The sequence below is a fragment of the Myodes glareolus genome, chromosome 23, assembly GCF_982192425.1.
Source record: "Myodes glareolus chromosome 23, mMyoGla1.1, whole genome shotgun sequence".
Taxonomy (NCBI): domain Eukaryota; kingdom Metazoa; phylum Chordata; class Mammalia; order Rodentia; family Cricetidae; genus Myodes; species Myodes glareolus.
This window is the reverse complement of record NC_142048.1, coordinates 39,038,915-39,301,197: the sequence shown is the minus strand read 5'-3', so window position 1 is coordinate 39,301,197 and position 262,283 is coordinate 39,038,915. Positions and strand designations below refer to the sequence as shown.

The 262,283-nt window shown below is 45.1% G+C and overlaps 4 protein-coding genes, 1 long non-coding RNA gene and 1 pseudogene across 18 annotated transcripts; 2 read left to right on the top strand and 4 right to left on the bottom strand.

Annotated features, from left to right (window-relative positions):
- Positions 1 to 4,403: 4,403 nt before the first annotated feature.
- LOC125414297 (elongin-C pseudogene) lies at positions 4,404 to 4,892 on the bottom strand (annotated as a pseudogene).
- A 17,836-nt stretch (positions 4,893 to 22,728) lies between these two features.
- Gtf2e2 (general transcription factor IIE subunit 2) lies at positions 22,729 to 73,316 on the top strand. Of its 2 annotated transcripts, none has more exons than XM_085680798.1 (8): positions 22,729 to 22,814; positions 27,863 to 28,032; positions 50,178 to 50,269; positions 55,499 to 55,606; positions 58,754 to 58,936; positions 59,746 to 59,839; positions 71,084 to 71,199; positions 72,603 to 73,316. In XM_085680798.1, exons 2-8 carry the CDS (start codon positions 27,867 to 27,869, stop codon positions 72,717 to 72,719), a joined length of 876 nt encoding a protein of 291 aa, XP_085536924.1. In that variant the 5' UTR covers positions 22,729 to 22,814; positions 27,863 to 27,866; the 3' UTR covers positions 72,720 to 73,316. The 2 variants fall into 2 exon arrangements, with proteins under 2 accessions (XP_085536924.1, XP_085536925.1); XM_085680799.1 differs by lacking the exon at positions 22,729 to 22,814 and adding an exon at positions 22,831 to 22,960.
- On the bottom strand, positions 37,809 to 45,200 carry Smim18 (small integral membrane protein 18). Its single transcript, XM_048456568.3, has 2 exons — positions 45,133 to 45,200; positions 37,809 to 38,997 (listed from the first exon to the last, which is right to left on the bottom strand). Exon 2 carries the CDS (start codon positions 38,960 to 38,962, stop codon positions 38,675 to 38,677), a length of 288 nt encoding a protein of 95 aa, XP_048312525.1. The 5' UTR covers positions 38,963 to 38,997; positions 45,133 to 45,200; the 3' UTR covers positions 37,809 to 38,674.
- Positions 73,317 to 77,632: 4,316 nt separating the features above from the next.
- On the bottom strand, positions 77,633 to 221,109 carry Rbpms (RNA binding protein, mRNA processing factor). 13 transcript variants are annotated; one of them, XM_087900751.1, is made up of 9 exons: positions 220,888 to 221,109; positions 160,074 to 160,151; positions 158,069 to 158,107; positions 156,677 to 156,739; positions 127,997 to 128,147; positions 99,678 to 99,811; positions 90,359 to 97,226; positions 88,259 to 88,328; positions 79,058 to 79,183 (listed from the first exon to the last, which is right to left on the bottom strand). In XM_087900751.1, the coding sequence occupies exons 1-7, from the start codon at positions 220,951 to 220,953 to the stop codon at positions 97,095 to 97,097; spliced, it is 663 nt and encodes a 220-aa protein (XP_087756877.1). In that variant the 5' UTR covers positions 220,954 to 221,109; the 3' UTR covers positions 79,058 to 79,183; positions 88,259 to 88,328; positions 90,359 to 97,094. The 13 variants fall into 13 exon arrangements, with proteins under 13 accessions (XP_048312523.1, XP_048312520.1, XP_048312521.3 ...); XM_048456565.3 differs by lacking the exon at positions 90,359 to 97,226 and adding an exon at positions 84,155 to 84,259; XM_085680800.2 differs by lacking the exon at positions 220,888 to 221,109 and adding an exon at positions 188,941 to 189,000.
- Positions 219,111 to 229,636, top strand: LOC125414498 (uncharacterized). The gene is made up of 3 exons (XR_007236278.3): positions 219,111 to 219,264; positions 222,980 to 223,152; positions 226,970 to 229,636. It is a non-coding gene; the product is annotated as an uncharacterized LOC125414498 (long non-coding RNA).
- On the bottom strand, positions 221,023 to 222,492 carry LOC148118347 (uncharacterized). Its single transcript, XM_087901179.1, has 3 exons — positions 222,486 to 222,492; positions 221,677 to 221,978; positions 221,023 to 221,574 (listed from the first exon to the last, which is right to left on the bottom strand). The coding sequence occupies exons 1-3, from the start codon at positions 222,490 to 222,492 to the stop codon at positions 221,023 to 221,025; spliced, it is 861 nt and encodes a 286-aa protein (XP_087757305.1).
- Positions 229,637 to 262,283: the final 32,647 nt, after the last annotated feature.

Sequence of the window (262,283 nt, the reverse complement as noted above, 5' to 3'; positions counted from 1 at the left end):
ACATCACAATTTAAGGAATATTCAAACCCAGACAATTCTTTCATGTCTGTAAGATATATTTTTATGCAGCTCCCTTTTCTACAAGAGGGTCTCATGTCTCCACATCTCCGTAAAAGGCAAACCTCAACAAAGCCCTCTTTTCCCATCTCACTATACCATTCTTCTCCCCCAATATAAACTCCTGTGTATAAAAATGGATCTGTCCATTCCATATTTTATGTTGTAGTTTCTTTGTCTTGGAGCATACCAGGTCCTACCAATGATTCTGTGCTTGGTGTCCAGGGAACTTACTCTCAACAGTTGGCCCCATGTGTATTCCTGAGGCCTTTTCCATATTCTGTGTATGCATGTATACTGTGAGACATAGCTAATGTTCCAAGTGTTGCGTTCTCATATGTACCTGTCTCCATTGAGCCTGAAAAGTTCCCAGGGTTGGGAGTCGTACTTCTCATATCCAGATAAGAAATTTGAGAAGCATTAGGTCCCCTGTTGAATCTTAGGGGAAAATGCTGGGGAGAGCACAGAATTTCCAGGGACCCTTACTGCTGTTGCAGGTGTGACTGACAAAGTAAAACTAAGAACTGCCCGAAGAAATAGAAATATAACGAGAGAGAGAGAGAGAGAGAGAGAGAAAAGAGTCTGCAAGCTGCACGGATTTTGCAAATTCCTACGCTGTCCCGTGGACTACTGGTCCTTGCCAAATGAGAGTCTATTTCCACAGGTGCCTTGCCCTGACGCAACCCGTTAGACAGGTAGGCACATGCTGGTCTGAGATTAGGCCGCACAGCTCCCAACAAGACGTCTCTCTAAGGTAAGTGTCAGGAGCTGGAGGGAAGAGACAGCTCAGGATTCATTGCTCTTGTAGAGGACCAGGTTCGGGTCCCAGCACCTACATGGTGACTAACAGCCATCCATAACTCCAGTGTTAGGGGATCCGATTCCCTCTTCTGGACTTAGTAGGCACACCATGTATACAGACATATACACAGGCAAAGCACTCCTACACAAAATAAACCTTAAAAAAATAATACTTAGTAAAGTACCAGGGGTGTAAAAGAGAGCCTCAGCAGACAGGAGGTGGAAGAGCAATGGAAAAAAAAAATCATATAGACCAGGTATGATGGTGCACACCAGCACCAGAGAGGTGAAGGCTAGCCTGGGCTACATGAGACCTATCTACCAAAAAAAAAAATTCATAACCCTATTTATGTTGTCTTTATCAGCGGGAGAAACAATTTTCCACTTACACAGAGAATGTGAGATTCATAGCCGGTCTCTTCCACACACAGAACACCTTGACCCCTGAGCCATCACCGTAGATCTGGCTACCCTCAGTAACTGCTGAATGCTTCCCCTTGCAGAGGCCACACCCACTTGCCTTTGGCAAGCAATTGCTGCCACCTGGCCTGAAATCCTGAGTGTTTTATGAGCTGCCCATGTACAGTAAGAAAACAATAGAATTTATGTATGTCAGGTCATTTTTCAGATTTCACGGGCTTTTAAAAAATTGGGTTATTGGTGATTTGAGATGCCAGTTTTAAATTGGTAGGAAGAAAAGATGAGAAGGATTGGGAAAGATATTCTATGAAGAACAAGGACTGACTACTTTAAAGCCATCCATTCAGAAGTATGTAGGGGGGGGTCGCTGTTGGAGAGCTGGCTCGGGTTAAGAGCTCTGGTTGCTCTTCCGTAGGAGCCAGTTTAAATTCCCCAACACCTGTAACGCAGCTCAAAGCCTTCTGTAACACCAGTACCATTGGGATCCAATATTTTATCTGGCTTCCATAGACACTGGACAAACATTTGGGTAAAACACACATACAAAAGTAAATCTTTAAAAAAATTTAAGTATGTTTTAGACTGAGGAGACAGCTAAGCGGATAAAGCACTTGGCATCCAGGATGAGGACCAGAGTTCAGATCCCTGGGACCCATGTCAAAGTGGGACAGGGGTCGGGGGCATAATAGCTAAGAGGTAGAGCCTATGCCTCGCATGCATAAAGCCATGGACTGGATTCCCAGCACCATAAAAATAACGGTGCAGGCATGGTAGATCCTGGTACTCTGGTAGCAGAGACAGAGTCTCTGGGGCAAACCTGACTAGCTAGACTGGCCAGAATTGGCAAGGTCCGCGTTCAGGGAGAGACCTCCCCTCAATAAATATAAGGTGGAGAGGGATCAAGGAAGACACCCGATACCAACATTGGGTATCTACACACGTGCACCACTACTTAGTTTTGGTTTCCCCTTGGACACACATCATATGCATAGACATATACGTTACACACTACACACGACAAATACTTAGAAAACAACAACAAAACTGTGTACCTGTGAAATCTTAGCTCTGATAATAACAATGGAACTGCTAGGGAGTGTGTAAGAAAGTACTGAAGATGAAGAAAAAAACAGCATGTTTTTATTGAGGGGATAGAGCCAGAAGCAAAGGAGTAGGGGTGGGGATAAATGTTCTGGGCCAAAAGATGGTAATCGATGGGATAGTTTTATTTCTTTACAGATTTAGGTGCTGAAAATTAAAAAAAAAGATTCGAGGATGCCAAGCACATACGCTACCATGAGCTACCCTCTCTGCCCTAACTGGATATTTTAAAGCCTTTGCTTTTCATTTGCACGGCATGCGGGGTTCTGCGTGGTTCCTCAGGTGTACAACCCCAAACCTGAGGACTGGCTATAACCTGCCCTCCCAGCCTCATTTTCCTTTCCACACACTCCGCTTTCCAGTCAGACCGGACCGGAAGGGTGGTTCCTGGAGTCAGCCACCACCCTCGGGGGGCAGATGACCTCTGCCATTCCTAGCCCAGTTTCTTTTTTGCTGCCTCCCTGCCTCTAGTATCTCGATTGTCCTATAAACCTGACCTCTCTCCACAGACTGAACTCTTCCCCACAACCAAATCAGACTCTCTGGTGTTCTCCCAAAGTATCGCTATTGAATTTCCAGAGGTCATGGCTGCTTTTTGCTCTCTGGATCTTTTTGATGTGATGCCATCTTAATCATACTGGTATTTCTTTATTCTTCCTCATGCTTAGGCATAATGTGTGAGTCATGATTACTTCTGGAATAAAAGTATTCATAGGAGACAGGTGAATCACAAGACATTAAAGTTCATATATATATGGAGGGGAGGGACTGAGACATCCCTGGCTGTCCTGGAACTCGCTCTGTAGATCAGACTGACTTTGAACTCAGAGATCCATCTGCCACTGCCTCCCAAGTGCTGGGATAATAGGTGTGTGCCACCACCACCTATTTATAAAGACAATGCTTCTGAACATGTATATTCATTGTTTAATATTTAGTGACCGTGGTCTGTGTGCCAGGCTGAGTGATAGAGATACACAGTGCTGAATCAGTTTCTGGAAGCTTCTGTCTTTTAGGGATCATTTAGAAAAGCGCTTGTAATAGCGTTCTCTAGAGTAACATAATTTATAGAATGACTCTTTATATACATAGAAAGGGAGTTAGAATGAGTTACAGGCTGTGGTCCAGATAAGCCAACAAAGGTTGGCTATGAACAGAAAGTCCAAGAATCCAGGAGTTGTTCAGTCAATGAGGCTGGGTGTGTATGTCTCAACTCAGTATAGCCTGGAATCCCAGAGATAGGCTCTAATGCCAGTAAAGGAGCAGACTTCCTAGGCAGGCAAGAGCAAGCAGGCAATGAGCAAAAGTTTCCCTCTTCCATGTCCATATATAGACCTTCAGCAGAAAGCGTGGCTCAGATTAAAAGTGGGTTTACCCAGCTCAAAAGATCTAGATTAAAGGTGTGTCTTCCCTCACAGGTGTGCCCTCCATTTTGGGCTTTTAGTTAATCTAGATGAAGTCAAATTGAGAACCAAAAATAGCCATTACCACACTACTATTTACTAAGAGTTTCTCAGATGGGAGGTGGGGGCGCACACCTTTAATCCCAGCACTTGGGAGGCAGAGGCAGGTGGATCTCTGTGAGTTTGAGGCCAGCCTGGTCTACAAGAGCAAGTTCCAGGACATTAGGGTTGTTACATAGAGAAACCCTGTCTCAAAAAAAAAAAAAAAAAAAAAAAAAAAAAAAAAAAAAGAGTTTCTCATCATCATGGTAGGAGAGTTCTTTAAAAAAAAATTATAAGTACTTGTGTGTACACATGCGTGTGCTCAAGGAGCTGATTCTTTCCTTCTACCATGTGGGTCCCGAAAATCAACTTGGGTTGTCAGATTTAGTGGCAAGCACCTTCATTTGCTGAGCCATCTTGATAGCCCAGTAGGAAGGTTCTTCTTTTGTTCCTTTCTTTTTGCTGTTGGTTTTGTTTTTGTTTTTGAGGCAGAGTCTCATGTAGCTCAGGCTAGCCCCGAACTCACTTGCAGCTACCTTGAAATCCGATGTTTCTGCCTCTACCGCCCAAATCCTGGGATTTTTTTTAACAGTTTATTATAATTTATTTTATTTAACAATCTAGGAAGTTCGCAGCCATGAGAAGTTCCAGCGCAATTTCGGGTGCAATTGGGAATTCAGGAATCTCGGTGGAGCTGTTAGTGTAGCAGACCTTGTAGGTAAAGTACATGCACACTTTGGAGAGCACATGTGAAGGGATCTCTCTAAAATTGACCTCATTGGTTTCATTTTCGGCAAATTGACCTGGTCCACTCAACATGGCCTTTATTGTTCCTGATGTTAATGCATGTTCTCTTTTTACAATAAATTCATGGCCATCAGAAGATATTAATTTGACATACATGGCGTCAGGGCCTTCACAGCTACCATAGGTTTTCTCTTCTCCATCCATTATGTTCTTATAAAATTCTACTTGATCCCACAGGAACTTCAGCAGTTTCCTGGCGAAGCGGAGACACGCAGCTAACAGCTCGAGTATGGAGGAAGTGCCTTGTCGTTCTCACCCAAATCCTGGGATTTTGCAGGCCATACCACACCTGGTTTTATGTGGTGCTGGACCCTGAGGGCCTCCTGCCAGGCAGGCAGATAGCCAGCTCTCATCCCCACTGGTCTTGAAGAAGCAAAAACCATATTACATCTGCAGAGGACAAAGTGACAGGCTATGGGTACAGAGAGCACTGTAGTGAGATTTCATTTATATTTTAATAAATAAAGCTTGCCTGAAGTTCAGAAAGTAAAAAAGCCACACTGTTCAGCCTTACAGACCAGGCGGTGGTGACACACACCTTTAATCCCAGTAACCACACTAGTTTGCCATAGAAACCAGGCAGTAGTGGTGCACGCCTTTAATCCCAGCTCTAGAGAGGAATATAAAACGGGAGGAAACAGCTCTCAGACACAGTCTCATTCTGAGATTCCTGGAGGCAGGATCGCCATTTTGGACTGAGGTAAGAGCCGGCGGCTGGCTGTTTTGCTTTTCTGACCTTCAAGTTGAACGCCAATTTCTATCTCTGGGTTTTTATTAGTCATGCTATAGAGTGGTGTCCGGCTTACAACCAGCTGGAGAGTGGGGACTCTGATTCTAGTGATAAGGAGCTGCATTCTGCCAATAGTCATGAAGCTTTGGAAGTGGGGCTTGGACCTCACCCTGAGCAGAGGACACAGACCAGCCCATGGAATCTGTGCTATACTAAGTTTTTGTGTTTGAATTTCTGAGTTAGCAGTCAGCTATGGCAACAGAAAAGGGACACAACTCTAAACCCCAAGTGCCGTTCTGCTGTTACTGCGCTAACGTAGTTGCCAATATGGCCGCCTCTTGCCACACAGAGCCGTTCAGCAATTGAAATCATCTTCAGCGTAATTTGAGATGGACTGAAGAATTGGGCACAGAGCCAGTGAGAGGGCTCAGGGCATAAAGGTCCTTCTTGCCATAAAGGTCCTTCTTGCCAAGCCTGAAAACTCAAGTTCAATCCCCGGATCCCACATTATAGGAAGAGAGAATGAGAACAGACCCACGAAAGTTGTCCTCTGACCCCCACACACATATGTAATAAAACTAATTTTTAAAAAAAGGATTAAGGGGAGCTAGAGAGATGGCTCAGTGGTTAAGAGCACCTGCTGCTCTTGCAGAGGACTCAGGTTCAATTCCCAGAACCCACATGGTGACTCACAACCATCCTTAGTTACATTTCAGGGGATTCCATGCTGTCTTCTGGCCTTTAAGGAAAGCAGGCATACAAGTGGTGCACAGACATCTGTGCATACAGAATACCCACACACATGAGGCAATTTTTTTTAATGTATAGCCCAGGCTGGACTCGAACTCGTGATCCTCCTGCCTCTACCTCCTTCAGCAAATCCTACCGGCATGCGCCACCACAACCAGCAATGAGGTAATTTTTTAAAAAAAAGGATTGTTCTAACAAATAAATGTTTATTGTGGAGACATTTTGATGTTTTGGTGTGATTCTGGGTGTTTGTGTGTGTGTGTGTGTGAGCGTCTTTTATAGAGTGTTGCCCTGGCCTGGAACTTGCTGTATAGATGAAGTTGATCTTGAACTCACAGAGACTTGCTTCTGCCTGCTCAAGGCTGAATATCACAACACCCAACTGACATGGTGCCTTAAAAAATTAAACATAGTTGGCTGGAGGTGTGTCTCTATGGTAAAGCACTTGCCTAGTCTGTGTGAGCCCCTAGTTTTAATTCCATAGTAACACACACACACACACACACACACACACACACACACACACTGAGTGGTGGAAGCATTCCACTTCTTAGCATATACCCCAAAGAACTGAAGGAGTATCAAATGTAGCACTAATTCTAATTGATCTTAGTAATAAAAATCCTGAGTCAGATATAGAGGTTAATGCTGAAAGATCAGAGAAGCAGAGCAGCCAGACATTAGGTCTTACCTCTACAGAATCCTCAGACCAAAGGGGTGATCCTGTCCCTACGAATCTTCAGACTACTATGAAACCTCAGACTGCATCTGGGTTCCTGTCTTCTCCAGCCTTATGTTCCTCTCTCCATCCAGCCATATCACTCCTGTCTCCACCTCCCTAGTGCTGGGATTAAAGGCGTGCGATCCCAAGATCTGGGATCACCTTTATGTGAGTTCTGTTTCTCTTTTAGACTGGATCAATCTCGTGTAGCCCAGGGTGGTCTCGAACTCACAGAGATCTATCTGCCTCTGTCTCCCGAGTGCTGGAATTAAAGGTGTGTGCCACCACTGCCTGGACTTTATGACTAACTAGAGGTTTAACTCTGCCCTTTGGTCTTCAGGCAAACTTTGTTTGAACACAAATAAAATATCACTACAATCAAGCATATATTGTAACATTATATATCATCCAAACGCAGAAACAGCCCAAAGTTCAACAGAAAAATAAATAAGCAGAGTATAGTATGTAAAGGACATTACAAAGCAAAGACATCTCTTAATGTGGTCTATGTGGATGAGCTTTGAAGACATTGCAGTCAAGGAAAAAAGCCAGACATGAGCACTAAGAAGTTGCCTTGCCTGTGTCCACTGTCTAGACCCAGGCTTTTGGTTTCTCCCCCTTGCAACCCCTTTCACCCCAGGATTTTTTGTTTGTTTGTTTGTTTGTTTTTGTTTTTTCAAGACAGGTTTCTCTCTGTAGTTTTGGAGCCTATCCTAGAACTCGCTCTTGTAGACCAAGCTGGCCTCGAACTCACGGCCATCCGCCTACCTCTGCTTCCCAAGTGCTAGAATTAAAGGCATGCTCCACCACTGCCTGGCTTCACACCAAGATTTTTATATCACCTAAGTACACAGATCCATAAAATAGGCACAAAAATCAAACTGTACTGATTAGAAATCATAAGGAATTTCACCTTAAAACAATTGTGTACATGTACCATTTTACCATTTATTCAATATGAAAGGATGTTTGCGCAGTAATGAGGTAGATATGCTTGTTTATGTCTACATAAACAATTAAATCTGGCTGAGTACTTGATACTGTAGCACACAGAGCATCTTCAGGGTTTTGGAGTTGGTCGGCATTTGATCTTATAGTTGTCAATAGACAGAGCACCATTTCAACACACACACACAAAAGCTAGGCAGTGGTGGTGCATGCCTTTAATCCCACCACCTGGGAGGCAGTGGCAGGCAGGTCAGGTCTCTAGGAGTTCGAGGGCCAGGCTAGTCTACAAAGTGAGTGGCAGGACAGCCAGAGCTACACAGAGAAACCCTGTCTGGAAAAACAACAACAACAACAACAACAAAAAGATTGCCACTTCACAACAAATACAAAGCACAAAGTGATAGAAATATGTTGAGGGCCATATATGAAATTGTTGGAAATATAAGCCAGTAGCTCAAATAGCAATTTTTGAAAGCTAGTTATTACTCTTTAATTCTGCTTGTCTCTCTGTATGTATGTGTACATGAGCGCCGGCGCCCACAGAGTCTAGGAGAGAACTTTAGATCCGCTGGAGCCAGAGTTACAGGACACTGTGAGCTACCCAGTGTTGGTGCTAGAAACCAAGCTCAGGTCCTCTGGAAGAGAAGCATGTGTTTCTAATAACTGAGCCATTTCCAGTCCCCAGACAGCAATTTTAAAAAGCAAATACTCCAACACAATACAGTACAAAGATACAGCAATTTGATAATTATTTGCTGAAGAATGGTTGTAGGAAAATATTGAAACTCTGTCTTCTGTAATTAAAACATTTCTTTTAAAATATCTTTTAAGATTTTTTTTTAAATTTATGTGCGTGTTTTGACTGCATGTATGTCTGTGCACTATATGTCTGACTGGTACCCACTGAGACCAAAGGAGGATGGAGTTACAGAAGGTTGTGAGGCCAGGAATTGAACCCAGGTCCTCTGGAAGAGCAGCAAGTGCTCTTAACTGCTAAGCCATCTCTTCAGCTCTAAATTAAAGCATTGTATTTCTTTAAATGTATTATTCTCTCTCTCTCTTTGTGTGTGCTTGTGTGTGTCTGCGTGTGTGTGTCTATAAGCATGCTTGTATAACAGTGGTGTGGAGATCATAGGACAACGAGAGGGGTCAGTTCTCCCTTTTCCACTGGGTGAGTCCTAGAGATCAAATCCAAGTTGTCAGACTTGGGGACAAGTGTCTTCACCTGCTGAGCCATCCTTGCCAGCCCCTGACAATTACATTTCCATTAGAGCAGAATGACAACTGTCGTTTATAGCATGCACAAAGCTAGAATGAGTCACGGTGTATCAGGTATTGTTGGCTGACAGAGCCCGACAGCAGGTACAGGTTTCAAATGTCCCCGTGAAGCTCAGAACAAAGGCTCCCGTGAAGTCAGGCATCTCCGCCGAGCCCTGCCCAATATCTCTCAGACTCATCCCAACCTTGGTTTTGAGTTAATTGTGGGTCTTTGTACACACAGAAACTTTTTACTCCTGCCAAACTTTTCACACACTACATGGGGTTGCCACCCACACACAGTTCAGCTACACCCTAGCTAGGCTACAGAAATTCTGAGTAGTTGTCTGGGGCTGGGTGGAAGAGAAAAAGGGAATTTTTTACCAAATGGGCACAGAGGTTATTTAAACCTTCTTCCTTAGGTGAATTGACGAGGTGGGTGACGGCCAGAGGGAGGGGAGAAAGAGACAAAACAGGGCAGCAAAGAGGGTTTGTTTTCAAAAAACAAAAACGAACAAACAAACAAACAGAAAAACAGGGCTTCTTTATATAGACTCAGCTTATGGTCGAACACGGTGGCCGCCAGCTCATACAGATCAGTTTGTGTCTATCTTCTGAGTGCTGGGATTTCCAGCACTACCACGTCCATAAAGAGAGAGTTTATAAAACGATTTATTTTTACTTGTGTATGTGTGTGTGTGTGCGCGCGCACATGCACATGTGTGTCATGTGTGTGCATACAGGTGCTCACAGAGGTCAGAAGACAGGAGGTAGAGGTGGCTAGAAGACACTTGATGTGGTGCTGGGCATGTTGGCAAACACCTTAAATCCCTGCACATGAGGGCAGAGGTAGGAGGATCTCTGTGAGTTCAAGGCCAGTCTGGTCTACACAGTGGGTTTCAGGGCAACCTAAGCTATGTAGAGAGATACTGTCTCAAAAAATAAAAAAGTAAAAACCTGTTGTGGGTACTGGGAATAGAACTCCGGTTCTCTGAAAGAGCACCTCTTTAGTGCTTTAAACTCGGAGCCAACTCTCTGACCTTGCACAGAGGATTTTTAAGACAGCAAAATTACTCTTCTTGCCATAGTGCTAAAATAACTGATACATTTGTCCAAATATCTGGAGTGGGTATAAAGACCCAGAATGAACTGTGACATCACTATGGACTTTGGGTAACAGTGATGTCACCTAGATTCTATCCGTTGCCGCACGTCCTTTTCTGTGAAGAATGTTGAGGATAGGGTAAGCCACGCGTATTTCAGATCAGGAGCTCCATGAGAACTCTCTACTCAGTAGCATGTGTAGCTACCAAGAGCAGGACAGATTTATTGCATTTGAATCGTAGCGTTGGGAAAAGCACATTCCTTGCAGCTTGGCCATTCCCAGCGACCAGCCTTGACGCCCTGGACTGTACCCCACTTTACAGGGGCAACCGCTGTGCCTTCTGCGTGATGAGAAGGAACAGACACACTCAAGAGAGACTTTGAAAGCAGAATTGACAGAATTTACTGACAAACTGGCGGCTGAGAAGGGGGGATGAAGAATTACTGACGCAGCCTCAGCTCTGGCTTGTGAGAGCTGATTGCCAAACTTTCAACAATTTTGCAAGCTGGTTGTAAAAACATAGCCTTCATTAAACATTATGTAGACTTGTAATTAAATAAATTGCAACAAAGTAAAATATAATTGATTGCAATTAGGTAAATCTCAATGGAAGCAAAGGTTCAAAACACTTGAAACTTATTTTTGGTTATTTGTCCTCTGGCCCAGTCTGTTGAGACAATCTCCATCTGCTGTACTTGTTTTCCAGAAATTCCAGAGTACAGAGGGGAAGATGCGGCACACAGCAGTCCCCAGTTCCTCATCCAGGGAGACTGCTGGATCCGTAGTTTGAATTAGGTCATGAGAGAGGTATTGACAGCATGGAAGTTACCAATGTCATAAATTAGTGCTCGCTACACCTTTACCAGCGCAACATTGGGAGTACTCACTTTCTGATGTAGGCAGCTAAGCAGGTAATGTCTCTCTTCAGCAACTAAAGGGACATTGAAGAGCAGAGCTGAGCAAGAATAAAAAAATATAAAGGTTTTGTTTTGTTTGGGGTATGGTGTGTGTGTGTGTGTGTGTGTGTGTGTGTGTGTGTGTGTGTGTATGTGTGTGTATGTATGTGTGTATGTGCATACTCACACCCCTGATCATTTGTGGAGGCCAGATGTTGATGTTAGGTGTCTTCCTCTATCATCCCCCACTTTCTATTTTGAGGCAGGGTCTCTCACTCCCTGAATTTGCAGCTCATTGTTTTGCATAAAACGGCTGGCCAGTGAGGCCAGGAGTCCTGCCTATCTCTGGCCCCAGCACTGGGGTGATAGATGTGCACCCCTATGCCCAGCTAGGAATAAGTGGGTGCTGGGAATAAGAACTCAGGTCTTCATGTTTGCAAAGCAAATACTTTGCCCACAGAACCATCTCCCCAGTTCCATGAAAATATCAATTATTGGTTTGGCGGTGGTGGCGCACACCTTTAATCCCAGCACTTGGGAGGCAGGGGCAGGTGGATCCCCATGAGTTTGAGGCCAATCTGGTCTACAGAGCAAGTTCAAGTTCCAGGACAGGCTCCAAAGCTACACAGAGAAACCTTGTCTTGAAAAGCAAAAACAAAACAAAAAACAAAAAGAAGAAGAAGAAAGAAAGAAAAGAAAACATCAGCTATTGAGTATTTCAAAGTTGAGGGGAATCTTTGGAATAGAGAAACTAAAATTTAGGAACTATTTTAACTGGTGAAAGAGGTTAGAAGAATCACATAGGAGTAGGGGGAAGGCAAGTTAGCAACCAAGAAAACATTCAGATTTCCCAGATTTTTATCATACTCTTTTTCCCCCTGAAGCAAATTGTTGCCACAGTCACACTTCTACCTAATTCAATAGCACTTTGTATATATATATATATATATATATATAGATATATATATATCTATATATATATATATATATATCTATGGAGATCAAACACAGGGCCACACACATAGCAAGCAAGTTGTCTGCCATTCAGCTAACTACAACCCTAGCCCTCGACAGTAATTTGAAAAAGACATTTGTTCTGATTAAATCTGTCTAAAGAATTCAACAGCATACTTTCACACTGCATTAGATTATGCAATGTCTAATTAAATTACACAGTTACAGTGGCACCCACAACTTCCATAAACCTGTTGGGGCACATATCTGAGACTCAGTAAGTTTATAATGAGATCAATGGGAGCAAAAGTTCAAGAGTTTTCTGTCAGTAGCTCACAGAGTTAGGAGACCAGCAAGCACCACTGTGTAGACCCGCAACTAAGCGAACAATGAGAGCTCTTTCTGTTGCCACAGTAACGCGGTGCGTGGTCGGCTATCCTCAGACATTCGGTTTTGGCCAGTTAAGTCTCAATCCTTTTTTTTTTTAAAGTTTCTATTTATTTATTTTTATTTTATTTATTTATTTATTATGTATACAATATTCTGTCTGCACGTATTCCTGCAGGCCAGAAGAGGGCACCAGACCTCATTACAGATGTTTGTGAGCCACCATGTGGTTGCCAGGAATTGAACTCAGGACCTTTGGAAGAGCAGGCAATGCTCTTAACCACTGAGCCATCTCTCCAGCCCCCCGTTTCTATTTATTTTTACTTGTATGTGTTTCAATGTTTGTGGGTGTGGGTGTCACAATGCACACGTGGATCCAGAGGACAACGTGTGGGAATGAATCAGTTCTCTCCTTCTCTCCGTGGGTACCAGTGATGGAGCACGAATTGGGACATTTGACAACAGACTCCCTTGCCTGCCCAGCCATCTTCCAGGCCCAGGTCTCTTAATTTTACAAGCCATATAAGGCAACAAATCATAGAAGGTGACTGGTGGATTGAGAGAGAATGACCCCAAAGGAAGTGGCACCATTAGGAGGTGTGGCTTTGTTGGAGTGGGTGTGGCCTTGTTGGAGGAAGGGCATTACTGTGCTGGTGGGCTCTGAGGTCTCCTATGCTCAAGCTATCCTCTGTGTGGTAGACAGTTCACTTCCTGTTTCCTGCAGGTCAAACAATAAAAGGGATCCTTGTCTGCAGTATGAGAACCATACATAAACTGTGACTCGCACAACTTAACTGTATATAAGGTGTGATTCGCACAACTTAAGTGTTTTGTTTTTGCCACTCTGAAGAAAGATATCTGCAAATGACTGTGAAGTAGGTAGGAGACAGCTCAGTCGTTACCAGCACTTACTGTAGCCAGATAGTGGTGGTGCACATATTTAATCCCAGAACTCGGGAGGCAGAAGGAGGTGGATCTCTACTATCAGTTATGCATATATGCATGCGCATGCAAGTGGACAGAGGTGTTGAACACTTCGGAGCTGGAGTTACAGACAGTTGTAAGCCACCTAATGTGGGTGCTGGGAATCAAACTTGGGTTCTCTAGAAGTCTGCCTACAATGTACTTTTTAAAATTTTTAATTATTATTATTATTTTGGTTTTTTGAGATAGGGTTTCTCTGTAGCTTTGGAGCCTGTCCTGGAACTCACTTTGTAGACTAGGCTGTCCTCGAACTCACAGCGATCCACCTGCCTCTGCCTCCCAAGTGCTGGAATTAAAGGCGTGTGCCACCACCAGCAAGCCTACCACATGCTCTTAACTGCTAAGCCATCTCTCTAGCTCACAATTATTCTTTTTAATTTATTATTAACAGTGATGGATTTACCAGTTTGTAACTTCCTGTTTAAAGAGCATTTTATTAAGCCAAGTGTGGTGGCATATGCCTTAAGTCCCAAATCTGACCTAATTTGACCAAATCCCTAATTTGACCAAAAGGAGCTTCTTTTCCTCACCCAGGCAGAGGTCTGGAGGAAGCGCCTCCACGTAATATCCATGCTCCAAGCTCTGTGAATCTCTTCATTTTGCGAACCTTTCGAAGGTTAGGTTTATGTGTGGCTTGTCACTTCAGGTTGTATGACAACAGTTTTATCTGTAGCGTCACATCTGTGTTCCAAACAGGTTGAACTATGAGGGTAGAGTGGTATCTCTATCAAGAAACAAAGACCTTTCCAGTAATCCCCAACAAGTCTCTGCTTATGTGGAAGCCATGTATCACATAGACACCCTAGCACAAGGAACTTGGCAAAGCAGGCATTGAAGATGAGCACAGCATCTAGATGCACACAGCATCAACCTGAGTGAAATTTAAAAAAGCCAGAGAGCAAGGAAATGGTTAGGAAGGTAACCAGCACGGTGTGGGATGTATCCTAAAATATGGACATTATTGTTTAATAAGGCAGGTCCAGTAGATGAAAAGTAACTGCCGTTGGAAATACAGGGACTGGGGTTGGGGAGATGGCTCAGCTGGTGAAGTGCTTGCCTTGACATCATAAGGACCTGAATTCAGAGTCCAACACCCACCTAAGAGCTGGGCACAGAGGCACAGGTCTGTAAACCCAGCACTGGGGACAGGACAGGTGTGGACAAGACAGGCTTATTGGATCTTATTGGCCACAAGCTAGCCCCATCAATGAGTTTTAGTTTTTTGGTTTTTGTTTCATTTTGTTTTTTTTTTTTTTTCATGACAAGGTTTCTCTGTGTAGCTTTTGGAGCCTGTCCTAGTACTAACTTTTAGACCAGGCTGGCCTCGAACTCAGAGATCTACCTGCCTTTGCCTCCTGAGTGCTGGGATTAAAGGCATGTGCCACCACTGCACATGTTTCAGTTTAGGAAGAAATGATGCTGTCTCAAAAGAATAAGGTTGAGAACGACTGAGAAAGACACTTGTCATCAGCTCTGGCCTCCACACAAGTACACGTATGACCTGCAAACATGTGTGTGACCCAAGCTCGTGTGCGCACACACTCTGGAAAATACTGTCATACATGGTGGCACCTGTCTCTCATCTCCAGGAAGCTGAGCCGGAAGGATTGTGAGCTGAGAACAGCCTGAGACAGAGAGATTTCACATCCTGCCTGGGCTCATAGAGATACACTGTCAAAACAAAGTAAAGCTACACAGTTGTTAAACTCTGAGATCCCAAGAGAAGGAGGCATGTTATTCCACGGGAGAGTGTGGACCTGTGAGGAAGCGCTGGGACCAGTCAGCAGGGCAAGAATGAAAGACAGGCATGGCCAAGAGATTTGATTGCGGTTTCAATGGGAACAAACAGGCAAGGCTGGGTAGGCAGGTTTGGGATTGCCTTATCTGGGTGACGGGTGAGCTCTGGGGCACAGGGATGACCCCTCTTTGTTTGGTGCCTGGCTGATTTTGGAGTCCTTTGAAGCTGCGCAGAGGGTGAGAATTCAGTAAAGACAGTGGTTTGGGACATAGCCTGGCCTGGTTGGTTTGCATGCGAAAGGCTCCTCACCTACGTTTTCTTTACCTTTTACTCTATCTGGAAGTTGACCAGTGCTGGGAGGAGCCAGCCACACCTAACCTGAGGTCTTTCTCAGATGCCAAAGCATCTGAATATGAAAAACAGCTAGGACTGTAACACAATGGTATAGTTTGCCTAACATGCTTGAGGCCCTGGATTCAATTCCCAGCATTATTACATTTAAAAAGCCACCTAGGTGTGTTGGCTAGCTAGCGCCTGGAGTCCCAACATTTGGAGATAGAGGCAGAAGGATCCTATGATCAAGGCCAAACTGACCTGCATAGCATGACCCTATGTCGAAAACCAAACCAGAATATGGAAAAATCAAAGCCATGGTTATATATGTAGTATGATAGGTCTCATTCTAGAGAGCAATAATCTAAAATCATGACCTCAATTAAAAGTAGGGTTATAAAAAAAAAAATAAAAGTAGGGTTATCCACCTCCCCCCAAAAATTAAACATCAATTCTGAAATGTCCCTTGAGAACAAGATATAAGATTCCTTATTTTAGTGTACATTTTAATCACAGGAAGCTGAGTCAAATCTACAAGCATCTTCTCTCGTTTCCTTGAGATAAGGTCTTCTATGTAGCCCACACTGGTCCCACACTTTTTGGTGATCTTCTGCCTCTGCTTCTGGTGTGTTGGAATAACTGGAATGAGGCACCACACTCAACTCACAGGTACTGTTATGTTTATGTGTCAAATCGCTGTGAGAAATATATCAGACCTTAGACTGTATTAATGAAAAAACTATTCATCCATCAAGTTATTCTCTTTGCTTATTGATTAGTTTATTTATTTATCTTGAGACAGCGTCTCACTATGTAGCTCTAACTGTTCTGGAACAAATATCTGCCTGCCTCTGCCTCCCAAGTGCTGGAATTAAAGGCGTGCGCCACCACTTCAGACTAAGTTATTCATTCATTCATCTAGGGCAATTGCTTGACAATATGCTTAATTTGGGTTTTTAACATTTGGTAAGCTGATTCTTTTAGTGTACCAGCACCATCTAGTGGCAGACCACTGGAAATGAGAATGAGGGGTCATGAGATAAGGACTTTAAGGAAGGCCCTTTGATTACTGAAGTCACTTGGATTTCTCAGCATGCAGCTTAATATGCAAATATGATTAAAGCAGTGTGTTAGGGTTCTCAGAGTAACAGAACCAACAGAGTTAGTATATATTCTTTTTTAAAAAGGTTTATTTATTTTAATGCGTGTGGGTGTTTTGCCTGCATAGATATCCGTGTACCTCAACCCTGGTCCATGGAGGCATGGTCCTCTGGTGTCATTACCCTGAGACAGGAGTTTTTAGATGGTTGTAAACCACCATGTGGGTGCTCGGAATCTAACCCGAGTCCTCTGGAAGAGCAGCCAGTATTCTTTTCTTTTTGTTTTTCTGAGACAGAGTTTCTCCGTGTAGCTTTGGAGACCCACCTACCTCTGCCTTCCGAGTGCTGGGATTAAAGGCATGCACCACCACCACCACCACCACCACCACCCAGCCAGCCCATGCTTTTAACCGCTGAGCAATCTCTCCAGTTCACAAATGAGTAGATAGTCTAAAAGGAGATTTATTAAATTGACTGATGTGACAAGCAGAGCCGGTGGGCTGTGAGACACTAGGCAATTAAGAGGTCCACATGAGATTTGCCTTTCAAATATGCTCAGTTGAGTCACACAAACAGTCCTTACAATATCATGCTATCATAAAGATTACAGTAGTCCGGTGTGAACCAACATCTCACCAAATGGGTAACAGGAAATGCTGTAGGCTTCTGCTGGGGAATCCTCTATAGTGAGGAAGCTTCAGGAGTGAACTTGACCCACATATGCCGTGAGGTCCTTCAGCCGTGGGCAGGCTGGGAGGATGGCATTGTTGGAAGTTCCAGAAGGTTCTTGAGAGCATCATTCAGTGGCTAGTGCCCACGGGTGGGCACGTGTGAACTCAGAAACAGTGCAGGATGCTAAAGCCAGAGTCGAACAGTGGCTGGCCTCCGAGTACCCGCTGGGGATGGGAGTCAGTACAGAGACTGGAGATGCTGTGCGTGAGATCCCAGGGGCCACCAAGTTCCAGTTTTTGTATTGTTCCAGCGAGCATTGGCTTTGTGCTATCTGTGCACGGGGCTTAGTGCTGATTCAATGACATTTCAAAGCCTGCCTGGGGCTTGGCTCAGAGTTGCCTTGTGGCTGACTTACTATCTTGCAAGCATTGCTTTTTTCCAGTTCACATAGAATGTTTTTTGAGCTACAGAGGTATGTCAAGTTCATTATATTCTTAACGGCTTACACAAGAAACAGAGAAATAGGAAATGTCACCATTAGATACTCCAAACACGTATGAGACACAGTTCGGGTATTCATGTCATTAGTACATTAATACATTAATAACATCTCTGACAAGCTAGTACATATGCTGAGATTGATCAGTTTCATTTTGTTGTGCTGGATGAGGGGGTGGGGCCCGAACTCAGCCATTTGAATTCCTAGTTCAAATGCTGTGTAAATGATCTGGATGTCTGTATTTCTGCCCTGGAAGGAATCTTTATCTCCTTTAACTACCACATTGAAAAGTAAATCCAATATTATTCTGTGAATTGCTGAACTATAACACAAATCAATGTCTTACTCTCTCAGAGTACCTGCTGGCTTTGATGCTATTAACCGGGAAGGAATGAGAACCTGAAAACTGGAACGGGTACTTATGGAACCTGTTGACACAGAACATATCGAACTAACCCTTAATTTCTGCCGAGTCTTTCTTGCCAGTAGAAATAACTATTCCATCCCATCTAATATTAACCCGGCTTTGCTCAAGAAAGCTGAAGGGCCACTCTTGAGGTACTTAATTTGAGGGTACGATGGTGTTGCCATGCAAGCAGCATGGTTTGTAGAGAAGGGCACACACCCCATCCTCAGCAGGAGTCAGGAGATCCTTCTCTTTCATTTTGGAGTAGTACAGTGTACTTGTTCTTTCTTATCAGGACTGTCAGCCCACAAATAACGACGCAGAAACTTCTTATTCATTATGAAATCTTGGCCATTAGCTTAGGCTTCTCACTAGTTCTTATACTAACCTACTTTTATTAATCCACATTTTGCCACGTGACTCAGTTACCTCTACTCTTTACCGTATGTCCGAACTCTTCACTGTCTTCCTGGCTTCTCCTGTGTGCCTAGATTTCTTCTCTTCCTTTCTCTCCCCGGAAATCCCGCCTATCCTCCCCTGCCTAACTATTGGTCATTCAGCTTTTTATTACGTCAATCAAAGCAATGCATCTTCACACAGCATACAAATATCCCACAACAGTGCAGCAGCCGAAAAGTAGGGTTGATCCTGAAGGATGTTAAGCTTGATCTGAAGTTTCTTTAAGGTTTTCTGAGAGCTGGTGAGGCAGAGAGGTTAATTGATGTAAAAAGGGTTCCCGTCTAGCTGCTTTAGTTTAGAGTAGTGTCAGATATATAGAGTGGCAAGAAGGGAGCTGAGCTGGTGCGGTGGCTATTCTTGGTTGTCACCCTGATGATATCTGGAATTAACTATCATCCAGAACTGGAGGGCACACCTGTGATTCAGATCTTGAGGCAGGAAGACACACCTTTAATTTGGGCCACACCTTCTGCTGGAAGCTTCTGGAAGGACAATAGAAGAAGGAAGGAAGGGACTGTGCACCTGCTTGCCCTCGCCTCGTCAGCATAGTATAGCTTCCTTCACCGGCCTCGAAGTACTTCTTCGGGATTCTAACACATACAGAAGACCATCTGAGACGAGACACCCAGCTTCGTGAGACGGAGCCCCTACTAGATTCTTGGACTTTCCATTTACAACTAGCCACTGTTGGACTGCAGTCTGCAAGTCATCTAATAAATTCTCTTACACACACACAACACACAGCAAGAGAGAGTGAGAGTCATTCTAAAAGTTCTGGTTGCTATCAATGATTATTGTACTGAAGTTATATTTTCTGAGGATATAGCGAACAATCACAGCTGTATTTCAAACCTAGGGTGAACTAAAAGGTCCCACAATAATAACTTTTTTATATTATTTCCACATTTTTAAATACAATTTCAGGCATTATCTTATTTGATCTTAATCATTGTCTACCTCGAATAACTCATTGTGGCAGTACTAGGGCTGCTGAGGTTTATTTTTAAAATGTTACGAGACCCTTCTCAGAACAGGTGTACTTGACCCAAAGACCAAGGGACCCAGATGCGCCGGATCACCAAAGATAGACCTGAGACAGTGGTCCTCGGATTAGGTGTCTCACCCCACCGATGATTAAAGATACAGGCACTCATGGGTGCAAGGAAATCAGAAGCAAAACCTTATTAAAAGATAGTAAGGAGGGGGCTGGAGAGATGGCTCAGTGGTTAAGAGCATTGCCTGCTCTTCCAAAGGTCCTGAGTTCAATTCCCGGCAACCACATGGTGGCTCACAACCATCTGTAATGAGGTGCCTTCTTCTGGCCTACATAATATTGTATACATAATAAATAAATAACTAAAAAAAAAGATAGTAAGGAAAAGTGAGACACTCCAGAGAGTGGGAGGGGCTCCTCAGAGAGAGAAAAGCCTTTAATCTCTTTGCCAAAGGGCTTTTATAGGGCCAAGGCAGACACTGGAGAAATGCTGAGGTAGTTGCTATTGAGATCTCTGGGCTATCACAGGCTCACTCATTGGAGGGCCATACACTCTAGCCCTAGCAGGGAGATATCATGGGTTGTTCACATGCATCCAGCTCAGTCGGGGTGGAGGAGGCCCTCTCTGCCCATCTCTGGATTCAGCTTTGTTAGTTATTAACCTTGGTTGTTTGCAAACTATTGGTCCCTTGGCTGCATTGTATTCCCGGGACCCTGCAGATGTTGCTGTACTGTTGTTTATACTAAGCTTCTTGTTCTCACAGCTGAGACCTGGCTGTCCAGAGCTGTACAGCCAACTCTTCACTTGTCCACGCTAGCACCAGATCATCTGGTGTTTCTTCCAACATGTAGGCTGAAGCCTGTTAGACGTCATCTTTATTAACAATTTGGTCTGTTACAAAAAGCTTCGTGAGAAGCAGGAATATGTAAAAGAGCAACGGTACCTAGCGTGCAATCCCCAGGAGGGGTTTCCTGGAAGCTAGCCAGCCACCCTGATGATACTGACTTTGTCTCTTAGAGCTTCTGTCTCTTTCTTATTGGGTCTGCTCGGCTACCTCATACCCAGCTGCAAGCTTGTTCCTCATCCCCACTGTTTCTGGTCTGTTTTATGTTTAGATCCTTTGTAACTTGAACGACCATTCTCTGTAACATAGGTGGGCAGCCTGAGGTTGTGCTGGATAGTTGTATGTCAACTTGGCACAAGCTAAAGACATCTGAGAGGAGGGAACCTCAATTAAGAAAATGCTTCCATAAGGATGGAATTATAGGCAGGTGGAACTGGGTTCTGGAAGAACTGTAGGCACCTGGAGCTGGGCAGGTGGTCCTGGGTTCTATAAGAAAGCATGCTGATCAAGTCATGAAGGGCAAGCTAATAAGCAGCACCCCTCTGCTTCAGTTCCTGTCTCCAGATTCCTGTCCTGGCTTTTCTCCAAGATGGACTGTTACCTGAAAGTGTAAGCTATTTCACCCTTTCCTTCCCAAGTTACTTTGGTCATGGTTTATCACCACTGCAACAGTAACCCTAATACTGTATTTGTGTTTGGCACCAGATGTATGCTGGGGGGGGAATGGGTGCAGGAAAGAAACTGCTGACGTGATTGCCCCACGATAGAGTCAAGGGGAAGGTTTTTTTTTTTTTTATCGTAGGTATGAGAGAGAGATCACCCAGAGCCCAGAGCAGAGAGAGAAAGTAGTTTGAACATGGCTGGCAGAATGGACACAGCCAGGCCTATCTGTGAGAAAGCGGAAAATAACCAGAGATAGAGAACAGAGAGAACATAATGAGAAGAGAGGAGCAGGAGCCAGGGCAGTGAGAATGACCGGGTTATAAGAAAGGGGATTAGCACATGCATTTAATCCCAGCAGTCGGAAGGCAGAGGCAGGAGGATCCCCGTTGAGTTTAACGCCAGCTTGGTCTATAGAATTAGTTCCTGGACAGCCAAGGCTACACAGAGAAGTCCTGTCTCGGATCTCCCCACCCCCAACAAGAGAAGAGTGAGTAACTGGTGAACCGGGAGGGCCAGATGACTGGTGAAATTTATAAAAGTGCTTGTGAGTAGGGACCGAGGGAGCCTAGAGGTTAACGTGCACTTTGTTGTGCTGATGGGTGCCTGCTAAGCTTAGGTGTGTTATTTGGAGAGCCATAGGTCACTTTTGCTGGAGGCGAAGGGAATGAAGTTTTGCTGGACAGGAACCAGCTTCACAAGTTCCTGAGGAATGCTGGCTTTTGTCTGATCCCCAGAAGTCCTCCTATAGTCCAGGTTGAGTTCATTTCTGGATCTTTGAACTGTCTTTTAAGAGTTTGGGGAATTGGAGTTTCCCTTGGACTTGACAACGACATAGCTATAAAAAAGCTAGCTCCTCAGTAGTATCCTACCTTGGTAGAGACAGAACTGAGACAGAGGGAAACTTCAGCTATGGAATATATGAGCACTAGTTTAGGCTGTATGAATGGGAAAGGATAGTTCTAGGGTGCAGGATGGGGCAAAGATTTTGTTGTTCCCCATCCCCACCCCCATCTCATTGTCTCTGAATTCAAAAGTTTTGTCTAAGACAATTTACAGGTATGGAAAGAGCCCGTGTTAGAAGCTTAGAAGCCGAGTTCTATATCTGAGTTTGTTTTTGCTAGGCTGTCTTGTTTTTGTTTTTCACTTGTTAAAGAATTGGTGGAGTAAGAGTCTCTAAAATTTAGGTGCTGGTGAGTGGCATTTAAGGTAAAGTCAAAAAGCCTGGCGTGGAGCACACGTCTGTAACGCTTACACTCAGCACTCGGGGGGCTGAGACAGGAGGAACTCTAACTTTGAGGCCAAAATAGTCTATAATTCAAGTTCCAGACCAACCAGGGCAACAGAGTAAGTCCTTATCTCAAAAAAACCAAAATAACCCCCTCCCCCCCAAAAAAAAAATCACAAAGAAAATGTTGATAATGTGGCCAGTTGGATGAGACTCCAGAGCCCGTTGGAGGATCTGGTCCTAAGCTCTGACTTCCTGCCAAGAAAGGCAACTTCGCGAGAACAGTGACTCTTTTGAAGTAGAGTAGCCAGCAGCCTCTTAGCGGCCTCCGGTCGTCATGGAGACTCGGCACACCCCAGCAGGCTCCGCCTTTCATCGAGCCAGGGGGCGGGGCACGCAGTGACGCACGCGCGTTTTCGGAGCGGCGTCGCGGTGGTTGCCGGGAGCGAGCGTCCAGCGCTCGACCAGGAAGTGGAGGGCGGAGCCGGCTAGGCGGCCAGTGGCTGGACGCCCCTCGGTAGGTCGGCGCTGGGCGTGCGCGCGGCGGCGGGGGCCGCGGACGAGGGGCGGGAAGCGGAGCCGCGGTGGGCGGCCGGCCGGGCGGGTGGGTGTGCGTGCGGCCGAGGCGGAGGCCGGGAGGCGACGCGGGCTGCGAGCGCTAAGGTAGGAGCCACGGCGGTGGGCGAAGCGGGAAGTCACCCGGGAGACTCGGCTGCCGGAGACTCGGCTGCCGGAGGCGCGACGCGGCTTCCGAAGGAACGCGCGTGGACGCCACACCGCCGCCGAGCGGTTCGCCCAGCCGAGCACCCCGAAAGGGGCTCGCTTCCAGTCAGCTTTGTCTTTTAGGCCGGAGGTCCAGAAGGCAAACTTTTGGGTTGAAAAGCGGAAAGATTCCCGGTGGTCGAGCGGGTCTTGCGGTCCCTGGACCTCAAAGTTTACGTTAGCAGGCGAGCGCAGCGTGTGTGTAGAAGTGGGGGCACCACGGCGTCCCCTCCCGACTGGCGTCTGCCCTGCCTTTTCTAGTGCTGCTGAACTTGAGTTGGGTGTTTTCTGCGGAGTCGAGAGGCATTTTCCAGGTCGGAACGCTTCGGTCCGTTTCTTGGTGCGCGCTGGTGCCAGGGACACCCGGGAGGCGCGGGCCAGCACAGAAGCCAAAGATAGGCTGAAAGATGGCAGGTTCTGGGGTGGAAAGAACTGGGCAGTGGAGCCTGAAGATGTTCAATTCTACCTTCTCAGTATTTGTGCCTTGTGAAACGTCCCAACTCTCAGTTGGGTATCCTGTTTGGTGATTTTGATTGCCCCAAATAATGAAAAGTGGACGTGGAATTTAGTTTCTCTGCCACACGGGTTGGCTAGGATGTGCAGTGTAGATGCTGCAAAAGGAGGGAAAGTTAGCTGGAACACGAAAGAGTTAGCTGCTCGCTGAGTGCCTTTCTTGGTACCATATAGATCGCTTTTGTTTTAAGAGTCCTTTCCGGGTGGTCTCGAATTCTTGACCTCTTCCAGCTGTGATCTTAGTTGTGCTTCTCCTGTTCAGGTTTTACTTGTTAAAGTTAGGGATAGCACTGATGCCCAGTCTTTAGAGCTGTGGGCTTTATGTACTGTTAAGTTGTTGTAAATTGTACAGCTTCGAGCTGTCTTAAAGTCTTTATTAAAATCACCTGCCCTTACGATGTAAAATAGAAGTGTTCCCTGTTTTCGGAGTTACAATCTGCCTGTTTCCTGTCTTCTCACTTGTGAAGTTTTTCTTATTCTCGTTTTCACACTTTTCCTCCTCCCAAGACTCCTATCTTCCTCACTTGCATATTTATAGTTGTTATTTCTTACCAAATACAACCAGAATAACAATTACTCTTGAAAAAAAAAAACTTCCTAACTACTTTCTCACTTATACAGTTGAGCCCAACATGTACAACATTGACAGCCTCCCTCCCTCCAAGAAACCGAGTTTAGCGCAGTCCTGTAGGTTATTATTGCCCAGATGTTAGGAACTGAACCTGAGAGAAGCAGCTGTTTTACTTAGACCAGGGAATCGTCAACTCCTATGTTTTTTATAAGTGTTTTTCCCTTTGTTTGTTCGTTCGTTCCTTCCTTTGTTCCTTCCTTCCTTCCTTCCTCCTTTCCTTTTTCTCTCTTTCCCTTTCCTCCCTCTCTCTCTCTCCCTCCTCCCTCACTCATCAAGATTAAATCTGAGGCTTCATGAATGCACATCACCACATGCTACTGCTAAGCTGTTTCTCTAGACTCCATCTTACTGTTTTTGTTTTTGTTTTTTTAAAGCAGGGCTTCTGTGTGTAGCTCTTTAGGGGCTGGCCTTAAACTCAGAGGTCACCTGCCTCTGCCTCCTGAGTTTGCTGAGATTAAAGGCCTGTGGCACATCTTCCTGGTTTTGTAGTCAGTGCAGCATATGGAACCAGTTAGGATTCTTCAGCTTCCCTGAAGATGTGGAATCAATAGTTATTCAGTAAAAACTGAATTTGGGATTATGTGTTTCTGGGCTTAACACTGTGTTGTATGATGCCTAGCGTCCAATCCCTAATGAGATCACAAGGGCATCATTGGTACTGCATTGTGTACTGGGTTGCTAGGCATTTATGTTCGGTAGAAAGGGTGTATTAAATTCATTTTCAACTTAAAATATTTTCAGTGTATAATGGGCTTATCCGGTATAACCCCACTGAAAGTCAGGGGTCTTCTGTATAGCTCTCTTTCTCCTCCTTTCTGAACACGAGTTCAATAGTGTGAAATTCAGTCATAGGGGCAAGTGTGAGCTTTTCTGAGACCCTCTTCAGGGTGCTAGGAAGAGTTGAGAAAAGAATTTTTGTAAGATTCTTGGTGATTCAACTGTAGTTTTTCTGATTGTATTGAGATTGCGTAAAATTGCAGAATTTTTGTAACTGGGAAGGAGGAAAATGAAATGATCTAGCTCCTTCCAGATCAGGATTTTTCTTCTAAGGATTCCCTATGTGTCCCCCCCCCATGTCTAACTTGGTCCTACTTGTCCTAGAATTTTCTGTGTAGACTAGCTAGAACTCTGCCTACTTCTGCCTCCAGAGTGCTGAGATTAAAGGCATGCACACTATGCCTAGCTGCTGTAGATGTTTTAAATATTTTAACCCAGCTTCCTTGGTTAATAAGGGTACACTGATTTTTAAAGTACAACATTTTATTTGTATTTTATCACAGCGGTTCTGATTCCCTCTCTCCCTCCCTCTCTAAATTTGCTTCCTAGTTCTGCCCAGATTTTTGTTTCTAGAGCACTGGTCCATAGTAGAAATAATAATGTGAGCTCCAAGTGTGAGCCATATTTGTGATTAAAATTTGTGTGTTTGTGGTGCTGGGGTTTTAACCCAGCGCACCATGCAAGCAAGGCAAGAGTTCTATCAACTGTACTGTATCCCCAGACAGAGACAGTGACAGAGACACAGCGAGAGATGAAGATAGAAACAGAGAGACAAAGACACGGATGTGTGTGTTTATATAAATGTATATATTTGTGTGTGTGCATATACATATATATTTAAACTATTTATTACCATTAACTTACAATTCTGAGTTTATGCACTATGGCAAGCACTGATAATTTTCACCACTGGAGATCATGTGTAGGCATGTGGCTAACTGAGGGCTATACTGCAATCATTAAGGAAGTCAAGAATTTTTAGTATTTAAGTTACAAAATTTTGTTCCCTTTGATTTTTATTGCAGAAGTCCCAATAGATAATATACATATTACTACAGATGACTGAAGATAAAAATATCATTTAAGATTATTAAATTAGTTGCATATTTTGGACTACTCTACAGACAGCTGCTAGTGCTGATAAGGCAGCAGAGAGTTGGTATGGGATTTCTGGCTTTTCTACAAAGTTGGTGTGGTCATTAAACAGAGCATTTTGTGTTTTTCAGCAAAACTATCTGCTAATCTGTGGCTTGGCAGAAGTGGTGGGGACACTGTCCCTTCCAGATCTGGTTCTTGTTTTGCTAGAGAGGGTCCTCTCTGTTCCTCTTTAGTTGATAAGCTGATCCACTTCATTTGTTACATGACATAAAAACAGAAGCCAGGCTCCAGGTTGTACCTTGTAGGCAAATCTCATGAATCTCAAAGTATAGCAACAGGATGAAAGTCATTCACCCACTGAATCTCTGGAGACTTCTAAATGTCATTGATGGCCGGAATGGGGAGACCCAGTTGGCAGCTGGGTCCTCCAGCTTACTCATGAGCTAGTCCTGGAAGGACTGTGCCCCTCGGCTCCAGCTGTGGTCATGCCACTCGAGGCGCAGCCACATTTTCTTCACTCTGTATATTTTTAAAAAGTAAAAATTGGGGAAATTGGACTGAGTACCACTTGAGGTATAGCTGCTATATTGCTTTAAAAAGTAGAATTTGGACTGATGGGATGGCTCAGCAGGTAAAAATGTGTGCAGTGCAAGCTTCGGGGCTTAAGTTTACTCCCTAGAACCTGCAAAGAGCTGGATGTTGTGTCTTGGTGGCTATTATCTATAATCCTATTAACTCCAACATCAAGACGAGAGGTGGAGACAGGAGGATTGCTCTGAAGCTCCCAGGCCAGGGGCTGTGAAGTATGCAGAGTGTCAGAAACAAGAAAGAAGATGGAAAGCAAAATCAGATTCCTCAAAGTTGTCTTGTCCTCGGCTCCCACACACATAATGAAGGCTGTGTACTCATTCTTACATTTATGAACATGAGCTGGCATGCACACAAACATTTTTAAATAATTAGTGAAATATATTAAAAATAAGATCTAAAAATACTACTTACACGTGCAGTTAATACGGGGCATCTCCTTTGCACTTACAGGGTTCTTTTGGTGCCAGGTTGTAATGTTTGTGTGCGTGTGAGCCTGTTTTGGAGACAAGGCCTGGTGTAGCCCACGCTGGTTTTGGGGTATCCAGCTAAGAATGACCTTGAACTTCCCAGTCCTTCTGTGTCCACCTCAAGAGTGTTGGGGTTACTGGCGGGCATCACTACATCCATTGTTAAAGGTTTAACTCAGAGCTGGGTGGTGGTGGCTCATGCCTTTAGTCCCAGCCCTTGGGAGGCAGAAACAGGCAGATCTCTGTGAGTTCCAGGCCAACCTGGTCTGCAAGAGCTAGTTCCAGGACAGGACAAACTACAGAGAAACCCTGTCTCGAAAAAAAACCTAAAAAAAAACAAACAAACAAACAAAACTAAACAACAAAAAAAGGATTTAACTCAGTGCCTTGTGTGTGTGCTAGGCTAGCACTGAACCAACAGCTACATCCCCAGCCCTGCAGTCTGATACCTATTTTATACTTGCGTTCTAACTAGCACATGTCAGATTGAAGCAGGCACCTGTTAACCACCGCACTGGGCAGCATAACTGTAGGGCTTTGGAGAATAGTTGTGTTTTACTGACCTTACTACTGCCTATTGCATCATTTTTTGAAAAAGTAAATGCATAAATATAAATATTAACAAACTAAGATAATTTTGTAGGAACTAACTTGCTAAGGTCTGTAGACTTGGCATGCAGGTTTGAGTCTTCGGAGTTTATATTAAAGATGTGTTTGTTTTTATAGCATTATGGATCCAAGCCTGTTGAGAGACCGAGAGCTCTTCAAAAAACGAGCTCTTTCTAACCCTGTGGTAGAAAAACGTTCTGTGCCTTCTGAGTTGCCCTCCGCCTCATCCAAGAAGAAGAAAGCAAAAGTCGAACATGGAGGGACATCAGGCTCTAAACAAAGTGCAGGTGAGTGTAATTGTCTTGGGACTGTTTGCTTTCATTTTTCAGGTAACTAGTAATAGCAAGTTAAGTTCAGTTCATGTGTCTGTCTGTCTGTCTGTCTATCTATCTATCTTTATTTTAATGCTTTTTTATTGACTTTATTGAGCTATACATTTTTCTCTGCTCCCCACCCTTCTTTTCCCCTCTCCTTCCCTTCAACCTTCTCCTATGTCCCCATGCTCCAAATTTACTCAGGAGATCTTGTCTTTTTCTACTTCCCATGTAGATTAAATCCATGTATATCTCTCTTAGGGTCCTCATAATTGTAGGCTGGTTTTCTTTGCTTTATGTCTGAAAGCCACTTATGAGTGAGTACATATGATATTTGTCTTTCTGGGTCTGGGTTATCTCACTCAATATGATGTTTTCTAGATCCATACATTTGCCAGCAAATTTTAAGATGTCGTTATTTTTTTAGCTGTGTACTCCATTGTGTAAATGTACCACATTTTTCTTATCCATTCTTTGGTCGAGAGGCATTTAGGTTGTTTCCAGGTTCTGGATATGACAAACAAAGCTGCTATGAACATAGTTGAGCACATGTCCTTGTGACAAGATTGAGCATCCTTTGGGTATATACGCCAAAGTGGTGTTGCTGGGTCTTGAGGAAAGTTGTTTCCTAATTTTCTGAGAAATTACCATACTGATATCTACAGGGGCTATACCAGTTTGCACTCCCACCAGCAATGCAGGAGTGTTCCCGTTCTTTCTTTCTTTCTTTTCCTTCCTTCCTTCCTTCCTTCCTTCCTTCCTTCCTTCCTTCCTTCCTTCCTTCTTTTTCCGATTATGCATGACGCATTAAGAAGTGCCATCACACACGCACGGGACTCAAACTTGAGACCTCGGGCAGAGCAATCAGAGCTCTTACCTCTCAGCCATCTGTACGGCTGTTGTGAGTGTTCCCTTTTCCCTACACCTTCTCCAGCGTAAGTTCTCATCAGTGTTTTTGATCTTGGCCATTCTTACAAGTGTAGGATGGAACCTCAGAGTTGTTTTGATTTGCATTTCTCAGGTTCAGTTTATTTTTGAGTTTATTTGTAAACTCTGGCTGGCCTGGAACTTTTATGTAGATAATCCCACAGAGATGCCTGCCTCTGCCTCCTGAGTGCCAAGATTAAAGACCTGTGCTATTCCATAGCCCAGCAAGTTTAATATTCTTAATGGGTTTTAGGTTCATCATTAAATATAAAGGGTGGAATTTAAGTCCTTGATATGTTTATTATAACAGTCTCATGTTTTAAAAATTAGGATATTAACTTTTTAAAAATAAAAGTATTAGGGTTGGAGAGGTGGTCCATTGATTAGGAGTACTGGCTGCTCTTCTGGTGGACCTGGGTTTGATTCCCAGAACCCACATAGCAGCTCACAACTGCCTATACTCTGGTTCCAGGGGATCTAACAGCCTTTTCTGGCTTCTGTGGGCACTGCATGCAAGTAGTACACAGATACATGCAGGCAAAACATCCATGCACATAAAACTAAAGGGGAAGAAAGCGTACAGTTACGTTCAGGGAGAAGGGGTAAAGCAAAAAACAAAACGAAAACATCCTTTATTGAGGTTTATCTTCTGTTACCCACAATTTTAATGATATAGTGTAAATATTTTTAGTAAATATGAAACAACTTTCACTTCTGTTTTAGACCATTTCTGTCATCGCTCAAAGGACTGGCGGGTGCTCATTTGCAGTGACTTCTGACCCCAGACCCAGATAACCAATAATCTACTTTCTGTTTACATATTTTCCTTTTCTGGACAATTTCTATACAGCCAAGGGACTGCTATACTCCTTTTATCCAACTTTTGAGTTCTCCTAGGATTTAAAATTCTTTGTGGTGCTGGGAGATGGTTCAGTAGGTAAAGTGGGGAACTGAACTTGTGTCCCAAGCCAGGGGTGTAGACACCTGTAATCCCCATGCTAGGGAGACAGACAGAAGAATACTTGGGACTAACTGGACAGTCTGGAAAGCTGGTGATCCCTACGTTCAGTGAGAGACTCAGTCTCAAGGTTGGGTGGTGGTGGATGGTGGGTGTAGGGGAATAGGAGGAGCAGGATGGCAAAGGATCATTTGCTATGAAACATGACAAACTTGAGTTCAGTCCCTGAAACCTGTAATGAAAGGAAAGAATAGGAATCCTGAAAGTTGGCTTTTGACCTCCATACATGGGCCATGGACATACATTTACACACACACACACACACACACACACACACACACACACACAGATACTAATAAGTAAATTTTAAAAATAACCCCTCTTTCTGGCACAGCTTCCATGATGCATTATTGTAATAGCATGACTGCTGGTTTGCATCATATCTTAGTCTTTAGCCTAAACTCTTTTTTTTTTTAATATTTATTTATTATGTATGCAATATTCTGTCCATGTGTATGTCTGCAGGCCAGAAGAGGGCACCAGACCCCATTACAGATGGTTGTGAGCCACCATGTGGTTGCTGGGATTTGAACTCAGGACCTTTGGAAGAGCAGGCAATGCTCTTAACCACTGAGCCATCTCTCCAGCCCCTAGCCTAAACTCTTATACACAGCAGTAAGCTCAATAAATGTTTGTCAGATGGCTAGATTACAAGATAGAGTGGTGGGGGAATAGTAGTGTAGTTTAAAACTCTAGAGATGGGGCTGGCAGGATGAGTCAGCAGATAAACTTTGGCCAATAGCTTAAGCATATTTCTGGCTAACTCATATCTTAAATTAACTCATCTCCATTAGTCTGTGTATTGCCACCAGGCTGTGGCTTACCGGGTAAAGTTCTGGTGTCTGTCTCTGGCAGGGCTACATGGCTTCTCTCCAACTCTGTCTTCTTTCTCCCGGCATTCAGTTTAGTTTTCCCTGCCTGCCTCTATTCTGCCCTGCATAGGCCCAAGACAGTCCTTTATTAACCAATGATATTCACAGCACACAGAGGGGAATCCCACATTACCTCCCTTTTCTGTTTAAATAAAAAAGGTTTTAATTTTAACACAGAAAAATTACATATAACAACAATTATCAAGCAAGAATTACAATTACAATTTATATCTGCTTTATCTTTTATCATAACTAAGGAAAACTATAATTATAACTATGTATTCTTCAACTCCGTCAAAGACTCCAGTAGGATATAATATTAAACAGGAAGTGCATTGTAAGCAACTTTCAAAACTCTAGAATTGACAGAGACATCTCGCTGCCTGGACATTCACCCAAAGGTCTTCTGTATTGTTGGGGCACCCATCTTCAGCCTACAGGCCCATAGATTCCAACAGATTTTTCCATGAATCAGGAAATCTCAAAGGCAGTTCTACCTATATTGGCAGTTTGTCAGTCACTTTTTTCTCTCTTCTCCAGAATGTCTGGCAGACTCTTTTCATGAAACAGGAACCCCAAAGGACAGTCTCACCTTTAGGGAACTTCAGCAGTCATTTCTCTGTGGGTCCTGCATGTCCAGTTTATCAAGCAGTCTAGGCAAGAGCAGTTTTTTATTCAAATGGTTAGCAAACTCCATGAGGAGCCTCTTTGATGCCCGTCTTTCTCTTAAAGTAGCTTGGTGCCGCTAGGAGCAGATGTGTCTCACTGTCGTGAAAAGTCCTAAGTTCTTAAACATTTTAAATGTCATATTCTATTGTTTTTGAAAGGTTTGAAGAATGCCATCTGAAATGCATCTCTGTACATCTAGAAAATCTTAACTAACATGACTACAAGCTTGACTATTATAATTATCTATTAACCTATATTTCTTAATTATACATTACACTTTTAAATGAGCTGCACAAATGCAATACCTTAATCAAGAGCAGAAATAGACATATAACAAAATTGACCTTAAAACTGTATCAATTAAACCAAGATCTCTACCAGTGCAAAGTATCCATCTCTATAGCATATCCCCCTTTAAATATAAACAAACATTTATAAACAGTCATTTAGGGAATTTGGACATAGTTTTCTCCAAAATGCTTCCTGCTTTTTGTTGGGCAAAGTAATTTTTGGGGGTATTCACGGCAACCTTTCAGGGGATCTTGGTCCATCAAACCACATTAGTCTGGATGGAATCCACAGGTTCTCATCCTCTGTGGAAACAAAAGAACCTCTTTTCCTGTACAGCATGTCCTTAGACCCATATTTTGAAGACAAGATAACTTTTAAAGTATATATGTTGATTACTTAGCTCTTTTACAGTCAAAAAAATTCAAAGAAAACACAATAATATACATAATCCAGACAGTGTATACATTCCATCTTTACATGGCTTATTTTTTTTCCTTATCTGATTTTTTCTTTTTTTTTTAATTGATATTTATTGAACTCTACATTTTTCTCTACTCCCCTTCCCGCCTCTCCGCTCCCCTCCCCTCTTCAGTCCTCCCCCAAGGTCTCCATGCTCCCAATTTACTCAGGAGATCTTGTCTTTTTCTACTTTCTACTTCCCATGTAGATTAGATCTATGTAAGTCTCTCATAGTGTCCTCATTGTTGTCTGAGTTCTTTGGGATTATGTTTTGTAGGCTGATTTTCTTTGCTTTATGTTTAAAAACCACCTATGAGTGAGTACATGTGATCATTGTCTTTCTGTGTCTGGGTTATCTCACTCAAAATAATGTTTTCTAGCTCCATCCATTTTCCTGCAAAATTCAAGATGTCGTTATATTTTTCTGCTGTGTAGTATTCCATTGTGTAAATGTACCACATTTTCCTTATCCATTCTTTGGTTGAGAGACATTTAGGTTGTTTCCAGGTTCTGGCTATGTCAAACAAAGCTGCTGTGAACATAGTTGAGCACATGTCCTTGTGGCACAATTGAGCATCCTTTATATATATACCCCAAAGTGGTATTACTCGGTCTTGAGGAAGGTTGTTTCCTAATTTTCTGAGAAATCGCCACACTGACATCCAAGGGGGTTGTACCAGCATGCATTCCCACCAGCAATGCGGAAGTATTCCCTTTCCCCCACAACCTCTCCAGCATAAGTTGTCATCAGTGTTTTTGATCTTGGCCATTCTTACAAGTGTAGGATGGAACCTCAGAGTTGTTTTGATTTGCATTTCTCTGATGACTAAGAATATTGAATATTTCCTTAAGTGTCTTTTAGCCACTTTAGATTCCTCTGTTAAGAGTTCTCTGTTTAGGGGCTGGAGAGATGGCTCAGCGGTTAAGAGCACTCCCTGCTCTTCCAAAGGTCCTGAGTTCAATTCCCAGCAACCACATGGTGGCTCACAACCATCTGTAATGAGGTCTGGTGCCCTCTTTTGGCATTCAGGCATACACACAGACAGAATATTGTATGCATAATAAAATAAATATTTAAAAAAAGTTCTCTGTTTAGGTCTTTACTCCATTTTTTAGTTGGATTATGTGTTCTTTTGGTGTCCAATTTCTTGAGTTCCTTGTATATTTTGGAGATCAGACCTCTGTCTGATGTGGGGTTAGTGAAGATCTTTTCCCATTCTGTAGGCTGTCGTTTTGTCTTGTTGACTGTGTCCTATGCTTTACAGAAGCTTTTCAGTTTCAGGAGGTCCCATTTATTAATTGTTTCTCTCAGTGTCTGTGCTGCTGGGGTTATATTTAGGAAGTGGTTCCCTGTGCCAATGCGTTCAAATGTACTTCCCACTTTCTCTTCTATGAGATTCAGTGTGACTGGCTTTCTGTTGAGGTCGTTGATCCCTTTGGACTTTAGTTTTGTGCTTGGTGATAGATATGGGTCTATTTTCATTCTTCTACGTCTTGATATCCAATTATGCCAGCACCACTTGTTAAATATGCTTTCTTTTTTCCGTTTGAAAGTCTCTGGTTCAAAACTGCGTGGTGTTAAGCCGTGCCTAACTGTATGTGTGCAGACCAGAAGAGGGCACCAGTCCTCATTACAGATGGTTGTGAGCTACCATATGGTCTCCAGGAATTGAACTCAGGACCTTTGGAAGAGCAGGCTGAACCATCTCTCCAGCCCCCTCTCAGGTTTTAAGTGGATTTTAGTTGGCCACATTGGTGCCAATTTGTAGTATGAAGCTGCTTCTTCTGTTTCCAACTGCTCAGTCCTGAAATAATCACACAGATACCATACTATTTGCAATACCGTTTAGCCAATAGCTTAAGCATATTTCTGGCTAATTCATGTCTTAAATTAACCCATCTCCATTAATCTGTGTATTGCCATGAGGGTGTGGCTTACTGGGTAAAGTTCCAGCTTCTGTCTATGGTGGGGCCACATGACTTCTCTGCAAGTCTGTCTTCTTTCTCCCAGCATTCCATTTAGTTTTACCTGCCTGCCTCTATTCTGCCCTGCATAGGTCCAAGACAGTCCTTTATTAACCAATGGTATTCACAGCATACAAAGGGGAATCCCACATCAGTTCCTGGCTACATAGTATTTTTTTGTTTTTTTTTTTTTAAAGACTTATTTGTTAATTATGTATATAGAATTTTTTCCTGCATGGATGCCTTCAGACCAGAAGAGGGCACCAGATCTCATTACTGATAGTTGTAAGCCACCACGTGGTTGTGGGAATTGAACTCAGGACCTCTGGAAGAGCAGTCAGTGCTCTTAACCTCTGAGCCATCTCTCCATCCCTACATAGTATTTTTTATACTTAGGTTATTATTAGTATTATCATCATTTTGAGACATGTTACCGTAGTACAAGGCTGGCCTGGAACTTACTGTGTAGCCAAGGCTGGTTTTGATACATGACAGTCTTTCTGCTCTGTCTCCTGACTGAGAGTAAAGAGGTGAGCCACCATGTCCTGCTTTGTATTTATGTTAGTTAGAAAAACACGAAAAAGACAATGCTTTGTGGAAATGATTTTATACTGTGAATTAGTGTTCTTTGAAATTAATAGATTTCTGCTTCCTTTTCTTTACGTAGTTAGACACAAAAAGTCATCCCATCGGTAGTAGAGATTTAAAAAAAAAAAAAAAAGAGGAAGCTCCCTGCAAACCCTAGCATTCTCTGATTGTGTAACAGACTTCCTAGGGAGGACACCGCGCTTCCCAACCACATCTACTTACTTAAATAAGGAACTGATTGTCAGAACAAAGAACGAATACTATCAAAGTCCTACTTGGTGAACTAAGGAGTTTTATTAGGGTTATTTACAGGAGCAGAAAGGACTCAAAGACAGTTGCATTACCAAAGCTGGACACCTAGTAGACACACCTCTACTGACTGAGGATTGTCCTTTCCAGATGGCTTAGCTGGTCTCTGATCCCAGGGATTTGTCTGAGTGTGACTTAGCAGCCTATATATATGGATGTGTTTATGTATTCTTGGGGAGGGAGAAGCCTAGTGAATCTGGTGAGATTTTTACTTTTTATTTATTTTTATGTGTATGAATGTTTTGCCTGAATATATGTGTTTATATATTCTTGGGAAGGGAAAGGCCTAGTGAATCTGGTCAGTTTCAGGGACTTCCTGAAGCTGTTTTGATTTGTTTGCTTCTTATGTTGAGCTTCCCTGCAGGATGGAATGTTTAACCTCCAGGAAACTGCTGCTCAGTCACGCCCTCTAAACATGCCAGTTACTCTGCATTTGTCTTCAGTCTTTGTATAAACTTAAAATAACATCTGTTATATTATCTAATTAGAACAGGGGTGGCTCAGTTGGTAAAGTGCTTTCTGTGTAGTCACGAAGACCTGAGATTGGATTCCCAGCACCCATATAAAAAGCAGTGTGCAGCCAGTGCTGTGGAGACAGACAGGAGGATCCCTACGGCTTTCTGGCCAGCCACTCTTGCCAATCAGCAAGCTCCAGGTTCAGTGAGATCATTTCAAAAAAAAAAAAAAAAGGTGTAGAGCAGTAGAGGAAGACTGTCCTTCTGTGGCCTCTGCACGCGCATGCACACTTATACCAACACATACGCACAAAATAAAATTTTGAAGTTCAGAATTGACTTTTTTCATTTCAAATATAAAATACTATTCCGTTTTGTAATAGTATTAAGTGGCCTTTTAATCCAGTAAAATGACTTGGTATATTTAGTAAAAGGTGTATTTTCAGTTTTTGTTAATATTAGAAATAATCTCTGTCCACTGAACGTCATTGTTTTTTACTTTTACCTTATTGCAGTATAGGGTTTGAACCCAGGGTGTGCAGGATTCTCAGCCCCAGCTGCTTGCTTGTTTCCTTTTTCAGAGTGAGTTTGTTCTTTTATCTTTTATTTTAACATTTATTTTTCTGTGTATGAGTGTTTTGCCTGTGTATTTGTATGTGTATCCGAGGCATGCAGTGTCTGCAGAGGACAGAAGAGGGTGATGGATCTCCTGGAACTGGTGTTATAGACAGTTGTGAGCTACCGTGCGGATGCTGGGGATTGAACTCGGGTCCTCAGAGTTCATGTCCTCTTAACTGAGCCATCTCTCCAGCTCCTTTTCATTTGCTTTTTAAGATGTCCTTAAATCTCTTTTTAATGATCATTTTTGCGTATAGGTGTTTTGCCTTCATGTATGTCCATGCACCACATTCGTGGCTGATGCCTGGGGAGACTGAAAAAGGCCATTTGATTGAGCTGGAGTCACAGATGTGAGCTTCCGTTTGGGTGTTAGGAATTGAACCTAGATCCTCCAGAAGAGCAACAAATGTTCTTAACCACTAAGCTATCTTTCCAGCTCCTAATGTAGTGTTAAAAAATAGCATATATTTTAATTTACTCCATTAGAATAATAGATTTCATCATTACATTTTTATGCATGGATAGGGATGATTTATTCTGAGATAATTTTCTGAAGTAAATTTGTAGCTGTTTTTTTATGGCCTAAAGGTAGTTTAGTGGATTTTTTTTTTTTACATTTTCTCATATGTAATAGCAAAGCATTATTAAGACTGTAAAATATATTATCTATATAGCCTTTGGGATATCAAGAAATAAAATGGTCTGGAGAGATAGCTCAGCTGTTAAGAGCACTTGCTGTTCTTGCGGAGGAGCCAGGCTTAATTCTCTGGATGCATATGGCAGTCTAGTTAACTCTAGTTCCACAGCATCTTGTGCCCTCTTCTGGCTTGTATAGGCAGCAGGCACAAGCCGAACATCCATATGCATAAAGTAAAAAATGAAAATAAAAGGAAACGTCTATATATATATAGACGTTTATATATATATATATATATATATATATATATATATATATATATTTTTTTTTTAGGCCAAGTCCTGCTGTCCTTGGTCTTGTGGCAGTCTTTCTGCCTCTCCTGGGATTCCGTGCATGTGCAACCACACCTGCCATAAAACTATCACACTTCTTTTAAGAGTGTGTGCACACTTGTGCCATGGAATGTGTATAGAGGCCAGAAGTCAGCTGCAGGTGTCGTTCGTTGCCTTCCTTCTAGAAACAGGGTGTCTGTGTAGCCCAGCTAGCCAGCCCGTGGACTTCAGGAGGGCACCCTGTCTTTGCTGTACGAGTGCTGCAGTGCAGCCTTGAGCTGCGGCTTTCTGTGGGTTCTGGGGACCCGAATTCATTGTCATATGGCTAGCGTTTTACCCCACACTGCCACAGCTCTGTCGGTGTTGAGTGTCTTTAATACTATCATTAGAGCGGGGGTGGTAGTGTAAACCTGAATCCCAGTGTTAGGGGAATGGAGGTCAGCTTGGGCTGCATTTCAAAATGAACAAAAGACCTCAAATCCTCAAATACACATTATTACTCTGTCAGCTCTAACAAAAGATTTTCACTTTTCTTTGCACTTTTCTGCATTGAGTATCTTTAGGTCTTGGTAGCGTGAATAGCAGAAGCAAAAACAATCAGCCGGTCGGTGGTGGCGCACATCTTTAATCCCAGCACTCGGGAGGCAGAGGCGGGTGGATCTGAGTTTGAGGACCGCCTGGTGTACATAGCGAAACCCTAACTCAAAAAAACAAAAGTAAATAACTAAAGTAAAGTAAAAATATGTCTTTAGTCAGTTTTAAAGTATTAGATTTCTAATAAATGGGGACTCTGTGCCATGGTGGCACATGCCTGTAATGCCATCATTTTGAAGACTAAGGCAGGGTGGACTGCATATCAAGGCTCTCTCATCCCTTTCTCTGCCATAACAAAGGGACTGGCTCTGTAGTGGAAATGTCCTCCAACCCCCAACCCAGACAGGGTTTCTGTGTAACAGCCCCAGCGGTTCGGAACTCACTGTAGACCAGGCTGTCCTTGAACTCAGACATCCACCTGCCTCTGCTGGGATTAAAGGTGTGCACCACCGCTGCTCGCCTAGAGATGTCTTACTCTCGATTTAGGGGCGCATTTTAAGTAGGATTTTGCTACCGAAGCACTTTTTTAAACCTGTGTGACCAGGTACGAGTTACTTATTTTAGCAGTTAGCTCTGCTTCGTTTTTAGTTTGCCTGGAAATCGGAACACTGCTGTGCAGTGTTGTTCCCAGTAGTGCACGCTGGGAATAGTTCGTCTGGTTTTGAGATGCTGTATTAAGTAGACTGGTAAGTTCCCGTTATGAACTGTATATTTAATGAAGGACACACAAGTGCACACTTCACCTGTTTTCCTCTAGAGATCTTGTAGGCATTCAAAGTCAGAAGCAATTTTGTTGAAACGATTGGCTTCAGGAAATTTTCATTTTCCTCAGACAAGGCAGAATTCTGTTTTTAAAGCTTCTGTTCATCTTCTGAGAAGGGCTAGACCACCTCACTGTCACGTTTTCTGATGTTGTCCATCATATTCCTGAGAGGGTTCGGCTCGCTCTTCAAGTCCTTCACGGTTTTGTTCTTCGCGCAGCAGCAGCAATCGAGTGCTTCGTAGAGGAAAGCCAGCACCACTAAGGACACCACGGTAAAGATGAACACAAGCAGGATGACAAAGCAGGCAGTGTTCCAGTTGTCATGGAAAGGGTAGATGGTTTGCACTTGAAAGCCGAGGTACTGATAAACAGAGGTGCTGGTCTCATTCCAGTGGCTAGAAGCCATCCTTGAGGCCCCACTTCTTTATGGATGTTTGGAGTCTGCACGAAGGGAGAAAGTGAATTATATAACCAAATACAGATTTGTGCGCTCAGATCTCAACACTAAAGTTCCTTAGTAAGTTTATAGTAAGTTTATAGTAACTGTGGACTTTAGTTATGATCTAACAAAATTAATGACTGAATTACATTTAATTTTTTTTGTGTTTATGCCAACTAGTAAATTGTACCCTAGTTTTTATGTAGTTCTCTTACTAGATATTTAAGACACACACACACAGACAGAGAAAAAATTTACATATCACCAGCTTGAAACAGTGGTCACTGAGCAGTTATCTGTGGGAAGGCTTGTCATTGCCCTTCAGGTGCTGTCTCCTATTGTCACTCTGTCAAGTTCTATCTGAATTTAGAAATTGTAGCTGTATACAAAATAACGAAAAGAAGAGCCAAATACTGACAGTTTTCAGTATGAAGATAAAATAAAGTTTTAGACTTAAGTAGCCTGGGAAGTGATGTTTGTTGGGATTATTAATTAGTTCTGTAGATAAATAGTCTTGGGTGTTTCATAACCTAAGCGCTCCACGGACAGTAATGTTTAAAGTGGATACATTTAGGGCTGGCGGGATGGCAGAGGAGGTAAAGATGCTTGCTGCTAAGCCTAGTGACCTGAGTGTGATCTCCAGGATCGGCGTGGTGAATAGAACTGACTATGCAAGCTTCCTCTGATCTTCATGGCTTGGGAAGTGCACCCCCATGAAAATGTAATCAACTTTTAAAAAGCAGATAAATTTAACCCTTTAAGAAGTGTCAATTATTAATTTCTTCAAGTAAGCTAGTGAGTTAAATTTCTGTTTTTATACCACTGGACTCCTTACTTGACCCCTACTTTTGTTTTTTTGTTTTGTTTTTAAACTTTTATAGTTCATCGTGGTCTTAAATTTGGTATGTAGTTGAGATTGATTTTTGTATCATTTTTCTTTGCCTACTTAGAGCTGGGACTATAATAAGGTGCATTACTATCCTTGCTAATTTTAGTATTTTTGTAATTCTGTTCACCTAATATTTGTTGTCCCTTACATGAGAATGTGAGGATTGAAAATTTGCTAGTATAGAAATATTGTAATTAGTTTTTTTTCTTTTTTGAGATAGGGTCTGACTATGTAGCCTTGGCTGGTCTGGAAGTTACTCCGTAGACTAGGCTGTCCTCAAACTCACAGAGGTCTGCCTGCCTCTGATTCCCAAGTACGGTGATTAAAGACATGTGCCACCATACCCAGTCCCCATTATTTTGATCTTTAAAAAATATTTTAAAGAGTCATTAAATACCTATCCAGTTTAAAAAAGGAAAAAAGAAAAGGGAATGAACACATGATTCTATTTCTTTAATTTGCTGGTATTTTTATGCTTTTTCTTTACTATATTCTTATAAACAGGGTTTCATGTGTATTCACAACAAATATTTATCACCCAGTGTACTACTTGGTTATCTAAATTGTAGAGATGTCTTTTATGTGTCTAGAAAACTTCAATATAGCACATGAAGGCTAAATAATAAACTGGGCATTATGGTACATGCCTGTGATCCTGGCACTTGGGACACAGATGTAGGAGGAACATGAGTTTGAGGCCTGCCAAGGCTCCATTGGAGTTCCAGATGGGTTTCAGCTGTGCAGTGAGACTTTTGTCTCAAAAAAGCAAAAAACATGTAATAAACCCGTGTGCTCATCGCTCCATCTTCATTAGCATTGCTGCCCTTTGTGCTCTACCCACTTGCTTCTGTCACGTGCGCAGTCAGCTCCTAGACGTGATTCAATCTAGAAATATTTCAGTACTGATTTCTAAAAGATGAAGACCGTATTTCTGAATACAAGCATGGTGTTATATTTCCACACTCAAACTGTGAAGTTATTGGTTAAATTTGTCTTCCTAGTAAACAGAGTATTATAACTTTTACCAAAGTTATGTTTTCTGAGGTTTTAGTTTCTGTTGTAAATCAAGTTTGTTTTATAAAATCCCACCTCTATCCGCTTGCTTACTTCCTATATTTTGAAGGTTAGATGTATTATCTGAAGCCAGATGTAAAGGCTTACATATGTTTTGTTGGGACTTAAAGCTTCTGTGTCATGGTGCTTGATCACTCTTCGTTCTTCAGTGAGAAACAGCAGACTTAATGGGTAGTTACATTGTCCGTAAGTGAGGTGTCATTTCATACTACATTTTATGTTAGCTTTGTCTCTAGACTTAGGATTTCAAAATTATCTTAGTGGGGCTGGAGAGATGGCTCGGCGATTAAGAGAACTGACTGCTCTTCCAGGGGACCCGGGTTCAGTTCCCAGCACCCACATGGCAGCTCACAGCTGTCTGTAATCAGCTCCAAGTGATTTGACACCCTCACACAGACAGATGCAGACAAAACTCATATAAAATAAAAGTCAAAATTACCTTACCCTTGGAATGTTCTCTTTAGGTTACATTCTTTTTTTTTTAATTGAAAATAGATTTTTTTCATATAATACATTCTGGTTATGGTTTCTCCTCCCCATATGCTCCCTAGTTCCTCACCACCTCCCCTCTCATCTTGATTCACACTCTTCCTGTTTCTCCTTAGAAAACAATTAGGCATCTCTGGAATAATAATAAAATAAGATAAAAACAAATTGGAATAATACAAAAACCCAACTAAAAAGAGCCAGAGGAAAGCACAAGAAGCATAGGTGCAGAGACTCACCCATGTGCACACACAGGGATCCCATAAAACAAAACTGGGAGCTGGAATATGTATGCAAAGGACTTGTAAGGTTCAAAAACTACTGTGACTTGACATTGAGCCGAAGAACTTCCAAGGATGCCATCGAGTTTGTTTTGTTTTGGCCATATACTGTTGGGCGTGGGACTTACCTTAAACAGTGGTTTGTTTCCCCAGTGAGATTCCTTTGGAGAAAACTAATTTTTCATTTGCAAGTGGCAATCAGTTGGAGAAAGCTTCTGGGTTAGGGATAAGAGTGTGTGTCCATTTCTCCTTTCAGTTCTAGGACCTCATCTAATGCACACCCTGCAGAGTGCCGCCTTATGGGAAAAAAAACTGCCTTGTGCTTTATGGTACCATTGCCATATGATCCAGTGTTAAGTGATACCTTTTATGCTGTGTGATACGGATGCCCTGATAGACTGATCCAATGTCTGTATTGTTGATGTTTCTGAGTCTAAACATCATGGACACAAATGTACAAGTACTCAGAAATGTGGTTAGAGACAAAATTTAGGGGTGTAGGTAGGTGTGGGATATATGTGTCATGGCTAGGTCCTTTTGCCCTATCTTCTTTAATAAGAGCACATGAAGTATGAGCATCATACTTCAAATGGACAAAAAAACATTTTCTCTGGTTTCAGTGTGAAGAACTTGGCAAACATGTTGTTTTTATGTTAACATAAATGAGTTTTCAGATTCTTGGTTTTTTGAGACAAGGTTTCTCTGTGTAACTCAGAAATGCTGGAATTAAAGGTATGCACCACCACCACCAGACTTCAGATTCTTTTTGAAGAGCAGAGGTAATAGTGATGGATAGAAGACCCAGACTTGAGGAAACTGTCAAACTGAAGGAGTTGTTTGTGCTAGGAGAGCACTCTGCTGCTGCTCTATATCCCCACCCTGGGCAGTGTACTTGATTGTAAAAATTCATATAGTGATTGTGCTTGCAGTGACCATGGAATAGCAGTATGTTTACTAAAGGCATGTGTGTGTTTTGCTGGAAGTGTCTAAGCAGTTCAGAAAGGAGTATATATGAGTGGTGGTTTGAATAAGAATGGTCCCTATAGGCTCGTGTATTTGAATGTTCAGTCCCCAGGGAGCGGCACTATTTGAAAAGTGTAGGAGGTGTGGCCTTATTTGAGGAAATGTGTCACTGGGAGTTTCAGAAACCCATGCGAGGCCCAGGATCAGGCTGTAGCGCTCAGCTCCTGCTCCAGTGCTCCAGAGTTAGCATGAAATGGTCTCTCCCCAGCAACAGAGCAGAGACCAAGATAGTGTGTTCCAGGCTTATGTTGTATGTTATGACATTTTTGCCACTTTCCACAGTGTTGAAACTGATGAGGAAGTCAAAACATTCGTGCTTTAGTTAGCTTCTATACATGTCTGGAACAAATAAACCTGTGTGATAGACGTCACTTCCCACCTTCAGTTTGATATGTATTCTTTTAGAGTATAGAAGAGCTCTAGTAATTTTTGTGTGTTCAATTTCAGGTAAAGACTAATTAAATTTATTGGCAGTGGATTTGGTGTAATTAAGCACCCCATAAAAGTACACTATCAAGATTTCCTATTCTAGGTGACATTTTCCCAATTAAAATTCAATTTGTTTCAAGGAAATGCTTGTAAGCATGTTATAAGAACTGGGAGAAAATGATTAGAAATAGAAACAGTAAGAGTCCTGTACTTGTTAGATCTTCCCTTTATAATTTTATTACAGGAATGGGAAGCCTTAGAGAAAATCACATAATTTTTAGGTAGGTTTTATTTTTAAGTTACTTTTGCTATGTTCCCTTTCCCTGTTTGCTTTTTATAAAAGGTTCCAGTGGAGTATTTATGGGGATAGGTCTTATGGTTTTGGGACCCTGGATCACCAGATTAGAAATTAGAATTTAGCTCTATTTATGGCAAAAACTTGTGAACTGAATTCTATTCTCTGGTTCCCTTAAGCACATCACTGTGAAATATGATCTGTTGGTCATAACAGCCGTTCGCTGTAGAGCAGCTCATTGATTGGTGCTCTGAGACTCTGAGATAGGGTGCACTTGAGGGATGGTTTGGTCAACAGTAATAGACCTCCACTTACGCTAATTATAGATCTACTCTACAAAGATGTAGGCTGCTATGAGTGTTAAAACAACTTGAAATTTTAGGGTGTAAGTTAACAGTTATTTGACAGTTGTTTTTATATTGTTCGGCTCCCATCTTTTGTATAGTAAGGAAGAAAGGTTTCTAGGTAATTTTAGCTCTGCTGTGCTGAACCTGAGAGATCTAGTATCTTGTTACAGCAGCCTTTTGAGTTTTTCCAAAGAGACTGTTTGTGTAACCTGAATGCTGATGAAGAAACAAAGAAATAGAAATTATGAAAAGCAGAAGGAAAAAACTAAGCCTTAGTAGTAAATCTACTTACCAAGGTAAAAGGTGAAAGTTGGGTATTTAGATAGTTAATTACAGTGTATCATGGAGAGCTAGCATCCACTAAAGGTTTTCATCTTCAGATATTTACAGAGATTTGGTCGATTACTCTGAGCCAGGAAAATAATTTTACTACCTAGAATTACTGTTCTTCTTTAACCAGCTCTTCTTAGGACACATTTAATTTTAAGATACAGTTTTTTTTTTTAAGATAGAGTATATCAAAAAGACTGAATTTGTATGTATCTCAATACCAGCTTAAGAATAACTAATTTAAAATTTTTAATGTGGCTTATAATGAAAGGATATTTTAAAAGATTTTTGTGTAATAACATGGCTTGAATTTTATGATAGATTTTACTGTGAGGAAATATTTTAATTAAGATGTTGGGGAAATCTGATGTTCTATAATTTATCTCTACTTATAGTATAATACAACACATAATATTAGTGTTTTTATATAAAAATTATAACTGTTTTTTTTCTTGGCATTCTCTGCATTAGTAGTCAAAGTCAAATATAAAAAATTAGAATTATCTTCATTTGTTAAAATGTATGCTTTTTTATAACTGTTTTTTACCAGCTGATACAATTTGTACATATAATCAGAAAGCTTTAGCCAAAGGTTTGCTATTATTCAATATTTTTTTCTTTTGAGAAACATCCTTTGTTAAGACAGACCGGACTTCTGAAATGAATTTGCTTTTAGAAAAGAAAATTAGCAAAGACCCAGGTTAACATCAAATGCTTTTGTCTTAAGGTCTGGATAGATCAGATTAGTAGAAAATGTAATGAATTTTCCATTAAGATACAGATGGTAAGGATGCTTACTTATCAAATAGCACAGGGCAGTCGTCATTTTCATGATAAAATCCTACCAAATAATGGGTTAATACATTCCTCTTACATTTTCTGAAGGCTTAATGCTTTCTGTTTGATTATTTTCATGGTCAAATATTTTCCTACTGCTTTATAAGGATATGGACTACTGAATAAAAAGGATCAAATAAGCCTACCTCTTGTCTGGAAGGATGCTGTGGAAGCGATGGTATCGTCTGTTTGTAATGCAGTCTGGTGCACAGCCAAGATGGAGCTGTGCTTCTATTGGTTGGACGCATAAAGCAGCTGACAGTTTCCTTCATGCTCATTTGCATTAAGACCTGCCATCCCGAGGAACAGGTCATTCATAAACTGAATAGAGCTGTCTGGGGTATCAGCTGCCACCTCCTTTTTAAAATTTCTTTTGTCTTTACGCTGATTTTTCACATAGAAACAGATTGGTTTTTTTTTTTCTATAAAATTTCACATCCCTCTGTTAGTAGTTCAGTGCCAGAGCAAGAATATGGTCTCCAGAGGCAGTTACCTAGGAAACGGCAGCCCAGGTTAAGCATGTTGGTAAAATGTTAACAGGAAATGTATGTAAAATCTCATAAATAAGCTTAAAATTAACATTTTTTTCTCAGTATATTCTCAAGTCTTGACTTCTAGAATTATGGGCACATGGCACTTGTGTTTGGGAGAAATTCTGAGGACACAGAAATAATGTTTTAGTTCTTTAAGTAATAGTAGAGTTAGTTTAGGTGGGCAGGCTTTTTTTCTAAATATTAAGATATAGACAACTTCTATGTTTTAGTTGGGTCTAGTGCAACTGTCTGTTCCTTGTTATTTTTAGTTATGGTGGTAGGAGTCTGGCCTAATCAAAGCAGAATTGAGATTTATTTTTAATTAAAGGAGTGATATTTTTTAATATTTAAAAATTAAAAAATATTTTTTTAGGTTTCCTTTTTTTATATTTATTTATTTATTATGTATACAATATTCTGTCTGTGTGTGTCTGCAGGCCAGAAGAGGGCACCAGACCCCATTACAGATGGCTGTGAACCACCATGTGGTTGCTGGGAATTGAACTCAGGACCTTTGGAAGAGCAGGCAATGCTCTTAACCACTGAGCCATCTCTCCAGCCCCCCAAAATATTTATTTTTTTATGCATACTGGTGTTTTGCTGTGAGGTTGTAGAATCCCCTAGAATTGGAGTTACAGATAGTTGTGAGCTGCCATGTTGATGCTGGGAATTAAACTCAGGTCCTTTGGAAGAAAAGCCAGTGCTCTTATCCTCTGAGCCATCTCTTCAGCCCAAGGAATAGCTCTTAAAAGAGGGAGGCATGGTGGTACACACTTTTAATCCCAGCACTTGAGAAGCAGAGGCTGGCCCGGTCTGTATAGTGAGTTCTAAACTGCATAATGAGACTCTGTCTCTAAACAAGCAGCAACAATAAATCTGCAAAAAAATCAATCAAACAACAAACAAACAAGCCAAAAAAAAAAAAAAAGCCAACAGTGGGAGACTGGGTAAATCCTTGCTACATAGACTAAAAAATATTTAGATAAATCATTACATTAGTTTCTGGCACTATATAGGAGTACATGGAAATACCCTTATTACATTGCTTTAATCATTCAATAGATATTTGAATGTTGACTTCATTTGGCTTTGACTTAGTACTAGGGACATTGTTGTAAGCAGACTATGTGGTTCATACTTGATTGTTTGGAGTTTGTTCTTAATATACTGTGATTTCTCTTTTCAGTTTTACATATATACACATAGATACATACATGCACAGTATTTTTTTTTTTTTTTGGTTTTTTTTCGAGACAGGGTTTCTCTGTAGCTTTGGTGCCTGTCCTGGAACTAGCTCTTGTAGACCAGGCTGGCCTCGAACTCACAAAGATCCGCCCGCCTCTGCCTCCCGAGTGCTGGGATTAAAGGCGTGCGCCACCACCGCCTGGCATACATGCACAGTATTATAGGATAAATTTAATACTGATTAAAATTCTGGTTTTGATGGTACTGCCCTATCATCCCAGCTACTCAGCAGTCTGGGAGGTAGCATCACACATTTAAGGCCAGTCTACGTAACTTAGGGAAAGTGAGTGGGCTACAGTTAAGTTCAGTGGTAGACCATGTCTAGCATTCGTGAGGTCCTAGGTTCATATGTGTTTATGGGTGTCTATGTTCTGACAAAATGGCCCATGTTAGATGGAATAATAATGTGAGTAATAATAAAGTGTAGTGGGTAGAGCTTCTTTTATAGGGCAATATTACAGGGTTTACAGCTTGATTTAAATCTTTGCCTTGTTAAAACCCTCAAATTTTTATGTTTAAAAGAGGACAGTTAGACTGGGGAGATGGCTTAGTTGTGAGGCACTGATTGTGCAAGCAGGAGACTGACTTGAGATTCCCAGCACCCACGTCAGAGAGCCTGGCACAGGAGTTTGCTGCTGGAACCTCAGTGCTGGACAGGCTGGTACGGAAAGATTACTGGGCTTGTGGCCACTTGGTGAGTTTCAGGTTCAAGGAGACTGTTTGAAAAATAGGATGGAGGGGCAGGAGATATGGCTCCGCTGTTAGGAATACTAGCTGCTGTTCCAAAGAACCTCGGCTTGATTTCTAGGAGCCACACGGAAGCCCACAGCTGTCTGCAACCCCAGTTCCAGGGCATCTGACTCCCTGTTTTGTCCTCTGTGGGTACCAGGGCATTCATGGGGTACACAGACATACATATAGGCAAAACACCCATATGTGTAAGATAGAATTTAAAAAACGGGGAAACAGTTGAGGAAGACACCAAACTCTGTCCTACATGTGCACATGCAACCTCTCCCTCCACACACTAAATAAAAGAGGACAGTAGAATCTTAATAAACTTTAATAAAATCTTAAACAGGATTTTTTAATAAGGACTAAATGTGGAGATCATGTAATGTGATGCTCAGTTCAATAAATGTTAGTGACTATTATTAAGTAGTGTTTTGCACATCTTGGGGAAAAATAACCATAAGGTTAGTATTTCATAATTGAAACAAATGTGCTATTATTGTTGAGACTGGGTCTTCTGTAACTCAGAATCATCCTGGACTTGCTACGTAGCAGAACATGACCTTAAAATTAAAAAAAGTATAAGTATTTTATATTATTTGTGTGTGTCTGTGCTTGGGTGCCCTTGGAGTCCAGAAGAGGGTATTAGATTCCCGGGAGCTAGAGTTACAGGTAATTGTGAACTGCCAGATGTAGTTGTTGAGAACTGAACATGACCTCTGGAAGAAAAGAGTTTTTAATTTTAATGAAATATAAATAAAATATAAAATAATATACATATTAATATAAACATTAGATATAAAATAATTATGACATTTCCCTTCTCCCATTTCCTCCTCTGACCCCTCCCATGTGCCTCATCTTTTGTGATCCTCAGCCTACCAATTTTTAAGATTAGAGATTATGCCACCACCCCTGACCTTTGGAATAATTTATGTAAAGACTATCAGTATGTCATTTTTGTTATTATTGTTAGTTTTGGAAGCATAGTAGACTTTAATGTACCAATTGAGTTACTGTTCAAAATTATAAATTATTTCTAAGGGAAAATTCCAAAGAACATTGCATTTTATTGATTGATTGATTTTTATTGAGCTATGTATTTTTCTCCGCTCCCCTCCCTTTCTCCTCCTTCCCTTTCTACTCGCTCCCATGATCCTCAGGACATTGCATTTCAATGTCATAGGAAAGAAAACATTCAATAAAGACTTTTCACTAACTAATTTCAAAGGAGTATTATGTTGCATCTGAAATTGTTGTTTTGGAACTCTGACAGTTGTTTTATTTGACTTGTGGTTGTGCTAATGCAGTCTTCTGTTTAAATGGTTATTACCAAGCTGATGCCAGAGATGGCTTTCCCTTTTTTATTTAGCCATTCTCTTTGTGTATCAACTGTGTGGGAAGTTGATATCTGACCTGATGTCTTGCTAATAGAATGTATGCTACGGAGATGCTTTTCTTGTATTTATAGTGAATTTTGTAATCTTTTTTTTTTGTCTGTGGCTCAAATGCATTTTTTTTTTGAGGTTGAATACTTATTCAGGGAGTTATGGAGGGGGAAGGGAGAAGGGGGGCAGAGAGGGGGGGAGGAGAAAGAGACAGAGAAGGGGGGAAGCAGAGAAGTGGGGAGAGAGGCAGAAATGAAGCTGCCTCTCCAAGAGGAAGACAGAAAAGAATCTCAAATACATTTGTGATACATTGACAACATTATCTGTAGTGATTCGGTAAAATGATAGATGTTTTGGAACAATAAAGACTTCTGAGAGGAAGGGGGAAGAAGGGGGATAGAGGACATCATAGAGGCAGTAGATGTCTGTCCTTCCTTTACTCATATCTGTGTTTATAGTGCTCTCTTGTCTAATTATTGGAGGATTCTGATCAAGTTGAAGGTAGGAGTAGAATGAAATAAAGGTACTTGTAAAAGAATTGTGTTTTGAGCTGGGTATGGTGGCACAGGCCTTTAATTCCAGCCGAGGAGGCTGAGGCAGGTGGATCTCCAAGTTGGAGGTTAGTGTGGTTTTGTATTAAGACTATAAATCGGGGGCTAGAGAGATGGCTCAGAGGTTAAGAGCATTACCTGCTCTTCCAAAGGTCTTGAGTTCAATTCCCAGCAACCACATGATGGCTCACAACCATCTGTAATGAGGTCTGGTGCCCTCTTCTGGCTTGCAGGCATACACACAGACAGATATAATATTGTATACATAATAAATAAAGAAATATTTTAAAAAAAAGACTATAAATCAAGCAGCAACATACTTGTATTTTGGGATATAACTCTGCGTTAGAGTGCTTGCCTAAACCACACAGGCCTTGAATTTGATCTCCAGCACTCTCCTTCCCCAAACTATATTTTAATGCTTTTAAATTATATTTAGCCTAAGATATGTCATAATCTTATAATCCCAACATTTTGGAGGCTGAGGTGGAGGATGGTGAGTTGAGACAAACGTATACTACAGTGAGACCCTCTCTTTAAAGAAGGGTTGGTGGGTGGTGTGCTTGACAATTCAATAAATATCCTTGGATTTTGTGAGTTTTGCCAAAATATTACTGGGTACACTTCATTAGATGAAAAAAGTCAAAGGAAAGTATTTTACCAAGTTAAAATCATTTTTATTCCTAAGTCATAATAGCACATTATATGAAAATGTTATAATTCTTTTGAACTTCATTTCCAGATCATAACAATGGATCATTTAACTTGAAAGCACTATCTGGAAGCTCTGGATATAAGTTTGGTGTTCTTGCTAAGATCGTGAATTACATGAAAGTAAGTACTCACATACCAAAAGTCCACTTTTTTTTTTTTTTTGTGACAAAAAGGAGTTAAGAGATCTGGGTTTTCAGAAGTTAGATATTTGTATAAATACGTTAAGATTTATCTAATTACTCATTTTAGTATGTGTAGCTTATTATGTGTTGATTATATTTCAAGAAACCCCTAAAATATTTAATGTTTCCAGCCTTTTGCCCTCTGTTAAACTGGCATTACAGTGGGCACTCAATTATGTTTAATTTAATTTACATTATAGTCAAGTGTACAACTTGACTTAAGCTCACCATTTGACTCAACAAGAGGCCTGCCAATCAATAGACATATTTCCTGGGAAAGCCAATGGTGGGTAGTTTTTCAAGATAGTTCCTTCATTCATCTGAGAAATACAAATTGCACAGATCCAGCAGATGATGGTGAATTTCTCTGCTTGGAGGTTAAGAGAATCACCGAGGATCTTAGGAAACGTTGACTCAGAAGCATTAGAAGCTGGTGTGTGGCTGTGTCTGAACTGTGTAGTTTGTATTTGATTTCGAGTACAAACACCCTAGTTTACATTTCTCAGTACCAGAAGATTGTAAATTCTGACTGAGGGTTCATTCCATTCACTTCCTGCCCTGTGTGTTAAACATTTATTAACATCTACTACTGATGGTGGGATAACCAGAAAGAGCGGCCTCTTGGAGCTGTCAGTCAGAGGAAGCTGACAGTGTTTTAAAGTCTAGCTCTTAATTTTATTTTCCTTAATAATATGCAAATGTACAAGAAGGCTTCTGATTTGAGCTGCTTTGCAATTACTGATAAAGAGTTGATTGAGATAAGTTGATTCAGTTTGCTTTAATTCTCTTTTCTTTTGGTAGTTACTGTATCTGGAGATTCTTGTTAGTTATTGGTAGGATAAAGTAGAATTTGGCACCACTTCTGCAGCTGTTTTTAGATTTTGTAGATTTAAGTGCAGAGAAATAAATGTTCATAAAGCTATGTTAATTCTAATGAACATTTTGTGATAAGTACAGTTTCCAAGTTACATGCCAAAAAACAACAACAGCAACAACAAAAACTTGAAGCTTCATCCTTCAGGCAGCTGTTGTTTGACACACAGTTTTGTTCAAAACAAAACAATGGAAAATACCTAACTTGTCAACGGATTTGGTATCTGGTCATTCACCAGTTACTTTCTCAGCCTTTAGAAGATGAGTCCAAAGGGCAGGAGCTAGAGCTATGTAGCGCAGTGATAGCGTGCAGACAGCATGCGTGTATGTGTAAGGCTGTGGATTCTGTACCTAACGCTGCAAGATTGGGGTATCAGAAGTTTCAAGGCCAGTGTTTGTGCGGTCAGAGGACAATTCTGAGAAGCTGATTTTTCCTTCTACGTTGTGGGTTCTGGGGATCAAACTCAGGTCATTGGGTTTGACATCAGGCACCTTTACTTACTAAGCCATCTTGTTGCCTCCTCCTCCTCCTCCTCCTCTTCTTCTTCTTCTTCTTCCTCCTCCTCCTCCTCCTCCTTCTCCCTCCTCCCTCCTTTCTTCTTCTTTCTTCTTCTTCTTCTCCTCCCCCCCCCCCCTTTTTTAAGACATGACCTTATAATATTGCTCTGGGTGTCTTGGAACTCAGATCTGCCTGCATCTGAATTAGAACAACTTGCTAGTCTTGGAAAATATTTTTTACCTAAAGGAAATAGCTCCCCAGTTGATACTGCTTTAGCTCTTTAAATATGCATCTTTAAGCTTTTTTGTGTTTCCCTAAGCTAATAGTTAAGGAATGAACTTGGGAATCCTGAAGAGAATTACTTAGATTTAAACTTTTGGGGGAAAAAATCTTTTTTATCACACTTTCCTGAGGACAGTGTGCTCGTGGATAATACTGAATGGAGTTGAGGTGTGTTAGGATGGGAAGAGGAGAGATTGTTTAAAGGGAAACTGATCAGTTTTACAAATTATATCAGAATTTGGAATGTGGGGCCAACATATTCTTGTGTCTGTGTGTCAGGTATGGGAGGACAATTTGGGGATCAAACTTGGGGCTTTGGTGTTCTACACAATTACCTACTATTAGTGAGCTACATTTTAGGCTGGCCTCAGATGCACTGTTTTGAGTATGACTTTTGATTCTCCTGTCCCCACCTCCCAGTGCTAGGATTATTTGTGTAGTGGCATGCTGTGTGTGTGCTAAGCAAGCACTCTGCTCCCAGAGCTATATCCCAACTTCATTATGAGATTTCTTTAATGATTTTTTTTTATTATTTTACCTTTGTTGTCTGGTGTATGTATTTTGTAGTGACAAGTGTCTTAATGTCAAAAGGTAGGACATGTCTGAAATGAAGCAAGAAACATTGCAAGATGTGAGTGGAAGTTGGTTATATCTTAGTCCTTCTCTCTCTCAGCATCCTTTCCCTGAAGGCCTGTTTTGAAAGGGGAAAGTGTGCTTACCTAATAGAAGATGATTTGTAAGCTGGTGAGTGTAGTCAGCTGTCCCCTCCCTTCCCTGAAAAAAAAAACTTCAGAAGCAAAATAGGTAAACATAGCATCAAAAATACTTGTAATTGCCGAGTTGTGGTGGCACACACCTATAGTCCCAGCACTTGGGAGGCAGAGACAGGAGGATCTCTGAGTTCCAGGCCTGCCTGGTCGACAAGAGCTAGTTCCAGGACTACACAAAGAAACCCTGTCTTCAGAAACCAAAGACAACAACAACAGAAATATTTGGAATGGACATCTTTAGTTGTTCACCAGAAATTGTGGAAAAGTTCAAGGAGATTTAAAAAATTGAGGTAGACATAGTGATTTTACAACAAGAAATGAAAACCGCTAAGCACATGCATGCACACATAAACACCATAAAAACAGACGTGAGAACTTTGAGATCATAACCCAAGAACATGAGGCATAGGGTTAGACTGTCAAGAATATGAGATCTGGATGTATTTATTATGTCATAACCTGGTATTTAAGATAAAAGCCGAGACAAGAGGGTTGGACTATTATTATTGGACCTGCTTATGAAAATAGAGAAATTTTGTGGCCCATTTCAGAAGAATCAAAAAGGTAGTAAATATGAAACAAATTTTTATTGTTTAAATAAGTCTTAAAAGTACTTGGGGCTTTTCTGAAGATTGCCTTGTGAAGGACGGCTTCTCCATGAGAGTCTGGGTGCCCTGAAGACCATTGCTGTTCTTCAGCTGCTGAATCTCTCTCTCCCAAACTAGTGAGCAGTACAAGGACTGCTCATATGCAGCTTTCTCTTTGATATTTTTCTGACTAAAAGACATGTCTGCGTGTCTGTCTGTCTGCCTGCCTGCCAGCCTGCTTGTCTGTGTCGTCTGTGCCTGTCCAGGTCTGGGGATTGAGCAGAAAGCACTTCCTGCACTGAGCTGTATCTCCACACTTTCTGCCTTTTATTATAAGGTCTCAATTAAGTTTTCCAGACTAGCCTTGAACCTGATTCTCCTGCTTTAGCCTACCAAGTACCCAAGATTATATTATACCAGCAAGCCTGGCTTAAATTTGTTTTTTTTTTAATTCAAGATTTATTTATTATGTATGCAGTGTTCTGTCTGCATGTTTGCTTGCACACCAGGAGAGGGCATCAGATCTCATTCTAGATGAGTGCGAGCCATCATGTGCTTAGCCTTTTCTTTAGCCCCTTAAATTTGTCTTTTTAAGATACGTTTTTTAACCTAAATTTTATAGATACATGTCTAACTTGGCTGCACTATTGGAAGCTTGTGAAAATGTAGGTATAATTTGCATTTCATTGTGTCTCATCTCTGCATCTTTAGCATATAGTAGCCAGTACTAAAGACTTGGATGAATGAATGAAGAGCAAATGCTCAGGAAATGTTTTCTGTTTGTGATATGTTAGATTTTATGCCCCCACCCCCCATCCTAGTTTTGAAAAGTTGAGAATTCGAGTTTTACAGGGCTGGACTGAGAGGCTCAAAGAAGTTCTGTTGCCTACCTGAGGTAGAGCTTTGTAGTTATTTTTGTTTTGAATAATGAATATATCTCTCAATATAAAATGTAGAGTATAGAAAGGTTTATACACAGAGGTCATTCACATTCCTAATCCTACTGTCTTATCCCTAGTGGTACCCTGTCCACCTTTAAATCATGGACATGTTCCATGAGAAGCCACCTTTTAACACAGCTTCTTCACCTCCAGGTACACACTGTCATGAATGTGGTAGTTAATCTTAGAATCACAGTATCTTCTGAGAAGCCTGTTCAGGAGCCTCATCCACCACTGAATCTGAAGTACCCTCTGCTTACCTATGTCCCTGTATCTGCTCATTTAATAAGTGTAGGTGTTTTTTGACATCAAACCCCAGAATAGACAAGTCTTCAGGTATCAGCCTATCTCTGGTGAGCATTGGTGATGTCATTGTTTGTGTTCACCCTGACCTTTTTGCCACAGTGCAGGACACTAGAGGCAACCATTTTTGAAGTGTGAGCATATGTGTGACTGTGGTCTAGCGGTGAAAGGGCCATATAGAGAACTTCCTTGCTTAGCAGAAAACATCTGTGTGTAGCTTGTATTGTGCTGCAGTTTAATTAGCTCTTATTGATGGTCAGGCCGTTAAAGTGCATTTTGTCTTCTTCAAGGGTTGCAGCACTTTATGTTCTGTCAGTGAGAAGGCCTGTTTCCATGTTTACCAGTGGACACAGGACATTTGCACTTTGCTGATCTGATAGGTGAGAAGCATCCTGGTAGAAGTTGAGTCTCTTTTCATATTTAAGGACATTTGAATTTCTTTTTAATCTGTGTTTCCCTACAAGTTTTTTTCTTTTTAATTGACTCTTGCAATGACTAGAAGAACTTGTTGTTGCTGGTGTCCTCCCCCATCTCAACACATTTCATCTTGTTGTGTAGCCTCTATCAGTTCTGAATCCATTATGTAGATAAGGCTGAACTTGAACTCATCATGTAGCCTAGGATGGTCTTGAACTTGTGATTCTCCTGCCTCAGCCTTCTACATGTTGGTGTTAACAGGTGTGTATCCTCACTCTTGGTTTACGGTTAGTTTGTGATTTTTGTTTTCTGTCTCAGTTTATCATTTGATTTTTATCAATCTGGTTTTGTATGCTTTCATGTTCTTGATCCTGGTATATATACTTACTACCGCAGATAATACATGCTTACATTCCTGAAAAGATTGTTTATGAAAGGATTTATTTGTGACTTTGTCTTAATGCACTTAACATTTGAAAAAACTTCCCTCAATAGACACGGCATCAGCGAGGAGATACACATCCTTTAACTTTAGAAGAGATTTTGGATGAGACACAACACTTAGATATTGGACTAAAGCAGAAACAATGGCTAATGACTGAGGTAAGAACAGACTTTAAATAGTTAATTACAAAAAAGGATATGTGCTACTGCTATCTAGAGTTGGTTCTTTTTTTTGCGTGGTGGGGGTGGTACTGGAGAAGGGATCCTGGGCCAGAATGTGTCTGGACATTCCACTACTGATAGAGCACTCTACCATTGCGTCATCTCCAACTGTAGACGTGTTTTATTGGGGTTTTGTTTTGTTTTTTGGAGAGGGGGACTGAGGGATATATATGTGTGTGTGAGAGAGAGAGTAGGAGGTAGAGGGGGAGGGGGAGAGAGGGACAGGAATCAGGGTCTAATTTTTGAAGTCCAAGCTGACTTCAAACTCAGGACATTTTTCCTGCTTTAGCTTCATGAGTTATCATATCTGGTTCAGAGAGGTTTTTTTTATAAATACTGTAATCTGATAATATTTTAATTTTTCTTAAAAGACTTGATGTAGAGCCTTTGTTTAATTTAAACATACACATTTCTGTAATTTGTTTAGCTATTTTGATAGTTTTTATAATTTTATTTGTTTTAAAATGTTTTTGTATTTTTTTTTTTTTAAGACAGGTTCTCTCTGTGTAATAGTACACACTGGAACTCACTTGTAGACTAGTCCTTGAACTCACAGAGATCTACCTGCCTCTGCCTCCCAAGTGCTGGGATTAAAGGCATGCATCACCACCGCCTGGCTTTAGAATGTCTTTTAAGACTACATTAAAGTTGTGAAGTCAATGTACCAAATTTGTTTTTATAAATAGTATTTTGAATTGTTAAACTCAAAACTTTATATACTCATAAATTATATATTGTATACATGCTTTAGAAAATTTAAAAGCCTATAATGTTAGGGACAACAAAACATTTTATTGCATTATTATCACTGTACAGTTTGATAAGTGAGTTATCTCTAGTTTCTTAGAAAAATGATCACAAATGTTATGCTTAAATACGCACCATGTAAAGAAAGCTTGAAACAGTCACCAACTGTTTGCAAATGAATGGCATCTCATCTGTTTGGGTATTTGCTTCTTTATATGGATGCTGAAGAATACTACTTTTCAGAACCCGTGATGAGGACCAGATATGAGCCGGGATGTAGTGGCACACACCTGTAGTCTGAGCACTTGAGAGGTAAAGGCAGGAGGATCGAAGGTTGAAGAACATCATTAGCCCCCACAGTGAGGTCAGAGCTGGTCTAGGCTACAGTTAAAACAAACAAACAAACTCCCACAGAATACCCCCTAAATCAGTAGATGTAGTAATCTCATTGATTTGTTTGAGGCAGAGTTGCATTTGAAGTGGTCCTCCTGCCTTTGCCTCCAAATACTGGAATTAAAGATAGGTGGCACCATGACTGGCCTAATTTAGTTCATTTATCTTACAGAGCAAGGTGTAGTTCTTGATTTTTGTTCTATAAAATGATTGGAGCTTCAGCCTGAATCATTGAAGGTCATGGTCATCTATCAGTTACTTGGCCGTTGCTAGAGCAGAACCTGCATAAGATCATTGGGTTTTTGTCTTTTTTGTTTGTTTGTTTTATTGAGACTGGGTATCACTGTGTTGCCCTGACTATCTTGGAACTCAACTGTGTAGACCAGACTGGCCTCAAACTCACAGAGATCCATCTGTCTCTGTCTCCTGAGTACTGGAATCAAAGGTGTGTGTGACCACTCTGGTTTAAATCTTACTCTGTAGTACAGGCTGGTCTCACATTTGGCAGTAGTCTCCTGCCTCAGGTATAGGTCACCACAGCCAGTTTATACCTAATATTTTTAACTTAAAAATGTTTAAACACAGATATTGCAGATAATTGTAATAAATCTTAGTGATACACAGATAATAATAATTCACATTTAAATATGCTAGTTTATGTAATATTCAAATTTTATATATTTAGCAACATTAAAGTTTTTGATTTTTAAAAATTTTATCTATCATTATTATTAGTGTAGGTTGGGTAGAGTTTGTTATCTACTTCCCACCTTTACCAGGGATTGAACTTGGGTCATGAAGCTTTTGTGGCCAGTGCCTTTAACCTCTGAACCATGTTGCCAGCCCAAAGCCTATTTCTATTCTTCGTATTCTGACCTCTTTCCATTAGAGGTAAAGCTCCCATGTGCCTTGGCACTAAAGAAAGAAGTAAGTGTGTGAGACAAGCACTGAGAGCTGCATGTGTAGTTTTCCTCTGTTTGCTTGAGACAGACAGTTCTCACGTAGTGCACAGGCTGGCCTGAGCTTCCTCTGTAACCTAGGTAGTCTGAGTCTGTAACCTTCCTGCCTCAGCTTCTCAGGTAGCTGGGGTTGCAGGCCTACCACATGTTAGTCTTGAGGGCTTTCCTTCTGTTAGTAGCTGTACAACAAAATTTGAGTTCATTTTCTGTTCTCTTGACGTTACAGGTAAATTCCCATGTGCTTTAGGTTGGTCCTCTGAGTTCTTTCCTCAGCCACACTAGCCAGATGATTCCAGGAGAGGAGGGTTGACTTTTGATTGATCCCCCAGTGATGTTCTCCCATTATAATGCCAGTATATCATAGAGGAGGGATGGCATACCAAGTGTCTATTAATAGCCATCTTATTGATTCTTACTCAGTTTGTCTTCTAAAAGAATAAAGGTTCTTCAGAGCAGTTGTGATAAAGTGGGTTTCTCTCTTTTAAAAAGGTATGCAAATAATGTTCAGTGTAGTGGGAGTTTTCTTTGGGCTGCCAGCTCACGAATAATGACACATGAGCTTGACCTTAGCTTAGGTTGCCCCACTAGCTTATAAGTTAAATTACCCTGCTTTTATTAGTCTACCTTTTACCATGTGGCTTTTTACCTTTCTTCTATTCTGTACATCAGACTCCCGTGTCTGGTTGGCGCTCGCAGATTCCTCCTCCTCCTCTTCCTCTCTCCCAGGAATCCACCCATCCTTCTGCCTAGCTATTGGCCGTCTAGCTTTTTGTTCACACCAATCATAGCAGTGTGTCTTCACACAGTGTCCAAATATCCCACAATATGCTGAGCACCTGTTATGGGATCCTATATGTCTGCTATTTTGGTTATGAAGTAACCAAAGATACTTCAGTTTGCCCCTGTGTAGGGTAATGTTAGAATTTAAGAACATACACATGAGGTTTCCTTTAGTAAATATAACCTGAGCGTGGTGTTATTACAGGCTTTAGTCAACAATCCCAAAATTGAAGTAATAGATGGGAAATATGCTTTCAAGCCAAAGTACAACCTGAAAGATAAGAAGGCCCTCCTCAGGCTTCTGGATAACCATGACCAGCGGGGGTTAGGAGGGATCCTGTTAGAAGACATAGAAGAAGGGCTGCCTAATTCCCAGAAAGCTGTAAAGGTAATCTTTCTCTTTTTACTCCTATATCGTTACTACAATTTGAATTAATAATGTTGTCTTTTTTCTTTTTTCTTTTTTTTTTTGAGACATGTTCTCACTATGTAGTCCTGGTTGTCCTGGAACTCACAGAAATATGTCTGCCTCCACATCCTGAATGCTGGGACTAAAATGTGCCACCATGCCTGGTTTCTTATGTTTTTATATGTGTCTGTATCTGCCCACGTATGTGTGGGTGCTCAAGGAGAGGAGAGGGTGTTGGATACCATGGAGCTGAAGCTGCTACAGGCAGTGTGAGCTGCCTGATGTTGGTGCTGGAAAATGAACTTGAATCCTTTGGAAGAGCAGCAAGGGCTCCCTTACCCACTGAGTCATCTCCAGTTCCCTCTTTGAAGTTTTAAACATTTAAAAAACAAAATTGAGTTATTTTTAAATAATCTTTATCCTGTATATACGTGAAGGAGTTTATAGTAAAGTTATGGTCGTGAAGATTGTTACGTTTTCCCATTAATTTTGAGAGCCTTTTGCAAAAACTGCTTGTTGCCATTGTATGTTAGGCACAGTCAATGCTGTATCACACACCCCTTTGTGTTCTTTGACAGAGGTCTTAAGAAGTCTGAAAGTATCCTTAAAGATAGAATTGCTGAAAAAAGAAATTCAGCTGAAACGTGGGGGGCTTGTAGACTCTGGTGATTACTGTAGGCTAAAGAAGAGAAGCTTTGTTCTCTCTCTCCCTCGTGTGTTAGCATGTGTATCATATATAGAGAATATATTTTTAAATGAATAATATGATGGTAATTTTTTTCTTTAAGGCTTTAGGGGACCAGATACTGTTCGTAAATCGTCCTGATAAGAAGAAAATACTTTTCTTCAATGATAAAAGCTGTCAGTTTTCTGTGGATGAAGGTAAGCCATTTTGTGCAGATACTTCTAAGTATATCGAAATTTTTGTTTTGTTTGTTTGTTAGTTTTTCAAGACAAGATTTCTTTGTGGATGTTCTGGACCTTGATCTGTATGCCAGGCTGGCCTTGAACTCACAGAGATCCACCTGCCTCTCCCAAGTGCTGGGATTAAAGATATGTGCTACCACTACCTCTTGACAGAGGCTGCTTGTTCGTTTCCAGCTGCCCAGACCCGAAATAATGACACAGAAACTACATTAATTGCAGTATTGTTTGGCATATTTTTAGTTAGCTCTTACATCTTAAATTAACTTATCTCTGTTAATCTGTGCATCACCGAGGTTGAGGCCTACCAGCAAGGTTCCAGATAACATCTGGTGTCTTTCTCCTCTGGCAGCTACATAGCATCTCCCTGACTCCGCCTACTCTCTCTACATATCTGTTCGGATTTCCCGTCTGGCTTTATTCTACTAAGCCATTGACTGAAAGCAGCTTCTTTATTAACCAAATGGTATTCACAATATACAAAGGGGAATTACACATCAACCACCTGGCTCAGTATATCACAGTTTTAAGGTGATAAAGCTTGCAATACTTAGTTGTAATTTAATGTTCTGTTAGTGGTTTTTAGCATCTCTTAGACTCATATCTATTATGTCACATCTTATGCTGACTTGAAAGGTTTTAAGTCATTTGTATATGAAATTACAATGTAACAGCTTGTGATTTACAGTTAAATTTTAAAAATTTTTTTATTTTGAATGTTTTTGCTGGCATGTATGGTTTTTCATCACTTTTATGTCTTATGCCCACAAAGCCCAGAAGATGGTATTTACTGGAAAAACCTGTTTCTAGTTGGTGGCTCAGCCCTAGCACACACACATATAATCCAATTCTTGTGTGTGTGTGTGCGTGCGTGCGTGCATGCATGTGTGTGTGTGTGTGAGAAGCTTTTTTCTTTTTCTTTCTTTTTACACATTATTTGCAGTGTAGTGGCGTTTGTGAGCCACGGCAAATGTGGAGGCCCGAGAACCACATGCAGGAGTCAGTTCTTTCCTTCTACCATGTGGGTCCTGAAAATCGAACTCAGATCATCAGGCTTGCTTTGTTGGTAAGCTGAGCCACCTCAGGTCTCTTCTAGCCCTCGAAGCTTACATTCTGAGAGAAGACTGTATAGTTTTTAAAATACAAGGAAGGACATAAACAGCTCTTATTAGGCTTGTTTGGGGGAGGTGAGGTGTTCAGAGATGATGCACCTGTGTGAGAAAAGATGAGGTCAAGCTGACACCTGAGCCAGATGGAGCAGTCTTGTCCATGTAGCCTCTGTGCAGAGAAACACTAGTCTAATGATAATGGTGTCTCTAATCAGAGTCAGTGAACTCTTTATGATAGCTATTTTGTGATGCTCTTACTGTTAGGAAATTTACGCATGACATTATTTGAGCTTCTTTTTAAAACATAATCTATCTATATGGGTGTTTGGTCTGTATCACATGAATTTGTGGTACCCATGGAGGCCAGAAGGCGGCTTTGGGTGGCCTGGAAGTAGAGTCTCAGATAATGAGCCATCATGTGGGTGCCAGAATTGAGCAATCAGTGCTCCTAACTACTGAGCCATTTCTCTAGCCCCAGCATAAATGTATAATTTCTTACCAAGTCAATAGAATACCTACCCTAAATGTAAATTATTATATTTAAATTTTTTCCTTGAATTATTTATAAATAGTCAGGCATAGTTATGCCATAAATGTACTGTAAATGAAATAGCTGTTTATACCTTTAAATGTGGAGTCACCATGAATATGATAATTATAAGTAACCAGTAGATGTTTGTTGCATGGGCAGGCATATGTGCTGTAACTTGTGATTTCCTTAAGTGGTTCAGAATTCTTTGTGAGGTACTAGAAAGTGAAAAGTGCCTTTTCTGTGGTTTACAGAGGTCAGCCGTTCTATACACAATATACAATGTAGAGAATGAAATATTAAAGCAACACAAAATACTTGTGGACAGTATTGGATTATAAATACAGTTTAATATAAACTGGTATTTTTGAGTCAGTAACACCTTTGACTGACTGGCAAAAGATACTGGCAGCAGAATTTTCAATTTTGGCAGTATTGACATTAGGTACTGAAATTTTTGTTGGTTGCTGTACAATATAGAGCATTTATCAGCATTTCTGACTGTGTAGCTGTCAGAGACACAGCTTCCCTGTGGTGTGAAGCCATAGCTGCCTTCGTACATTACCAGATGTCCTTTGAGAGACAGACTTACTCTGGTTGAAGACAAGGTTAAAGGTTCGGTTCATGTTTATAAAAGAAAGAAAAGTAGATTGAGAGGTGTTCATTACCTTTAGGTCCCTTTTCCATGGGTTCAGTCGTTTAGCACAGTGCTGTTAGCATAGAGAGAATAAGGTCTTTGCCGTTGAGCCTACACAGAGTGACATGACAATACATGATACCATTTTACTAAGTTGTGCTGTTCAGTAGATAAGGCATATTTGATTTATGTGTTGAACTTACAGTGTAATCCCACTCTAAGTCAGACGTCTGTAGGTGTAGCATGGTGCAGTACAGTTTAGTCACACAATGCTCTGGAGACATTATAGGGACGGTCATGGACAAGAGCCCTAAGGATAACAGACCGGTTTTCATTAAGGTCATTGTGAATCACTGATGTAAAATTAATTTGGAAAACAAGTTTTTGTTGATGATGTAAATATGTATTTTCATGTAAAACCAATTGAAAATCTGTAGATTTTGGATCTGGGGTATAGTAATAGTGTTTGCTAGCATATATAAGGCTCTGAGTTCAAAGCCTGGCTTTGTACCCCCTTCTCATTCATGGCACATTTTGATACTGTCTTTGATATGGTTGCATCAATGGTGATGTTTGCTTTAGCCCACTAGATGTCAGCCTCCGATATAGAGCAGAAATGCTCTTGAATGAAAAGTTTCAAGCAAGCTAAAGATCACCCTTTATTTTGCTTAATAAAAGCACATGTCCTATAGTTTGTTCTTTAGTAATTGTCTTAATCAGAAAAGTAAACAGCATTTGGACCAAAGCATGTATTTTATTTCCTAAAGGCATTTATTTCCTTAAACCAGGCTTTTACTCATTTAGATGTAATATGGGTGTCAGTGGTCAAGAGAACCGTCCAAGGAATCAAACAGTAGCTTAGGGAAGCTCTCCTCTCTGTAAGCTGTGACTGTATGAAGATTAATGTGTTAAGGGAACCTGGCACCCAGGTAGCACATAGGGATTGCTAGCTGCTAGTAGTCATATTGAAAATTAGAATGTCTAAGATACAGGTTGTTTTAGTCATTTCTATCTGTCCACTTGTTATCTTGACTCAATGTTTTTAGTTTTGTGTTTGGTTAGTCAGGAAAGTAATAGATCAATTTTAGTAGTCTGTGGATGCAGTCACAGCCATCTTCTGCAGCCACATAGCATAGTGGCTTTTGGTATTCCTGATGAAAATCCCAATGTCTGACTGACTCTCTCCATTGCTGGTGTCTTTAGTAGGGTTTTTATTTTATTAGTTTTTATTTTTATTGAAGTTTTTATTGCTGTGAAGAGACACCATGACCACTGCAACTCTAAGGAAAACATTTAATTGGGGTGGCTCACTTACAGTCTCAGAGGTTCAGTCCATTGTCATCATAGCAGAGAGCATGGTGGCTGCAGGCAGATGTGGGGCTGGTTAGATCTTGACCAGAAGGCATCAGGAAGTTGATTACCTGAGTTTAGGAAACCTCAAAGCCCTCCCCAACAGAAACACACTTCCTCCAACAAGGTCATACCCACTCCAACAAAGCCACACCTCCTAATAGTGCCACTCCCTCTGAGGTTATGGGGGCCAGTTACATTCAAACTAGCACAGCTGGTAACTTTTGTTTTTAATTGGAAGCTTAAACTGTTTCTTCTCTATCCTTAGAGTTCAGTATTCCTTCTAGTAGCTGTCACTTTTGAGTCCTTACTTTTGGACTCTGTTGTTCTTTTCAGTGGCTATTGAGTTTTATTTTACAGTGCTGTGGATGGAACCTAAGGCCTTGAGCATGCTGGGCAATTTTTTTTTTTGCCACATTTTGCCATGTGCTATTTATTACAAGTGATATTTGGTGTCATGCACACATATGCCCATTTTGTTTGTTTGTTTGTTTGAGACAGAGTCTCTTCATAGCCTTGGCTGACCTAGAACTCAGAAATCACCTGCTTCTGTCTCTTGAGTTCTGGGGTTAAAAGTGTGAGCCCATGCCTGAATTACATATGCCCATTTTCTTGAAAAGGAATTTTACTATGTCAAAAGGCTATGTGAACAGATCTCAATAGCTTGTAAAATGTCTACGGTGAACTTTGGACAGACGTAGATGTTTGTATCATTTGTAAGAAGACATTCATTTTCTTGTATATCATCAATAGTAGTAGGTAGTGTTTGGGTGTCTGTCTGCATAATCTACATGCATTCCACCTACACCGGTTACTTTTTCTTTGCTGTGACTAAATACCTAACAGCAGCTAGAAGCAGCTTAGGAAGGATTTATTTTGGTTCACAAATTAAGATAGAAAGACAGGCACAGACAGACAAGCAGATAGGTAAAGGCTATCATGACAGGGGAGGCATCACACCAGGACTTGGAGACAGCTTGTCACATTGTGCTGGCAGCTAGGAAGCAGAAAAAGGTGCTAGTGACAGCTGGCTTTGTTATTCAACCTCCTACCTCAGCCCTTCAAGATAAGGAACTGTCTACATTCAGTGTGGGTCTTACCTTCTAGCTGATCTCAACTGTCAGTTTGACACTGAGAAAGGGCACTTCAGTGTGAGAGATTGCGTGTCTGTGGGGCATGTGCTTGATTGCTAATTGATGGAGTAGAGAGTAGCCTGCTGGGAGTACTGCCATCCTTGGGTCCTGGGTATGGTCCTGGGTTGTATAAGAAAGCTAGTTGAACACAAGTGGCAGGGAGCAAGCCAGTAAGCAGAGTCTTGCCTTGGCTTCCCACAGTGTTGCAGAAATAAACCTTTCCTCCCTGACAATGTTCATCACAGTAACAGAAAGCAAACCAGAATACCTTTTTTTTTTTTTTAAAGAAACGCCTTCACAGCATGGCCAGAGGTGTGTTTTATAGATGACTCCAACTCTAGTCAGACTGACAGTGAAGATTGTCTGTCCTCCTACTTACCTATCTGAGAGAAGGGTCTAACTCCGTTTCCCAGGCTGGTCCGCTCCTGCACTCAGTCTCCCTAATCCTAGTATTATGGTGATGAAATACTGTATACAGCTTAATGAGTTTTAAAGTGACTTGACAATCTTAAAGAGAATAAAGAATAAGCCAGGTGTGGTGGTGCATGCCATTAGTCCCAATACTTGGGAGCAGACAAGTGTATTTCTGCATTCAAGGCTACTCTGACTTAACAAAGTTCCAGGACAGCCAGGGCCACAGAGAGAAAACCCGTCTGTGGGGAGGAAATCAGACCAAACTAAATAACAAGAAGAAAATAAAGATTATTTTATTTTTTAATTGTAGTTTCTTAGACAAGTTTTATAAAATTAAAAAGTTTATTTCACGGGCTGGAGAGATGGCTCAGAGGTTAAGAGCACTGGCTGCTCTTCCAGAGGTTCTGAGTTCAATTCCCAGCAACCACATGGTGGCTCCCAACCATCTGTAATGAGATCTGGTGCCCTCTTCTGGTGTGCGGGCATACATGGAGGCAGAATGTTATATACATAAGAAATAAATAAATAAATAAAAAGTTTATTTCACTTTGTACCATTGTTAGTTGAACAGTTTTCTTCCTCACATAGTTAAAAAGCAATTAAATTTGGGATCCTTTCAAACCCTATTGAAATTTTGCCTTGTGATCTCATGTTCATCTTAAATATATGTGTAGCTGTAGTATATCTGTAGAGTTATGTAGATAACAAATCCTGCAACAGGTGCAGGCTAAGGCAAGGCAAAGCTTCAAGAAAAGCATTTTATTTAAAAAATTATTGGGCATTGTTGGTACATGCAATTCTGGCACATGGGAGGCAGAAGCAGGAGGATTGAGATCTTAAAAGCTTAAGGCCAGTTTATGAGTTCGATAGACAGACCTTGGGTTAAAGCACAAAGTAGCTGGAGATAGAGCTCAGTTGTAGAGTCCGCAAGGCCCTGGGATTGGTCACCAGTACTGCCAAAAAAAGTAGGTAAATGAGCACAAAGAAGTCATGAACTTTCTCGGAAAATAGTTTAGTATCTTGTTCTTAGTAAAAGGGAACAGGGTTAGGTGGTGGTGGTACACATGTTTAATTCCTGTACTTAGAAGCAGATCTCTGAGTTAGAGGCCAGTCTGGTCTGCAGAGCAAGTTCCAGGACAGCCAGGACTACACAGAGGAATGATGTCTCAAAAAATCAAAACAAAATAAAATATGAAAAAGGGAATAGTTGTTTTGTTTTTTTAAAAAATGAATGAAAGCTATAGTGTGTGTCTTAGGGTTATTTAGCTATTGTTGTAAAGAAACACCATGACCAAAGCAAGTTGGGGAAGAAAGGGTTTATTTAGCTTATTTATACTTCTGTATCACCGTTCATCATTGAAGGCAGGCAGGACAGGAACTCAGGGACCTAGAGGCAGGGGCTGATGCAGAGGCCATGGAGGGGTGCTGCTCACACTTACTTGCTCCTCCTGACTTGTTCAGCCTGCTTTCTTATAGAATCCAGGACCACTAGCCCAAGGATGGTACCACTCACAATGGACTGTACACTTCCCCAAATCACTACTTGAGAAAATTCCCTACACCTGGGCAGTTAGGGAGGCATTTTCTCAGTTGAGGTTCTGTCCTTTTAGAGGACTCTAGCTTGTGTCAAGTTGACATAAAACTAGCCAGCAGGGTAAGTTTTTTCTTGTGTGCTAATAAACAGACTCACTTGTCAGACCATGGCAGCCACTATCCCAGTAGGCAGTGCCTCTCTGACTGTGCTAAGAAGTCTTCAGCCAAAAGCTTTTGCACAGATCAAATACAGTAGTTCGTTTTCAGAGAATTGAAATAAGTGTCACCAATAGAAGCATAGTAAAGTCTCTTGAATGAAATTAACCAATGAATAAGTGATTTTTTATATCATAGATTAAACCCTCTTCCTTTGCCATTTTTGTTTATACAGACATGTGTACAGTTAGACTAATAGGCAGAAATACAATATTCTCAGTAAACAGTTTTAATACGGTGATAAACTAGAATAAAGAAAATTAATAGTCTAATGCCAGAACTATTGTTTTGTGTAGTATACTTCTATAACAGCTGAAGTAATTAAAAAACAAAATAATAGTGGCAAATTTTAAGTTATCTTGTGTGCTTTATTGCAACTAGAAAGGTGGTTTCATTGTTGAGATGGAGGTTTAACCTGGCATTATTTTCTTTCATATCTGTTTGTAAGTGAATGGTATATATTGATCTGCTGTAGGCAAAGTCATCACATTGTTTTAAAGTTTGACTCTTAGGGGCTGGAGAGAATTCAGTGGTGAAGAGCACCCATCACTCTGACAGAGGACCCAGTGTCCGATCCCAGCACTCACCAACAGGTGCCTCTGCAGTGTCTGTGACTCCAGTGCCAGGGGATCAGACACCCTCTTCTGGGCTCTGCAAGCAAATGCCTACATGTATGCCTGCACACAAACATGCACAAGCATGCATACACATATACATATATATTCACACTTTTAAAAATTGAATCTTAAATCCTAGCTATTACAGGTAGTTGGAAATGTCTAGCTCCGTCTTAGAAAGTTAGAACTGGGGACTGGAGAGATGGCTCAGTGGTTGAGAGCATTGCCTGCTCTTCCAAAGGTCCTGAGTTCAATTCCTGGCTACCACATGGTGGCTCACAACCATCTGTAATGAGGTCTGGTGCCCTCTTGTGACCTGCAGACATACACACAGACAGAATATTGTACACATAAATAAATAAATAAATAAATAAATATTTTTTAAAAAAGAAAGAAAGTTAAAACTGTTCCTACCTTTACACCAATGCCGGGAATCTGAAAATTTAGGACTTTTGTCAGGGAGCTGAAATTACAGAACAGCTACTCCAAGAAATGTGGTGTGAATATTTGCATACCTAAGACAGACAAAATGAACACCAATCAATGAATGCAGTTGAAATTGTAAACATATTTGCCAAAGGCCTGGTTTGGATAGTATGAAGTCATAGACTTTAAGAGTTGTGGAGTTAGGGGTACAAGTTACCTACCAACAAGCTCTTTCCATAGTCTCCATCAGAGTTTTAGGACTGAAGGTTGAGCCAGTGTGGAGATACTGGGAAAATGTCTTCCTTCATTGGCTAGCCTTGGAGGAGAGGAACAGTAGCCACTAAGGAAAGCTAGGAAGCCCAGAGCCCTGTCTGGATTATTTTATCTTTATTTTTTATTTTTTTTAATTTTTATTTTTTTATGGTTTATTTAACTTTATTTTTTATGTGCATTGGTATGAAGGTGTCAGATCCCCTGGAACTGGATTTTCAGACAGTTGTGAGCTGCCATGTGGGTGCTGGGAATTGAACCCTGGTCCTCGGGAAGAGCAGTCAGTACTCTTAACTGCTGAGCCATCTCTCCAGCCCCTGGATTATTTTATTACTTAATTATTTTCAAGACAGTATCTCAACTCTATATACCCATAGCTGGTCTTGATCTGGGAACCCTCCTGTCTCATCCTCCTCTATCCTCGGGCTGGGATTATGGGAATGTACCACCACACCTAGAGCCTCCTCCTTTCTTTCTATCAGACAAAGCCTTAAGCATTGTGTGGGAATGGAACCACAAGGACACCTCCTAATCCTGAGGGAGGAACAAGAACATTGGTGTGTTCCCAATGTTAGAGGGAAGGAAATAGCAGAGAAGGACATTCTGGAACTCAGTGTTTGTTTAAAACAGAGGCTTAGTTCCACCACCACCCCGCCACCAGCGGAGTAGTGTAACAGTGGAGTTCTGTGAGAGTTCCAGGAATATGCAAGGAGGCTATAGGAGGGGCAGCATGAAGGGGAAACTCAAGCTTGGAGATCAGCAGCCACTGACAGATACTGCTAGAAAACCAGACTCTGTCCAAAACCCATGGAATGGCTTAAGGAATTGGAAGCTACTGGTTCATTATGGGTAAGGGTAGCAGAAGAGTTTGCTGACCAAGCTCACATCCTGACTAGATTGACTCAATCTCTGCATGCTTGGCAGGAGGAAAGGCGTTCCCATTTCCAGGCATACAGCCTGTTCACCTCTAATTCCAACTGTCTGACAGACTATGTCCTGCTTAAAAAAAAAAAAAAAACAAAAAAAAAACCACAAAGAGACAAAAGAAAACAATACACTGTTGAAAACTAGGACAAAGTCCTCTTCCTCCTCCTTGTGTTCTTCCTCCTCCTTTCTTCTTTCTAGACAGTTTCTCTGTGTACTTCTGGATGTCCTGGAGCTCAGTATATAAACCAAGCTGGCCTTAAATGAAGAAATCTTTGACCTCTGCCCCCTGAGTGCTGGGATTGAAGGCGTGGACTACCACTTACTGGCTTGAACCAAATTCTTAAGATGCAGATATTTGAACTAGAAGATACATAATTTAAAATAACTGATAACCTTAGTAACTGATAATGCTGTCTAGTAGAAAAGGCCAGAATATTTCATCTAAGAACATCAATGAGAAGTGTGGTGACAGCTGAAGTAGACTGTCAGTGAGCACGGTGACCAAGGGAGATTAAAGCTGACATAGAAACAGAAGTGTAGAAAAGAGACCAAACAACAACAACAAACCCACAAAAACCAGCACCCTTGAGTTGTAGGACAATATCAGATGGTCCTGATGTATAATTTACATCTGAAGGAGAGAATGGAAGAAATACTTCAAGATCAGGGGCCAAGATTTTCCAGAATAGCACCAGGATAAATCATGAGAACACAAGATAAATCATCCCTCTCCAAACAAGCAAAAACACAGAAAAACATCCAACATAGTTTAGACTGAAGGTGAAGAGAAAATATTGAAGACCGTGAGAGGGGAAAGAGTCATTATAAAGGAACAAATAATTACAGCAGAGCTCTATAAAAACTATGTGCATGTGTGTGTATGAGTGCGCGTGTATGTGTGTTTAATCCATATTGAATGACTGTTGCATTTGTCTTCCTTTTCTACTTGTAGATTCAATTTTTTCTGGCTCACTGTTTTTGTGTATGGGTGTTTTGCCTACATGTATGTGCACCACATTTGGGCAGGGCCATGGAGGCCAGAAGAGGGCATCAGAGTCCCTAGAATTTGAATTATAGATGGTTGTGAGCTCCCATGTGGGTACTGGGAATCAAATCATGTTTTTTCTGAAAGAATAGCCTTACCTACTGATGCGTCATATAGCTTGCAGGTGGAGTGTGTGACAACCTATGGGAACGCCAATGGAAAAACTCGGAAAAGGCATGTTGGTGTAGGGTTGGCATGGCAGTCAGGCCTGCGCAGCAGCCTCTGCACTGTGGTGAGCGGGAAGCCTAGTGAACCACCTCGGGATTCAGGAAGGAATCTTTGCTGGATCTCAGAGTACGCACTGAAGACTTGACTGTCTCAGGTTGTGCATGTCAAAGGAATGCTGACACGGCTGTTAACAAGCTTGTATTAAAGCTGTATTTAGGAGGGGAATTAAAGGTGCAAAGAATTTTTGTTTTGTACATGTTCAATAAGAGAACAAAATACTGAGGATGGACACCTACCTGCCTTTCTCCTTTGTTTCATAAGGGCTATTTCTCAACTTACCCTAGATTTGTTTTTTTTTTTTGTTTTGTTTTGTTTTCCCTTTTTGTCACTTACTAATGCCTCAGTTAGCAGATTTAAAAAAAAAAAGAAAAAGAAAACTTTTTAAACATGATGTTATAAAGCTTGGGGGCCCCATCTCGTCAAATGCTGCTTTCATATCAGTACAGAGGTGGAGTACATTGAGCTCAGGGCCTTGAGCCAGTAGTTGAAGAATTTGCCCCAAAAGGAGGAACTAATTTTAGGACTAAAGAGTGTTAACTGCTTCTCTTTCTGTTCTAAGAGATCGGGCTCACTGGTGACTGTCCTGCTGCCTTCAGATCAGACCCTTCTGTTGCTGTGCCCAGCACTGGAGTAGTCTTGCCTTCTCTGTCTGTCTCTGTCTCTGTCTCTGTCTCTCTCTCAACTTGGACCACCAAGATGCAGTGGTCTATAAAATGTCTATGGTCAAATAGAAAATGACTACAAATAGCTACTGTCTTGTTGATACAGAGTTCCAGAAACTGTGGAGGAGTGTCACTGTGGATTCAATGGATGAGGAAAAAATTGAAGAGTATCTGAAACGACAGGGTATTTCTTCCATGCAGGAATCTGGACCAAAGAAAGTGGTATGTCATCTTTAAACAAGCAGTTCAGTCCCTTCTCTGCTCCTCGTCCTGCTCTCTGACAAATGAGGTGGTGGTTCCCTCTACCAGGTTTTCTCTGGGCCAGATACAGGCAGTGAACCCACCCGTAGGGATGCTGCCAGCAGAGTAACTTGAGCTCCAGCCGCATTTCTCACCTCTGATCCTCTATACACTTTCTCTGGTGTCCCCCGTCCCCCCCCCCCCCATGGTTTCTCTGTGTAGCTCTGGCTGTCCTGGAGGGTTACACAGAGAAACCCTGTGTGTTTGGTTGGCCTCCAACTCACAGAGATTTGCCTGTCTCTGCCTACTGAGTGCCGAAAGGTGTGCACCACCACCTCCCGGCCCTGTCCCTGATTTCCAAGGGGAGCCGCATCTTCATCTTGTTGGTCTTTGTTAGACTTCCGTTGTCCCTCCTCTGCCCTTTCATGTCGATGCCCAGATGGATCTGTCATACCCTGATGATACTGAATTGTCCTTTTTTAGCAACCATGTATAGTCTTTACATTTTTTAATGTAGTGTTTAAATTCTGCTCATAGTGGATATTAAAATGAAGGCTGGTAAATCCCTCGGTACCTGTTAACTACTAATCTTAGTCTAAGAACAGCCAGGACAGAATGAATTACCAATACTCTAGACTTAGGGCTCGGCTCGCTCTCCTTACCATGCATACTGTGTAGCTCCCCCCCCTTTTTTTTTTTTAAAAAGTGACTCTAAGGGTCACTGAATAAAAAGATTTATTGTTGCTGGACAGTGGTGACACATGTCTATAATCCCATCACTTGGGAGACAGAAGCAGGCAAATCTATGTGAATTTGACGCCAGCCTGGTCTACAGAGCGAGTTCCATGACAGCCAGAGCTACAGAGAGAAACCCTGTTTCAGGGTAGCGGGGAGGGGATACGCATGCACGTGCACACATACAAAATCCTTAATACTTGATTATTGTTGATTTTGAGTTTTCTAAAGTGGTATTTCAGGTATACAGAATAGAGAATATTGCAAAGCTTCATGTTCCTATGCTTTTTCTAGTTTTGTCATTTTTCAATATTTTGCCATATTTTCTAAAGCTCATTTTTTAACCCGCTGAGTAGCAAGTCCTTTTTAGACATGGTAGTGGAGACAAAGCACAGAAATTCCTTGCCTCTGATTTTACCTACTTAATGGCCACCATACTTGTGTTACACTTTAAGTCCCTGCCTGTTCATTGCAGAGGAGGTTTGTCCCTTGTGGTATCAGGGCATCAGACTTGTTGGAGGCTGTGTGCGCTCTGTGATTGGGGTGTGTGAGGAGACAGGTCTTTGCTGCTGGTCTCTGAACTTGTTCAGTGAGTCCTAACCATCGTGTCTCCTGGAGTCACTGTTGTTTACTCTCACCTTTTCCTGCAGGCCTCTATTCAGAGAAGGAAAAAGCCTGCTTCACAGAAGAAGCGACGGTTTAAGACACATAATGAACATTTGGCTGGAGTGCTGAAGGATTATTCGGACATTACCCCTGGCAAATAGGGAACATTTTTATCCTCGAGCAAGGTTACAGATACAGTCAAGATCTTTCGTGATGCTTGGGATCTGAAGACTTTCTGCCTTCCCATCTGCTCCTCGGGACTGAGAGGAGCATCAGTTTACAGAACAGGAGCAGATTACCAAACCCAGCTATTGTCACCCAGCAGGCTAGTGGGAACGGTTCCTATTAACTACTGGGTTGGTTGGTTTTATTTTTCTAGAAAGACACTTAGCATGGCATGCAGGTGTCTTTGCTATTTATCTTGATTTTTAGATGGTTCTTGATTCCATGCTTTCTCTATTGCTTTAGAACAGGTTGGCAGGTAGTGCTGAATGCAATATTTCTTTATTCCAAGAGAAAATATTTATAATAAAAGTTTGTTTGTAGGAGGATCTTTAAGAAGTTAGGAAATTCAGTTTGCCTCTCTTAATTTGTGAAAATAGCAGGGAACAGCCAGTCACTGATTGCTAGGGTGGGCATTTGGGCATGAATGTCTCAGAGTGGAGTCAGTACTGCTGGCAAGTGTGTGGATTTCCTCTTTGGAACACAGGGTATGACTCTGGTGAATAAGCTAAGCAATAAAATTACACTAAACATAATTGTTAATGCTTTCTTTAAAAAGGCTAAATAAGTATTTAGTAAGCTGGATTCATGATTTGCTACTATCTTTAACAAGGATGAGGAGACTCTTCTTGCCAGCCTGAACTTGAGCTTCACCGTAGCCCAGCTCTCCGGTGGCTATCCTGGCCATTCTGGTGGAGGGACCCTTTGTCACCTGTTAGTGGTCCAGTTCAGTGAGAGCCATTATTATCAAGCATGTGTGAGTTTTTAGGATTTTCACTTGTAAAGAAGGCATTTTCTTGCCTGTCCTTTGCTATGACTTGCCCCGCTCCTTTGAGTTGATTATCACAGATTTTCTCTCTCCCATTGGAATGGTATTGTTGGAATATAAAAACCAAGTTTAATATTCTCAAACAAGGTGCAACAGTAACCCAAAGCATGGGGCTTCTGATGAATAAGTCTTATATCCATCTCATGTCATCTTACCTCCGAACTCCAAAATATGGTCTAAGAAGATGTCATACTGTGGTTCCCATGTAATTAGAATATAAGAGATTTGCCATCTTGCTTTGTGTTTGAAGGTTTCTGCTAGTAAGAGTATGGTGTCAAGGTAGTAAATTAGAACTTCTAATTTCCCCGTAAATTAGAACTCACTTATCTCCCAGCAGATGCCTCCGTTTGCAAACCATGTTCTCAAAGCCACATTACGGGGAGGTCTGCAAGTGCAAGACTGTCTCATAGGCCTCATCTGACGTTATAAGGAGGCAGACTTCAGGCCTCCTGGACAGGTAGGTGCTCAGATACATGTTTTACTGCCAGGCCTGCGTCCTACTCACCTCTAGCTAAGCCTGCTCTCGTTTGTGCTTTAGGTAGGTACTGGTCTGATAATTGATCTTAATTTCTTACCTCTCTTCACAGAAATGAAGAAATTGAAATCTAGAAAAATAAAGTATCTTGCTAGTTACTAAACTTATAAATTCTATAATTTTGTTTCATTCATTTGCATTGTCTTGCAAGTATTGTTCCCTTTGGCCTATAGCCTGTGTATTCTCTCTGCTGAGGTCCTGGGATAGCATCTGGGGGTGATATGGGTAGCAGACAGCCCTGTGGGAACCCTGAGAGTCTGGTTGTGTTCCGTGACTAATAAAAAAGCACGGGCTCTGGCAGCAGTTCTGGGTGACTGAAGACTCCTCCAGCAGTTCCAAATGGAAGTCTTGATCTCACCTCTGCCAGTTGCTGCCAGATCTGCTGCTATTTAGAAGCAAGTGGGAATGGGCACGGTTGGGAGAGTTAAAAGGCTGAGACAGTCCTCTGTGCATCTGCTCTATAATTCATCACAGTCAGAAGCTTTTAGGGGCTAGTTAAGAGAAGTGTAGTTGAGCGTAGACAGAGTAAAAAGTGAACCTCTAGCTGCTGCTGTCACAGCCTGTAAATGTGGTCTGGTGATGGGCGGACCCAGGGGATGCAGAAACACTCGATACTGGTTGATTTGAGTGCTCAGGGAAAGGCAATGTAGGAACTTCAGTTCCAGTTCTTCTGGGGAGCCTGCGAGTGTGCAGCCCAGGATTTCTCTTGTGAGCTTTTTTGAAATCAGAAGAGTGGAAGCATGTTCTGACTGTGGGCACTCAAGGGACAAGTACATTTGTATTTATGGACTTTATTATTCTTGTAACAGCAGTTATCTGAGACATAGAAGATGAAACTTGGTGTCCCCTTTTCTTTCTAACTATTGCTTTACTTTGAAATGATTTGTTTTGTGAAGGGTTGGGGTTTTCTGGGGTTTGGCTAGAGTCTAGTGCTGTGCCTAGGGACATTGTTGTCTTTGGAACTGCATGTAGGGTGGTTGTTTCCCAGTGGGTGTGTCCTGAGAGGTCAGTAGATGTTCACGAGAGGAGAGGACCAGTGGGGACTTGGAAACCCTCAGACTATGTGGAGTGCTGGCTCTGGCCCGTCTGGTGAATTTGGGGAGAGCATGCTGTGGAAAGACAAATTGGAATAGGTCCTGACTTTGTGGCACTGCCTCTCTTTTGGCTGTAGAGCTAAAGCACGGTTTTCTTCATAAAAGAAAGAAATACATGTGTCTGGACCATGACTGTACCACCTTAACCGTGTCTAACCTTGGGAACTGAGTGTGATCTGGCATGGTTAACATTCGCATGGGGGAAGTAAGTCTCTCTTGAGCAGATAGACAAAAAGGCCCCCTGGAAGTATAGGCTGCAGTGTGGGTTTGGTAGTTGGTTAGTCCATTCCTATGACCTCATGCTTTCAGGACTGGTGAAAGGCCAGTGACTTTCACCTTGCCAGAACACTGCATGTACACAGATCTGGGTTCAATCCCTAGAAACGAAGCAAAAATAATAAGGATGTCAACGTGATAACTGGCCAGGCGCTGGTGGCACAGGGAGGCAGGCGGATCTCTGTGAGTTCAAGACCAGCCTGGTCTAAAAGAGCTAGTTCCAGGATGGGCTCCAAAGCTACAGAGAAACCCTGTCTTCAAAAACCAATAAAAAGGACCAGTATTTTAGAGAATGTCACTAGTCACTGACATCTTCTAGCCTTCCAAGAATGTAAATGGTTTTGTCATAGAGAATATTAATACTAGTTTAAAAGCTGAAGAGGGAGAGCATTGTTTATGCTCGTAAACCAGGGGAAAGCGCTAGTTTCAGTGGACAGTTAGTTGTCAGTGTTGGCTATGCGTAGCTCAGGTAATGCTTGCAGCCCTGTCTCAGCGTTTCGGGTGCCAGGACCTGCACCACCGCGTCTTGCCCCTGGTGGGATGGGGCAGCCCCAGTTGCGGTCTCGTGAAGTAAGGGGCAGATATGCAAACACTCGGAGCAGTAAATCTGGAGCACAGAAGTGATGAACTAGAGGTGTTCTCATTTGGAAATTTAGGATCCACAATACTCATTTTATGTTGAAATTTAGTGGGGGCATTTAATTCTAGATGCTAGTGTTTTATAGTCTTGTGTTCCTGGGAAGAGTCCATTTTGCTGCTACCATTCTTTTGAAGCCTGTACAATTAGTGAACGAACAAACCAGTGTACCTTTTTCCTATTCCCAAGTTACCGGTTCCCAAAGACCCTGCATTCCTTTCTGCTCAATATAGTGACAGATGATAGTCCAGAGGAAAGTTAATGAAGTGGGTAGACTGCTTGCTTGGTCAGTGGGAGTTTCTCAAGGGCTTGCACCGGCTTGGGACACACAGCTACTCAGTGCATCTCAAGGCCTATTGTGGAAAATGCTTACAGAAGCGACTGTTTAAGGGCGGGGCTAGGTTGAAGTATGATACTCCATCAGTGCCAGCTGTGTGGTAGTCTCTGGTGCCTTAGAGTTGGAACCTCACAGGGAGGCTGAAGACAAAGCCACGCGGTTAGTGTGCTCTATAGAGCAACCTCAGGCATACTGCAAGAGCTGGAGGGTGGCTGTGGAAGCTACACTAGTCTCCAGGAGGGCCAGATGATCAGAAAGCAGTTAGTATGCCTGGTTTGGATGGATGGTCTCTGGAAAAATAAGCCATGAGCTGAAAATATCCGTGCCGAAGACTGAAGGTCACCAGTGACTGTTATGTGGTAAGAACAGCTCGGAGGTGAGATGGGCTGGATGCAACTCAGCTGCTGTAGCATCCTTGTGATCTCTACACTGGGAAGGGAGACAAGGGGAGATCAGAAGTTTGGGGTCATCCTTGGCTACACAGCAAGTTTAATGTAAGCCTGGGATCCACAAGACCTGGGAGGGGGGCAAATCGTGGGAGTGTATAGAATACTGATATCTTGGTTGAATCAGCCACCATATTTTTCTAGATTTTGAACTTTTTTGTTTAGAAAAATGATTGTTTTTTGTTCGTTCGTTGTGTGTGTGGCTGCCTGAAGATGATGTTGTATCCCATGGGTGGACCTCAAGTTACTGCTGTGAACCACTAGGTGTAGGGGCTGGGCACCTAACTTCAGACTTCTGCAAGAGCAGCAAGCTCTCCAACCTATGAGCCACTTATCCCTAACAGAATCTGACACTCCCCCTTCCCCCGACAGACAGTATCTCACTGTGTAGCTCTGGCTGGCCTGGAACTCACTATGCAGACCAGGCTGGCTTGAACCTGACATCTGTGTGCCTCTTGGGATTTAGGGCACATGCCACTCACTGTGCCTGGCAGAATCTTAGGTGAGAGTGGACGGTGCCAACTGAGCTGAGTTAAAGGTACTCAGGTGTGTGGAGCCCTGGGTGGCAGGTGGGTATGCTGTAGTTACCTGACTCCCACTCTGAATCATGCCTAGTTCTGCCACTGCCTGGAAATAGAAATCTCTGCATTGTTGGGCGTGATTGGTTGATGTTGTGAATAAGTTCCCAGACGATCATGTAATAGCTGGAATAAACTTTATTATTTTATTAAAAACGACAATAGAAAAGTACCTTTACACAGTTTATAAAAGCATAGTCAGTGGTGAAGCGGCTCTTCTTACAGCAAGTAGTCTCGGAGCCAAGTGGCACGGAGGGCTTGAGCAGTTCCTGGACACTAGTGTGGCTGTCTGAAGTCCCCAGCTGCTGCCTGCCCCCTTCCTCTAGTTTCTAGTGAAAAGCCCTTACTCCAGGCCTTAGTGTTTTTTTCCTTTTTCTCTTTTTAATAACCTATAAAAACTTGACATTCTTGTTTCTAATGAAAAATAATGAACCCCCCCCACCAATGATATATCCATTAAAACATGACGTTGTCAACACAAGTAGATCAATAACAAAGATACAAAGACTGTGATTATGTCTAGCTATACCAGCAGCTGGAAATTCTCTGAGGTCAATATAGTATTACACATGGCTCTTGTCTGAGGAGCAGGAGAAGCTGCCCTGTCACCACCTCTGGAAATGTGTCAGAACACAACACAAGGCTAGCTTTGGGCTCTGAAGAAGTCTTGAAGCAAGGGTAACCGCATTCATTGCAAATGACCATGGTCACATGTCCCACCTAGTGCTCAGTAGGAAGAGCAAACAGTATTCTGTAGAACATGATTGACGGTTGCCAGACTTTAGAACACCACCAGCTCAGGTCGGCCAATACGTTGCAGAATCACTTGAGATGTGATGCCCATTCTTGCCAAGGTAGCTGTGTGGGGAACCTGCTTCTCCTGAGGCTGTATTGGCCTCAGAGGTCCAAACCAAGGTCCCTCCACTTAGTGGGGTGGACTTTATCTTTCCACTGGGAAAGTGAGAACAGTTTATGGAAGATGAGTGATATATTAGGTCCCACGCTCTGAGGGTGCTATCATAAATGGTAATATAATAAATACAAGTATAAAATGGCAATACCTTACTTGGCACAGTTTGTATTGTTGCAGCCGTAGCCATGGTTTTCAGATGGTACGCTGTGCTCAGGAGACATTACCTAAGTAGTAATTATTGCCCAGTTGTGAACACTGTGATGGGAGATGCTCCTGGGGGCTTTGATTGTCTTGCAGAGCTCACTTCTACACCATGTTACTAACTGGGCAGGCAGATGGAGTCCACACATTCACAACACAACTGTGGAAATTTTGATGCTATTCAGAGACATGCCTTAAACATGCAGCTTATTTTAGAAGAAAAACAAGATAAATGTCATTAAAAAGCATTCAAAAATCAAGTGCAAAAGTGATCTAACCTAGTGTAAGAACTCCTCCCTCCATTCACAAATGCCTGCTAGAAAATACTAGCTGTCTTGGCTTTACTGTTGTCTGTGGTCCACCTGAGTATGTCTCCAAACTGTACAGAAACATCAGACCATGCATTCACAAATAACACGTATTTCTTAAAATTATACAGTGTAAAAGAGTAAAACACATTTTATTATATATTTTTTTTTCTTTGAGGAAGATAGATGTGTGATAGAGGCTGTGGCAAAGTCTTGAAGGGATCAAAACTGGGCAAGGCGTTTTCAAACCTGAAACAGAAAGAAAACGTGTTGGAAAGCAACCTCGCCAATGGTGTACATCGCTCTCGCTGAGCTTCTCCGAGACAGGTAGTGTAAGCAGACGCATGGATAAAGACTTCAAACTGGGCACTGGAGCCTGAGGCAGGAGGATCAGCTGGGGTTCCAGGCCAGCCTGGGCTACAGAGAACTCTGTCTGGAGAAAAGCAAAGGACCCGGCCAGATGGTTCGGTGGGGTAAGCACATTAATTGTCAGGTCTCATGATCTGAATCAGTGCTGGGGACTCCCGTGGTAGAGAGAATAGGTTCCTGCAAGTGTCACCTCACCTCTCTCCACATGCACTGAAGTGTGCAAAATAAAAGCCCCTTCTTTCCTAAACTTTGAAACACATGCTCATGTATTGTGCTTTGTGGTAGAATCAGCTCTTTGAGAAGAGCTTGGTTTTTTGTAGCCCAGGATATTCAAACTCCCAGTCCTTCCATCTCACAAATGCTAGGTATGTGCTGCCACTGAGTAACTCCAACTTGGGTTCTGGACTACACTCTCCAGAGCTCCGCAGTACTGTCCAGGATGCACTGTAAGCCCATTTTTGTTGTCATTCACTTTATATTCTCCAACTCCCATATTTTCTCACTGATAGGTTAGACTCGTGTTGTCAAACACAGAAAAAGTATACATACAAGCAGACTAGGATTCTGTACAGAGAAAGGCTTACGTAATAATGGCCTACAAGTTTTGAGATCCAAATACAATGGCTGTGTACCTGTGGAGCTTGGAAAGGCACCAGTGAGAAAGTGCACTGTGCCTTCCAGAGCAGGAACGGACCTGCAGGCCTGCGCTGGGACAATAACGCTCTTCTGTCTCGGCAGCTGCTTCCTGTAAAAAGCTGTAGGAACACTGTAGCCTTTCAGTGACCACTGCCTTCTCTGTCCTCTGGCAGCAGCACTCAGAATGTTTGTCTAGCAGGGATAACAGCTAAAGCTCCTTTAGGAACCTCTCACTTTCTGTCTCTTCTTACACTTAGTACTACTGTGATGCTCGAGTCGGGAGAACCCGAATGTGTCCATCTCTAGGTGGGCATGGTGGTGCATGCTTTTCATCCCAGAAGCATGGAGTCGACATGCCAGTTCTGGCTAGTCAGGACTACACTGCCAGACCCTGTTTCAAACCAGTCACCAGAAACACTTGCAAAAAGTACCTATCTTTTCTGTTAAACCCTGATTTCTGATGTCTACCTGGGAGTGGGTAGGGCCCAGAGTTCCCACAGGCTAGGCATGCACTGGGTGGGAGGAGTGGGAACCGGGGGCAGAAGAGGACAGATGGAGTTACGTTTTAGGTGACAGCACCAGAGATTCCTTGTGAGCCTCTGGCCTTGTGGCCTGACTCACTTCCTCACATCACTGACGTGCCAAAGGAGCTACAGCTGAAGCACACTTGTCTCAGGAGGCTCCTGCCTTGCCTTGCTCCCCACAGAGCAGATGTCACGGGGGAATGAAAGCGGTTCACAGAAACTTTCCACCATCTACAAGTTCTGCCGCCTCCTGACCTTGAGTACAGTCCATCAAACCCAGACTGTCCTGCAGGGTTCCTCACAGGACACAGCTGGGCTCTGGACTAGGTCTGTGCAGCTCCTCCTGGCTCAGACACGGCCATCTTGGGAAGGCAGCAAGACTAGCAACTGTGATGCTGCTTTCAGAGACCCTGAGAAAGGATCGGGAGGACGGGCAGGCTGCAGAGAGCAGGTTAGCCTTGTGGCTCTGCCTGGCAGGGGAGGTAGGCTCAGCTCTTGAACAGGAATCCACAATAGCCTTAGCTGTTCCAGTCCGAGCTGTTACCATCAGTGTCTGGGCCTGCTCTGTGGCCTTGGGCAGCTCTGTCCTGGGATCATCTTCTTCCCACCAACCCTGAGTAGCAGAAGACGATTCATCTCATATTTCTTCACTGGCTCCCACTCCCTAGGCTCCTTAGTACAACCTTCAAGTCTCGGTCTGGCTGTATTTTCCCCCTTCCTTTCCTAACCCCACTTAGTTACAAAAACTCTTATCTTTGAAAACTCATTTTTCCTAGGTCTAATCCAGAAGGGCTTTGTAGGGAGAAGTCCCTACAGAACTAGGCAGGAATTATGCTGGATGTTACTTTCTTCCCCAAGGAGCTAGCAGGGCACAGCAAAATGTTCCTTCATTTAGACACTTGGGCCCTTGTTTTAACAAGGTTGACCTGCCAGGCAGGGTCTGCACTGGAGGTCCAGCCTGGGCTACACACCAGCTCTGAGGCACCCTTCTGTGGGAAGCTAATCCCTCTGGGGCGGGGTGAATAAACCCCAGATTCTGGCTTTGTACCACTCTCCTTTCCCTCCTGCACACAGGGTCTTTGGAAGTTGGGAAAGAAGAGGGGGCAGAACCTATATAGTTTCCTGAGCTTTCCAGAACCTACCCTGGAGATGTAATTCTCACATGGGAAAAGAATGTATCCACACTGCCATCTATGTCCCAGACTGAACACAAGGTCAAAATGCAGCTATTTCAGTCCTTGTAAACAAGGAAGAGGTTTAGCTCGGAACGGAGTTCAAACCCTGGAATGTGTTAACAAGGACGTTTAAACAGAATCCAAAGGCATCCGGGAACACAAAGCACCATGGAGGGACAGTGGGCTGGGTGACGAGGGGCAGATTCTTTTCACAAGAGCCCTTTGGGAAAGGGGATCCAGAACAACATGTAAGTGGTGTCTCAAAAACCAGAACAAAAACAGCTGGTGTTGTGGCTCTGTGTCAGCCTGACAGACACCCTGAAAGTTATCCTGACTTCCCTGTGTCCTCTGCTCGTGCATGAACACTACAGTTTCAAAAGCAGCAGCAGCAGCAGCCTGCCAGAGCTCCTTGTGTGGAGTAAGCTGCAGCTGGACACAAGGGAGACTGGCCGGACATCTGGCCGCACATACAACCGTAGGCCGTTGACTCCAGCTGGCCCTGCTGTGTAAGCTCACTAGGACACCTGGGGGGGAACAACCACCTGGGCTGCGTTGCTGAGCTACACCCTACGTGGCCAGGCACCAGGTAAATTTTCTCCCAAACGAATTAACTGTTTTGGTCACCTATCTGCATAAGCTTGACCTAAAAACTGTTAGTGATTTCCCTCAAAACTTCATGTCCAGTATTCCTCTGCTACCCCGATTCCGTCAGACAAACTAATTTTTATACCTTTCAACTTAATCAGTACTAATGTAAAGTGAATATTTAAAACATGTAAAGTGTTTAGTCCTCTGCAGAGACCTGTCTCCAGGTACCCTCCCTCCTCGCTCAGGTGTGCCTCTGTCTGGCAAGGATGCCTTAGACTGGCGACAAGAACAGCCACCACCCTTCCACCCGTCTGTAAGCCATGGTGGTCCCGGGACCTGCAGAGCTATACACTGTCAGTGACATGGCCCTCCGTGCCTGCTTCATGGCCCCACCTGACCCACCTTTCTGAGCATTCCAGGGGCATCTGAAACTCTAGTCCTGAGCCCCTTGTCACTTCCTGCTCTTTTATTATTAGGGCTTTCTGGTCCTGGATATATCACCCGCTTCTGACACTGGGCTAGTGGACCTTGGACAACTAATATTTTGGTTGCTTTACTGCATTTAAAAACTATCTGACACGGGGGGAGTTCAGTGGGACAGCGCTTGTCCAACATGCACAGGGGCCTGGCTTTTACCCCCCAGTACTACAACAACAAACAGCGTGAGTGCCCATAAACTGACCTTTAAATCACTCTAGAGAAAGGAAAATCCTTCAAAACCAAACCCACGAAGATCAAGACTATCGTGGGCACTACTGCTGAGGACAGTGACAAAGGGACCAGATTACAAGGCCATACAGCTCATGGGACGTCAGCTGCACCACAGAGCGTATCATGTATGGTGCCTAGGACAGCTTTGTGCTACTGTAGGAAACCAACTTGAGTGGGGGAATGTACATTCTGCTAGCGGCTCGCTCCGGTCCTATGAGGTGCTGATCTCAGCGTGAAATTGCTCATGCCCCCGAAATGCTGTACTGACCTCCTTGGTTGGCTGCTGCATCTCAGTCCTAGGCAGCAACATTGCCCTCTTTCTGACTCATTTTTTTTTTATAGGCCCATCATAAGGAATGAAATTTGTCTCCTTATTTGGGCTGAGGCATGAAGTGTCCCGGGTATTCTGTTACCCAAAGCCAAGCTCCGCAACATCACTGGGAGCTGCCGTCTGAGGTGGCTGCGAGCAGGCCATCCCAGGTGGTGTATATTGTAATTTCCTTTACAGACTCTACCTAGGGTCAGGCTTGGTGGTACACACCTGTAACCTCAGTTCTTGGCAGGCCGAGGAAGGAACCCAAGCTCCATACCAGCCTGAGCAACCCTGATGACTAAGATTCTGATAGCTACTACTGACTGAGAAGAGAGCCCAAAAAAGCCCCGGGACACAAAGAACCCCTGGAGAATCCACATTCGCCAATTTCAGCAGAGGCTCAAAACATGTCCCCCAGTAGAGAAATGGCTTCATTATCCTTAATGTAATTGGAGAGTTAAGAGGGGAACACGCTCACTATATCTTATTTCCAACAAACTGCTGATTTTTCAAATGACGGCTTGGGAGCTGAAGGGGAGGGAAATGCATTTTATGAAATTTCCTTAGGTTGTAGTGCTCCTATCGAAAATGGAGCCAGCTTTACTTCAGCTCTGTTGTCAGGCATGATGGCACATGATCTTCCCAGCACTAGAAAGGCTGAGGCAGGAGAACCAAGGCTGAGGCTAGCCTGGGCTACATAGTAAGGTACTATTTCAAAACAAATAGCACCACTAAGAAGCCAAACTGCTGGTTACTAGCATCCTGGCTGCCCTGAAGTGGCTTGTCAGACAACTGGACTGGTAGTATGCAGATGCCATAGGCCCATGCAGACAGAGGCTGTGGTTCCAGGAGATGCTGGTGCCCATCCTGCCCACACTGGTTGCCACCTGGCTTTGGCACTCACCAGCAAAGCTCCAGTTTTGCAGAACAGCTGGATGACAGTCGCCACCAGTGAAGATCGCATTAATACCCACAAGACAGATTGCAGCCGCCATCACACACCCGAGACCTGGGTGGACAGAGAGAGCTGTTAACTGCGCATGGCAACCTTCTCTGTGGTCCTCATGCTGCCCGCCTGGGGCCAGGAAGACCAGCCTGCTCTGCTGGGGCTGCCGAGCCCAGCTGCCACTGCGGGATGACCTCGCAAGTAGCCCAGAATGCAGGCGGGAACGTGGTCTGGGGACTTGGAACAGTGTGACAGACTACTGGGCCAGAGGCAAGGGCACTCAGAAGTCACTACAGAGACATTTAAAGAGGGGCAGGTATGAGTCTGGTTTCATAGTAAAAGCTGGGCTATTTGAGGGAGGAAACTACCTAAACTCCCCCACCTTTTGTCACACTCCCATAGTGACCAAGGGTGCCCCGCCCCCCAAGGCTGGCTGGCAATAGCAGCCCTAGGGTGCCCCCAGAGGCCCCTGGGCACATTCCAAGCCCATCTACTTTTATTTGGCCATGGGACAAGAAGAAGGATCCGAACAGTCACATTCTCCAGATAAGGTACACTGGGTCTGCAGGGAAAGAGCTGGTCTGCCGGACACCTTCGCCGGCTGAGCGTCCTACACAGCATTAAAAGACGCCCCCCCTCACCGCGCCCGGCAATTCCTAGCAGACTTCAAGCTCTCCACTGTACTCACCCCATCTGACCTATTATGGTCATTTTATTACTCCATTACCCTCCTCCTCAGTAAGCTATAGTTGCTCACTGAATATTTACTGCTACAAGTTCAAATGTGATCCTGATAAAGTAGAAACAGGAAGGGCAAGTCAGTCACAAGAACTTCCCTGGCTTCTGTGGCTATTGCAATACAGGGCACAACACTGGTCTCTTCTAAGGAGCGAGCAGGAGTGATTGCTGGAGCCACAGCGGCCGTCTGGGCCTACAGGAGGACGTGGTCTTAAAGACAGGCAGACTAGGCTGTTCCTCCCAAGGAAGCTGGAGGCATAAACAGCTAAAAATCCTGCCGTTTTAGCTCCCGTTATCTCCTCTAACCCGGCAAGGCTGTGACAGCGCATGCCTGCAATTTCTATGCCGTGGTTGAAGGCCAAACGAATCTCATGAGTTTTTAAGAGTATTATCTCATCCCACACCAGTCCCCAAGCTCTGTAGAAGACTTGTTTAGCTGTATTTGGATGTCCCACAAGCAAGGCCGTCACTGTGTTACTTGTAAGGAGCGACAGAAAACGTGTTCTCTGTTCTTGGTGGAGCTGGAAAATTGTTAATTTTCCAAACATCATGTCTTTCAAACACTATCATAGTTCTCTGTCCCATGGCTGGATCATCACCAAACGCTAGTGATGGGGTGATAACGTGCAGACAGACTAAACATCGCCCATGTCGACCATATGCCAACAGCGTCAGCACGCTCAGCCTCTGGCCCCTCTTCCAGGTCTTCCTCACACCACCAGTGAGCGCGAGCCCACACACCCTGCTCCACAGGCTGAGCCCGTTGTGTCCACAGGGCTCCTCCCATGGGAAGGTCGGACAAAGCAGGTACAACCCCCATGCACACAGAGTAAAAAGCTGGGTCAGTTTATACTTTGAGTTTAGTCATTTGTTTTATGCTCGCACTGAGAAACCAAAGGGGATAAACTAGAGATTTCTAAGGCTGCAAGGCATAGGGCTGCACACATGTAATCCTAATACTCAGAGGAGATCACGAGGCCAAGAGCAACCCGCTATATAAAAAAACCAAACCAACGGCCAAGGCCTCTTCTGGAGTAGTCCTGGGACTATGGAGATTAAAGGAGCGCACACGACAGTCTACGCACCAGATGTGATGCGGCAGGATGTCTGGCACCCTTAGTGCCTCACTCTCCGTGCCAGCACCTTCTTCTGCGGCATGGAGTTGCCCACCTGGCCAGCACTGCCTTTTCAGACATGCGCTTTGGTCGCCTCTGCTTCTATTAGCTCATCAGCACCGCTGTTCCCAAATCTGTTCATAGTCCCCCAAGCTGCACAGCTTGGGTCATAGCTGACTTGGGGAGGAGCTCGAGTGGTGGCTGCACACGCCTAGCTCCATGCGACAGTAACAGCACTGCGACCCAAGTTCCTTCTGGACGGTCTCCACATGACACACACCCCAGGCCACCACGGGCCTGGCCCATGTACAGCTCAGAGATGTCGCCCTGGTTCAGATCTTTCTGTGTGGTGATGGCGCAGTCCCTAGCCCTGCTCTGCCACCACCAGGCCTCTGACCAACAGCTACCATAGCGAGTCTGTGAAAAATCGTGATTTCAGGAAAAAATGTGAACACACGTGTGCAAAGTGTACAAAGTCTTTTCAACCAGAACACATATAACGGCTAAGAGATGCGCTTCTTCCTTTAAGCCTATATAAATAGCAAAACAAAATGAAACAGGAGAGACTTGGTGCCTCTGTCATTTGCCAGCTTGCCCACCAACCAATATCAGTGTCCCCAGAGCACCTACCAGATGGTAGAAGCCAGATGGCTTTCCTGCCACTCTGATTCCACTCCATGCATTCCTGTTGGGTGTAGCCCCGACCCAGGCCAGCAGCGCACTGGGAAACACTGACGTCCCATCACCACGAGGGCTCAGCAAGAGCAGTCAGTATTTGCATTAATGACCTACCCGTCGCTATCTGAGCCTGTGGGAACTCTCCTTTCTCCTCAGGAAGACAAGGCTAGCCCCATCACCCACCATCCTTCCTTTTTCCACGGGCGCTCACAAACATGTCACCTAAGCCACCACAGGCTTGTTCATAGCACATGGTACCTCTTCAGAGTCTCCAGTGGCCTAAAAAGTACTGAGCCTCAGCCTCAACCTTGGGAAAAGTGAGTATCCATTTCATGTGGCCAACTCTCAGAAGAGATTTAAGAGTCTATCACCGTCAGCATCAGCACACGGGCCAAGCACGCTGCATGAACATCTAACAGAACCCAAACCTGCCCTCCACCCACTTCCCTTCCAGGTTCACAGAGGGCTGAAGGATCTAGCTGAGGAGGTGACTGGGGAGCTGTTAACACTTAGAAAACTTCATTTCAGTCATACACCCCAGTTCCCGCCACATTACAGCTCAGAACTACAGTGCCCCTTGCTTAAGTCAAGACACCAGACTACAGAAGGCGTCTGTGCTTTTGTACCTGAATTTACAGACACTCTGAAATACAAGAAATACTTAATCAGATGGTTGTCCGAAGCAAAGTTAGGGCTAATCTGGCACAAAGATACCAATTTAGGACATTGTTTATAACCATACTTAGGGGTAGGCCCCATGACCAGGGGCTGGCCAACACTGAAACTCCAGGTGTTCCTGTAGAGTTTTTGTTGTCTACTGCTTTGTTGGTAGTTTGGCTTACATATTAGTTTCCAGTTTTTATGGGTTTCGTTTGTATGTGTATGTGTCTTCGTTTTTGGTGCCTTTTCTTTCTTTTTAAAAAATTCTGGTTTGGTTTTTGTTTGTTTGCTGATTTGTATTCTATTGGGTGGGGAGGTAGGAGGAGTTGGGGAGGGAAAACTGATCTGACTCTATTGTATAAAAATTATTTTTCAATAATTGAAAAAAAATGTATTTTTAAAAAGTGGGGGCTGGAGAGAGAGCCCAGTGGGTAAGAGCACTTGTTGCTCTTGTACAGGACTTGGGTTTGCTTCCCAGAACCCACGTGGTGGTTCAACCAACCTGTAACTCCAGTTCTGGGTGGTCAGATACCCTCTTCTGGGTTCTTTTGGCACTGTATGCACATGGTACACATACATACATGTAGGCAAAACCCCTCATACATGTAAAGAACAAATCTAAACCATAAAAAGATACTTTAAATAAGGCAAGACTTGGCAACAGCAGCACACTGCCTCCTATTTAAAAAAGAAATCTGCATTTGAGTGGGCCATGTGTCCGCCACAGTGGGAGGGGCTTTTGCCTAATGCTGAGAACAGGTGAACCAAGTCGTCAAATTTTCCGATGCCTGGTCTACAGACATGAGGACTGCTGACAATGCATGGGATGGGACGGGCGGGATCCTGGTCCCCGGAGAAGCCAAGTACTTACACAGCCTTCAGCAGAACTGTCGGGACTTCCAACCCTGAGAAGTAGCCTCGGAGGGAGGGAGCCAGCGCATCTGAAAAGACAGGAAGAGCGGTGAGCCGGGGGTCCCACCTCACTGTGGGTCCTCAGACCTCCTCACCACTCTGAGAGGGGTCCATTCACACTGGCCAGGGTGGGAATCCCTGCCCAGGACCTTCTGAGAAACATCACAGCAGCACCCCGAGAGACTTTCCATACCCCCAATGAGCATACCAGCTGAACTTACAGGGCAGCGCCCACTTCAGCTGGCATTGGGGTCCCGCCAACTACCCGTCCTTGTCAGAGCTAACGGGCATGAAGAGGCCCAGGATGGCCCTGTGGGTTCTTCCCTTCCATACTCTCTTAGAAATACCCGAGCTGGGGAAAGCGGCCTAATGGTTTAAGCAAAACACCAAGGGAGGGGCACTACATGACTCACTCCTCCCTGGCGGGAACTGAACTTTCTCCAGAGCCTGTTTTCTCAGGAAAAGGGTCGGCTTCCTGATGTGGTGGGATATCTGGAAGACCAGGCTGTGTTCACAGTGCCCTAGGGCCTATGCAAAGAGCTAAACCCAGATCAACAGCAGAGCTGTCTCTCCCAAGACAAGCTAACACCACCAGGCTGAGGGTGCCTTCTCCACCCAGCAGACCGCTCCGGGTCATGTCATACAAAAGGTCAACAACAAAAAAGGCATGAGCTTTGCGTTCTTAGATACCCGTACATCGACAACACCAGTTTTGTCTCTAACCCGTGGGGCACCTGTGGGCCAGCCTCTAAACACAAAACCAAGCTTAGCCTTGAGGGGCTAGAGAGGTTCAGCAGTTAAGAGCACTGGCTGTTCTTCCAGAAGTCCCGAGTTCAATTCCCAGCAACCACAGAGGTGGCTCACAACCATCTATAATAGAATCTGATGCCTTCACATGTTTTGGCACGAGGTATACATGCAGCACTCACACATAAAATATGAGTAAAATTTTCAAAAAATTAGCCTTGAATCCCCGATCTACTTCCAGAGAGCAGGGCTTACTCTACTTGCTCCTCTTTCATTAAGAGGGACGGCCTCCCACTGAGAGCAGTGAGCAATGGAAGATGCTGCTGGAAACAGAGAGGGGGATGCGAATGACAGCAACAAGGGGGCACTTGGGAAACGGTGACAGAACCTTGTCACACGGCAGGAGATTTGCTCAGGCTCAAACACCAAGACATAGCAGAAGCCATTTTGGCTAAGGTGGAGGTGCAATGGGCCAGAGGGAAATTAAAGACAACCCTAAGACTCCGCGGGCTTGGGGTTAGGGGAAATCTGCCCATTCCTCTTTCCCATGTGTAGGAAGCAACCAGTCCCAGAGTCCTGCTCAGGACGTAGAAGCAGGCTTCGCTGGATCCTGCTAACCTAACTCTAAGGGCTGAGAAACCAAGAAATCGGGTCCTGGGGAGAAGTTAGTTCTTGCACTTTTGCAAAAAGCAGTCCTTGGGGTTTCCAGCCAACTCAAGGACTCCCTGATAGTAGCCACACCCCTTGCTGTCAGTGTAGGACAGGAAGGCCACACTGGGGAACCACGCCTACTAGGCCCATGTGGCGGGGAGACTTCTGCTCTGACTGGGACATATGCGGCTCCAACAAAACTGAAGGAAACGCTGAGAAGGAGCTGTGAGCTGCTGGTGCATTGGCATCTACCTCAAGGTGTCCCTTGGGCTATCTGTATATGAGGTGTCCTCTGGGGACCATGTCAGATGTGATTTCCAGAAAGCAGAGACCTGCAGGCCCAAGGACCAAAAACCGCGGGGGTAAAGCCACGTTGCCTGAGAGGCCTCAGAGCTCCCAAGGGTCCTTGAAGAGAGGCCAATATCTTTGCCACCGTTCATGGCAGGAAGGGTTGAGGGATCAGAAACTTGTCCTTGAAGACAGACTAAAGACTCACACCTGAGTGTCTCCTCTAGGACCAAGGGAGCTAACAAAATCACGAGGAGAAAATGTAGGAAGGCGGGGGTGGGTGGGGTGGGTGTAAGGGGTTGGTGATGTGGGAAGGCTAGAGACAGGAGCGGAGGGGGGGGAGGGGCTGGAGACCAAAGAAACCAGTACCTACCCTTGGCTCCCGGCTCCATCATCTGTGTCCATTTGCTCTCTAAGCAGAGAGCAAAGTTGGCGCTGCCTTCCCAAGTCAGCTGGGAAGGGGCGGCCTAGGGGCCAGGGCCCTCAGGCAGGGCACGCTGGGAGCCTGAACCTAAAATGGTCCATGTGCACTGGGTCAGTGTGGAGCGGTGGTGGCAGCTGTGAGGCCTTGGTGTGAGGTGGGGACGTAGGGCCCTGAGGCCGACATGGGATGGTGTTCACTGAGAGGACACAGGAATGGCTGGTGGGGACAGTGGGCTGCAGGGCAGATGGCATGGGTCTGGGACTGGTGAGGGTGGCTGTGAAGAAAGAGGCCTCCTGGCCGTCTGTCTGCCGCTCTAGCCTCTCTAGCCGCCTCTGGTTCTGGAGTTCCCCCTCCCCACCCTCCACAGACACACACGTGCACACACACCCAAGATCACACGGTAGCTGACTGAGAAAGGATGGACTCCCAAGCTCCTCGCGTGCGGTGCACAGCTGGGACTCCAGAGAGTGCTTTCCAAAATGTGGCTCCTGCAGCATTCCAGATACCTGAGGCACCCCACCTTCCAGCAGGGGGCAGTGCCTGCAGGCCAAACTGAGCAGCTCCCTGTTCTCGTAACCAGAGAGAGGCAGAGTCCGAGGGGGCACAACCGGGAGTGTGGGCAGCTAGCCCAGGAGAACAAGCTGTTTCGTGCTGATCACTACACTGTTTGGAGGATGGCAAGAAGGTTCACCTTTACCCCCGCTTGGGCTGTTTGCTCTGCTGTAGCTTTTGGCCCCAGATCACTCCTGTCCAAGCCCTGGACAAGATGCTTCTGACTTCTCGTTACCACTGCTGGGACCAGAGGCTTCCCCAGACTTCCTCAAAGTAGCCCATGGAAGAAGAGCTGGCCTCAAGGATCATCCCGGTATTTCTGCCCCGTAGAAGCATGTACACATGTATACACACACACACACACACACACACACACACACACACACACACACACACACACACAAAATCTCTCTCCCCCCACAAGCTTACATACTGTTCTAGGGGTTTGATCTAACCTAATATTTAACTAACACTAACCCTGTGCCAGAAAGAAGTAAATGTTCAGCCTATCACAGACCGAGAAATCTGGAAAACGGAAATTTCTCTAAATCACATAGTTGTTAAGGGGGCGATGCACTGTCCTGGGGCCACACCATATGGATTCCACCACCCTCCATCAGGAATGCGGCTTTAGACACTTCTCACAGAAAGGCAACATTGCTACCATCCCAAGGGGTGACAGGTTAGAAAGGGGTAGCAGACACCTGGGAAGCAAATCACCTGGAAAAATAAAATACCATGCTAGAAAAGTGGTAAATACCCACAAGATACAGAAGCGAAGTCTGACACCATGCAGAATTTATGTTTCCAGCGATGATGCAAAGGACAGAAAGACCTGCCTCTGTCTCCAGGGTGGAGCTGTCCCCACTCGGTGCTCCATCCCTGGCACCCTGCAGGCTGAGTACCACAGGGCAGGGAGAACCATCATTTGCTTTGAGTCTCTTCTCTCTAGTGATGAGTCCCACTATCACTGTCCCCTTCAGATTCACGAGGAAGGCCTCCAGGGCACGGGGATCACTACGGTTAGTGGACATTCTTTCTGCTGACCACAGGGGCAAGTCCAGACCTGCAGTACCTCGGCCTCCACACTCACAACCTTTTAAAAATGCAGAGACTCTAGGGCCTAAATCGTTTACAACAAGCAGACCCTATGTGTTTGTTTATGAATCTATTCATGTGTACGTGTGTGAGGAAGGAGGGCAGCCAGGCAGAATTGGTTTGTTCCTTCCACCAAATGGCAGGAGTTGGGAACTGAACTCTGGTCATGAGGTCTGGTGGCAGGTGCCTTCACCTGCTGAAACATTTCACTTGCATTTCAAAATGCCCTCGGGCTGCTGGCACGGGCATGCTCAGATGGAGGCCCTGCCCTTGACGTAGATTCCCAGAAGCATGCCTAGAACAGTCTAGAAAGGTTATGTAGCACTGTCCGTTGGAGGAGAGCAACACTGTGTCCTTGGGTGGATTCAAGCGAACAGTGCATGACAGGTTCTGCTGGGATACGGGGACTCACTCCCTCAGTTTCCCAAGGTCACCTGGCCACAGAATCTTTTGATTCTGTGCCAGCTATTTATAACCATGAAGCTGAGAAATGCCAGCGTAGGCCCTCGCCAGTGGCGACGAGGCAGATCTAGGTGGCCAAGGTGCATTCAATGTGGCACCCAAACTTCTAGCTCAGGGCTGGTAAGTGGCTCTGTGGCTAAGATGCTTGCTGCCCAGACTGTTCACAGAGTTCCATTCCTGGGACCTGAGAACAGTGTGGCTTGGCTACAGGTAGGTCTATCATCTTCCTCGCCCCAACAGCTGGAAAAGGACCAAAGAAGAACATCCCGGCTGGAGCCAAGAGGTAGCTTTACATATAAATCCTAGCACTCGAGATGCTGAGGCAGGAGGATTGCTGCCAGGGTGAGGTCAGCCTCGACTCCATTGCAAACACTATCTCGAAATACCAAAAAGCTGGAGAAGACTGGTTCTTTAAAGGCTCCTAGGCAGGATAACAAGAGGGTCAGACATTGAAGTCTGAACCTCAAAACCAAGGATCATGAACACATACATCCTCAAAGAGCAGCCAGGCTGGGGACCAAGCACAAGCACTTGGGGCTAACTCTGACCTGGGCCTCAGCTCTTCCCATTTGGAGCACAAGTTTGGCTCTTGTTTCCAGACAGGCATTGAAAGGTGCTCTGATATCTCCAAGTTCACTGAGCCACTGTTCTAGTCCTGGGCACCCGAGCGTGTAATACCCTGCGTCAGATTCGGTCCACAGTGGCTGCTCGCCCTCCCTAGTTAATCTTGTCAGCCTGTTAATTTTTAACTATGTTTGCTAGCGAAGGCGAGGGCCATTAGGGGCCCCTGGGAGCTGAGCTCGGTGAGGCGCGCACAGCTCATGTACAATGCATGAAGCTTAAAGTTGGGGCGTCCCACTTTCTTATCCTGTCTCTGGGTTCTGGCTATCCCCCCTGGCAGGACAAACTCTGAATAAAACATGATACATTTGGAGTCAATTTTCCTCCTGCCCCCGTCACAACTGGTTTCCTTCAAAGGGAAAAAAGTTCACTTTCTCCTTTTCTGGAGCTGCTGTTAGATAATTACAAAGTTTCCTTTTGGCTCTGGGTTTCCAAAACTCCAGATTCACACACAGAATGGTACCCGGAAGCCTGTGCCTAGGGAAGCATCTAGAACCCATGGTGGACGGCCTGCTTGGCCCCACATGGAACCTCTCCATCCACACTACGAGCTCTGGGAAGTCTTGCCTACTCCTATACCCCAAAACCAAGTTCAGCACAGGTTTCTCTCTCCGGGTGCTATCCTGCTGGTCTGTTTTCTACAGGTTTCTCCCCGGCAGTGGAGCACTCGGGCGCTGCTGGCAACACCAGGCGACAAAGGGAAGGTGTGGCAAGGCTCCTTAGTAAGTCCTGTATGCCACACATTTTTGTAATCCTCCTCTCGAAATAACCTCATTCTTCTATTTACACAGAAGGAAATGGAAGGGCACTTGGCTATGAAAGAAACTTGCAGAAAACCTCAGCCTTAACAGAGTGAGTAGCAACTATCATTTAAAAAAAAAATCCTTTTTGTAGGGCTGGTGAAATGGTTTGGCAAAGAGTGCTTGCTTGCCCTGTAAGACTGAAAACCCAAGATCAAACCCTGGGGTTCACACAAAGGTGGAAAGAGAGAACCGATGGATTCCATGAAGTTGCCTCTCACTTCTGAGCGTGCACCACCCGTACATTTATCCAAACACACGAACTTCACAGACACACAAAAACCGTGAATAATTAAGAAGAACCATAAATCTGAGGACAGCCTGGGCCGAGTGAGGCCCTGTTTCAAAAACCAAACAACAAAATTACTGTTGCCTTTCGGGAGAGTTGTATTTTGAATTAGTGATCTTCCTGCCTCTCCATCCTAAATGCTGGGGGAATCACAGGCAAGAGCGACCATGTCCAGTTTGTGTTGCTGGAGATCGAACCCATGGCCTCCTGCATGGGAGCAGAGAACTCAACAACCAAGCTCTACCTCATCTCTCCTGCGTGGGTTGCTGAGAGTCCACTATTACACTGCTCCCAAGGAGGTGACTGCATCCAGAGAATTTAGAGGCACGGCTCACAGAGACTCAGGCCTTGGAAAACCCTGCAGGTGCATATACCCCAGAGTTTAGTTTCATATGGGGGTGGTGAGGACATGTTTAGGGAACCTAATGCTACAGGCATCAAAGGAACACAGCCCTGTTGTACCCACTGAAGGAGACCCCCTGAGCTCTTCTCCCGGAACCAGTGACGAAGAAGCGGATTTCTAGGGTGTTTTTTTTTTTTTTTTGGCGGGGGGAGATGGGGGCTCAAACCCTGAGATAGTGACAGGGTCACAAGAAGAGAGGGTGGCTGGTGTCTTAGCTAGGAACAGGATCCCTGGGTTCTGATCACAGCTCTAAAGTCTAGCTTTCCAACGTGCCAGACGTGACCTTGGAGTCAAGAGCCAGAACGTGTGAGGAGTGTGGGAAGGTTCCAGAACCCAGGGCTTCTCTTTCCTCTTCAGCAGCTTAACTGACAGAAGGTGGGAGCTGTGTGGATCAACAAGCACCATGCTGCTCTCTGGGTTTCCAGAGTCCTGGCACCCCCTCTGAGGAGAGGTCTTCTACAGGTGGGTGTGTCCTGCCTTGGCTGTGGGAGATGCTGTCACCGGGCCAACATCTACCTGTCTCTCCTGTCTGTCATCCAGCCCCTGGCTTTGGTGACCAGGGCTCTGCCCTCCCATCATGCCAGAGGGGAGGTTTCAACCACTACTTGCGGGCAGCTTGGGCTGAGTCCTAGGTTTCCTTCCTGCAGAAAGTTCAAGTTCAAATATTCCTTGAAATGGCCCCAGTAGAGTCTAAATTTGGAGGGGGGAGGGGCTTAAACAACTCAGTGGTGAAAAAGCTCGCCTAGAATGTTCTATCCCCTGTCCTACCTCCACAAAAAATAAAAAACAAATAAACAAAAAAAACCCCGAAACAAACAAACAAAACAGGCTGAAGAAAAACTAAAAAGCAACACAAAAAAATCCAAACAGCCAACATTTACTAAGTCACTATGATGTACCAGACATTACTAATGCTTTATAACTAAGAATTCTTAGCCCCATATTCCTGAAGCTCAGAGACACTGGAAATCAAGGTTGCACAGCTGCCAAATAATGCAGACTGATTGAGAATGAGTTCCTTCATCGGCCTGACTCCACATGTGTGTGCGCCCACATACACACACACCGTGCACATAAAAAAAAATGGAAAAAGAAAAAAGCTACGCCCCGCTGAGTAAATGCCCAGCTATACTAACAATGGGTACAAACTTGTAATGCCCACACTGCCTCTGGGTCCATCTGTCCCTTTGTGATCTCTACTGTGTTTGCCTGTGGCTCTTTTCCCACGGACAAGTTCTGAATTCTCCCAGCGTGTCATGGGGGTATCTCAAGGGGCACGCCCCAGGAAGTCTGTTCTAATTTTCAAAGTGCCTGTCCCTGTCCACGGATGAGGCTTCACTGCAGCGACTGGCAGCAGCAATGAGTGGGAGAGCACAGTGGCACAGGATAAAGAGTCCCCCGAAGTAGCAGCACGCGGGGCATTCTCAGCCCTATTTCCCTGAGAACTCTGGGGCTGCCTCTGGTTGGCATGGAGGCTCCACTTCTGCCCTGTGGTGAGACCAGAAGGTTTCATTTTCTGCCACAGCAGGATGAAGTCAGATCCAAAGGGCAAAGATGTGAACAGGTGGTGGTGGGAGGGACTGTGTGCTGCCTTTACCTTCCAGAAAAGGATGATGAAACCCACCCCTTCTAGCCAATGACGCACAGGACGCACATTTCAAACATCAGAGAGCTGGAGGGCAAACCAATGGTCATGTAAAAATGCTGATGTTGGAAACTGGACACTGGCTATGCTATAAAAACATTAAGGCATCACACGCTGTGCTGTTTTGCTACTTTATCCAATTTGGAGAGGGTGGGAGTTGAGAGAATACCTCACTAAAGCCCAGGCTGGCTAGCACTCTGCCTCCCAAGTGCTGGGGAGCATGGTACCATGAGATCCAAAACAACGGGTTCGATGACATACAAGTACCTTTAAACCAGAGCTGAGAACCATAGCTCATGACTAGACCTGAACTAGAAATGGGATCCAACTGGCTAATAATGGCAGCTCCCATTCCTTGGGTCTTCCCTTGGGACCAGAGCAGGCACAGGGAGCCTGTGTCCACTAGCTAGACATGGCAGCCTTGTTGGTGCTGATGCAAGAATTTCTGGTGGCCGATGACCTGTAGGCACGAGGATCTTCTGGCATGAAGCTTGGGGTGGGTTCGGAGCTCAAGATGGAAGCGGCATCGATGAGGGCCTGGCGCTGGGTGCAGTCTTCTAGGGTGCTCTCTCGGGGTCTGCTCCCGTGGAACACGCAACCTAGCTTCTACGGGCCAGCTTCTCACAAACCTCAGCCAGAGATTAGCTTGGCTTCACAACCGCAGCGTCATGAAAACAAAAACTCTGTAGTCTACTTGAGATCATTTTTTTTTTGCTCTGATTAAAATTTTTATTGAAATCTCTCAAATATCATCAAGAAATAGGTCTTTTTTTTTTTTTTGCAAAATAAGGGGGGCGGGGATCCTGCTAACAAATTCAACATGGGAGCTCCCTCTGCTGGTCTGCAGTAGGTTGATATGTGACAAACACATTCCCAGAGACAAATCTAATTTGCTGGAGAAGTGGACAAAAGACAGGTGTGTTGGGCTTTGCCTCTGGAGAGAAACACTAGAAGAAAAAAAAAAAATCCATGTCTCAAAACAAAGCACAACATTGTAAAAAATAAAAAAAGCAAAATTAGAAGACGCTCCAAAACACTCAAGTTTCCAAAACAAAACCCCAGTCACCTAGGAAGGGGCCCCCAACTCTGCTCCCCTCCAGTGAGGATTCTCAGAAGCCATCTTGGCCTCCGAAACCCTAAGCAGTCACTGGAGCGAGGCCTCACCAAACTTCTATTAAGAGGAAAAGTCTGTGGTGAGCGAGTACCTTGCTGTGTCAGTCAGCAAGGGAAGCAGGTGACAGACCTGCTCTAGAACCCGGGAGCCACTGTGACTTAGGCAGCTCCCCATTTCCTCGGGCCTGTTTCCTCAGCTGTGCAATAGGCTGGACCAGCTGTCTGCAAAGTTTCTACCAGTTCACTCCAACATGGACGAATCTGCTCACTTAAATGAGTCCAAAGAAGTGAGACTCAAAACACGAATTTCATCACCAGCAGATCGGAGTTCCGCCAGGTCTAGGGCTGAGGGTCGAGCAGGCTGGGGAAGTCTCAAGAGGAGTGGTGTGGGTGAGGCCCGCGGCCACGATCCATCTAATCTTTCCATCCTTTCTCACAGTGACGTAGGCTTCCTAAATCTCCTTGAGACCCTTGTTAGAACCTTCACCCTCTGTATCCTACAGATCACTCCAGATTTCATGCCACACCACGACCAAAGCCAGTCTTCCCAGGTCTTTCTGGACATCGTCAAGTCTTCATTCTCCAGGCAGCAGGGAATGGCTTTGCTGCCGACTACCTGAAGCCGCACATTCTCAAGACTCTGTGCAACCTTGCACGGTTTCATGGCACAAACCACCAACGACCCCAACTGTCTATTGCTCTGCTCCTGAGCCGTATGAGAGGGGCCATACCTGCACACAGGGTGTGGGGTGCACAAGAGGGGTTTGCGGTTGGTCTATGTTGTCAATAAAGTTATCCACAGCACAAAAACATTAATGACTCCGCTAAAGACAGCCACAACCTAACTGTTCCTGCCTGCTACCTAAGGATGCGGGCTAACAAACACTGATGTAGAAACGCCAGGCAGAGGGTGGAAAGGCAGAAGGCATGTCTAGTCCTTGACTTTGATTTGTTTCCTGTACCAAGGCAACCATCACCGCCTCTGCACTTCTTCTCACTTCCCAAGCTGCTTTCTCCCTGCAGAGGGCAGTTTCTGTTCCCAGGGCACAGGACACCACACGAGGGCTTCCCTTTGAGCTCTGCCTGCCTGGAGCCAGGCCCCCTGGGAGAGCAGCGCAGGTAAAAAGCACCAGTGCCTCACACGAAGAAAGGTCAGCCTGCCGGAGTCCTGACCGGTGGCTTGGGTACACTCACTGTACCAACAGGTTCCATCCAGTCTTGGAAACAAATACCAGGCAAAATGAACACACACACCACCTGACGAGCCTGACAATTTAACAAGATTTATCGAATTTATTTAGTGTGCGTGTCTGCCTGCACACGCGTGTGGAGGCAGAGGACATCTAACTAGCAGAAGTCAGTTCTCTCTCCCACCATGTGGGTCCTGGGGATTGAACTCAAGCTGTCAGGGCCTTCGCCTAACGAGCCATCTTGCCAGCCCATCGCCTGGCAACTTTTAAGAGGCCAGGTTGAACGGCATATGTAGTAAGACAAACAGAATCTGTATTTTACTTTCCGTGGGCCAATGAAATGAGTGGTTACTTCCGAGGGTGAAGCTCAGCTCTCACTGTTGCCCCCACACGAGGCAGACTGCAGGGACCCGTGGCCTCCAGGGGAGAGGACGCACTTGGGATGCCTCTCCCTGTATTTGGGGAGAAGCAAGGCGTTCGTTTATAAAGCTTAGGCTTTTTTTTTTTCTTAACTGAGCAAGGAAACTACAGAGCCGTGCCCCTGACAGTGCCTTTCCCCACTCGGCAGTAGCAACCTTTTGTTCTCCCTGCACTGTGCAGAGGACCAGACTTCCTCTTGGAAGCCCCCCTCCAGTCCCTCACCTCCCTGTAGACGAGAGAGCAGAAGTTTCTTTCCACACGCATACTAAACACACATTAAAACTCGTGTCAAGAGTATGCTTCCCTTCCACAATGCGCACACACGCGCAAACACGCAGGCACGCACGCGTACACGCGCAAACACACACCCTTATGCTCCTGTGATGCCCTTTTTGCTGTCTGGGAGCCAAGGGGGGAAGCCTGCCCCGGTCTTCGCGTGTGAGATGAGGGTGAGATCATTAAGAAGAGAGAGGTGTCCTTTGGGGGAGACATCAGGCAGTGGGGTGGGATCATGGCTGACAGACGGTCCTCGTAAGTCCCGGAGGGGATCATTCACTTACTGAAGGTGGATCTGTTAGCTGGATAGGTGTTAGTCACGTGGTGTGCTCTGGGGGACCAGATCGGAGAGGACTGGTGGTGGAGTGAGTGAAGTGGTGGCCGATGGGTATAAATTACCTGGGCATGCAGTGAGGCGGGATAGGTGAAAGCAGCAGGAGGAGGCAGAGCAGGCGCTAACTCCGCTGGGTACAGAGGGTACGGGGCCCACACTTCAGGGCTACTGGGGTAAAGTGCAGGCACTGTGAGCTCATCTGCAAGAAAAGAATAGGGAAGAGTTAGTGCGTCCCAAACCAGGCTTCCACATCAGAAAACACAACCACCAGCAACCCCAAGCCCAGATCGACAGACAGTAGGGATTCCGTTACTCTCGTTCTGGTAACGACCCATTGGCTTTGGTTCCCCAAATGCTAAGTAAAGGAACCGGAAGTCTGGAACAAATAAGGCTCGCATGTGCTCCCTGCCCAGTGAGGCTGTTTCTCCAACTGTAGATGGGGCCCAACTACGGTGGGAATTTCCTGCTGAAAGAGAGTGTGGTCCCCTGAGGGATGGAAGGAAGAGAGAGCGAGCAGGAGACATCCCATGAGAACCTTCTGGGTGCCTTTCAGAGAACAACGGGTTACTGGCACGACCCTAACAGGCCAGAACTCCAAGACGTGTGTGGCTATCAGTATTGCTACGGGCAAACAAGCTATGATAAAACACTTTCCATACTGTGCAGAAGTGCAGGGCCACATACTGGGACCACAGGACACTCAGGGCAAGTGAAGACTTGCCCTTACAAACTCAGACAAGTGAAGACTCTCAAACGTCTCAATTAAAGTTAGGCTCCTGAGAGATGTAAGAGGAAGGTCTACAGCAGCTGTTTGCTCTGACTGCTTGCTGTATAGCTCAGAATCTATTTGGGTCAAGCCGTAGTTGCTAGACAAAAGGTCACTTGCCCAGCTGCCCAGTGCACCGGGAGGCAATCTGTTAAAAGTAGAGGCAGGCACACCAGCGAGCTTGGCACAGGCAACAGCACTGCTGGACGGACTCTGGAAAGCAGCAATTTCAATATTTGCTTTTCTCACCTGTCAACATCTGAAATCAAGTATACAGAGGACGCTTCCCCAGACAGCTGAGGAGGCAGGAAGGGGTGACTGTAAAAAGCCATTAGTAACTGCCTCACTGGATGACCCAGAAATCTAGGGGGCGTGTGACCTGAGGTCAAGAGTCCCCTCCCAGGAGCCTGTCACCCTCCATCCTCCCAGCCCTAGAAGCACTGGATCTAGCCAGGACCGCCAATAAGGGAAGGACACGGAGGAGAGCAAACCACTGTGCTGGGTGTCGTGGGTACAGCTCCACTCGGCGGAGCAACCAGGGAAGGGCCTGTGCATTAACTGTGCATGAGACAGGCACAGGGAGGAGGCAAGGTTCGGCACGGGCAGAGCTTCCCCTACGATGGCAGGGTGGTTGGCTAACACACAGAGGTAGTTCCTGCTGATCTGCAGATATACAGGATCCCAACACTGGCTAATGCACCATGGCTGACCTCCCCGCTTCTCCCCTCCTTCCAGTTAAAACCCAGGTGAGAGACAGACAGAGCATCTAGGTGGTGGAGATCAGCACTAACTGCTAAGTGTACAACTGATTATTACTATCAGCCAGGGGAGCAATAAACAAAAGTTGCCAAGTCCGTGCATCTACTTCAAGGCCTGGGGTGTGGCCCAAGGCTCGGGGAATCCCTCAGAGGCTGAAAGGCCTGCAGATCCCGCATTTCCGGGCATGAAGGGACCACCTGCTTTCCATTAGAATCATTCTTGTGGGAGCCTGGCTGGTGGAAACTCGCTGCTGCCAAAAACAGGGACCTTAAATTTTAAACAACCGCTTTCAGAAATGGCAAGCTATTATTGTTGTTGTTGTTGTTATTTTAGCTACCAGGCTATTTTAAGACACTGTGTCTTTTATAAAAGTCAAGAGAGTCTCACGCCCTAGCACACTCACACCTAGCTCATGCTTATCCGGCCTGCTGTGCCAACCGGTATCAACTGGTAGAAGCCAGGAGAGGGCCACACTTGGCTGCAGCTAGTCTGTGGTCCCCAGTCACACTGTAGCAGGATGACTGGGGGAAGGAGCCCCATCCACCTGCAGAGAAGCAGGCAGAAAGAACGCAGGCCACGCCCACCAGGGCCCGGCTCCCTTCTTAGACAACCACGGGTATTTCCATCAGCAAATGTGAGGTTTTCAGTGGCTCTACAAACACTTTAAAGAGAGGGAGAAATCCCACCTCACCCCATTCTTTAACTATAAATGATGATGTTAAATAATTCATTTAGATTTATTTTATGTGCACTGGTGTGAAGGTATCAGATGCCCTAGGACTGGAGTTACAGACAGATGTGAGCTGCCATGTGGGTACTGGGAATTGAACCCAGGTCCTCCAGAATAGCAGCCCAGTGCTATTAACCGTTGAGCCATCTCTCTAACCCCTAAGTATAAATGATTTTTAAGAAGTGAAATGATTCTCTGGTCGTTTATTTTTCGGTGCAGCCATAAAGTAGCAGGATGTTGAGCTGGGGGACTGACTGTCTTGAGTGTGTAGACTTTCCCAAGTCGGCTGGTCTATTATACCCACAAGACAGAGCACTAAGTGAAGGTGGACTCAGGCTTCACTCTCCACCTGACTGATGAAATTGAGATTTCCAAGTCTGCGTGACTTCTCACACGTCCATGTGGCACTCAGGAACAGTTCATCTGGGCATTTGCACAAACGCAGCCTGCCCAGCGGAGAGGGATGTTAAATGCGGGTGGCTGAGCTGACCACATGCAGGGGCTTAGGGAGAACCTCATGGAACATCTAAGCAGCCCCTCTACCCACTTTCAAGAAGGGATTTATGGTTCCCTGAATGACCAGAGACAGCTGGTGCATGGGTCACAACTTCCACCTAGAAGCCATTTTTCCAGGCCAAAAGTCTCTTTAAACATCCCGGGATGATGTCTTTTTGCTGGCTAATATGACAGGACTACAGAGGGAAGCCCGTTGAAGGGCAGGGAGAGTCCGGAGAGCAGTGACCCCTTCCCTAACCATCACTTCTCCATTCAAGCTAACAAGGTGGAGAAGAGAAAGAGAAGGCCAAGCTTCCGGTCCCCGGAGAACCTGTAAAGGAACTAAGGTCAGAGAACCTTTGATTGGTATTAATTTCATCCCCTAGAAGGTTCTATTTGGGAATGCTGCACAATACAACGCTCACCTGACTGCTTGCCTGAGACAGGCACACCTGATTGTCGCCTTGCTTTCTCTCTGGGCCTTGATTCAACGTTACCCTGCACTCCAACTTCAGCCACTCACCCTGTATTAGAAGCGCTCTCTTGAGATTGTCTAGCTTGCTACTCCTGAAGCCAGTGTAACTGAAGCACACAACTTGGCCTCATGACACCCCCCTTTCAAAGTCCCCATGAAGCCGCCCTGACTCCCAGGATGGTCTAACAATCCCTGGGTTTCCTGTTTTCCGGGTATGGTAGTCTAGGCTGTGCCTCCCTCCCTCCCAGGCCTCCAGGACTGCTCTCAGGTCGGCTGGCTTATCGTTAGCCCTTCAGTGGATGTTTCTTCTACCAGGCTTGGACTTGAAGCCTTCCTTGCTTCCCACTGCACTCCTGCCCTCCCCAAGTCAATCAGACGGCCTCCTGGGAGGTGAGTTCTTCGTTCAGCGTGCCCAAGCCCAGCACAGAACTAGCAGACAGCCAAGCACTTGCAGTTAGTAAATGAAGCATCCTGCCTCCTGAGTGGAAATAAACCAAAGATCATTTCTTCTCGGGTTGGGAAGAAACATACAGAAGAATACCAAGCCCTAAGAATCCCAACCCCTTGTCACACTCAGAGCTCCATCTACACACTGCCTACTCCCTCCCCAGCTCCTGCAGAGACAATACAATATTACAGATAGTGGCGGGAGACCCTAAGTGCAGCATGTGGGGGAGGGGCCTTCAGTTCAGCTTTTAGAGCACCCAATTATTTACCGCAATAAACTAAAGGACAGAGAGTTAGAAACCAGAAAGCTGTTTTTTAGATGAAATTTTATTCAGGAAAATCAGTGGCCATGACATGAAAGACCCAAGCCCTGAGAACCTTTTTCTTGTTGTTTGCTGGAGACAGGATTTCTCTCTATAGCCTTTGTTGCCCTGCAACTCTTCTCTGTAGTCCAGGCTGGCCTTGAACTCACAGATATCCACCTGCCTCTGCCTCCCAAGTGTGGGGATTAAAGGTGTGTGCCACCACTGCCTAGCTGAGAGAAACATTTTTAACAGGGGATGGGGGCGGTGTATAACAAAGAAACAAGAAAAATCAACACTTCTATTAGCAATTACCACTCACCATACCTCACACACACACCTCGGCAAGTAGCTTAGGTGCTTCCAAAGTCCTTCTGCTGATGACCCCTCTTTCAAGATCTGGTTTGCCAGGACACATTCTCTCCCTATTAGTGAGGCAAAGCGGGTATGGGGAAGGGAAGCTCTACTCTGGGGATCAGGAATTCCAGCACAACTAGCAACGCATGCATAAAGGCTGATATTTCCCCCTCCTTGTTGTTGTTGTTTTGTTTGTTTTCAATACAGGGTCTCTCTGTGTAACCCTAGCTGTCCTCAAACTCAGAGCTCTGCCTGCCTCTGCCTTCTGAGTGCTGCTGGAATTAGAGGTGTACATCACCACCACCACCCGGTTTACAATTTTCAAGTAAGACTGTTAAACAGCAAAGAGCCACGCTTGAAGCATGGGGGATATATGATCTAAATATGGCCTCATTTCCTCTCCAGGTATTTTCTGGAAATCTTACAACAAAATCATTAACTTTTTAATTGTAAAAATTACCTCAATTTCTCATGCAATCCTTCTGAGTTATCGGTTGTAATCCTATCCAGTGCACACCAGACCAGAAATTGACTTAATCTCCCTGAAAGCAGGAGGGGCACACATGCCCATCTGTCTCTCTGCCTGAGAATCTACCTTGGTGGTGGAGACACAAATCACCAGTCCAGCAAAGTGAGCTAACAGCACTAAATATTGGGCATGCAAGGAGAAACCAGGGCTGCGCCCAGTTCTGGTTTTTGTAGACCATGGCCACTTCCCGCACATCAGTTACTTGGTACAACTCACAAAACCATTTTGCTTTCTATCCCCAATGTAAATACACTAAACTCACCAAGCCCTAGCCCATCCAAAAGATACATTCACTGCCATGTATCAACGAAACCCTTTTCCTACCTCAGTACATATATATATATGCTCAGGCACGCGCGCGCGCGCGTGTGTGTGTGTGTGTGTGTGTGTGTGTGTGTGTGTGTGAGAGAGAGAGAGAGAGAGAGAGAGAGAGAGAGAAGCAAGCAGCAGAGGAGGACGTCTAGTGTTCTGCTGCATCACTCTGCCTTCTTTTGCATCAAGAGCTCACTGAACCTGGAGCTAGGATAGTGGTCACCCTCCTGTCTCCACCCTGCATGGTACTGGGCCTACAGGCCCAGCAGCTATTACTGAGAGTTGGGATCTGAGCTTAGGACGATCTCAGGCTTGTACAGCGAATGTCGCCAGCCACCTCTTTTGCCCCACAATGCACTCTTTGTCTGTTCACTCTAAAAGGCTCCTCCACTTCTCATTTCCAGTTGCTACCTCCTAGTCACAATAAAACAGAGACGACATAATGCCAGTAGCAGGTGACTGGGTCCGTTCTATGTCCAGTGCTAATCGGAGGCATTAGCATCAGCTTCTTTTCATTCTGCGGAAATTGAAGCAGCATGCAATGTCTACCCTAGTCACTCCAGCATGTCTGAAGCTGGAGCATCAAAACGCAGACTCCTCGCTACTGTACCCCCCTGCCTCCCCGTCCACGTCACTGCCCTTCACCGACTATGAAGATATCCACCCCTGCTTTACTGTCCTGTTGCTGCCTGAGCCGGTCCCCATCTGGCATCTGGCTGTCGGCGACTTCCACCACCTCCCTAGGTGGTTCTTAACAGCAGCAGTTTAAACCCGAGCAAAGGGAACCTGTCCATAGGGGAAGTTTGCTGAATACACGCCCAAGACTGCCTGGTCTTTACTTGCTGTTCTTAGTGGCTGTCCTCCTGATGACCATATTCCTGTGAGTTCCAGCTGGCCCGGGTGAGGAAGCCACCCAATGCAAGCACAGTTTTAAAGAATCTGCTTCCTTTGTGAGGGGTGAGGGAACCCTGGAGCTCAGGCAGGAAGAAAACTGTGTCTTAGGAGACAGGTCATTACAGCTTTCTGTCACTACTTCCTGCACAGGGACATTTTCCTTCCCCTTCCATGCCGTGGCCTGCAGCTGTGCTGAGAGCTAGTGCCTCCGGCATGTCCATTCCCAGGCCTGCCAGTCCACTAGACAACTGTACTCAAGCCTGGAGGCTGGGGAGAGGCCACGGTCTCATGCCACATGAACAACATGGGGACATCTGCACAGCTCAACTTGACAGAAGCCAGGATCATCCGGAAGAAAGGATTTCAAGTGAGAAAATGCCTCCATCAGACTGGCCTGTGAGGATTAATAATTGATGTGAGGAGGCCCAGCTCACTGCGGGCAAAGTCGTCACCAGGCAGGTGACTCTGAGTGGGTTATGAAAGCAGCATGAGCGAGCCACGAAGGGCCAGCCAGCAGGCAGCACTCCTCCACAGTGCCGGCGCAGTCCTGCCTCCATGTTCTCTGTGGACAGCGAGGGGCTGAGTAAACCACCTAAGACCCTTCCTTCCAAGCTGCTTTTGCTTGTGGGGTTTTATTGCAGTCACAGAAATGGGACGCTGGTACATGTCTGCTGCTGTGTAAATAATTCTGAGCAAACAGACACATGAAAAAGTTCCTAGCATGCCTCATGCAAATAAAGAAATAACACAACCTTCACAGACAACAATGAAAAACAATATCTATCTTACGAATTAGGAGGACAGGGGGCCTTTCTCACCCCTAGAATGTAAGAGGCCCAAAGGCTAAAAAAGAGGCAATATTAAAACAGCCATTATAAATAGTAAAACCAAACAAAACTATTATAAATTAGTAACCAAAAAGTTGCAATGTTTTCCTGTAGTCTCATAGGAGTTTAAATTAACACTGCAGTTAGGGTCCAGCAAGACAGCTGGGTCCATAATAGTGCTTCTTGTGCAAACCTGATGACCTGAGTTTGAATCCCTAGAATCCCAAGAGTCTAATGCAGTAGCAGGCTCTGTAATCCCTAGAGGCCTGATGCCAGGGGACATGAAGACTGCACAAGAAGCTTGGGGACCAGCTAGCCTGGAGATGTGGGGAACCAGCAGAAACGAGACCTTGCCTCAAAAACAAGGTGGAAGGTGGGAACCAATTCCACATGTACACTCAAACTCATACGCAGTGTATATGCTTGTATGCGCGTGCGCACACGCTGCAGTGAGAAGCAGAATGGTGGCTCACATCTATAATCTCAGCACTTGGAAGGCAGCAGCAGGATAACAGACCTGGGCGGCACAAGACCCTGCCTCAAATAACAAGAGCCAAACAAGCCAGTCTAGTCTGCTCAGGGGACTGCATTACCCCACCCTTCCCACCCTCCTGGATGCAGGACAGGGAGACATATATCCCAGAGAAAACTGGGGCCAAATCAAGGGAACGGCATTTGAAATGAATGTGCAGTCGTCAATGTCAAAAGGTTCTGAGCACACACAAGAACATGTATTCCCACTCCTTCCTGCCCCAGCCTCTGAAGACCGACTGGGGGGATGGAAGACAGACATGATGAGGCGATCACGGAGTGGGACGGTCCCCCGACCCTGACAGTTTCTTTTCAGTCGCTGCAAACAAGGTTAATTCTGCTAGGCAGGTGAAGAACTTAAAAGAATCTAAATGTTTATTGCCTAGGTTAAACAATGTCCCTTCCTTCCTTCCTTCTTTCTTTCCTTTTTGGTTTTTCGAGACAGGGTTTCTCTGTAGCTCACAGAGATCCGTCCGCCTCTGCCAGGACTGAAGGCCTGTGCCACTACACCTGGCTCGAACTGCATCGCGTACTGACTTTCTACAACAATGAGCTGTCTACTCTTAATTAAAAGTCAGGAAAACACTGATCAATTTTAAAGAAAGGTCGTTAAATGATATGCTTAATGACTGACTTTCTACCTTAAAATTTTGTTTGTGAAGCGGGGAGGTGGTGGTGTATGCCTTTAATTCTAGCACTCAGGGGGCAGGCAGATCTCTGTGAGTTCAAGGTCAGCCTGGTCTACAGAGTAAGTTCCAGGACAGGCTCCAAAGATACACACAGAAAGCCTGTCTCAAAAAACCAAAAGTTAATGGAACTCATAAGTAAGAATAAACACACAATCACCTTTATAGCCTATTTTAATTTCCATTTGTGGAAGTTTTAGTGACTTGTACCAGATGACATAGTTCACCTGTGTGTGTGGGGGGGGGGAAGAGATGGTGGCCCCATGGAGCGGGGGAGGGAGATATAACTCTCCTCCACACTATCATTCAACAGACCCCCCAAAGAATTAAGTTACCTCAGCTATCTCCTACTGGGAAGAGGGAAAGGCTAATCAAGTCCAAGCTATGGCCAGGAAGAACCTGCCTGACAAAGCTCTGTACACTGGTCCTGACAGCTCCACTCACAGCCAAACCAGTGTGTGTCCTGCCTCTTGTCATTCCCTCCAACAGTGCCTCCGACAGGCAGCGGGGGTCTTTCTTTCCGTGTGTGGTGAATCCATAAGTACATGGTTTTCTTTGCCAGTCTGCTTCTGAATCTAAGATGCAAGGGAACTGTGTGTCATGAGCGCACAAATCTAACAGCTGGTAACAGAAGGACAAACTGAAAAGGCTTTTCTACAGGGAGACTATCTGCTGTCAGAGTTCCTGTGCAAGCGCGAGGACCAGAGACGGGGCACAGATGGTGGGGCTTGCTCAGGCTCAGAGAGAGACCCTGCCTCAAAGGGCAGGTGAGGAGTGACGGAGGACACTGTGCACCCCCCCTTCCAGGTGCACACACTCATGTAAGTAAATAAACCTGAAAACAGAAATCTGCTTTTATGGGCTGGAGGATGGCTGAGTCAGGAAAGGGCTAACCCATGTGGCTAAGCTTTTGAGTCCTCACGGGCCAGGCATTCTAGACTAATGTCCCCCTCTCCGCCCCCTTAGTTTTGTGGAGGGTTTTGACTTGAGAGTTGAACAAGGCAGTCGAAGCCACAAGAACTAGAGAGTCTCTTGGTAGGAATAAAAGAAGTCAGTCAGTCAGTGTGAAAAATGAAGACCACAGAACTGAAAACATGTTCCTGTGGTCAGGGTCTCACTCTCAGACATTATCACATGTTGCTCAACATCTTCAGAACCTACCACGTAATTGTTGTGAATCAAACGGCAGGTGGACTCTCTGGTTTTACTTTTTCAGCCCAATGGCCTGCTGGTTCCTGTTCAAGTGAGTGCACCCTGGAGACCACAGCGTTGAGGGCAATGTACTTCAGAAAACAAAACAGACTGGAGAAAGGAAACCAATTAACTTCCTGGTGGCAGGCTATTAGGAAGACAAGGTATGGCATCCAAAGGTGCCCAAGAGCCGGGGGCTTCAGACTGGAGCAGTGGTGACAAAAGCATCAGCAGGATCCGCGAGGAGATTCTGGAATGTTACCCGTGGTGGTGAAAAGGGTTCCTTTCAAGCTGGGCAATGGTGTGTGCTGCCACACAGGAGGTCACTGTTAGGGCCACTTGAGTAACAGGAGTGAACCAAAGGCAAGAGGGGACTTGGTGGTGGTGGGGTGATGGGGACAAGACTAATGAAATACTACACACATAAAATTGTTCAGGAGGAGGGGCCCACATCTAGCCAGGCTACAAAACATAAGAGTTTGAGATGCACGCAATAGGTGCCAACTGCCTGGCATGAGAAAGGAGCCGGGGTACAACCTGGAGACGTCATCAAGGTTGTCCAGGCCGCAGGAATTCTACTCTTCCTTCTTTAAAGATTCACTTCTATTTCTGTGCTCTGTGTGGCTGCCTGGACTCCCTGAAGCTGTTGTTACAGGCAGCTGTGAGCCACCTGACGTGGGTGCCTGGAAGCAAACTTGGGGCATCTGGAGAATCAGTGAACATCTGTGAGCATCATCTGTGCACATCTCTCCAGCCCCAAAGTTTATTTATCATACAAGAAAACAGCTGGAGCATCGGATGATGGGGCCCAGGCCGACCCAAACTCAGGAGCGCTGCTTTGGGACCACTCTTTCTTCTTCACTCTTTTGTGTCTCAGTTGTCTTGTTCAGCTCTTTACACAGGGAGTCGTGTTGCTATCAATTTCCTTAGAGCCATGTTTACACTCTTTATATCACACCACTGTTTACAATCCTACGCTTAAAATGCATGGAGCTCTTTAAGAGTAGAAAGCATCCTTAAAAGCTCCGTGCCCTCCAGCTGTGCCCAGACATCTTCCCTCTAGTTCACTGAACAGCCACTCAAGTGCCTTTGGGGCATCTGACTCCACATCCCCTGAGCATCCATCCAAGGCCGGTGCTGCATTCCCAAGGCTGCCCGAGGTACCCACGCACCCACAGTCCTGACTGGTTATGCTTGTCTGCACTTTCCTACAAAAACTTCCCAAGTGTAGGAGTTGTAACAAAGGCCTGGGTTTCAGTGGTGCAGACTGTCACACTGCTGACTTTCCAGGGAGACACCGACGGTTACCTCTGCAGATGCTGACCTCAGCAGCCCCTCCTCCATTCTTGAGTGCTGGACTCACTCCTGGGCAGTCAATGACAAGTGGGGTTCATTTGAAGAAACAGGGCACCCTAACCTGGTTAAAGGCAATTAAATGTCAAAAGGAAATCGGAGGACTTTAGACCAAGGCTCCGAGCTTCTGTCTCCAGAAGACCAATGAGCCAGTGCTGCACAGATGAACTTAATACTCTAAGGGGCTCTCACTTTGTCGGGGAAAGGTGTGTGTTTGGTCAGCAGCGCTGACAGTGGCTTTCAGGGCAGGAGAGACACACAGGCACCCTGTGAGGACTCCTGGGGTGTCTTAGCCATCTCAGGGTAGCAAAGGTTCACACTACCCTTAGATAAAGCCTAGAGCCTCCTCTCTGGCCAAGTCTCTCTCATCAAAGAAGGAAGGGGAGGGTGCCGGGATGTAAGTCAGAAGCACACTTGTCAACAAGACCTTGGTTTTACCAGTAAAAATAAAACAGAAATAGATTTCATTTCATTTTAAAAAATAAAAACGGGGAAGAAGCCGCAAAGTCAGAGCGACACAGGCTTGTAATCCCAGAAGCAGCAGGCCCAGGGGTTGAAATCCCTGTCACCTACTGAAGCAGGTCACTAGTCCCACAGGCAGAATGCTGTGTTTGTGTATTCCTGGGGTTGTACTATATATAGTCGTATGGTCTACTTTATACTCACTGTTCTATGCAAATCCTTCATGTCTTTAAACACATCAGATATCTTATGTTCAGCCATTTACCATGCTTTAAAATGTCATTTCGTAGTACCTTAACTAGCCTCTAAGTCGTGAATTAAGGAGCCTTCCTCAAGTCTGTTACAACTCTTACAACCTTCTAGAAATGCTCAACTAAGCACAGCTTCCAGCTCCAAGGCCAGCCTGGGCTGTCTAGAGCGTATTTTCAACCAGCAAACCTACAAATGTGCTAACACCCAAAGGAGCCAGACATAGACAGGAAATATTCAATAATTCCATTTATACAAAGGAGCTTGACTATTTGACAAGACAGGTCTGGCAAGAGGAAGGTAATGGGGTCGCTAATAGGTGAAATCTGAGTTGACATAAAAATTTGAAAATAGGTCATTGTAAAACACTGTGTAAATAATTAATGTTATTGAATGATTACATTAAAATTGCTAAATGTGTGTCCGAGATTAGGAACATAAGTGGAGGTCAGGGGACAGCTTTATGAAGTCTGCTCTGTGGGGCTCTTGACTGCCCGATGAATGATTATATTTAAAACAAAGTTGTATTCACCAGTTTTTCTTTAAAAAAAATTATTAACATTTTTTGTTTTCATTGGGCTATTGGGAAGGAAGGAAGGAAGGAAGGAAGGAAGGAAGGAAGGAAGGAAGGAAGGAAAAGGGAGGGACGGTTGAAGGAAAGCCAGCCTCAAGCTTGCTATATAGCTGAGGATGACCTTGAATTCCTGATCTCCAAAGTGCTGGGATCGCAGGCAGTGTGCACCACCATCTGGGCTTGATTCTTCACCTCGGTGAAATGAGGGCAAGAGTCGGATGGCGGTGGTGGCACACGCCTTTAATCCCAGCACTCAGGAGGCAGAGGCAGGTGGGTCTCTGAGTTGGAGGTCAGCCTGGTCTACAGAGCAAGTTCCAAGACAAGCTCCAAGCTACAGAGAAACCCTGTCTCAAAAAACCAGGGTGGGGTTTCCTTCATCCCTTCCTCACTGGCAACCCTTCTCCCCATCTGCCCATCATTTTGCCTGTGCTAAATTCCTTTCCTCACAGTGTTGAGGCCCAGCATCTCGTCCACAGCACTGGGACAGCTGTCTATGTGAGGAGCAGCTGCAGGTTGGCTGGTGGACCCAATGGACTGAGAGCTGGAACCCAAATGAGGCTGGCAGGCACCACTACAATGGCCCTTTTCCCAAATTAAAAAATAAAAATAAAATAAAATAAAAGCCGGGCAGTGGTGGCGCACGCCTTTAATCCCAGCACTTGGGAGGCAGAGGCAGGTGGATCTCTGTGAGTTCGAGGCCAACCTGGTCTACAAGAGCTAGTTTCAGGACAGGCACCAGTAACTACAGAGAAACCCTGTCTCAAAAAAAAAAAAAATAAAATAAAATAAAAACAAACAACCTTTAATCCCAGAACTCGGTACGCAAAGGCAAGAGGATCTGAATTCAAGAGCAGCCTAGTGTAGAGGAGTTCAAATCAGAGAGAGAGAGAGAGAGAGAGAGAGAGAAGAAAAAAAGTGAAGGCATATTGCCTTTATAAATTATTTTGTTACTTTCATTTACATGCATGTGTCTGTGCAGGGGTACACGTGTGCCACTGGTGCCACAGCATGTGTGGGAAGTCAGAGTACAACTTGTAGGACGTAGGTTTTTCCTTCCATCTTGTGAGACCTGGCGACGGAGCTCAGAGTCCTGAGGCTTATGGGGTTTCTATTTGCTGGGCCATCTCATTGGCCCCCACACTTCCTTTACAACCCACTGCTCCGATCTTCTGGTCAGGTCACGCCCCTCCTCACAGATCTGAACTGGGACACTGCCGCCTTTACAATCTTAAGGTCTTCCCTTCTGCCTTCCCAAATCCAACACACCCCACCAACTCCCCTGTGCCTACGTAGAACTAGTTGCGACTTCCTGAACAAAGTCAGCCTTGTTGCTGATCCCCTCTCTTCCCTTTGCATGGAAAGTAACTCGGTCGAGTTGCAAATTCAGAATGGTTTCCCCAGGGCAGCACGGGTACATAAACCCACTTCAAGATTTCCAGGACTCCCAAGCCATTAAAGTTGAATTCACAGGTTTCATCTCAGACAGACTCACTCCTTTAATTTGTTTGTCTGGTTTTTCAAAACAGAGTTTCTCTGTGTAGCCCTGGCTGTCCTCGAACTCACAGAGAGTCACTTGTCTTCTGACTCCCGTGCTGGGGTTAATGACACGAGCCACCACTGCAGGCCTATCTAGAACACAGACAACAACTAGTGCCTTCAGGCAGTCTTGTGGGTGGGGCTGTGTTCCTACTGCCACCTCCTGAGACACCCGGCCTGCCTTGGTCGACAAACCTGTCTTGGTACAAGAAATCAATCTTCAGGAACATTTTGCTCTTTCTGGGGATCCAGTCCTCAGATCTGGTAATAAAGAACTAATTCACACGCTTTTGCCAATAGGATTAACCGACCTCTTGTCCCCTCAGAGTGTCTGCTACCTAATCTAAACCCTCAGAACCGGATCAGTCGCAGGCTCCACAGAAGACCTGGGAACCAGGGGGAAAGCGAGAAGTCTCGGCTCTAACTTAGGACTAGGAGATGAGGCTGGAGTCTCCTTGCATGCTTGGTGGATCAGTGGCCCTGAAGATAGCTGACCAGGGAGATGAGGAGAGAAAAGGCAATTTCTAAACTTTCCACAGGGCTGCTGCAGGTACTTAGGGGGAGAAGAAAGAAGGGCCAAGTGGAAAAATGATTATATATACTTTCAAATTCCTTCCAAAGAATCACCAAGGTTTTCTTTTTTTCTTTTTCCTTAAAGATCTTTCCTGGCATTTGACGCTGAAGGCTGCTAATTGCTAAATTTAACATCTCACAATTACTAGATTATTTATTCAGTTAGCATTTGCCAGGAGTCAAGTTAAATTGCTATTTTAGGGAAAGAGCTTGAGCAAGTTGAGAAATGTTTATTGTATAATAAAATAATCTTTTAAATAACTTTTAATGAGTTTATCAAACACATCTATACTAAATTTATCCAAAGGAAATCTCCACTGGAATGGCACGGTGGGAGGGGGAGACCTAGGAGCTCTTCATCTCGTAAAATAACGGTTTGATACGCACCGCTGCTGGCTACAGTTTTTTTAAAAAACCTTTATACAATACTGGTTGATAAATACACAATTCATTAACCTTAAGAAACATTACAAGAAAGGACAAGTACCTAACTAAACATAGGAAGGGATAGGTAATAAACAATACCCTTAACTGATTCATTCAGTAGTTTAATATTTAGCAGTACCATTGATAAAATATTCCTGAGAGTATCTAATCAGTATCATTCGCTCCCTGTTTTACATTTATTTTGCATTTAAAGGCATCCCAACCCCTGGCACACTGTCCAGGCAAGGTCTCATTACCCAGGGTTGGCTTCCAATTCCTTATGTAGTTGAACCCTGCGATGGCTGCCCCTCCCTCCACCTCCCAACAGCCACTGTTTCACCTTGTACGACTTCAGAGACATTCCTTTTACAAGTTAAATTACTACCACCACCCTTTTTTAGAGAAAGGGTCTCATGTACCCCAGGTTGAACTCAAAATGTAGCTGAGGATGACCTTGGGCCTCCAGAGTTCTGGGGTCACAGATATGCGCTGCCATGCTTGGGCTTACGTGGGGCTAGGGTTTGCACATGCCAGACAAGATCTCTACCAAGTGGGCTGCAGGCTGCACCCCCAGCTCTGTGTTTTTTTTTTTAATGATCTCTGCAGTATGTACTTCACCAGAAGAAATTACTAGATACGTACAATTATTTTCCATTCCGCTATTGCCGAGAGAACCTGAAAAGTGAGAAGGAAAAAGCAAACCATATACAAGCACCTGCACTCCCAGTGCTCAGTGGCCGTTCTGAATTTAAAAATCTCAATTAAATCTTCCTTTCTAAAGCTTTCCCAGGGAAAGCCATCGAGTGTCCTTTTCTGTAGGTAGAGGGACTGCGTTAGTCAGGTCCACAGGCAACAGTGAACTCCACATCAGCAAGGCCAGCTCCTGGCCACCTGGGAGCATCAGTCCGGAGCCACACAGACCCTCGCGCTCCTGGGCATGCTGCACATGCCTACTTAACCTCACTTGAGGCAGTGCTGCATCTCCTTTCCAGGAGAAGATGCCACTCTTGCGCTGGCCCAGGGCATTAGGAAGAACGGCTGCTTTTTATAGACAGCATGCTGGAAACGTGAGTCCATGACACTCAAAGGTAGGAAAAAAGAAAGGAAGAAAAGCCAGCATGGTTGCCCACGCCTTGAATCTCAGCACTCAGGAGGCAGAGGCCGGTGCATCTCCCTGAGTCTGAGGCCAGCCTAGGCAACAAAGTCAGTTCCAGGACAGCTAGGATAGACAGCGAGACCCTGTCTCAAACACCAAAAGAACAGAACTAAATGAGTCAATTTTTCCCACAAGGGTGAAGACCAGTGGAGATAAGCCTGTATCAATTCACAATAAAAACTCACCATAAGGGAAATGATTACTGTGGATTGGGGGTGGGCTACCTGTAAGCCCACAAACTGAGGACAGTCACGTTTCAGCCCGCAGTGAGGGATACAGGGAAAAGATCAAGCTTTTCAGGTAAGTTATAATTCCAGCACTAGGAGGAAAAGGCAAGAGGATCAGAAAGAAGCAAGTTCAACGCCAGTCTGTTCTGCATACGGAACTCCAGGCTAGTCATGGACATATACCAAGGCGTTGTCTAAAAAATACCAATGAAAAAACTCGGTAAGGACCTTAAGGTAAGGCGTTCCACCCCAGCCACCTGAATCCAGTTTCTCCTAGCTCCAGCCATGGACGTCACAGCAGCTGGGGAGTGCCATGTGAATGCAGGATGCGGCCCTGTTCAAAGTGCAAAGGGCACCCTAAACTCCCCAAACCTCTGATCTCATTGCTCTTAATTCTGCAGCTAACAGAGGGACGTGAGAACAAAGAAAAGACCATGAAGACGAAGAAAATGGACAACCCCCAAAGGAGGACCTTTCTCTTAAGAAGGCTGACACTTTATTTTTAAAAATCAGCATGAAAATGAAAGATAGGAAGAAACACTGCTCTAATACTAAAGCCACTTAAGAGAATACCATATTGGCTTGGCAGAGTAATAACCATCGCAAAGAAACCCCATCCCCAAGTGATCTTAAGTAAATAACGGCCAGAAGTCTATTGAGTACGAGTGGTGCATTTCTGTTGTTGGTGACACTATTTTCTTTACATTTGATATGAGAGAGGGGGGGAGGGAGGAGGGAGGGAGAGGGAGAAGGGGAGAGGGGGAGAGGGAGAGAGAGAGAGAGAGAGGGAGAGAGAGAGAGGGGGAGGGATGGAGGGGGGGGGAGAGGGAGAATGAGAATGAGAGCGCACAAGAACCCATGCCCACCCCCAACAGAAATAAACCACAAACCATGGAGACACCAATCTTTCCTGTGGGAGTGTCCACTGGGGAAACAGCTCAGTCATGAGGTCCCTGAGAAAACGCCAGGGGGGCTCCTGCAGGTGTCTAACCTACGTGGTGACTCTCAAGCTAATCAGATTTCAGTCATTCCAAATGAGGTAAAGGCGACCGCCAAAAGTTGTTCTGTGGGCTCCACACACGGACCCTCTAGCCCCACACACACCAAACCAAAACCAAAACCAGGTTTCTTCTTTAAAAAACCACTAAGAGACTCCATGCAGTGTGGGTCCTGAGCGCCTGGTGAGTTCTGCTGCCCGGGGAATGTTCTGACCAATCTGTTTTTTCAGTACACCTGTCTTTTCCTCAAAAGCACAAGGGAGGAGTGGGCTTTTTAATTCTTGTTTTCCTTTCCTACCACATCCAGGCTCCAGCAACGCCTAAGAGGCCTTGCACCACTCACGAGGAGAGGGAAAGGCTCACTCTGCGCCCTTCTGTGTGACACAGACAGAGAGGACCTTGCCTCACGTGGTGAGGGGCTAGCAATTCCAGATGACTGCATTTGTGGTAGTGGCTAAATTAAACAACAGCTTAAAAGAAAAAAAAAAATCACACTCCTGGTCATGTACAGCCCTAGAACAACAGGTAAGGGTCGCAGCCTGGCCAATACATTCACTCTAGCTCTGCAGAGACCACAAAACGAAGGACCCTGCTAATTAACCCATGCCTGGAACTGTGAGCTACAGAATCTTGGGATAATAAAAATTGTTTTAAGCAAAACAAAAACCACGCCTGGTCTCCAAGAGCTAGTTCCAGGACAGCAAAGGCTGATATACACAGAGAAACCTTATCTCAAAACGAAACAAAACAAAAACCAAACAAACAAATAAAACACATTCACCTGGAATAACATGTTTCAGTATCTAACTTCCAAATATAGAGATTGATAAATTTAAACAGCCACATTAAGAGAGCAATGACTATGAAATTATGTATGCACATTTTTAAAAGTGTATTTTTTTCTTTTCTTTTCTTTTCTTTCTTTCTTTCTTTTTTTTTGGTTTTTCAAAACAGGGTTTCTCTGTGTAGCTTTGAAGCCTGTCCTGGTGACCAGGCTGGCCTCGAACTCACAGAGATCTGCCTGCCTCTGCCTCTGAGTCCTGGGATTAAAGGCGTGTGTCACCACTGCCTGGCCACACGTGGTGATTTTAAGGCATTATAATACAATTTTAAACCTGGCAGTGGTGGCACACGCCTTTAATCCCAGCACTCCAGAGGCAGAGGCAGGCAAGAGCCAGTTCTAGGACAGGCTCCAAAGCTACAGAGAAATCCTCTCTCAAAAACAAACAAACAAAAAACCAAAACAAAACAGTAAAAAATTTTAATGTCTAATGGGAAGGAGGGGCAAAAAGGATGGGCCATTCATCACCTAGAGGAGGACTTATCTATCTTTGAAAGCTTGCCGAGGCCCAGGCCCACCCAGTCTAGCTCTAACTGCTGCCAAAGCAAAGTCCACTGCTGACCCCTGCAGATTCTGATGGCCGCGCAGCCAGGAACAAATGTTAACTTTACATGCTTACCAACAGTCTTTTTTTTTTTTTAATTCTTATTTATTTTTAAGTGGGTGGCTTGAAAGATGGTCTTGAGTGGCCCAATACGATCCTGAAATTCCAATCCTCCAGCCTTCACTGGCTTGTACCACTGTGCTTGACTCACGCAGTGTTGGGGGAGAACCTAGTGCCCAGGAACGCTAGACATCACTCGTGGTTTGTTACACTGGCTTAGAACCCTCTATGTCTCAGGCGGGGCCAAGAGAAGATGTGTGCAGGCAACACAACAATAAAGACAAACCTACCAACGACTTCAGATAACACCGATTGATACCTATTTTTCTTAAAGTACTAAATAAAATTATACAGTAAAAGAAGTCATTAATGTAAATGATCTATTTGGGGGAAGAGGGCAGGGCACCCTTCACATTCTAAAACAAATTTAAAAAGGGCTTTAGCTCCACAGTGTTGCAAATCTCTTTAGTGTTTAGATTATTAAAAGGCAACTAGATCCTCACATCTGTTTCTAATTAAATCTATCTCAACACAGTGTTTTGGTTCTAGTACATGAGAAAAATACGGTCTCAGAACACTATCAACCAAACCAGACAGGCTGTAGATGCTCCCTGATACCACAACGAAACCAGACCAAAAAACAAAACAAAACAAAACACCCTAACAATGGGCTTTGATATACATTTTATATGTATATTAAAATGTACTTTGTGGAGATTTATTCTGCTTTTCTGTCCAATGCCCCCCCCTGAAGGTCACCTCTCTCCCACATCTAAGACCCCCCCACTGCTTGGTGTCACAGAAAGTCAAATCCAGGTTCCACAGAAGAGAACATGTTTGATGCGGCCTTCCCCTCTGCCTTCAGGATGGACAATCAGTGGTTCTGAAGTCTATATTGCACCACAGCATCTAAAATGGCAATGAACTTTCATATTCTGCTACACTGAAATCAACCGTTACTTTAGAAGGACTTTCTTCCACATCCATGGCTTTGTAATAAATCATGCCATTGAAAGAACACTGGGTGAGCGATGTGGATCTTCCAAATGTCGACTCATTTCACTATGCAATAAAAAAAAAAATCCACTACTTTCACAGCTATAAGTTGGAAATCTATAACTCATGATAATAGAAAAGTTTTCTAAACAATATTTCCAATTAATTAAAGCTTTAATTTCTTTTGGGGGGGAGGGTGAGACAGGGTTTCTCTGTAGCTTTGGAGCCTGTACTGGAAATGGAAATAGTTCTTGTAGACCCCTAGCCTCGAACTCATGGAGAGTCGCCTGCCCCTCCCTCCCGAGTGCTGGGATTAAAGGCATGTGCCACCACTGCCTGGCCCTAAAGGTTTAATTTCTAATTATTTCTAAGTAAAGTTTTAATTTTATATGCTTAAAACAACAAGCTGATCTTGTACACTTGCAGCGTTCAATTTATGATCACAAAAGCGTGTATTTTTGTTTACATACATATACGCACACACATGTATACATGTGTGATATACTGGTGCACTTGCAAGGTTAGACAGATGAACGTGTGTATTTGTCTTTGTAGTGCTGGAGACCCAAGCAAGGAGTGGGAACCAACCAAGGTCTCACTCACTCATCTGCCACATGGTCTGCTGCTGAATTACTAGCTCAGCGGAAGGTGTTACTCCAACATTATTAGATAAAATTTTATTAATAGTAAAGTGTAAAGAATATAATTTCAACTAGCAAATGTCAGTGCCGCTGTCCTCGTATAAAAAGGCCTGGGCGGTGATGGCACACACTTTTAATCCCAGCCAGCACTGGGGAGACAGAGGCAGGTGGACCTGTGAGTTCGAGGTCAGCCTAATCTACAGCGTGAGTTTCAGGACCACAAAGGATACAGATCCTGTCTTGATAAATGAACGAACGAACGAGTGGGCTAGTAGTGATGTCCACCACTGTACAGTTAGGAAGGGAAACTGTTCTCACCAGGACAGCGAGGGCTTAGGGATATAGCCCATGGTGCACAACAGGAATGAACAGCAGAAAGGGCTGAGGGGGGAGGAAACAGTCTAGACTTCATGGACTCTGGTCGGAGACCACCAACGGGTAGGAGGACCACACTGAGAACCGCTGTCCTGCACAGGCGGCAGCAGCTGCTTACTCGAGGACCACAAGGGTGAAAGGCAAGAAGAAACAAGAATTTCCACCAGCCGCTGGTGACAAAGAAACAGGAATTCCTAACAGTCATTGGCAACAAAGACCCGGCAAGCAACTGAGGCAAGAAGACACTTGGATCTCAAGGGGGTCAAGGCCAGAGTCCCAGGAGGCTTTGTCACAAACGTAATGACTCCTGTACACTAAGTGTGCACGTGAATACTTCCATCAGTGAACCGAGTTTAGAATGCACAGGTGAGGGGAATTATCTGCCTGACAAATAAATTCCAGGATTTTTTTAAAAGATGGGCTAGAGTTGCTGAGATTTGTTTTTTTTTTTTCAAGACAAGGTTTCTCTGTGAACTTTGGAGGATGTCCTGGCACTTGCTCTGTAGACCAGGCTGGCTCACAGGGATCTGCCTGCCTCTGCCTCTGAGTGCTGGGATTAAAGGCGTGCGCCATTACTGAGATTTTGATGCAGGTTTTAAGCACTGCAGTTAGGAGAAAGAAGGCAGGTAAGACATAGCCCGGGACATGGGTGCGGACTTCTGGTCCATGAGAGCTATGGAAACCTGACTCCTGTGGTTCCGTCTTGGGTTCTACAGGCATGTTTCTAGTTACAGCAGATCCATGCCCTGACACCGAAACAGACACTGAGTGAGGTGTGGTCTCTCGGGGTTGGAGGCAGAACATCAAGAATTCAAGGCCAGCTGTATAACAACTTAATTTCCATTTGAAATAAACTACATCTCGTTAGACACAGTATCACTAAAACTGACCGCCTCCTGTTATTTTAAGGTTACCATTAAATTACTAACATCACAAACACCAACCACTACAGGGGCACGTAGGCTTGAAGAGAGGAGCGAGGTGGAGGTGGTCAATGCTAGGTACTAGGGCTGGATCTGAAATGTCCCCCAGAGGCCATTTTATAGACTCACTGTACAGGGTGGAAACTTTTAGCATGACCTAATGAGGTCTCCGGGTCACTGGGAGCATGCCCTTTCTTTCTTTGCCTCTCGGTGATAAATTGACTATTTTGTTTGGCCACATGCTCGCGCCATGAAGGGCATGTGCCGCAGGCAATGGGCCCAAACCAATCAGACCCAGAGCTGAGCCAAAATAAACCTTTTTCCTTTGTAAGTCAAATCTTCTCAGGTATTTCACTGCGTCAACCGAAAGTGACTAAGGCCTCAGTGAAAGATGGATTCCCCCTTAAAAGGATGTTTGTTGTCGCTGTTCGTTGGTGTGGGCTGGTCTTACCATCCTTGCCTTCTAGGGCCTTGGTACCTGGTGTCCCTAGAGGTCATTTGGGGTGCTCCTGTATCACCAGGTTCAGACTGTTCACAGCAAGGACAACCTCTCTCCCTAGACCTGCTGATAAAAGGCAGAAGCCACCGGTCCCTCTTTCCACCCAGGAGCACCGCCCTCCTGGCCTCCGTCCTTTACCTGCTGTGTGTGGGTGGGGTGGGCACTGAAAAGGGTCTCCTGTGCCACGGGCTGGCCTGGAATGCCAGGGATCACACTTTTCTTCACTGTTTCCTGTTGCCTCTGACCCGCTGAAGACACCGCCCCCCCAATATAGTTTCCCTCCAGCTTTCTTTGTTGTTGTTTTGGACAGGGTCTTAAAACATAGCCTAGCCTGGCCTCCAACTCAATTTTCCTGCCTCAGCCTCTAGAGTGTGGAGGTTACAGGATTGAGCCACCAGACCCACAGAAACCAGTAGGAAGTGGTAAGACAAAGGGATAAACGAAGATACATGTCCTCTCATCCACTTAGGGTGGCCCCGAGGGCTTTCTAGGCTACTCAAAATGAGACAGTTAAGGCCCTGGTTTCTTATTAATAGTCTCCTCCTCTACCTAGAGACTATTCATTACTGCTCTGCTCCTGCGCCCAACTTCTCAAGGCTGTGTTCAAAGCTTTGGGGCAGGGGAGTGTCCTCCAGTCTCCACTCTGCCCCCACCAATCAGCACAGAAAATGTCCATCAGCTGGGACCCACCCCTTTCTCACCTCAAGCCTTTAAAGGTACTGCTCCGAGGATGGAGGATAGAGGCTGAGGAGCTGGATGGTGGAGGAAGCAGGATCTGTGTTTTATACACATGTGCCGCAGAAGGGTACACAGAATGCCAATAGGGTACTTCTGGATGGTGGGAAGATTTCTGATTGTGTAAAGGTATTATTATTATTATTATTATTAATCATCATCATCCTTTGTATGTTGCAGCATGCATGTGGTGGTCAGAGAACAACTGTCAGGAATCACACACCTCCTCCTACCACGGGGTCTTCAGGTGTGGTACCAAGCACCTTTACCAGGGGATTCATCTGATACGACCAAGATTTGGAATTTTAACATTTTAACCTTTCATTTATGGCCTCTTTTTAGAAAAGAAAAAATTGGACAAAACGTGAAAACTTTATAAAGTGAAATAATGAATGCATTTTTAAAACATTCATTCTGTGTGTGTACAAGTGTGGCCATGTGCACGCCAAAGCAACTGTGTGGAGATCAGAGGACAGCATTTGGGGCCCAGGGATGGAATCAGACAGTCAGGGTTAGCAGCCGAGTACTTGCCTCACGTTCACAGAGCTCTGGCTCCGTCCGCAACGCTACCCAAGACTACGACTCACCGTCACTAAGGAGAGGGACCTCTAGACGTGTCTGGGAGGGCACTTCCATTCAGGCTTGACCAAGGATGGAAGCCCCTGAATGGGACGGGGGAAGCTGGGACCGGGGACTGAAGGGAAGAAGGCAGAGCTCCGGCCCGCATCTCTCTGCTTGAGGCTGCAGACTCAATTGTACCGCTCACTTCCTTCTTACCTCCTGGTTACGAGGGACTGCACCTTCGAAGTGTGAGATAAGTTGTGTCGGGAATCTAATCCCAGAAATGGGAAGAGCTAAGTGCATGCATCAAAACCGAACAGGGCAAAGATGACAGCTATCTTCTGGGCCTGCATAATAATATGTATTTTTTAATCCTGAGAGCATGTAACTGGGAAGAAGGCTTGGTTGGTGAAGTCCTTGCTGCTTAAATCTAGACTCCCAGCAGAGAGGTCAGAGTCAAGAAGGTCCCTGAGGCTTGCTGGCTAGTCACTCAGCTCCAAGGTCAATGAGAGACCCTAGTTCTCAGAAATAAGGCAGGCAGTGACAGAGAAAGTAAGATGCACCAAGGCTGCCCTCTGCCCTCCACATTCACCTGTGTGAATGTGTGTACAAAGGTGTACACACATGTACACATGAATATATCACACACATGCACATACTATACATAGACTGTACTATGAAAAGTTTACATGAACACCTGAGGGAGCTGTTCCACCCTTAGCCCTCACAAACCTACAAGTCAGAATCTTTTCTTTGCTTCCTGTCCCCTGACGTGTCCCCACCTCCCAAAGGGTCCAGCTTATGGAGAGCAGGAGTAGAGTTCCCAGCACCTCACTGTCAGAGCAAGCAAGGGACAGATAGATGTCTTCAAAGTTTGCAATGCCATATGCTGTGTTGCTGCTCTCCGGAAGACAGAAGCACAGAGCCGTTTTGTGGTCACTTGGAGCTTCAGACGGAGGCTAAACCCCACCCTGGCTCACACTTACAAGGACTTCCCGGTTCCAAACTGTCACAAAACTCTTCAGGTATAAGCCTGGACAGTACTACGTGGGAAGCTCCAGGGTCTGGCGGGCAAATAAAGAAGGGTTCTGATTTTCCTAAGGCTATGCCCTTCCAGCCACAGAAGTACTTACAGACATGCTTTGGAGGCTGCAAGGACAAGGGGGAGTTACAAGGAACAGGCTAAAGGTTGTTTAATTCCGTACTTTACTGATGACCCCCAAATACATCTGTACATTAGGATCGCTTAAGGTGAGTCTAAAAATTCATGTGTATGTGTACCGGCGGACCACCTGAGGGTAACATCTGGCCTCCACATGCACTTTCATGTGCACATGCACCTGCTCACACACATCTGTGCACACAATTCAGAGCCAAATCCTAGCTAGGAACCCACAGAAATAAAAACCCCGTGGGGTCAAGACTCAGGAAGCTAGTTTAAAGCTGAGTTCTGGAGTCCACTGACAATCTTCTCAAAACTCAACTGAGGACCAGGAGTCAGTAGCTCCATTGGCAGAGGATTCAATGCCCAGCGACACAAGAAAATGGCCACAGTGTGAACACCAGCTACCTCAGCACTTGGGAGGAGGCGGCAGAAAGACCAGAAGGTAAAGGTCATCTTCACGCCTTAACTGGCCCAATGTCAACAAGGAGATCTGTTTAGTCTGAGCAAAGACCCTAATAGGTGTTGGTTGCTTCTGCCTTCAGGTACAATATAAGGTTCAATATAGGTATACTGCAGTTAATTAAACTCAGAAGCATTTATTCAATTAAATTCCATGTGCACGATGAGAAAGACAATCTGAGCTATGCTTCTTAAGTACCTGCACTTCAGTGTATCCCAAAAGACTATGTCCTAGGGAGAAGGTTGGCAAGATTGTACATTTTTATAGACTCTTACAGTGTAGCTCCTTCCACATTTGCAGACAGTAGGCAATTATGACCAGATTTAGAAACATAAAAGCAAATAAATCCATGCTGTGAATACACTCCAGGCGCACATCTCCCTGCTCAGTGTTGAGTGTACAAATGCAGACAACTCCAGGGGCCTTAAGTGTAGCAGCAGCAGGCACAGAGCACAGCTATCACTGTGATGATGCGGGCGGGGCCAGGTCCCAGGTACTCAGGAGGCTGGCTGCATTTCAAGTTCAAGGACATGCGACCCCACAGAACCACTGCATTAGAGCTATGAGGAATGCTAACTTCAAACTGATTTTTTGTTTTGGTCTGTTTGTTTCTGAAGACAGGGTTCTCTGTGTAACAGCTTTAGCTGTCCGGAAACTTGCTTTGTAGACCAGGCTGGCCATGAGCTCACAGACACCTGCCTGCCTCCCAAGTGCTGGGATTAAAGGTGTACTCAAACCCATGATTTTATTAGTGAAAATACAGTTAATCTGAGTGCAGAGGCACACACCTACACAGCAGACAAGAGAGGAAGAAAAGCAGCAGAATGCCTTCATTCAAAGCCAGGTTAATCTACCCTGGAGTTCCAGTTACCCAGGGCTACAGAGGGAGACCCTGCATGATACACCACCCTCACCACCCCTCAAAATTAGTCAGGAAGACATACTACGTTCCTGGAATTGTACCATTCTCTCTTTCTCCTAAACCTGTAAGAAAGGACAATTGGCTGAAGCCACACAATGCTGACACCCATCAACTATGGGGAAAGAACAGCGAGCCAAATACTCTATAAAAACAAAACTGGACGACATCTTGCATTCACCTGCTACCCCACATACATTTCTGCCTTCCTAACCCTGACGTGGGTGGTCTTGTGATACGGCTTTGTTAGCTTAGAGCCATCACGTGACGAAAACATAACTTTCATCTTATAGTTGAGCGAATAGGAGCAGAGAAAGATTAAATGCCTTTGCGCAGGTCACTGAACTTGACCACAGCTGCCAGAACCAGACCGTCGGATACTGGGGTGTACAGAAAGGCCACCACCACGTCACACTCTAAAAACCCGGTTCCCCGCTGTTCCCCAGCACGAATGGAGCGCGCATGGCCAGCACACGTGGGAGTCAGGTCCTATCTAGATTATGCTGTAGCACCTCTCCCATGTCCCTCACAGTGGGGCCAGGATTTCCCTGACAGCCGTGACTGCCACCAGCTTCTTGGCAGCTCTGTCAAGCAGGAACCATAGCCTCCTTCCTCCCCAGGACACAGCACACCGGGTCCTCATTTCAGTCCAACAGGTATCGACTGAGAGCTGAGTGCAGGTGAATGTTTGCTGTATAATCAAACAGAGACCACGCTTCCTCTAGAGGTGACAGCGCACTTTGCCAGACTAGTCACGTGAGAGCAGTGACAAAAAGCGGCATTCACGCCAGTTCCTCATCGCAAACGACACAAGCCCTCTGGGCTTTCCAACCCCCGAATTCTGAGCCCATTGCCATGTCCACCTGACAGGTCGCTAAACAGATCAATGCTGTACCATGTAACTGGACCCACCAGTCCACATTCACTCGGGCATTGTTAGTCTGTGGGGTGCTTCTCAGAAAGCGGAGAGGGCATGGAAAAAATCACAGTTCCCAGAGGGAACACTAGCGAATGTCAAGGTCAGCCGAGTCGCTGCAGAGGGCTGTTTGTCAGGGTCGCTGTCGTAAAAGGGAGCTATATAAAGAAAAAGCATACTAACTTTAATTTTCTCAAGAAAACGCTACTCTCTGATTTTTCAAAAATAGTTCTTTGGTTGATTTGAGGGGACAGGGCTATGGGGTGGGGGCAGACCCACTACATAGCTTAGGCTGGCCTCAAACTTGTGGCCACTCTCCTGCCTCATCTCACCACCACCTCATCCCTGACCCCATGCTGGAATTACAGGTTTGATTACCACACCCAGCTTCAAGTCTGTTTTGCCAGGAGCAGTCCCGGCAGTTCTGCTAGAGCCACCTGCTCCATAGGTCTGAGTTCTAAGAAGAGCAGTCAGCATTGAGAGGGAAGGCTGAAGCTTGGTTGGTTTGTCGCTAGGGTGACATTTCCTGTTTGGATATGTCCAGACACAAAGATGGATGAAAACGTTTCCAGAATTCAGAGAGTAAAATCCAAAGTTTCAACTTACTCATCCACTTCCTTTAATACCTAAGTAAGTATGTGTGTCACAAAGCCCAGGTCTGAATGGGTCAGGATGAAATACCCGAGAGAAGTCCTTATCACCGTTCCCTGTCCTGCAACTACTCGGAGAGGATGCAGTTCTATTTAGATTTCCTTCCTCAACATTCAAGTTACCTAGGACATGAAAAAGCAAACTAAATTTTCTCCCTGTTAAGTCTTTCTTTTCTGGCTCTGTAAAAACCTTCGTTCTTGGCAGAGGGCGAACGGTTATCTACGGTTCCCATGGTCGGCCCCAGCTTTCTTCAGCCCGCTGGGCTCCACAGAATTAGGTTCCAGGAGGATCTGATTGAATTCAATGTGCACACGACACTCGGTGAGCAAGGAGCCCACGTGCCCTTTGACTACACTGAGGAGGGTGCTGCCCGGGGAGGCAGGCAGGAGAATCAGAACTGTGTGCTTTGGAAAGACCGAGAACCATGAGACAGAATGTTCCAGATAACTGTGCATAACCTGGACTTCTCCAAGTGCCCTGCCATGTTAACTCACATGCAGTTCTGTAATGAAAGGAAAACTGAAGCTCATCTCATACCTTGCTTCTGGCGCTGACTGAGCTTAGGGAAGAAAATGAAGCCAGCCTTTTGAGTTTTTCACTCGAGGGCAGAAGTCAGGGTCTGCACAGCTAAGGGCGTAAGTTCGTTCATGTGGGGTAAAAATCCTGCTCAACAATTAGCCAGCGTCCTTACATAAACAATTCAAGACAGGAAACCTAAATTTCTCTAAAACTTTACCAGTCTCTTAATGCTAAGCTCTGAGTGCTTCCATCCACAAATTCCCCGTGAGCCTGTGCATCTGCTCCCCCGCAGTTCTCCAAACAGGACGGCTTGCCCCCGAACATCTGCTTCTTCTACTTTTAATATTTTTCTGAAGCCAAAGAACTAATGTCCTTCAGCAGAGTAAAGCGAACACTGAGAGCCAGCTGCTCTTCCCAAGGATGGGGGCAGGGAAGAAGACACTCGTGGTGGCCAATGGCATGTCAAGGGAACCCAGAAAATGACAATCTATCTGGAAGTGCAGTTCTGTTCAAGCTGAGCCCTTTTTTCTTTCTTTTTTTAAAGGATGGCCAATCACCAACAAGAATGCTGTCCTCAGAATTTAGGGAGGAAGAACAAGCAATTTCATCACCGAAATGGAAAACAAGAAGCAGCTAGCTTGGCATCCCACAGTCTTATCTCACAAGCAGTGCGTAATAATTCTTTGCTGGTGTTGTTTCCAAAATGAAAAGCAGATCAACTTACATGGCTCTCTGGCAATGAACTGAGGTACAGTGTTGGGCAAAGGAGTACTGGGGTTTGGAGTCCCTACGAGTTTGTTCTTGGCCATCTTCGTGTTTGCCTTAGCAAACTCTAGTCGTAGTGTTTGCGGGATTTCAGGATCGAAGCGTATGCCCTTTGGGAAAAAGAACAAATGGAAGATGTAAACCAGAATGGTGACAAAATAAACACACATGTAAAACTCTGGCCGATGTAACAAGGCCAGCAAGGACTCTTGTTCTCAGTATTTACACAGAACATGCAAAACCTACACTACAATGTGGCCAGAAGGCAGGCAAGTGTAGCTCATGCCATCAGAACCTTCAGTTACGTGGACGTGCAAACATCCCTGCTCCTCCTGGACACCGTCTGGCCTGCCTTTTAAAATGCAGACCAGCCAATTCATAACACAGCTTAAAAACTGCGGCTGGGAAACGTGACCGATCCAGAGAGAGACATGCTGGGCCGCGCTGGTTTGACACCTGAAATCCCAAGCAGGCCGCACTCTAAATGGCATTATAAACAATGAAATTCTTTAGGGCTTTTACTGTCGGCTACCTATAAATAAAGAAAAAGAACTCTGTCTCCGATTCTGTTTTACAAAGGTAATATAAGTCCCTGTATACTCGGAACACAGAAATTAAACAGCTGCAATATTTTAAATGTAACTATTTTTATTTAATTCCAGTCATTGCATGAATTTGATAGGCTCAGAGTGGAAAGATCCTGACTTCTTTTATGGTTGGCTTGCAAGGTACAAGGAAACAAAAGACTCCACAGGCCTTAAAGAAAAGTAAGGTTAGTTCCCACCAGTGCCAGGGACCTTTAAAAAAGCAAAACAAAAACAAACAACGAAAACACGTTTCAGCCAGAGGCTAAGTGGCACTCAATTTCAGCACCTGGAAGGGAGGGGCAACTTGGAAGGCGGCAGAGGCAGGTGAACTCTGAGCTCAAGGCCAGTGAGTTCCAGGACAGCCAGGGCTGCACAGAGGAAATTCTGTCCTGAAAAAACACAAACAACAACAAAAACCACGTTTCACTGAAACAGATTCCAGGCAGTCTAAACTACGAGATTTACATCAAGTAGATTTCAGGACTTTCTCCGTCAAGAATGTCTCCATTACCGAGCAAAGCTAGGAGCCTAATGAAATCCATTCCATGCCAGGAATCCTAGACATTACCATCAAAAAGGCACTCCAGATTGGACTCCTCGTTGTCTCAGTCCTAAAAGTGGGGTGTGCTAAGAACACGAGCTTTTCATTTATGTGGGCCCGATGGTCTCTATATCCCTCTCTTTTGAGAACTTCATGAGTACGGTATATATAGCATCCCTCCCGCCACTCCCCACCTTCCTTCACTATAAGAAAAGTTAGGGTTGTTTCCACAAGTAATAGACTATCTGGAGACCAGAATGAACGATTCTGACTTCACAAGTTCAGTTCCGAAGACATAAGGAAAAACCTGATAATACAGGAACAGGGAGGAAGTCGTCAGCTGCGGCCAAACAACAGCGTCTCAACCCAGAGATTGTCCCAAGTGTGAAGAACTTATTCCTGACTTGATTATTTTGGGGAAAGAAAACCATTAAGGCTTAAAAAACACAGCAAGGGGGCAGGGAGCGTTGCACTTGTAGAAATTGACCCAACCAAAGTCAAAGAGAGAAGTTCTGTGAAATAAAACGAAAACATGGACCAAAGCTAACGCTGCGGTCCTTAATCGGTAAACCTCTGGATTGTATCACAAGAACACACACGAGGAGACACAAGTCTGAAGCAGCATTGCTTCCGTTCTGCCAACAGACAAGACACACTTTATCCTCTGTCAAACCTATTAGCACTGGTTCACATCAATAATCTCAGCACTTGGGAGGAAGCTGAAGCTAAAGGATTATGGGCGTGAGTTCAAGGATAGCCTGGGCTACAGAGTGAGACAAACAAACGGTAGGTAAAGTTACCCTTGCATCGAATATGGACTAAAGAAGTGTCTTTCTTTGCGGAGAGGCAACTGTGTTCCCCTGCACATCTGCACCAAAGCATGGCAGACACACAATAGTTGCAGCAGACACTTCAGCGGTCCTCACCAACTTTCTTTGGAAGCATCTTTTTAAAGCCTGAGCCTGCAACAACCTGAGACCTAGTAACAAACGCATTCATTCTGGGTCCTCTCAGGAGCCTCCTGGGGTAGAACCTCTGAACCCTATGCTTCAGCTCACTTATTGGAGTTCTAGAATCCAAGGCCATCACTGTACTCGCCCCTTGTGCAGCCAACCTAAAACATACTGGAGCAAGTCCCCCTCCTCCCTGCCCCCTTCTCATACCCTTTCTCTTGTCTGAGTTAAAATAACATCAACATCATGTTCCAAATCAAAGTTCCAGCATCTTATTAACAAAAACAAAACAAAACAGAAAAGCTCAGAAGTTAAAATGACCTAATTTGTTTGGCAGCTTATTGGGAGGCCAGAGGCTCAGAATACAAGTCACATTCCGCCAGCATCTTTAGCAGCAATACCATATTTGGTAATCAATATCCTGCTCCACTAGGTTTCTATCCATAGGGATTAGCCAAGTCCCAAACATTTTAAATGGTACAGGATGATGAGCTGGGGGAGGGAGAACATGCAAGGGGAAGGGAAGGAAAGAAAGGAGAGAGAGAGAGAGAGAGAGAGAGAGAGAGAGAGAGAGAGAGCGCGAGCATGCCATGGGAGGAAATACCTTGTGCTTTTAATTAAAGCCTAGTAAGATCCCTCTCTGGCTAGGGAAATGTGGTAATGAATGATGTGGAGGTGAGAGGACAACCAAAGGAAGGAGGGACTCTGCTGCTAAGAATCAACTTCGGCCCCTCCAGCTAACAATTTATCAAAACGCTATTAAGGTGAAAAGACCCTTTCTATTCAAAATGCAAATGGCAGGGAGTTTACACAGATCAGAAAAAGACCTGTTCTAGATATCAACATTAACATGGGGATAAAGATATTATCTTTACAAGCCACTCAATCCAGCTGCTACAGGGGCCACAGTCTCCAGCAATCCGGGTTAGGTATATCCTGGAGGTTGAACAGGGCAGCCTGTGTATGAAGACACAAGGCTACAGACAACGTTGGATCCTTGGTAGTCTACTGTGCGGCAGAGAACGCGAGGGCAGTTTCATGAAAAGCTAAGTGCCTGGGAGAGCAGGGAAAGCATGGTGAACGAGCAAAGGGCCAAAGGTCACCAGGCAGTGAACCACAAACGGCAGAGGGAGTGGGCATAAGCAAAGGTGAGGTCACACCGGGGCTGGTCAGGCCCTGGGGGCTCTGCAGTCCACGTGGGGCTGGGGTCCCCACACAGCAGTGCCGTCAAGACCAAGTGAGGGGCTTGCTTTGTTTGCAGTGCTGGGCCACTGTGTTTCTGGATGCAGCATTTCTGACACAGGACTGGAAACCGACGTATCCAAGACTGTTGAGTGATGTTGTGGCCACCTATGCAGTGGTCATGTGATTCATGGCGGCCAGTGGTCTTTTTACTGTGGTGGGAAAGATGAGCTCCATGAGAATCCACAACAGGATCTCAGAGACCAGACAGGAAGTCATCAGGGCAGTTGGTTGAGAAAGCAGCCTAAGGGGTCCTTCTCCAGACCAGGTACCGGGGGACCAATGTCTGTGCACTGTGCCCTTGCTTCTCTGACCACAGCTGATCACTTAAGGGATAGATGCTTCCCAAAGTGACTGAACCATCTTTCTTGGGATTGAAACCCTGAAGACACAAAAACGAAGGTGGCCAGAGCCTTGCCTCTCATGGAGAGCAGTTGTCCATTTGGGGTTCTTTGTAGCACACTAATGCCTGGGAGAGGGGTTAAAACCAGTGCAGTAAACAGAGTCTGTGTCTAACTGTCTGCCCAAGCTGCATAGTGAGCATGCCTATCAGTCCTCAGTAGGGAGTTTAGGGGTAGTAGAATCATTTACAGAGGGAGGGAGGGAGGAAAGAAACCAGTAAAGAATGAGGCAGTAGTGGCACACACACACTTAAAAGAAACTTGTCGGTTGGTTATATTAAGTTGTGTAGAAAAGGGAGAGAGAGACAAGCACAGATTGGGTTATTTGAATTCTTACATACTTTAATTTAAAGCTGTAATTGATAAAATCCGACATAGTTATTTCCAGAAAAGGGAAAGACAAGGCTCGCATGATGGCCATGAATCACATGATCAGTAAGGCTGCTGGCTGCAAATTTCCCTAACCTGAGTTGGATCCCAAACACCCACAGCGGAGAGAGGTTTTCTCCTCTATTTCCATGAGATGTCCTCTGACCTCCATGGACGGACATGCCGTGGCAAGAACAAAATAAATAAAACAAATCCTTTTTAAAAGGAGCACGTCTGAGGCTGGCATTTGAAGGGTTCCTCCTTATAGGGGGGTGGGAGGTGGCGCCTTTAGTCTCAGCACTTGGGAGGCAGACAGAACTTGAGTTGGAGGCCAGACTGGTCTACAGAAGGAATTCCAGGACAGCCAGGGCTACACAGAGAAGCCCTGCCTGGGGCGGGCAGGCGGGCGTGTGTGTGTGTGTGTGTGTGTGTGTGTGTGTGTGTGTGTGTGTTCGTTCCTTATGGAGGGCTACATTGCCCAGAGCGGGCCATGGTAGGCATACAACACTCAGCTGGCATTTTCTGTTTATCTTAAAAAATTATGCTGGGCCAGTGAGATGGATAAAGTAGATAAAGGTGTTTGCCATGTGATGACCTAAGTTCCATCTCTGGAACCGCTGTGAAAGTGGGAACAAAAATCACCCCACAACCTTGGTCTCTGGCTGTCACACGTGTCATGGCTGGCTGGCTGGCTGGCTGGCCGGCTGGCCTGCCTGCCTATCTTTTTAAAAGTTACTGAGAAATTACTCCCAATTTAGAGAACGGGTACGTAGCACAAGAAATTCCACACACAAGTCCCTGAGATGCTGACATATTACCACACATACTTTATCTTTCTACTCCTCTTCTGCCTCTTTCGATAACTTTTACCACTATTTAAGTTTTATGAGTAATGCATTAACTTTACTGCAGCTTGACTTCCTAAAAATAAGAACCATTCTGTGTTTTCTGACCCAGGACCTATTCAAGAATTACACAGGGCATTTATCTGTCACCCGCTCCATCTCCTTGACATTTAATACCAACTTTGTCTTATAAACTCTTTCTAATTGAAGTGTGTGTGCATGTGTATGTGTGTGCGTGCACGCACGCGTGTCTACATGCGCAGCTTCTGACTTATATTCAGCATTACTTCAGCAGGCACACGATGTCATTTTGGACCCCCGTTAGAGACAGGAGCTTTGATCACTTGCCACATTTCCTGTAGTGTGGGGTCACTAAAATTTTGTCTTTGAGTTTGGTTAGGGATAACTTATCATTGCAACCCAAACTCAGAGAGGACCTACCTCAGGCAACACGGCACTAGGATTCCAGGCCACCAGTTCTGGTTAGCTCTTCTAACAATGAAATGCCTTACCAGAATGGTCCTCTCAGACTTTAGAAACACCCCACTTCTCAGGAAGACCACTACCAGTGGAAGACTTACTTCCGATTCTCACCGGCATGAATGGCGCTGTAGTAAACTAATCATTCCCTTTTTGTAGTGTATTTTGTCTCACGAGGCAGTTCTCCCTGGCTGACCTGGAATTCACTACACAGACTAGGCTGGTCCAAACTCTGGAGATTCCTATGTTTCCTGAGTGTTGGGACTAAAGGAGCGCACTACCACAAGGCATGGCTCATTCCCTTTCCACATGGTACTTCCTATTCCCAGGAAAACCTTTCAGTTAGACCCTTTATGAGCCATTCACATCAGTACTGATGTACAGATTTGTCTTGTGTGATTATAATTCATTATTTATGATTGACAGCCTCATTCTACCCAAACTTTGTCTTGGAGGCTTTCCCACCCATGGATTCAACTGATGGTAGACTGAGAATATCTATCATCATTCAAAAAAAAAAGAAAAAAAAAAGGCTAAAAATCTCCAGAACAGCAATGTGTGGCGCACTAAGTTTTACTGTCAACTTGACATGACTTAGAGTCAGGTGTGAAGACAGACACTGGAGTGGGAAACTGCCCAATTCAGGCTGACCTGTGGCCATGCCTGTGAAGGATTATCTCGACTGATGTAGGAAAGCCCAGGTCACTGTGGATGGCAATTGAGGCCGAGCATGGTGGCGCACACCTCTAATCCCAGTACTGGGGAGGCAGAGGCAGGTAATCTCTGAGTTGGAAGCCAGTCTGGTCTACACAGTCAATTCCAGGACAACCAGCACACGTACAGAGAAACCCTGTCTCAAAAAACCCAAACCCAAATCAAAGGGGAGGATCAGGGTTCAGTTCCAGCTCCTATATGGTGGCTCTCTACCATAACTCCAGCTCCAGGGTATCTTAGCACCCTGACACCTTCTACTGGCCTCTGTGGGTCTGCACACACATGCACGAAACACTCATACACATAAACTAGGAATAAATAAATCAGCTGTGCATGGTAGTGCATGCCTTTTGTGTCAGTGCTTGGGAGACTGAAGCAGGAGGATAGCTCTCATTCTGAGGTCAGCTAAGTTTACACACTGAGCTCAAGATGAGCAGGACCTACACAGTGAATCCCTACTTTTAAAAACAAAAAGACATTAAAACAATAAAAGGGCAAGAGCCCCTTCTCTGAGCTGGCACTGAACAGGCCGGCAGAGTGAGTTCCTTTCCCGTCACTACCCAGAACATACAACACAGCTACTATTTACAATGCATCAGGAGCTCCGCATCCAACCTCCGACTCTGGGAGGAGGCATGACTGTGACGTTACATAGGCGTGCTATTGCTTTTCCCCTTAGGAGTTAGTTTAAGTTATTGAAGTAGGCCTGTCAATCGAGCGACAGGAAACCACTCTGCATGCTGAGTTCTTAGTATCTTTCTAATGTGCTCACACACCCACAAGAGCAGCCCTCACTGCTAACTAAATCTGGTAGTTTGTCTGCCTATTTATCTCCTTGGCCATCAGCCAAAATCCTAAGCAAGCTGCCCAGACAGTCTACGGTTGGTCTCTCTTCTGAAGACCCCTACCACCTCCACACAGCTGCTGGCAGACCTCCTCGGCTTTCTTGTGCTCTAAGTCAGAGACAGGGCTTTCTTCCTCTTCTCCAACTCCCTCTTTCTGGCTGTTGCCAGGAATCACAACCTGCTGGCCCTGTTATTCTTGTAAGATGGTCCTTGAGCATCCTTCTGAGTCCATTTTAAACCACTTTTTAGCAAGATTAAAAACTCGCTAAAGAAAATCACTATTCCCTAGTAAGCTCTAACCCCCAACCCCAAATTCTAATGAATTTACCGATAGGAAGGGTCTTATGTACCCCAGGCTGGCTTGAACTCCTAGTCCTCTATGTCTCCCCTTCCCGAATGCCTGGATAGATAGACATGGTGTGCCAACACACCCCAACCCATCAATTCTACTGTGTGTTCAGCTGAGCAGTCCTACGAAACTGCCTCTACTGGTGAGCAGCATACCTCCCTGCTTCTTCAGGTTAAGGGTGATGACCATTTCCTGTTGGAATGTTCACTTGCTTTTTCACGGTCCAGTGATCCATGTGTTTCTGAGACGCGTGTACATCAAACAAAAATTATAGTAGAGAACATGCCCCAGGTTCATCTTGCTCAGACTTTCCTTCTCTACACCCAACTTCAAATCCTCTTCAGCTTTAAGGAATATGGGTTCCAGAAGCAGCCCAGCCAGGTGTGTGTGCCGAAGGGGGAAAGATACAGCTCTTGCTTAATGAGCAAGTGTTTTACCCAACCAATCCATTCTTACTTTCAAATACAGAGTAATTTGTACTAGAAGTCACACAGAGAACCATAATATAGGAAAATGGTTCCTTTTATAGTAAGCTTCTTGGCTCTTCCTTAGCCTTAAGGACCTCTAACTCAAGGCCGGAGAGATGGCTCAGCTAAGAGTAGGTACCGCTTCCAGAGGATCTGAGTTTGATGTCAGCATCACCTCCGTAATTCCAGCACCAAGAGATCCAACACCCCTGGCCTTCATAGGCACTACTCATGTTCACACACAGACAGACACACACGCACACACGTGAAGATTAAAGCAGATCTTTTTTAAGAATCATCTGACTCCCATGCTGTTAGGGTAACATCAACAGAACACCCAGCACAGATCCCAGAAAACAATTAAGAAACCCGAGGAAAAGGTCCCCCAGCCAAAGCCAGGCTTGCTACTGAGCCAATCAATGGTCTTTCTAAACTAATGTCTACTATCCCTTCTGTTGCACAACTTCATGGTTTCTGGCTGTAAAATCTCATATTCTGGAGTTCTGCTATTATCTACTGGTTTTCCCAGCAAACACTCAAGGCTGCTGCACAGCTACAAGCAGCTTCTTCGCGACCTGGTCTACCCACTAATCTCCGCATGCCTGTCTTATCACCGACTACATGGGTGACATTATTAACCATGTCTTCTTTCTCTTTACAGAGGCAGTAGTACTCTCCTGGAAGCCTTAAGAAATCAAACAGTGTGGTAAGTCTGGAGGGAGGGTCAGGAAAGTGACTTCCTGCCCAATTGTCAGTAAACCCAAGCACTGAACAATTGAGTTGACCCAACAGTGTTGGTTACTGTAAGCAGTAGCAACAGAAAACAGTACCCGGGGGAGGAAGCACTAATGGAGCTCTCGGTAAAGAGTGGTGAGCTGCGCCGGTCCTGGGGAGGTTTTCCTAGGTCTTTAGATTCAAATTCCATGAGATCATCAGTTGGCTGGGATTTACTAAACAGTGATGGGTTTCCCAGCAACCTGCTCCTGCTATAAGAAGGTCACTTCTCTTCCCTACAGTTGACCAGAACCAGATAATAACAGTTGAGAGACTGACTTCTATTACCCATTCTGAAACTTCAAACTCAAGTTTTCCAATCACAACAGTATGTGGGAAAGCCACGGGCAGGACAGTCAGAGGCTGGAAGAGGTTTAATTATACAATATTATGTTCAAAATATTGCTTTTGGCTAGATGAAGTGGTACTTGAGAGGCCAAAGGAGGTCAAGTTCAAGGGCACTGTGAGCTATGCAGTGAAACCCCGTTGCAAAACAGATTTCTTCTACCACAAGAAATGTATTTGAGGATTTTCTTCTACTTCAAAAATAAATTCTGTCCCCATTAGCAGTCATTCTTTCTCCTTTTTCTCTTCCAACTCTTCCCCCAATAAACATTCATAATAATGTTTTTAATCTATATGAGTTTGATTATCTAATTTGGATAATTCAAATAAATAAAATGTAACATGTAGCATTTTCAAACAGGACCCTTTATCAAGAATAATGTTTTCCAGGTTTATTTATTTGTATATTATTCCAGACGGCACAACTTATCCCACTGATGATTGTTTTAATTGTTGACTAATATTCTACTGTATAGATATTAAATAAACACACATTGTTTAACGCCTTTCCTCAGCTAATGGCAGGAGACTGTTTCTGTGTGTGTTCACAGACACGCATCTTGGTGCCTGTATGGAGATCAGAGGACAGCTTGTAAGAAACACTTCTGTCCCACCACCATGTGGGTTCTGAGGATCAAACTCAGGCTGCCAGGCATGGCCACAGGGATCTTAACCCACTGAGCTATCTCACTGCCTTGTTTCAGCTTTTTTACTGTATTATATATTAGCCCATTACAGATACTTGGGAACACATACTTTGACCTCTCTTTGAGCACAACTATATCATGAGGTAATTCTCCGTTAGTTTTTCTAACGCTATCAGACCATTTCAATTCCACCCGCCAATGCCCAAGCATCCGGATTTTCCTACTCCTCTGGCCAGATACTACTTGTTGCCTGTCTCCATGTTCACAGTCTAGAGTGTGAATGGACACACGGTTATGGCTCTGATTTGCATCCTTCTTATAGGAAGAGTAAGTTCACTGTTTTCCAAGAGCATTTTGGTCACAGGGAGGAAATATCCTGGGGACAAGCTTCCAACAGAACAGAAGGAAATTAAATGAAAGTACTTGTGAAATTAAAAGCAAACGTTAGGAAGAAAAGCTGCTTTCTGACGCTGCCATTTCCAACCCAGCCCAGCAGGTAAGCACGCAAGTCTCAGCCGCTCCAAGGTCTTACGGGACTGAAACGTGAAGCAGATTTAGCGTTTTCATGAGCGCTATCAGCTTTCACTCCTGCTAGCCTCATAAAACGGATTAGAACCAGATTCTAGACAGCAAAGCTCTCCCTAAAGGTCTGTGAAAACAGCCTTTTCACTCCAGTGACAAGGCAAAGACAAAGCCCTCCAGGTCATCAATAAGACGGGGTAGAAGCCATCCAGAGACAACAGCCATAGTTAAAGGAAGAGCAGCAGTTGGCTGTAAATGCAAGTAAGGGGATGACTTGACAAAAACAGGAAATTAAAAAAATGAAACAGGGTAAAAAATTTTCAACACCTAAAAAACTCTATCTTGCATTGCTGTTATTTCTGAGAGGAATTAGAAATCTTCTACCACTTAATAAACACCACTGCGTCCCAGCGACACGTGCAAACCTCTGAAGACCAGGCAAATATCTATATGAAGCAAGAAATTCACACAATTTCCGAGCTGGGAATTTTGGAGACTTCTGAACCTAGTGTGTTCAGCTGTGGACAGGACTGCTCACTGGCCTTGCTTTCCAGCCAATTAGGGATAATTGGATCTGTGAGAGTGTTTGGTGCTGCTGGCCACCTGGCATTAAGTGAGGGGAGGGAAGGATGATATCGGCCTACCAGAAAGAGCATAAACCTCACTGCAGGGCCAGGGGTAGAACTCAGAAGGAAGTGTCTGCACAGCATTCACGAGGTCTCGGGTTCAATCCCCCGTAGGAGCTGGAGGGTGCTGTGTTAGGCTCATCTTAAACGCCATGAGCCTCTGCCATGTGAGAAAGAAAGAGCCATCCTCATTAAGTAATCCGCTCTCACCCCCAGGTGAGTGCTGAGAAGCCACCAGAACTCAATTTTCCTTCTCTGGCCTGGGACAGGTTTGAGTTTTATAAAGACCACATTGTTCTGCTCATCATCCAGGTTGTTGTTCACTCTCCGCTGTGCTGAAACCCGGGTGCATGCGGGTTCCAGAGAAGAATGAACAAAGGAACGCATCCATTAGATGGCTGTGTCTCATACCTTCCTAAATAAGGATGCTGCTGGCAGAAACCTCAGGACTGTTAATACCACAGCGAGGACTGCTGGGCCACGCTCAGCTCAGACTATGTGGACCAATCACACCCTGTTCTTTTCTCTAATCCAACCACCCTTAAGAAGTGCTTGCTCTGGCTTCAGCTCAGAATAATCTAATTTAAGGCTCACTGTCCAAGCTTGAGTTAAACCCACATGTAAGACATTCCTATGCTTTAATACACAGACCCCTTCCCAGGGCTGTCTACGGACATGTGGTTGTGTGGCTGACGGAGTCACAGACAGAGGGATAAGAATTCAGGCACAATTCCTTGTTAAATGAAGTACCAGGGTGCTAGATACCATCTACCTTCATTTTAGTTCGTGAATGAAACTCAAAACTATGAAACTTGCACTCAGGAGACAGGGACAGGCAAATCTTAACAGGCTCCAAAGCTACAGAGAAACTCTGTCTCCAAAAACCAAACCAAACCAAACAAAAAAGTCAACTATGAAACTTTACATTGCTTTGAAGTAACAGGAAGGAGTATTATTCCATGCCTAAGCTAGAATGGATCCAGAGGCTTAGCCATTATTTCCAGATTGTATAATTCTTACCTCTGACAAACTAAGGTTTCTGAGTACTAAAATACAATTAACTTGACCGTTACAGTAGCTCACCCTTCATTAACCAATTGGGTACGGGAATCTGAGTACAGGACACTTCCTAGTGACCAGGCAACTACCTTAAAGGTCATGAAATGAGGCTTTGCTCTCATTTATATGATGAAATGGCATTTTAAACCCCCCCCCACACACTAAGCCACATGCCTTGGGTCATGGAACACAGTGGAGAAACCAATTGATTAATTCCCTTCCACCGGTTCGTCAGGAACAGTTAAGAAAGCCCACAGCCCAGGAACACCATCACCGTCGGCAGCGGCTAAGGACACTTCAAGTCGAGGTCACAGCTTTGTGGAACTTCCTTGCAAGCAAGCTTTCAGGCTTTGGGACCAGGTTTTGGGGACTACGGTTGCCTGGGACCAAATGCTACCTTTCGCTGCCGCTCTCCGCATTTGGGACTTCCTAGCTACGAACTGAGAATGACAACCGTTGCAGGGTCTGCCTTGAAGAGAAAGGGAGTCTCCCCTGTGAGTGGTTAGATTAGTACACAGTGTAAGATATGTACAGATCTCCGGGGTCCAGTGTTTGCTAGCACATGCTATATACCTCCAAATTGGAAGCTTCCTTTCTTTTTGTCGCCACACCTTCCGGGCATTTTGGGAGAGGTGTTTGCAAAGGCTGGCATTCCCAGTCAGCAGTGCAACCCTGAGCTGCTTGTTGTCTGTCCGGAGAGCTTTGTGCAGTTTTGTGAGAGAAATCTTTTACTCCACAGGGCTTTTCTTCCTCTGTGAATGGCTAAACTCTGTTCTGCTCCGCAGGCCTCATGTCTGCTGATCCACGGTCGGACCTGCTCCTGGGGGCCTGGGCAAACCGCAGAGACTGGATCCTCTGGTGCAGGACTAAGGCAGACACCAGGAGCTATCAGACTCTCCAGCTTGGCTGTCCACACGAGCTAAATTGATTTCCACTAGAACACATTTACTCTCGTGAGCCAGGAACCCCTGTGCACATCACCGCGCCTGAGGAGAATCTGCTTTGTATAGGATGACTGTAAAGTCATGACAGGGCCTTTGAAGACACGACGAACTCCATCTTTAACATGTCAACACAACCAGAGTTTATTTTCCAAAAGGTCAAGAGGCCACGAGTGTTTGAACTTTTGCCTCTATGTTCTCCAAGTCTCCTGAAAAGGATGATTGAAAGACCTGTACCCTGACAATGACAGGAAGGGGCTGTCTACAAGCCAAATACACCCAGCCAGCTACTCATTAAAGCAGAATTTTACTGGGTGGCTTTGAAATAGATATTATATGAAAAGGAACATGGGCCAGAGAGCAGATGGTACTCTTTTCCCTAGGAATTCTGACAATAACATTTTCATTCCAAAGACCTCTGGAGGTAAACAGGGGGCCTGCTCTGGAAGGGACAGATCCATCCTGGGTATCACAACACACAGAGAGGCTGCGGTGGGCCTCTGAGCACTATATATATACATATATATATATATATATACACATAGAAGCATCGCCTTTTCCCCTGTCATGAAGTCAGGGTTACTCCTAATCCTTTCATTCAAACAAATGGTAAACAAGCGAAAGCTCCAACTGGGCCAAAAGGATGCAGCTCAGTTGTCAGAGTGCGGTGCACAGCACACAGAATACCCCAAGTTTGAGCACTAGCGCCCCAGTAGCTAAGTGTGGTGGTATATGACTGCTACCTGAGGGGGCAGAAGGGCCAGAATATATGCCAAGCAAGCACAGGGCCCTGGGTTCAAACCCAAGCCACTGCTGATATCATCATCATCATGTAGATAAGGATAATGGGGTAACATAAGTTATAAGAGTTAACAAGAAGCCTGACCTAATGGGCCAATCAGTTTATAACGTTATGGAGTCCTGTGTGTGATTTTTCTTATGGCTTGCCGGCTGTGGGGTACTAGGTGGGACAGATACCCCAACAAGCCGGCCCTTCATATTACATATGTGGGACTCAGTAAAGAAAGAAAGTAGGAGGGCGTACGTAGAGATGCCTTGGTGGCTGAGAACACCTAGAGGACCCAAGTTTTCTCACAGCACCAAAGGTAAGTGGCTCACAAGCAGTCTGTAACTTGGTCACCTGCATGCATACGGCATAGACAGACAGACACAAATTTTAAAGTGAATTTAGAATAACAGACAATAAGTAACTTACAGACCTCCATGTTCACAAGTAACCTTTATTAAATGCCATGGGACACAACTTGAGGAAATGAAAGTGGGAGGGGTTGGAAAGAAGGGGCTCAGGAGGAGGTTGTATAAAATCCAAATGTGTGCACACACACAATTACATACATATGTATGAAATTGTGAAAGAATATATACATTATTTAAAAAAAAAAAAAAACAAGAGCAGAAACAAGGTCTGCCGGTGTGCGGATGTAACGGTCCCGACATTATATGTTCACCTATGAACACATGCTTAAATCATTGCCCTTGCTAGCTGGTCACAGCATAGTTGAGAAAAAGCCAAGAGGACCTATGTGTGAATTCACTGTGCACTGAACCTTAAAAACTAGCTAATAGTCACTATCTGGCTCGGTGGGTCCAGGCCACCTGTCACTACCTGTGCAGATCTGAGTTCCATGCCTACAACACACATGGTAGAAAGAGAGGGAATTCCTGAACGTGGCGCTCTGACCTTCATGTGTGCATCTCTCTCATTTAAAAAAAAAAAAAAATTGTGATAGGGTCTCACTTTATCCCAGGTTGGCTTCAAACTCAGAGATCCAGCTGCCTCTGCCTTTCAAGTGCCACCAGCCCTGTGTCTTAAAAAGATAAAACCTCAGGGCTAGAGGGATGGCTCAGGGGCCAAGAGCACTGGCTGCTCTTCCAGAGGACCTAGGTTCATTTCTCAACACCCACATGGCATCTCATAACTGTCTGCAACAACTCCAGTTTCAAAAGACCTGGTACCCATGGCAAAAGTATCAATGCTCATAATTAAAAAAGAATTAAAATTCTCAAACAAAACAGCAACAAACTGGGTGTGAAGGTGCACACCTTTAATCCCAGCACTCTAGGGAGGCAGAGGCAGGTGGATCTGTGAGTTGGAGGCCAGCTTGGTCCACAGAGTGAGTTCCAAGACAACTAGGGCTGTTAAAGAGAAACCAGGTCTCGGAAAAGCATAAAAACAAGAATCTAAATTTCTTCCCAAGTGATGGCAAACAGAAGACACTTCCTTTCCCCAGGCCGCAAGTGCTCAGACAAAGGGCTTGTGTTAACTCTGGAGGGGGGGGATGAGCTTTGGAATGCCGACTGCACATCACCCGACTATATAAGATGTTTTAGAGACACAGTCACTTCTGTAAAGATAAGATTACTGGTGCTAGTGTTTTAAGGATGCTTCGTCTTCTGATTATAGAAAATGAGGTCTGATTTTACATATTATCTATTACATACAATGTTATCATATTACATACACTGACAGAAGAAGGCAATGGCTCCGGGGCCGTGTGAAGGAACTTCACCATGTGGGGGTTTGGGTAAACACCAAGTGTGAGTGTCCTGGTGTCTACTGTCTGAAACTTAGGAAGAATAAAGCATTGTAAGGGTGGCAGGTCAAGAATACACATTTAACATGCTCGACTCCCGGCCTTACCTAAGTGCTCCTTAGGTTATCTAAGGAGGGCCATTTAACTTTCTACGCTTTAAGGATCATTCTGGAAAGTTTACTTTGAGCTTTTATTAGTGGCTGGTATAGAAGGAGGTTGGGGGACTGGGGAGGGGAGAAAAAAACAGCATTGACATAAACTCTATAACTGAGAAAAGACAGTTGCCTGAACTTTCCAGGGTCATTGTCAAAAGGCTTCCATTTTAAGATCAGACACGGGCCACAGTGGGCCCTCATGTCTGTTTTATAGGCCCGCTCCTGCTGTCCAGCTTCCCTGCAGGGAATGCTTCCACTCCCACACTCTGGGCACTCCCCGGGTTCCCTAACATAATGAGAGCAACAGAAGGAATCTAGTAGGTACAGCCTCACAATTAGCAGATAGCAGAAATGCCTCAGAAGAGAAAGGGTTCTATATTCTACATTAAAAATAATATAAATGAGACTCTAATTTACTATTAATACCATTTATTGCTATTACTTATTACTACTTTATTTACAACTACTTATTAGCACTTTATTATTAATTCTACTTGACTATGTACTAAGGACTTTCACTTTACTAAGGATAAAACTGGTGTCATCTATAACATCTTATTTACTACTCTCAAGGTCATACAGACATCAATATAAAGCTATTCATGATGGGATGAGAAGCGGGGCAAAATTTGCACCTTACAAAGAGGGTCTCATCACCCAGGCTAGCTTCAAGCTCACCACACAGCTGAAGGTAAGTGCTGGCATTTGCACCCAGAGCTCTGAGCATAGCAGGCAAGCACATCCTTGGCCAAAATCGTTTTCTTTCCAAACGCTGGAGATGGAACCCAGAGCCTTGCACTCGAGGCCAGGATTCTACCACTGAGCTATAAACCCGGCTTTTCCAAGCTCCCCGCTCCGTCCCCAAACAGGGTTTCTCTGTGTGGACCTATTTTTAAACCTTTAGCACAAGCCATATATAGCTTACACACTTGTTCCGTTTGAGAATTTGGAGCTCAGGCCCAAGTAGATCGAAATGATACAACAGTAGAGTTCAAACTTTAGGACACTGTAGAGCACTTCCTGTTTTGTACAGGGAGCAAAACAATGGGCCAAAAGGCCTCTGACCCGGAAGAGGCCACGTTAAGGCTCTTCCACGGCACAGCAGTGGCAAGATTAGTCACGACGACAGAAGGCTGAGAATATTCCTCCCTCCATACGATAAACTCCAAGTCAGAACTGTCCCCAGCAGCTGAAAAAGGGGAAGGTTCTAAACAGAAACTCGGACAGGGACATTGTTAAAGTGGAAGAACGTGGCTATGGGACGACTGTCCCCCTCCAATATCACCACCTCGAGACCTGTGAGGACAGCACTGCAGCTCCTTGCTCCCATCTCAGAGATCCAAGGGATGACTGGTGAGTAATTCTGAGCTGACATTCACAAACATTCTGCCCCCAGTGGAACTTGGAATTCCAAAGAAGCTATTTTTGAAGCATTGTGTTGGAAAGGGCACTTTCAGGATAAACAAGCTCTGAAGGTTGTCCCCATCATCAGTCTGTGTCTCCACCATACGGAACACCAGTTCCTATAATAAAGACCTCACTATAAGGGGCTGGCGAGAAGTCCCAGCAGTGAAGAATGCTATCTGCTCTGTCAGGGGAGAGATCTGATGCTGATGGCCCTTTCTGCCCTCCACGTGCACTGTCGCATGCACTCACCTGAACACACACACAGCCTTTACAACATGAAGCTGCAGGCTAACTGTGACATCTTCAAAGGTGATATCAAGACGGTCTCTGGGGTTGGTAGTGTGGTTCAGTGGTAAGAGTTCATGCTTCCCATGCAAGAGGCCCTGGGTTCACTAACATTCTCCTTCCTCATTCTCCCATTTCAGTTCAGATTGGGATATGTATCCTTCTATATGTATGAATTCTAATGACATTATATACAGCAACAAAAACCATTCTAACATAGCCAATATTAGGAACATCTTAATCGGCAATTAACATATTTTAGTTTGAAGGTACTTGTATAGCAGGTTTTCTGAAGATGCTGAAGAAGGCAGAAATGATTGGCTCGTGCCTTTGGTCCTGACACTCTGAAGCTGAGGCAGGAGGAGCCTACAGGCAGTGTCTGGATGACACAGGACATGACGAGGCGATGGAAGAAATGCTGCTTTCCTGCCGCCATTACCTCGGCCACACAAGGTCTTCACACCGGCTTCTACTGCATGGCCTTTTATCTGGGAATGACAACTGTCTCCTAACTGAACACTGGAATTCTAGGGAAAATGGTGCTGCAGGGCTTTATGGGGGTTCTAGATTTTATTCTTATTTTTCAAAAGTAGTAAGGAAATACTTTTAAACTTTGTTCCTTCGTCAGGAGAGTATCTTTCCTACCTAAACTTATTTTCTATCTCATGATGCTGTTTTGAAACTCTCTTTTGAGTACCTGCATATCCAATTACTTTTTGATGTCCTGTAGGCGGTAAATACGGAGAAAACATCAGTGCAGAGACTCAGAAGCCGCAAAGACTCACTGGTACCGGTTTATATAAGAACTCTCTACTAGACTGCTGTTCCGAGAAATTCACTTTCAACTTTTAAAACAAGCTTAACAATAATTTCCTAAAACTTAGGAAGAACTCTTTTGGATGCTTTTATGTCGTGCCTCGGTTTCTTGGGGTGCCACCTTAGCTGTTCAAAATGTTCTTTTGCTGCAAACTAAGGCTGCTTTTGGATTTTAGTCTAATGCTGTAAGAAGAGATTTGGTCCAGATTTCACGTTAACAATTAGTGTGATGGTTTACTCTTTTTGGCTTTTCGGGGCCCACTACCCAGCTCCCAAATAAATCGCACATGGAGACTTATTCTTAGTTTGGTTTGCTTACTGCGAGCTTCTCCTAACTTACATTATCCCGTCTACCTTTTCCCTCCAGGCTTTGTCTTTTTCTTACTTTTATGTATCTTCCTTACCTGATTACTCTGGCTGCCTGAGTAGCTGGTCCCTGCCATCCTCCTTCCCTTGTTCTCTTGTTGCTCGCCTCTTCCTCCTTTCTATAAGCTCTGCCTGCCAGCCCCGCCTATCCTTGCTCGTGCCTCACTATTGTCTGTTCATCTCTTTATTAGACCATCAACTGTTTTAGATGGGCAAAGAATCATAGCTTCACAGAGTTAAACAAGTGCAGCGTAAACAAAAGCAGCATCTTTACATCATTAAACCAATGTTCCACAGCATAAACAAAAGTAACACACCTGAAAATATTCCCCAACAAGAAGTCTCAACGTGTTTGTTAAAATATTTATTTCACCTTTTCTCTCTTGTTGGATGGGGGGGAGGGGCATGTACCGTGCACATGTGTGTGGGCGTTTACATGCTTGTGTGCACATACAGAGACCAGAGGAGGATGTCAGTGGGCCTGGTCTGCTCCTTGATTGCAAGATAGACTCTCCCTGAACCTGGCGCTAGGCTGGTGGCCAACAAGTCCCAGTGATGCTCCTGTCTCTGGACCCCTCCATGCACAGCACTGGGGTTAAGCAACTGTGATCACGGCCAGCTTTGTATGATCACTATGGGGACTTAAACTTTGGCCCTAGTGCTCCGTCTCCACCGACCTTTAGCTGACTTCTTAAGGGAGGTCTACCTAGCTGACGCCGGCCTTCTGCTGTGTAGCTGAAGCTGGCCTTGAACTTTTACCCTCGCGCTTAGAATTCAATTTTATACCGTGTATTTTTCTAGTCTCACATTTACTAAACATTAGAAAATATGTTTCCAAGTCGAGAAACATTTGCTCTCTTCTTACTTACATACAAGAACCTTAGCTGAGCTCGTCTGGGAAAGGAGAAATCTTTATAAAGCGTTGCCCTGAGAGCTCAGCAATCGCTCGGCACGTGGAGGGACCTGGGTCCGACCACAACACTAACAGGAAAAACACATGTAAAGCCTGCGCTTCTCTCGCTCGCCTTCCTACAGAGACATTTAGAAAGGCAAAGCCTACACCTGATTATAAAGAAAATTATTACATTCAATATACCACCAATTTAATGATGTTCTGTCCAAAACATCGTTCATCTTTAAAGGGGCTAAGACTCACTCTACCCCAGCCCTAAGATTACAGGTTTAAGACAGTAAGTGACACTGGGGTTGAGCTGGGTGCTAGATAATGTGGATATGCAAATTTGAGAGCTGTTCCCAATAACACACTAGCTTTCTACCTGTCAAGTTCCCCCAACATTACCATTTAAAATATTGGGAAATCAGATTCTGAGCAATGCCTGAAGTACCTAAAACACCGCGGAGCAAGGACAACGTCAAATGCAATACCTTTTATTTACTGTAGCTGAAATAGGCAGCAGTGGATGAGGACCCAATGATAATTCAGAGCGGTCACACACGGCCACACAACCATTACTCTGTTGGTGTACAGGCAACCAGGCAGTGTGGTAACCTGTGGTCCTTTCTGCCTGTTTCCCTAGGAGGAGAATACTCTCCTCCCTCCTGTGATCTGCACTTTCCAGCTTCCTACTAGATGCTCAAGAAATCGAAATAACACACATTCTTAAATAAAGACCAACAACAGCAGTCAAATTTCAAACTTCGGGAAGACATATAAATTTTCCCCCAGCACAACACTGATTGACCAATTAATGATTGAGATACCACCATTGGCTACATCATAAAACCATCTTCCTGACGTGGTCTCCCAAGGAATTGCAAAAGGTACCACCATGCTCAGCTTTCTTCCCACGGGAAGTTTAATGGCCATCCCTAAACGCAGCATCACTGAAGAAACCTAGGACTCAGCTCTCAGCACTGAGCACATGTTACCTAGTGCTCTTTTGGTCTTGTTGTTTTTAAACTGTACTTGGGTTATGCGGGAGGCCCGGAAATGTGAGCCCATTTCCAAGCTGACCAAAGGTCAGAGAGTGGGCACTAACCTCTTCAAGGTTATTGTTCTTCAACCTCAAACAAAGGTCCCACCTAGGCGGAGAAAGGGAGTTCTGCTCTTTCAAGGTTATTGTCAACAGGTGTGGCTAATAGCCAGCCCTTGTGCTCCAGGAATAGAGAAGTAGACTGTTCCCAAACAAGAGTCTAAGGATCCGACTGAGTTCCCTTTACGGAGATAACTTGGGATTCCACCCAGGGAGTGGCTTGCCTACAGAGTGTTTTGGTCTAGTGTGTGAGCTTGATTTGTATTGTTCTAACAGAATGTTTAACTATGAATGTAGCCCAATGTTCATTTCCTTGAATTATGTTAATGCACTTTTTGTCTTACTCCTACCTTTTGGGGTCAGGAAATTTTGGAAACTAAAAGTGTGAGAATTTTCAGTACTCAATGGAATTCCTTCCTATCCTATGTTTCTCCGTTTCATTATTTTCATTTGTGACTTCATAGTCTTTACTATAGTTTTTTCTTTGCCTTGACTTCAGTGATGATACTATATTTTCTAAATTCCCACACCTCTACCCAGGCAAGAGGTACTTTTGTGGAGGCTGGTCCCCAACAGGGCTGGAACTCATTTGGGTTTGTTTATTTTTTTATGGTAAAGCTGGAGGAGGGGCTAAATTGAACAGATTGTGTGTGCTTGAAAGGGAGAGGGGCAGAGAGAGGAGGGAAGGAAGGAAGGAGAGGTGGGGGGGAAGGGGAGGGGAGGAAGAAGGGGAGGGAGGGAGCACACACACAGAGCATGCATTCCCAGAAGTGAATGTGGTCACCAGAGGATGACATTCTAGAGGAAGCTCTCGCCCACCAGAAGACCCCAGCACGGAACTCAGGTCAGCAGACTTGCACCTGGTGAGCCATTTCCAGGACCCTTGGACAGCTTTTGAAGGCCCCAGTAAGGCACAAGGTTGAAAACAAAGCGGGCCTGACAACCCCACTCCACGAGTTTCTACACAAGCTCAGCCCTAGACTCCAGCACTGTGACGTCAAATGGCTGTTTTAAAACTCTGCGAGCCAAGAGCAAGCAGTTATAAACAGATTTAGCAGATAAACACTGGGTCAGGCTCATGATCTCATCCGGCAGCCCTGCTTATTTCCCATCCAAAAGTTCCAGCTGGGTTCTCATTAATCAGGGCCTTCCAACCACCTTGAGCAATAGGCTAAAGAGAAACCAAGGGAGAAAATTTCAAAAATGATAAGAAACATACTGACGTGGTGCCTAATGGGGGTAAGGAGACTGAGATAGGCCATCTGGAGACTTGCATTTGTGAGAAGTTTTGTTTAGTGGAAATAATTGACCCAACTCACAAGCTGTATAAATATTAAGATCAAAAGTCCTAACTTCCACAGCTGTCAGGAAAGCCTGTGTACAGGAAACAGTGCAGCAAATGCCTGACCAAAGCCAAAGGTCATCTTCATGTTGCCTGGGATTCCTCCGGTACCTGGGAATCCGGCTGTACCCAAACACCTGATGGCTAAGAAGGTATTTCCTGGCGAAGGTAATGTTACCAGTACTGGCGATTAGCAATTTCCCTTAACACTTCAGAACCAAATGCAACCTCACATTACAGACGAGGAACCCGCCACAGGACAAATGGACTGACGTCCCTCAAGCTAAAGGAAATTATGTGAAAGGCTGGGATCACTGCAGGTAAATAACTAGTCACAACAATGTTTGCTTGAATGTCAGAGTCATGAAGATTTCTTGATACCATTTTTTGGTATGTATCACAATATGAGGCACTATCCAGTGCTTTTTAAAACCTATTTTAGCTGAGCATGGTGGCTCATGCCTTTAGTCCCAGCACTTGGAAGGCACAAGCAAGAGAATCTCTGAGTTCAAGGACAGCTAGGACTATAAAAACCAACCAAACAACAACAAAAAAGTCAGAATTTTTTTAATCAAAAATTATAAAATGTATACCGTTAAAATTTTCCCAAGAAGGGCATAATTAAGTTGCCTATCTCCACATCTCTCTCTCTCCACAGTTCCCCTTAACTTCCTCACTACAAATCATTTAAGAGTTCAGGGGGAGCATGGCTCTGCCAATCAGATCTGCCGTCATAGAAGTGGTACCACCAGTCCCAGAAAACATGGGAAGTCATATGGAATTCAAAATAGAATTCAAACATACCTCTCTCTTCAGAGCTAACTAAAGACTCTTCTCTTTCCTCCCACCTCCTCTCTCTCTCCGCATGGTGTCCATCCATCTCTCATCCGCTACCTCCTACCAACCTGGGACCCACAGATGCCTCAGGTGGTGGGACCCGGCTGCCCCTCAGGGAACTGCGTTTTAGCTAAACCATTACACCTGCCACCAAGTCTGATGACCTGAGTTTGATTCCTGGGTCAAAACTGTGGAAGGATAAAAACCTGCTTCTACAAACTGTCCTCTGGCTTCCAAATGAACCCACACAATAAACAAGAAATGTAATAAAAACTAATCAGAAAATATGATGGCAAGTACAAACCTCAAGGATTAAATTAAAAAAAATTAAAAAATTAAAAAAAATTAGTAACGAGTATTGATGAGGACACAGAGAAACTGAAAATCCACGCAAACCCACTGAAAAGGCGAACTCACTATACAAGACAGTTTGGCAACTACCCAAAAAGCTAAAAAGCACGTAACTATAAAATTCCACACCCAGATGTATACAAAGATCAGGAAACTGAGAACTGTATGCCTACTGGACAAGGCAGCAATTGTCTCAGATAGATGCAGACAGACAGACAGACACCAGCCAGCACTGGTAATGTTCACCACACAACAGTCAAAAGGCAGAAAACACTGCAGGCGGTGGTGGTGGTGCACACCTTTAATCCCAGCACTCTGGAGGCAGAGGCGGTCAGCCTGGTCTACACAGTGAGTTTGAGGATAGCCAGGGTTACACAGAGAAACCATCTTGGGGGGGGGGGGGAGGAGACGACAAAGAAACAATCCAGTCTCCCTCAACAGATGAATAAATAATTATACCCATAAAATGCAATACTTACAGAGCTGGCAATACAGGTGAGTTAGTGTGGGCAAGAACCAGTACTTCTAAGTAGTTAAAAAAAGAAAAAGTATGAGTGTGTGTGTGTGTGTATTCTAAAAAAAGTCGACAAGAAAAATTCTGCATATATCATAGCAAGGAAAGAGGAGCCAGAAACAAAAAGAGAAAAAGAGAAACATGTCAATATTTACAATTTGTAACTTCAGGCAGCTAGGAAAGTGGACTAGAGGTGAGCAGGAATGGGGCGCAGGACAGAATGTCTTTCTGCTGGGGTAATGAATGTTTTAGGAAACAGTGAAACTTGCACAACCCAGTGAGTTAGTGAATTGTAGGTGTAAAGGCTGTTCAGATGGCAAGGTTTTGTGCTAACATAATTTCAAAATACTTAATGAAAACGTAAGCAAAGCCACTGAAATGTATGGGGCATGAATTATTCCAACAGAATTATTTTAAAGCAAAAAACAAACTGTCAATCAGGGATCACACAGATCAACCACATTCTGAGAACACGCAAAGTACCACACTAGCTGAACTGCGATAAAACATACTGTCAATCAGAGACAATGGAGGTCAGTGAGTGCATTCTGGGAGTACACAGACTACCTCACTAGCTTAACTGACCGTAAACAGCAAAGGTAAGCTTGATTCTGTCAGACTTCTCCAGTTCTAGAAACCATGTAGGATAAGGGGAGGAGAAGCGCCTGATAAAAGGCATGTAAGTTAAGGACTTCACATTCTTGTCAGGTCACTCATTTCCAACTCCTTCACGGAGCCAAGACTGAGATCCTACTCACCCTGGTTGCTCTGAAGTGCTAACTGCCATCATCATCATTTATTAAACCAGAATCCGATTAAGCAGCGATGGCAAGGGCGAGGTGCTCAGTCACTCAAAAGACCCTGACCAAGCGTCCCACGCTGCTCACAGGCTTCACCCTTAGGCCTGTGTGCCTCTGCTAACAATTTCCAAACTGGAATTCTCACTTAACTGGGCTACCCTCGCTTTACCTTTCAAAAGTACAAATGCATTCCACAAGTCATGATCAGCTTTCTCATCCACTTCTGTGGACAGGGCTAACTATCCAAATGTGACGGGCAAAGCAGGCTAGACAGGAAAGATGCTCCTACTCATGTGAATTATGGAACCACAGGCAATCAAAAGGGAAATCTGGGCCTGAGTGGTTCAGAGCCGAATTTGGGAGCTTTTCCTACAAAAGCAAAATATACTTCTTTACTCTAGGGGATTATGAACAACCTCGGATCACAGTTCAGTACTACCAAACGCAACGGTCCCAAAACGCTGTCCGACTGACTGGCGCTCAGGCTGGATGTGGCAGAAAAGCCAGTGGATGTAACAATCCACTGTCTGTCTGGGAAGGCTGGCGCTAATGACTGAATTAGGCAGTAACCAAGACAAAGTAACAAGGAAAGCCGCAAACACGGAAGTGGCATGTGACGGTCGACTATTCTATACAAGGCACTTTCTGGATCAAGGTTTACATTTCTCAACAGTGAAACCAAACCAAATATTACACCACTTAACTATTCTCCAGGGATCTGAGGGAAGGCTTTGAAAAGAGTCTCAACAAATGACACAAGGAGCGTTTTGCAAGAGCTGTGAGCTGTACATGTTTTTAACTCATCAATCACAAAAGATGATCCTGAAAAGGGCCAAGGGTCGGCACTCAGGAAGATGAACAGTAGCTTTATGCTAAGTATGCTGCCATGATGGACCTGCTTTCTCTGCAGACAGGGTGACCAAACTCTACGGCTGTTTGTCCTGGACAATGGGAAGCAATAGTCTATAACTGGCCCCAGAAGTGTGGCGAGAAGCCAAGATGGAACAGATTGGACTAAGATGGAGGGTCCGACTTTGAGTCACCTCCTAGCTCCGTCCACACACTATTCTTACTGAACCGCTCCTCCCCCTGTAGGTCTGTCCCCCTAACTGTACTGCTGTGGATGTTTCTAAAGTGGATCAAAGCTCTAAAGCTACACATGCGGGTTTAAAACATCAAGGAAGGACAGTAGTAGCGCCTTTAATCCCAGCACTCGGAAGGCAGAGGCAAGAGGATCTCTGTGAGTTTAAGGCAAGCCTGGTCTACAGAGAGAAATGTGTTCCAGGACAGCCAATGCTAAAGAAAAACCCTGCCTCAAAAAGCAGAAAAACAAAAATAAAACAAGAACAACAACAACAAAAATCCCAGCACCATCAACAACAAAGAACATCATATAAGAAATGAGCAGGACATTTATTTACAAGTCACCCTGAGCAGCAGCAAGCCCAGGCTCATTGACACCCCCACGCTCCCTCCCGGCCACACAACACACACACACACACAAACACACAGAGCCACAGAATAAGATTGCTACTATTTGAGGTTCTTTTTGTTGCTCTTGTTTTGTTTTTCGAGACAGGTTTTCTCTGTGTAACAGCCCTAGCTGTCCTGGAACTCACTCTGTAGACCAGCCTGGCTTCAAACTCACAGAGATCCGCCTGCCTCTGCCTCCTGAGTGCTGGGATTAAAGGAATGTGCCACCACCACTTGGCCCTCTCTGAGGTTCTTAGCAATTAACACAAGCAATTATGACTACGGGACAAGATGCGGCTACAAGGATTGCTGCCAGAGAGGAGAAGGGAGAGCCAGGCACAATGAGATTAATAAACTAGAAGCAAAAGCTCGGTGTCCTGGAGCTAATTGGCATGGGACAAATAGAACACCCTTGAGCTCCAACAAAAACTGAAATGGTATTTGTTGGGTTCTACTCGGCATGGCAAGGGATGTTCACAGCTTGACTATTGCCATTATTAAAACAGTAACTTTGTTTATGAGTTAAAAACCAAGATTAACACCACTACCATACCCCCGGAAGTGAGGAATGCTGCCTGCTTACAGGTGATTATCACTGCAAAACCAGGACAGAGAGGCAGGGGCACCAGAAATAAGGCCCAGCACCAAGAGCTACACTGGCCATTCCTTCCTTTTAAAGAAAAATTAAGTCTGCATGGTTAGGATAAAAGAAAACACAGCCTAACAGAACTGGTAGTTTTCGGCTAAAGTTTAGTGATATTGAGAGTTTTCTGCTTATATCAATATAAAATGCAAATTTATAAAATACATTTTGTAGAGGTGGCAACTGAGTCAGGGCCTTATACATGCTGGACACACGCTCTTTCACAAAACTCCATAAATTATAACATTACAATATTTTATAATATACTGTGCTTCAGTCTAAAGCTGGTGCTCAGTAAACAACTGCTTTACGCGTTGTCCTGTAGAAGGCCAGAGTGATCTCTGACTGGAGATCACTAACTCAACACAGGAAAAATTATACAATCTCGGGGGGGATCCTGGAATCCTAAGATCCCAGCAGGTGCTTAACACAAGATAAATATATTTTCGTTTCAAATTTTAAAATCCTCTCAAGATTGTGTCACCATTATACAGAGTCAAAGTTCAGAAGGCTCCCTGGGGTCTAAAGAAGTTTCGAGTCTCCAGCATACAACTTTTCTTTCTTTTTGAGAGCGTCCCTCTATGTAGTCCTGGCTGTCCTGAAACTTAGGAGATTCGCCTGCCTCTGTCTCCCAAGTGCTGGGATTAAAAACATGAGCCACCACTACCTGGCCCATACTGGGGTTTTATGCCACGCTGGAGATCAAGGCCAGCGCTTCCTGCACACGAGACAAGCAACAGGGCTATCGTCCAGCAACCACTCTAAAGAGGCAGGCACCGCTCCTCGCCCCTTGCCTGTCAGACTACTGAAACAAAGGACCCAGGAAGTAGCATTTCTCTCAAAAGTCTCACAATGGGAAAGAAAAGGCAGGGTTCTCTGTGCCAGCAAAGGGAGACTGCAGAGTGCTGACGGTTTGTGACACCACCCGGAACCAAGACAATGAGAGCACAGAAGTGGGTTGAGGGGCTTCAACTTTAGCAGGACTTCTGAGTTGTGCACACCACTTCCAGACTGTTCCTAAAAACTAAAGCATATATCAGAACTCCAAAGATGATGTTTGGTGGGGGATCGTTGGTCCTCTGTGTTTGTTCCATTTCCTGGTGAGGCTACACTGAACAAAACCTTCTCTCTGTGTGTGGTGGTTTGCATAAGAATGGTCTCCACAGGCTCACATAGCTAAAAGTTTAGGGAGCAGCACTATTTGAAAGGATTAGGATGTGTGGGATTGTAGAAGGAAGTATATCGCTGGGGGTAGGCTTTGAGACCCAGACTCTCTCTCTGTGTCAGGATGTAGAACTCTCTCTCAGCTGCTTCCCAGCGTGCCATGCTTACCACTAAGGATAATGAATTAATCCTCTGAAACTGTACGCAAGCCCACAATTAATGTTTTTTTTTTAAAATAAATAAGAGTTGCCACAGTCATGTTTCTCATAACTAGGACTGGGGTATTACTTTGGATTACAAAAAACCTACAACAACAAAAATAAAACAAAAAACCCAAATAGCTGAATGTTAATCAACCACCCTACTAGGAGCATGAAAGATAGTGCTGAGAGTGGCTTGAACTGTGGGGGCCCAGCTCAAGGGGTTTCAAAGGTGAAGAATGGCCTAGAGACCATTCTGTGGGTATGTTAGCAAAATGTGTAGTTTGAGGAGAAAAGGAGCACCACGAAGTGTAATTAATGGGCCTAAGTTCAGTGCTAGAGGAGAGAAAAGGGTTAAAGAAAAGCCTGAAGCTAAGTGGGAGAAATTGAAAAGCAAGACCTGGGGCAGGATCCCGCCAGCTAAGCTTCACATTTGTGGGAAGTAAAGAAAACCTTAAGCCATGAAGGAAATCATCAACAATGAGAATGGCCCTCATTAGGACTCAGTAACTGAGTGCTCAGTCACCAGGGCATGGAACTCTTTTAAAGGATTAGAAGGATTAAGAGATGTGGCCTTTGGAGGAAGTGTGTCACTAGGGGTTGGGCTTTGAGGTTTCAGAAGCCCACACCAGTCCCAGTCTCTCTACCTGCTGCCTGCAATTCAGGATATAGGTAGCTCTCATCCCACCATGTACCCCAAAAGGTGATAATGAAACCCCTAAGCCCAGCCACTAAATGCCTTTGAAGAGTCGCTGGCCGTGGTGTCTCTTCACAGCAACAGAACATTGACTAAGCCTCTGTTTCACTATTACTTGTCTCTTTAGTAGCATGTGGGGGACAAGAAGTCCATGAAACTTGTTAGGGCTGCTACAGCCCAGGCTTTGACACTGAGACCTCCAGTAACACACAGGACTTCTAATCTACAGGGATTCTACTGTTTGCCACTGCCTACAAAAATGCATACAATCAGAGCAGTGCACACGTACAATCAGCACGATGCACACTTGCAATCAGAGCAGTGCACACTTACGTTCAAAGCGTTCTTTGCAGCCTCTGCTTCTGAGCGACTGTCGAAACTGACAAAACCTACAGGCTGAGGGAGAAAGAGAAAAACATCAAGAAAAAGAAAACAGAAATCACGGGCCACCTGTTTTCTAGGTCAAGGGTGGTGTCTAACTGAGGAGCTAAGATAAAGAAATGACCACAGGCAATGGGTAGAAATAAGAAAGCCAATCCCAAAGAATCAGGACCTAGTGGCTTAACCAAATTTCTCAAGTGAATCAAAGGGATGGTGAGGGCAGTTCTTCAAGGAAACAGCCAAGAATTTAGAGAATCGCTTTTGTAAAAAAGAAAAAAACAAAACTCAGAGGTGGTTGGAAGGTGTGAGCAGCAGTGATCAGGGGACAGAGGAGAACCTGGGTTGGAGAGACTCTAGTTTCCTAAATCAAATTCACTGTACCTCAGCTTCTTCGTCTTTTAAAATGCAAAGAGAAACCGAATCACCCTTTGGTTCACTGTAAGTGCAAGGAATATAATGACACAACGGTAAACATCCCTGTGTTCGCACTGCGCAACCGAAACTACCAAATGAACCTTGCCACCAGAGACAAAGCCATGCCTTTCCAAACAGCTCCAATTTACTCGGGCACGGAAGGACACTGCTCAGAGAAATGGGTCCCTCCCTTTAAATCTTCAATTGTTGGTGCCTGCAATTTAGTTCATTTCTGATACAGCAGAAGTTAGGGGACTTGGAAGTGTTCAGCTTCAAAGGTAAGAAGTGTTTAGCCAACCTCTGAGAAATAAGAACCCCAGGGCCATCGGCCATCACCTCTTCATTCTACACCTGCTGCTGGTTCCTCTGTGCTTTTACGGGTTCCGTGGACATCAGATAATACGTCTATAAACTACAAATAGCCCATGAAGAGGACTACTCAATAACTGTGCGTAGAGCTGGAGAGGTAGGTCAGTGGCTAAGAGCTCTGACTGCTCTTCCTGGGGGTTTGATTCTCAGCACCAACATTACGGCTCACAACTGTAGGCAACTCCAATTACAGGGACTCATCTCATCCCTCTTCTGGCCTCTATGGGCAGGTAAAACCGTCTGTCTGTCTGCCTATCTGTAAAACAAATAATAAACCTCAAAAAATTATGACTAAGAGAATTTAGATGATATGTTTACTGAAGAAACAAGTTAGTTTTACTGTAACTCTGCTGGAGGCACTATGACTGTACCTTCTGAATCTCAAAACTTCTAATCTACAGACTGTGGAATTATACACTATTTTCCTATACTAATTCCCAATCAACTTCACCAGATAGGTGCCAACTTGCCAGATAGGACAAATCCTCACTGAAACAAAAGAATACTTATTAGGCTTCATTAGCAAAAGGTAATCATTTTTGTAAGTTTCTAAATTCTTACCTGTTTAGATGTGAGTTTTATAAGAGAACCCTCATAACCCTGAAAAATAAAGAGCAAGTTTAGAATGAAGAAGGGAGCATTACAATTCCATCTTCCTCAAGTAAAGTAATCAACTATGTTGCCCTTCTCAATGCCTCCAAAGTTGGCCAGGGACACACGTTACAGACACGGACATAAGACACACACGGCAGCGTGAGTAGTTCAGTATAGAGTGCTTGCTCAGCATACATAAAAGCCCTAGATTCAGCCCCCAATATTGCAAAACAAAACAAAACCAGATAACCCTATGAAAACTACCAGGAAGGGCTGGGCAGGAGACATACGGCACTCTGAGCTCTGCTTGCTTACTGAAACAGCCGCTTTTCATAGTGGAATTGGATGAGAACATGAAATGCCTCGCTGTTTCTATTCCCCTCATCCGCAGAAGCTGAGGGCATTCCTGTCTTTCTCTAGTTCATTTCTCTTGTGCTTATTTCCGGAAATACCAACAACACTGACAGGTGACAGAAGGGGAAAATACACCAACTGACATGAACAACCGCTACAAATATCAGCGTAGGGACAGATTTGCAGACCAGGGTCAGCTGTGCTGGGCTGAAATCAAGAGAGGGTTGCTAGGGATGTTCTGACTACGAAGACCTGACTTCAAGGTTTGGGTTTCTGGGCAGGGTGCTGGGACTGGTTCATCCTCACCTCTTCCCAGCAGAACACTGAGTTACTTCGGTGCTGCCTCTGCCTACTGTACAAGGGGCACTTTCTCTTAGAAATCCCGGAGATTTAAAACCTTGAAGGCCCCAGATATAAAATAACAAATGGTATTCCATTCATGTAAAACAGTACCAGCAGGGTCACACCATGCTCACTCAAGTCACTACAGGAATCAAATGGTTTCTCTGCTGTCGCCGCTACTGATGCACCATGGGAACGGCTATCTTTCCACGCTCACACATCAACTCCTCTCGCATCTCTGTGGCTGTGTCTACCTGTTGCCTGAGCCTTTCTCCTTCCCAGTCCTTGTGTTTTCTTTTGCCACATCCTTACCAAGCTGAATCCTATCTCTCAATTGTCCTTCTCCATACAGGTTGGTCTTGAATCAGAAACCCCCATCTCTTAAACAGCCCCACCAAGCTTCGGTAGCCTTCCTACTGCTAACAAAACCTCCCTTAACTCACAGGTTCTGAATTCATGATGCCTTCCAGACCACATTATAGCCTCCAAAGGCCAATTTTCAAGGTTTCTTGACAGAATAGATACTTCAGTTTGAGCCAACTTTCAGGCAAGGTTAAGGTCACTGTTAAAGTTTCGATCCAGCACTATTTGGTCTCTCTAAGGCGAGCTCACTTCCATAGGAGCAACAGGAAACTCTACCACACAGTTCATTAATTACCAGTTTCCCTTCAGTTCCACAAAGTTAGCCTACAACATTTGGTTTTGTTGAACATTTATGGCTTTTGGTGTGACTTACTCACATCCATATAGAACTGTCTAAAGCACTATGCCAGCCAATAAAGCAACACCTGCCAACAGGGCTCAAATCATAATGCTGCATTTCAACTATAAATACGTACTAAGTTATTTATACCTTTTTAGGGAGGGTGTGATGCTGGGAGAAAAAAAAAAATCAAGCCCTGGGCCTTATACATTAGGCAAGTGCTCTACTAGAGAGCTGGCCTATCTCCTGACCCACCGCAGAACTCTTACACTCTGCTCTTAGGGGTAAACTAAGAGGTAACTATGCCTCTAACTGAAGGTTAATAAAGCTATCGACATGGACCAGAGAATGCTGGGGCTGGTGATTCTCCACAGCAGTGAGAAAAGAGTCATTCTGAATTCACTGCCAGAGACCAAAGGACAATGTTAGACCATCGTCTCAAAGAAATTGTATATTAGAACTCTGATCTAAACTTTCTTTTGTTTATTAACATCTTTAAATAAAACTATTATAGGGCACTTCCTCCAACATTCTCCTCGCTCTAAAGGCCAAAACAAAACACTCATAAAGTACCTTGAATGGTCTGAAGAGCAGGTAGAGCTCCCGGGGTTTGATGTCCAGGGGCAGACCACTGACAAATAGAGTCCGGACCTAGAAAGTAAGGTGACAGATGAGCAAGGGTGTGAAAACCCACAGGCTACCTCTCACCCTGAACCAGCGGACCCTTGACTCCTCTCACAACCTCCTTTCTATGACATGATGAATTGACCCCCTATATAATTTTAGTATTAGTTTAAAACCATGTCATAGAGACAGTAGATTTTCTACACTTCTACTCTAACCACAGCAAAAGACATACTTGAAAAGAAAACCGTAAATGTATGGTCTCTCTTGCTTTCGTCTCTTGTCCCTGCGCCCCTTGACGGTGTTAATTACCATGATTTTAAAAAGCATGAAAGTGCTGAGATTCTATCAAGCACCTACTGAGGAGCCAGCAGGCACCGCTCTGCTTCTCTCATTGGCTGCTGTTTCTTCTGTATTACATGACTCAACCAACACGTATACCTTGAAGGTACCCACTAGGTGCTAATGACCAAAGACATACAGGACATGTGTGTAAACATGCATGGTGGGAGCCACTGAGTGCAAACTATGTGTCTGATGCCTACAAAGGCATACAACACCGACAACATGCTTCTGGCGGAAAACCAGAGAAAGCCAATTAGCAGGTGTTCAAAGGTGTGTGGATTAATATCTGGGTCTTCTACTCGGTTCCATTGGTCCTGTCTTGGGTCTTATGTCAATACCTGTTTTCAGTACTGTAGCTCTGTAGTAGAGTTTGAAGTCAGGGATTGTGATGCCTCCAGAAGTTTTTTTAAATTGTACAGGTTTTGGCTATCCTGGGTTTTTTGCTTTTCCATATGAAGCTGACTACTGTTCTCTCAGGGTCTTCGAAGAATTTTGCTGGAAGTTTGATGGGCATTGCATTGAAACTATGCTAGATCTATTTCTAAAACTTTCTATGGTTATGTACAGAATCAAAAATCAGTATGGTCTTTCTATTGTTCCAACACAGCACACAGGTCATCTGAATGTTCATACATGTTGTTATTACATGGCAATCTCAGAATTTTTTGAACATCTATGCTATATCTTAAAAATGTAGAAATTGTTAAGTTTTCACACCACACACACCCCACACACGGTGAAACCATCACAGTTGAGATAATATATTACCTCTAACAGTTTCCTCATGCCTCCCACACCACCTACCCTTTTAGAAACAGGGTCTCACCACACAGACCAGGTAGACTCTGAACTCACTGAGTGCTGAGCCAGACTGCAGGTGTATGGACTGCCATTTCTGCCGTCACAACCCCCTGTCACCCTGCCCCGCCACCCTAGGTGTCACTCTTCTGCCATCAGTGCTGGTTGGGATGGATTAATATGTATCCCAAAGTCAAAACGGAAGCACAGAATAAAAGTGCCGAGTTGTCTCCGTTTATTCATATTAACATAAAGTTAATCTCGTCCATACTGTTAAAGGCGACCCAAAGTCCATCCCTTCTCACTGCACAGTATTCTGTTATGTGGATGTACTAATCCACGAACCTGTTGCTACAAATAGTAAGATGATTTGACTAAAAACAAAATCTCTCCTTTCACTCTTTAAGGTTCAGAGCACTGCAAACGCTCCGAGTGCTTTGAACAATGCGTGTTTTGCTGTTGTTGGATGGAGGAGTCGAAAACAGTCAATTAGGTCAAGTCTGTTGACCAAACTTCTTATGTGGTCCTCATTTCTTCTTTCATCTTTGCCACACAGAGAGCACCCGAGGAAAAGGTAAAACTACTGACAAGCACACGAGGGGACTCTACTGTCCACTACGCCCGCCTGCCTTCTCATGGGACAGACACTCTGACCAGGACGACCTGGACTAGAGAGTTAACCCTAGCTTCAAGTTCTTCAAATACCCACTACACCCCTAACTCCATGCTGTGTGCGGAGTGGACTGAAGATTTGCGCGGGAACAGTGGGGTTTGCAGACCGTCTGTTTCACAGTTACATCACTGGTCCAGCTCTGCAGTGCGCTGCTGGTGTGTAGCGGACATGTTTAAGGAGTTCACCCAGGCATTTAACTAACACTTCCACTACTGTCTGAAAGAAAGAGGTTTTATAGACTTGCTAGGCAATTTACCAACAGAACTCACTAAACACCCGGGGATTGTGAACAAAAGACAATATACTTGAGGTCTATCTAAAACACAATAGTATATTATACCAGCAATAAAAAATATGTGCAAAAACAGGGTGTCAAGGTGGCTCAGAGGGTAAAGGCACTTGCCACCAAGCCTAACCACCTGTGTTCTAGTAAGAACCACCTTTACTCAGGTGCCCTCTGACTGCCACACATAAGTGGATAGAAAAAAAACGCACTGTGTGCAAGGAAAAGACATACTTTGCTCTCAGAACTTAGAGAGGGAAACCATCCTTTACAATACAGATGCCAGTGCCTAGCTTAAACTACTGGCCAAGCGGTATTGCAAATAATATAGTTTCCGTGTGATTATTTTGGGTCTGGGTGGCCAGGAAACAAACAAGCAGCCTTGGCCTACAGGTTACTAAATTCAAGAGTATGATGGTTTAAAATCCTTTCTAGTCGCTCCACATTTGGTAAAAAATAATCAGTCTTGTTAAAAGAAGAGGAGGAGGAAGAGCAAAGAAAGAAAATTCAGAGAATTAACAAGGGGAAGAATAACACTGTAAATCTCAGTCATGCTTTTCTGTGGCAACCACGGAAAGAGTCATAGGATTTAAGACACATCTCATCGCCACAGGTCAGCGCATTGCAATGTCGTGAAAGCGCAGTGTCTTTCATAACTAAGTCTGTGGAAATCAGAAAGATCTCCTCGCCTGCAGGGAGCTTACTGTCATAAACTTGACAGTCACCCTTGGCAACAGAAAGCTTAACTCAGTCACGTGGTGACCCAGCTGGAACCAAAGCGTGAAACAAATGTCTAATACTCCCAAAAAGTCATGCTCCCCCCACCGCACGCAAATAACGTACAGATAGCCACATGAACTTACAGAGGGCAACCCTTAATTTCCAAGCACTGTCTATGGGCACGGAGCCTTCAAAACACACATTCCCTTCATCAGGCAGGAAGGGGCATTTCTCAGTCAAGGACAAAGAGAAGTTCAGGAGAATGAAGCTGCTGACAGCTATATCCCAAAGGGATGCCAAAGGATTCCATGGCTGTGACTACTTCATTTTTGCCCCAACAAGGCTGAAAGAATAAATGACAGCATAAACCACTGTGCAGGGGGCAGATGAACATCCGTGGCTTAGCCACCTTCTAGCACTACTGAGGCCACAGCTGGGCTTCAGATAGAAACAACCATCTATTCTTCAGTAAGACTGTCTGTCACTTTCCCACTGGGAAAACAGCCTCCTCTGAGCGACTAACTTATTTAATAAACTTCAAAAGTCGCCACACAAATCCGGAGCTTGCCTGGACCATTAGACTGAGAACATACTTAGTAAGAAGGACCCATGGCAGTGCATCTCTGTTTAGCTAGCCCTCCATAAACTTTTAACAATCTCTAAGCTTACCTTTTTTTTCTTTTCTTTTTGACAAGGTCTTACTTGTAGCGCAGGCAGACCTCAAATTCACAACCCTCCTACCTTAACCTCCCAAACGGGGACCACAGGCATGACCAACACACTGGGATTCCATGGGCCAGATCTGTGTGTGCACATGCTCACATGACTGAGGGAGTGCAGAGAGTAATTTGTAGGAGATGATTCTCTCCTTCCACCACGTAGGTCCCAGGAATTGAACTCAGGACATAAGGCTTGACGGCATGTGCCTTCCTTCACCTAGGGACGATCCATTTGCCTACTTCACATTTTTTAGACCTACAGATAGAAAAGAAACTTCTAACTGTGCTGTGTAAACCATCCCTCTGTAGAAACTATCCTTCTGTTAGCAAAAATCCAAAGAAAGTATCTCTTAGGGGGCTGGAGATCTCAGAGATTAAGAACACTGACTGCTTTTCCAGAGGTCCTGGGTTCAATTCCCAGCAACCACATGGTGGATCACAACCATCTGTAATGAGATCTGGTGTCCTCTTCTGGCATAAAGGTATACATGCAGACAGAACAACAGATAGATAGATAGATAGATAGATAGATAGATAGATAGATAGATAGATAGATAGATAGACAGACAGACAGACAGACAGACAGATAGATAGGATCTATCTAAGAAAAAAAGAGGATCTCTCTGAGGTAGTGTTGCTAATTACAGCACCCAGGAAGCAAAAGGAGGGTGATCTCCAAGTTCAAGGCCAGCCTGGTCTACAGAGTTTCAGGACAGACAGGGTTACACAGAGAAACCTATCTTGGAAAACCAAAAAAGAAAAACAAACAGGCACCCAAATGACCAAGCTAAGTTTTCTTGTCAACAGTTCTGAAGATGTCATGGCAAACGAGATGGACTGTCTATTCTCGGTAACACTCACAGAATCAGTAGTTGCACCACCAATGACAAATTCTACACGTGACAAGCAAGCATACAGATCAGTATCTTTTTAAGACTCCTCTCCACTAACATTAAGGATAAAAAAATAAGTCAGAGATTGCTAGGTGTGGTGATACACATCTGTGACCACAGAAGAATGGCCAGAAGTTCAAAGCCAGCCTGGTCCACATGAGACCCTGCCTCAAACAAGCAAGCAGGGGCAAAAGACTGAAAGAGACATGCCCACACAAGGAAGAAGTCGGGACATGCAGGAAAATACCCTCTCTAAAAAACACACAGAATTTTAAGACTGCACTCCCATCGACAACGACAGACTAATATACAGCTGATAATAAAATCACTCATATTTCAATTCATGAAAGACAACTCTGATGTACAGACTCTTGGCAGTGGTGGTGCACGCCTTTAATCGCAACACTCAAGAGGCAGAGGTAGGTGGATCTCTGAGTTTCTAGACCAGCTTGATCTACAGAACAAGTTCCCGGACCAACAGAGCTACACAGAGAAACTTGTCTTGAAAGTGTGCAGGGGGTGTGGGGTATGGGTGGGAGATATTCAAGAGTCACTAATTTGCACATTTAAAATGGTAGGTAACTACAGAATCAGGCTAATCAAGAGGCTCAGACCTGATCGTTCTTTGTAAGAACCATGAAAATGCCCAGAGCATCATGGGTAGGCATATCCAAAAGGCACCAAGTAGAAAAGATGTTACTTGAAAGAAGCCATGGGTGCTGTTTCAGGGTACAATGGTGGCATTGACGGGTGTGCCCTGGCCACAGGGTCGGTGGCCAAAAGCAGAACTGAATTTTTGTTGTGTATATTTAAAACTGCAGAGAACATGCTGAACGTAAGGGTTTAGACACCGATTCTCTGGTCAATGAACAAATCATTTAAGATCATTGTTGAACCAGAGTTCATAGCTTGATTAACCCAAGGTGAGCCCTACCCCCATTCCACCTCCCCACCCCGAGCTGACTGATCCTCACTGAGAAGGAGTAAAATGCCTCTATGCCAGAAGAAGCAGCCGCAGAGAGAGAGAGAGACATCAGAGAAGAGAGTGAGGACACAAAAACATGGATGGGCATAAACTCTGCGCAGAATAGATGCAAACAGAAAGTTTAAAAATAATACAAACAACAGAGTTCACAGAAACCAAGTTAGTATTTTCCATTTTGTGAATGCTGTCTTTACCCTATTTATCATCCTGCATAAGGATAAAAAGATGGATAAATGTGTATGCAGAGGCAGAGAGGGAGAGGGAGGGAGAGAGGGAGAGAGAGAGAGAGAGAGAGAGAGAGAGAGAGAGAGAGAGAGGCAGGCAGACAGACAGACAGACAGACACCCCTGCAGGAACTGACTCTCCTTCCACCTATGGGCTCCAGGGCTGAACTCAGGCTGTCAGGCTTGGTGCGCGCACTCTTACCCACGGAGCCATCTTACTGGCGCGTTTCAAGCCGAGGCAGTTTCTAAAGCCGTTTTTCCCAAGTGGGAAAGAATTTTCAAAACTCTCTGAACCTAGGGGCATGTGAAAGATTCCTTTAGCATGGACATGACCTGGCCTGTCAGTGACCTCTGGAATCCAGTGTGCCAGCTCAGTTCTGGCTGGAACACGGATGGAGATATGTGCGGGCAAAACAGCCCTCCCTGTGCCAGAGAGAATGCATTCTAATATGACCAAATAAAGACACAACCGGCAACATCCCACATGGGCAGCTCTGTCGTGCCAAAGCTTTCCACTCTTCCAAATGGCCACATCTAAGCTGTGACAATTTATTTGGACCCAGTGGAAGAATTTCTAAATCATCTAAATATAATAAAGGACGTCACCAGAGAGCTGACACAGCATATACAGGCACAGAACAAAATTATGTTCATTAGAAAATCAGATCTTTTGAGTGCGGTCACTACCATAATATCACCCTAACTGATGTTGGGTCAGAGGTACAAGCACCCAGAGAAATAAAAATGGGCCTGAATTCTACATACACCTCTCACTCAGCACTGTCCAAGGAAAGGAGCGTTTGGACAAACAGCCTATATAACCCTCTGGTGATCTTTTACTATAACAACCATCTTTTTTATTTTTGTCTAAATAACTTTAATCTGTGCGCTGTGGGATATATCACTTATTACTACACTTCAATTTTATGAATGATGCCATCTTATATGAAAATAGTAGTAATGTTTAACAAAGACTAGCTCAAGGCAGTGGTTCTGGCTTGCAAGACAGAAGTGACAGCAAGTCTGAGGTCAGCATGGTCGGCTTAGCCAGACTCTGTCACAGACCAAACCTCAAAAAGGACTGGGAATGTAGGTTAGTGGGATCTAGGAGAGATAACAGACCAAATAAAGATAAAAGGCCTAGGTCTTTAAAACACATGCTGCCATATTGTTTTCCTAACCTCACTATAAGCACTGTGGACAAGCACAGCAATTCCTCCCGGTTACACGGAACAGAATCCCAAACAGCTTGTCCTCCATGTGCACACAACAAGCCTTCCTTCCTCAGACTCCGTGGCACCATGTCTGAAAGCTGTTCTGCTTGCTCCACCCCTCTCTTCTCTTCTGCACCCACTGCGCGGTTTGCGCCACCGTGGGTTCTCTAAGCTTCACCCCCTGGTCCAGTGAAACGAGAACACGCACTACATCTTCCTCGTCTACCCTTCCATTCTGAAGCAGAGGTCCTGCTTTACGGATCAAGGTGTGTGTGTGTGTGTGTGTGTGTCTGGTATTTATGAAGAATACAGTATTTGGAGAAAGGTTTAGCTGACTGCTATTTAAATCATTTCATAAATATCGTCAGGATTGGGGAAAGACACTCTATTAAAAACAAGAAATTTAAATGTATAAAAAATCAATCAATCTACCTACCATCCATTCATTCACCCATCTATCTATCCAGGTAGGATCTTCCTATGCAGCCTATGGCTGTTCGAGAACTATGTAGACCAGATTGGCCTGCCTCCTAAGCCTGAGACTAAAAGGTACATGCCAGTCACTACACCCAGCTGTGTATAAATTTCAACAACCTGAAAATCTCAAACCATATAGTACATAATTTAATCGTGGCTTTGTGTATGAGAACAACAGATTCAATGGCTTGTCAGACAGCAGTACCCTGTATCTGGTACTCATCTTTCTGCGCAATGTCAAGATACAAGGGTCATTCTTATCTACGATTACGGCACAACACAACTTGAGTCTTTCCAAGAGGCAGTTTACCTCTTGTTGAATTCATAAGAATGGCGTTAGAATTTGAATTTTCAACATTCCAAACTAAGTAATGTGTTAAAGGCTGAGCCGCAAACAGTGATCAGAGCTGGGCTTTGGGGAATGGCTGAATGAGGTCTGTGACATTCTGTTTGATAACCGGGAAGTGCAGAAACAAGGCAATGGGGCCACCGGGGGCATGTCCTTTAAGGGTATGTTGTCCTTGACTTCTTCCTGGCGCCAGGGAACAACTACATTCTTTCATGGGCTTCCTATCTTAGTTCTGCTTTACTTTGGGCCCAAAAGCAATACAATGGCTCGAACACAGTCCAAACCCTTTAAAACCATGAGCTGCGATAAATCCTTCATCCCCTAAACTGTTCTTGTGGATACTTTGCCAATGACGAAAAACTGACTGATGCCAATAACACATTTCCTATTTAGTTAGGAAATGAAATAACCACTTAATAACTTATCTCTGTGGTTAAGGCACATCTGAGACTAATGGAAAGAAAAGGAGGGGGACAGAGATGGCACACTGTCACCCCAGCACTACAAGACATCTCCCAGGAGAGCGGTGGAAGGGGAGAGAGATGGGCTTGTTGGTTATATATAACCCCTCCCTATATGATCCTATCCAAACACAATATCCACATATCCTCATGTATTCCATATTTCATCATTTTCCTATCTTACACCTTATTTTTGCTGCAAGCAAAATGAACATTAACATATGGCATGCTTATAACACGTTTCAAAGAAATAAGTACGAGATGATATACTGACACACATTTTTAGTCTTAGAAAAACAATGCTGTAAGGGGTCATGAAACCCGAGTCAATGTGTGAAGAGAGAATGAGGTCCTGAAGTGTGTGGGCAAGGCCACGTGAAGACCGACGCCTCAGACCCGTGGGAAGCTGGCCCATCTGGGTAAGCACCAACATAGTACAGTGCCAAATCTTGGACACCGGTGCTGAGTTTTCAAAAGCCAGATAAAACATCCACTTTACATACCTATCCCACTTAGAGGAGACTGTGCCCCTTCAGCTTCATACTACTTAGTCACGGGGCTTGCTGGAGAGGTGGACGTTCAGCCAAGAGTGAATCCCACACAGGGAGAGAATTAGGTCTTTCTTAGGAGAACCAATTTTGCAATTAAGTTTTATGAGGTACTTCTGACTTATTTGGGAAACCACTCTATCTGGGACTAATCTAGTGAAATCATGAACTTTCATATCATTCTCATTTACTCTTTACTGAGTATGATGAATAAAAGAAAATATTCTTCTGGAAAAATCTCCCCTAAATTTCTGAGAAGTTAAAAGTCTGTGCGTGGGGGAAGCTGTTTTATTATTTTACTTTATTCATTACTAAATGTACTGTAATAAGAGAATAATTCTGAGACACTTCCTAAATTTCTAAGAAACTAGCTGTGCGGTTTATTTTTGGAGTTTTGTTGTTGTTGTTGTTTGTTTTGTTCCAGAAAGAATTTGAGAAGCAGATCCACTACCCAACAGGCAGCTGAGTAAGCAGTTTATGCAAACTTGAGCAGGACTGGTGTCATACAGAATTTTGTCAACTAGAATTAGACTCTGATTGGGTAGACCTAATGCGGCATGGGCAAGAATCTGCAAGATGCTGGGTCCTGGTGGCGCAGCCTTCAATCCCAGCACTTGGGAGGCAGAGGCAGGCGATCTCTGTGAGCTCAAGGCCAGACTAGTGTACAGAGTGAGTCCCAGGACAGCTAGAACTGTTACACAGAGAAACCCTGTCTTGAAAAACCAAAAACCAACCCCGCCACCCCCCAAAAGAACATGCATGAGTAGTCTCAAATATTAATGTACATGAGCTATTGAGAATAAAGATCCTGGGGACTGGTGAGATGGCTCAGTGGTTAAGAGCACTGACTGCTCTTGCAGATGACCCGAGTTCAATTCCCAGCACACACATGGCAGTTCCCAGTCACCAGGAATCACTGTTTAATTAAGGGTGTTAATGACACCAACACCAGCGATTACTATAGGGCATACACTAAGAAAGAGTCAGGAGGACATGGTTGGAGACTGGAGAGATGTCTGCGTGGGTAAAGGAACTCTGCACAAGCATGAGGACCTGAGCAACACCCCCAGCATCCACCTGGGGGAAAGAGTCCTGCAAACTGGCTTCTGACCCCCACTCCGACATGCAAGCCCACATGCAAAATAGATCAATGTAAGACATGTAAGCCTGGGTGTGGCTGCGTCCACCTGTAAGCTCAAATTTATTAGGGGAGAGACAGGGATCCCTGGGACTTGCTAGCCAATAGGTCTAGCTTCCTATCTGGTGAGACTCTACCTCAAGAGAAACAGGAGTGATCGAACAGGACACCCCACATCATCTCTTGGCCTCTGCACGGACATGCACTGGTAAGTACACACGCAAAGACATGAATTCACTTATTTTTAATTGACAAAATGAATAAGGTTTAGTATTTCTTCCCTAGGGATTTCTAGGAACAGGGAAGCACTGGTACCTGTCGGAGTTCACAATCTTCTCTAAAGACTGGAGACGGGCGTTTCAGGAAAGAAAATTTAGGGGAAGGTGCTGAAGTTCTGACTAGTACACAGTAATGGCTGAATATGAAAAGGCTATTTTCAGACAGGCATTACATACACAAATGTTTCATAAAGTACAAAATACCAACGGCCAACTTCCCACACAATCTCTGATGTATAAGATGGTTTTTATGATAAAGATGGCTGCCCTGTATAAGCCCTTCAGTAACAACACAAGTAACTAGGGAGTTGGTTAGAATTAGAGGCATAAGGATCATTAACAGTCTTCCCACCTAGGCATCCTTATAGAAGTCAAAAATGACAGGGGAAGAAACGGGAGGGCGTCTGTCTCTACGTGTTGTTTGTAAAGACAGGATCTCATTATGTAGCTCTGGCTGACCTAGAACTCACACCGTGTAGACCAAGCTGGCCTGAAAGCCAGAGATCCATCCACCTGCCTTGGCCACCCTGTACTGGGGATTATAAAGGGTGTGGGCCCCCACACCCAGTTCTCACAGGGAGACCTAAACAGAGCTGCAATAATCAAGTCTATCTTGTCTAGATAAAACGTCAGGGAAGAATACCCAACTCCTACCCAAGGTTCTCTCCTGTTCCTCTCCCACTACAGCTAGCATATTTTGTTCATTACAAGTCGGATGTCTCCTCTGTAAGTGATAACACCTGGTACGACCATCTCTGTGCAAACAGGAGGAGTTCATTCCTCCTAGCTGTCCAGTCTGGATTTTATGGACATTGGTTCCTGGCCACATCTGGTGACTCTAAGGGACACCCATGTTATCTTCATGCTAGCCAAGCACTGATGATGTCAGACGCACGGATCACGGCCTAATTAGTGCAATCCCACGCATGCTGGGCTCTCACAGGTAGGAAGGTAGCCTTGTCGAGGCCGTCTGTCTCACGGGAAGAAGATAGAGATGTGGAGGAAAAGCACTTCATGAGGAATTGCATGTATGTGCTACTGCTAATGCCTCTGACCACTGCTTCACTGAAAACTGTCATTTCCAATGACATCTTACTCAGCATACTGGCTATAATATTGGGATGGGGATACAAACAGAAAAATACTAAAACCCCTAAGTAGTTAGAACCAGACTAAGGTCAGTTCTTAGAAAAATACTCTCACTGGCTCCTCTGGTTCTTAAAAGGCGGCACAGACTTGAACAACTATTAATTTGATTTTAAAACACAGACGGGCTAAATGCCTCCCTGGATAAAACCTGCCTCCCAGGCCTGAGCAAATGTCCTCAGCCTCTCACTCGTCCCCATTCTTCACAGAGTATCCATCACCGGCAGACAGTTTCCTGCTGGGAAACATCAGAAGATGGCAGTTTTCCCTGAGAAAGACTCTGGACCCACTCACACTTCCAGAGTCAGAAGTAATGGGAGGTATTTCCCAAGAGGAAACTGGAGGGAAAGGGGAAAGATATTAATCTATGTATCAAAATCTCAACTCAATTCCTGGGCAAAACACTCTGGTTTTGCTTGACAGACAACCTTCACATGACCTATATCAAAAAAACACCCACTCCACACTGGAAGACAGCTCAGGCCTACCTAATCAGCAACAGTCCTGGCGGACAGACCCTGTCAGCAGCTGAAGAATTCCTGATATGCATCATTCTATACATGAGGCTCGCTACGAAAAGAAGCAAGCAACGGCAGAACAGAACCCAGAGATTTGAGCTTGGGGGAGAATGAAAACACAATCTTTCCAGCTAAAGGCACAGAAACGGCAGGTGGGCTCCAAAGACACAGGTCTGAACTGTGAAAACCAGCTTAAGGGGGGAGGACAAGGAAGAATGAAAACAAACAAGCAAATGGAACAGGGTGCGTCAACACCAGGTAGGCAGTGCTCACTTGTAAGCCTAGCACTGGGAAAACTGATGCAGGGGGTGGGGGGTGTCATCAAGAATATGGGACCAACCTGGGCTAAGCAGCCAAGGCTAGAGAGAGACCCGCCCAGTCTTTAAAAACAAACAGGTAAGAGAGACGGCTCAGTCCTCAGGAGCACCTGTTGCTCTAGAGGAGCTCGATTTGGTTCCCGGTACCCATGTAGTTTCCAATTCCAGGGCATGTGATGCCCTACTTTGGCCACCGTGGGCACCAGGTACACACATTTTGCATGCACATGCATGCAGGCAAAAACATTCACACATATAAATCTCTTTGAAAAGAAAGAAAGACAGCAAGTATGGACTGGGGTAGAGGGCAGTGCTGTGGCATCTAGGGTCTGCTCGAAAATTCTCGTTTATTTTGGCATGAGAATAATTACTCTGCCTCTGGGATTGTATGTTTTTCAGCTTCATTTTTATTTAATGTATGTGAATGTTTTGTCTGCACCACGTGCATATTGAAGCCTGAAGGCATCAGACACCCTGGAATTGGAGTTACAGACAACCGGAAGGTGTCACGTGGGTGCTGGGAATCAAACCAGAGACTTCTGGAAGAGTCATTGCTCTTAACCACTGAGCCAGCTCTCCAGCCCCCTCCCATCCATGTATTTTAAGTATTAAGGCAGGCTTTAAGCAAATAAAAATTATAAAGTATCTGCTATGCTGTCTTTCAATCGTGCAGCTCTGGAAAGGCATTAGTCTCCCCATCTCCACACCTCCGGTCAGAGGCCACCACCGAAGCTGCCATTTGCTTTAAGCTCAGGAACACCCAGGCACAACACAGGCGCGCAAATGTGTGCTCACACCCCCAGGACCCCTCCCACCGAGGTCACTTTCCCATCCATCTTCTCCTCGTCAAGTTCTGGGCAGGGGAGTAGAAGCGAACACATCGATTAAAACAAGCTCAAACTAAGTCTACCCGACAGGAAACAGCAAACCCAGAGTCTACCCAAGCCCACTTCACGCTGGTTGAACAAGCCGGCACACAAAGGATTACATATTTTGCTTTTAGAGAATGACGTTTCCTTTTTTGAGACAGGAGACCGAGCTAGTCTTGAACTCCCCATGCAGCTGAGAAGAATGACCTGCTGACCCCCTACTTCAACCTGGGACTCTAGGCACGAGCCAACATGCCTGGTTTTAAGTAGCAGGGATCTGAAGGAAGGTTTAAGGCATGCTAGGGAGTCACTTTACCAACTGCGATACATCCCTTAAATGGTAAACTTTCAAAGAGTAAAATGCCAGCCTTTAAACCCAGCACTGGAGAGGCAGAGACAGGCAGAGCTCTCGGAGCCTGGTCTACAAAGTGAGTTCCAGGCCAGCCAAAGCTAAACAGTGAGACCCTGTCACCCTGCTCCTGGGTTTTAAAGTAGCTAAGTATAGCAATGTAAATTTACATAGTTTTGCGAAGTAAAATTTTAAAATCCATTTTCCCACCCCTGCTTTGGAGAGGAAAGGTTCTTGGGAGAAGGAAACCATGTGTTACTTTATTTTGATGTGGCAACCTGTCTCCCATCCGCGTCCTCGGTAATAGCTCTCCTTGTTTAAAAGAGAGATAAACTGTCCCTTTAGAAAGGGTTGGAGCCCTGTCTCTAAACAGGACATCCTAGTTGGCTGAAAGTGTCACTAAAAGTAAATTGTAATTTTTCATCTTTTTCTGCTGAAACCAAATCCTACTCATAAAACTGGAGGATCTGGTCCCGAGGGATTCTTTCTATAACAATGGAAAAGTACTTGGAGGACGGATGCCTTAAGAGACAGGGGAGCACAGAAAGCTCCAGACCTGCCTCAAGTGTCAACGGAGCAATGAATCGCTGCGTGTCAGTGTCCCCAGCAGGAGAGGTGGGGACAGTCTGTTTGGGTCTCCAGGTGAGGCAGGTTGTGGGAAAGACAGGGAAATCACGGAAGTCACAACGGTGGGGAGAGGGGACATCACTGAAACTGCTTTCAGGACAGCAGGATATGGGGCTGAGGTAGAAAAGGAAGATCATGTATGACAATCTCAATAAAAAGTTTACATATAAGGAAGACATATTAGAGTTCATTTAAAGCCTATAAAGTTGCCGGGAGGTGGTGGCGCACGCCTTTGATCCCATCACTAGGGAGGCGGATCTCTTGAGGTCCAGGCCAGCCTGGTCTACAGAGTGAGTTCCACAACAGCCAGGGTTACACAGAGAAACCCTCTCTCAAAAAACAAACAAAAAAGATCTACGGAGTTTATTTTCTGTTTTCCACTCTTCTTTCATCTCAGTGAGACACACCACAACGGGGAACAGTTTCAGCAAATGAAAATCCCAGTCAAACTAAAAGTCGTGCTCCTGACTGCGCACACACGGCGGGCACTCCCTGTCATTTCTCAGCATTCTGGCTACAACGTATAATGAACCAATCCTTACATTTCTAAGCCTGAGTTCTCGGCAGGCAGGCGAGCCAGAACGACCACCTGAAGAAACTGAAGCTTCCTATGGTTAGCACTAGAGCTGGTTCCGATGAACGTAACAGAGATCAAACAAGCACTTAGCACTCTTTACTTCATCCTAACCCCAAGCAGGTAAGCAAACCACCAGAAAGACAGAGCCAAGCGAGGCACCTTGGACAAGATCTGGCTGGCTGCTGAGGCTGACATCCTCACTCCTTCACTGGTACCTTCCACCCCCATATTCTGGACACTTCTCTATGTCCTTCTGAAGCATCACATACCACCTCTTTCCCTCTGTGTCTATTTCCATCTACGGAGTCTAGCACTACATAGGACAGTCACCTCCTGGGCTTTAGAGGCAGCAGCCTAACCAAGAGGGGAGAGACCGGACTGGGAGCTGCTTTTAACAGTGGTCCTGCTACGAATGTCGGCACGCACTGTTAATTCCAGCATTTGGAAGGCAAGTGGGTCTCTGTGGGTGAGCCAGCCTGGTCTACACAGCATGCTCCAGGACAGCCACGGCTTCAGAGAGATCCCATTCAAAACAAGAAGCACTGAAATGGGAAATGCTGGCCCTCCAGCCAATGGTAGGAAGGCCACAGGGGTCAAGCACCTTGAGGTCAAGCTGTGGAGTTCATTTTTGGCACATCCAAAAATGAACACATGGAAACTTCATGCAAGCTACATGTTACAGGAAAAAGTGCCAGGCACAGGGGTGACTTTTCTAATATTTGCCCAACATCCACTAAGTTAAATTCTAGCACTTTAACTAATGGGAATATGTTAATGTCGTCTAATTTCTGCAGGGGCCTTGCAGTTGTCAGGCACCTTACTAACTTCTGCTGATCGCTCTGAGAAGCATGCATCCTCACGGGAAAGGTGGGGATCAATAATACAGAATGGCCTACCTATACACTGCTGAGACAAGAAAGCAAATGGACCCAGAGTCTTCAGAGCGCTCCTGTTTATATGAGAAGTGTTTATAATCCATCATCCAAAAAAAGAAAAAAAAAAGGAAAAAGAAAGAAAATGAAGTATGTGACAGTTACATTAGCAGTGCTGTTTGGAAATCCCCCGGAAGTACCATGCAGCATTTTTTAAAAAAGAAAAGAGAAGAAAAAAAGTAACTTGAGGGCTGAAGATGAAACTTGGTCAGTTCAGTGCTAGCCAAGTATGCAGAAAAGCCTGGGTTCCATTCCCACCACTGCATACACTGGGCAAGGTGGCCTAGGCCTGTAATCCCAGCAGCAGTCTGAGACAAACCTGGAGACCCTATCTGAGTCTAACAGTCACTGTTGGGACCGAAGCACAAGCTGTTCCCTATACCAACACAATCAAGTAGGTAGCGCATGAAGGTGGGTTTTCTGCCTGTGTTTTCCTCTTGTTATAGTTCCTTGTGGCAGAGCTGGAGCTCAAACCCAGTCTGTTCCTGTGCGTGCTGGGCAAGCATTCAACCACTGAGCTACATCCCCAGACCATCTGATCTTAAAAGCAACAATATATCCTTACAAAGTCTTTCCTGAGTTAAGATTAGAAGACATTTCCTCCACAACGGCCAAAGAAGATGTTTTCTAGGGAGGCTTATAGTCCCAATGGCTACATAATAGTCATCCTCCCCCCCCCCATGAGTAACCACAATTCAAACATCTCATACACTTCGGTCTCAACTGCCAGTTTCCTACAATATTTATTCTTCTAATCTCACAAACAAAGGAATTTCAGCTGGGCACATAATTCTAAGCTTCTACACTAATGAAGACTAAGAAGGTACTGCTAGGTTCTGGCCTATGTGGGGGACTGAAGGGATGGATTATCTGTAACGTTTAGGCTAGGCTTTGAAAGTGAGTGTTGCTTCTCTCCTCTTTCCTGCTGTGTACACCAGGACCATGGTAACTGAGGAGCATAAGATGGCAACAACTTGTTGAAGATAGCAGAGCATCGAAATAGGAAATCATCAGCCATGCTTGGGAGCTCACACCTGCAATCCCAGCATTTAGGAGGTGGAGGCAGACGACCAGGATTCGAGAACACAAACACCAACTGCTTATACAGCAAGTGTGAGGTGAGCCTGTGCTACACGACACACTACTACAAACGAAAACCAAGAGGCCTGTGCAGTGGTTCCGTGGGTAACATACCTGACTTGCAAGCACAAGGACCGAAGTCTGGATCCCCCGAGCACCCATACACAAGCCTAGCGGGGTGGTAGCACCTGCGACCCCAACACTGGGGAGTGGTTAAGAATCCACATTATTTTATTTTTCTACTGCTGTGCCCAAGGTGCTCACTGCCAAGCTCCACCACCTGAGTGTAATCCCCCATGACCCACACGATAGAGAACCGACCTCTGACCTCCACATACAAGTCATTCCAATTCTCAATCCTGCTTCCATTTTCTTTGCTGGATTACAGGGTCATCATGTCTGGTTTCTCTGCGGAACCGTCATAATTTTCTCATCCCAGCCTGTCCCATTTTGCATTCCCATTAGCAGTACAGTACACAAGAGTTGCTGGGGTTTTATTCCTATTCCAATACTTCTTAAAAATAAAAAAATAAATATTAGCCATATTGCTGGTGTTTGGCCATCATCATGAGCAACTGGGGGTGCACAAATGTGAGGTGTGAGCAGCCGACAGCCTACATTTTCCCAGTCACTCCCTACAGAGCTGTAGGCGCCACTCTCTTGGCTCTGTTTACAGTGGTGCCAAGGGCAGAGCCCACTCTTCATTCTCAGCAGGCCGCCCTGAGGATTTTCAGCCAGATTTAAAAAACAAAACAAAACAATGGTGTGCTACAGCCACGAGAAGGGTAGACGGATACCAAACTTGGCAGAACTGTTAGAAAAAAAGCTACGTTCAGGAAAGCAGACTGTGGAGAAGGCATTCCTCATGTCACCGGAGTTTACACAGAACAGGTGGAGAGGCAGCGAGCCGTTCCTTGTCCATTAATGGAAATGCTCTAGAGCCTACAGTCAAGAAGACAGATAAGGTGTTGTCTTCACAGATTCACCCAGCCCCCTTGTTCCCTTTCTTTGTTACATTTTTTTCCTCGACTCCGAGAGATAAAACCTCCAGAAAATTAAGATGAAAATAAAATTGTTTTGAATGATTTGTGTCATCAGCATTTCTTGCTCATGACGTCAGTCTCTTGATAACTAGAAGTAATTTTATAATCTTGTTCCTCTTGACAACATACTTTTGGAGGATCGGGGAGAACTGGAGAAAAGCAAGGGAAACTTACCGCCTCACTACATACAATGGCTAACAATGTTAAACGATGTGTTCTGGGGCTTCGTGCACCACGTTCTCTCTGGTCATGCAGGAGACAGGAAGCTACAACAAGCATCTAGACTCCTTGCTACAGAGACCCAAAAAGAGAGAGAATAATACTTTCCGCCGTTGAGTCTCGCTTTGTAGCACATTCATTTCCTCCCCTAACTCTCCCTCTTCCGTGGCATCTCCACAGTGTGGGTCTGCGGCGCCTCATCCTGCTTCTGTAAACCTTCAAGTTCTGCAGCCTTTCCCATTACCTCCCCACCCACAGCCGGACTGGAAGGCTTTCCTGTTTGGTCGCTGTGTCTGCTCCCAAGCTGTAGCTTCTCTTTGTCTGACCCTTGGTTGCGGGGTGGGAGTGGGGGTGTCTGGCCCTACACGACCGGAAGCGGAAGCCTGGGGCAGCGGCTACACTTCCGGCCACAGCCCTCGGGGCAGCCATTGCGAGTCCAGCCAGAGACCACGTGAAGACCTGTACCAGATCTAACTTCCTTCCGCGGTTAGGTAGAAGGGCCACGGGCGCCTGTGGCTGTGGCTACAGGAGAAGGCCAGGCAGAGCCTTGATGGTCAGGTCTCCATCACGCCACTGACCAGGGCTTATATTTCTGGATGAAGGGTCCTTAAAATTGCTTGCGCAAGTTTCTCCAACCAAGTTACTTACAAACCTGAGGTGATGGCATTTGGGCCTGCTACGGCTTTTCTTACTTCTTGGAATAAACACTGTCAACTTCCTGGTTTCACTTAGTGTATTTCCCTTGACTACACAGGAAGGATGTAAGAGAAAAATGTATGTATACTTTGTATCTGATAAGGTCTATAGGGACCATCCTACAATTTGGAAAGAAAACAAGATAAGCAGTTGGCTCGTACCTTTCCTGGCTGAATTATTTTTAGAAACATGTTCATTTTCTGTTCTTTTTACCAAAGGCCAAGAGAGAATGTCAGGAAGAAAAGGGAAAGACAGGAATGAATAACAATAAATAGCTAAAATTATACCCTAAGACAAAACTGCATAACACATAAATCAATTCCTATGTTTAAAAAACAGTTCTTTAAAAATGACTGAAACAGAGTCATCTGAAGTAAGCTTGTTTTTCCAAATGTCAGCCTGATAAAATCTATTTTAATGTTTTGACCTATAATCTGGACAACTCCAGGTCAAACTGCCACACATATCATGATGAGGGAGTACAGACATTTAAAGACTCATTACTTATTTAGTTACATTTACAAAGTGCCCATGGACAAGAACCTCTTTTGGTACAAAAGCCCATTCTATGAATTCAACATGGTGACTTACACAAAGAAAGCATAAGCAAATTGGAGCTGTATGGAAGGCTGTCATGGCATCAACAAGCTGTGGCCCACCGCAAACCCCAGGCCTCAGACAAGCACTGAAGCAGAAGGGCGTGACAGAGAGTATGTAGATCTAAAAGACCATGGTAGTGCCAACTCGCCCTACGCGAGAGATTGTGCTCAAAGCAAACACATTCCATCTAAGGCTGTCAGAGAAAAGCTGGAGACCCAATGAAGAAAGAGTAATGAGGACAATAAAGGAACTGAAAACTATGACACAAAAATTGTTAGGGACCCAGTGAGGTGACAATAGGTGCTTGTACCAAGTCTGACTGACAACCTGAGTACACACACACACACACACGCACACACGGTGTAACCTAGAGGGAAATGACTGTAGCTTCGCGCGCGCGCGCACACACACACACACACACACACACACACACACACACACACACACACGGTGTAGCCTAGAGGGAAATGACTGTAGCTTCGCATACACACACACGGTGTAGCCTAGAGGGAAATGACTGTAGCTTCGCACCTTCCAAGACACCCAGATGGATAGGTGTCTCCTCTGGAAGCCCACCTCTCAGCAAGTGCTTCCATTTTCTGTCATTCTTCCTAGCAGAGATTATAAATTCCTTGAAGCCAGTGATATCTTTCCCTCCTAAACCAAGAGAATATTTAGTTGAGCTTGGTAGTTCCATGGATTCCTGCAAATTGGCCAACAAATGGAAAAGGAAAAACAAAAAAAGGCCTAAGAACTAAACAGCATATACACACATCATGATGAGCTAATTAGAATTTTCAGAAATACAGCACAATTGCCCGTTAGTGATGGTGCACGCCTTTAATCCCAGCACTTGGGAGGCGGAGATAGTCGGATCTCTGAATTTGAAGCCAACCCGGTCTACAGAGTTCCATGACAGTCAAGGCTACACTGAGAAACCCTCAAAACAAAGAAACAAAAGAAATATAGTAGAATTACTTTTGAGCTCCCTCCTACCCTCACATACAGGTGTATGTGCCGTATGTCCAGGTGTTGTGGAAATGACAAAGATTCTACTCCTACTACTGGGCTTAGCATCACAGAATTTTGAGTATGCTGCTTCTCAGAGACCTTTCTACAGGCTAGAAAGGTAAACTGATTCAGGCCTGGCTCTAAAGAGTGTTGTCATTGTTCCCCCCTACAGACGTCGTCATTTTAAAACACAGTCAAAATGTGAGTTTAATTGCTTAAAAGCCATGGCCCTAGTTTGGCCCTGCAATTAATGAATTATTCAATCATTTTATTCTAGAGATAACTCAGTTATCACTTAGAACACATATATGCAATAAAGACAAAACCTGAAATTCAAGCCATGTGCTTAGTATGTCAGAAGTTCATTGATTCCTACCATATACAGACAACTAATTAGATCCTGTGCATAATGTGTGTATAATACCTATATACAAACATATAAATATATGATCATCCCGATGATCCTGACATTATAAATGTCCCCATTTAACACCTAAAGATAAATGAGCTTCCGTGTGCCCAAAGCCAGTCCTTCAAAGTATGGGTTTAAACCTAGGCTGTGCAACTCCAAACCCTTTGTTCTCTTTACTAGGCTGGGCCACTTTAAGCAGCATCTCACAGTTCTTCAAAACTGCTCTGGGTTCTCAAGGACCACATTTCCCACGTGTTTGAAAAGGAACAGGAGGGAAAGCACGCTTCACTGCTGAGAGCCAAGGGCTTCAGGCCCTTGACCTACTGGTTCAAACAATCCTAGAACAAAGAGCTATTCTTAGACATGTATCAGCAAACCTCAAGTCTTTTGGAATTAGTTTTTCATAAATTATTACCCTTAAAAGTCACAGGACAATGTTCAGGTGGATAACTTATAAATTATCCTAAATGTTGTATAAAAACTCTAGAACGAGAAAATGCATCCACAAAAAAGGGAATATTTTTTAAATTAAAATAAAAAAAATCTCTATTTTGCTTCCTTTGGGGTTATTTATTTGTTCCAGAATTAAGTGGTCATTGGAAGATAAATTTTTTTTCAACATTCTGTTAAGTCATCTTAAATTAGGCCCCGGAAAGAAATGGAATCTCTTTTAGTAATGACTTGTTTTCTTTGAAAGTTCATGCTTGGGTCAGCCAAGTTTTAACGGTAAAATTATATTGCTTGTGTTGTTCGTCAAGTGGGGAGGGGGAGCCGTTGGCTATTTGACTCAACTGCAGGATGGCTTATCTGGCTGTTATACTTGAAAGGGGTCTATTCTTAGGCAAGACATCATCATTTGAGAAAAGGCTTGCCCAGCGTTTTTTATTGGACAGTCCGTGTAGAAGACTCAAGAGCGGGTCAGTTCTCCAAGAAAGAGATGTTTCCAGAGTCAATCAAATATCCAAATTAAAAGATTTTTCTTTTGTTATGTTCTGCTGCAAATGAGGCAGCCAAGTGTGTAGTGGTGTGTGTCGGGGTGTGTGCATGTGTTTGCCTCTGAGAGGGTCTTGCTGTCCTCTAACTCTCAATCCTCCTGCCCCAGCCTCCCAAAAGCAAGGATTTCAGGTGTATCCCACTACCCCTTCTAACGCAGCCACCTCCTGGCTGTAAGGAGAAGGCAATCACTCGGCTCCAGGAAGCACAGACATTAAGTAGTATCCCATGGCTCCATCCCTAAGGCACTACGGTTCCTCTGTGACCCTATTTATTTAGTCACCAGAGGACAGGGTTAGCGTTCTGCTTAAGAGAAAAACATAACAACAACAACAAAAAAAAAAAGCCAAAACCAGCTTTTCTGCAGTTTGCTATCTAACAGAAAAGTTACAAGCATCTCATCGCAAAATGAGGTGAAAAGTTACATTTTTGGCTATAGTCAGTTTATTGAAACTATAGAATCACTTCAAAATAAAATCCAACCATTGGAAGCAGAGCCTTGACATCTGAGTTGCCCCTGCTTCCCAGGTGAAAACCCTCTGCCAAGCAGTAAAACCAAGGACCACCTGCTTTTTTTTCTCCACCTGAACGTACTGTACAGCCACACATCCACTCTGGAGCCACAAGTAAAATAAAGCTCCCAGCAAGTTCCCAGCCAGCCCTTCGCTCTGCGGCTCTCACTCACAGTCAGGGACTGAGTGAAGCTGAGAAGTAAACCCCCAAAGCTTTCAACACACACACACACACACACACACACACACACACACACACACCAACGATCTCTCCTACAACAAAATGCATACTGTCTATGGATGTGTCACAGCCTCTCTCCTCACTGCCTTCACCAAGGAAGAAAACGGCCTTGTCTTTAAATTTCGGCGGTTTGCATTGTGTTCTAACTCATGAGATACAGTGTTTGGAAAATGAGTGGATTATAAGATATTTTAAAATGAAGTGCATAGCTCTTCCATCAAGTCAACAACCATGTTGGCCTGCAGGACAAGCCACTAAACAGGGTGCTGGTACGCCTGCCCCTCGCAGAGAGGGTTAAACGAAAGACCACTCCATCTTTCCACTTAATAACTGAGACCGGCCACTAGGGGCGCTGTTGCGCACACCGCAGTCAGGAGTTACTGTGTTTTTGTTCTTTGACCCACTTCACGCAGTGCTTTAGGAAAGGGGTCAGAGTTTGAGTAACTCAGCAAAGGCTGGCTGCTTTAGAAGATCTGAAAACTGCTCCCAAATTCACTTCCCTCGCATGCACCATTAAGGCCCCGCATTCAGTGCAACAATGCCTTCCCTGCATTACAGAAAAGCATCGAAACATGCAACTACACATGTGTCCACAGGCAGGGCAGTCTACAGGACGATTCTCTCCTGTGCTGCTAACTTACGTCATTTCAGTTTTTTTTTTTTTTGATTTGCCAACCCATGTGTACAACTATAATCCAAAGTATGTTTAATTTTTTTCTCCAGCACAGAGGATCACATCCGGCCGTGGTATGTGCTGCAGTGCCCTGATAAGCTACAACCCTCCCCCTTTCCTTGAGATGGGCATCTCACTATATTACCCCAGGCTAATGTTAAACTCTGGGGCTCAGTCACCCCAGCCACTGTTGACAGGCGTGGTCTCAGATTCTCTTCCTTAATTAAAGTTACAGCAGCTTGGGTATTAGTTATTAAATTACTCTTATTTAATTTCTTCTCTCCCTCCTTCACGTTAGACCTAGCACTAACCTCACAAATAGGCAGACATTTTGAAAACAAAGGACAATGGCCAATGTGCCTGTCATTTTGAACAAGGAATTTAGAGATAACAGTGCTGAGCCACAAATCTTAACCTAGGCAGTCGCCAGTACTCCAAAGCACAGAAGGAAGCAGCCAACTGTCAGGGACATTTCAGACAGGCCCTAATGGGGTGAACTTTGATATAAAACAACTGTTTTCATATTCTATTGCAAAAACTTTGGGCTGTGTGTTTAATCAACCCCCGGATTCTGACACTGTTGCTATCTGAATTGTCCCATTTATTTTGGGGGGTGGGGGGTGGACTACCTTTCAGGAGGTCGGGGCTCCACTGCTTTGCATTGAGGCAATCAGAAGGAAATGCTACAACAGAAAGCTTCCTAGACACAAGCTGTGCATCTGAGTATAGGATCTCCTAAACAGAATGAGAACACAGGACCCATTCCCCCACCCCACCCACCCCTTTTCAAACCCTCTGCCATCATGTGACCACCATGTAATTACGGACACAGACCCTATTACTCTAGCTTCAGGGGCCTCTGCTTCTTTATCTGTAAAGGGAAATGAGGCTATTGAATTTTTTTTTCCAGTTCTAAGATACGATTATGACTTTCACAGGGTGTTTGTGGCTTCCAGACAAAGACATTATGGAAAGCTATACACTGGGTGGTTTTGTAAAAATTGACTGCACTGGACTTGCTTTAAAAGAGGGAACAAATGTCCCTAAATGTTACAAATTAAGGCTACAGAAGGTGATCTCCCTGCCCTGTCTCCTTTAGAGCTTTCTGGCTACTGAGAAACGTTGGGTTCAACAAGAGGTAAATCATCGTGTACAGAGAATTTCCTGCCCCACCTCTCTAAGTCCAATACAGTCTGAGTCAAGATGTAGAACCCTCAGCTCCTTCTCCATGCAGCACCAGGTCGGCCTGCATGTCACCATGTACCCACCACGACAATGGACTAAACGTCTGAACCCTCAATTAAATGATTTCCTTTATAAGAGGTGCTGTGGTCATGGTGTCTCTTCACAGCCACAGAAACCCCAAGTAAGACAAAGCCCTAGAAAAACAGGCACTTTCTTAGCCATCAGGCATGAGGGCACATGTCTGTAATCTCAGATACACAGGAAGCGGACACAAGGGGTTGGAGGTCTGGGCTAGCCTGGCAACTTAGCTAGTCACTATCTCAAAATATAAAATGTAGACATACACTTTCCCAGCAACCCTCAGCCCTCCAAGAGGCCCATACTGTGATCTGAACTTGGGAAATGCAGAATCCACTCGGTTTCTAAAAGACTTGGAGCATTTTCTCCGATCCTACCATTCTTCCCAAGTCTCTCACGTACTCAACAGCAATATAGCTCAGCATTACTAAGGATCAGGATGGTTTAGTGCATGCTCTCCTACAGCAGACTCAGGGGTCTGCATGCACTGACCCCCAATTCCCCCAGCCCCTACAAGACAAGGAAGCAGAGGCACAAAAGACTCATTGCTCCAAAGTCATCAAGTCAGAATCTGAATCCTGGCCTTTTACACCCACAGCCCACTTGTTTAAACTCCGGCTGGCAAACCCTCCTTGCACCTGACTCTGGGCTGCATGATCAAAGACGCTGAAGACAAGTATGTGGTTTACAGGCAGCGGCGTCTGCCAAACATATAAAAACAATTACAGCGTGATATGTGGGCTCCAACAAAGGCCTTCAAAACTCACTATGGAAACGGGGAGGCTGCCCAAGTTCAGGAAGGCCTCACTCTGACCTGGGTACTGAAAGATGAGCAGGCATTTCTGAGGTGAAGGAAAGGAAGGCATTACAGGATGTGCCAGGTGCACAGGGGTGAATGAGCTCAGGGAATTTGGTGGGGGGAGCATGGCACACCTGAACACACCAACTGGACTCCTCTCCTATAGATTCGTATTGGGCTACTGGTGCCCAGAAATGCAGGGTCTGCCCCCTGAGGTGATTAACGTCCGGGTCTGGAGGCTGGGATTCCACAGTGTACCATGTGCAGAAGCCAAGATATTGGGCACGTGAGATGCACTCAACACATTTTCAGTTTTCCATATTCTCACGTGGGCTTTATCAGTACACGGTCCCCACGCTAATTCAAGGAGCATTTATGTAATTAACAACCCCGGGATTTTAGACCCAAGGCAGCACGCACAAAGGGACCAACGGGGAACTCTTTTCCTCATAAGCTGCACATACTCTGAAGCCCAAGTATGACCCTGAAAGGGTTAACAGCAGGTGTCATCAGATTCTCCCCAGACAGCAGCAACAAGTCTAACTTCAATCCCAGCACTCGGGAGGCAGGCGGACTGCTGTGAGTTCAAGGTCACCCTGACCTACAGAGAGAGAGTTCCTGGACAGTCAAGACTGTTAGGAGGAAAAACAAAACAACAAAAAAAAAAGTTGTGACCTTTTTGCAGGAAGGGTGTCACTGGGGGTGGGGGAGGTGGACTTTGAAGTTTCAAATGCTCAAGCCAGGTCCACGGTCACTCTCTCTTTGTTCCTGCTGCCTGAGGACCCGGAATGGAGAACTCTCAGCTACCTCTCCAGCACCACGTCTGCCTGCTGCCATGCTCCCCGCCATGATGGTACTGAACTAACCCTCTGAAACTATAAGCAAGCCCCAACTAAATGCTTTCTTCTAAAAGAGCTGTCTTAGCCATGGCGTCTCGTCACAGCAATAGAAGCAAATCCGTGCCGGGCACACCTTTAATCCCAGCACTTGGGAGACAGAGGCAGGTGGATCTCTGAGTTTGAGGCCAAGCCAGCCAGAAGAGTTAGTTCTAGGACAGGCTTCAAAGCTACAGAGAAATCCTGTCTCGAAAAAACAAACAAAAAAACAAATGGAGGAGGGGAGGTCCTATTATGAAAGTTGACCAAATGTTCATGATTTTACTGATAACCCTCCCCATTTATAGCCAAATTTTCCTAAGAAAGCTTTCTCTCCAGTGGGGGGCAAGGCGGAGAAATACAGGCAAGTTGGAACCACAGGGTAGGTACCCGATTTTTTTCAACTCATCTTTAAAAGAAAACTCAAAAGTAAGCTTATTTTGATTTTCTGCCACAGATTAAAAGGCTGACGGCCCTCACCCACAGTGGAAAAGGAACCACTAAGTTTGAACCCAAGAAGCCTTACTTACAGTGCTGTAGTTAGACCCCTGGGGAGGCATGAACACAGGCCCAACACCTGCCAGTATCCTCGAATTTTACATCACCAGCACCCCCACATCCCAGCCTCTGCTTTCCAGGTCCTTTATTGACACCAGCTTGAAAGCAATGTACAGGTCAAGGAGATGGTGGATGGGGGTGGGTGGACTGTCTTGAGTAAGGCACACCACTGCTGTGGGACATGTGGCTCGGGTAGGTCGTGGGCTTTACATGATGATGCCCTTTGTTGATTTATCAGAGAGAAAGAAAAAAAAAACAAAAAGATTAGGAAAATGGAATGCGAGAGAGAGGAGAGGGTGGGGGCAAAGGAACCGCCATGGCCGTTAGCGAATACCTGGTCCAGCTGTCAGTCTTGAGCCAAGTGATGTGAACCTAGGTAAGACACCATCTTAGTTGCTGGGACCAAAGGAGGGCCTCCTTAGTCTGTTAAAAACTGTTTAGAGCCCTACCTGGACCCGAGCAGGCACTACACAGATATGCCAACTTCCACAGTTTCCTGTTGCTTTCCCAAGACTGGCGAGGAAAGGCATGCCCAGGGTTAGGCTTTACCCGTCTAGCACTTGGCTGTGAAGTGAACGCCAAATAGTCGCTCCAGAGCAAACAGTTGAGCTGATGCTGGACGGAAAGGTAGTTGGTTTTCTTCCTTTCTGTTTTGTTCCTCAAGACAGCCCTGGCTGTCCTGGAACTTGCTCTGTAGACCAGGCTGGCCTTGAACTCAGGAATCTGCCACCACACCAGGCTTAGGAAAAGTATTTTAAAGAAAATCAGGAAACCAACATAAGCTGAAAAGCTCTTAGGGCGTCAAAACCCTTTGAAGACACTGATTTCTATGAAGTAAAAGAAGCTGATATTTTTATTATTCCTGTATGTGTGCCTCGCCATGAGGGTGGAGGTCAGAGGACGACTTTTGGGAGTTGGTTCTTCCTTCCTCTTTGGGCCCCGGGGACTGGCTGAGGCTGTCAGGCCCATAGAGCAAGCACTTTCACCTGCTGACCCATCTCACTGGCCCTAGGAGTTAATATTTAATAACAGGCTAATGTGGCTGTTTGTTTTCAGCTAAAGTAAAAGGAGTGTCAAATTTGGAAAGAGAATGCTCATGATTCAAGGACACAGTAAACAAGAAAAATATGTTCCTGCACATCCATTGCTTTCCCGGGGCTTTAAATTTAAACCACATAGGAGCTGGGTTCTCTTAGTGTTGGAACATTTGAAAGAGTTATTCCTCTCCCCCCTCCCCCGTTTCTGTACCACACAAGGATGCAAAGTGTTTTACACACTGATATTCCCCTTAATCATTCCAACTCCACAAGGTAGGCACTGACGCTATTGTTCTTTTCTCACAAACGAGAAAACTAAAGTTGAGAGAGGCTAAAAGTTACCAGTCAGAAGGCTGGGAGGCAACTCTGTGGTTTTAAACCCTTATTCAGTTCTCAGCACCCACAAGGCAGCTCACAATGGGCTCTAACTCCAGGTCCAGAAGATCCCGTGAGCCCTCTTCTGATCTCTGTGGGCACTGCAAGCTTGTGTTACACAGACACAGATGCAGGCAAAAAACACTCAGTATGCACTTCTAAAAAGCCAGCACTACAGACTGTTAGGGAATTATTGTTGTCAGGTGTGTGACTTTTGTTTCTGCTGCATTTGCTTAACTCTATGAAGCTGTGGTTCTTTGCCTGTCTAAACACCTGACAGGCCTAATAAAGAGCTGAATGCCCAATAGTGAGGCAGGAGCAAGGATAGGTGGGTTAGCAGGCAGGGAATATAAATAAAAAGCGAAATCTGTGCGGGAAGAGAAAAAAGGAGCAAGAGAACAAGGAGAGGAGACATCAGGAGCCACCCACAGAGTGAGAAGGGAGGCAAGATATACAGAAGAAAGAAAGGATAAAAGCCCAGAGTGAAAAGGTAGACAGGTTAATATAAAATAAGAAAAGCTGGCTAGAAAAAAGCCAAGTTAAGGCCGGGCATTCATAAGTAATAACGAGCCTCCATGTGTAATTCATTTGGGAGCTGGGTGGTGGGCCCCTTAAAGAGTAATGATGAGCCAGGCAGTGATGGCGTTCGCCTTTAATCCCAGCAGTTGGGAGACAAAGGGAGGCGGATCTCTTGTGAGCTCGAGGCCAGCCTGGTATACAGAGCGAGTTCCAGGACAGTTAGGGCTACACAGAGTAAACCTGCCTTGAAAAACCAAAGCGTAAAAGATGACACAACAGTCACACCCAGCTGTTGTAGGAGGCCGCTTGTTCATTTCCTGGCAGCCCAGACTCCAGAAATAACCGCACAAAATCTCTATTAATTAAATCAGTGCTTGGCCTATTGGCTCTAACTTCTTATTGGCTATCTTTTACATCTTAATTTAACCCATTTCTACTAATCTGTGTATCGCCACGAAGCTGTGGCTTACCAGATAAAATTCTGGCGTCTGTCTCCAGCGGGGCTCCATGGCTTCTCTCTGGCTCTGCCTCCTTTCTCCCAGCATTCAGTTTGGTTCCCCCCCCCCCCGCCTAGTTCTGCTCCACCCTATCAGGACAAGCCAGTTTCTTTATTAACCAATGGTATTCGCAGCACACAGAGGGGAATCCCACATCACCTAGCTATCAACCTAACCTCCTTGAGACACTCTAAGTTACAATGATGTTTCTGATTTCACAGAAGCTGGGTTTACAGACTCATCTCTCCGCAACCATCTTCATTTCCTGTCTCAGCCCTCTTCCAAAGGGAACAGCAGTGGCTTCCCACTTCTGACTCCATCGTTCGAATTCTGTCAGGGTAGGATCTTTGTAATTAGTGATATAACTGGAAATTATATATATATAACTGGAATTCAGCTGTAAGTTATATTGTTACTCCTAATTTGTACAACAACTGGCCTCAAAGAAACTAAGTAGTTCCCCTCTCTGACTCAGTAACAGTGAGAACAGTTTCACTCTCACCCATTTGATAGCTACAGTAGTAACCTATGGAAAATTCCAGAAACAAGCAAGCCGTAAGTTTTAAGTTGCATGTTATTCTGAGTGTTGTGATGAAATCTCACCCAGGATGTGAATCATCCCTTTGTCCAACCCGCAGATTGCTGTTTGCAATAACCCATCTTTCATGACAGCCATCAAGAACCACGCTGACAGCCAGGGTACTCTGATGCCTGCTCCCTCGAGCCCCAGGGAAGGACAAAGGGGGGTATATGCCAGAGAAGCCCCGGAGCCTTTTTCGGGGAAAGGGCTAAATATTTTAGGCATTTTACCAAATTGTTATTGCACCATCTTATCCTAACTGTGAAATAAAGATCATTATATACCTGAAGTATAAATTCAACAGGAAGTACTGGAGCAAGAGAGATGCTCACTGGTTAAGACTGCTCTTCCAGAGGATGGGAGCTGAGGTCCTGCACCGGTCAGCCGGCTCTGAACTCCCTATCACGGCATCTCCAGGGGGCTCTAATATTTGCACGCGCGCACGCACACGCACCCACGCTCCTTCTAAATACTGGGTGGGGGAGCAGGGCTTCAGTGCACTGTCCTTTACAGGCAAGCCCAGCACTTCCTTGGTTCTCTGGCATCCTTCACCAGATCCAAATAGAGGTCAGTACCATTGCACCTACAAAACTGAGCTAAATAAACCTATTTTCTTTGTACTATGCATCTTCTGATCTCACATTAAACCAAGAAAATGCAAATACAACAGACACGACCTGCAGTCTCAAGATACCCTCTGGGGGTCTCGGGACGGACTGCCTGTGGATAAGGCAGGTAATAGCTGGCAGACAGCAGCCCACACAGAAAAGCAAGTGTCAACCCACAGCTAATGGACTGTAAAGGTCCTGCAGACTACAGAGGGCTTGGCTGCTCTGCCCTAAGCCCCTTAGCACTACACTCTTCTTCCCCAGAGCATCTTACCTCTTCCCAACCGATTCATCCACAGCTTGTCTCAGAAGAACCTAAACTAAGCTTAACTTGTTCGGGAAGTCCTTCACCCAGTGGGCTTAAGATATAAGGGAATTGAAAATCAGTAAGAAAGGACAGAGACAGGATCAAGGATGCAGAAACAGAAACAAGTGGCGTTCCTGCCGCAGTAGATGGCCCTAAGAGCTGTGATGGACAGGCCTAACTCCAGTTTCTCCTGTTTCCCCTTTCCATACACCAGTCCTGACCGGGTCCCCTCCGAGGTAGCTAGGCAACCAGGTCCCTGCACACACAAAGAAGAAAGAAGTGCCAAGCCCTGCCAGACAGGTCTTCAAACAAATGCAGAACGCAGAACTGGTAACCTATAAATACCCACAAGGTGATGGAAACAGATAAGGGCCAAACATTACAGATGTCTGATTCTAGATCTCCAACAAAGGAGAATAAAAAGAGCCTGTGGAGTCGGAGACTGCTGGAAAGGGAGCTGGTCAAGGAGGCCATCGAGAAACAGCAGGTTTGATTCAGGGTCCAGCTGACACGGTGGGGGAGGTCTGGGTCTGGATCCCGTAGGAAACACTTTACTGATCGGAGAGACCTGGAGCCAGATGCTGGTCCTCACCCCTCCTTGGACGGCGGAGATGAACAGAGAACCCTCATAAAGAGTGTGAATTAGAAAGCATTCACTCAGCTTGCTTACTGAGTTACTTGGGCACAAATGGCAGACCTAAACAAACATTTATTGAAAATGTTATTTTGGCTAAAGCACATTCACTTACCACCATTCAAAATGAAATTGGGGGGTTATCTACCCCAGAAAGACTGAACCTAGGGCTTTGCTAAGGCAGAACTGTGCCAAAGAACTGTCTACCCAACCCTACAATTTTTGTTCAAGGAGGCATATTTGTTACATATTTTGCTCTATGGCTTTTGTATGCTAATTTAAATAAGAGGTAAGTTTTGAAAAGGAGCAAAGAAACTGAGTTCAAATATATATGTAATATGTATTACATATATAATACATATATTATTTTATATATAGATAAAAATAAAATTTCCTCAGAGTATCTGGTTAAGTTTGCTCGGGAAAAAAAAAAAAAGCCAGACACTGGTGGCGCATGCCTTTAACCCCAGCACTCAGGAGGCAGAGGCAGGTGGATCGCTATGAGTTCGAGGCCAGCCTGGTCTACAGAGCAAGTTTCAAAACAGGCTCCAAAGCTACAGAGAGAAACCCTGTCTTGAAAAACCAAAACTAATGTAGCTCCAGGTGGTGGTGGCACACTCAGGAGGCAGAGGAAGATCTCTGAGTTCAATACCAGCCTGGTCTACACAGGAAAACTGTGGGAATTGCTACCCCGAGTTATATTTCCCTGCCCCCATTTGAGGTGCTTGTCTGCAAAGAATCATAACTTCCCTCTGCTCCTGGAGTTGGATGAGGAAGTTTGAGTGCACGTGATTATTCCTTGATCCCTGCTGGGGTCAGGTGACAGTCCCTACTGGGGACAGGTGAAGGTGGAGTGCATGTGATCAGTCCTTGACCCCTACTGGGGTCAGGTGAGAGTCCCTCCTTGGGTCAGGTGACAGTCCCTTTGCAGCCCCCTCCCCATTTGGTGCCATGGTATAAAAGCTAGCCCTAGCAGAACAATAAACGAGCTGCTGTTTCACCTCAACCTCGTGCTCTGTGGATTTCATTCAACCTGGACACCCTCCGCCGCGTGGTTCCAGACCGTGCTGGCGCGGTAAAAAACCCTGTCTCGAAAAACCCAAATCAATCAATCAATCAATGGTTTTTGCTTTCTCTGAGATCCTTTGTGGCCCCTACAGAAGTGCCAAGGGCACTCACGCCTAAACAAAGACCAGATCAGTGTGTACAAAGCAACAGCAAGCGACCCCATCCACCTCACACACCCCACCCCCCAGTCTCCCACACAGAATGGCTTGGCTCGGCTTTTTGCTGCACTTCGCCTTTCTCAGACTTGGGTGACACAGTCCACCTTGCTGGTCCACCCCATGTATACCCTCAGGGCATACAGTGTGTACCTCAAAAAGATGGACTTTCAAATGTACAATCACTAACAGACACATGAACATCTGGATACAGACATTTAAAGTTGAAGGTTAGTGAGAAGTGGATTTGAATAAAACCCTATAGAAGATTCCTGAAAGTACCAACAAAGTTGAGAAATTTACGGAGAACTCTGCAGACTTGCCTGTCCTGTGCTTCAGCTGAATCAGCCTGGTTGCTGATGCCCGGTGACGGGTTTCTTGGTGTCGGGAAGCTGGTCTGTATGTGATTAAACATGTTTTCCCCCTTAGCTCCAGCTCAGCTGCCCAACAAAAGGTTCTGTGACTGGCCAGTCAGCTCCTACAGGGAACATGCCCTAAGGCAAGCAACTAACTTTGCCAAACCTTCCTGCAAGTCCTCACACAGAGACTCCCAATCTCCTTATCTCTACCCTTTGTCTTTGTTTCCTTCACAATTCAGCAGAAACCAATTTAAAGTAAGAAGGAAGGCCAGCTAGAAAGATGGCTCTGCAGGTGGAGAAAGGTGCTTGCCACTGGGGCTAACTGAGGCCTCGGGTTGGTCCAGCTCTCGGTGAAGAGAGACTCCCCAACAACGTCCTCTGACCTACACGTACGCACGCACATACACACATAAGAGAAAAATAAGAAATATAGCATAGAAGGAAATTTTAATTTAAAATATTGAGTATTTTCATGAGTTTAAGAGACATTTTAAACTTTTGATTCATTCACAACGTCCCCGAAATACTAAGGAGTGGCAGGCTGATGTGACTTTCTAATATGCTCTCATCTGGGCTCCGGGGACCTCTTCCCTTCCGCCCCCAGCTCTGAACTCTTCTCCTCTAAGTAAGGAAGTATTCATGGGGACAGAGGATGTGAATGGCTGGCTGGATTTACATAAGCCTTTTCCTTCTTCTAGCCTTAGCTCAAGCCTAATGAGTGTGCGGATTCCCCACACAAATCATTTTCCCTCCGAACTCTCTGATTGCAAATGAGAAATAGCCAGACGCAGCAATCCAGAAACTGTAAGTTAAAAATGTCTCAGTGCAGCCTTAACCATATCATTTCTCGTTTCTGAATGTAAATTTCCTCATCTGATAATTTTGTCTTTTTTAAAGTCAAGAGCATGAAATGAGTTTGAATACAGGATAAGAAAACTCCCTTTTCTACAGTTCTTTTAAAAAAAATAATAAATTGTGGCTTTATGTACAAGTTCCCTTAGATTCAAATTCTAAGGATAGAGTAAATTATAAAGAACAAATAGCAAAGCTGTGAGGTGGTGACGCACGCCTTTAATCCCCACACTTGGGAGGCAGAAGCAGGTGGATTTCTGTGTTTGAAGCCAGCCTGGTCTAGAAGTTTCAGGACAAAGGGCTACACAGAGAAACTGTCTCCAAAAACAAACAAAACAAAGAAAGCAAAACTCTGGTACTAGGGGGATCCGACGCCCTTTTCTGGCTCCCATGGGAACCAGGCACACACATGGTGAGCAGACAGACTTACACTGCAGGCAAAACACTCTTACACATAAGATAAAATTAGTTTAATAACCAACAAATGAACTACAGCTGTATTATCACAACACATGTAATCTAAGACGCAAGTCAAAACCTACAAGTTTGATTGGAGCCACACACCTGCAATCCCAATACTTGGACTGAGATAGAAAAAGGGTGAGCTACAGGTCAGCCTGGGCTACACAGGTTAGACAGTCAGGACTAGGGAGACCTGGCATCAAAATGAATGAATAAATCATAATCCACTTGCTGCTATTGTCAATATTCTGATTTTTAAAACCAGGGACTGGTCTAGTCCAGGCTGACCTTCAACTCCCTTTAGCTAGGTTGGCCTTGAACTAGGAGAGCCTCCTGCCCAAGCACTGGGATTACAAGACACCACTCCTGTCTCATCTTTTTATTATTATTTTTTTAAGTAAAGGAAAAAGCAAGCTGTTGTGGTATCTGTAAGTTTGGTTTGTTGGCGTCGTTTTTAGCTTTTGGGAAGCGGGTCTCTGTAGAAGCAACCACGAACCCTAGCAGTTACCGGGCACTAAACAGGGAGGGCAGTAAGAAAAAAAAGTCGATGACATTCCGTAACTCGAGTCCGGTAAACACAGTCATGTTGATAGATTATTTTGCTTTTATGAAAGAAGTACCTGACCATACCAGCAAACTCTTCAGTGACCATAAATAACTAAAAGATCTGACAGACTGTATCTCTCTGTCCCTCTGAAGGACAAGCTTCCCTCACCAAACCGGGAGAGCAGAAAGCATCTCTGAGTCAGCCAAGCACCAGGGGTTAACGCTAATTCCACTAATGGAAGCCTCCTACCCTTTATCATTGTTTAGTTTATGTAGCCTGGAGGATACCAAAGGAACTTGAGAAGCAGCAGGGGGCATGGCTAGGCTATCTGCCGCTCTTCCAACTAGCACATCCGGAATAAACACTCTATATCCTGGCTCACAGGGATTTCCCAATTCTAAAAATCCCGAATTGCAATGTAACATCGTTCGGCTGCTAAAGGAGACCCATTGTATTTCACTAAAATTTAGTCCTGCATAAGGATATTTTAAGTATAAGACTAACACGAGGGGGGGGGGAGGGAACTGGGATTAGCATGCAAAATAATAAAAAAAGATTGTTTAAAAAAATGTTTGGAAACTAAAAGAAAAAGAAAAGACTAACACGAAGAAGTCAAACTGTAAAACCTCTGAATGTAGTTCATCAGATCAGGAAATCAGGATGTCCTGGGGCGCCAGCAATAGTCTCCTAACATGCAAGAGGCCTCAGGTTTGATCCCCAGCTCTGCTAAAACAACCAACCAGGATGTCCTTCCTCTGGGCATGAGCTTTGCTCTGAGTAAAGCGAGGAAGTCTGCAGGAAAGGAGCCACAAGAAGAGCTCTTGGGCCAGGAAACAGTCTAAGAATGACAATCTGCATTTTTGTTGCCCTTGTGAGGAAGCCCGAAGGAAGGTCTGGGGGCAGGAAAATCGTGAAGCTTTTCTGGTGGCTGGACTGGACCTGTCTGGGAAGATGGAGTTAAATGAACAGATCTGTAAGATGTTGGGGACCAGTGAAGTTCAAGGATGGGTTAATAAAGGAGAGAGACGAGATAGAAAATTGGACGAAGGAAGACTTCTATAGATGAGGACCTAGGAGAGGGTCTGGAAAGAGGGACAAAGAAGAACAGCTCCACAGCATGCGGTGACAGGGAGACATTCCTCTGGATGGCGGTGGTGCGGGACAGAGGTGTGAGCGCTTCAATCCTGAGCTCTCGGGACAGAGTCTGAGACAAAGATACCAGGGTAAGAGATATGAAGATGTGCAGGACAGACAGACAGCTAAGAAATCCAGGGAGAAGGAAGCAATCCAGAGGGAAGGACTGTAGAGGTGGCTGGGAGAAAGAAAGCTGAGAGTGTACACACACAGAAGCCAAGAGATGGCAAGAGTGGAAAATTCAAAATGTAACCTCTGTCAGCACCAGAATAAACAGCAAGTTTCCTTCCTCATGTTTCCCCAGGCTTCTCAATGTTGTCATTTATTATGCAAAGCCTTTGTTATGGTTCCTTCGTAAATTAAGGAGCCACAAACAGCACACCAAGCACAAAGAATATGTTTTAAGTTCTTTTCCGGGGTCTGTGGATGGGAATTCGCACTCACACATCCACTGCCCCAGCCTCATGACCAATGACACACATTGCCCAGCCTCTGGGCCAAGGAATCCAGCAGGGTTAGCTGACCGGCACACAGTTGACCCAGTGACCTTGAGTTCATTAGCATACTGTTCTAATCAGGAGCTAACCCCAAACAGGCCCTGCCCAGTTTGTCCCACTGCCCATCAATACCCAGGCCAAAGTTCATCAACTCTGAACCATTTCCTATAAACAAGGGACGGCCTGAAAACATTCACTGGGATACAGGAGGTCCAAGGCTCATCAAAACTATTTATTCTTCACCTCAAAGTAGGGTTGATGACGAGCTACTGGTCCCAGTAAGCAAATGTTAATGGAAATGCCAGTAGCCACTGAGACAGCCCAGAGAGTAACCAACAATCCAACAAGGAGCCCGTTGTTTTGGCAACAATAAAAAAAATAAAGGGTGGGCAGAGGGGTGATCAAATATCCTAAAGTCAACAAGGATCTAAGAAACAATATTCTATCCCCTGTCAACCCCTTGGCCCTCTTCCAGCTATGAAACGCAAGGGGCTGGAGAGATGGATGGCTCAAGGGTTAAGAACACTGGCTGCTCTTCCAGAGGACCCATGCTCAATTCCCAGCAACCACATGGCCGATCACAACTGTCTGTAACTTCAGTTCCAGAGGATCTGAAGCCTTCACATTAATGCACATAAAAATAAAGTTAAAAAAAAAAAAGAGGGAGGAGAAGAAACGACAGTACGAGGACCTATGGCAAAAAAGTCAAGTCAACCAAAAAATACCCAGTGTCAGTGGTGGCACACGTCTTTAATCCCAGCACTCGGGAGGCAGAGACAACTCTGAGTTCGAGGCCAGCCTGGTCCACAGAGTGAGTTCTAGGACAGCCTGGGCTACACAGAAAACACCTGTGAAGAAGAAGAAGAACAAGAGGAGGAGGAGGAGGAGAAGAAGAAGGTGGAGCTCACTGGACAGTCAGAGCTAGTAAGAGACCCTGTACCAAGATGGGCTACACCTAAAAAGAACCGTCCTTTCCTCATGCAAACACATGCACAAGCACACACCACACACACACACACACACAAAGAAACAGATGCCTTCCACACCCAAGTCCCAGCCTCAGCTCAAGAGAAGGGGCCGGACAAAGACACTTTGTACTTGGGCTTCTCCTGCTCAAAAGCCAGTGGCCGTACAAATCTCTATCATCATGCTGACAACCAGGAGAAAAAGCTGTGAGTCTCCACGTTTACATACTATTTTCTGAAGAGATGTCTGTCCCTAGGAAAGAAGATGAACATCGTTTTATAACAGTCTACGTTCGAGGGTGGAGGATACAGGTCAGCGGGTAGTGTGTGCCTCACTGTGCACAAGACCCTGTCTCCAGTCACCAACACCATCTACAGGCAGTGTGGTGGCCGAGGCGGAGCAAGCATCAGCTGTTCAAAGACACCCTCAGCTCCATCCAGTAACAGGGGTGGAGATGGGAGGAACTGTAGATGACACGCAGGAAGACAGAGACAGAGGCACAGAAACTATCTGGGCATTCCCGGAACTCTGAGTGTACCCGGAATCACACCGGTGCACCCGTGATTGGTGCTGCTGCTCTCCTGGGGATTAAACCCAGGCTGTGAGCATTCTGCACAAGCAGGCTACCAACTAAGTTAAGCCGCGCCATTCAAAACGTATTTGTACAAACTAATGTATTGATTTGGACAAGTATGTAAAGCACTATTGAGGAATGTCTCTTTTTTCCTTGAAAGGGTATTTTTAAGACTAAGTTTACTAAGTAATTCTTGGGATAAGTGGCCTATCTTTCCAGGAAATGAAAATTGAAGAACTTTGACTAACGCTTCTATTCAAACGAATTTTACTAAACTTGGTCTTGGGAGGACAAGAATCATGGAGATGGGGTGCTAAATATAGATGCTGTAAAACTCGGGGGAACATACTTGTGAGCCCAACACTAACAATTAGCAAGATGTGGTATCACTAGTATTAAAATAGGAAATCTGAGCCCATTCCGGGAACATTGTCATGAACTGCCATAGCCATCCTGGCTCTGGGGTGGCTCAGCACTCCAGGTCCTCAGCTCAGGGGACAGCCTTATAAGGAAATCGAGCTAGAGCGCAGATAAGAGCACCAGAGAGTACTTAACATTTCCAGAGGTCTCCGCAAATATTAACTCATTCATTCTCATGGTGTCCTGGGCCAGCTATGCTATCATTCTGAAAGAGATTGAGGAGGAGGTGGGGAGATCCCTGATTAACTACAGTTACTTATAGTCAGGTGGGAGGGAGCTGGCCACCTTCCTTGGGCACCTGGCTCTGGGCCAGACAAGCATAATGAACAGGAGGGCGGAGAGTTATTTCTCAATTTTGACAGTAAGTGAGGAACAGGCTCCCCCTCCGTCTCCTATCTCCCACAGAGTCCCCACAAGATTCCAGGCCTTAAAATAACTGAGCCTCCCACTTGAGCAGTCTAGAAGAGGGAGGCCCTGTCTGGCGGAGATACACGGAAGGGTGTGAAATGTGCTTTCTCCTTTAGGGAAATAAACCTAGCAACTATGATTACTAGCTAGCAAAAAACAATCCGGGTGTGGCGCCCACCTGTAATCCCAACACTGATGAAGTAGAGGTAATAGATAGATCTCTGTGAGTTCAAGGCCAACCTAAGTTCTGGGACTTCACAAACGAACTGGGGGGAGAGGGGACAACAAATAATCCATACAGTTAAGGGAGGATGAAGTTCATTACACTTTTAACATGAGAAGCCTTCTGAATGAGTTATGATTGTTAAAGAATTTTGAGAATCTATAGGATATCTTTTAAGTCGAACGCTATAAATAAGAGAGCAGTAATTATACATTTTAAAAAATAAACCAAGTGCAATAGCCTGCAATCCCAGCAAGTAGGAAGTTAGAAGAAGGAGGATCAGGAGTTCAAGGCCAACCTGAGCTCCCTGAGAAGCTTCTCAGAGCAAAGCTAGGCAAGACAGAACCCAAATGGCAGACATTTATGAGACTGAGCAACTTGTAGGAGGCTTGGTGTATCCTAGTATGAGCTCCAGCTGCTTCACAACATGGAGCCGTAGAAAGGGAGCTGGAACAGGAGACTGCCATCTACCAGCCACGGAGAGCTACCATGGATTAACTCCGTCCAGGGGGAACCCAAGATCTACACCCCATCTCTAAAAGATCCATCACCCTGAAGCTGAGGCCTCCAGCACATGAACTTTGGGGGACAGACCCAAGTTCATCCAAGTTCATCCAACCACAGCACAGATACGAGAGGATTAAGTGAAAGCAGCAGGCAGCACAAAGAGCATGCTAACTCAGGACCCAGCTGCGGTCCTACAGGGGCAGTGAGCCCCACAAACTGAGACCGTCCCACAGGGAAACGGGAACAGAAAAACGTAAATGGACGCCAAGTACTGAAGACGGCACACCAGGCCTTAGAAGTCCAGGGAGTTGGAGGTCAAATGTCAAATGGCTTTGCAATAACTACCCCCACCCCCACAAAGGGCAACAGCACACTTCCTCAACAGATGAATAAATAAGAAAAAAAAAAACATTCCCTTGACAAAATCTAGAATCACCTGGAAGATGGGACTCTGGAGATGCCCAAGGAGGATTATCTTAATTGCATTAATTGGGGAGGCAAGACCTGCCCACTGTGAGCGGCTCCATTCCCTGACTTGACCTGAACTGTAAAAGGGGGGTGAAGGAGGTGGGGCTGAAGAGCTCATGCAACTAGCCTCTCTGCTTCCCTACTATGGATGGGATCCACCCAGCTGCTTCAAGCCTTGGCTTCCCCACAAAGATGATCAGAATCTTGAACTATGAGCTAAAGAAAATAAACCCTTTCTCCCTTAAACTGCTTTAGTTAGGATATTTATCACAGCAACAGGGAAATAAACTAAGACAATCAAACATCGGTGAAGGCTATTTACACCACTCTATTCACATAAGCTAAGCATTAATCAACAGCCAGCTTGGGAATGTAGCCCAGTGTGTAGAGTGCTTACCTAACATGCATAAACTCTCAGGCTCAAGATCTCCTGGGCCATACTGAATGGGGCAGCACCCATCACACCTGCAGCTCAAGTTCATCATTGGCGACTTATCTTAAGCTACCTGAGATCTTGTCTCTAAATACATAATCAATCAATCAATCTTTGAGAATGGTTGTCAAAACCTTTATAGTCCCAGCACTGGAGAGGAAGAGGCACGAGGATCTGAGAGTTCCAGGACAGCCAGAGCTACATAGTGAGACCCTGTCCCACACAATGAAATCCAATAGCACTTTCAGGTGTGAATTAAGTACATAAATTATAGCTCGAATGTTCCACACTAACTCACATGAATGAAAAGGTCAGCCGGGTGGTAGTGGCACGTGACTTTAGTTCCAGCACCCGAAAGTGGATCTCTAAATTCAAGGCCAGCCTGGTCTACCGAGAGTGAGTTCCAGGACAGCTTTGCATGGCTTCCCAGGCAAGCTTGTTTCTAAGGAAAGATAAGAAAAAGGTTTAATATGTTTTTGCTAAAGTGTCTGGTTGTGTATCAGTCACTCCTGGAACAGAACTGGGCTGCCAATGGCATAGACAGATGATGAAAGTTCTTTAAAATATCCCCCAATGTGTATCCTTCACTCCTTGTTCAACTAGACAGACACAACTCCTCTCTGCCCTTTCTAGTCTCGATTCTTTGCTTCCAATTTTATTTTACGCATGAGTGTTTTGCCCTATATGTAAGCATGTTTATCATGTGTGCCTGGCGTCTGTGGAGGCCAGAGGAGGGCTAGGCATCTCCTGGAACTAGGGTCAGGACAATTGGGAGGTAGATGTGGGTACTGGGACCAGACCCTGACCAGAGTTACTGATTTTCCCTCTCATATCTCGACTCCAGGGCTCACGTCTCTCTGCCTGTTTAAATCTTCATCTCCCAAAAGCCCACACTTCTTCCACAAAGTTGGCTTCACTCTGGCCCCACTCTTCTCCCTTTATTTGTACGTTCATTTCGTGTGCATTTCTCGATATCGTCCACGTCACCCGATCTCAAGTCATTATCCTACCCTTTCCTGAGTTCACGGGGGTCCTTCCAACTAGGCAGGAATACAGAGTCTCACTCACCCAGAAAGGCCAAGACAGCAATGTCAGGCTGTCTGTCTGTCTTCAGCAAAATACCATGCCTGCACCCCAGGGGAGTCATTCGGCCTCCCCACTAATCAATGTTCTCTTTGCCATCTGTCAACCTGAATCAAGGAATTCAAGAAAATAAGGCACGTACTTATTTGCCAAAGAGCTTCTAGTTACTCTGAGGAAGGTGCCAGGGTGCATAAGAATTCAGTTGCTTCATGACCTCAATAGGAATTCACACTCAAATACGCGTTAAGAGCAGAAAATGCCAAAAGCGGGGCGAATTCCACTCCTAAAACAGGCAGGATGAGTCAAGACAGAGGTTTCCATTACATCTGCCTATTTCCTGGACTCACACTCCAACATGTGTGCCGGCTTTGCGGAGGGTGTGCTCCACAGAATGGCTCTGGGAACAATTAAGGAGGTCTGTGGGCTGGGGTTAATGATGGCTGCCCTGCCCACATGAGGAGACCTGAGCTACACTCCTCAGGCAATGTTTGGCTCTTGGTATGTTGTGGGCATCTGCATGACAGCCCCTCCTGGGAGCACAAGAGCACCCCGAGTGGCTTAGGGATCCATGTCTCCCCCTTTCCTCATGTGGAGAGGCAGAAAGGGAATTTTCTTAAGCACATGGACACCATGACCAATCCCAATGCAAGGCATTGCTTTTTAAATATAAGCTCCGTTGGGGCTAAAGAGATGGCTCAGTGGTTAAGAGCATTGGCTGTTTTTCTTGGGGACCCAGGTTTAATTCCCAGCAACCACATGGCAGCTCACAACTGTCTTTAACTCCAGTTCCAAGGGATCCAACACCCTCACACAGACACGCATGCAGGCAAAACACCAATACACATAAAACTTTTAAACCGGGCGGTGGAGGTGCACACCTTTAAGAGGTCGAAGCAGAGTTGGAGGCCAGTCTAGTCTACAGAGCTAGTTCTAGGACAGCTAGGATTGTTACACAGAGAAACCCTGTCTCGAAAAAGAAAAGAAAACATTAAAAAGCTCCTTCCAGATGTCAAACTGACTAGCTGATCACTGGCTGTAGGTCACACTGACCAGAAATATCCATTACTGTCTCCGTCTCTACCCAAGAGCAAACCAACTGCGTGCCTGGAAAATAAAAAGATCCAGGACAAACCCACAGGTCCTGAGACATGTCCATGCTGAGATAGAACCAGTATGGTTACAGTGTGCCTCGGTGGAGGTGTCATGAGCTTACCCGACAAACACTGGGGGTGATTCAAGCAATGCTGTATGAGAGCCAGTGGCGGACACACCTTTAATCTAAAGCAGAGGCAGGCAGATGTCTGTGACATCGAGGTCAACCTGGTCTACATCTATGTAGAGAGAACTTGACCCCCTCCACCCTACCAAGAAAAAAAAAGGTGGGGGAGGTTAAGAAAGAAAGGCTCAACACCCACATGGCATCCCACTCCTGCCTGTAACACAGTCCAGAGGCAGGCACACACGTGGTACACAGACATACTGTGGAAGTTTGAACGTAACTGGCCCCCATAACCTCACAGAGAGTGGTGCTATCAGGAAATGTAGTTTTACTGAAGTGGGCATGGCCTTGTTGGAAGAAGTGTGTCACTGTGGGGGCAAACTCTGAAATTTCCCATGCTCAGGATACTGCCCAGGGTGTCAGTTGACTTCCTGTTGCCTACAAGATGTTGGACTCTCCGCTCCCTCTCCAGCACCACGTCAGCCCGCATGCCGCCATGCTCCCCGCCATGATGATAATGGACTGAACCTCTGAAACTGTAAGCCAGCCCCAATTACATGTTTTCATTTGGGACTGGAGAGATGGCTCAGTGATTAAGAGCACTGACTGCTCTTCCAGAGGACCTGGGTTCAATTCCCAGCACCCACGTGGCAACTAACAACTGTCTGTAACTCCAAGACCTAACACCCTCACACAGACATGCATGCAGGCAAAACACCAACACACATAAGGTAAAAATAAAAATAAGCAAAATAAACAATAAATGTTTTCAGATATAAGAGTTGCTATAGTCATAGTGTCTCCTCACAGCAATAAAACCCTAAGAAACATCCGTTCGGGCAAAACACCCATGCTTACATATACATATATATGTATATAAAAGTTTAAAAAGGAATGCCACACATACATTGTACAGCAGAACCGCCCATCAGCACACAAGAGCAGCCAGTAAAACACATCAAGTCCCTCGTATGCATCACAGAACCAACACTTCTCCTTGTGTCCCCAGGAATTATCGGCTAATGTGCTAACTGAGGTGGTACCCGCTACAGTGCTAGAAGCACAGAGGCAATGCTTTGAGAGACGGGGGGGGGGGGGGGGGGGGGCGCACACGCCATGCTGCACACCAATCACAAGCACGGGAAGACGGACCAGGAGTCACAGAACAAACACGGTGTGACAGGCGACGGTTCAGGATGGCCCTTTAAATTTCAGGGGCAGGGGATGCAGGAAACCGGGTCTGTGATGCTCTTGGTGGGAGTACTCGGTGCCGCATTTCAAAAGAAGACTTGGCAATGAACATCAAATGTCTTTACAAACATGCATGCTCTTTGACCCAGAAATTCCATCTCTGAGACTTCAAGCTAAGGAAATCACTTAAGAGCACAGGCACAGTTTCAAGCAGGAGCATACACAGAACTAGTTATACCAAAAGGCTAGAAGCCAATGCCCAATAATAAGGAGTGGGCTAGACACACTAGGGCATATTCAGGCTATGGCACAGTCTGAAGATTTTTTGGTTTCTCGAGACAGGGTTTCTCTGTGTAGCCCTGGCTGTCCTGGAACTCGCTCTGTAGACCAGGCTGGTCTGGAACTCACAGAGCTCCGCCAGCCACTGTCTCTTGAGCGCTGGGATTAAAGGTGTGCGCCACCACCAACGGGCTCTTTTTTTGTTTGGCAGTTGAAGGTGGCCACAGAGCTGTCCCCGCTGGGTCTGAAATCAGGTGCCATGTTGTTTAAGAAGCCTCTAGAATACCCGAGAAGCAGGAGATGGATGAGGAAAGGTCTTCCATGCAGGAAGAGCAGCTGAAGAAAACTGACCAGCTAAAATCCAAAGACTCGGGGAAGGACCTCTGGCCAGAGGTGAATTAAGAAATTTGGCAAAAGCTGAGCAGTTGGTGGCCCACGTCTTTAATCCCAGGAGTCTGACGGCAAGGGAGACGGATCTCTGAGTTTGTTAAGTTTCAAACCTGGGACAAACAACTAAAGTACCTATAACCTATGGAAGAGGACCGGCTGCTAAGTTCTCCCAGCATCTCTCTGTTCCTGCTACAGGTATGGACCGCAACACACCCTGCCCTCTACCCTGAACTCTCCAGCGGGGGCGGGGGTGGGGGCTTGGGCCACTCTTCCCCCAGAGGCTCTTCCCTTATATAATCCAGACATCCTGGTTACCCTGCCCTTCTTGTACCTTTGGCCTCCTGGCTGCTGCACCTGGTTCCCTTTCTCTCTTCCCCTCCCCCTCTTCCCACATGGCCCAGCTCAACCTGGTCATGCCCTCTCTGGACTCTCCCAGAGGTCCCCACCTCTGGCTATGCTCTCTTACACATCTATAACAAACTTTCTCCTCCACCATACCCAGGGGCACTCGTGTCCTTTACATTCAGAGCCTGGTCCACCAGAGCAAGTTCCAGGACAGCCAGGACTAATAAAGAAATCCTGTCTCGGAAAAACAAACAAACAAACAAAAATAGAAATCTGACAAAAAGCAACCAGTTCCTGTGCCTGAGATGACAGCAGCCTGTCTTCCATTCCTTTGAACATCTAGATTCCCTGCTGTGACACTGTTCCACCATAGCTAGAATGAAGTGTTATTACAGCCTGTGGGACACTGTAATAAACACACCTCAGATTTCATTTGTTAAAAATGTACATATGAGCTGGGTGGTGGTGGCATACACTTTAACCTCAGCACTGGGGAGGCAGGACAAGAGGATCTCTGTGAATTTGAGGCCAGCCTGGTCTACAAAGACTAGCCAGAGCTGTTACACAGGGAAACCCTGTCTCAAAAAACAAAAAACAAAACAAAAAGATGTGTGTGGAGACAAACCTAAAGCGGTGTTCTGTCTTTCTCTCTTCTCCTCAGACAGGGTCTCAAGTAAATAGACCAGGCTGGCCTCAAATTCCCAATCTTCCTGTCTCAGTTCCCAGAGGGTTCGGATTATAGGTATAAGCCACCAGGCCCACTCTTATAATTTTCTTTTCTCTTTTTCCCTTCCTCCTACATTTTCATATGGGGTTGGAGAATGCAGAAGACTGTATCTGTCAATAAGAGAAAAACGTTTCCTAATGAAATCAAAGTCCCATTACATGAGGAATGAGTGGCTTTTGGGTCTTGACAATGTCAATCCTGAGTATCAGATAAATTATAGAGCAAAAATAACCACAGAAGCCGGGCAGTGGTAGCACATGCCTTTAATCCCAGCACTTGGGAAGCAGAGGCAGGAGGATCTCTTTCAGTTCGAGGCCAGCCTGGTTTATAGACCCAGTTCCGGGACAGCTGGGTCTGTGACACAGAGAAACCCTGTCCCCAAAAAACAAAACAAAATATCCACAGAATGTTGCTTCATAGTGGCTCACGTGTGGAAGTAATTCCTATAAATTCTTATTATACAAAGATGAAGGGGGGGCACTTAGAGTGCTTCCTAAGGGTTTAGGAAGAGACACTACTCCCTCAGGGCTTTCTCTTTACATCCCAGTGCAAGAGAAATTCTCTACATTGTAGGGCTGAAATTGACTCAGTGGTACAGAGGTGGAGAGGGCACTTACAGCAGGCTCTGCAGGGAACAGAGTGCAATTTCAATTTGGCAAGTGCAATGAATGCTTGCGAAGTTTGTCGAGACTCCCAGCCAGCACTAGACTGAATGGAGAGGCTGGGTCAAGCTGCACCTCTGTCTACTTTTCCCTGTGCACGGGAAGAGCCTGCACTTATTTCTATCAAGGTCACACCAACAGGATGACTCATCCGCGTCCAGCAGATGACCCACGGTATTACAAAAGACACGAGCAACCTTTGTCTTGCCTTGGTTCCCACTGTCGCAGCTGGGAGGAAGAGGCCAGGGCACAGCTGTGGCCAAAGGAAGCCAGGCTGGAACTGAGGTAGAATCCTGGAGGAATTCTGCTTACTGTGATTTGCCCTTACCCCACCCAGGACCACCTGATCAGGGGAGGCACTGCCCCCAGCCGTCCAGGTCCTCTCCCACCAACTACTACTAAAGAAAATGACCCACAGGCCAATCTGATAGAGGAACACAGGTTCCTCTTCCCAGATAATCTAGCTGGTGACCGGTTGGCTAAAACCAACCAGAGACAGCCCCACGAGGTTTTCGGGAACAAACAGGTGTGGCATTTAATGGTTAAAACATTTTGGATGGGGCTTCAGGTGTAGATCATTAGTCAAGCAAACAAGAACAAATCTTTGTCAAAAATTGAAGGCTCACAGCAAATCCCAAAGCCATCAGCACTTCAACTCTTCCCTTTTAAGGCAGTCTCTGTCTCCATCTCTCCCTCTCTCCTTCCCCAGAGTCAGCAGGCAGAGCACACTATGACCAAATGGCAATAGACACCGGCCCCACAATGGGCAAGACACTTGCCTACCTTAGATTAGCTAAAAAGGTGGGAAGGGCAAGCATCCCTGGAGGGCTTTTCATTTTGACTCTGGGTTTACCAATAGTGCCTCGGAAGGGCAGAGCTACAGACGGCAGCACCGACAGAACCAAATGCTACACTCAACATGTACACCTACAAAGGAACCTATGGGATCCATGCTGCTTGTGACTGTTCTGTTCCATCCTGCAAGGACAACGTGCCATGTTCAAGGCACAGAACTTTTGGCACGTCACTTCATTCTTCTGCTCTGGATTTTGCACAGGGCAAAGGACCTTGGAGAGTGGAACCCCCCCTGCTACTGTGACACATCTTTTTACAAGTTAAAGCCATGTTAATAATGCATTTAAAAATAAATAAAGACAAGCAGCCAGGCGGTGGTCACATGTGCCTTTACTCCCCAGCTCTTGGGAGGCAGAGAACTCTTGAGTTTGAGGCCAGATGGCTCTACAGAGTGAGTTCCAGGACCGCCAAGGCTACACAGAGACATCTTATCTTGAAAAAACAAAAGCAACAGCAACAAAAAAGCATATACACCTAACGGACATGGTGCACAGCCGCTTCCAAGTAGATCCAGGTCAAAATACACCTGTCAGGTCCAAAGGGGCACCCCAAAAAGGCAGGGTTGGTCTTGTTGTCATAACCGGGACTTTGGCTCAGTAAACAGAAGGACTGTCATCAGGTAAACAAGCCTAATAAAGGTGGGTTTCTGTTTACCAAAAGCTCCTCCCCTTCCTCCAACCGTGAAGGACAACTACCCTGGCGAGGGTATCTAGTTCCGGTTGCAACTCACGCAACTCACGTAAAATCTGTCTGCTTCTCCACCCTTCTGCTCCTCCTCCTGCCCAGCCTGGTGCGTTTGATCCCCAATAAACCCTTCTGTCTCCCTATGGAGTGGTCAGGTTTGGTGGTTTTGCTTGGCCCTCGCTTACAGTTCACTTTTCTTAAATGTTTTTCAAATGTATGAAGGCCTGGGATTACAGGTTGGTGGAAGAGACATCTGTGACATCTGCTTTGGGTTCAATCCCTCAGGTAGCAAACGAAGCTAGGAACCTAAAGATCCGCCTTTAGGGCAGGGGCAGGACAGCTCAGTTCAAGGCCAGCGTGAACTAAAAAGCAAGTTCCAGGACCAGGACAACGGGGTAGTCACACAGAGTAACCCTGGGGGGAGCGGGGGAGACAGGGCACACACGGGACAAGGAACAACAAGAAAACTTGGGAAATGTTTCAATACTTCAGACACTTATCAGCGAGAAAAACGTCCCCCTATGAACTGAATTTCCAATGCTCCCTTTCTTTTAACAGCCCCGGGGGCCCCACATTTAAAATACAGAGCTGCCCAGCACATGTAGCACACAAATAAAACCCTGCAGAACTGAGATGGAATGGCTGCTTCAGGGTTATCTCTGCCCTGAAAGTACTGTGTTAACTGTTAGCTGCTCGGGAATAAACACTCCGCCCACACAAAACATTATCAGCTGGCCTTCTGAAGGTAGCAACTAAAACAAAAGTCTGAAAACATCCTCTACACAAAGATGCTCGCTCTCTTCCCCCGAAAACTAAGAAAAACACAAGCCCACTTTCTGCAAAATGTGTGTTTCTACTTACTAGTGGGATGGGTTTCTCCTTTAAAAAAAAAAAAAAAACGTTCTGGGAAAGTTCATTGCTGCAAGTCAGCAAGAATTTGTAACGGCTAAACAAGTAAATAAATCTTGATACGGCACAACTACTTAGCTAGTACCCTAAATTCAGGACCACACTGTATGGACTCTGACCGACTAGTCACTTTCAAGTAGAGGGGGAAACCAGGGTCTGAAACCCACTGATCACAAATTGTTTCGTTGTTAGCTTAAAGGCTGTCCAGTACAGACGCCACTGTGGGACAGTCTCTTCAGATTAAGGAAAGGATCCGGTTTTATTTATACAGGGACAGGGTCGCACAGTCATGGCCAACCTCCTGCCTCAGCCTCCTTACTGCTGGGAAGATGTCTTTACCAACGCACCTGGCCAGAACCCTTTTGTCTGCCTTTCCCACTGTGATTACATCTCGGCATTCCAATGGCCATGGGCTTTTAGGCAGAAGCTAGAAGTCAGAGTAAACAACCTATCACGTCACACTGGGTATGTATACCTCTGGATAACCGGCAACCCATGCCCGTTTTCCCTCCTTGGGGTAGGAAATCCTGCCCTCCAAAAGGGCTGCTAGACCCCACTCCTTTCTTTCTTGGGCTCTCACAGCGTGTGCTACCGGGTATTCTGGCACTAGACCCTAGAGCAGAGGTTCCCAGGTGCAACACCTTTCGGGGTTGCATATCACTGGGGGTCGGTATTTTTATTACGACTCAGCTAAATTACACATGCGAAGAACCAAGAAAATAACTATGGTGGGGGAGGGGGAAATCACCACAACACGAGAGTGTATTTAATGGTGGTGGCATTAGGAAGGCTGAGAATTGGCGCTCTAGCTAGAGCCCGCTCACCAGGCAGACACTCCCCCGTCACTGCCCTCTCCAGGAGAAGAGCTAAAGCTGGGATTCCAAGTTCTGGTTTTCCACACAACCCTCTCAAGGCACAAAGACTCAGGATGGGCCTTAAATAATCCTTTTGTTTACAGAGGGTCATTTCCTGCCGGCTCACACCCACAAAGTCGCACCCAATTCCCTAGGAGAGGCACTGGTTTGCTTACAAAAAAACAAAACTGAAACCACTGCAGGTAGGCAATCCAGGTGTAAGAAACTTCCCTAAAACAAAAAAGAAATTCCCAAGTCTAGGGCGCTCTGGTTTTTCCTCGCTGTATTAAAATAATTTAACAAATAAAACATAATCTAAGGGGTTTGTATTGGAAAATGCCCCCTAACAGTCTCTGCAAACAGCCCGCCGGGGCCTTTTTCTGCATCCGGTGAAAGTGAAAAGATGGGACTGACGACACCCAGCAGGCCACATCTGTGTGTGCCATCACCCCCTTCTAGTGACCGGAAGGGAGGCCTGCTTCCCTAAAACAGCTCAAGTGACTTGTCCTCTGTCCCTCAGGCAACACTGAAAATGAGACAATAAAACTGAAGGGTAGTGACAGGCTGGCCAAGAGCTGACTTCTAAGAACATGAAACTTTGGTTGTGGGATTACCAGACAACGGATGACCAGGGCGGGACACCAACCATTTCCCCACCCCCCACCCCGCGTCCAGGTCAGGTTGGGACTTGGTGTGCAAATGAGGTCAATCCGAAGGTGGGCGTTTCATCTCAATTAACAGATGGTTTCCATCTGATGATAAGTCAATGACAAGGCACATTTCTTTAGGCCTGAGATATTATCTGTTCTGCTTTACAATGAGAAGCAAAAATAAAACCGGAGAAATAGCCAAGTTTATAAGGACGAGTGGCTGCGGCCTGGGGTAGCTCCCTAAGGATTCCTTCCCGTTGGAACCCAGGTGCTAAAAGTCTGTTCCAGCCGCCCAAAGCCAGAAAGACCCTGAACTTGTATCTTGGAAGCTAAAACTGCTCGAGGATCGACTTAGCCGAAGGCTCAGAATCAACTCCAGGTGGTTACAACCCTCTGCAGGCGAAAGTCACACCTGGCAAAATTTACCTGACCCTTCAGCAACGACAGTTATTTCATTCCAGCCACGCCGGCATTTCTGTTTAAGTGCAGTTGTGTTTAACTGCACTGTGCAAAAAGACTGCCTGCCCCACCCCCGCCTGCCCCACGCCACCCCCACACAAGGGATCAGTCATATTACCACCCGAGCAAAATCTCTGACTCAAAAGGTTGTGAAACGGTAACTCTGGCTTCTGATGCAATCAAGTGGGGGACTGGGAATCAGAAATATCCACCTGGAAGACAGAAAAACTTAAAATCTCAGCCAGGCGTGGTTGCTCAGGCCTTGATTTCCAGCACTAGGGAGGCAGAGATAAGTGGATCTCTTGAGTTCCCTGACAGCCAGGACTCCATAATAAAGAGACCATGCCTTTGGGGGGAAAAAAATAGGCAAGAAAGAAATAAGGTGGGGGGGGGGAGACAATTTGTAAACTACTGAGAGGCTCTATGACAAGGTGGCGTGTCACACAGATGTCTGCCTCTGAAAGGCAGGTTTGTGAGCATTTCGCTAACAAATGTGAGGCATTGGTCTAGGCTTTGGCTTTTATTTTATTTTGTTTTTAAGACATTAAATAAGATGAAAAGTTTCTTCTGCCAGAGGCCTACCAGAGGTACAAGGTCAGCGAGTCCAATAGCACATAGAAAATGTCCAGAGATGCCACCTGGAAAATAATGGTAGAAATGTGGTCTACTTTAAACCTCTCGGTCACAGGTCTCTTTCTGGGTGACACAGAACTGAGACTAGGATAAAGGTCAGGGCTGACCTGTAGGCATGCAGACTGGCTGGCACCAAGCAGGAAGGAGTCTAGCAAACGGGCATATCTAATGAGGATCCGAGGTACTAAAGCATTATCAGATGAGACTGGGATTCCCAGGAGATGGGGCCAGAGGTCCAGAAAGAACCTTGAAGCTTGTGTGACACGGGAAAATTTTTTAATTATTTATTTTTATTTTCTGTGCACAGGTGTTTCGCCTGCATGTGTATCTGTGTGAAGTCCTGGGCTTAAATCACAGACAGTTGTGAGCTGCCATATGGGTGCTGGGAATTGAACCCAGGTCCTCCAGAAGAGCAGCCAGTGTTCTTAAGCGCTGAGTCATCTCTCCAGCCCCCAATCACATTTTTAAGTTCCTACCCACCAGCCGTAAAACCTCAGACAGATTAATTTAGCATCTCAGGGTGCCTCAGTTTTCCTATCCCTGAACATGGCATGACAGCATTTCCTATGTTAAAAGGCAGGGCATTTGTACCATACACTTACACAGACCAAAAAAAAAAAAGTAATCTAAGCACGTGGGGAAAGGGTCCATAGGTAAGGGCACACTTGGCTACAGTTTAGGCCATTAGGAACGCCAGCATCTTAAATGAGGGGGTGGGGCGCAGTGGACTAGTGTCCACTTTGGACTAGCTATATAAATGCTCAATCACTTAGCATGGGCAATCATAAATGCTTCCCCCACCCCCCAGAGACAGGGTTTCTCCGAGTAGCCCTGACTGTCCTGGAACTCACTCTGTAGACCAGACTGACTTCAAAGCCACAGAGATCCACCTGCCTCTACTAGGATTAAGGGCGTGCGCCCCCACACTTGACCATCTAAGGTTGAAAAGGAGATTCCAACCACTGTGAACATGACCCACTCTAGCAATTCTGCTGTTCATTGCTGGAAAAGTACTCAGTCATCCTGGGTAAAGCAGAAATTCAACCCAAGAGAACGGAGAGGAGCGGGCTAAGTGGGAACCATAGGTTACCCTGACAACCAAGGCTAGCCCCTAATCACCCAACATCAGGGCCTGGAGGGGAGGGTCCTGTCTTACCCTCTCCCATCACATGATGCAGACTGGAGGAACACTATAGTCAATACAGAAGCCTCTGGAAGCTGACACATGCTCAGTCTTGTAACTCCCACACGGTTAAGACAATGACACCTCCACAGCACCACCACCCCCCCCCCCCCCCCCCGCGCAGCACAAAGGAGAGTCTGCTACTTCAGTAATAAGATCGCACTTTGCACTTGTCCCCGGTGGCCTCAAGTATGCCGGCCTTGAGGTGGCAAAGAGGAGTTTGCACAAAACGAGATCCTGCAGAGTCAAGGAGAAAATCGTCTGGAGGGTTTCTCTTGGGAGCGCACTGGCCACAGGCCAGCATCATCTACCAGGTGACATAAAGGAATTTGGGGTATCAGAGGACCCCCATCAGTAAGATTCATTCACTCCTGAGAAGTAAGGACGAATTGAAGGTGGGAGTTTCAGCCTTGCCGAGATAGACCTCTATCCTGAGACGCTCAGATTTCTCACACCTTTGCAAAATCCCAGATGCCGACAGGATTAAAGCAGGCTGCCTAAGCATTTCTGCTGCCTTTGAAATTCGTGCAACAATACGGCATCACAAGCTGAAATCCCGGGCTCCTTTCCTGGTGTGAGCTGCATTACTTCCTGCCATTTCTTCCTCCTTTTTGCTATTCATTAATATGCATCATAATGGTTGCTGCTGCGGTGTGGTGAGACCATGCAAGGAATGCAACCACGTGCTGTTGGCTGTTTTCTTTAAGATCCTTTCCAGGACTGCTTCTCGGTGGACACTTAGCAGTGTACCAAACAACACCTGCAAGCAAGTACAGTAAACGAAAACACGACCCACAGAACACATGACCTTGGGCGGCCAATGCTGCAGCTCAAGCCTCTCTAGATGTTATGATAGCTTGGCCTTCAAGGAAAGAAAACTGCAAGTCTGGGTCCTGAGGGCAAACAGAGGGGAAAAACCAAACTCCTCGGACTTTGAGGAAAGCAGAAAAGCACGAGAAATACTATACAGACCTAGATATTTCTGACTCCTTCTCTTCCCTCCCCCCAGCTGATAAAGATAGCAAATACTATTATAATCAGGCAGTTTCTAAGTAATGCATGCTCATGTATTAAAATTAGTTCTTTCCCCCTGAGAACTTCCGATTCTCCCTCTTCCCCCAGAAGCCTTTTCCCTTTCCTTGCTTTTCTTCACAAGGTTTCCCAGGGATTGGAATTCCATTTTCTAGACACTCATACACATGACGCACATTTTCAATTACCAAGCTATCTGTGAACTGTTGTTCTGAGAAATCCTATTTTAACATCTGGCTTATCCTGTGCACCCCAGACTCAGCCTCATCATTAACATCTGGCTTATCCTGTGCACCCCAGACTCAACATCATCACTCCTAGCTGCCCTATACCCAATTTGTACTTCTACAAATCAACCATCCAATGGAGAACCCAAAGAGGTGTTGAGGTCAACCCTTAATCTCCTCTCTAGCCCACTTCAGATGGATTCAGGGCCCTCTCGGATACTTCCAGCGCCGGCTGTATGTCCTGAAATACTGAACAAGATGATGCTGTGTGCCGCACGTCCACCCCTGGCCCTCTAGCAGAGGACAGAGGCCCCTCTCCTAGCTCAGAAAGCAATGGCTCCCATCAGCCTTGAATGTTCACACCGCATGGACTCCTTGCCAGTCATCTTTCCCGTGATCTTCTTCATAGGTCAAAGTCTTTAGATTCTGCTGACTATCAGCCCTCTTCTTCACCCTCTCAGGAGCAGGCTTGTTTCCAGTTCAAACCACCTCAACCTTGCTGTCGCGCTTTATTAAACTTGTTAATTTGTGCCCGGCCATCCCTCCATTAAACACCTGAAGGGGAGGAAGTGTCTCCCCTAGCTCCTAGCACCTCCCCGGGTCTATACCCGATGGCTCTGGTCAATCAGGCTTCACACTGCCTCAGTTGCCTGTCCATAAAACGGACAAACACCTGTAATCCCAGCACTCAAGAGGCTGGCACAGGAGAGGATGCGGTGTGCCGGGTCAGCCTGGCCTACACAGCAAGACTGTCTCAAGCGCGCGCACACACACACGCACACTCTACATTAGTTCATAAGAATAAAAAAATGATTACAGGTGGTCCAGTGCTTAACCTGTAACAGCACAGGGAAAAAAAAAAGAAAAAAAAAAAAAACCAAGCAGGAATCAGTGATTGGCCAGGCATAGTGGTTTATGCTTTAATCTCAGCACTCAGGGAGGCAGAGGCAGGAGGATCTCTGTGAGTTTAAGGCCAGCCAGGTCTACAGAGCAAGTTCCAGGCCAGTCAAGGCTACACAATGAGAGACCCAGTTTCTCTACATATTATATTAGTGACGACTATTCCTGACATTCTCATGGGGGAAATGATTCTGGTAGTTTTCTGTTCTGCCAAGTGGGCAATTTTATTCTTAGAAATTCAAGCACACACCCCTCCCTCAGTCAGCTTCAAGTTCCAGGTCACATCAAGCATCCCTCACCTCCTCACTTCCGGGACACACACATACACACACACACACACACACACACACACACACACGGCATTGAAGCTGTTTAAAATATTCTCCTGGTGCACATTAAAGATGGAGATGTGGGTTCATAAAGTCATACCCGTTATTCTCCTATAAGCCCAGCACCATCAGGGTCTGGCCAGGGTAGGATCTTACTAACATGGCATTACTTTGAAGACTTGGTTCACCAAGTTTCCAGTCGGCTGGACTACGCCGGCCACTTGTGCTCTGGCCGTTAAGGTTCATTCTTCTCATTCCTTCCAAAAGTTTTTCTTTGACCCAAGCAAGTACTGTTCAAGAGGGACATTTGCATTCCCTCCCCCCCACACCTCCAGGCAGACACTAAGGTGCCAAATGAAACTGAACACAAACATTCCAAAGTGGCTGTCACACAGAGCAGACTGTTTGGGAACAGGGGGAGCTCCCTGCTCTTCCACCTAGCAAAGACTTCCGGAAGCCCATGACCAGGTCAAAAGGGAGTTCCACGGGAGAACCCAGGTGCTAATGGCGAGAACCCAGCAGATCCATGGGATGAGCAAGCACATCTGACAGACTGATCCAGCAGTCTGTCACAGCAGATCTGACAGACTCACCTGTGCCATTGGTACTGCAGGTGAGAAAGATCGTTTCCCAATAGGTGGGGTCACGACCTTCTGAAATCTCTAGTAGGACTCTCAATATTAAGCAGGCAGCTGCCATGTATATTCCAAATTCTAAACTTAGAGTGTGTGTGGCCATGGATCTGGCATGGGGAAGTCGGACCACTGGGAATCCCATTAGACAGCATATCTTTGCAGGGTGGTCCAGAAGCTAAGCGAAGACAACAAAGAACTTCGTGGGAAAACAAGGCCTCCGTGGATGGGGCGGCGGGAGGCACAAAAACAGAGGCTACAACTTGAATCCTGCTCAGCTTGGGCCAGGACAGAAGAAGGAATGGGCAGAAGGGTTCATTAGAACAAGCTCGAGGGTCCAGTGTGGACTTTTCTGTGGCGGTCAGAGCTGGGCGGACAGATTTGGGGTGTCATGAGACCCAGCTGCACGGCGTCATGCTGGCTTGAGAGGGGGGTATCAGAGCATGGGGGGCAGCTGAAGATCACTACCAGGGGACAGGAGAGACAAAGGTGGGGACAAAAGACATGAGGGTCCTGAGGAACTGCAAAAGCCTGAGCCCTGCCCAAGTCAGGCTCCTGAGCTGAGCCAAACCAAACCTGATGGTTTGCTACACCTACAGGAATCACAGAAGAATTTAACGAAATCTTCAAAGCCAGAAGGCAAAGCCAAAAGGCTCACATAGCCATTTTGGAAATGCCAAAGAAAGCAATTCACAATGATCTGTGTGTAATCCATCAATTACATTCGTCGTAGCTGTATTTGGTTTTACATGCACCGTTATTTCAAAGAACTTGAGAAACAAGGTGGGAGAGTTACATGGGAGAGTTCGGAGGGAGGAAAGGGAAAAGGGAAATGATGTAATTGTATTATAATCTCAAAATTTTTTAAAAAAAGTATTAAAACTTGAAAACTCCTGTTTGCTCAACAAAAACATAGAGGATGTCTGGAGCCAGGCTCTTCCCTAAGATTTTCCAGGAAGCAGTGGCCTGTGGGGACCCTGCCTTCAGACTTTTAGTTTCCAGACCTGCCTACCATTATTATATATATAACACACACACAAATAATCTGCGATAAATATACATTTCAAAAAACATACCCTTCAAAGGCTGTATAACATTCCTATGGGATTCTAATGATTTGCTTTGCAAATTCCCATTCGCTGAACAGTTTGAGAATTTTCGCTAGCCTAACTCCTAGAAAGAAATCTTTATTATCGCCCAATTTCCTTAGCGTCAACTCTTAACAAGACAGGTACTAAATCAAAGGACGAGAACATGTTTTGATGGCCCCTGCCAAAACTCCGCAGAACCACAGCCCTTAATTTCATTACTGATGCCATGTTTCTAGTTAATTGCCCCAGCTCTAACACTAAATCCGGCAGAAACGGTATGAGACGTCGCCTCCATAAAAGACGCCTCAACCAAAGCATCAAGGCAGAGAAACTGGAAAACCACTTTTGGCAGAGTGCATGCCACCTTGGTGGCTCTCTGTGGACATCTCTCTACCATGAGGTCACATCTCCATCCAAACCACTGTTACCTACCCCTGCTCCACAACTGAAACAAGTTCACTATATTAGATTTGGTTTGCAACACAGAAGTGTGCAAAACGGTGCTGATCTAAGCTTCCAGAAGTCGTGTCCGGAGATCTTGACGTACCATGAGAACTAGAGGTTAGCCCACACCACTGGCATTCCCTTTCCTCCATGCCAACTCTTAAAAAGAAAAAAAACTCAACAACTTACAACCCCAATGCTTTGGCAAAATACTAAGCACCTAGAAGATCTGAAGTAAAAACTGCATGGCCCTCTCAGGATCTGACCTGATGTGATTTCTGCCAAACATCTCAATCAATGGGGCAGCACGGCCAACTCTTGCCTCTCCGATTTAATTACCGCTTTCCCAGAACTGAGATAAATTTTAAACTGCTTCAACATAAGGTGATCCACCTAAAAAGTGCCCGAAGGCATGAATGAAACTAAAAATACAACCAAAAGACACTTTTATTTCCAAAAAGGAAATCACTTGCTGATAAAGTTCTGTAAGACAGGGTCCCAGTATGTCTGAACACAAACTCACTAATGACAGCTAATTATGAGACAAATTATGAGTTTATCACTCACATGCGTATTAACTTTTAATAAAACCTGATCATACAATTGGAGACACATTCTAAGAACTTTTTTTTTTTTCCAATTTTTGTTTGGAGACAGTGTCTCACTTGGCTGGGCTAGAACTTGCGACGGAGACCAGGCTTGGCCTCAGACTGGTCTCAGAGACTTACAAAATGAAGGAATCATCACCACACCCAGCTAAGAACTTTTGTTTCAAAGTAGAGCCTTGCTGTGGAGTTAAGGCTGGGTTCTGACCGGTTGGCCCTCCTGCCAGCATGACTTCCTTAGTTGAAAAGTGACGTAAGAAATAGCCCAACACTCTGCAGACACACTCAGGTCCCAGGAAGACTGACAACCGGCTGTCCTTGCACAGCGCATACATGGTACACTAGAAAGCCAGATGTACGCTCTTACACAGACTGCAAAAATCTTAAAATTCCTCTTCTCGGTTTTATGTGCTTATATTATACAAAGCTGCACAGATTCTCAAAAAAACTTCTCAGCCACAGAAAATATATACATCATGTACAACCTTTTTCCCCCAAACCCTGGACTTTTCGGTCTACACAACTGTATCCATGTGAGCCCTATTAGTCTCTAATATAGAGACTCAGGGTTAGAACATACTGGATGATAGGCGGACTGCTTTCAAATGTAGAAAGGAAAAAGAAAGCCTTGAATCAATTCTCCAATGTAGGAGGAGAAAGTCTACACCCCACAGTGAGCTATGAGAAACTGTTTTCTCTCAGTGACGGGTGGACTCATTTTCCCAGTTCGATTCAGTAGCCACCGGAAATTACAGCAAGCACATTTTTCTTCTCTTGTCTTCATGTATGTATACAAGAAGTGCGTGTGTGTGTGTGTGTGTGTGTGTGTGTGTGTGTGTGTGTGTGTGTGTGCTCTGCTTCCTAGAGTCCACTCCAAGGCTTTAATGCATCTGGGCAGTGTGGATCCCCTGGGTGGGCAGGGAATGGGTCCAGTGTTGTGGTTTTGTATAATGACAAGCACATTAGCAGGACTCACCAAAATACTGAAATACTGCACTTGTTTTACTTGTGGCTTTCAGGGTTATTTAAAAAAAAAAAGACCTAGAATTTTTCAAAAACCGAATGAAACCAAATGTACATGAGGAACAGAGAATTATGATAAAATTACCTGGATCACTCACGATTTTCTTTCCCTGCATTTCTATTATGCTAGCCAGGTGTGAAGGCAAATGCCTTGAAGTCCAGGACTCTTAGGCAGGAATGTAAGTTCAAAGCCTGACTGTGGGACTTGGGAAGCCCTATTTCTAAACAAAAACATATAAGGTGGCTAGTGACAGAGTCGCTGCCTGGCACCTCTGCGGTCCTGGGTTCATTTCCTAGTACTGAAAACAAGGCAAACAAGTAAGGCTCATTCCTCACGGTGTGTGTGTTTTACACACTCCCACTAGTGAACAGCCTGAGCTCTGCAATCTTTGTACTCCACCTGTTTCTTAAATAACAAATATTTCGCTAAAAAAGACAAACACCTCCCAGAATCACACGCCATTCCTACCTGACAAGGAACACTCTCAGTGCAGCAGGGTCAATAAGGCAGCTGACTGCACCAACATTGTCCATTCCTGGACGTGATCACGGGGGGGGGGGACACACACACACACACACACACACACACACACACGGACGGACGGACACAAGACACACACACCTTAGCACTGGAAACGTTTGCAGATAAGATGGATCAAGAGAAAAATCTGATTTGCCATCATTTGTAGGTGAGTGGGTATGGGATTTGGAGAAAAGCCCATTGTTATCTACCAAAACCTTAAAAAAAACAAAAAAAAAAAAACTCTGGGGTTTTGTTGTGTTCCAAAATCATTTTAAAAGGACCAAACTTTGGTGTTTTTATTGTTGTTATGAGCTTTTTCCCAGTTGCAATTTTTCTGAACCGGATGAAGGAAGAAAGATGGTTTCATAGGATCCATCTTTTTAGCAGGGATAAGGGTAGGGCTGATCTGAAGAGTTACCTTGTTGTGTCCACTAAAGCATGCTCGAAACCCAGCAATTTCTCAAAAGGCAAGCGGGCATTTTTTTTTTTTTTCTGTTTAACTTGTCAGGAAACAGAGTGAAGAGCAGCAGGGACTCGCAGCTGGCTCCCCAGCGCTGTTGTCATAAAACGGCATAAACAGAACTTCCAAAAGTAATACTTGCTTATAAAAGAGGCAATTTCTTCAGGTGGGAAGGCAATTGTCAGCTTCCCTCAATTCCCTTAGATGCACCACCCTACAACTGTGGTAAAATCAAACTCGGCATTGTTTTGCATAAATTTAGGTCTCTTCTGTCTTCCCCATTTAAAAAGTTCCCATTTTACCAGAGGAATAGTTCACATAGGTCCGAGAGATGGGCGGATGGATGGAACCCTTATGTTTGGTTTCGGTCTCGGTAACTTAGTTTGCACCCGGTGTCTCAATAGTCTCACCATCCTAACCGCTTTAGGGTCAGTTTGAGTTGCATTCACCCTCCTTATTAGGATGGGATTTACCTGTAAGAACACTTTGTACGTTATAGTGGGTTGGGCAGTTTCTGCTTCTGCTCATTAAATTCTAGGAGACCTTTAAAAAGATAAATACAATTCTTGGGACCTCCAAATAAACCCACCTGCAGGAGTTAAGTCAGGACAGGACGCCACAAAACCGATCAAACTCAGGAGGTTCCATGCACACCCCATCCACACATATTACTCGAGTGTTTTCGGTAAGAAACGCACCACAGGTGCAAATTGTTTTTAATCATCATCCCGAGTGTGCCACATTAAGTTGTGATTTCCCTATGAAAATCCTCCGTGCGCCTTTGCTTTGGGGAATCCAAAGCTTTTAGCCCTTGTTATTCTACCCCACCCCACCCCCCAATCCACTTCGCCCAGGTTCGGCGGGGGTCTTCGACTCATCGGAGAAGAATGCGGCTAATGAGTTATCTATTAATCCAAAATGTCTCAGCTAGGAAGATATTTCACCCAGCACTTTTAACACAGAAAGGGAGGGAGGGGAGTTGGGGTCGGAAGTAGCTTTTAACAAGAACTTTCCCAGAGTTTTTTTTTTTTCCTTCGACCATGCCTCCCTCCGATTTCCAGCAGCAGACGCAGAACCCAAATCTTGACCCTCCCCATCCCAATCATCCGAGGTCACCCGAGAGTCAGCTCTCGATTCCGCTTTCAACAACCCGGGTAGACAAAGCTGAGCATTCTTCTTACAAAAGTCTCGGGAAAGTCCTCAAAAAGTTATGCAATGGAAGGCACGCGGACGCGCGTGGACACAGCCCCGAGCCCGCGGGACGCCGCGTCCCTTGGCGCACCCCCCACCCCGTGCGCCCCGAGACTCCCAGCCGGCCCCCCTCTGTACCTCCTCCTCCTGAAGGTTGGCCTCGCTCGGGGTGTTCTCCTTCTCGGCTTTGCCTCCGCCGTTCATCTTCCCGGTCCTTCGTCGCCGCGCGGGGCTGGGGCGCGGGGCTGGGGCGAGGGCGCGCTCGCCCGCTTGCTACCTTCCCCGGGGCGGTCGAGCGAGCGAGCTGCGGGGCTGGAGCTGGGCGGCGCTGTGGGGAGCCGGGGCGGGTGGGGACCTCCGAGAGGCCGGGCGAGCCCCGGAGTCGGGACCGGGCCGAGGCGGTGGAGGCGAGGCGGCGGGCGCGGTTGGGACCGGAGCCGCCGAGGGCGCGCTGCTGGCAGGCTCTGGGCAGCGGGGCCGCACGCAGCGCGCTTTCTCTCGCCTTTCACCCTCCTCCCCTTCCCCTCCCTCCCCTCCCCCTCCTCCCTCCCTGGACGTGCGCGGCCGGCCGCAGCCCAGAGGGACGCTGATCCGGACCGCGAAGCCCCCCGCGGGAGGAGGGGCACGGGGCGGAGCGGTCGACCCCAGGGCCCCGCTCGGCTGGTGGGGGGGCAGGGGGGTGGATGTCACCGGGGTCACGAGGCCGCGGGTTCGGCGGGAGGAAGGTCGGGTCTGCCTTCTCTCTCCAGCTCCCGGGGCCTCGGCGTCCGTGCAGGCGGTGCGCGTTGGCTTGGAGAGGGGGCTCGGGGCGGGGAACCGAGCCTGCTGGGGGGCCAGGGGTGGGGGGACGGAAACTGAGGCGTGCAACTTTTGTTTGCTTGCTTTCCACGACGGGTGTGCACCTCAACCCACCCTCCTTGGCAGTACCCGACGAGACTCGGTTCTTCCTGCGCCGAAAGGTGACAGATAGGCACGGGGTACAGCCCACCACCGAGCCCCGCTTTTGCAGGACGTGGTTGGCAAGCCCACCGCCGGTGCCGGAGTCCGGCGAGCCCTCCCCAGCCTTTTCCCCTCGCCCGCTGTGGCTCTCGAAGGCTTCCGGAGGTCCCTGTTCAGACTCGCACAGCCGGCACCAGACTGTTCTGGAATCGTTTTGTTTACTTCACTCTTTGGGGAGCCCCTTCCTGGAATACAAGACCGTGCCCTGTTTATCTTTGTCTCCCCCGCCACTAGTTAAGTAGGCTGCTACCTGGAGCATAGTAGGCACTCGGTATCTGTTGGCTGAGGATCCCTCACTGCCCCTCAAAGGTCAGGACATTTATCTTTGGAGAATCAAAGCAGTTGCCCAACACCGGGATGACCGCACAGCTTCCGTTTCCTAGTCAGAGAAATGGGAATATATAGATACATCTCCCAGGGCTTTAGAGATTATAGATGGGGCAAGCGCAACCCTCCTCTCCCAGCATTCATTCTTGCACAATTTTGGTTTACAATAGGCGGAAGCTAGCATTATTTTTAAGGAAGTTTCCATTTTCCTGGTCCTACTGGACTTTTCCAACAATAGACCCTGTAAACTCCTTTGGCTAGTATGGACGGACATTTAAGACAACCCCCCACTACCACCCCGTATCAAAGGGTTGTGCTCTCCGAGGAAGTTTGTCTGGCATGCCGCGCCAATCGCCAATCACGATTTCTCATTTATGCCTCGGTTTAACTGTTTATGTCTTTCTCCCCACTCGACATTCTTTACCCCTCTCGGCTTTGAGAGCTGTTGGGGGTGGGGTGGAGGCGGGGGTTGGGTGAGAGCTGAAGATAAGGGCCCTGCCTTTAGGCAATTGAAAGTGGTGTTGTGGAGACAAGATACCCCAAACAACTCCAAGGCAACATAATCGCTGAATCCTGGTTCAAATTATAAAAAAAGCAAGATACACGCAACATTTTTCTTTGGCTTTTAAAGACGTTGTGACGTGAAAATCCATAGTGACACAAGTTTTAGATGCGTTTTTTTTTTTCTTTGAGGGGCTCTGGAGACGTGGGAAAAGTTCCTAAAAGAAAATAATGTTCCAAGTTGCCGTCATAATGCCATTGCTCTCCATAGGAACCGAGGTGCCTCCTGGGAGCAAGTGAACCAAGAGTCTTTGTAACAGCGGGAGAAAAAGTCAGAAGCAAAGCTACAGTTAATCAGAAACTTTGTCCGTATTTTTGACTTATTGATTGTGTTGATTGGCAGCTCTCTGCACGACCTGCTCTTCAATCAGTTATAAGAGGAACCACGAGGGGGCAATGTCTTCCTGAGCAATGGCCGAGTGGTGGGCTTCGATGGCCCAGCCTTTTACCCTCCTTGACTATTCTTGCCTGTTACTGAATATACTCCACAGGGAGACATTGTTTTGCTGGAGCCTGGTAAGGACCCAAGAAAAAAATGACAGATGGGTTTCACTCGGAGCCCATTTAGAAGAAGGTGGGTTAGGTGGTGTGGTTGCAGTATGCTGGGGGAGTCTCTTATCCCTCTCCTGGAAAAAGTGGGTTAATTTCAGATGTAGACTAAAACCTGATTTTTTTGTTTTTGTCTTGAAGCCAAACCAGAACTTTGTCTTTTGTTTAAAAGTTAGCGACCTCTGTATAAGAAAATTGAGTCCTGTGAGAGGAACCTTGTCTGGCATCTTTATTGTGTGTTCCCAGCATTTAGACAGGGCCTGACAATAGAATAGAGTTATTTTTAATGAATAGACAGACAGTGGTGGCAATCGCCTTTCATCCCAGCATTTAGGAGGCAGAGACAGACGGATCTCTGAATTCCAGGCCAGCCTGTTGGTCTACAGAGTAAGTTTCAGGACTGTCAAGGCTACACAGAGAACCCTGTCCCTCCCACTCCCTCTCCCCCGGAAAAAAAATCCTGAAGGTGTAAGCATGGTCACTAGACAGAGTCAGAATCATTATTAATATTTGATCTTTGGAAGGTGTGGCCTAGATAGAGACATCGCCCACAACAGGACTGAAGGAAGATTAAAGAAATGGACGGTAAAATCACACCATGGTATTGACACAGCAGGCAATAAAACTGTGAGAGACAGCGGACATGGTTGGTGTCTCAGCACAAGGAACGAGGGTGAGATAATAGGCCTGCGAGAAAGGGATTTCATTTTCTATCCTTTCGGCAAGCAGTGGTATGTACTTATTTGGAAGAAAAAAACAAGACCCAAGGAAAATCTGTAAACAGACTTCCACTATTTATAAACGTCATGGCTGTAGAGAGAGAGAGAAGGGGGGGGGGATGATGGGAGTTATATATTCAGTCAGGCTTTAAGTAATCTTTAGGACTTACTTACTGTTTCAAAGACGAAGTTTTAAGAGTTTGAGAGCACCTTGGTAGCCGATTGTTGCCTGAGATGCTAAGAATTATAAGACAACAAAGGGAGTTTATATCCCGGAAGAACTGGGCTATTGACCCGGAGACATTTGCCCTCTCACCTGCCCACTGCTCTCCTGTATTTCTGCCTGGCCTGCAAGGTTGCATACCAGGGTGAAAGGGAAATATTGTGTGCACCTGTAGTTTTCATTACCCATCGCTGTGACGCTGGCAGCGTTCCTTTGGAGGCTTGCTGCTGTAAGAAATCCAAACCCATAATTAGGTCTTAACCGTTTGTCCCTGGGAATTGTAGGCATTGCAGGTCGATGGGGGGTGGGGCTGAGGAGCCGATAGGCAATGCACGGAGCTGTGTATCTGCACTACAGAAGGCTGCAGAATCCATCCCGTGTGTTGCGATTGCTGACTTGGTTGATCCAAAGCTCCGTTGGTCTTTTCTTCATCCTTGACAACTCACTCTTCTTCATTTCACTGCCACCCTCCTCCTTTGATGTTTGTGTTGTTCTTTTGCTTTTGGAGACAGGGTTTTTCTGTGTAGCCTTGGCCATCCTGGAGCTCACTCTGTAGACCAGGCTGGCCTCGAACTCTGAGATCCTGCCTGCCTCTGCCTCCCAAGTGCTAGGATTAAAAGCAAGGGCCACCCCCACCCCTGCTGTTTTTATTTTTATTTTATTTTATTTTTTGATAGTGGCAAAGGACACAAAAAGTTAACCATCTAAACCATTTAATGAGTCGGCAGTATTAGATATATTTACACTTTTACAACATCCCCTGATTTTTTTTTAACCGCCTCCATAGTTCTAAAATCCTCTCACTATTTTCACAAAACATAAACAGCCACAAGCAGAACCAGACAAAGAAGAAAACCAGGTTCCCAGCTTGCAGCTCCAACCAGTTTCTCAGCAGAGAGGGCCAATACCAGTTGGTCAGCCTTGCTGAGCATACTGTCTTGGTCGTGAATCCTCCAACGTCGGGTGAACGGTCCCAATTGATGCCACACAGGAAAAAACTAAAACAAAAAACAAAACAAAACAAAACCGATATCTCCAGAAAATGCTGCCCATGTTACAAAATTGGTAGTAATTACATTTTTAAGTGAATTCTATTGTATTATACCACTAAGATTTAGGTGGCTTTAAAACAGCATTAAACAAAGAAATACAATTGCATATCCACAAGTGGCCGTCCTGCTATAAAACAAAGCCAGGCAATTTAAGGCTTCAGGGTGGCATTAGGGGTGGGAATCGGAAGAGGTGCCCCTTCTTGAGTCTGTTAACAAAAAACACTATTCAAAGGCAGCATATCACTCTGCAGGCTGCCCTGATTTAGATACTGGAAAAACAATTAGTTCAATTAGCTGATCGCACAACAAAGACAAACAAAACCTAAGGAGCCTGTGGATCTGGCTGTGGTGATTTCTAGATAGAACGCTGAAAGGATGGTTTTGTTTGTTTGTTTACTTAGTTATCCGTGCTGGAAGAAGCAGCTGACACAAGCAAGTTGAGCAGCCATACATGACCTGAAAGGCTTTATTTGTTTTCTACGTTTCTGTTTAGTTTTGAGGCAGGGTTTCACTCTGTAGGTCTGGCAAGCCTGCAGCTCACTGTATAAAGCAGCCTGGCCTCAAACTCACAAAGATCTGCCTGCCTCTGCCTTCCAAGTGTTTTCTACATTTTTAGGATTATACTCCTTTTACAAACGAATGGGGTAATGCTGTGCCTTGTCTCCAAAAACAAAGAAGGACAATAAAAACAAACTAAGGGGCTGGGCATGGTGGCACACACTTTTAATTCTAGCAGGTTCAGACATGTGAAAGACCAGCATCGTTTTCTGGATGAACTCAGGCCGCTAGGGCTGCATCTCAAATAAATGATAAGTAAAACATAAAGATGAAATAAATGATAAAGTAAAAATAGGAAGAAAGACCCAGAAGGCAATTCACAGGTTCAGGCCAATCAGGGTTATATAGTGAGACCCTGTAATAGTAAATAAACATTAAAAATAAAAGGAAGACAGATACCCCCTCCCAAAGGCAATTCACAGGTCACAGGTCCTCAGATGAAACCTTCTATGGATGGAGCTGTCTGATGGGCCCTTATAGAAAGTCACTTTAGTGGGCTCCCCAGAGCTGAACAGATAGAACCTATAACAAAACTGGACCCCAAGGTCTCCAGAAGGCTGGACCACTACCCCCTTGGCCAGTTTGGCCAGTAAAGCAGATCATAGAACAGATAGGATTATTGTTTTTTCTTTCTTTCTTTCCTTTCTTTTTTAACACAGACAGAGTTTCTCTGTGTAACCTACTAGAACACTGTAGACCAGGCTGGCCTCAAATTCACAAAGATTTGCCTGCCTGCCTCTGTCTCCCAAAAGGTGTGTAACACCACTGTCCAGCTTGTTTTGGTTTTCTAAGGCAGGGTCTCACAATATAGCTTAGCTGTCCTAAAACTCATTAAGTCCACCAGGCTGGCCTTGAACTCACGTAAATCCACCCGCTTTCCCCACTTGAGAGAATGAAAGTGTACGCAGCTACAGCATCCATAGGGATAAAATCTCATCAGACCACAGTCATAAATGTGGTCCATCACTGACCAAAACATATGGCTCATGTCTGTGTCACACAGATCCCTTGTCAACTAGACAGTAAGGCCCCTGCGACCTAAGGAGTGTTACCCCTTACCAGACTAATGTGCCCAAGGCAAGAAATGGTCTATTTTGGAAGAAACAAGTCTATGGGTTTTGTTTACAGGAGGGATTTAAATAATAAGATATTATGGTGTGGCATTTTAACGTTCTCTTTGCTTGTTCTTTTTTGTTTGTTTTTTTGTTTGTTTGTTTGTTTTTTGAATGCAGAGATCCACCTGCCTCTACCTCCCGAGATCTGGGATCAAAGGTGCGCGCTATCACCTCCAGGCTTTTTAAGGTTCTGTATAAGTGTACATTGGAAAAGAGACTGTTCATAAGGAGACTGTTCAACTTCAGAATCCATCTCTACAGCCAAGAAGAATCTGCAATTATTGGCTGATTCCAAAGGGAAAGCTGACTCAGAGGACAGAGCAAAGAACCACTGAGAATCATTCCTAAGAGCAGGAGTGGCCTGACTGATATTATTGCACCAGCTTCACTGCAGAATTCCTGGGGGCTAGTTTCTTCCACGTCCCTCCCACTTTCTCCTCTGACTCCCCAGTCCCCTTGTTGAGGCAGAATCTCACTATATATAGTTGAAGCTATCCTCAAACTCACAGTCCTGCTACCTAAGGTTCTCAAGTGCAGAGATTACAAACATGATGTGAGATTCTCCTCTGTATGCTGTGAATGCCATTGGTTAATAAAGAATCTGCTTTGGGCCTATTGCAGCGCAGAATAGGGCAAGACAGGAATTCCAAGCAGATAGAGGAGGAGAGAGCAGGCTGAGTCAAAGAGACGCCATGTAGCCATCAAAGGAGAATGGCACCCTTGGGAGTCCCAATGGGTCAATTTAAGATACAAGAGCTAGCTAGCAATACACCCAAATGATTGGTCAAGCAGTGTTTTAATTAATACAGTTTCTGTGTGATTATTTCCGGTCTGGGTGACCCGGAACAAACAAGCAGTCTCCCACCTACACAAACATGCATCACTACATGCATTGCTACATATGCTATGACATGCTTCACTGCATGCATCATTCACATGCATGAACCACATGCCCAACTCATCTTTCTTTCTTTCTTTTTTTCTTTCTTTCTTTCTTTCTTTCTTTCTTTTTTGCAGTAAAGTTTCTATTAAGTGTTTTCCATCCTTAATGTTTTGGTGCTAAATGTATAGAGACCAGGCATTTTGTCTTTTTAGTTCCCAGTCACCCTTCCAGTCAAGCAATCTGATAACATGTGGGCTCCTTCCCTGAGCTCCTGCATCTGCAGCCAGAGATCTTGGGCATAGTTCACAGGGCTGAGTCAGGAGCCATGCTTATGCTTGAACCTGACTTAGCTGATGCTATTTTTAGACCAGGGATTGGTGAAATCTTCTGGGTAATAAGAGTGAATAATTTTAGGCTTCACGGGACATATGTGCAACGCCTGTTACAAAACAGCGCAAAAGAAACCTTGGCAGGTCCCATGGCGGGTGAGAATCATGGCGGGTGACAAATACGCCATTCAGGCAGAGTTCAAGTGTGGAGTTTATTGAGATAAAGGAAATGAAAAGGGAAGAGAAAATGAGAGGCAGACAGAAAGAGGGAGACAGAAAGCTGCTGCCTCGGAGAGAACGGCAGGAAGAAAGATAGAAAGGAGACAGAGAAAAGAGAAGAAGCAGGAAAAGGCCTGCATACCCATTCAGAGGAACAGCGGGAAAGAGAGACTGGGAGTGGGCGGTCTCTTAAAGGGACCTTTGCATCTGCCTACAAAGTAGGACCCTGGGCTGGCCAGCGTACTGCCTGGGTACATCTTGTCAGATGACAGGGCAGGCCAGCATAATGCCTGAATCCTAACAACGTCTGTCATACAGTCTTTGTTTTTATAATCCTTTAACAAATATAAAAATCATTCTTATCCCAAGGGTTATATAAAAATAAGCCACAGGATGTACTTGGCTCTTGAGCTGTGGTTTCATCATTCCTGGCAGAGATTAAAAACTGATTTATGGTGGGGGAGTGCCGAAGAGATAGCTCAGTGTATAAAAGCGTTGCTGCTTTTCCCGAGGACCTAGGTTTAATTCCCAGCACCCATATGGCAGCTGATAACTGTAACTCCAGTTTCAGGTGATCTGGCACCTTCACAGATATGCATGCAGGCAAACGCATGAAATTTAAAAAAAACTGATTTATGATAGAATGAGCTACAATGATGTCTTGCGGGAGTGTGGGGGAGCAGTATCTACACTGGAGGGACATTCATGGTGATCATAGAATGGTAGCTAGTCTTCCAATATATTTCCAAGTAATTCACCATTGCATATTTGGGTCTGTATATGTCATAATGCACGCGCACACACACACCACCCTTGCCATCAAGAGAGAATTTGAAGGCTTGAGATTCAGCTCAGCGATTTAGAGCACTTACCAAGGACATTAGTCTCACAACTGCTTGTAACTCCAGTCCCAGGGAACCCAACACTCACTCTCAAACATCTACAAACACCTGCACACACATGGTGCACGCATACACATAAATAAGGTAAATCTGGTTTTGTTTTGTTTTTAAAGAAAGAGAAATGGACCTTAAGAGTTTTCTCCTTGAAGCTGAGCTGGGCCCAATAGAATGTAGAGAAAAGAGAATTCTGGAGTTGTGAGCACAGGCATTCTAGAATCCTGGCAGCTTCTGTTTCCTTCCTCTTGGAACTGAGCTTCTCCAAAAAGGAGAGTCCACAGTGACCTGGAGAGGCCTGTCCCCAGCACTTCATCTCAGTGTCCTGACCCACCTTGTCAATCCGCCATCTTGGAGGCACCATCCAGCCGAGACACCGTGACACAGAGACTAGGTGACTGCTCACGTTTCTGCCTAAATTGCATGGTCTTTATGAATAAACAATCTACTGTTCTAAGGCACTAGGCTGTGAGGCAGTTATTGTGTCATGACAGGAGATAGGAATAATGGAAGCAAGGCCCTGGAAATCAGAAATCACTGGGCATTTTCAGGCACCTAAGTCTGACATGAGAATGAGATCCATAAAACAACAAATGCTGTTTATAGCATTAAGTTTCCTTTGAAGGACAGCTAAGTGTGTGTGTGGGGGTGGAATATGTATGTATTCCTTTCAGAGCCTTAATAGAAATTCCCAGATGTATGAGTCAATACTCATAATAATAATAATAAGTAATAATAATAATAAGTAAATAATAATAATAATAATAATAAGTAAAAAAACAAAAGCAGGCCAACATGTAGCTGCTGGGTAGCTAGCAAGCAAACAAAGTCATAATGTAGTGGTTTTTCCTTTAAAAATTCCACCTGTGACCCGGTGGTGGTGGTGCATGCCTTTCATCCCAGCACCACCGGGGAGGCAAGGACAGGTAGATCTCTGGGTTCAAGGCCAGCCTGGTCTACAGAGTGAGTTCTAGGAGAACCAAAGATACACAGAGAAACCTTGTCTCAAAACAACAACAACAACAACAACAACAACAACAACAACAACAGATACCACCTGTGATTTAAATTTCAGCCCCGGGAATGGAATATATAGTAAATGTTTCTGAGGAATCACAGGCAAGGAGCAGATTTACATAACTGAAACGTTTGCTGAGAATCCACATGTGTTAGGAGACAAGACTGAAGATTTAAATCATTTAGTAATTAAGTGCTGCCCTTCAGAGAGAGCATTTCAGAATCCATCTCAAGAAGGACTGAAGGAAGGCTGAAGTAGCTGGAAACAGGCACTGTGTGGTCCATGGATGCCGAGCAGGTTGATGAAGCACACTTCCGTGTGTGAGGGTGAAGTCATTTCCTGGAAGCTGAAGGAGGAAAGGCCCATCCTGAGCGCAGGCAGCACCATCAGAGAGGCTGGAATAGAAGTAGAGAGCAAGCCAACCAGCAACCTTCAACACCAAATGGAGGCAGGGGAACCATAGGATAAAGAAGTAAAATGTTGTGGGTGTGATATCTGCACATATCAAATGCTGCGGGTGTGATATTTGCACGTATCAAATGCTGCGGGTGTGATATCTGCACGTATCAAATGCTGCGGGTGTGATATCTGCACATATCAAATGTTGTGGTATGATGTCTGCATGTATCAAGTCGTCGTGGGGCTGGAGAGTTAGCTCTGTGGCTAAGATCACTAGCAGCTCTTCCAGAGGACTCAGGTTCAATTCCCAGCACCCACATGGAAGATTCTAGTTCTACAGAATATGATGTGGTACGGGAGAATTGTCTATATTCTGTCAATCATGTTTTAAATAAACGCTGATTGGCCAGGCAGGAGGTGTAGGTGGGAAAACCAGACAGGAAGTGGAAATGATGCAAGGAGAGCAGGAGAATTCTGGGGAGGAGGAAGTTGATTCCTCCTACTCCTGCCCAGATCACTGAAGCAGCAGGATGTGAGCTGCCCCACTGAAAAAGGTACTGAGCCACATGGCTAACATAGATCAGAAAAATGGGTTAATCAAGATGTGAGAGTTAGCCAGTAAGAAGCCTGACCTAACGGGCCAATCAGCATTATAACTTATAGAGATCTCATGTGTGATTTTTCTCTGGGACTAAACAGCTGGGGGAACAGGGCAGGACAAGAACCCCAATAAGCAGGCCCGGCCTTTTCATGTTAAAATGACGCCCTCTTCTGGCTTCCTCAGACACTGTGCAGATAGCACACAGGCATATGTAGCAGGCTTTCTTTTGGGCCACCAACCAGTTCCCAAATAAAGACACAAATTTATTATTATTTCTAAATATTTATTATTATATGCTTGGTCTTATCTTATGCTTATCCCATGAGCTTTTTAAATTTAACCTGTTTCTCTTCATCTATATTTTGCTTCATGGCATTTTACCTTTCTTTCATTCTGTATGTCCTACTCTGTGTCTGGCTAGCCCTGGGCATTACCCTCTCTCTCTTGTTTTCTCTTTCTCTACTCTTCTTTCTTCTCCAACCTAGATTCCTCCTATTTATCCTTTCTGCCGAACATCCCTGCCTATCCCTCTACTGCCTGGTTATTGGACATTCAACTTTTTATTTAACCAATAGGTGCCTTAGGCAGACAAGGCAACATATCTTCACACCGTTAAACAAGTGCAGTATAAACAAATGTAACACATCTTTACATAGTTAATGTAATATTGCACAACAGGCATGCATTTAGGCAAAACACCCATATACATAAAGTAATAAATAAATAGAGTTGGGTGGTAGTATATGCCTTCAGTCTCAGCTCTTGGGAAGCAGAAGCAGGAGAATCTGAGTTTGTAGCCAGCCTGTTCTATACAGCAAGTTAAAGGACAGCCAAGACTACTCAGAGAGGTCCTGTTTCAAAAAATTAAATTAAAACATAAAATCTCGTGAACTCTCATAATAATTGTGTACATATTTTCTTTATTTTTCTTTTGGTTTTTCAAGACAGGATTTCTCTGTGTAACAGTTCTGACTACCCTGGAACTCACTTTGTAGACCGGGTTGGCCTTGAACTCACAGAGATCCCTGCCTCTGCCCCCAAGTGCTGGGATTAAAGGCGTGCACCACCACCGGTCAACAAAGTGCATATTTTCTTTGAGACAGGGTCTGGATGGGCGAACTGAGACTGACCACAAACTCACAATTCTCCTGCTTCGGGGCCTGGGTGCTGGCGTTGTAGATAAGCACTTCCATACCTTACTTCTTTGAGGTTATTCTGTTCCCGTTCATCAAGGTCCATCCTTCCATCCCACAGATGGCTATTAATCACTGTGGTGAGTCCTTAGAAAACAGTAGACAGCAAGGGAGATGCTGACCCTAGCCATGACCAGGCAGATTATTAAACAGGTACATGAAAAAAAAAAAGTGTGTAATCATTATAGAAGTTAAAATTTATTTATTTTTTCTTTATTTTCTTTCTTTCTTTCCTTTCTTTCTTTTCTTTCTTTCTTTCTTTCTTTCTTTCTTTCTTTCTTTCTTTCTTTCTTTCTTTGAGATAGGGTTTCTCTATGTAGCTTTGGAGCCTGTCCTGAAACTCTCTCTGTAGACCAGGCTGTCCTCGAACTCACAGTCAAATTTCTTGAGAGTTCAGAAATATGGCAAATACTCACTCTGGGAAGTGAACTGCAGAGGTTTTCAGAGGAAGCAAAGTTGCACTGATTGCACTGAGTACAGGAGGAGGGATGGGCAGTGACTTCTAGAGGCGGTGATGTCATACAGAGTGCAGAAGAAGGGATGGGCTGTGACTTCTAGAGGCGGTGACGTCATACAGAGTAGAGAAGGACGGATGGGCAGTGACTTCTAGAAGAGAAGAGGTGACGTCATACAGAGTGCAGGATGGATGGGCAGATGTGTCCAGTTAAGGGAGGAACAAAGTATCTAGCAGGCGCTCCTCTAACCAGATAATGAAAGGCTTTTGGTTGGTGAACTAAAACCACCAGAGAGAGAGAGAGAGAGAGAGAGAGAGAGAGAGAGAGAGAGAAAGTGGGGGGGGAGTGGGAGAGAGAGAGAGAGAGAGAGAGAGAAATGGAAAGTTGATGAGAGATGAGCATAGAGAAGAAAGAGGCTACTTAGCTGATTAGCAAGCCAGTAGAGGAGGTTGCCTCTACTTACTAAGGCAGGAATCACGGAAGAGTTTCAGTTGTAGCAACACAAAACGTATGCATTAGCTACTTTGTCCTTCTTGTCACAAACACCTAATGGAAACAACCAGAAGGAGGAAAGTTTTTTGGTTTTGTTTTCCTTTTTTGTTTCTGTTCAGAGGCTTGGGTCCATCTCCTTGGGGAAGGTATGGCGGGGTGGCTCAGCTCACAGAGGTGGTGGCACACGGTAGAGACTCTCCACATCACAGCAGGTCAGAAAGAGACAGGAAGTCGGCAGTGATTATATATCTCCGAGGACACCCCACACACAGCCGTGACCATCTGCCAGCTGGGTCCTACCTCAACTGTCCACGGGCTCCAAAATAGTGCTGCCAGCTAAGAAAGTGCTCAAAACATGAGCCTGTGGGGGACATTTGAGATCCAAACTCCACCAGAGAATTTGACGGTGACACAATAGGACCCCACAAGAGGAAACGTTAAAATGTCTCACATCCCCGAGCAGTGTGGTGCCTGCCTTGCCTTGCTTTATTGTTTTTTATGATGTGCCTCGGAGCGAGTGACCCCACAATCTCTCTCCCCTGTTCCTGAGATTGCTGCAATTCCGAGTCTGCTATCTACAATTACATTCAGTGACTTGGGAAATGAAAGTAGGTTCTCTGTTGATGGATAGGAAAGTCTTTTCTAGAAGCCTCTGCAGAATTCCTTATTTCCCCTTGACCAGAACCAGCTCACAAGAAAACCCCACATTGCACCGGATGCTGAAAAGAGTGGATCCCCGGCTCCTAACTTCAGGGAAGAGTAACAGCATTTGAGTAGGTAACCAATAGGTGTGCTCTCCGCCTTTGAAGGGTCCTTTATCCCCCTGGATCTAATTGTTCCTTTCATATCATTCTCCATCACCTTCCTCCTCTATGCTCAACAGCGACTTTAAGCCAGGCACTGGGCTCCCCACCTGTAATCCCAGCACTTCAAAGACAGCGGATCACGATTTGCCTGCGCTGTGTCGCGAGACCGGTTCACAGCAGCAGAGCGGCGGTTAGTTTCAGCCTGCTAGTTCTCTCATTTTGTTCTCAAGAATATTAATATCATACTCCATATGCCTAAACATTGAAGACTCAGATTTGATTCTGATGTAATTGCTTAAGATGAATATTTTAGAATTCTTCAGATGATGCTTTTGTTGATTCCATCCCCTACCCCCTGCCAAAAAAAAAAAAAAATAGCTACAAAGGGCTGATGAGATGGCTTAACGGGTAAAGGTACCAGCCACCAAGCCTGAGGACCCAAGTCCAATCCCCAGGCTCAACATGCATAGCAGAAGTGAACTAACTCCAACAAGTTGCTCTTTGACCACACACACACACACACACACACACACACACACACAGAGGGGGAATATAGAACACTTAATATTTTAGGTAATAACTATGTTTAGATATGCCTTGAATTGCCACTAGTCTGGTTAGCTCAATTGCACTTAATTTAGCTAGGCATAGCTGCACATACCTGCAGATTCAGGTCACACTGGAGGCTGAAGCAGGTGACTTGCTAGAGCCCAGGAGTTTGGGGCCCGCTGGAAAAGAGAGTGAGGCCCTGTCTCAAAACCCAAAATGCGGTTACTTAATTTCTGTGATGAGAAAAATGACACACACATGCATCTGGCGGCATGTCATCGATAAATATTTGTAGAATGAGTAAGTTTTAAATAAATAAGTCTCCAGCCCATAACTTTATTTCGACATCTTTTCTTAGGAAAAAAAAGAAAAAACAAACATGCAAATTTTACTGAAATTGTTTCTGCCATTTAAAGGCCAATGATGACACAGCCTCATCCTGATAACTCCGGTTACATGTAGCCATATCATATTCCTAACACATGAAGATCATCGCAGGCAGAGTGGATGGCTCTTTTCATATGTATGATGCAAACCTGCTGACTCGTCTTTCAAATTTGATGGCACATGAGTTCAGCATTCTAGAAAATTCTTTCTGAAAAACATTATTTTCTACGGCTGTCTAGAATGTATTTTCTTTGCTGAGCTCAGTTTCTGGCTGCCCTAGACGAAAACTGGACTTCTTGTCCCAGGTCCTGGACTGCAAGCTGGTATGGCTCCCTGCCTCTCAAGAGCTCGTTTTTTTTTTTTGTTTGTTTGTTTGTTTGTTTGTTTTTATTTGTTTGTTGAGACAGGGTTTCTTTGTGTAGCCTTGGCTGTTCTGGAACTTGCTCTGTAGACCAGGATGACCCTGAACTCACACACACACACACACACACACACACACACACACACGCACACAAAAGAGAGAGAGACAGAGACACACACACACACACACACACACAAAGTTTGAACTTTAGATACAAAATGAAAAGTGGGTTGAGATCAGTTATTTGTGGTACTTTCAAGAGAACCTGGTGGCCACGAAATTGCACTGGATTTGGAAGTGGGTGATGTCTCCATGGCATCCCAACAGTATTTACTTTGCAGCGTCATTTATTGGAACTTAGATGCCGCTTTCTTATTTGGGAATCAGTCTATTGATCACCACTAATCTCTAGAGCAGAGCTGCTATCTAGACTACCCAAGAGCCTGCACGATACTGTTCCTTTTAGTTCTTGACAGGCTTAGGTTCACTTGAGCCTCCTGCTCCAGCCTCCCAAACAGCTAGGACTATAGGCATGCACTCCTATGCCTGACCAACACATATTTATTTTAACAGAAGTACAAACTTAGTGAGTAGGTAAGTTGCCAGTTCCTAAGCCCCTTGATTGATATGTTTGCACATGACCAGCCATGTGGAATGAATTTTCCATAAGCAGTGTCTCTACAGGGCACCATGCGGTGCTAAAATAGAGCCTGCCTCTCTGGGGAGCAGCTCAGTCAAGGCCATGGCGTGCCTTCTTAATGGTGGAGTGCAGACTTGCTACCGAAAGGGATGCCCTTTATTTGAAAAGGCTAAGTAGGATGAGCCTCTCTTTAAAAACCTTCCAGGTAGATAAATTTAGGTACTAAAACCCATTTTGGGAATAACCCCTGATTCCGGGCTTTTGGAATACTTTTCATATTGGATTCTGAACTGGATGTGACTGTAGTAACTTGAAACCCTTGCTTTTCCCCACACAATTATTTTGTACAAGTAGCCATAGTTTTATGGACTTTAGTAGGTCTGTCTTTCAGTTGATCTCTTTCTGTTATATTTTGGATAATTCATTTTGTTTTTTAAAGATGATGACTATTTTAGTTAGAGTTTCTATTGCTGTGAAGAGACACCACAAGCAAGGCAACTCTTATAAAGGAAAACATTTAACTGAATGGCTTCAGAGGTCCAGTCCGTTAACATCATGGCGGGACATAGTGGCATGCAGGCAGACAGACACGGTGCTGGAGAAGAAGCTACTTTTGATCCACAGGTGACAGGAAGTGAACTGAGACACTGGGCATGACTTGAGCATATATTAGACCTTGAAGCCCGCCTCCACAGTGACACACTTCTTCCTACAAGGTCATACCTACTCTAACAATGCCTCAACTCCTAAGAATGCAGCTCCCTGTGAGCTTATGGGGTCCAGTTACATTCAAACTACAACAACAATGATGACAACAATGATAATGATAATTATTGTGTATGTGTATTGGGTGTATGTAGGTGTTGTGGAGGCCAGAAGAGAGTGTTGGATGCCTTGGATCATAGAGTTCTAGGTACCAAAGTTGCCCAGAACCAAGTGTTCTTCACCACCAAAATAACTCTCTAGCCCCATCAAGGTCTGTTGTTCCTTTGTTTGTTTGAGATAGTCTTGTTATATAGCCCAGGCTGGCCTTGAACTCCTAGAAATCCTCCTGCCTCATTCCAGACGTTGAAGTTACACGTGGAGGCACCACCACACCTGGCTATTTAGTGAGCATGTTATTTTCAGTCGAGACTGGCACAGGAGAAACCAATGCTACATAGCTGTTTTTTTGTTTCGTTTCGTTTCTTTTTTCTCCTCTAACTTAAAGGTTTTCCTTTTACCAGTTTGTCACAAAGTGTCCGTCCTAGTCCCTCCTCTGGTTACAATTTGCACACCCTTCTCTCATGCCCTCCTCTGGCTTTCTTTTGCAGGCGATTTGTTTCTTTTCACTTTTCACCAGAAATAACGTGGAAGTTACAAGGGAAATAAAAAGTTGCCAATGTAGTACAGGAAACTCCCGTGAGCTCTTCCAGCAGACGCGGTGATGTCTGGCAATGGTTTCCATCCTGTCCTTAAAGCCAAAGGACCCGGTCCAGGGCCACACGTGCATTGGCCTGCTCTGTCCCTTTGCTTCTCCACAGTGACTTCATACAGCATCCTCCAGCTCAGCTTCTCTGAAGTCCTTCTTCTCATGGCTGTGACGAGACTGTGTTTTTGGTGGACTGTCACCAGAGTGGCACTCAGCTTTTCTTACTGCAACCCCCACAAGCAGTCCATGCTGTCATTTTGCCCTAAAATGATGCTCACATTGTCTGCTGCCAAAGCGACATTTTTTTTCCCCTTGGAAATTAAAAACTGCTTTGTAGGAGGGCCTTTAGGGCCATGCAAATATCCTGTTTTCCTTCCAACTGCTGCTTACCAGTTTGAGCATGTTTCATGCCTGGGTTATTGCTATCACAATCGACTTGTAGCAATTTTCTAATGCTATCTAACCGTTTGTGTTCAGTAGTTGGCACTTGACTCTAAAGAGGAGCTAGTAGGCAGAGGATGTGGACCAGCAGTGAACTCTGTGTTCTGTTCTGCACACTATACGAAGAAAAGAGAATTCTCCTTATCACGTATCTATTCACTTTTCTTATCATTTATTTATTTTAAAGATTTGATTATTTTTAATTGTGCATGTGTCTCTGTGTGAAAATGTGCTCATGAGTGCCTGAGAAGGCCAGAGCTGTCAGATTCTCTGGGCTGGATTTACATTGGTTGTGAGCTACCCAATGTGGGTGATGGGAACTGAACTTGGTTCCTCTGCAAGAACAGTTCATGCCCTTAACCACTGAACTCTCTCTCCAGGCCCCTTGCTTTCCTATTCATATCACTGTGGATTCATGTTTTATTCAGTGGAATGGAATGAATTATCGTCATCAGTTTGAATGCTCGAATTGTTCCGGATTTGGCCAGTGGAATGCTCATCCATGCTGCCTCCTGCATCCTTCTGACATAGCCCATTAGTTTATAGAACATCCTTATTATCTGGTATGATAAGATGCTGTAGACTCATCTTGTACCTTCCATTCCCAGTTCTGGAACTAACCATTTCCCCAAAGACCAAAGAGAATGGTTTTTAGATGCCAAGATTTGAGCACTGGGTGTGTTCAAGGCTAAAAACCATTCTAGCAGACAGAATGATGCAATAGATCAGTAGTTCTCAGTCTTCCTACTGCATCAACCCTTTAATACAGCCCCTCATGTTGTGGTAACCACCCCAACCATAAAATTATTTTCGTTGCTACTTCATAACTATAATTTTGCTACTGTTATAAATTGTAATGTAAATATTTGTGGAGACAGAGGTTTGCCAAAGGGCTTGTGATCCACAGTTTGAGAATTCCTGCAATGGGTGCATGAGAAAGGATATAAGATATTTGTAGAGCTCTAGAAGAGGTCTCTCATTGCGAAAAACATGTGTGTGGTATTAAACAATCTTATTAAAAAACAGAGGACTCATTTGCATGAGGCAACAAAATCATACTTGAATTCGACAGACAATTTGAGTTAAAAGAGTAGCATATACCATCATCTCTATCCAAAGGTGCTAGAAGTGTGAAGATCACCTCCCTGGCTTAGGGCGCAGGCTTGGTCCTACTGGTCTACCCCTTCCATCCCACAGGTCTGCCAGTGTGGAGCCCTTATGTATAGGAGAGCTCACCCACAGGTAAGGCAGGGTGGGAAACACTGGGGTATTCCTTAAAGCATTGATAAAAGGATTACCTATTAGTGGGGAGGGAGAGGAAAGTCGTTCATTCTGCTGATGTATTAGTCTCATGTGGCAGGGTGGGGAAGGATGAAAGGACTGCTAGGAATCAAATCCTTCTGGAAAGAGGCTCAAGATTTCAGATTTCCTTACCCCCTCAATTTGGGGCACTGGAGATCAGGGTTAAGAAGGGATCCTCAGATATGTGGAGCAAGGAATCCAGATGGCTCTGGAGGCCTATTTACTCTCCCATCTCTTAGTAAGAAGCTGCCTTAGCAGGACTGTTAGCTCAACAGCAGAACAGTTTAGCCAGTGGCTGGAGTCCAGAAGAGAAAGCTAATTGTATTGACCAGGAAGCTCCTGATGTCCTGGTTTAAATTTTCAACAAACTTACTGTACCTTGCCCAAGTCTACTGATCTAGTGAAGGGGTGAGTGATACATTGTTTACACTACAGGTGCTAGTGCCACCTGTATCTACAGCCCAGTTCGGATCCAGTCCTTGCTTCTAACACACACACTATTGGAAATACAGCAAATGGGGGTTGTGGAGGGGCTTTTGACAAAGTCGGCTGAGAAACTGAACAATTGGGCTGGAGAGATGGCTCTGAGGTTAAGAGCACTGGCTGCTCTTCTTAGAGGACCTGAGTTCAATTCCCAGCAACCACATGGTGGCTCACAACCATCTGTAACAAGATCCAGTGCCCTCTTTTGGAATGCAGGCAGAACAGTGTGTACACAATAAATAAATAGATGAGAGATAGATAGATAAATCTTTTTTTAAAAAAGGAACTGAACAATTGCTTGACAGAGTCCAAACAGCTTTCCCATAGATTCTGACTTGACTAGGTAATAAAGCCAAACAAATAATATACAAAATTTAACATCAACTAGGTGCTTTACAGTGTGCGGTGGTTTGACTAAGAATGTCCCCCATGGGCTCAGGTATTTCAATGCTTAGTCACCTGGAGGTGGGTGGCACTATTTCAAGGGATTAGGAGGTGTGGCCTCATTGGAGAAATGAGGCCTTGTTGGAGGAGGTATGTTACTAGGGCTTTGAGGTTTCAGAAGCCTATGCCAGGCCCAGGCTCGCCTCTCTCCACCTGTGAATAGATTGTAGCTCTTAACAGCTGCTCCAGCACCACACCTGCCACACAAGCTGCCATGCTCTCCTCCATGATGGTCATGGGGTAAACCTGTGGAACTGTAAGCAAGCCCCAGTTAGATGCTGTTTCTTTCTTTCTTTCTTTCTTTCTTTCTTTCTTTCTTTCTTTCTTCTTCTTCTTCTTTTTCTTTTTCTTCTTCTTCTTTTTTAATAAAAATTGCCACAGTTATGATGTCTCTTCACTGAAATGGAACATAAAAATCCGGATGGTGGTAGCGTATGCCTTTAATCCCAGCACTCAGGAGGCAGGGGCAGAAGGATCTTTTTTGAGTTTGAGGTCAGCCTAGTTTACAAGAGCTAGTTCCAGGACAGGTTCCAAAGCTACAGAGAAACCTTGTCTCGAAAAACTAAAAAAAACAAAAAAAAAACAAAAAAAACAAAAAAAAAAACCCAACCAAAAAATTCACTTTTCCCAAAAGTTTTTTTCCCCCAAAAAAAGGGGTGTATGGAGTGGAGGGTGGCAGAAGGACTGGAGAGCTGGCACAACAGTTAAGAGCATTTGTTGCCCATGTAGAGGAGCAAGAACCAAGGTTTGATTCCTGGCACCTACAGAGTGGCTCACACCCTTCTGTAAAGCCAGTTCTAGGGGACTTGACACCCTCTTCCTACCTATGCAGGCACTAGGCATGCGCGTGGTGCACAGATACACATGCAGACAAAACACCCATCAATACTATAATAGAATTCACGCTAAAAAGAGATGCTCGGGGGACTTCGGGGACCTGCTTTCCAGTGCTTCTTCCTGTTGCCATTAACAGCACTGCATTGTCAGAGCCGCAGGTGTGCAGGCTCAGGAAGCCTCAGTGCCCGGGCAATGATCTCAGTGCACCGTGGCCTTATTAAGAGTGGTGTTCATTGTGGACAGAAAGGAAGAGGCATGCATGACCAGGAAATATTGCTAAAGGACAACAAGGAAGCCTAAGAACGAAGCCACTGTATTAGTTACTCTTTGTTGCTGGAAGCAAACACCGTGACCAAGTGACTTACGGAAGGGTTTGTTTTGGCTTAAATAAACTCAGAAAGGGAGTCCTTAATGGTGAGGTCAAAATTGAGCAGAGTCAGCTGGACACATGGGTCAGTGGAACAAGACATCGGCTGCCAACCTGCTGACCCGAGTTCCTTCCCTAGGTCCACATGGAGGAAGGCAGGAACCAGCTCCCCAAAAACTGTCCTCTGACCTCCCACGGGGGAGTGGGGTGGCATACACAGAATAAATAAATGTAATAAAAATGGAAAGACAAAGAAATTAGGAGAGTGTTGCACCGGGAACCAAAGGTAAAAATGAGAGAAGCCAAGAGCAGAACACAAAGAAACGTGGAACTAATAAAGAAGGTAATGAGCGTTGACAGACAGCGCCTGCGCTCTTCCTCCTTCAAAGCCACGGCTTCATCCTTATCACGAGAAAAAGATCAGACAAATTCCAGAAGGAGAGGAGAAAGCTTATGAAATTCCTGACCATTGCTCCTTAAGAACAAAGTCGGAGAAACATCCAGAGCCAAAATCCTGGGATCCACAGCAGCTGTGCTGCGGTGTCCCAGGTAGGGTCTGGACAACTGCAGGGGAAATCTGAATGTTCGGGCTTGATTTGGTAACAATGTGTGGCTGTAGCATCGTCTGAGACTCGGATGTTAGAGGAGGTGGGGTACATGAAAACTCTCTACCATTTTCAATTTTTATTAATGTAAATGGTTCTAAAAAAAAAATCACTGCCCACCTTCCTGAAAAAAAATAAAGATGGGGGATGGGTTTCTACAGGCGCAGATAGTTCAATTTGAGAATTCCATAAAACAGGGTTGGAGAGAATAGATGGCTCAGCCATTAAAGGCTAGGCTCACAACCAAAGTATAAGGGAATTCCATGAAACAGTTCAAGAAAATCAACACCAGCTTCCACAGTCTCTTCCAGAAAACAGAAAGAGACTTCTCCCTTCGTGTCACAGAATCAGCATCACCCTGATACCCAACTCAGAGACGCACAACAGGAATAGCAGAGCGAGTTCAAGGCCAGCCTGGTCTACAGAGCGAGCTCCAGGACAGCCAGGGCTGTTACACAGAGAAACCCTGTCTTGAAAAAGAAAGAAAGAAAGAAAGAAAGAAAGAAAGAAAGAAAGAAAGGAAGGAAGGAAGGAAGGAAGGAAGGAAGGAAGGAAGGAAAGAAGGAAGGAAGGAAGGAAGAAAGAGAAGAAAAGCATAAACAAAATTTCTGATATTTATCAGAAAGTCAGGCATTGTGGCACCTACCTTTCATCCCAGCACTTGGAGGGGGGGCAGAGGTAGGAGGGTCTCTGTGAGTTCGAGGCCAGCCTGGTCTACAGAGTGAGTTCCAGGACAGCCAGGGCTGTTACACAGAGAAACTCTTTTTTTTTAATTATTATAATTATTTTTATTGAGCTATATATTTTTCTCCACTCCCCTCCCTTCTTCCCCCTCCCCTTCTACCCTCTCTCATGATCCCCATGAGAAATCCTGTCTTGAAAAACAAGACAAAACAAAACTGTTAAATTGGCCTCCAACCCCCAGCCCCCAGGCCTGAGAGTTGTATTGGTCTGGACTCCAAATCCCAGCCTGCCAGGTCCTGAGACCACTCCCACAGGGTACTTAAGTGAACTCCCAAAAGAGGAACACGTGGTCTCTTTTCCTTTCTCCTGGTGATCATCTTGGTTCCTCCTTGGGGCCACCCGAGAGCGCAGGAATCCCATTAAACATGGATATTTTTTAATTTGGCTTGTTTTGATTTGGCTTGATTGGGATTTTGCGTCAGCGGAGAGCTCACATGAGGAAAAATTCCTAACAAAAACAAAACAATATCAGAAAACCAGATATAGTGTCATACACCTTTAATCTCAGCACTTGGGAGGCAGAGGCAGGAGGATCTTTGTAAGTTCAAGGCTAGCCTGGTCTACATAGTGAGACCCTGTCTCAACAAAACAAAGAAACAGAAAAAAAAAATACCAGACACCAAGAGTTTTTCTGCACTCAGCAAGGAAGAAAACATTTATAGCTGTGTGCGGTGGGGCACACCTTTAGTCCCAACGCTTGGGAAGCAGAGGTAGGTGGAGCTCTGTGAGTTCAAGGCCAGCCAGGTCAGGCAGGGCTACCTGGTAAGACTATCTTAGGAGGGGGAGGGGTGGAGATAAAGCTCTGCTTCAGAAAATGTACAAGGAAAATTAACATTTTCAGTCTTTCTCTTCGCCAGACTTTCTCCTAGTTCCAAGCCCCAGTGGAAACTCCAGAGGTGACTAGGCTTAGGAGATGCGGGCTGCTTCTGAACAATGTGTGTTGTCTGGGTTCCCGGTCCCGCTAAGAGACAAGCTCTGCCCACTCCCAACCCCTCCCCTCCACCTAGGCAAGTGGATCTCCCACCTCCTCTCCAGTCCCTTCTCTCTCCCTCAGCCCCCCTTCCTCCCTCCCTTTCTCTCTCTGCCCTTCTTCTTCTCTCTCTTTCCCCCCTTTTCCCTTCTCTCCTTCCTTTCCCCCTCCATAACCCACTAAATAAACTCTACCCCAGCTCTCTCTCACCCGATGCGGTCTCCCACCCACCAAGGGGACCCAGGGAGGCCTCGGGTGGCCTGCCGCTGCCCATTGTGGGACTGCCCTCGTGGCACCAGCCTCGGGTCCCACACGTTTATAAATAACAATGTGCAGAGCCTGAGACCACTCTGGTTGGACTGGGCTGAGGCAGGTATCTGCTTCCTGTGGTGTGTGTCCTTGTGGTGTGTGTCCTTGTGGCTGTGCAGGCCCATGATGTGCCTAACAGTCTCCCAATCAGATCTTCTGCAGCTCTCTGCTTAGGTGAATCAGGAAAAGAATTTCAGAATCGCAAGTGCAGCGCATTAGCTGGAGTTTACTGAGAAGTTTGGGAGGCTGGGGAGAGGACTCGGAGCACTTGTAAAAGCAAGAGGGCTTGAGTTCGAATCTCCAACATCCACATTAGTAAAGGCATGTGCCTATAACCACTGGGATGCTGGGCAGAGACGGGCAGATCCTGGGGGAGCTCACTGGTCAGCCAGGATAGCCAAAGTGGCAAGCTCCATGTTCAGTGAGAGACCTTCATTCACCAAAAAAAAAAAAAAAAAAAGGCAGTCTGGGTAGTGGTGGGGCAAGCTATTAATCCTAGCAAAGGCAAACAGATGTCTCCAGTTCCAGAGAATCTAACGCCCTCTTCTGACCTCCTCAGGAACTGCATGCACAAGGTAAACACACACACACACACACACGTGTGCATATGCATGCATGCATGCATGCAAAAGAACTCATACAGATCAGAGACAGAAGACATATGAAGCCTAACCTCTGTGTTTGTACAAATACAGGTACACACACATGTAATAACACACACACACACAAAGGTTTAATACAGATTTAAAGAGGGATGTTTACACATGTTAAACAGAGAGACAGACAGACAGGCAGGCAAAACCCTAAGAAAAGGACAATATACACCCAGGATGACTGAGTTTCTAAGTGACAGCCCACATTGGTGATTTCTAATGTTACATCACTTGAAGAGCTTCTAACTTCTCTTGGTTGCTTTTCCATTAGTAAATGAGTCTACGGAGTGATTTTTGAAGTGCACCGGGTAGGATTACAGGCCAATAGGAAGAAAGCACGGGCAAAGGGGTTAAAAGAATCTCTACTGTACTAGGTCACGAGGAGGGTAGGGTAAGATGTGTTGGCTATAAGCAAGCTTCTTAATCTTGTTTTTTGAGATACTCAGGAAGTTGCAGGTTTACAGTTGGAAAGGGAAGACAAACTCAAAGATCATGTGTGCTCTGACCTTAGGTAAGCCTCATTGCTACCTTGATATTCTTTTTTTTTTTTGATTTTTTTATTATTATTTTTTTTCAAAGTTTATTAAATTATAATAGTTTCCATTTCTGCCCCTCCTCCCAATACCCTCCCACTCCCCCCACTCCCTCTCCTCCTCTAAGGAGAGTTACCTTGATATTCTTGTTTGAAGTATCTATATGAGTACTGTCTATTTATGGGCATCCTTTTTTGTCTGTTTATTTTTTGGCTTTTTGAGATGGGGTTTCTTTGTGTAGCCTTGACTATCCCAAAACTTCAGAGTCTCGAACTCACAGAGATCCGCTTGCCTCTGCCTCCCGAGCACTGGAATTAAAGACATGCCACCACTGCCTAGCCGTATATAGGCATTCTTTGCAAAGATTTTTGCTAGCTGTGTTAAAATTCTTTACATCCAGTTAGTGAGAAGCTCCAATCAGATGCTGGAGTAAGGGTCCCCTTTGCCACATTTCCTTAATTTTCCTGCCTCAGTGGGGTCTCTGACCCTGGTCAGATACTGAGTCCAGGGCTGGCATCCTGATTGCTGGAGTTGACTTGGCTCTGGTGGTGTATGGATGTGTTTCTTACCTTTGGTGCTCAGAGCAAACGCTGCCATGGCTGACTTGTCACTCTCCTGGCATTTTTGTGGCTCTTCCCTTCCTTGCCAGGCAAGCTTGAAAGAAACATCACAGCTAACTACTAAGGAAAGGAAGGAAGGAAGGGATGAAGGGAGGAAGGGAGGGAGGGAGGAAGGGAGGAAGGGAAGAAGGAAGGAAGGACAGACAGGAGGGGGAAGGGAAGACACAAGGGAGGGGAGAAGGAGGGGGGAAAGAGAGTGGTGATGGGGTGATGGGCGGAGGAAGGAAAGGAAGGAGTGGGAAAACCATAAGGCCTGAGAGTCTCGGAAATATGGATGAGGTTCCAAGCGGCTGAGAGCACGGAAATGTTCTTTCAGGTGTTGCCCACAACCATTTTCTTACTCATAGGGCAGCTGGCCAATTCCAGTGCACAGATGTGGCCTCTAAAAGTACCGTTATCGAGTTTGACGGAACTCTTAGCTTTGTTAGAAAGATGCTTCAGATTCCATTAAATTTGCAACCCCAGCAGCTTTAAACACTTATGACAAAATCTGAATGTAGTTTTATTTTGAGACAGGGTCTCGTTGTATATAGTCCCAGCCGGCCTGGAACCGGCTGTGTACATCAGGGCGGCCTGGAACTGGGGGTGTACATCAGGCCGGTGTCCATCGCACAGCTGTCTGCCTGCCTCTGCCTCCAGAGCGCTGAGACTGAAGGCATGTGCTTCCATGTCTGACTTATTTTTGACTTGTTTTTGAGACAAATCTCACACTGTGGTCCTGAAACTCTGTGTGAAGCCCAGGCTACCCTGAAGCTCATAGCGATCCTCCTGCGTTAGCTCCCTGCATGCTAGGGTTACGAGGGTGAGCAGCTACACCCGCATGGCAATTTCTTTTGATTTTTCATGTAGAATGCGTAAATTCTGATTTTTCCTTACACTCTCTTGGCCTTTTCCTTCGTGGCTTAAATGGTTTACCTTGAACATGGCCCAGTGTTTCATAAATGTATCCATATAAGCAGGGATCAAAGAGTAAATGCCTTCTAATCCTTATCTTTCTCCTCAGTGATTAAGCACTTGCCAAAAATTATTCTTTGATGTCTTTGCATCTCCCCCTCTTTTTTCCCCTTACTTTTAAAATTATTTTCAAGACCCACGATCGGAAGCTTCTTGGGGATAGCTTTGTAGCGGAGTGATTTATTCCCTGGCTGGCCTGTGCCACGGTTTACAGCCTCCTTTAAAATAGGAGATAATAGACTCCCCCTTTCCTCTCTCTTTCCCTCTCTTCGGTTATTTGAAACAGGGTTTCTCTGTGTAGCCCTGGCTGTCCTAGAACTCACTCTGTAGACCAGGCTGGCCTCGAACTCAGAGACCCATCTGCCTCTTGCCTTCCCCGCGCTGGGATTAAAGGTGTATTCCCCATAACTCTGCAACCCTTCCCTCTCTTAACAACAGCAATTCTAGCTTGCCAGCAACAATGTGGGGAGGGGACTACGATCCTACTATGATCCTGAACAGTACAAAGGTAAATGACACATGCACTTGGAGGTGGCTGGGGCTAATGTGTTTGCCTAGCATTTGGTCCCCAGCACCACTAGTTCACCAATAACACAAAAATGAAACAAGCCAAGTGTGGTGGCACACGTATTTTATCCCAGCACTCAGGAGGCAGAGTCAGATAGATCTCTGTGAGTTCAAGTTCAACCTTGTCTACATAGTAAGTTCCAGGCCGGCGAGGGCTACATAGTAAAACCTTGTCTAAAACCAACAAACTAACCCTCACATACGAGCAGCGGAGCTGAGACCTGGACTGCACAGGTGGCCTGTCTTGAGTTTCTACATTGGCCTCTTAGGCCACCATACTTCCTGAATTATCGTCTCTGAGGAGTTGGCTCCCGAGTCTTCTAAAGAGCATTTTATGAAATGGACACATCTCCACAGATGATGGAGTACAGCAGATTGGGACCTTTCTGCCAAAAGCCATTCTGAAGAAGAGGTAGTGGTAATTTGTGAGAGGCCACAGGGACTGAGGGGGACGGCGGCCCTATGCTCTAAGGCTCAGTATCTCTCTGGTTTACAGGTCTCTATAGCAACAGCGCTTCCTCAGCTAGGGAATCCTAGCCCCACACCTTTGCTTCTCTAACCTGCTATGCCATCATTGCCCCCCCCCAGAACCCCCCTACAAACTCCACACCCATGGTGTAAAGACAAAACTGGCCAAACCCCAATTTGCCATGAGCTGGACGATGGGCAGCATTCACCAGATTCTTCTGCAAACCTTTCCTTCCCTTTCAGGAAGCATTGCCCATCTCCCAAACCTAACTTGAAACCTAGGGGAGCAAACTCAAGAGAATATTGGCTAATGGGTGGAACTGGGTGTTGTTGGGGTTGCTGACCTGGCCTTGAGAGCCCTGCCCCTCACAATGGACAGGAAAATGGGGTACCACCCTTGGAAACATTCTCCTCAGCTCCCCAGCGTCAGGAGCCAAGGGACTACCTTCCCACTGACCGGGCTGTCAGGACAGATACCATCTATTCTCTCAGACCTCTCAACCTCACGCCCACCCTTTAAAGTAAATAGCATTATCCTTATTTTACCAAAGAGATTGAGGCTTCCAGAAGATAAACTCGCCCCCCTCCCTTCCTGAGGGTGATAAAGGCCAAGTTCTTAACATTCCTATTGCCTCTTTAGAGGGACCAGCCATTCCTGATCAACTGGTTAGAGCCCCTGCCCCAAGGGATTAGCTGACAAGTGTTCCCAGAAGTGCTTTGTAATCTTCAAGGCAGAAGCATAAACAGGACTGGTCTTGGATACTCCAGAGAAAATTGGAACGGTGAGACCTCAGACTGTGATTGCTCTTTAGTAGAGGCATGTGGGCACTTGGAGCATTGTTTAGGACTTCCATGTGGCTGCCTGTGGGTACCCACCTGCCTCACCCCACAGTCTTGCCCTCTGCTGGATTGGCACTATCTACTCCCTCTGGATACCCAGTTTACCCAGCTTTTCTTTCTTTCTTTCTTTCTTTCTTTCTTTCTTTCTTTCTTTCTTTCTTTCTTTCTTCCTTCCTTCCTTCCTTCCTTCCTTCCTTCCTTCCTTCCTTTCTTCCCTCTTCCTTCCTTCCTTCCTTCCTTCCTTCCTTCTTTCCTTCCTTCCTTCCTTCCTTTCCTCCTTTCTTTGTCTTTTAAACTTTGCATCTAACATTAAATTTTACCACAAGCCATTGAGTGAGGAGAATTCCCCCTCCCTCAAAGTTCTGTGTATGTATTGTTAATGTTTGACCAAGTTTAAATAAACCACTGCTCCCTGCATGGTTTATAATGAGGAAGCTCACTAACTGCATAATGGCTTCGTGCTCCCTGGCCTAAAATGCAGAATGTGCTCAATATTAAAAATTAAAACTCATGTGTCAAAATCTAATAGCTAAATAAGGGATATTAAAAAGCAGGAGGCACTATTTGGACTGATGTCAAATTATCATGGGATTCACAGAAATACTTGGCAAATTTTAACATAGGACAGAACCTGGAGTAAAAATAAAATGTTCTTCTGACCAAACACAGATTAATGAAGTCAGTTTAGGGAAAGAGTTTACCCAGTGATGGGAACAGCTCACCCTCACTGACCTGGGCCCCTTTCCAACCTTCAGGCAGGTTTGTCCGAGGGTCACCTGAAGTGCATGATGTTATGATTTATGACGTCAGTGACCCTTGGTGGATCCCATGGCAGGTTCTCCTGCTAGTGTGGGGGACCACAGCGGGTAAGGGACAGACAGGTACTCCACCCAGAGAGAGCTTAGGTAAGGAGAGTTTATTAGTGGGTATTGGGAGGGTATAAGAGTAGGTGGGGTATAAGGGGGAGGGGAGAGAAAGAGAAAAAGAGAGAGAAATAGAGGGGCAGAGAGAGAGCGAGAGGGAAGGAGGGAAGAGGAGAAGGGAAGGAGGGAGAGAGTGAAAGACCCCCGAGGGATGTCTTCCTTTCGAGAGAGGCCCCGAACCCATGAATCAGACGAAACCACACTTATGGATGCAAACAGCAAGAGGTTTATTCGAATACACAGGTACCTGGGGTGACAAGGTCTCTCGGAAGACTTGCGCGCCCCCAGGTTGGGGTGAGGGGTTCTTATAGGAGAGCAAAAGCGTGGTTACAGGGATTCATTCCATTGGTCAATTCAAATAAGGCTAAGAATGTGCGCTGAGTGGCAAATTCTTGACCTTTCACCTAAATGCCAAGGAGGGGGTTGTCCAGGGGCTTTCTGTCTTCCCTATCTCTTCCTGCCTTCCTAGCTGGAGACCCACCTGGATACCAAGGAGGGGGGGTTGTCCAGGGTGATATTTTTCCTTTTCAAGAGAAAGGGAGAGAAGGAGGGAAATAGAGAAAGGAGGGAATAGAGAAAGAAAAATAGACAAAGAGAGAGGGAGGGAAGAGAAGGGAAAGAGGGAGGCAGGGAGCTGCTGAGAGAGAAATGGGGGGGAGAGGACCAAGACCAGCTGAAGGGGGAGATTGGGCGGAGCTTGTTTCTTAAAGGGGCAGGGTACCCAAGTGACAGGGCAGGCCTGCATAATTATAATACATGAATCCCAGAAATGGCTTTGAAACACGTCTGACAATAAAATAAGCTGCTGTTCTCATATCTTGTTTTCAGCTCTTTTTGATCTTTTGATCATTTCTGAATCTTTCAGGGGGGTCTCTGGCAACTTAGGGAAGCCCCCATTATTGCTTACCATCAATACTTTGCTTTCACAGAACTGAAGTATGGAATGTGTCTTAATATAACTGATTGATCAATGAAGTGGTGAATTTCTTTAGCATTTTATTTTAATATTTACTTTTTATTTAATGTGTATGGCTGTTTTGCATCATGTACATATATGTGCACCATGTGTATGAAGTACCCACAGAGGCCAGAAGAGGGTGCCTCATCCCTTGGAACTAGAGTGGTCATGAACCACATGTGGGAGCTGGGAATCAAACCCAAGTCCTCTTTGCAGGTAACAAGTGCTCTTAACCAAAACCATCTCTCCAGCCCCCTTTGTAAGATTTTAATGTTAATCTCTAGGTTTTCTCTTGGTATTCTGAGGAGCTATAGTCGAGACTCACAAAGCCTTAGTGGTTTCCCAGCCTTTGGGAATGCTGTGCCTCCAGGATACAACAAAAGGACACACCACGCTTGCAAGTCGAATGTGTCCCATTTTACTCGTGAATGGCTCATGGCTGCAGCTGTCAACTTGACCCAAACCTGGAGTTGGCTGAGAAGAGAGACCCTCACCTGAAGAATTGCCTTCATCAGACTGGCCCATGGGCCAGTCTGTGGGGTGCTTTCTTGATTACTAATGATGAAGGGGGTGCCTAGCCCACTGTGGGCAGTGCCACCCCTGGGCAGGTGGCCTGCATTGTACAAAAATGCTGGCGGAGCAGCTGCAGGAGAGAAAACCAGAAGGCAATGTTCCTCCTGGTCTGAGTCTTAGTTTCTGCCCCAGGTTCTCGCCTTGAGCCCCTGCTCTGGTTTTCTGAGATGATGGACTAGAAGGTGAAATGAATCCTTTTCTCCCATTGGTTTTAGTCTTGGTGTTTTATCACTGTGACAGAAAGCAAATTAAGACAATCATTAGTACCAGATAGCGGGGGGTCTTGCTTTGAAGAGCCTGACCATGTTGGTTTTTTTTTTCCAGGGAGGATTGTGGAAGTGTTTGAAACTCTGGGGACTTAAAACTCCATTGAGTGCTTATTGCTTAATGGGCCGCTGTGGGAGCCGAGAAGCTAAGAAAGATGAAACTCAAGACAGTGGAGGCCTGGCTTCTAAAGTCAGAGGGAAGCAAAGACCCCCATCAAGGCTGTTCATGCACTATTTTGAGCTAAGAATCTGTGGAAATGAAATTTTTTGTATATTAAACCATTTCTCTTATTTATTTATTTATTTATTTTTATTTTTATGCATTGGTGTTTCACCTGCATATATATATCGGTGTGAAGGTGTCAGATCCCCATGGAACTGGAGTTACGGTCACAAGCTGCCATGTGGGTGTTAGAAACCGAACCCAGGTCCCCTGGAAGAACAGCCAGTGCTCTTATTCACTGAGCCATCTCTCTAGCCCTGCCATCTCTTTTCTTAAGAAACAAAAAAAATTACTCTGTGGAATTCTATTGCTAGACAGATGGCCAGGAGTTAAGAGCATTTGCTGCATCGTCGTGAGGATGGGAGTTTGTAGCCCAGTACCCAGGTAAATAAACCGTGTATCCCACCCACACCTGTGACCCCAGCTCTGAGAGGCAGAGACAGGAGGACCCCTGGAGTCCAGGCTCACGGAGAGACCCTGCCTCAAAGGAATAGCTAAGAATGATAGAGGAAGGAACTCAGGGCCCTCTTCGGGCCTCTGTGTCCCCTCTCCCTGCGTATGCACTCACAGATGGCTGCTCATACATAAATAAGTACACCTTTGTTTTTGTTGTTTTTTCGAGACAGCATTTCTCTGATAGCCTTGACTGTCTTGGAACTCGATCTGTAGATCTGTAGACTCTGTAGACCAGTAGACTCTGTAGACCTGTAGACTCTGTAGACCTGTAGACTCTGTAGATCTGTAGACCAGGCTGGACTAGAACACAGAGATCCCCCTGTTTCTGCCTCAAGTGCTAGAGGTAAAGGCGTGTGCCACGACCATCTGTCAAAAGTAAATCTTAAAAAAAAAATAAGCAAGCTGGGCGATGGTGGCGCACACCTTTAATCCCAATTCTGGGGAGGCAGAGACAGGAGGATCTCTGTGAGTTCGAGGTCAGCCTGGTCTACAGAGGGAGTTTCATTACAGGCTCCAAAGCTGCAGAGAAACCCTGTCTCAAAAAACCGAAACCAAAATAAACAAACAAAAGCCAAACCGAACCAAAACCAAAAAACCCCAATACATTATACATAAAAGAATTATTTTCAGCGGGCTCAGCAGTTAAGAGCACCAGCTGCTCTCCCAGTGGATCCTGTTCAGTGCCCACATCCACATGGTGGCTCACACCCGGGAATGTCCTCTTGTGGCCTCAGAGGGCCCTGTGCACATATGGTACACAGACATACATGCATGCAAAACACCCAAACGCATAAAACTGTAAGTTTTTCATATGTTTTTTAGGTTCAACTAAAAACGCTTTCTTTTAACTTTCAATCAAGTAATTTCAAGTCATTTTGCCTCTCAACTTTCTAGCTTTACAAGATAGCTTCACGAGCCTGAGAAAGTTTCTTACCTTTTGAGGATTTTAGCGTCCGTATGTGTTGCTATTTGTGGATAACAACTCACCTCCCTTAGAGGGCTCCTATGAGGAGAGGCTAGCTAATACTGACAGATGAAGCTGATGAAATGCTCCCAAGCCTAGCTTGATTGTGATGAGCCTGGCTAACTGACGAAGAGGGAAGAGCACTCTCGTCGGTGTTTTGTGGTAAGAGATTTGCTGTTTCGAGCACTTCAGTATAACTTCCCGCGTCGTGTAGCACAACCATCATTATTTATTTCTGAAATGTTTCATCATTTCCAACAAATGCTTGTACCCATTAAGCAATAACTTCCTATTCTCGCATGCCTCCACCCTTGGCAGTCTCGGCCCCACTTTCTGATTCTGTGAACTCAGCCTCGTACAGGGAAATCATACAGGCCTTGTTCTCTATTTGGTTCATTTTCAGCAGAATGTGATCAAGCTGTATTCATGTTGTAAGATGTGCCTGACCTTTATTCCTTCTTAAGAAATAATCATCCATATATAGAGAGATAGTTCCATATATATATTCTGAAAATACATACACACATACAATTTTGGTCTGTTCAACTGTTGACAGACACTCTCACTTTTTGGCTATTGTGAATAATGAGGTTCAGTTATTTGTTTGGGTTTCTGTTTCAAATTATGCTAGGCATATACCAATGTGTGTTATGAACAAAATGCTTTGTCCGACTTAAAGTCCATATGCTAAAATCCTCTCCTGTAGTATGATGGTCTTGAATATAGAGTCTTATCAGGCAGTGGTGGCACACACCTCTAATCCCAGCACTTGGATGGCAGAGGCAGATGGATCTCTGTGAGTTCGAGGCCAGCTTGGCCTACGGACTGAGTCAAAGACAGCTGAGGATACACAGGGAAACCCTGTCTCTAAATACCTAAATGAATGAATAAGGGTCTTGGGGCTGAAGAGATGGCCCAGCTGATAAAAGCACTGATTCTGCGGAGCCAACACCCTCTTCTGACATCCACGGGCATCAGAGACACAAGTGGCACCCAGACACATATGCAGGCCAAACACTCATACACATAAACTAAAAATAAATAAATAAACAGTCTTTGGAAGGTGATTATGATTATCTGAGGGATAATTAATGGATGATGTCTTTCCCAGTTGCCAGAGACCTGGCATCTTCCTTACCATGTGAGGACATGGTACGAAATGGGCTCTGAAAAGGAAGCCACCTTGACTCCACACCAGCTCAGCTGGCACTTTGGTGGTACTTCCAAACCCTCTGGCTGTGAGAAATTTGTTTAAGCCTTCGAGATTATAGTATTTTATTACAAGTTAGCAGAGTGGAGTTGCTAGATCATATGATAAGTTCATGTCTAACTTCCCGAGGCATTGCCAGACTGTTTTCCCATGGTGGCTTTATTAGTTTTCATTCCGATCAGCAATATACAAACAATCCAGCTTCTATGTGTCGTAACCAAGATTTGTTATCGTCTCTCGCTTGAATGACGCAATGCTATTAGGACTGAAATGACTTCTCACTGAGGGTTAGGCTTACACTTCCCACAATGACTCATGGTGATAATTACATTATTTTGTGTGCGCGCGTATGCACACAAATGCCACGCAATGTGTGGGTGTCTGGCTCCTGTTAGTTGTCCTTCCACCATGTGGGTCCCAAGAATTGAACTCAGGCTGTCTGTCGGGTCTGTCAAGTTTCTGCTCCTGGTCAGCCATCTCTCCAGACTCAAGTCAAAATCCCCGTCTCTGTCTCTCTGAAACAAGATGTGATATAGCTCAGGTTAGTCTAAAGTGTGCTATGTAGTCCAGGCTGGCCTCAAATTCGGAATCCTTTTTCCTCGCCATTCTGAATGGTAAGACTGTAGGCATGTGCCAGCAAACCCAGACTTTTGCTCAAGTTCTACCACTGAGCCACACTTTCTATCTGCACATTTTAAAATTAGATTTTAGGCCTTTTTGTTGTAGTGTTACAGGAATTAATTTTAAAATATAATTTGTGTGTTAAATCATTATCCGATGTTTTACAAATATTTTCCATGAACCTCTGGGTACCTGTTTATTCTGTTGCTAATATTCTTTGTGTACAAATGTTTAATTTTAATGAGGTACAACTTACCAGTTTTTCTCTTATTACCTGAGGTTTTGGCGTTGTGTGTAAAAAAAAATTATTGCTGAGCCCAAGATCATGAAAATTTGCCTCCATAAAAAAGAATTTATTTTTCTTTTCTTTCTTTCTTTTTCCTTTCTTTCCTCCCTTCCTTCCTTTCTTTATTTTTGTTTTTCGAGACAGGGTTTCTCTACAGCTTTGGAGCCTGTCCTGGAACTAGCTCTTGTAGACGAGGCTGGCCTCGGACTCAGAGATCCGCCTGCCTCTGCCTCCCGAGTACCGGTGATGGAGGAGGGGTATCTGTCTATTGTGTTATTTTCATTGGTCAATAAAGAGACTGCCTTGGCCCCTTGATAGGACAGAAAATTAGGTAGGCGGAGTAAACAGAACAGAATGCTGGGAAGAGGGCAATGGGGCAGAAGCCATGGAGCCAGCCACCAGGTCAGACATGCTGAATCTTTTCCGGTAAGCCACTACCTCGTGGTGCTACCACGAGATTATTAGAAATGGGTTAATCAAGATGTGAGAGTTAGCCAGTAACTAACTCTCTAGAGATAATGGGCCAGGCAGTATTTAAATGAATACAACTTATGTATTATTATTTCTGGGGCTAAGCTAGCTGTGCGGGAGCTGGGCAGGATGATAAGCAGGCCTGCCCGCAGCTCGTCACTACATATGGTGCCCACGTGGATAACTGAATCCACAGAAAGCTTGAGAAAGCTTGGGAAAGAATAGAGTAAAGCATGTTTTCTTGGTAGCAGCAATTTCTCGGGTCTACTTTGCTTGCTAGAGGCAAGCAAGGCTCTCATATAAGAGAGGCTTCCTGACTCAGCTTTAGCTGCAAAACCCTGTGCCTGTTTTAAGAGGTCCTGCCACGAAATACTTAAATGGTGTTTATCAAAAACTGAACGTATGCTTTTCAGTTTTCAGTCATAGCAGGAAAAAAGCTGCGCTGTTTTAAAATGCTGACTTTCTGGGCTGTCCTGTCAGGGCAATCTCTGACTCTTTCAGGCAGGCAGTCCGACTGAGTGTGGTCTGTGAACAGAAGGCTGCAGCTTGCTTGCTGCAAGGACCTTGAAACGCCATAGAGTTGTGGCAGTGAACACAGCTCTGGCTGGTATCTCAGCCATGAGGCTGGAAAGTTAAAAAATGGGCAGGATCCACCCGTCAAAGCCACGGCTTTAATCCTCTCCTTAAAGACTCATGTAGTCAAAAAAGAGAGAGAGATACAGTAAAGAGAGGTTGAAAGATGAAGAAAACCTCTCAAGAATTTACAGTGTGTTAAAAATATATGCAGGCTAAAGGTTAAAGTCATTAAAAATAAAAAAGAAAGAAAGAGAGAAATAGGGTGTGGTGGTACACACCTTTAATCCCAATGCCTGGGAGGCAGAGGCAGACAGATCTCTGTGAGTTCAAGGTGTGGTAGCAAACACCTTTAATCCCAGCACTGGGGAGGTAGAGACAGAAAGATCTCTGTGAGTTCAAGGACAGCCTGGTCTACAGTGTTATTCCAGGACAAAGATATACAGAGAACCTGTCTCAAAAAGTAAAAGTAAAAATAAAAGAAATAGAGGTTAAAGTAAAGCCACACAAAGAGAATCTTGATACTGTATGTTATTATGCTCTCTTTGAATTGTTTGATTGTTGAGGAAGGAACAACAGCTGTTAAAAGACTTTTGTTTATAAATGCTGAGAACTAACCCAAGATAGGTATTTTGAAAATACTCTGGCTTCAGAATTGAAGTCAAAAGGTATGTTACTTTGGAGAAGAGATTTTGCTTTTGTTTCCACAGAAAACGAGAGGCTCTGGATTTATTCAGAGTTAAGAAAAATCACCTTTGACCAAGGGAGGCCACCTGAAAAATCTCTGATAGGAATAGATGGCCCAGATGTCTGAGTCCTACATCCAGAACAGGTTTAAGACTGCTGCCTGAGATGATCAAGACTCCCAGGATACTTCAGTCAGGACTTGATTATAACTCTAAATTTTCTTTAGGTCCCCATAAGACCATCAGCGCCCCCAACCAGCAGGAAGTAGCCTGAAATACTACGCCCACATTCCCAACAAATGGATTATGGGTATTTTCCTTTGTTTAAAAAAAAAAGAGGGAAATGATGCGGGAGAATTGTCTGTATTCTGTAAATCATATTTTAATAAAACGCTGATTGGCCAGGCAGGCAGTATAGGCGGGAAAACCAGACAGGAAGTAGAGGTGATGCAATGAGAACAGAATTCTGGGAAGCAGAGAGGTTCCTCAGCCATTCCTGCGCAGACCACCGAAGAGGCAGCATGTAACATGCCCAGCTGAGAAAGGTACGGAGCCATTATGGCTAACATAGATGAGAAAAATGAGTTAATGTAAGTTATAAGAGTTAACAAGAAGCCTGACCTAATGAGCCAATCAGCTTTATAGCTTATAGAGATCTCTGTGTGATTGATTTTCCTTGGGGCTTGCTGGCTTGTTGGGGTACCGGGCGGGACAGAAACCCCAACAAGCCGGCCCCCTCATGTTACAGTACCGGAATTAAAGGCATGCACCACCACCAGCAGCCTTTATTTTTCTTTTTTAAAAATACATTTATTTTATTCTTTTCAGCTTTGTTATATGTATGTATGTATGTGCATGTGTCTGCAAGTTTGGATGTGCACCGAGAAAGGCAGAAGAGGGCATAAGGGCTCCCAGAACTGGAGTTACAGGTGGTTGTGAGACATCATGTGGGCACTAAGAACTGAACCTGGGTCCTGCACAAGAGCAGCAGGTGGAATGTAGCAAATGCTGTTAACTACTGCCAAGTCACTGTCTTCACCCATCTGTTACCATTTCCATCATCCAAAGTTGCCAGCGCTCTGGCAAAATGCCTAGCCACCCCAACCGCTGGCACAGCTGGGTCCCAAGGCCGCACATGCACCATCAAACATTAAGGCACCTCACATAGCCACCGAGGGTCCTCAAGCCCCACGTGATCTACACGTGACACACGCACATAAGCCCCTATGCGCATGCGCTAGACAGCCCTTAACCGCTGTTTATATGCCAGCTCCTCGCTCTCTTCTCCGCACAAGCTTTCCCAGGCTGAGCACGTTTCTTTCTTTCTCTTAATAAACTCTTAGAGTGGGTTCTGCTGTGTCATGTGATTCGTTCTCGTGCCCAGTAATTTCAGTATCTGTCTAGACAAACAGCAAATCTGATGGCAAAGAGACTAGCTTTATTGATAGAGAAGTGTTGAAAACCCAATCCAGTGGGATGACCACATGGGTCTGACGTCTGCTTGCAGCAGAAAGCACATGCGCTTGCCGTCCCAGGTCAGCTTAGTGACTGCCAAAGGATGGAGAGGTGACTCCTCTTCCCAGGGCGGGAAGAAGTGTGGAGCCTAGTTCACCCGAATCCAGGAAAAAGCCTTCCACAGTTGATCTGATTCTCACCATCTTACCCCACCCTCACCCCCTTAGGTTCCTTTGATGACCAATGTTCATTGCCAGCTGGGTGGGTTTACTCACTCATGAGATGGAGGGGTACCTGGGCCCTTCCGGGGTAGAGTAGCTGTGGGTACGGGTCGCCCACACCGCTGGCCCGGAGATCTGCTGGAATAGAAGAAAAAGAAATGGAAAGCTAGCTGTGATGTTACCGTGTGTGAGAATGGACCACAAGAAAAAACAACGAAACCCACTTTAACTTTTTTATACCTGTCTGAAGGAAATGTGGCCAAAGAGAATGTGGGGCGGGAATGTCTGCATTTTAAAGGTAGTTCAGCGCACGCATATGGGAGCTTCCGACATAGCCACACCATGCAAAGGTATAGAGTATGTGGCCACGCTGTGCAAGCACGTAGATCACGTAGGGCACGTAGGGCGTAAGGCTCTAGGGTAAGAAGGCAATTTGCCTGAATGCTGTGGCGCACGGACGGCCATGGGACCCCGGAAATGCTAGATCCTAGGGTGCCTAAGCATTTTGCCTGAATGCTGACAGCTGGCTGCGGACCCCGGATGTGGTGGAAATGACAAGCTGTGTACTGATAACCGCTCTCTCTAGTTCACCATGATGCAAAGCTCACCCCACACCTGAGTCCTCTGAAGTTGTGAGCCAAATATGACTGTCTTCCCAACGCAGAAACAGGAAGTTAAAATGGTTCTTGCTAAGTTTTGAACCCCCAGCTAATTGAAATCCACCGCCGACAATGTAATATGCCAGTCAAACCGAGTTCTTAAATCCAGATTTAATGAACAGAGCAAAGAAATTACTGGGTGACCTTCAAGAGGGCAGGAGAGAAATCCCGTAGCAAATATGGCTACCAGGTCTTAAGTCACCAAAGGAGTGGTCTTGAGCAGCCCCCATGAGGGGCTTACTTTTGGCAGGCTTTCTCAGGGGTGGAGTTTGGAGAGGGCAGCTCCAGTGGAGGGGCCACCGCTTGGCACTGAAGGTGGGGTTTGGAATGCGAGGAGTGAGACCTGAGCGTGGAATGGGGACTCAAGCTGGAGATCCCAAACATTCCAACCTTTTTGGGTATCTATGGATGCCGGTAGGGCTTCCATCTAAACAGTTCTCACGGCTCTGGGTAGCACGATCAACTCTGTATCAAGTGACCCCTAGTGATCTGCCTAGTTCTCCCTCTTCTCTGTCATAAAAAGTTCCACTTCTGAGGGGCGTTTTAAAAAGTGTGTGTGTGATTTTGTGTGGTTTGGACATGCATGTAAGAACACAGCCTTAAGATGCCAGTTTATCACCTCGGAGAGTCACGGTGCAGAGAGAGAGTGCAGACAATGGCACCAGTGCACCTGGGTTTTAGAAGGAGTCTAGGGCGCCAAACTCAGGCTGTCAGTCTTGCCTGGATAATCTTAGTTGTTGGCTTGACTGCGTCTGGCTGGCATCAACTAAAAGGCAAGCCGCTGGCATTGCTGTGAAGGATTTTTCTTGGTCAGATAATCTGAAGTAGGAAGATCCACCCTCAGTGCGTGGAAGCCCAGATAAAAGGAAAATGGAAGAAGAGAACTTTGCTTTTTGCCTGCTTGCCTCCACTCTTGCTGGCAAGTTCATTTATCCTGTTGCTGTCGCTGCTGCATTCCTTCACTGATACTAAAAATAGCTTATTGCAGAAGAATTGGCTGTACGGGCCAATCCACTGTGCCAGCAAAGCAACCTTGACTCAAAGGACAGGATAAGGTTCTTGGAGGACTTTGCAGGGCAGCTAGAAAGAACAGGAAGAGAGGAGGGAGGAGTTGGGGGGGAGGGGAATTCTGTGCTGATGGTTGGGGGAAAAACGTGGAGCTTGGGTCAGCCAATCGCACAGCTTTCCTTGGATTTTTCAGGTCTTTATCTCAATTTCTGATTCCTGAGTTTTTATTATAGTAGAACAAATTAGGTAGTCATCTCATGTGGCAGCCTCAATAGCCCTTTAGGGCTTCCAACATAGACAACATCTCTTCAGGAATCCTCCAGCCTTCAATTCCATATTGGGACTGCAGAGAAATCCAGGCTCCTGGCATCCCAGCCTCTTCAATGTGAGACAGCCATTGTGAGATCATCTAAACTATCTTTTAAGCCAAGTATTAAATCTACCTTTGAAGAAAAGCTGGTGTTCTACATGTGTTTATATCTGTGCACCACATGCGTTCGGTGCCCACAGAGGCCAGGAGAGGGCATCAGGTCCCCTAGAACTGGAGTTACAGGTGGTTGCGAGTCACTGTATGGGTGCTAGGAACTGAACTTGCTCCTCGGCAAGATCAGCCAGTGGTCTTCACTGTGGAGAGAGGGGAAACCCCGAGTGTGTGAAGTCCTAACTGAATGTGTATCGTTTGACATGGATATGGTCATATCAAGGAACAATGCCTTGGACTGTGGGAAAATTGCAAAGCTGTTCCCAGGCGAGTCTCTGGGAAATGACAAAGTCTTCCATTCTGGTCCGAGTGTGAATGTTGATAGAGTGAGCAGAAAATGTCCACCATAACTTTCTCCCCCTAGATATTTATGGCCTGAAAGTTGTTCCCTTCAAAGACTGTTCCTACCAAGATTAACTAAACCTGCTGCCTTGATTCTGCCATGTGCCACAAATCCCGTCTTCTCGTTCAGCTGTGTGTTCTAAGTCCATCTCCTTGTTCAGCTGAAGGCATTAACACTGCCTCTCTGTTCAACTATACATAACAACCCACACTAAGCTCCCAGGGTGCTGCGGCTTCTTCAACCAAAAACCCAGTCCACCCGGTCCAGATTTCAGTCCGTGGTCTGTGTCTGTCTTCTTTCTTATTCCCTCAATGTCCTAGTCCGGTAAATCCTTGAAGCCATGGAGCTAAACATGGCACTTAACTGCTGAGCCATCTCTCCAGCCCCCAAGTCTTTTAATGTATGTTTATTCTGTAAGTTCCGTTCCTCCAGGGAACGCTGACTAAATATACATGGTGACTGCCTTTCCCACCAAGGCATCTCTCCAGCTCCGTTTACAATTGTTTTCTATTGTCACGCTTAGTCCTAACTCACGGACTTTTCACGGACTGTTTCCCTTGCCTGGGATGTCTACCCCATTCTTTTCCCTTTTTCGGCAGGAGTGTTGGGGATTTCTTGCTTGTTTACATCTTTTCTGTCTACAAGCCTCCGACTCCTCCCTGTGCCCTCGCAGGCCTTTCTTCTTCCCTCATAACCTAACCCTGAGTTATGTGAGTTACTATGTATCTTCTGATCCCTTGCTTCGCAGGCCTCCCGCTCTCTCTCTCCCTCTCTCTGTCTCTCTGGAACCACAGCCCCATGTTTGCTCCTTGTGTGTTCCTTAGCAGTTAGCATAACACCCAGTCCAGCCACCCAGTAATACTTAATTGACTACACAGAGGGGCAACTCAACTTGAATTTCCTCCTTCTCCAACATTCCTTGGTACTGAAGATGGCCCCCCTCACTCCCAGGTGTTCACAGGCACTCAGGCTTATTCTTCCAGCTGCCCTTGATGACCTGGGGCCCACCTATCGATCCCACCTCCATGCTGCTGTAGCTCCTGGGGCCTACCACACTTCCCAGGACTTAATGTGTGCACGGTGACAGTTTCTACTAAGATGAATAAATTCTGGGTTTTGCTGAGCGGTGGTGGCGCACACCTTTAATCCCAGAGCTGGGGAGGTAGAGGCACGTGGATCTCTGAGGTTGAGGCCAACCTGGTCTGTAGATCGAGTCCCAGGGCAACCAGGGCTACCCAGAGATACCCTGTCTCAAACAAAACAAAACAAAACAAAACA

Bases quoted from the DNA above. Each gene is read 5' to 3' on its own strand.
- Gtf2e2 (XM_085680798.1), top strand. From the start codon at position 27,867: ATGGATCCAAGCCTGTTGAGAGACCGAGAGCTCTTCAAAAAACGAGCT. The intron at 50,270-55,498 runs GTAAGTACTCAC...TTCCCTCAATAG, and splicing joins AGATCGTGAATTACATGAAA to ACACGGCATCAGCGAGGAGA. The intron at 58,937-59,745 runs GTAATCTTTCTC...TTTTTCTTTAAG, and splicing joins ATTCCCAGAAAGCTGTAAAG to GCTTTAGGGGACCAGATACT.
- Smim18 (XM_048456568.3), bottom strand. From the start codon at position 38,962: ATGGCTTCTAGCCACTGGAATGAGACCAGCACCTCTGTTTATCAGTAC.
- Rbpms (XM_087900750.1), bottom strand. From the start codon at position 177,966: ATGCTTGTTGTAGCTTCCTGTCTCCTGCATGACCAGAGAGAACGTGGT. The intron at 160,152-177,861 runs GTAAGTTTCCCT...CTTACTTTCTAG, and splicing joins CCATTGTATGTAGTGAGGCG to GTCCGGACTCTATTTGTCAG. The intron at 99,812-127,996 runs GTAAGTTGATCT...CTTTTCTTGCAG, and splicing joins GTTCATTGCCAGAGAGCCAT to ATGAGCTCACAGTGCCTGCA.
- LOC148118347 (XM_087901179.1), bottom strand. The intron at 221,575-221,676 runs GTACTGCCAAGG...CTGGCCCCCCAG, and splicing joins GAAGAACCGAGTCTCGTCGG to CAGGCTCGGTTCCCCGCCCC.